This window comes from Littorina saxatilis, linkage group LG10, assembly GCF_037325665.1.
Source record: "Littorina saxatilis isolate snail1 linkage group LG10, US_GU_Lsax_2.0, whole genome shotgun sequence".
Classification (NCBI taxonomy): domain Eukaryota; kingdom Metazoa; phylum Mollusca; class Gastropoda; order Littorinimorpha; family Littorinidae; genus Littorina; species Littorina saxatilis.
Genome location: NC_090254.1, coordinates 11,011,158 through 11,266,157, shown reverse-complemented (window position 1 = coordinate 11,266,157; position 255,000 = coordinate 11,011,158). Strand labels below are relative to the sequence as shown.

The following is a 255,000-nucleotide window of genomic DNA, read 5'->3' as shown; positions in this document are numbered from 1 at the left end:
TTTATCAAGCTTTACAGCTAGCGGGTGGCGAACACCACTGCGTGCATCCATTTTGAAAGGAAGTAACACGAGTGACAACCCTTTACTCCTAACAGTACTTTGAGCTTACCTCCCTTCTGTCGTCTGCTGTTTGAGCGCAAACAGCTCTATTTTAGATGCGGGTTTTTTTGTGTTTTTTTTGGTGTGTTTTTTCAGACGATCCAAAAAAAAGATTAGGGTCGGGCCTAAAAACTAGGGTCAGTCGGGTTACCGTAAACAGACCTATTTTTTTTTTGGCCTAATGCATTTTCAAAAAGAACTTGAAGAGTGGCTTTCTAAAATCATTGTATCCCAGGTACACATATATAATATATCTGTACCAGCAATCATGGTCTTCAACAAACATGCACAAATAAGTTCACAGCTACATAGACAACTTTGGGGGGGGGGGGGGGGGGGACAGGAACATGCTTAATTCACAATGTTAGCTTTAGCCGCTAATTTAATTACGTTGATTGACATACCACATACAGTTTTTGATAAATTTGAGCAAATGACTGTAGTTTTTATTCTATTTTAATCCAAATTCTTGGATCTCTACAGTCTCTACAGAGAAGATGATGGTGAATCCTTGACACGATGGACTATAAAATCTGTGAAATAGAGAGACGCGCCAAGTATGAAGCTGCTTAGTTATCTATCATGTGTCGTCGCAAGTAACAAATGTGGGGTTCTTAAAGGCACAGTGCAGCTCGTTTTGCGTTTTTGTTGCAGCTGAGTGCATTTACAGTTCAAAAATCCTCCTATGGTAGTAAAACAAACCCAAAACTACCCAACGACGACATCTGTGAAGCTTGACAGTTTCTTGTTCACGCGAGTGCATAAATTAACCTAGTTATTACGTGGTGTTTGGTCGGAGTTCGATTCAACTGAGTGATTCCGGCCTCCATTTTGTTTTACACAAACTCATGATGACGTCTGACATAGTTTGCTAGTGACGTGTCTTTTTGTGCATGATGTGGTGATCTATCTGATCTAAATTTAGATCCGAAAATAGGCCAAGACCAGCCGGGTCCGAGTACGAAATTAATTCGTAAAAAAATCGCAGTTCTCGACTCTTTGGGTGCAAGTCAATGAAACTTGGTAGTTCTTCTAACGGATAGCTGCCTGAGGTATGACTAAAAGCCCCAGGGGCTCCGTGCACCTGGATTTGACAAGTTCAGTACCTTTAATGCAAAATTTCTGTCATCCTTTTTTTTCTCAACACCACTTCCTTTCATTCTTCTTCTTCGTTCATGGGCTTAGACTCCCACGTTCACTCATGTTTTTAGCACGAGTGGATTTTTACGTGTATGACCGTTTTTACCCCGCCATTCAGGCAGCCATACGCCGATTTCGGGGGAGGCATGCTGGGTATTTTTGTGTTTCTATAACCCACCGAACTCTGACATGGATTACAGGATCTTTTCCGTGCGCACTTGGTCTCGTGCTTGCGTGTACACACGAAGGGGGTTAAGTCACAAGCAGGTCTGCACATAAGTTGACCTGGGAGATCGGAAAAATCTCCACTCTTAACCCACCAGGCGGCAGCGACCGGGATTCGAACTCACGACCTCCCGATTAGGAGGCCGACGTCTTACCACCACGCCACTGCGCCCGTCTACTTCCTTTCATGATTATGTATGTTTAACAAATATTGCTGTTTGACTGACCTGAACATTTGACACTGCAATTGATACAAAAAATTATGTGAAAGAATGACTTGTGATGGACCAACACCGACTCTCTGTAGTTACTGCATGCATGGGTATTTTCGGTTTCTGGTCCGGCGTGTTTCATGTTTTTCTTCAAGAACAGCTCAGACTGTGTTGGCTTTATCATGTTCACTGCATGGAGGCTGGCTACATTAAAAAAACAAAAACTCTACAGCGAAATGGCTTTTGGGAGGAAAACCACTGGCCACCCTCAATGAGCGCTTCGGGGGTGATAACGCGAGACAACTCCTGTGATCTTGCTGAGAGGTGGCGCCAGTTACCAGCCGAAAGAAAGAAGGGGCATAACCTCACCAGAACCAACCATTGTCTGTTTACCGTATAAAATGCACGACTTACACACGAACTGTTATCAAACCGATATGCTATTTGGGACCAATGCAAGTTTTTTTTTTCCTTTCTCGTGTGATCTTGCCGCGAGGTGGCGCCAGTTACCAGCCGAAAGAAAGAGGGGGCATAACCTCATCAGTACCGCCCATTGCCATACACAAACATCTGCAAAAAGACCTAATTGATGCCAGGTCTTGAGAGAGCATCACAACTGATCGCTCGAGGTGAAGATGTACATGAAGAACCACCTCAAGACAGGGTAAGGGAAGGTGATGCACGCTGCAGCAGGCAAGCAAGCATGCAAAAATGAGCGCAACAAACTCCATCAGATTAGAGACTAAACACAGCTCTTTGCAACAGAGACTGAAACTCCCTCATTGGCCTCTTCAGCCGTAAGCGACGTTGCTCTAGCCGAGCAGACAACCAGGGCTGGGGTACACGAATCGTAACTGGGCGACACCCTAACGGGAGAGAACAAACCGCAGGGTCTGATTGGTTAAAAATCACCAAAAAATCTCAATTTCAACCAATCCAACACTGCGGGTGGCTCCCACCCGGTTGGTAACTTCCTCGTGCACCTGGGCCCTGGACAGCTGGGATGTACCAAACATGGTCAACTCTGACCGACTGAGGCCTAGTGCTAGTGTGTGCTAGTGTGTGCTTTCTTTCTTTATTTGGTGTTTAACGTCGTTTTCAACCACGAAGAGTTAGCTAGTGTGTGCTAGTATGTGCCAGTGTGTGCTAGTGTGTGCTAGGTGTGCTAGTGTGTGCCAGGTGTGCTAGTGTGTGCTAGTGTGTGCCAGGTGTGCTAGTGTGTGCCAGGTGTGCTAGTGTGTGCCAGGTGTGCTAGTGTGTGCCAGGTGCGCTAGTGTGTGCCAGGTGTGCTAGTGTGTGCCAGTTGCGCTAGTGTGTGCCAGGTGTGCTAGTTTGTGCCAGTTGCGCTAGTGTGTGCCAGGTGTGCTAGTGTGTGCTAGTGTGTGCCAGGTGTGCTAGTGTGTGCCAGGTGCGCTAGTGTGTGCCAGGTGTGCTAGTGTGTGCCAGTGTGTGCCAGGTGCGCTAGTGTGTGCCAGGTGTGCTAGTGTGTGCCTGGTGATCTAGTGTGTGCCTGGTGATCTAGTGTGTGCTAGTGTGTGCCAGGTGTGCTAGTGTGTGCCAGGTGTGCTAGTGTGTGCTAGTGTGTGCCAGGTGTGCTAGTGTGTGCCAGGTGTGCGCCAGGTGTGCTAGTGTGTGCTAGTGTGTGCCAGGTGTGCTAGTGTGTGCCAGGTGTGCTGGTGTGTGCCAGGTGTGCTAGTGTGTGCCAGGTGTGCTAGTGTGTGCCAGGTGTGCTAGTGTGTGCCAGGTGTGCTAGTGTGTGCCAGGTGTGCTAGTGTGTGCCAGGTGCGCTAGTGTGTGCCAGGTGTGCTAGGTTTGTGTTGCATGCCCTCATTGTCAGAACAACCTTTCGGCCACAAAGTCTGCTTTTTAACTTAAAATAAAAAAGAAAAGGTAAGCGTCATGTAAAATAAAAGAGGGAAATAGAAGAATATACATGCTAAACACAATCGTGGATACACTAAAGTAAGGCACCCAACTTGAAACACAACACTGTTTTGTCACAACACAATTTATTAATGTCCCAAAATTAAAACCCCTAGTACATAACTCTTCACAACCGCAAAGCAAATGGAGATTACACTCAGAAATAAATGTACGCTGACTTCAGCAAAAGAAGCCTCAATGATTCAACTGTTAATGTAAAAGCACCAAAAGGTAAAACCAAAAGTGAACAATTCTGTAACACATGAAAAAAGATGCACTCTTGGCTGGCCAGCTGTAAGAAGCAAGCGAGGTTTTGAATTACGTACAAATATCCCTGACAGACAAAGCAAATTACGGACCTGGGAACCCCTGTTTTCAACTTGGGAGTATTTTCTCAAACAAACTTAGTGTATTTTCAGAAATATGAGTGCACTCCACACAGCATTTGAACATCCATGTTTCAAACATGCTTTGCAGGCATTGTAAATAAGTTTACCAATACATGTACATGGGTGCAACCTGGAAAATTCCAAAAACCGGCAAAAGTTGGGGTCCAGCTTTTTTACTATTAAAAATGCCAAAAAAAACCTCTCCTGGAACAAAAACATCGGCAGCCGATGAAACCAAAAACCGGCTGCCGGCGTGTAGCCGGCAGAGTTGCACCCATGCATGTACATTTAAAACAAATGCTTCTTTCAATGTTTCGTGACAAAAACTGTAATCATTGATAAAAAATTATCAAGTTATCTTTGATCTTTAAAATAAAGTGTCCCAGTATATATTCAGGAATGACAATCCGGCCCTGACAATGTATGTGTGTTACTTTGGGTGTCCAAACAAAACTCTCATGTGTTGTGAAGAAAAGTAGTCCAGGATTTTTTTCATCGTATTTTTTCCCACCGACGGCACTGATCGTATTTTTTCCCACCGACGGCACTGATCGTACTTTAGACATTTAAGCGTACAAAATAGGGCGAAATCGTATGGGTTCCCAGGTCTGAAATTAACTAAGTCAGAAAAAGTAATAAGGATACATAAGAACATAAGGAAATTCACAATAAATAAAATTCACACATAAGCACAAGCACACACTACTCTGTGCACATGCCCTTTCTTTCTTTATTTGGTGTTTAACGTCGTTTTCAACCACGAAGGTTATATCGCGACGGGGAAAGGGGGGGAGATGGGATAGAGCCACTTGTTAATTGTTTCTTGTTCACAAAAGCACTAATCAAAAAATTGCTCCAGGGGCTTGCAACGTAGAACAATATATTACCTTACTGGGAGAATGCAAGTTTCCAGTACAAAGGACTTAACATTTCTTACATACTGCTTGACTAAAATCTTTACAAATATTGACTATATTCTATACAAGAAACACTTAACAAGGGTAAAAGGAGAAACAGAATCCGTTAGTCGCCTCTTATGACATGCTGGGGAGCATGGGTAAATTCTTCCCCCTAACCCGCGGGGGGGATGCACATGCCCTAACTGCAAAAACAGTTAAACCTGATCATCTGAGGAGCTCTGTAACTAACTGGCCAAACCATTCTGTAATAACTTTTGCAGAAACAAACACATGTTCACGATCGCCACAAAATATAAAACCCAAGCATTCATGAAGAGTAGAGATTTCACATTACATTTTCACAATCGTCACTAAATCTACAATCCATGTATTCATGAAGATGACCGAGTTCACAATCATTACAACTATCAAAGTTTACCGACTCCAATGCCCATCAACTTTCAAACTTTCCGTATTCTCAACGATTATGGATTCACACTACATATGCTGCGGATATCCATTTACAACAATTGATTAGTGCTCACTCATGTTGCAGGAGTACTGTATCATAGTGTATGGTCAAAATGGTGGTCTTGTAAAAACAATCCAAAAAAGACTTCAGAAAAAAAGGCTAGTATAATCCCATCCCCACCCCCATCAACACACCCAGACCTGTTTACCCCCAGCACTTGACAAGAGTAATGGTCAAGTCAAAAAATAGTAATCTGATGACCAAAATAGTAACCCAGTGGTTACAAACGCCAACATTAGCAACACAAACCTAATTTGAAGCACATTTGAAAATCATAGTCTGGACTCAAATGGAGTATTTTACCCCCCAAAAGCCTAAAATATAGTAATAAATTACTCCAAAATAGTATGGGTAAACAAGTCTGAAGACCCATGAAAGAAATAAAAAAAAATATTAAAAAAAAAATTGTGTGTGTCAGATGGTTAGAAGCACCCAAACGGGTGAGAGCAAACCGCGGGGCCCGATTCGTTGAAATCACAACAAATCTCAATTTCAACCAATCAAACACCGCGGCTGGCTCCCACCCGGTTGGTAACTCTCTCATGCACCACAGCCCAGATTCCTAATTCCAGGTGAGCTATAGAAACCACCTTACAAAAAGCCACCTTAGGAAGGGGGTTTGCTTCGGCAGCCAATCAACGACGACAAGTCCTTCAGAGGCAACAAGACAACAATGTCTGTGGGACATGAAGCTCTACTCATCATCGGGTTAGCTTCAAAGCGGGTTTGGCCTTTGTCAATGCATTATTGTGACAGGCTATGTACATGGATTTATCTTCTACTGGTTGTGGGAGACAGAGGCTAGGCCAATGTAACAGTTTGCATTGAGGTTGCCTTTGTTTTCTCAGCGGAAATTTTAGGAGCTACCCTGAGTTAGGAGATAGTTTCACCGGCCACAGGCGTTTGAACAGCTGCAGTCTAGGTGAGGAGTTTGGTCTCCAACATCAACAGGGTTGAGGTGAACGAAGCAAAACTGGGTGCCACCCAACTGGGTTGGAACAAGCCGCCGAGTCTGATTTGTTGAAATAACAGCAAATCTCCATTTCAACCAATCCAACCCCGCTTCTGCATACCATCTCCATTTGGGTGTCACCCAGTTTGGCTTTGTGCATCTCAGTCCTGATCTTCAAGTCTTGGCTTTTCTCAGCCGCTAAAGTTCTGTTGCTGTATTTTGTAGTCTCACACTTCTTTGCAAACAGCCCGCAGCATAGGGTTTTTTCTCTCTGAGATACTGCAGACAGAAACTCCAGAAGCGAATCTTCCATGATATTTGTATGTGTGAATGACTCATCTTCCACGCTACTTGTGTGTCAGGTGTGGATGACAAATCTTCCACGCTGGGTGTGTGTGTGTGTGTGTGAATGACTCATCTTCCACGCTACTTGTGTGTGTGAAAGGTGCGGAAGTTGTGGAAGAACCAGTCCACTTTGGTGGTCCACGAGTCACCGTATGCGTTGCGGAGCTGCTCCAAGAAATAGTCCAGGGCTTTCTCCTCCGTCTTCTCCACGGCCAGAGTCTTGCGGATGTAGCCAATGTCGTCCAGAGACTGCAGCTCGGAGATGCCACACTGCAGCATCATGGTGAAGAGGGTGATGATCAGGTGAGAGTGCTTGCGCAACACCAGGTAGGCCTGGCAACACAGCTCCTGAAACCTGCAACAGGTGAAAGGGTTTCTTCATAAGGAAAGGAAAGAGAGAATGCTTTATGTCCTACAGGCTAAATATTTCGCCTTTTAAGCCCTGTCCAGACTTGGCCGCCGTTTTACGCTCTATGCGCCGCAGGCCGTTTTGTGCGTCGCGCGGGATTTGCCGAGTGGCCACACATCGACGATTCTTTTCACAACGCGGTATCAGTCAAGCGGGTCACCTGACAAGAAGGTTCAGTTGCATTCGACTGCCGCGCCGCGAGCAGCTGACGTCATCGCTCTGGTTTGCTCTGATTGGTCAAATTTCCGTCGTTCTATGTCTGTGTCATAGAAATTAGAACACGCGCTATTCTTCTGCAAATAACGCTTCGCGATCATAGCACGACGCGGTGCGCCGTTTTGAGCATAAGTCAAATGTGGACAGGGTCGGCCGGGAGTGTCTGGACGGGCCTTAAAGGACAAGGTATGGGTTATATGATTCGAGTTGTTATGCCCTCACGGCTTTTGACGAGATACACAAGTGTATGCATGTTTAGGTGGTATCAGCCATCTGCACTTATGGCAGAATGTTCTTGATAAGACGACAGCCTCCAAACTTCCCTGTTACAGTGGAACCTCCCTTTTAAGACCTTACAAAATGTGAGAAATGTAGGTCTTAAAAAGGAGGGAATCTTAAAATGGGGGTACTTCTTCTTCTTCTTCTGCATTCGTGGGCTGAAACTCCCATGTACACTCGTGTTTTTGCACGAGTGGAATTTTATGTGTATGACCGTTTTTACCCCGCCATTTAGGCAGCCATACGCCGCTTTCGGAGGAAGCATGCTGGGTATTTTCGTGTTTCTATAACCCACCGAACTCTGACATGGATTACAGGATCTTTTCCGTGCGCACTTGGTCTTGTGCTTGCGTGTACACACGAAGGGGGATAAGCCACTAGCAGGCCTGCACATAAGTTGACCAGGGAGATCGGAAAAATCTCCACACTTAATCCACCAGGCGGCCGCAGCCGGGATTCGAACCCTCGACCTTCCGATTAAGAGGCCGACGTCTTACCACCCCGCCCGGGGGTACATTTACACAGGATATGAACAGAAAATGTGAGAAATGACCAACGTCGATGTGAAACACCTGCAAATGATCACACCCTTGTAGATTCAAACAGAAATGCCTAATCATATCCGACACAGACAGACTACTAACGTTCCAAATGGGGGAAGTCTTAATTTGGGGGGTATTTAACTCTTAACGTCCTGTAACGTTTTTTGCATGTCCCAGTGCAAATCCTATAAGGATTTGGGAAAAAGAGACAAAATTTGGGTGTGTTCAATAAAAAAATCATATTTTTATTGTTTATGGATGGATTTACTTGATATTTTTTTTGAAACTTCCGAAATTGATAGATCACTCTGTCCACTATCATCGTCACCACCATCGAAGTCATTCTCCACATTTCTTGCCTCAAACCCGTGAAAAGACGTGTCACTATCACTATCACTCGTCTCCATGTTGAATTTTGAAAGCTAACACAAAAAATCCGAACAAAATCCGTCCACAAAAATCGAAATCACATTCAAAAGTCCTGAGAAAAAACGACCGGCAGCCATGCCATGTGCATCGAAGGACTAAAGCTGTTTTCCAATGCAGGAGAGCATCGGAAGGCTGGTAACTCTTGTTTAATGACACTAGCAGAGAACGCGCGGTACCGCGCAGTTCAGGATTATTGACGTCAAGCGGAACCGCGCGGTACAGGACGTTAAGAGTTAAAAAGGGGGTTCCACTGTACCAGAAACTCAATCAGGAAAATCTCTCTCCCTCACTTTGCCCCTCACTCTCTCTTCCATTGTGATGTGGACTCCACATGAATTTTTTTGCACTTGAAATAATACAGTTGTGTAATTGGTGCCTATGTCTCAGATCCATAACAGCTGTACTTCAAACTGGATTACTTCATGAATGTGCTTGGGTCACGGACCAGGGGAGACAATCTGCACAGATGAGAATGGAATTGACCAAAATGGAGGAAAAGTGTATGTGTGTGTGTGTGTGTGTGTGTGTGTGTGTGTATGTGTGTGTGTGTGTGTGTGTGTGTGTGTGTGTGTGTGTGTGTGTGTGTGTGTGTGCGAGTGAAGTCGGTGTAGGTTGGAGGAGGGGGGAAGGGTGCCGGGGGATGGAAGAGGAGATAGTAAATGGGTCTGTCTGGCGACGGAAAGGATCATTGCTGCGGCGCATGGTTAGCTAGCAGTTGCTTGGCTTTACATAAGAAAAGTAAACATTTTAAACTGCTGTACCTTGTCCGTCTATCACACCCCCCCATAACAGCTATAATTCAACCTGGATTACTTCATGAACGTGCATGGTCACGGACCAGGGGAGGCAATCTGCACAGATGAGAATGGGATGAGTGATTCTGGGGTGATAACGTGAGACAACTCCTGTGATCTTGCCGCGAGGTGGTGCCAGTTACCAGCTGAAAGAAAGAAGGGGCATAACCTCATCAGAACCGACCACTGTCTGTTAACCGCATAAAATGCATGACTTACACACGAACTGTTACCAAACCGATATGCTATTTGGGACCAATGTAAGTTTTCTTTTCCTTTCTCGTGTGATCTTGCCGCGAGGTGGCGCCCGTTACCAGCCGAAAGAAAGAGGGGGCATAACCTCACCAGAACCGCCCATTGGCCAAAATAGAGGAAAAAAGGGTTTACAAAATACAAAAGAAAAATGTGAAGGTTTGCAAACATTTTTGAGTCCCTGGATGAAGAGAAGACATTCATTCCCACATGACCATGGCGCTGTTTACTGCTTCAGGAGGAATCAAACTGGTCCAACTGTTCATACCATTTTCAGTCCCTGGATGAAGAGAAGACATTCATTCCCACATGACCATGGCGCTGTTTACTGCTTCAGGAGGAATCGAACTGGTCCAACTGTTCATACCATTTTCAGTCCCTGGATGAAGAGAAGACATTCATTCCCACATGACCATGGCGCTGTTTACTGCTTCAGGAAGAATCAACTGGTCCAACTGTTCATACCATTTTCAGTCCCTGGATGAAGAGAAGACATTCATTCCCACATGACCATGGCGCTGTTTACTGCTTCAGGAGGAATCAAACTGGTCCAACTGTTCATACCATTTTCAGTCCCTGGATGAAGAGAAGACATTCATTCCCACATGACCATGGCGCTGTTTACTGCTTCAGGAGGAATCGAACTGGTCCAACTTTTCATACCATGTTCAGTCCCTGGATGAAGAGAAGACATTCATTCCCACATGACCATGGTGCTGTTTACTGCTTCAGGAGGAATCAAACTGGTCCAACTGTTCATACCATTTTCAGTCCCAGGATGAAGAGAAGACATTCATTCCCACATGACCATGGTGCTGTTTACTGTTTCAGGAGGAATCAAACTGGTCCAACTTTTCAGTCCAAATCAATGAGTCTTATATCGCGCATATTCCGTGGGTACAGTTCTAGGCGCTCTGCAGTGATGCCGTGTGAGATGAAATTTTATACGGCCAGTAGATTGCAGCCATTTCGGCGCATATTTACCTTTCACGGCCTATTATTCCAAGTCACACGGGTATAGGTAAACAATTATTAACTGTGCCTAAGCAATTTTGCCAGGAAAGACCCTTTTGTCAATCGTGGGATCTTTAACGTGCACACCCAATGTAGTGTACACGGGGGGAGGTTCGGACACCGAAGAGAGTCTGCACACAAAGTTGACTCTGTGAAATAAATTTCCGCCGAACCTGGGATCGAACTCACGCTGACAGCGGCCAACTGAATACAAATCCAGCGCGCTACCAACTGAGCTATATCCCCGCCCAGGACTGCCTCTCAAAAGAGAAAGAAACCTATCTCTAAATCTGACATAGCAACTGCAGAAAGAACAGATTCTTCATTTGAAGTTGTTTATTGTCTCTTCTCTTTTATTTACCAATGGGCGGTTCTGGTGAGGTTATGCCCCCTCTTTCTTTCGGATGTAACTGGCGCCACCTCGCGGCAAGATCACACGAGAAAGGAAAAAAAACTTACATTGGTCCCAAATAGCATGTCGGTTTGGTAACAGTTCTTGTGTAAGTCATGCATTTTATACGGTAAACAGACAATGGTCGGTTCTGGTGAGGTTATGCCCCTTCTTTCTTTCGGCTGGTAACTGGCGCCACCTCGCAGCAAGATCACAGGAGTTGTCTCGCGTTATCACCCCAGAAGCGCTCATTGGGATTTCACACAAAAATGATCGCCTCAATAAACTTGGAAGTAGGGGCAACTCAAAGAGATGGCTGCACGCTGCTTTCTTCATCAGATTAGATTGTTCATTTCAATGCTTGTTATTCTCTCAGGTGCCAGGAGATTGGTTCCGTATAACTCTCGCTTACTCCATAACACATGTCGTATGCAGTTGCAGTTTGGTTATTTGATTTCTAAATTGGGCTCTGCCTCATATGTTTAACACTTTCTACCCCACCTATGTTGGCCAAGGTTTTTTTCGCCGAGACCAGCTGTGCTGCAGCAGGTCACTTTGAATTGTAGTAACTGTGTAGTAACCGTGTATCAAAACGCTGGAATGCAGGTGTTAGATGGACGTGACAGGAAACGACTGAAGCTAACAGTCTCAGCGGATATATCCGTACCTGGTCAGATACAGCCATATAAGTGGGTACGGATATATCCGTACCTGGGAGACAATGAGTTCAGATTTTCATCAGATTAGGAATAAAAACCGGCCATAGTTCAGCAGCCCGAATGCTCACTGTTTGAATCCGGCTTGCTTGGCGGGCTGGTCTGATCCCTTGGCGATGACCCTCAAGAAGTCCTCTGTCAGAACGAAGGGCACTCGTTCCCTGTTGATGCCAAACTTCTTCTTCTTGTGATCCAGGAAATGACCAAAGTCGATGTGAAACACCTGCAAATGATCACACCCTTGTAATCCCCGTTTCAAACAGAAGTACCTTATCATGTCCAAAGCAGACACACTACTAACCTTCCAAAATCAAGAATAAACCAGTCGCGTAAGGCGAAATTACTACATTTAGTCAAGCTGTCGAACTCACGGGATGAAACTGAACGCACTGTAGTTTTTCACCAAGAAAGTACAGCTTCGTCTATCCCCGCGTGAAGGAAATCGCTCACCTCCCACGTGCAAAACGTAGTGATATTGACACGCCAGATTAGCGCGGTAGTGTATTGTGCTAAGCAGGAAAGCGCGCTTTTCTGTATTCTTGTTAACTTTCTGAGCTTGTTTTCAATACAACCTATCATATCTATATGTTTTTGGAATCAGGAAATGATAAAGAATAAGATGAAATCATTTTTGGATCGATTTCTTAAATTTTAATCGTAAGATTAATTAATCTATTTTCGTTAATTGTGATCACATTTTAAGAGTAAACATGACATATGTATATATTTTTAGATTCAGAATGTGATGAAGAATACGATGCAATCAATTTTAAATCTGTTTGCGAAAAATCGATTTTAATGACAACTTAAATGAGCAAACTCATTAATTAATTTTTAAGCCTCCAAGCTGAAATGCAATACCAAAGTCCGGGCTTCGTCGAAGATTACTTGACCAAAATGTCAACCAATTTGGTTGAAAAATGAGAGCGTGACAGTGCCGCCTCAACTTTCACGAAAAGCCGGATATGACGTCATCAAAGACATTTATCAATAAAAAGAAAAAAACGTCTGGAGATACTATACTCAGGATCTCTCATGTCACGTTTCATGAAGATCGGTCCAGTAGTTTTCTCTGAATCGCTCCACACACACACGCACACACACACACACACACACACACACACACACACAAACGCACACACACCACGACCCTCGTCTCGATTCACCCCTCTATGTTAAAACATTTAGTCAAAACTTGACTAAATGCAAAAAGGAACCAAAAAAAATGTGTGTGTGTGTCTGTAATGAAACCTGCCAATAAATCAAAAAACAAAGAGACTGCCAACGTTCCAAAATTCAGAATAAACAAGAAGAGCAAACGCTCGATCGAGTCACTTTCACAGTTCTGAATATTATATGAGGCATCAGATGGACAGGAAGAAATTGCTATTCACAACACAATGAGTCACGTTCACATAAAATGTGAGCCCGGTCACTTTTATAGTTTCCGAGAAAAGCCCAACGTTAAGTTGTGTGTTGCCGAACAGAAAAGGCTAGTTATCTCCCTTGTTTTTCTGATAACGTTCGTAAAAGGCTACAGATGTAAATACTTTGATGTAAAGAATAATCCTACAAAGTTTCAATCACATCCGATGAACTTTGTCAAAGATATAAAATGTCTAATTTTTCCTTTGACGCTGACCTGTGACCTTGAAAAAGGTCAAAGGTCAACGAAACCATCGTTAAAGTGTAGAGGTCATTGGAGGTCACGACTAAACAAAATATGAGCCCGATCGCTTTGATAGTTTCCGAGAAAAGTCCAACGTTAAGGTGGTGTCTACGGACGGCCGGACGGACGGCCGGCCGGCCGGACAGACTAACACTGACCGATTACATAGAGTCACTTTTTCTCAAGTGACTCAAAAACCAAGAAAGGTAAGTTGTTGGAACGTTAGTGATTGACAAAACAATACGTTACAGTCACAAATATAGAGAGAAATTCAAGTTTTACGCCCTTACGGCAAAGCCATTAGGGGCATGTTCCCGGGTTTTAACCCGACTTTAGATGAGATACACAAGTGTATGCGTGTTTAGGTGGTATCAGCCATCTGCACTTATGGCAGAATGACCGAGGTCTTTTACGTGCCACTGTGGTGACACGGGGGTGGGAGATGGATACCGTCTCTGGGTCTGCACATAAAGTTGACCTGTGTCCGTCCCGGCCCGGATTCGAACCAGCGACCTTTCGATCACAAGTCCAGTGCTCTACCACCTGAGCTACCCGGGCCCCCCGTCACAAATATATCCACCCAACTGTCTTTTAAGTGAACAGACAAACAATTAGTGAGAAAAACTTAGCTTGATGGCATTTTTGGCCTTCCAATACCGAACCTTTCCTATTTTTCTTAATTTTTCTTATATTATCGTTTGTCAACTAAATCCAATGAAGTCGCCTCATGCCGTCCAAATGTTGAACAAGTTACAACTGCAACAATCATGGACCCAGGAAGTAGTCACATTTACAGTCAACACCTGGAGACAAGATAACTGCTATGCACAAAAGTTTCTCTTTCACTTTCCTTGGAGAAAAAAAGTCAAGTATAAAATATTGTAATGTGAGTGTTGTGAACAAACCATACTTTCATACCTCTGAAACAACGCCTTTCTTCAAAATGAATGATTGGTTTCGTATGTGAGTGGTGTTTGAGATGTTTTCCTGTGTTCTTCCTTTAAAGCAACTGTCCACATACAGTAGAACACCCCCTCCCCCATACAAACACTGACATAACCCCCTCCCCCATACAAACACTGACCCAACCCCCTCCCCCATACAAACACTGACCCAACCCCCTCCCCCATACAAACACTGACCCAACCCCCTCCCCCATACAAACACTGACCCAACCCCCTCCCCCATACAAACACTGACCCAACCCCCTCCCCCATACAAACACTGACCCAACCCCCTCCCCCATACAAACACTGACCCAACCCCCTCCCCCATACAAACACCGACCCAACCCCCTCCCCCATACAAACACTGACACAGCCCCCTCCCCCATACAAACACTGACCCAACCCCCTCCCCCATACAAACACTGACCCAACCCCCTCTGTTGTAAGACCTCCACGTTTTTAAGACCCTAGTTTTGAGACGTTCTGTCAAATTCCCTTCATTCTAAGGCTACATCCCTTTCCAGACCTATTTCATGGGTGTTACTGGGAAAAATCAAAAAACCTGAAAGGCAGGGGTCCAAAATGCTCAAGTTTGAAAGAAAGTTTCTGGACACCGACGAAACCAAATCATAATAAGCAAGATGGCGGCAAATCCAAGGGAGCGAACTGAGAAAGCACGCGAACCGGTGTCAAAAGTCGGATCGGAACCGCTGCTCGTTATTTCAACTTAGCGAAACGAAGCTTTTTTTTCCGGAAAACCGGAATTTCCGACTTCAGATTTTTTCAAAAACCGGAAATCCGGCAAAAGCCGGAAGAGTAACACCCATGCTATTTTTCTTAGATTTGTTTTTAGATCTTAACAGTTTGGCTTCCAGTGCACAGCTTTCATGTAACACAACTGGGAGGGTGAATCTTTCATGTAACACAACTGGGAGGGTGAATCTTTCATGTAACACACCTGGGAGGGTGAATCTTTCATGTAACACAACTTGGAGGGTGAATCTTTCATGTAACACACCTGGGAGGGTGAATCTTTCATGTAACACAACTGGGAGGGTGAATCTTTCATGTAACACACCTGGGAGGGTGAATCTTTCATGTCACACAACTGGGAGGGTGAATCTTTCATGTAACACACCTGGGAGGGTGAATCTTTCATGTCACACAACTGGGAGGGTGAATCTTTCATGTAACACACCTGGGAGGGTGAATCTTTCATGTCACACAACTGGGAGGGTGAATCTTTCATGTCACACAACTGGGAGGGTGAATCTTTCATGTAACACAACTGGGAGGGTGAATCTTTCATGTCACACAACTGGGAGGGTGAATCTTTCATGTAACACAACTGGGAGGGTGAATCTTTCATGTAACACACCTGGGATGGTGAATCTTTCATGTCACACAACTGGGAGGGTGAATCTTTCATGTAACACACCTGCAGACCTGCCTACCCCTGAAATGTACCATGTGTAGTTTTGGGTGTGAAAATAAGGCAAATGTGTAGTTTGGCAGGTGAATGTGTAGTATTTCAATTCGATCAACCCAAACCGCAAAACAGAACAGTTACTTATACCGTACTAAAACAAACACTCAACACTCCAAACAAAACTATTACAATGTGAACAATACTCCTCATACAAATACAAACAAAGCCCCCACAAAAATACAAGCCAAGCATTAAGTTTATTTGTTAAGAAAAAAAATATTAACTAGTTTGGAACATTTGCATGGGTGAAACTGATCAGAATTAAAAATAAGGAAAATGAGGCCGGGGTCCAGGGGCCGCCCACGCCCTGGTGGGGTGCAGGGGCAACGCCCTCTTAGGGGGCCCAGCCGGAAGAAAACGAAAAATCAGGCTTTTTAAGGGTAAAAGTAGGCCTTTCCTGGTATCTCAAACACACAAATTTGCACAGTAAACAATGATAACAAATGCCAAGCTGTGGTCCGATAATTCGCGCGCTCAGGGAAACAAAGATTCAGCGATGTCCGGTCACTGTGTTAGAGAAAATACAGATCGGATCGCCGGCAAAAAAACAAAAAAACAAAAATTTTTTTTTTTTACAGATTTTCAAAATAAGAAATTCCTTATTTTGACCAATTTCATTTGGCGGATTTCCGCCTTTCACCCATGCATTTGTTAAAAAAAAAGCTATGTTGAGGGGTATGCAGTTCATATATACAGTGGGACCCCCTATTCAAGACCTGTGACAATCTGAGAACATCAAGTCACAAAAAGTAGGGACTGGGAGTATGTGTATCAACATGAAGGCAAATTTGCAGAACAGGTTTGCGTCGGCAATAATAATAATATGGCAGGTCATTGCCTCTGCTCTGGTTACCGATCTCTCAAAAGTCTTCTTTCCCTGGCACGGGTTTCTTCACAAAACAGTCCAATTTTTCCTCTGCTTCGGTCGGGATTTCTCGAATTCCTCATGAGAAGTGCTTTTCTTGTGGCGGTTACACGGTCGTAAAGCCCACTGTGCTTCTCTGAAAAAGCCGTGTTGCACACAGTGCAGTGGGCAAAATGCTTCCCTTTTCTCCACGAAACTAGGCATGGATGCTCCTCATAGTACTTTGGCAGAAAAGCCTTGCTGGGAGTTTGACCAAGCTTCTTTTTTTTGCTCCGTGGCGGTTGATCGCCAAAGTCTTCTGAATCCGTGTTCGTCGCTGTACATAGCCATTTTTTTCCCTCCAGAAAGAATGAGCTACGAAGTGACCGCGTTCAGAAAAGTATGTGCTGAAACGCCCGCGATAGTTGTAATAACAGCAGCAAGACCAACTGACTACGCTACTCTCGCGGGCGCCGGGCATGTTTTGCACGCAGTACACAACCGGTTAGTACAAATTATGGATCGGAACTCGCTCGCGTTTTTGCGTATTCAAAATGTGTAGTCGAAACGAAACGTTTGCGTAGTATAAGACAAGCATGCGTAGTTGCGTAGTTTGGGGACCAAAATCGTAGTTTACTACGCTCAATGTGTAGTGTAAACAGGTCTGCAACTGGGAGGGTGAATCTTTCATGTCACACAAATGGGAGGGTGAATCTTTCATGTCACACAACTGGGAGGGTGAATCTTTCATGTAACACAACTGGGAGGGTGAATCTTTCATGTAACACACCTGGGAGGGTGAATTTTTCATGTCACACAACTGGGAGGGTGAATCTTTCATGTCACACAACTGGGAGGGTGAATCTTTCATGTCACACAACTGGGAGGGTGAATCTTTCATGTCACACAACTGGGAGGGTGAATCTTTCATGTCACACAACTGGGAGGGTGAATCTTTCATGTCACACAACTGGGAGGGTGAATCTTTCATGTAACACACCTGGGAGGGTGAATCTTTCATGTCACACAACTGGGAGGGTGAATCTTTCATGTCACACAACTGGGAGGGTGAATCTTTCATGTCACACAACTGGGAGGGTGAATCTTTCATGTCACACAACTGGGAGGGTGAATCTTTCATGTAACACAACTGGGAGGGTGAATCTTTCATGTCACACAACTGGGAGGGTGAATCTTTCATGTCACACAACTGGGAGGGTGAATCTTTCATGTAACACAACTGGGAGGGTGAATCTTTCATGTAACACAACTGGGAGGGTGAATCTTTCATGTAACACAACTGGGAGGGTGAATCTTTCATGTAACACAACTGGGAGGGTGAATCTTTCATGTAACACAACTGGGAGGGTGAATAATCCTCTCACCTGCCCCCCCTCAGTGACCATGATGTTCTCTGGGTGCCTGTCACCGATACCCAACACAAAGGTCGCCACACAGTAACCAGCACACGACCGTGTGAATGCGTCGATGGCGTCTTCATATCTGCAACATCAGCAATGAGACAAATTCATGCATGAATACTTCCAACCCTCGGCCTCAGAAAAAAACTTTCAAAATTTATGAAAGTTTCACAAACCAATTTTTTTTCAGTAGGTACTAAAGCTCTTTTGACGTAAAACAAAACAGAAACCCATTCTCACCGGCATTTTCTACAGAATAATGGTGCTAATAAGATAGAGGACCATAACTCCGCGCGCAGCATTTCAAACAAGGGGACACAAGAAACAAACTGTAGCAAGCGATAGTTGTACATCTTTCAGCTTCAGCTCTGCAACCTTTTTTTGTGGATTTTATTGCAGAATGATCAATGCTTCAAAATGATTTTCTTTCAGATTTTCCACAGGATACAAAAGACAACATTTGTTTGTTTGTTCGTTCAGGGGCTGAAACTCTCACGGCTTTTACGTGTATGACCGTTTTTACCCCGCCATTTAGGAGGAAGCATGCTGGGTATTTTCGTGTTTCTATAACCCACCGAACTCTGACATGGATTACAGGATCTTTTTCGTGCGCACTGTCTTGGTCTTGTGCTTGCGTGTACACACGGGGGTGTTCGGACACCGAGGAGAGTCTGCACACAAAGTGGACTCTGAGAAATAAATCTCTCGCCGAACGTGGGGACGAACTCACGCTGACAGCGGCCAACTGGATACAAATCCAGCGCGCTACCGACTGAGCTACATCCTCCGCCCAAAGACAACACTCTTTCAAGAACCCTTCTCCTTTTTCCAAGACTTCAAACGTCCTTGAACAGTTTCTGTTTTTCTCAAACTTTCAAAGACCTTCAATGATTGTGAGAACCCTGTCTATCCAGTCAATTTTGTGTCCAACCTTTCAGATTTTCCACAGCCTACAAAAGACTACAATACTCTCTCAAGCACCCTACTCAGTTTTCCCAGATTTCCAATGAGTGTGCGAACCCTGTCTATCCAGTTTATTTTGCTGCCCACCTGTCTGGGTTCTTCTCCTTGATCCACTTGTGGAGTTGTGAGGAGTCGAGCTGAACTGCTGCCCGAGTTCCGCCCCGACTCTGGATGGCTGTGATGGTTTTGGCCTTTTTCACCAATTCTATCAGGCCCACATCCTTGCCGGTCGCCAAGCAGCCATAGGGAATCATCCTGCAGATACAGAGTCATGAATACAAACGTGTGTATTGTAAAAAAAAAATTGTTTAAATACTCCAACTACAAACTTGGAATAAACACAGGATTCAATACAGTTCTGGCAGTCATTCACACAAAGATACTTTTCCATAGCACAAAAAAAAAGGTAAAATAAAAAAAGCAACCCCCACTTTTAAGGTTGAAATGAGAAAAGTCCACACAATTGGCCGCAAATCAAAGGAAGTGTACAGAGTGAAAATACGTTTTCTTCACGATGTGCGATGAGATCAAAGAGTCTGCAATCTGAAAGCTGTTTGGCCTTGTGACCTCATGTCAATGACATTTCCAGCTGAGCCCAGCTGCCTGTGACCCCGGGGTCAATGACTGAGTTTTAACTATGAGACAGACGCCTTTGATGTCTGAGAGAAAACTGTGTCCAGATCATAGGAGCAGAAACATGCATATCACTAGAGAGGGAGTGTTCTGTTTCTTTGAATAGCGATGTATGAACATCTTTACTCTTCTTTAGCCATACACAACCCCCACACGGTCTACTCCTTGTCGTGGGGTGGGGGCTTGAGTATCTCGATAACCCGGAGAGCTATGCCAGCCGGAGCAAATGCTCCTGGTAGGGCCACCCATGCTGGACAGGTCAAAGGATAGAGGTCAGACTAAGCTAGACCAGTTCCCCCATGAGTCTAAAATGGTTTGCGTAGGGTCAACACCCCTGCCTAGAAAAAGACTACGTTACAGAAGCATCAACGACAAATATCAGGCAAGCCCTGAAGTGGAATCCACAAGGGAAAAGGAAGAGAGGCCGGCCGCGCAACAGCTGGAGACGAGACACTGAAGCAGAGATCAACAGGCAGGGGAAGACCTGGAGCCAGATCGAAAGGGCAGCCCAGGACCGTGTCGGATGGAGAATTGTCGTCGATGGCCTATGCTCCCCCGGGGGTTCATAATGGCCTAAGTAAGAAGTAAGTAAGTCACACACAAGGCGATACCGGTCAATAGGGGGCAGGGGTCAAAGTTGAGGACAAAAAGTTGCGCCTTATAGTCCCGAAAGTACGGTACTCAAAAGAAACAGTTAATTTGTTTTCCATCTTTTTTTTGTTTTTTGTTTTTTCGTTCATGGGCTGAAACTCCCACGGCTTTTACGTGTATGACCGTTTTTACCCCGCCATTTAGGCAGCCATACGCCGCTTTCGGAGGAAGCATGCTGGGTATTTTCGTGTTTCTATAACCCACCGAACTCTGACATGGATTACAGGATCTTTTTCGTGCGCACTTGGTCTTGTGCTTGCGTGTACACACGGGGGTGTTTGGACACTGAGGAGAGTCTGCACACAAAGTTGACTCTGAGAAATAAATCTCTCGCCGAACGTGGGGACGAACTCACGCTGACAGCGGCCAACTGGATACAAATCCAGCGCGCTACCGACTGAGCTACATCCCCACCCGGTTTTCCATCCAGGAACATAGTAATGTACGAAGTGAAGTATGGTTTCAGTCTACCAACTGCCCAAAACATGCAGACACTGATGAATAAGCTTATGTTTTCCACTTCGAAATACCAAGCACTTACATCATGTCCAATCCTTCATTTTTCCACAAAGAATCCATGAGACGTATTACTTGCAACGTTAGCATGTCCTGTCGTAAATCTGCAATGAAAACCGGAAAAAGAGCTTTACATACATCATAACACCTAACAAGCGAGACAGGGAAAAATAAAGCATTATGCTCCGGGGCTTCACAGGTTTTATCATTAACATCTAACAAGTGAGACAGGGGAAAAATAAAGCATTATGCTCCTGAGCTTTGCCGGTTTTATCATTAACATCTAACAAGTGAGACATGGGAAAAATAAAGCATTATGCTCCTGAGCTTCACTGGTTGTATCATTAACACCTAACAAGTGAGACAGGGGAAAAATAAAGCAATATCCTCCAAAGCTCTGCTGATTGTATCATTAACACCTGACAAGCGAGACAGGGAAAATATAAAGCATTCAGTAAGGTTGTCGAAAAACAAATTCCATAAAAAGTGTAGATGTTGTAATAACTTCTCACCGTCTCCATTCTTGAACATGATGAAGTACTGGCACTCCCCGATGTCGGCCATGATGTCTGGGTTGTCCCACACCAGCCACAGCGGCAGCTTCTTGGAAGTCATCACCCGACAGTCTGCTTGTCTGAAACAAGTGTATGTTCACAGTTGATAACAATAGACAATATACAATATGGTGGATTCCTATCAACGAAAAATCCAAAAAGTCTTCTATACTACTTGACATAAGAAAAACTTGGCAGACGCTTTCTGGAATAGATCTTTGTGATCGAGTTGTTGATTTTAAAACAAATTATATTGCCAGAAAGGCAATTGACCCCCCTATCGCATGCAACCAACAGCTTGCTTGTACATAAAGTAGTGTCTATACTGACATACTGAAAACTAAATTAAAACAAGAGGCGAAGCCTTCAAGGCTCCCGTAAGAAATCGACAAACAGTAACACAAACTCATTCACTCCGTCACACATACACACACACAGTAAGCATAGGTGACACGGTGCAAGAGTGCGAGACACTAGATCTAGATCTGTCTGTCTGTAGCCTACTTACAGGGACACGCCTGCCGAGATCGACACTGCGCTAGCGACTTTTGACAGCGCTTCCTCGTGCACACACTGGAAACACGCTGTGCAGATCAACCAGTAGGAAATCTCCTTTGGTATCTTTTTTACTTAAAAGGACTGGGTGGCCGAGTGGTAACGCACTTGCGCTCGGAAGCGAGAGGTTGCGATTTCGACCCTGGGTCAGGGCGTTAGCAATTTTCTCCGCCCTTTCCTAACCTAGGTGGTGGGTTCAAGTGCTAGTCTTTCGGATGAGACGAAAAACCGAGGTCCCTTCGTTGTACACTACATTGGGGTGTGCACGTTAAAGATCCCACGATTGACAAAAGGGTCTTTCCTGGCAAAATTGTATAGGCATAGATAAAAATGTCCACCAAAATACCCGTGTGACTTGGAATAATAGGCCGCGAAAAGTAGGATATGCGCCGAAATGGCTGCGATCTGCTGGCCGATGTGAATGCGTGATGTATTGTGTAAAACAAATTCCATCTCACACGGCATAAAATAAATCCCTGCGCCTTGAATATGTGCGCAATATAAATTGCATAAAATAAAATAATAAAAAAATCCCTGCGCTTAGAACTGTACCCACGGAATACGCGCGATATAAGCCTCATATTGATATATTAATATTATTTATTTTTCTGGAGCTACGAAACCGAACAATGAGAAATCGTCTTCCCCGAATCGGCGAACTGCAGCTCGGTGAGAACTGTATCTATACCACAATCCTTCACGCGATCTGACCTAACCTTGACCCCTGACCTGGTCTACATACCACACACGACACAAACCAGTCACCTGTTTTTACCCCCCCCCCCCCCCCCCCCCCCCCCCATAAAAGAAACCCCATTTTCTTTGGATACACACTTTAACTGCATACGTGCCGTCGAAATGTTGATCATTGCTTCAATACTTTAAAGCTGTTGCTTGGATAATAATCAGGTAAAATGAGTATTTCGGTGTTTAGTCAATTGTTAAAGTTTTTACCACAGACATACACACATGCGCACGCACAGACAGACAAAGTTACGATCGCATAGGCTACACTTACGTGAGCCAAAAACAACCAGTTGACCATTTCTTTTTCTGTTATTTTTGTTTAACCCAAAACCTGGTAAAATATTAAAAACTTTGGGATAACATTAACACTGATGCAGAGCGTAAAGCAAAGGAGCTGCCCAGAACCGGGTGCGTTGGCGAGGAGTTGTTGCGGCCCTATGCTCCACAGGGAGTCTACAGGAATAAGTCAAGTAAGTCAAGAGCGTAAAGCATACTAACATGATCTTGCCCAGATTCTGAGAAGGGTACAGTGGAGAAGTGAGATTGCACAAAGCCTCTTGGTAGTCTGGTTGTTGCAGCTGCTCTTGCAGAAACCTCATGTGGTCATCCTGTCACACACAAAGGTAAGGCAAGGTAAAGACATATAAAGCAAAAACTTGAATCATCACCAATAACTCACTGCAAGCAGAATTCTCCTCATAAAGCGTTACAGCAGGTTACTTACACTGCATTGCAGTGGGGTCGCTACGACCAGAATCGACTGTGTCAGTAGCATCACAGACAGGTCAAAAACTTGTCAGCTTGTTAAAGTTTGAGCGTACATGGGGGCTACTGCTACAAGTGAAATGCACTCTAGCTGTGTCAGTAGCATCATGGACGGGTCAAACGCTAGTGTAACTAAAAGTCAACGGGGGCTACTGCTACAAGTGAATTGCACTTTAACTGTGTCAGTAACATCCACGGACGGGTCAAACGCTAACGCAACCTTTAGTCAGCTTGTTAAAGTTCAAGCATACATGGGAGCTACTGCTACAGTGGAACCACCCTTTCAAGACTTTAACAAATCTGAGGACGGGCGCTGTGGCGGGGTGGTAAGACGTCGGCCTCTTAATCGGAAGGTCGAGGGTTCGAATCCTGGCCGCGGCCGCCTGGTGGGTTAAGTGTGGAGATTTTTCCGATCTCCCAGGTCAACTTATGTGCAGACCTGCTAGTGGCTTATCCCCCTTCGTGTGTACACGCAAGCACAAGACCAAGTGCGCACGGAAAAGATCCTGTAATCCATGTCAGAGTTCGGTGGGTTATAGAAACACGAAAATACCCAGCATGCTTCCTCCGAAAGCGGCGTATGGCTGCCTTAATGGCGGGGTAAAAACGGTCATACACGTAAAATTCCACTCGTGCAAAAAAACGAGTGTACGGGGGAGTTTCAGCCCACGAACGCAGAAGAAGAAGAAGAACAAATCTGAGAAAACAAGGTCTTAAACAGGAGAGGGTCTAAACTGGGGGTCAATTTACACAGCCAGAGGTTCTGAACAGAAAGTCTCAGAAAACAAGGTCTTAAATGGGAGTCACTCTTAAATTGGGGGGTCTTAAAAGGGGGTTCCACTGTACAAGTGAATGACACTTACACTGGTGACCTCGGCCTTGAGGGTGTCGGTCAGTTTGGTCAGCTTGTCCAGGGCTTCCACCTGCTGGGCCAGCGTCTTGAGGTAGTTGCCACAGCCGCGACAGAACGCTTCCAGGATCAGACCGAAGCGCAGGCGGATTGAGATCTGGTGCATCTCCGACCTGCACGTTATTTTATTGAATAATGAAAATGTGGCTCTGGACACTCTGAAAGTGCAGAATGAGGTGAACCAGGCATGGTGCTGAGGTGAAAGAGCTTTTCCCTGCAAATTTCTTTTTTTTTCCTTTTTTTTTTCTTCCTAAAGCAATTGTACAAAAGAAAAGCTGTAGGTGTTTTTCTTTTTTAAATGTAGCTGATTTTTGCAAAGTCATGGAGAAACATTCAATGCAGAAATTCTGTTTAAATGCTTGGAGCAGGTATTGCACTCAGGGCTCCCCACGGACACCTCTCCTAGTGCGTCCCGGGACCCCCACTTTCAATTTTTAGAGGGTCCATGGACCCCCACTGCAGAATTTTAGAGGGTCCTAAGGGTCCAAAAGCCAAAAGGTCCCTGTGTACTTATAAAACATTAATGGTATCTACGGTACGCACGATAAAGGAAATATAGTGCGTCCCAGGACCCACTCTTGTAAAGTCTAGTGTGTCCTTGGGACCCCCTCCATAGATTTCTAGTACGTGTTTTCGGCTTCTAGTGCGTATAGGACGCAGGGAAGAGCACTATGGGGAGCCTTGGCACTTTACTGTCTACACATACAGGCAAAAAGAATTCATTCACTCTTCTTGTCGAATTGTAAAATCAAGGCAACTAATTATACATGAGATAAGATTTTATATAGTCCTGTGAGGTTACCCTCATGGAAATTCAGGCTGCTTTCTTACTGGGGAAAGCGAGCTGCCATACATTACGGCGCTACCAGTTTTATTTCATTTATCCTGCGTGCGTGTATTCATGTTTCCAAGCCCTGAGAATTTCGCTATGAACTTGGAATCTTCATCATGCGCATGCGTGCACACGGGGGTGTTCGGACATGGAGGAGAGTCTGCACAAAGTTGACACAAAAAGGGGTCCTGGTTCTCACCAAAAGAGAGTCAATCTGGAGTCAAGACAACTGATTATAAATAAGGGGCATATGTCCTGGTTCTGACCAGAAAGTTAACCTCAAGTGGAACACATTATCTGAGATGCCAGAAGAAAGTTAACCTCAAGTGGAACACATTATTTGAGATGCCAGAAGAAAGTTAATCTAGAGTGGAACACATTACTTGAGATGCCAGAAGAAAGTTAATCTAGAGTGGAACACATTACTTGAGATGCCAGAAGAAAGTTAATCTAGAGTGGAACACATTACTTGAGTTGCCAGAAGAAAGTTAATCTAGAGTGGAACACATTACTTGAGATGCCAGAAGAAAGCATTGCCAATCCGCTGACTCAGCAAACTTCTTTTGAGCAGGAAGCGAGTAAGGGGATTGTCCAGGTATGGTTCATATTTCACAGCCTGAAAACAAAGAAAGTTGTCATCTAATGAACATGTAAAACTTGTTAGCAAAGCAGAGTATCCTGACACTGTCATCTCTCTTTCTAACCATACCTTAAAGAAAACATGTTGAGTATGGTCTATGAATAACCTACACCCAAACTGCAGCTGATTATCTACTGACTGCAGCAGTTTAATCTTGGGTGAGGAGTTTGGCATTGTTATAAAATAGCAATCAATCCTATGCAGAATTTGGGTACATCTGAAACACTCACTGATCATGTGAAATCTAACACTACAAACTTACAATTGTCTTTTATTTGAAAGTTGTCACGCCTGGATCAAGGCCTTCTTTAATATACGATGTTCGGAAATAACTCAGTCAGGTTTGTGTGGGTCAATACTCCTGCTTTTAGTGAGACAAATAATCCACACGTGCTCCTTTTCCACGTGTTTCAGACACACCCCTTAATAATGACTAGCCCATGGACTGTTAGTCTTAGTAAAAGCAAGGGCATTCACTCTTTCACAACCCATACAAACTCAACAGAGTTATTTCCGGAATTCATCTATTGAGCCCAAAGTTGGCTTCGCAAAGTCTTCTTACCAACATTTCTGCACCAAAGCTTTGTGCAGCTAGCTTTGTGAAGTCGACTTCACCAAATCAGTATTAGGCTTTACACAGAGCAGTGAGCTTTGTGAAAACGACTTCATGAAGTTGACTTTACCAAACTAGTATTAGGCTTTACACAGAGCACGGAGCTTTGTGAAGTTGACTTCGTGAAGTTGACTTTACCAAAGTAGTCTAAAGCTTTACACAGAGCACGGAGCTTTGTGAAGTTGACTTTACCAAAGTAGTCTAAAGCTTTACACAGAGCACGGAGCTTTTTGAAGTCGACTTTACCAAAGTAGTCTAAAGCTTTACACAGAGCAGCGAGCTTTGTGAAGTTGACTTTACTAAAGTAGTCTAAAGCTTTACACAGAGCAGCGAGCTTTGTGAAGTTGACTTTACCAAAGTAGTCTAAAGCTTTACACAGAGCAGCGAGCTTTGTGAAGTTGACTTTACTAAAGTAGTCTAAAGCTTTACACAGAGCAGCGAGCTTTGTGAAGTTGACTTTACTAAAGTAGTCTAAAGCTTTACACAGAGCAGCGAGCTTTGTGAAGTTGACTTTACCAAAGTAGTCTAAAGCTTTACACAGAGCAGCGAGCTTTGTGAAGTTGACTTTACCAAAGTAGTCTAAAGCTTTACACAGAGCAGCGAGCTTTGTGAAGTTGACTTTACTAAAGTAGTCTAAAGCTTTACACAGAGCACAGAGCTTTGTGAAGTCGACTTTACCAAAGTAGTCTAAAGCTTTACACAGAGCACGGAGCTTTGTGAAGTTGACTTTACCAAAGTAGTCTAAAGCTTTACACAGAGCAGCGAGCTTTGTGAAGTGACTTTGTGAAGTTGACTTTACCAAAGTAGTCTAAAGCTTTACACAGAGCACGGAGCTTTGTGAAGTTGACTTTACCAAAGTAGTCTAAAGCTTTACACAGAGCAGCGGGCTTTGTGAAGTTGACTTTACCAAAGTAGTTTTAAGCTTTACACAGAGCACGGAGCTTTGTGAAGTCGACTTTACCAAAGTAGTCTAAAGCTTTACACAGAGCACGGAGCTTTGTGAAGTCGACTTTACCAAAGTAGTCTAAAGCTTTACACAGAGCACGGAGCTTTGTGAAGTTGACTTTACCAAAGTAGTCTAAAGCTTTACACAGAGCACGGAGCTTTGTGAAGTTGACTTTGTGAAGTTGACTTTACCAAAGTAGTTTTAAGCTTTACACAGAGCAGCAGAAGTCATACCTGCACCAGTTGCAGCAAGTACTGCGACAGCTTCTCATCCTTCAAGCCCTGGTCCAGACAGCTGACAGCGTAGGCTCGAACCCGCAGGTCAGAGTATGAGCAGTCCAGCAGCTCCAGGGCAACTTCAGGGGCCACCACGGGCCACCGGCTCAGCAACTGGTACAACTGGAATGTTCAAACATTTACATCTGAGAAACAAAGGGGCGTAGGCACTCTAAATATAAACAGACCTGCCCACCTTTGTGAAACCTCAAGTGTAGCAATTTAGATTTTTTGGTTTTTTTCAGCGTAGCAAATAGTGTTTAAGTGTAGCATTTTCTCAAATTTATTCCGACAACCTCATTTATGCCATCTTGCACAAGAATAGACATTTAAAAAAAAGTCTGATGAGAATGCAGGAACATGAAGTGCCCAATTAGAGAGTATTTCTATAATAATAATAATAATAATGGACATTTATTAATCGCCCCTTCTCACAAGAGCTCACGGCGATTTACATATTAATTTCTGCCGTGTGAGATGGAATTTTTTACACAATACATCTAGTGTAGACGATGGTCTATGACACATTTTGTGACCGCTATCGGGAGTGGGAAGCAGAAAGGAGTACCAGGACTCGCAATAAAAAGAGGGAGAAAAGGCAAACTCTCAGTTAAACATTTGTAGAAAGCAGCTCCTGGACTTGTATCTGAACTATTAAATCCTTTCTTTCATGCGAAGTTTCAATGTTTGATTGTGATATTCAGTTCTTTATGTGTGGGAGGGTGGTAATTTATGCAGGAACATCTAACGATAGACCTTTACCCAAATTACCCAGTAATTTCATCACAAAGTCACAGCCAAAAGAACATATTGCAAGAGCACCAATGTATTCTATCCGAAACCGATAGTCAACGTGTTCAATTTTACCTGTGCGACATTTTCCCTGTCGCTCCACTTGATGGCTTGCAACAGTTTGGGCAGAGAAAGAGGCATCTTGAGACATTCTTCCCTGCAATGATCACACAATGATGTCAGACGCAGCCTAGGTCAGTGATCGAACTAGCGGGCGGGGATGTAGCTCAGTCGGTAGCGCGCTGGATTTGTATCCAGTTGGCCGCTGTCAGCGTGAGTTCGTCCCCACGTTCGGCGAGAGATTTATTTCTCAGAGTCAACTTTGTGTGCAGACTCTCCTCGGTGTCCGAACACCCTCGTGTGTACACGCAAGCACAAGATCAAGTGCGCACGAAAAAGATCCTGTAATCCACGTCAGAGTTCGGTGGGTTATAGAAACACGAAAATACCCAGCATGCTTCCTCCGAAAACGGCGTATGGCTGCCTGAATGGCAGGGTAAAAACGATCATACACGTAAAATTCCACTCGTGCAAAAAACACGAGTGTACATGGGAGTTTCAGCCCACGAACACAGACGAAGAAGAAGAAGATCGAACTACCCAGTTTCCAAACCAGTATTTCTTTCAAATCTTATTCAAATGAGGCAGAGCGCTATTTTAAGATCTGAGCAACAAAGCGAAGTAAGTAAACGCTCTAAATGCATTCGACATACGCAACAAGAGCAAGCGAGAGCTACGCAGAACCAATCTCCTGGCACCTGAGAGAATAAAAAAGATTGAAATGAACAAGCGATTTTCATCCTGTAAATGTTTCTGTAGTAATATGTATGAACGCTAGCTGTAACAGAAACTAGTATATTTTTTCTCCAGCAAACCAGTCCCATCAAGTCTAAAACAGCTGATTACTTTGCATTAGTTAGTTAGTTAGCTGTTGCTTTTCGGGTCCAGCAGACCATAATAGGCCAAATCAGGACCCCTTACTTTGCATTGATCACAAAGAAACCGACAAACAAAATATCAGCCAGGAATGGATGCAAGACCAGTTGCTGATTTCATTTTTGTCATTTTGAAAATTATAATAATAACAAGAAGAGCAAACGCTCGATCGAGTCACTTTCGCAGTTCTGAATATTATATGAGGCATCAGATGGACAGGAAGAAATTGCTATTCACAACACAATGAGTCACGTTCACATAAAATTTGAGCCCGGTCACTTTTATAGTTTCCGAGAAAAGCCCAACGTTAAGTTGTGTGTTGCCGAACAGAAAAGGCTAGTTATCTCCCTTGTTTTTCTGATAACGTTCGTAAAAGGCTACAGATGTAACTACTTTGATGTAAAGAATAATCCTACAAAGTTTCAATCACATCCGATGAACTTTGTCAAAGATATAAAATGTCTAATTTTTCCTTTGACGCTGACCTGTGACCTTGAAAAAGGTCAAAGGTCAACGAAACCATCGTTAAAGTGTAGAGGTCATTGGAGGTCACGACTAAACAAAATATGAGCCCGATCGCTTTGATAGTTTCCGAGAAAAGTAGTCAAAGATATAAAATGTCTAATTTTTCCTTTGACGCTGACCTGTGACCTTGAAAAAGGTCAAAGGTCAACGAAACCATCGTTAAAGTGTAGAGGTCATTGGAGGTCACGACTAAACAAAATATGAGCCCGATCGCTTTGATAGTTTCCGAGAAAAGTCCAACGTTAAGGTGGTGTCTACGGACGGCCGGCCGGACACTTTTTCTCAAGTGACTCAATAATACCAATGAACATGTATTAATCACCCCTTCTCACCAGAGCTCACGGTCATGTACAAAAGCAAGCTGCACACACATGTACGCACGCAAGCACGCACACACACACACACACACACACACGCACACACACGCACACACACGCATGCACGCCCACACACATACGCGAACACACACACACGCACGCATGCACGCATGCACGCACACACACACACACACACACACACACACACACACACACACACACACACACACACACACACACACACACGCACACACCAAAGCCAATTTAAGAGAGCAAAAGACACAGACCTCATTATCCACAGCAGCTCCTTTTCTTGTTCTGACATGTCGGACAGAGGATCTTTGGAGACGATCTCCTGCAGTGCCGCCAGGTCCTTCTTGTTGGCTTCTGTTGGCTAAAGACACAAGAAAGCTTGCTATGGAAACTATTGTCAACTGGGTGGCCGAGTGGTAACGCACTTGCGCTCGGAAGCGAGAGGTTGCGAGTTCGACCCTGGGTCAGGGCGTTAGCAATTTTCTCCCCCCTTTCCTAACCTAGGTGGTGGGTTCAAGTGCTAGTCTTTCGGATGAGACGAAAAACCGAGGTCTCTTCGTGTACACTACATTGGGGTGTGCACGTTAAAGATCCCACGATTGACAAAAGGGTCTTTCCTGGCAAAATTGTATAGGCATAGATAAAAATGTCCACCAAAATACCCGTGTGACTTGGAATAATAGGCCGTGAAAAGTAGGATATGCGCCGAAATGGCTGCGATCTGCTGGCCGATGTGAATGCGTGATGTATTGTGTAAAAAATTCCATCTCACACGGCATAAATAAATCCCTGCGCCTTGAATATGTGCGCCATATAAATTGCATAAAATAAAAATTTAAAAAAAAATAAAAACTCCCTGCGCTTAGAACTGTACCCACGGAATATGCGCGATATAAGCCTCATATTGATTGATTGATTGAAACATTGCACAACAAAGGACAAAAGTAAATGGAGTGCACATAAGAGTGATATTTTCTTTGAGGCAATGTCTTATTCTATGTAAGAGTATTGTATTAGTTGTATATTGTGCTTTGATTGAACTTGTAAATTGAACTTCGAGCTGTGGAGAAGCGCTATATTTGTTTTTTTGTTTTTTTGTTTGCTTAACGCCCAGCCGACCACGAAGGGCCATATCAGGGCGGTGCTGCTTTGACATATAACGTGCGCCACACACAAGACAGAAGTCGCAGCACAGGCTTCATGTCTCACCCAGTCACATTATTCTGACACCGGACCAACCAGTCCTAGCACTAACCCCATAATGCCAGACGCCAGGCGGAGCAGCCACTAGATTGCCAATTTTAAAGTCTTAGGTATGACCCGGCCGGGGTTCGAACCCACGACCTCCCGATCACGGGGCGGACGCCTTACCACTAGGCCAACCGTGCCGGTCAAGCGCTATATAAATGTCCATTATTATTTTATTATTAAGAGCCGGGGCGGATGTAAAATAATGAGCAGAATTTTTTTCCCACGGGAAGGACTGGGTGTGCCTTTCAACTCACGATTCTCAGGCCAAAAAAGCCAATACATCAGACCTGCCAACCCTTCAGAAATCTCAAGTGTAACAATTTACCTTTTTTTTTTTTAAATTTTCAGCGTAGCAAATGGTGTTAAAGTGTAGCATTGTCTAAAATTGATTCGCACATCCACATTTTGGCTTTTTTTGCACAAGAATACATGTTTATTTGCAAAAGTTTACTAAAAAAAAAACTAAAAAAAACGCCACAATAATGGCCAATAGAGAGAGTCTGCAGTGCCAATTTACAGTGAGGGCAATATTTTATGACACAAATTCTGACCGCTACACGGAGTGAGAATCAGAAGTGAGTACCAGGACACACAAGAAAGAGCAAATGTTACATGCTTGTGATTATTGGTTTGACCGTAGCAATTCTAAGCTTAGCGTAACAGCGTGGCAATTTCTCTTAAAATGTAGCATGCTATGCTGAAAGCATAAGGCCAAATAAAAAGATATGTTGGTTTAGGGTAACCCGAGCGACCCTATTTTTTCCCCCCGTTTCCCCCCGACCCTAGAATTTTTTTTTCATTTCTAAAAAAAACCCCAAAAAAATGTCGACACACTTTGCGAACCATACCGAGACAAAGGGAGGTAACCCCCTTTAAAATCGACTAAATAAAATTCAAATAAAAACTAAAAAAAGACGACCTACCGACCCTATCTTTTTTGGTCATGTTACCCTAAACCAACATATATTTTTATTTGGCCTAGCAGTTGGCAGCTCTGCTACATACACACTTCTCTACTGTCAACCATTTACCTGTATCGCGCCATTCTGATACTCCTTAAGAGACACCATGCGCGCCAGCTGCTCGAAGTGCGCCTCTGGTGGATACAGCACAGGGTGGGAGAAACGGTCAAACTCTATCTCCAGGCACGGACAGTCCTTATTGGGGTTGGATACTGTGATGAGAGATTGAACATGTTTGAAACGTACATTCTTGAAGCAGTCTGGAGTTCAGATACTGTGATGAGAGATTGAACATGTTTGAAATGAACATTCTTGCAGCACTCTTTGAGTTTTGTCGGAGACAGAAGAACAAAATAATTAGTCATTCTCAGCCATTCTCAGCAGCGTATTTTAAAGCAATCAGTTAGATGCAGTAAATGAACCAAATCAACCATTACACCTATTTTCTCCTTTGCAACACACAGACAATTACACCAAAACACAGGTTTTAACATCGTGGCGCTTATTTGGCACACCTTATCACTTAGAAGCAGATTTGTTCCAACAACAACAACAAAGGAGAGGTGACATTTATCTTCGCACCAAAATGTCATAAAAACTGCAGCAGTCAGGTGCAATATCTCTGCATACATAAACAAGTCGCGTAAGGCAAAAATACAACATTTAGTCAAGCTGTCGAACTCACAGAATGAAACTGAACGCAATGCAATTTTTCAGCAAGACCGAATACTCGTAGCATTGTCAATCCACCGCTCGTGGCAAAGGCAGTGAAATTGACAAGAAGAGCGGGGTAGTAGTTGCGCTGAGAGGGATAGCACGCTTTTCTGTACCTCTCTTCGTTTTAACTTTCTGAGCGTGTTTTTAATCCAAACATATCATATCTATATGTTTTTGGAATCGGGAACATACAAGGAATAAGATGAAAGTGTTTTTAAATTGATTTTGAAAATTTAATTTTGATCATAATTTTTATATTTTTAATTTTCAGAGCTTGTTTTTAATCCAAATATAACATATTTATATGTTTTTGGAATCAGAAAATGATGAAGAATAAGATGAACGTAAATTTGGATCGTTTTATACAATTTTTTTGTTTTGTTTTTACAATTTTCAGATTTTTAATGACCAAAGTCATTAATTAATTTTTAAGCGACCAAGCTGAAATGCAATACCGAAGTCCGGCCTTTGTCAAAGATTGCTTGGCCAAAATTTCAATCATATTGATTGAAAAATGAGGGTGTGACAGTGCCGCCTCAACTTTTACAAAAAGCCGGATATGACGTCATCAAAGGTATTTATCGAAAAAAAAGAAAAAAACATCCGGGGATATCATTCCCAGGATCTCTCATGTAAAATTTCATAAAGATCGGTGCAGTAGTTTGGTCTGAATCGCTCTACACACACACACGCACAGACACACACACACACACATACACCACGACCCTCGTCTCGATTCCCCCTCTATGTTAAAACATTTAGTCAAAACTTCTAAATGTAAAAACGAGAAGAGCAAACCACAGACCTGTTTACCCCCATATGTGTTTTGGAGTAATGCTCAGCCCCAAAAATAGTAATCCTGACACAAAAATAGTAATCATCCAGCATTCGTCGCCAATTACAACGCACATGACAACTGTGTCTGCGAAACGCAATCATGCACATATATCCATCATTCACAAACAAAGCACATCAGTCAGTTTTTGTATTCATCATAATTTCAAAGAAGATCACATCAAAAGCACATGCATCACTGATTCTTTTTCTTTTGCTCGTAGTAGGCCTTTTTCAGTGTGTCAAGCGCTTCTCTACAGTACTTGTGCTTGCCGAATGAGTGAGGGCGAGACTTCACCACTAGAAGGCTCTCCAGCGTCTCATCAGACAGACATGATCTCTGGTCAGTCCTGTGCTTTTTCACCCTATTTTGCCATTGAAAAAAACAATGCCAAACATGTGAATTAATAAAAATTAAAAAAATTATGAAAATCGTAGTCTTGACACGGATAGCGGAATGGCGTATTTTTTGCAGAAAATCGTAATAAATTACACCAAAATCGTAAGGGTAAACAGGTCTGAAACCAGTCCATTCCGCTTTGCAGTCAAAGGGTGTGACTTCACATAATAATAATACGAGAATTTATAACGCGCACATATCTCACCACAAGGCGACTCATACACAATCTTTCGCATTAACAACTCAAGCATACACATAAAAAGCACTTGTAAGGCATCGCTTTTGTCAGAGCAGTGACCTTGAAATAAAACTTTCTAAACAAGCGATGATCATGAGATAAACACTACTAATTCCCACAACTCACTGATAACTCCGGCGAGTCAAAAAGCAACGAGTTAACGGAAAAAAACGTACTGGGTAGACCGATAGGATTGAGCAAATCGTCCATTCCTTGCGGCATGGGCCAGAGGTAGAGCGACTGTTTGTCTGCCTGCAGACGGTCGTTGAAGTTGAACAGCTGCAAGTTGCCCCAGGCCAGTGCATATTGCACCTGCAATTCACAACCCAAACATTTTTACATGATTAGCTTCTAAGCTTCATAAAATTAGGAAAAACAAAAAAAGTTCACGCACGCATTGACATTTAGTTAATACAGTGGAACCCCCCTTTTAAGACCCCCCTCCTTTTTAAGACCTGATTGTGATCGGAAGGTCGCAGGTTCGAATTCGGGCCAGGACGGACACGGGTCAACTTTATGTGCTGACCCAGAGACGGAAGCCATGTCCCACCCCCGTGTCACCACAATGGCACGTAAAAGATGTTGGTCATTCTGCCGTTAGTGCAGATGACTGATGCCACCTAAACACGCATACACTTGTGTATATCATCAAAGGCTGTGACGGCGTAAAACTCGAATCATATAACCCATATAAGAGGCGAAATATTTAGCCTGTAGGACATAAAGCATTCTCTCTTTCCAACACCTGATTGTCTCTTCTCTTTTTTTTTTTTTTAGGTCTTAAAAGGGTTCCACTGTATCCAGAACAAACAAAAAATCAAGAGACGTGACCTTCAACATCTTGAGATCAAAGAAACCAACACCTAACTCAGCTAACTTCATATTTTGCAGCCGTTTTCTATAAGATCAAGGAGACATTTTAACACTTTCTACCCCACCTATGTTGACCATATTTTTTTAGCCGAGCTGCAGCAGGTAACTCAGAATTGTAGTAACTGAGTAGTAACTGTGTATCAACACGCTGAAATGCAGGCGATAGATCGACGTTACAAGAAGTGACTGAAGCTAACAGTCTAAGCGGATATATCCGTACCTGGTGAGATAGAGCCGTACCTGGGAGACAATGAGTTCGAATGATTTTAGTGAAGCTCACCTTTCTGTTACGACGCTTAGACTCAGAACAGATTGAGAGACAGAGGCGAGCGCTTCGAGGCATGTCGGGGATCAGCAGGAAGTCCAGCCACTCATCCCAGCGTGGATTGGTCGATTCCACCATCTTGCTGCTTCGCGGCTCACACAAGGCTTCCGTACCATGGTAAATGCACGCTCTGACGTAGATCTGAAGGAGAGGCACACAGGAGTCAGTGTTCATGTTAATGGGATATTTTTCAGTTGTTTACCGGTTGTTATTTTAAAATACAGTAGAACCCCCCTTTAGAGACCCTTCAGTTTAAGACTTTCGTCCTTTGAAGACTCTGTTTTCTCAGACTTTTTGTTCATAACCTCTAAATTTATACTCATTTTAAGACTCCCTCCGGGCGGGGATGTAGCTCAGTCGGTAGTGCGCTGGATTTGTATCCAGTTGGCCGCTGTCAGCGTGAGTTCGTCCCCACGTTCGGCGAGAGATTTATTTCTCAGAGTCAACTTTGTGTGCAGACTCTCCTCGGTGTCCGAACACCCCCGTGTGTACACGCAAGCACAAGACCAAGTGCGCACGAAAAAGATCCTGTAATCCATGTCAGAGTTCGGTGGGTTATAGAAACACGAAAATACCCAGCATGCTTCCTCCGAAAACGGCGTATGGCTGCCTAAATGGCGGGGTAAAAAACGGTCATACACGTAAAATTCCACTCGTGCAAAAAACACGAGTGTACGTGGGAGTTTCAGCCCACGAACACAGAAGAAGAAGAAGACTCCCTCCTTTTTAAGACCCGATTTTCTCTGATTTGTGGAGGTCTTAAAAGGGGAGTTCCACTGTACCAGAAAAGAATTTACTAATCAGACAGTCCTACTGGTTTTGAGTCCAGTTGACATATTTTTGTATCAAAACAAAGTTATTGCTCTGAAACACCGCAGTTTGCCTCTATGCTGTGATGCAGTATTGAAGTAGATCTGACAGAGAAAGACACAGGATTCAGTCTTCCGAGTTGAAATCACCAATCGATCACAGACCTACTGGTTTTGATTCTAGTTAAGTTTACCCAATCAAAATAAAGTTAACACCGGGTTTCTCTAACCAAACAACGGATTTGTTGTGAGAACTGGTTTTCATAGCTTTAAGCTAAGGCCAAAAAAAAAAAATAGGTCTGTTTACGGTAACATAGGCCCAAAAAATAGGGTCGGTAGGTCGGGATTGGTTTTTTTTCCCCCCCCCCCAAAAAAACCATATTTTTACGTTATTTTGCAAAAAAACCAAGATTTTTTTTTTTCCCCAAATGCCAAAAAAAAGTCTAGGGTCGCGCGAAAAAACTAGGGTCGGTCGGGTTACCGTAAACAGACCTTTTTTTTTTTTGGCCTAATACATACCAGTTTACACACACACGGAGACACAGACACAGTGCAATCACTTGGATACCTTTATGAGCTTTGTATTACATGTTCCATGTTTCACCGACATTCCAACACGTTATTTTCTGCTCTCTTATTTGCCCACCAAGTTTTCTTCTCATTCCAGAAAATACATCACATGCTTTTTAAAAAAAACACATTTATAGTGTTTTATCCAAAAAAACATGCAGCATATTCTTTAATTCCAAGTATGAAACAATGAAGAATTGTCCAAAAACAAAGGCTGCATCAGGTTTTTTGGTAGTGAAAGGTTGAATGAAGCTAAACTGCTTTTGTCACTCCTACCCAAAGATTTTAGCTGCAGTTAGATCCCTTGTTTAAGTTTTGGGTCACTGATCCCAAAACAGACAGACTGGTAACATTCCAAAATCCTGAATAAAAAAACCCCAAGAATTGTAGATTATTGGGACGTTTAATTAATTATAGACAAAAGTTTTGGTTAATGTAACATTTTCTTTTGTCAATAATTAAACGTTGCAATAACCTTCAATTCTGTTTAAAAAAATTATTTTGGGTCACTTACCTTCCCTAGTTCTTTGATGTTGACGTAGGTCGCACAGGATATCTTGATCCTGAGTGTGGTGTGTACATCCCACAGTGACACAGTCTGTTGCTCGTTAATCCTTGATAGAGCTTGAATCCCTGTACATCACACAAAACAATGTTAATGGGCGGCTCTGGTGAGGTTATGCCCCCTCTTTCTTTCAGCTGGTAACTGGCGCCACCTCGCGGCATGATCACACGAGAAAGGAAAACATGCATTGGTCCCAAATAGCATATCGGGTTGGTAACAGTTCGTGTGTAAGTCGTGCATTTTATATAGTAAACAGACAATGGTCGGTTCTTAAGGACATGCTTAACCTAAAGCAGGTGAAGCACTTACCCCGCTGCATGTAGGACGGCCAGATGAAGGGCGTTTCGGGGAGAGTGGAGTACACGCTCTCTTTGGTGTGCAGCATCAGCTGGGGGATGATGTTGCGTGCTATGCACTCACGAATATACTGCAACACAACACAAGAGTCCCTGTCAGATCTATGACACGCTATGCACTCATGAATATACTTCAACACAACACAAGAGTCCCTGTCAGATCTATGACATGCTATGCACTCATGAATATACTGCAACACAACACAAGAGTCCCTGTCAGATCTATGACATGCTATGCACTCATGAATATACTGCAACACAACACAAGAGTCCCTGTCAGATCTATGACATGCTATGCACTCATGAATATACTGCAACACAACACAAGAGTCCCTGTCAGATCTATGACATGCTATGTACTCATGAATATACTGCAACACAACACAAGAGTCCCTGTCAGATCTATGACATGCTATGCACTCATGAATATACTGCAACACAACACAAGAGTCCCTGTCAGATCTATGACATGCTATGCACTCATGAATATACTGCAACACAACACAAGAGTCCATGTCAGATCGATGAAATGCTATGCACTCATGAATATACTGCAACACAACACAACACAAGAGTCCCTGTCAGATCAGTACTTGTAACATGCATTCCCAATGAAATATGATACATGGTCCTCTTATACCAGGCATGAGATCATGAAATTGTAAAATACCCTGTAAGCATGCCCTTAGAAAATGGTGAAAAAGCTTCAAGCAAAATTGTGCACTCTGGGAATCTCATGAATGATTTCTGGCGATTTGAAAATGCCAGAAATCTGCCAATTGTTATAAAAATGGCATGCCTGTATACTGACTATGCCTACTGCACTATTCTATGTCTAATCTGAGTATGAAGGATGTCTCTGTTTATCATAGAGTATGCATGCTAGATCAGTCCAAGTCAAACTTGTTATTCTGTTGAATCTGTGAATTCAGGCTCATAACAACTCTCCAACCCCTTAATTCTAACAGATTTAAAACCATCGACTTCACTGTACCTTGTACTGGCTGATGTGCACTTCTGCCAGAAGAAACTCGTTACAGCCGCACACCTTCAGCACATACAGGTGCTTGTACTCCTCGATACAGCGCTCCGCATGCTCCCTCGTCATTCCCATTGTGCGGGAGCGCCGCCGAATGGTGTCGGAGATAATGTCTGAGGGTAAGGCATCGTGGGAAACTTTGGCAGAGTATTTGGCTCGGTCGTTGTTTTCCGATACTACCCAGACACATACTATAACACAGCCATCTGAAAATGACCAAACAGAAGCTCAGAATTTCTGTGTCCGTTGACTTCACTTTTTAAATAAATGCTATCAGATATATATACTACAACATTTCGTTTCCTCTACAAAGGAAGCAGAGAAAATTAACACAACAATTTATTTTTTACAAAGTAAAACTGCCCCTCAAAAATGCAGTCATTTACAGTAATTTTACTAACCAGCAAATAACAAGCTTGTACTCATTTTTCTAAAAAGACAGACTGGGCAAACGACTCCAGGGATGTTGCTGGGATATATTTTCTTCAACAAATTGGCCAAAATTGCCATAAAAGTTTTTGCAATTTTCAGAAATAAAAGGCAAAGTCACCTATTCCCTACTGTGAAAAAGTGTGAGAGCTCTGTAGCAATGATGGCAAACATTTGGGCAATTTGAAAGAAAGTTTTGGCACATTGACGACTGCCCATGTCAAACAACATCTCCTGGACTCAGTACGAGAGCCCAGTTGTACCAGGCATGTGAATTGACGGCAAGAAAAATCTCTGAAAAGTAGGGGGTTGTTTTGAAATCTAGATTAAAATCTGTGCAATCTGGCGCATTCTGGGAGTATGTTTCATGACTTTTACACAGCAAAAACATGTCATCACTACGATCGCCTGCTTTGCGTTCGCCACTGGTAAAGTTAAAGTTTTGTTCCTCGATTTTTTTCTCTCTCTGAAATGAGTAGCTTTTCTTAGAAATCCGAGGATAATTCCCATGCCCATGTACACAACCGAATCTGGCAACACAACTTTGTAAGCAACTGACCGTCTGTAAACTTCTTGAGGCTATCCATTAGATGTGTAGGGAGCTCTTTGGCGGCGTCGAGCTCGGGGGTGTAGGCGTACATGGCACGCATGTGATCACCTCCAGTATCGCGTAGGTCAACTGTGTCTTTGCAGGCCTTCAGGATGTTGCGGCGAAACGTGATCACCTCCAGATCTTTGTTCTCGTTGAACTCATTCACCGGCATACCTATTAGCATACCTGTGTAGAACAGTACAGAATTAAGGTTTAGTGTTATAAGTGTGATCGACAAGAAGAAGAAGAAGGTTTAGTGCTACCAGCATGTTGATACCCACATCACCAAAACAGCCACCCGGAGAGGACAAGAAACAGAATATATACCCGGGGTTGCTCTGACTTTAGTTTAAGTGATTTGATTTTTCACAGCAATATATATATATGGCTAAATCCCATAGCTATATATATGGAGAGAAACAAATCTGGTAATTTCCCTTCTACCCCATTCATTCAGATATGAACTAAAAACAGGCAATTCAATCAGGGAAGAGTGAGTTTCAACTTTCAAGGAATTAAATTTATAAATAACGCAGGGAGGTACAGGGGACATGTAGGTCCCCTGGAAGGATCCTGGGGCCTGGGCCAATGTGGGTGTCTAAGGGCAACGCCCCCAGAAGCTGAAACATTTTGGCCTTGTAAATATGAATTTGACCCCCTCTGGTTTAAAGATAAATTATGCATATATAAAGAAAAACACTATTTTGTTCCTCTTACCTGGATTAAACTATAAAACATGTTAGTTACAGGCACAAGTTCAGTTCACATTTTTTGTTTGTTTTTTGCTTTCACGGAAATCCGCAAAGATTTGGATTGCCCGTAAAAAGAATAGTTAAGAAACTAGCATTCCCCTGGACGAAGACCAGAAACAATACTCATGCTAATACAACATAGGAGAATAACGCAACATTATCCATCTCCTTTTCAGGGGAAGCATTAGCAGTTGGTTAGTTCAAAGGGGGGGGGGGGGGGGGGGGGGCTGTCCCTTTCTGACCCAAAATAGGCATCAGGGCTGGCCGGATGAGCACTAAATGACAAAGTTACAAGTATAGAAGACTATTCTTGTTGTTGTCTAATACAACCAATATATTTTGACTTACCAATTTCATAGTTCAACATTTTCTCTTCTCGATTGCCCAAAGGTTCCATAATCTTGAGAATGGGCTGGAAGAGGCGAAGGTCACACAAGCGTCGACTTTCATCATAAAACTCCTCACGCTCGGCATCTTGGGTTATGCCCACAAAGATGTAGGACCCTGCTTCACTGAGTTTCCAGTGCAGCGGGTACTTTTTGGCTTCTGTCCACAAGTCTGCCTTAATGGTTTCCAATGTCGCATCACGGTTGCATAGACATGGGACCAGAATTCCAGTGGGGAGCAGGCAATCCACCACAATTTGCGAGGGCATCAAATGATGCCCCCATAGTTCTCCTGAGCTTGGTGGCATTGTCAAACGGAACCCTCACAGTCACACTTGATCAGTTCAATCTCATGAAATGATGAATAAAGAATATTTACTAAAATGCATCCCATTCCTACTCATGACACACTGTTGTCATAAGTTCAAAGGACTCCTGTACCTGAAAGAAAGAAAAAAGAATAAAACAGTTATATTATCTTAAAAATAATGTGTTAAAAATACAAGTACAGAGAAACCACCCTGGATGAATAAGAAGGCATTTAGGTGAATAAAGAACAAATATAAATGTTACCAAAGATTTTTTTTAAATTAAAAAGAAATGTGAGCCTGCATGGGAAAACCAGGCTAAATGGGAAAATGTTGACTTTTTACTTCTAGAAATTATATGAAACTTCAGACTTTGACAAATATTTTACAAAACAACAGAATTGATCTAACTGTACTAGTTTTTTTTCACAGTGCTGTTTTGAAATACACAGGTGAAATCCTTTTGGGATGATGAAGGTGGATGATCAATAAAGCGATTTAGCAGTAAATCTGAAGATTGATCATTTTATCTCTTCTGACCGGGCGGGGATGTAGCTCAGTCGGTAGAGCGCTGGATTTGTATCCAGTTGGCCGCTGTCAGCGTGAGTTCGTCCCCACGTTCGGCGAGATATTTATTTCTCAGAGTCAACTTTGTGTGCAGACTCTCCTCGGTGTCCGAACACCCCCGTGTGTACACGCAAGCACAAGACCAAGTGCGCACGAAAAAGAGCCTGTAATCCATGTCAGAGTTCGGTGGGTTATAGAAACACAAAAATACCCAGCATGCTTCCTCCGAAAGCGGCGTATGGCTGCCTAAATGGCGGGGTAAAAACGGTCATACACATAAAAGCCGTGGGAGTTTCAGCCCATGAACGAACAAACAAACAAACCCTTCTGACCTATTTCCATTGTTGCCGAAAATAGCTCGCTGCATCTTTAGCCGAGTTTTTCCATGCAGGCTCACAAATGTTACCATAGATTTGTTTAAATCAAAAAGAGGATTTCTTTATCAGAAGTACATAGAAACGAGGAACAACTGTACCATGATTATAAAGAAAGCAAAACAGGAGTACGAAAAGAAACTTGCCAAAAATTGTCAGACAAATCCAAAACAATTTTGAAAATATGTGCAAAGTAAGACCAAACGGTATTAGCCCACTAATTATGACAAATGGACAAACAGCTCCAACAGACCAAGATAAGGCAAATACATTGAATGAGTTCTTCTTGGGATGGTGACAGTATTCACAAGGGAGGATGTAACCACACTCCCTGACAAAAGTCCTGCTTTCAAATCGGAAGGATTTTCTTTGGCAGATCTCCGGGCCCAGAGCAGTTGAACAGAAATTGGTCGCTTTAAATCCTAAGGCCTAAAAAAAAAATAGGTGTGGTTACGGTAACCCGACCTACCCTATTTTTAGGGGCTGGCCCTAAAACTTTTTTATTACATTTGTCCCCAAAAAACAAAAGAAAACGAGTGCAGAAAACGCAATGAAAGCGAAAGCGCTCAAGTCGCACACTTATTTCCCTGTCAAGTAAGTTTAATTTGTACATTAGACAAAAAAGTTTAAAAAAAAAGTGATTGCCTACCTTCCTACCCTGTTTTTTTTTTTGATATGTTACCTTAACCACGCCTTTTTTTTTTTTTTTGCCTAATAAGGCTCAGGGACCGGACAAGATACCATCAAGGAAGAAACTTAATCAGGAACTTGCGTTACCACTTTGTATATAATTTTATAAATTCCTAGAACAGTCATAAGTACCTAACAACTGGAAATCAGCAGATCTAACTGCTATTGTCAACAAGGGACAACATTCTGATCTGGGTAATTACAGGCCAGTCAGCCTCACATGAGTCATTTTTAAGGTCATAGAAGCCATAGTGAGAGACATTATTGTTGATCACATGACTGCTTACACTTGTATTCTCTTTCTCAGCACCATATAAAGAGGTCCTGTCTTACCCAGTTTATGGAAGTAATTGAAAAGTTGACAAAGATTTTAGAAGACAAAAATTGTATTGACATTGTTTATTTTGATTGTAAGAAAGCCTTTGATTCAGTCCCACATGAAAGGCTCTTGGTCAAGCTTGATGGAATAACTTGGAATATTTTGAGATAGATTAGAGATTTTTTAACCAACAGAAAACAGAGAGTCAGAGTGGGTAATGTGCATTTTGATAGTACAGAAGTTTTAAGTGGCATCCCACAGGGCAGTATTTTGGGGCCAGTCTTGGTTATAATCTTTATAAATGAAATACCGGATATAGGAGAAAAAGTACCTGTTAAGTATTTGCAGATAATACTAAATTGTATGATGCACCCCAGCATTACCAAACAACACAAAATGACTGACAATCTCCAGAAATGGTCAAATAAGTGGAATTTGTATTTTAACGTATCCAAATGGAAAGTCCTGGCTGTGGGCAAAAATAATCCTGGTCATGATTACTTAATGAAGGTGAATGATGAAATGAAGTGTGAGGAGGAGAAAGATTTGGGTGTAACATTTGACGAACACCTGAGTTTTGACAAACATATATTCAGGGCGGGGATGTAGCTCAGTTGGTAGCGCGCTGGATTTGTATCCAGTTGGCCGCTGTCAGCGTGAGTTCGTCCCCACATTCGGCGAGAGATTTATTTCTCAGAGTCAACTTTGTGTGCAGACTCTTCTCGGTGTCCGAACACCCCCGTGTGTACACGCAAGCACAAGACCAAGTGCGCACGAAAAAGATCCTGTAATCCATGTCAGAGTTCGGTGGGTTATAGAAACACGAAAATACCCAGCATGCTTCCTCCGAAAACGGCGTACGGCTGCCTAAATGGCGGGGTAAAAAACGGTCATACACGTAAAATTCCACTCGTGCAAAAAAACACGAGTGTACATGGGAGTTTCAGCCCACGAACGCAGAAGAAGAAAAAGAAGAAGACAAACATATATATTCAAAACAAATATAATAAAGGGGATAGGGTCAGATTCATTATCAACATCAGACAGTAAGGAAGTAACTTAAAACTTTATTTAAAGTTAACTGAGTCACGCAATTTCATTTCACTCCTCGGAACTTTTACCATGTAAGTTTCAAGCTAGCTGAGCACAACCAGAGATGAGATTCCCTAAAAGTGTTTTGGGAGGAAATTAATTGGCGGGGGTCTGGGGGCCGTCGAAGGCCCCAGTGGTGCACTAAAATGGTAATTAAATTGTATAAAACACTGGTTGGACCACATTTAGAATATATATATGCCAACGTCATCTGGCATCCAAAGGGTGCAAAGGAGAGCCACGAAACTGGTTAAAGCTTTGAAAAACATTACATATATATATGTCAACAGAATGCGTGCACTAAATCTCTGACTTTTAAATCGAGTAGGCTCAGACTGTGACACGATACAGACTTATAAAAAATGTCAGGGTATTGATAATGTCAAAGTTGAGTCATTCTTCAAAAAGTCTACCACTGATGCAACAAGGAATAATACTGACCATTTTTTAAAAATAAAATTGAATTTAGTAAAACTATAATCTCCAAAAACTTTCCTTTTCTAACAGAGTTGCACCATCATGGAACACATTGTCTGATGTTAAGTGTGCACAAAACACTCCTTCAAGAATCTGCTGGACAAAGAAAACCTTATTGAGTCACTTTATTTGTATGATTGATATTGAGCATGTTAAATATGATCGACCTACAACAAATTTGAAAATGAGATCGGATGCTTAAAAAGCCGCAAGGTTAAATATATCATGGAAACCACTTTCCAGTCCCTACTACTTACTATCTTGTCATCAACAATTTAGATAAAATTAAAGGTTTATGACTTGGAATATGAGTATCAAAATTTAAAGAGTCAATGACAGCTATAGTGCTCTTTAACAAAAAAACTTAGTTTAACAGTATAATGGATTAATTTTGACAGATGAAAAGCACAGCACACACTGGCCGCAGACCTGGGAACATCTGTTTTGTCTCAAACAAACTTGGAGTATTTTCAGAGAATGAGTGTACTCCTCACAACATTTAAACATCGATGATTCAAACATGCTTCACATGTTAATTAAGTTTACCAATACATTTATAAAAAATGAAAATAAATTTAAAAAACCAACCTACCGATCTTTTTTGGTCACATTACCCTAAACCAACTTTTTGTTTGTTTGTGCCTAATCATTGATCAAATGCCGAGTAATACAGTTATTTTTAATCATTAAAATAAACAGTGCCCCAGTAAATAGACAGGGATGCCCTTGTGAAGAAAATCAGTCTAGGAATATTTCTCCTCATATTTTTTTTCAACGGACCGTACTGATCGTATTAAAAATGCGTACAAAATACGGGCAAAATCGTATGGGTTCCCAGGTCTATCGCAGGCACAGATTATCTGACCACTTCACACAGGGCCTTTTCAAACCAGTGACGTATTTTGTTTACGCCAAGTAGTCTTGAAGTTGAATGGGAATGGAATTCTCCAGGGCCAGTGCTAGCCAATCCCACAACCAACAAAAGTGACAAAGAAACTAGTATACAAATGCAAGAACACTCCTGCGGTAATTTTTCAAAGAAATGTGTTTGAAACCTTGATCCTGGTAGTAGAAGTCAACGAGAAATTTGCCACGCTGACATTAGGTCTACTGCTGATACTGTACTTTCACAGTTCGTAGTGTTTAGCAGTCGACAAAATAATTCTGCTGTTATCAAAGCGAATTTGGATCAACCATACTTTAGCTCTTTTAACAGACACAAACAGCAAATCCGTATCTATGCTGCACAGAAGTAAAACACACGTAGGTTGTACAAAGACTAAAAACGATTACCTGCGAGGATTTTCAGCAGACATCACAATTTTGATGTGTTGTTGTCGAGCCCTTGCACTCTAGTGAAGTCTCTGTCCAGAGCTTCCGGTTTGTGTGGTGGTGGAGGTGGCGGAATCCTGTTAGTGTTAGATATCAACGGGCTTTTTGAATGTGACATATCATTATCAGAGAGGCGATTACATTCTTCAAAAGCTCATTTAATGTTCTCATTAGATCTACTATTCTCAATTATATCTATGCGCTATTGTGTTTATGCGCAGCATGAAAATAAGAGAACCTCATTTTCCCCCTTCCGCACGAAAGGGATTTGATTTTGTACGTGACGTCATGGATTTTTGTGTGGCAGTCCCACCTAACATGTGTGAATGATCTCCCTTCTTTGGCTTTTCCTTTTTACATTTAGTCAAGTTATGATCTTCAGTTGTACTTTTCTATCCTATAAGCGGATTATGACTTTATTCAGTTATTCTGCAGAAAAACAGAAATGCTGGAGAAAAAAAAATTCTGCAGCATTTCTGCATTATGTCATCATCCGCCGAAGCATCGTTTTTTTCTGCAGCATAGTGTTTACATGTTTTTCTGCAGCATTATATTGCGATTAACTTTTTCTTTAGAATAATCTGTGACAGTTTTTCTGGAGAAAAACCAACTGACGAACTTGTAAAGTAGCGTTTGTACCCGTCTCCCCCCGGGATATAATAGCTTGCTCCACAGTGGACCCATCCGGCAGAAGGCGTGTCGGCGGTCATTCACTGACTCCCATTCATTCATTCGGAATGTCTTCTGTGTGATGCTACCGGTGCAAATCATGTGACACAACACAAAGTGAAAGTTTCAATACAGACGGTTATTCTTCCTCTGACAGTACATCTATCTATATATGTGACGACTTGTGTCTGTCTGTCTGTCTGTCTGTCTGTCTGTCTGTGTGTGTGTGTGCGCCATGCACGGCCAAAGTTCTCGATGGATCTGCTTCAAATTTGGTGTTCATATTCAGATACACCCCGGATAAAATTGGGTCAGTCGATGAGATATTTCAATACGTGCTCTCAGCGCGCAGCGCAAACCGATTTTGGTTTTTTTTGGGGGATCAACTACGGCATAACTCTTCCTTATCTTCTCCATGTTTTCAGCGTTTACCTCCCTTCCTTCGTATGGTGCACTATAGTATGAGGGGGCATCTTCGGATATTCCCGGCGTTCTGTTACTATTTTTAGAAGGTCACCGCAGTGTCCAGAACGTAAATTGGACCCGTAAATTATCCTCACTGTAAAAGTGCAAAGGTCGAATCAATTTATAGCCACGCGAAAAATACACTGTCATCTATCTCTCTATATATACGGCTTCTCTGTGTTTGTGTGTGTGTGTGTGTGTGTGTGTGTGTGTGTGTGTGTGTGTGTGTGTGTGTGTGTGTGTGTGTGTGTGTCTCTATGTGCGCAACACCTGTGGATTGTTCAGTTCTGTTTGTGATGTGGTCTGGCGGCTTTTGTGTATATTTTAACAAATCATCCACAGAGCATTATCAACTCAACCCCACCCCCTGCCCTCCTCTCCTTATTTTTTGTTTCTTTCTTTCCTCTTTTTGAAAGCGGACAAACACTCAAGTCCTTAATGGCTCAAAACCGTAGGACTTTTAAGATTAATTAAAAAAAAATTAAAAAAAAAGTATATGTATGTACTGGCCTTCCTTTGAAAAGCCATAACAGTTCAAAAGGGCTTAGAGATAAGCTCTAAATTGCTTAATCCTGTTTGAGTGGAGTTCGCCTCCAAAGGTGATTAACACGGATGCATTCGTCGACAAGGACGGGACTCGATATGGTCAGGAATGGCATTATGGCCACTGAATCATTTTCGTGCTGTTCCCATTCCACGAATCTGGGAGGGACCTAAGCTTGGCGGGTCCATTGTTCGGACCCGGCGAAGCCGGCGTACGGCCCCAAGTACTTCTTCCCGGCGAAGCCGGCTACCCGGCGAAGCGGGTATTCATCTAGTGTCACAGTGTATTATGTGTGTGTGAGCATGCGTGTGTATGTGTGTGTGTTTCAATCATAAGTTGTATGTGTGTGTGTGTGTGTGTGTGTGTGTGTGTGTGTGTGTGTGTGTGTGTCAGAATATGTCACGGTGCGCGATGGTGTGTCATATGAGGGTGAAGTGTGGGGGATTATGGCTGACTTGTGTGTGTGTGTGTGGTGTGTGTGTGTGTGTGTGTGTGTTCACGGCCAAAATTCTCGATGGATCTGCTTCAAATTTGGTGGGCATATTCAGGTACACCCCGGACACAACCTGGTCGATGAGAATTTTCAACACGTGCTCTCAGCGCGCAGCGCTGAACCGATTTTGGTTTTTCTGTAGATCCACTACATCCATTCCCAGTAACTCTTCCTTATCTTCTCCTTATCTTGTGTTTTGCGCGTTTATCTCCCTTACTTCGTGTGGCGTCAATCCATATTCCCGTTACTATTTTTAGAAGGTCACTGTCCACAACGCTTTCCTCCCGGCGAAGCCGGATATTCCCGTTACTATTTTTAGAAGGTCACTGTCCACAACGCTTTCATCCCGGCAAAGCCGGGTATATATTCCTCTACTTCTTCCCGGCAAAGCCGGGTATTCGGCTCTACTTCTTCCCGGCAAAGCCGGGTATCATTCGGCTCTACTTCTTCCCGGCGAAGATATACTAGAATGAATACCCGCTTCGCCGGGTACCCGGCTTCGCCGGAAAGAAGTAGAGCCGAATGATACCCGGCTTTGCCGGGAAGAAGTAGAGCCGAATACCCGGCTTCGCCGGGAAGAAGTAGAGGAATACCCGGCTTCGCCGGGATGAAAGCGTTGTGGACAATGACCTTCTAAAAATAGTAACGGGAATATATGTATACAAATTGAGCGGACAAATACAACAATACTATACAACCAAAATAAATTGGCAATATACACTTCCATACATACAAACAAAAATAAAAGAAAAATAGGTTTAACAAAATCAGGTAAGAGATCAGACAGATAATATGTATACATTAAGCGGACAACGATAATATACAGCCGAAATAAATTGGCAATACATTTATGCCATGCATCTTTTGTAAAAACACAAAACAAAACAAAACAAAAGCATGTATTACATACAGATACATACCAATAAAGAAACTAGATGTAACGCTAACATACTAAAATCATTACGTGGGCTACAAATCTTGCTAGCTTCATTAGTTTTATCTTAGATTTACAATTCATTAACTGTTCATATTTTTAAACAATTTGGGTGAGATCGGTAATAAGGACTAATTAATTTTCTTCTTTCGGACACTATACTTTCGTCGGTACAAATGACCAAATAGTGAAACTCATCACCTAATTCATTTTTATCGCACATATCACACAATCTTTCATTTCTAGGAGCATTAAAAAATCTGTGCTGATGTATTGGCAACTTATGATTGCTTGTTCTAAATTTTGCTAATTTAACTTGGAATTTCCTAGGCAAACAAAGCAAATACCTTTCCAGACAAAAATCCTTTTTATACTATTCTGTAATTAAAACACAAGCTGTTGGCGTTCACGTCAGTGTTCCATTCCTGCAGGAATTGATCTCTTAGCCTTTGTTTTACAACGTTTTTAAAACCTGAGACGGCAAGACTCTGAGTTGTCCATAAAATGATAGACTTATTTAACATAGTATTGACACGCGACAACCAGGGCAATTTAACGTTTTGTACATGGTACAACTTCAAATGTAGTTTTAACATTAAACAGGACATCTTATTCGCACCATCGTTTATTTCTTTCATCAGTTTATACCAATAAACCAGTAACTGACATTGTACCTCAATTCTAATTGGATAACGACCAAGCTCTCCGTAAACCATACAGGTGGGTGTAGTTTTATATACATCAAGAAGCATTTTTAATAATCGCAATTGAAACCTTGATAATATGTCTAATGAATCATATCCCCACACCTCACAACCATACAGCAAAATTGGATGTACACACTTCTCAAAAAGATCCTTCTTCTTCTTCTTCGGCGTTCCAGTACTCAAAAAGATCCAATTGCACATCAATTGGTAAATTTAGTTTTCTACATTTTCGAATTAACGAGAACATTGCACGGTTACCAATCAAACATTGACGTTTCATGGCATTATGAAATTTGTTATTATAGTTAAATAGTACACCTAAGTACACATAGTCCCAAACTACTTGGACAGGTACTCCATTCAAGACAAAATTTGGGATATTCCGTATTTTCGCCCGCGAAAAAAACAACTATTTTTGTCTTTTCAATATTTATGCTTAGTCCCCAGTTTTTACAATAACGATCTAGTCCATCCAGGGCTTTTTGCATTTCGCCAGGCGTTTCGGCGAGTATAGCAGTATCATCAGCATATATATTAACAGGAACAAATACATATAGTCATTAATGCGTTCAAGATCTATTTCTTGGGCTCTTTTCAGGGGCAACTCTAGGCTGACATCATATTCAATCAAAAACTGCTTCAGGTCGTTTAAAAATAGTGAGAAAAGAATCGGTGATAAATTTTCGCCCTGGAGAAGCCCGATGTTTGAGGTGAACGCCTCGGAGAATACACTATTCACCTTCACGCACAATTTTGCCTTATCATACATGTCCTTAATTACATTCAATACCTTACCATTAATATTCCGTTGCATCAGCTTCTGCCACAGGAGACTGCGTTGCACGTCGGAATCAAAAGCCTTACGCAGATCAATGAAAGCACAATATAACTTTTTCTTTTGTTGTAAAAAATATATCAATAAGACAATGTAGTGCAAAAATGTGGTCTACAGTAGAGTGGCCTTTTCGGAATCCAGCTTGTTCCGACGTTGCCGATCACAGAATTGTCATCCAGAAATGCATGCAATCTTTTATTTATCACACTTGTAAAAAGTTTTCCAAAACAACTTAGTACACTGATTCCTCTATAATTATCAGGGTCGGCTGTTGAGCCTTTACCTTTAAAGATTGGGCTTATATACCCCACTGTCTAAGCTTTAGGCATTTTCCCAGTATGCAATATCAAGTTAAAGCCATATGTACTCGATGACTATACACGCTAATTGCTTTACCAACAGCAGGAGACATGCTAAATTAAGTTCCCTGCAAAATATTGTGGTCTAGGACCCCTTCAATGTTGAGATATGTTAATTTTCATTTTGATCTGGATCGTCCTATTTATAGATTTGGCAACACATGCGCTGTTGACGCAAGGGAGAGAACTCCGTGTCGTTGTTGACATCCTCACTTTTTCCGAGAGGCTAGAACAAGCTGAAATGCACGTATATGGTCCGCGCATGACGACATATCGTCATTATATGGTCTTATATGGTGCGTTTGACATCGATTGTGGGCAAACTATACTTTGTAAACACGGGAGTAAGTTAGTAAGCCTTTAAAGGCAGAGTAAGCCTCCCGTAAACCATCACAGATACGGTCAGGCTTTTACACACAGTACAAACACCCTTTCATTTAAACACTCACCAATTGAGAACATCCTAGGTGCCCTCCGTAAAGAGCGAACAATTTTCAAAGAATTTATTTTTGCGTGGTTTATCTTACCCCTGAGCCATCGTGAACCCGTGTGATCCAGTTTTCCCTTTTCACAATGCAGTCGTCATAGTTAGTCATTTGAATGCGACTCGACGTGAGCTTATCTACAATAGCACGTTTTTTTATGCACGAAACAACGGCTGTGGTTCACAAGAACTCTTGCGATGGCTTTTGACTGTTGAGAGGAACGGCGATTTGCACTGATAAACCGGCCGTCGTCTGCTACGACCCTTGCGTGACTCTGCTTCCGGGCTTTTCTTTTTTTAAACTTTCACAACTTCGAATTGTTCTGATCTTGTCTTGATGAAAAACGAATTATTTTATGATTAAAGAATGTTTGTGTAACAAGCTGTCAATTTATTATTTAGATTTTAAAAGTTAGGTCTAGCGCAAAAACGAGGCGCCGTTGTTGTTAACGGAACAAGTCTACGAAAATAAATTCTTGGAAAATGTCTCACGCTCGACAGAAAGCAGCCAGGATGTTCCCGTTCGGTGAGCGTTCAAATGGAAGTATTCTTGTACTGTATTTAGACGCTCGGGGAGCTCTGTGATGGTTTACGGGAGGCTTACTGTGCCTTTAAATAAACGTGTTACAAAATGCAGAGTCTATTATCTACAAATATCAACAATACACTCCCTTTCGATTAGGACTTGAAAGACGAAGCCAGTGTAGCCGTTTGAAAATTCATTGTAGTATTCCAGCGTAGTACTCATAGTAGGATATCCTTATTTGGAAAATGAGGCTAAGCGCAAAACTCCTCTCAAATCCCGTGCATTTCGTGCGTTTAAAAAAAAAGCGTGGACAGCGCTCCAGCCTGAGTGTCAAACTGTTGCTGCACTTAATTGTTTGGGCGTGGCTATAAGCATAGTGACATGAATTTGATTGGTCAGTATTTTTAGGCAAAGCACATGTTCTCAGCAAACAGAAAACAAAATATTGGAAGCGTGAGTCACGCTACCCAAAAATAAAATCTTTTTTTACATATTTTTTTTCTATAACTTTTTTCCCCATGGTTCATTCATTCTTTGACTCGCTGCCACTCCCAAGTTATCACTAAAAAGGTTTTCGCTTTTCGCATAATCTTCTAAACCACTCACTTCAGAATCTAAAATGGGTGCATAATCCTGCAAAACGGGTTCTAACAATGGACTATGAAGAGGAGTTCTACCAACTGTTTTGTAAAATGAAGTGAAGTTTCCATACAGTGAAAAACTAAAGCCGTCGTTGTTTGACTGTTCTTTGCAATTGCTTGCTGTCAACAGACACTTCTCACACAATGACAGGTTATCTGAACACTGAAAACAGTACCTTAAAACAGAGCTGAAAGATATTGATAGTTTTCCGGTTGTATCTGTGCACAATGAATTCTTTTTATTTTTGACGGTAGACCTTCAAATTATCCTTACGGCTGACACGATCACGGTAAGGTTCTTTCAATAACAGCGTTTCATGAAATTTATCAAATAAGAAATCCAGGTGTTCTCTGATACTACACACTCAAGATGACTCAGTGAAGGGACGCTTTGCAGTGAAGCCATCTGGACAAATCTCCGATGAATATAACTGAAAACAAAGATAAAGAGTCGTTAGGAAGCAACGGTTGTTCCTGTGGAGAGAAAAAAAAGTCTAATGAAACTAATGCCGTCTAATAACCAACATTTTATTTGCAAAGTCAGCATCTGTCCTCTACTGCGCTGTTAACCCGATTGAAAGTGCGCGTATGTGTTTTGCTATGTTGGGAGTCACCTTTCTGTTTTTAACGAAAGTCTGTCGTCAGTTGTTTACAATTAACATTGCATTCACTCTAACTTATATGTGTAATAGCACATAAAAACAAAGGATATCTTCAGTGTTGGTGAAAAATAAAACATATGGACTTACCGTCTTGATCCATGATGGTGATTGTGATTTTCACATCGCTGCAAAACTGTGTTCCCACGTGAAAAAAAGCGACGTTGCTTTCACGCTTTGGCAAAAATGTCTGGTTGCAGGTGAACCAAAGTCGACTGATCAGTACAAAAACAAATTAACACTTCACTTTGTCCGTATGTGTCGCTTTTTCTTTTCTTTTTAGGCGGTAGATGCGAGTCCTAAAAAGACAAGAATTAGCTGGAAGGAGGCCCTAGTCGTCCCTATATTTAAAAAAGGAGACAAACACCAACCCGCGAATTACCGTCCTGTATCACTCACATCAATCACATGCAAGATCCTCGAACATATAGTCCATTGCACCATAATGCAACATCTTCAAAAGAACAACATCCTTACTGACGTCCAGCACGGTTTTCGGAAGCAACGATCCTGTGAATCCCAGCTCATAGTGACAGTGCACGACATCGCACAAAACCTTGCCAAGAAAAATCAAGTGGACACTGTCCTACTGGATTTTTCGAAAGCTTTCGACAAGGTTCCTCACCAGCGCCTTCAGCACAAACTCCACTATTACGGAGTTCGGGGTTCCACTCTAAACTGGATTCAATCTTTCCTGTCCGACAGAACACAAAGGGTGGCAATCGAGGGCGTCCAATCAACACCAGCACCAGTAACATCAGGCGTGCCCCAAGGCACAGTGCTAGGACCCCTCCTATTCCTGCTATATATTAACGACATGCCAGACGTCGTCAAAAATTCCAAAGTAAAACTGTTTGCTGACGACAGCCTCCTGTTTAGAAACATCTCAAATCAACAAGACCAGATGCTGCTCCAACAAGACCTGGAAGCGCTAGAGAAATGGGAGCAAGAATGGCAAATGGAGTTCAACCCAAGCAAATGTGTGGTAATGAACATCATGCCAAACAAGAATAAGATACTTCTTCCATCCAACTACCACCTCCATGGACAGACTCTTGAAACAACGACAGAGAGTAAATATCTAGGTGTTACTATTACAAGTAACCTTTCTTGGGGCAGGCACGTAGAAACAGCTGCAGCGAAGGGAAACAGGACAGTCGGCTTCCTCCGAAGGAACTTCAAGGAGTGCACTCCAAAAGTGAAAGCGGCAACCTACATCACAATGGTCCGCCCCACCCTTGAGTATGCCTCGACTGTCTGGAATCCGCACGAACAACAGCACAACAACCTGCTCGAGTCAGTCCAAAAAAGAGCGGCCAGATATGTCCACAATAACTACAGGGAAAAAGAGCCTGGCACCGTCACCAACATGCTGACAAACTTAGGATGGAAGAGCCTCGAAGAACGAAGACATAACAGTCGGCTAGCGATGATGTTTAAAATTAAAAATGACATGGTCGGCATTGACAAGACCGCGTTTCTCAAACCATCAGACACGAGAACGAGAGGGAATAGGATCCATCAAGAACAGGACTACCACCCTTCACTGTCCCACTCCTTTTTTCCACGGACAACATCAGAGTGGAACAAGCTCCCGATCTCCACCACATCCGCCCCCTCCCTTGAGTCGTTCATGTCACGACTCGGTGGCAGCAGAGCCCTGCAGCCATCCACCTCCCTCCCATAGCCGTTGATGGATTGTACAAAGTTTTAATTACCCCAAAACCTAGCCAAGCTCCTCTCCACTGCCCTCCTCAGTGCACCCCCCATACCACCCCCCCCCCCCCCCCCCCAGCTTTGGCTTTTTAACTTCCTTACACGACTGGCACAGACCGCAATGGGGGCCAACCACAGAGATATATATATATCTCTGTGGGGCCAACAGTGTATGGACATCACCGCGGGACCTTCAACATCCAAGAAATTGGATCCGGTCCCCCACGGGAAGAAGAAGAAGAAGCTAACACAAACAGCTTAAAAAAACAACAACCCGACAATAACAGAGAATGCACACATTTTCTGACAAACCACGTGTATGTATGAACAAGTCAAGACTGAATGAGAATTCTGATTTTCTCGCTGTTTTGTGGTACGTTAAGGACCAGCGCAATAACCAGCTTGTAATGCTGAAAGGTTTATATTTTTGTGTCAGCGTGCTCACATTGAGGTAGTATCCTGACTCTTTGCATGGGGGTAGTGTGCACGAGTCAGTGAAAGGGGGAAGGGAACATCTTATCTTCATTGTTTACTGATAAGCGGTATGGTTTTACCCCAGCGCAGCGCCTTGGCAGACTACGTAAAAAAAAAACCCAGACCACCCCCAATTATGGTACCGTTAGGAGTCTCCCTTCGAACTGACTCAGGAAATGCCGTGAGACACTGCCTATACAGGCAATCTTCCCCTTCTTTCCAGTTTTCCTATGTAGGACTGATTCGAGCCGGGTGTACTAATTAATAAACTAGACTGTGACTATATATAGACTCAGACACAATCTCCGTGCCAGTGCGGTTCTGTTTTTAACTAACGGTTTGTGAAGTATTTTTAATAAACAGGTTTCATTCTGTTGTTAGTTAAGGGGTCACAGTTGTTGTTTGTTCGCTTACACGGTTGTTTTCAAGTTGTGGGTGTGTTCAATTTGCGTGATCCTCACGGCTAGTCACGTTTCAGCTGTTTCAGTTACCAGAGACATACATGTCTCTGCCGTTACTGAGTTGTTCGACCGGCGTTGACTGATTGAGTCACGTGTGTGTGTGTATGTGTGTGTGTGGGTGTGTGTGTGAGTGTATGTGTGTGTGTTTGCCCTGCTAAAATAAAAGATCAACCAGGAAATAAACAGTCGGCTCTTCACTCTTTGTGTAAGAATGACCGTGTGTCGTGACGTCAGTGCATGCATCACTGAGTCTTTGTCGAGGTCACCTGCCCCCAATCACCTATTCACGCGATCTGCGTTTGTGATCAAAGTCCGGTTATCATTTCATTCAATAATTCCCCGTCATCAGTATAACTCGATAACAGCGTAGCTGACCGACCACACACCTGACGAGAGTACTTTTGATGCCACGATGGCGGATTAAAAATGAACTTTCATGCAAATTATCGCGCGGTCAGTCGTAGAACCAATCAAAACCATTTCTCGTGACCTTTGGCGGGACGTAGCGTGAAAGTGTGAGAGCGAACGGCGAGGCCAATGTGGTTTTGTTTCGCGGTATTTTGTGGCAGATTTAAGTCGGCAAACTGCTTTATTTGACGCAAGTTAACCAAAACAATGCCACCAGCGAAGAAAAGAGCTTCTGATGTTGACGGGAAGGGCCCGACGAAACGTCGTAAGAAGCAGAAGGGAGACGAGTCAGATGGATCAGATATTGAAGGAGCCGCCGGTGCAGATTTTGACAATGAACCAGATGAAGCTACGACAGAAGACTCAGCATTCGTATGTTTTTATTTTCACACATTGATTTATTTCCCTTTTAAGTCGCTTTGTTTTTGGCACAACAGTTTTGTTTCCTGAAATCATCCCTTTTAGTGCGGTCTTAGTTTCGTTTAGTTTCTTTGTTCTCGGATTATGAAATCGTGATCCAAGTTCCAAGACGAACAAAAAGCTGACGGGCGATGCGTGTGCGCAGAGCGACTCGGCGAGCGGACAGCGAATCAATAATTTTCAACTTATTTTTTGCTCGTTTTGTGTATTAATGCTTTAAGCTTATCAGTTGTCATTTGCCCCGGAAAACACAGACAGTTGTATGCTGATGCAGATAGTTACTCCTCGATTATTCTGATCAGTCCTGAAGTTAACTAGTGTTACTGTTATTAGTGTTAATAAGAGACGATGCATCGATGTAAAAAAAATAGGACTGACTGTATCAGTGTATACCACTGTGGCTTTAGAAGTTCAGCACTTTGTCTTTTGTTCTCGTGTTCAGGAACGTAGCTTGTGACACCGTTTTCACAGTTGTGAAGGTTAAACCAGGTGCTTGAATATAAATAGTATGATTATAATGTTACTTATAGAACTTATAACTTATAAATGATACTCTTGATAGGACTTGAGAAATAAGACAGCTATTTAGTAATTTACTAATTTTTATTAGTTGTTGAAATTCATTTCATGCAAGAAAAATGTACAAACAGTACAAAGTGCTTTAAAAGTGAGCAAGTTTTAAAGTACTTGGCAAACTTTTGAAAGTGTTTTTTATACTTGACTGAATGTCAGAATGATTTTACAAGGGTGGAGGGCGATGTTTGTCCCCCTAGGTCAGTAGGTATGTCGGTCTGTGTGTGCAAAGCCGCTTTAAGCATATCTCAGCTTTATGATGACGTCATATTTGCCGGTTTGCAAAAGTTTAAGGCTGCATTGTCACGCCCCAATTTTGTCTGAATTTCATCAATTTAAAAAATATAAAAAATCACATAATATTTGATTTGGTCCGGATTATGGGATTGCATTTCAGCCCTGTGTCCGAAAATATAGTTTTGTTGTTTGATTGAAAAATGTGCTTAGTTAAAGAAAATGAAACTGTTAAATAGCGACTTTCTTTAAATGTTGAATTTAAATCAAATTTTGTCTATTGAGGTCTAACGAATGACGTATCACAATGTGTGCGGTCGTCCTTGGCGGTCAAGAAAGCCGCGGGCGCCGCCGCAATCATTGCGCAGACGACACTTCTAGACCGCCAATATTTTTTGTGCGCATCACGTGCTCGGCCGGAAACGAAGCAATTGGGAAACCTGGATTTCCAATTATTTTCTGACTCCCAAAATATCTTGTTTCTTTGTGTTTGACGTTGAATATATCCTCGAAATGAAGAAATTTGTTAAATAGAAATTATGCTTCCAACCTTCAAATTCAAGACTAGTCTGTTCAGTCGGCTTATTGAAAAGACATGTCAAGTCTGGATCACACAAATTACGACATATTGAAAGGCGAGAGATTAAGACTTCATCCTGCACATTTTTCCTTCCAAGCACTATAAAGATTTTGCCTCAGGTTTATTTTCTCTCTCTCTCTCTGTTTGGAAGGTGAAAAAGAACAGGACGTTTTTCAGTGCATTCAGTTGAGTTAATGTTTAATCACGCTTCAGCGTTCTTGTTCCTTTTTACATTTAGTCAAGTTTTGACAAATATTTTTGAGGTAGAATGGGAATCAAGACAAGGGTAGTCCTCCGAAAGCGGCGTATGGCTGCCTAAATGGCGGGGTAAAAAACGGTCATACACGTAAAATTCCATTCGTGCAAAAAACAGGAGTGTACGTGGGAGTTTCAGCCCACGAACGCAGAAGAAGAAGAAGACAAGGGTAGTGGTGTGAGTGTGTGAGTGTGTGTAGAGCGATTCCAAGAAAACTACAAGACAGATCTTCATGTCTTTGATGACGTCATATCTGGCTTTTAGTGAAAGTTGAGGCTGCACTTTGACAACCTCGTAATTCAATTCAATTGATTGACATTTTGGTCAATTAATTTTTGACTGTCCGCACTATGGGATTGCATTTCAGCTTTGAAAATAAGTTTGTTCATTAAGGTTGTCATAAAAGTCAAATTTACAGATTTAAAACAATTATTGCATTCCTTATCATTCCCTGAATCCAAAAATATACAGATATGTTATATTTACTGCGAAAATGTGCTTTCAGAATAAAAAATAAATTGGTGTATGCAAATTAGGTCTTACTCTTTTTGTTGGCATGCTTCATCAAGACCAGCTCGATTCGTGTGGGTTGACGAATTTAGGCTAGCTAAGTTTTTAGAAGTCTCCATCACATATTTTTAATTTTGCTCTGTTGATTTTAGGCCCACAGATTGTCTGAATGTTTTGATATCGCTTGACGGGACTTGTTTCTTTTGTTGCGATGACAGAGGCTGGAGAGTCCCATGCTCAGTGGTGAGGTATTGTTTTGTGGAGGGACAAACTGGGATCTCATTGGACGCAGAGTGCTCCCTAAAGGAGGTTGGTTCATGTGATTCTATCCAAAATCCCAGTCATGCACATTTTATAGCATTAATTAGGTGGGTTTGTTTGTGTTTTGTTGTTTGTGTTTTGTTGTTGTGAAAAGGAGACTTAAAGCTATAGTAGTTTTACATAGAAGCCTTCCGTTCGACGGGATAAAACAAAACAAATCTATACACACACACACACACACACACACACTTGAAAGTACAAACTGGCTGCAGGCTTATTATACTTAAGCTCTTCCACAAAACATAAAGCAAACGTTTCTGGCTTCTCTGCCTTTTTTTCAACCTTTAACCATGACATTTTGTTTTCTTGTTTTGGTCTTTGTAAAAAATAAAAAATAAATCCCCTGAAATTCTGAAAATGGCGGCCACCTTTCTGTAACGACCACTTTTGGTAGGTCGCTTTACTATTTAGTCAGGTCACCTTTCTGTAAGGACCACTTTTGGTAGGTCGCTTTACTATTTAGTCAGGTCACCTTTCTGTAAGGACCACTTTTGGTAGGTCGCTTTACTATTTAGTCAGGTCACCTTTCTGTAAGGACCACTTTTGGTAGGTCGCTTTACTATTTAGTCAGGTCACGTTTCTGTAAGGACCACTTTTGGTAGGTCGCTTTACTATTTAGTCAGGTCACCTTTCTGTAAGGACCACTTTTGGTAGGTCGCTTTACTATTTAGTCAGGTCACCTTTCTGTAAGGACCACTTTTGGTAGGTCGCTTTACTATTTAGTCAGGTCCGCTTTACTATTTAGTCAGGTTCGACTAGTTCCATGTTGATGATTTCCTTCACTTTCACAGGAACATCTGACGGGCGTGGTGGTAAGACGTCGGCTTCCTAATCGGGAGGTCGTGAGTTCGAATCCCGGTCGCTGCCACCTGGTGAGTTAAGTGTGGAGATTTTTCTGATCTCCCAGGTCAACTTATGTGCAGACCTGCTAGTGACTTAACCCCCTTCGTGTGTACACGCAAGCACAAGACCAAGTGCGCACGAAAAAGATCCTGTAATCCATGTCAGAGTTCGGTGGGTTATAGAAACACGAAAATACCCAGCATGCTTCCTCCGAAAGCGGCGTATGGCTGCCTAAATGGCGGGGTAAAAACGGTCATACACGTACAATTCCACTCGTGCAAAAACACGAGTGTACGTGGGAGTTTCAGCCCACGGACGCAGAAGAAGAACAGGAACATCTGCATCTATTGATCTAATCACAATACTATTACAGTGGAACCCCCTTTCAAGACTGCCACAAATCTGAGAAAATCAGGTCTGAAAGAGGAGGGATTCTTTATGTGCGTGAATTTAAGAGGTTAGGCCAACAAAAAAAAGTCTGTTTACGGTAACTCGACCGACCCTTTTTTGTTCGCGCGACCCTAGACTTTTTTTGGCATTTGGGGAAGAAAAAGAAAAAAAATCTTTTGGGTTTTTTTGCAAAATAACGTAAAAATATGGGTTTTTTGGGGGGGGGGGGGGGGAATCCCGACCTACCGACCCTATTTTTTTGGCCTATGTTACCGTAAACAGACCTTTTTTTTTTTTGGCCTTATGAAAAAGTCTGGGGGAAAAAACCAGGGCCATGAAAGGGAGGGGGTCTTAAAATTGGGCTTCCATTGTACTGACTTAATCTTTAAATAAAATGAAAACACACCAGTAACCAGGTTAGGTACGTTTATATCCATTATCAATATTTTAGCACGTTTCTTCGGGATGGTAAGGCCAACAAAAAAAAAGTCTGTTTACGGTAACATAGGCCAAACAAGAAGAGCAAACGCTCGATCGAGTCACTTTCGCAGTTCTGAATATTATATGAGGCATCAGATGGACAGGAAGAAATTGCTATTCACAACACAATGACAATGAGTCACGTTCACATAAAATTTGAGCCCGGTCACTTTTATAGTTTCCGAGAAAAGCCCAACGTTAAGTTGTGTGTTGCCGAACAGAAAAGGCTAGTTATCTCCCTTGTTTTTCTGATAACGTTCGTAAAAGGCTACAGATGTAAATACTTTGATGTAAAGAATAATCCTACAAAGTTTCAATCACATCCGATGAACTTTGTCAAAGATATAAAATGTCTAATTTTTCCTTTGACGCTGACCTGTGACCTTGTCAAAGGTCAACGAAACCATCGTTAAAGTGTAGAGGTCCTTGGAGGTCACGACTAAACAAAATATGAGCCCGATCGCTTTGATAGTTTCCGAGAAAAGTCCAACGTTAAGGTGGTGTCTACGGACGGCCGGACGGACGGCCGGCCGGCCGGCCGGCCGGACAGACTAACACTGACCGATTACATAGTCACTTTTTCTCAAGTGACTCAAAAAATAGGGTCGGTAGGTCGGGATTTTATTTTAATTTTAATATTTTTTTTTCCCAAAAAAGATATTTTTAAGTTATTTATTTTGCCAAAAAACAGACATTTTTTTATAATTAAAAAAAAAAAATCCCCCCAAATGCCAAAAAAAAAGTCTAGGGTCGCACGAAAAAATAGGATCGGTCGGGATACCGTAAACAGACTATTTTTTGAGTCACTTGAGAAAAAGTGACTCTATGTAATCGGTCAGTGTTAGTCTGTCCGGCCGGCCGTAGACACCACCTTAACGTTGGACTTTTCTCGGAAACTATCAAAGCGATCGGGCTCATATTTTGTTTAGTCGTGACCTCTACACTTTAACGATGGTTTCGTTGACCTTTGACCTTTTTCAAGGTCACAGGTCAGCGTCAAAGGAAAAATTAGACATTTTATATCTTTGACAAAGTTCATCGGATGTGATTGAAACTTTGTAGGATTATTCTTTACATCAAAGTATTTACATCTGTAGCCTTTTACGAACGTTATCAGAAAAACAAGGGAGATAACTAGCCTTTTCTGTTCGGCAACACACAACTTAACGTTGGGCTTTTCTCGGAAACTATAAAAGTGACCGGGCTCAAATTTTATGTGAACGTGACTCATTGTGTTGTGAATAGCAATTTCTTCCTGTCCATCTGATGCCTCATATAATATTCAGAACTGCGAAAGTGACTCGATCGAGCGTTTGCTCTTCTTGTTTGTGTGTGGCCTTAGCTTATCTTTTTAATTACACATTAACATGCTTCCATTTGAAACTTCGAGGTCTTCATCGGGGATTGACGCCCAACAAAAGCTAATTGAAGCCCGACGGAGCGAAGCGACGGAGGGCTTCAATTAGACTTTGGGAGGGCGTCAATCCACGATGAAGACCTCGAAGTTTCAAATGGAAGCATGTAAATGTTATTTTAATTCAATCTGACGACGATCTCTTTCCTGCTTTCATGCGGTTGTAAACAGACAGAATTGGTTCTGTTCTGTTCACACACTACTTTCGTCCACCTACCTGCAAGGGTCAAGTCCCAAGAAATATGTCTCTGTATTCCTATCGTATCACTCTGCTCCTGTTTTGTTTTCTTTCACACACATTTTCCCTTCTTTTTTGACGGGTTTCTGGACAGCAAACTCTAAAACAAATTCTTTTCATCACAAAAGCGATCTTTGGAATTGACTGACGTAGTCCGGATGAATTCATGCATCAACTTACGTCACGTATTCGACGTCATCACTTCGCATACCTTATGGTCTCGGTATTTCGTTGGCCTTCATATTTCCTACTTGTAAAATGACCCTCAAAGCTAACCGAAACTAGTTGAGGCTGTATCAATGCGCCTCGCCAGCAGGTTGTTAATGGATTTTTTAGCGAGTGGTTATCGACAATTAATGACCAGTTGGGGCATTCTGACCAATCACAGGATCTGTCATTAAAACGCAAACTTGATTGAATTACAATAATATTTATCTTGACTTAATCTTTGTCATTTTTGTCTTTCCTTGCAGTGAAGCCGTTAGGAGGTCCTAACCTATGGGGACCGCATCGCCTTGCTGCCTTGGAGGGTGTGAAGATTCGAACTGTGGCCTCTGGATGTAATGCCTGTCACAGTGTTGCCATCACAGATGAAGGAAAAGTGTACACATGGGGTAAGTTGTGTTTCAGGGGTTCTCTGTTTTTGAAGTGCCAATACACACTGATTGAGTAAACTTTTATTACTCAGGGGCTCACATCCATGAGAGGTGGCATAGGACAAATGTCCTGGACAATGCAAAAGTGATAGGACATTTGACTTGAACAAAAATAAATCATTTGGGCTTTTTTTTCTGCAGCAAAACATAAATTTTCGGTGGCATGTTGCTTTTTCGGGGGGGAAAAAACGCGAAGGGAGGCAACTGTCAATCCCGAAGGGAGGCAACTGTCAACCGGCTTGGAGCATTCAGAGTTGCGACCCTTGGAGGCTCTTCTCTATAAAAAGCACATAAAGTCTCCCCAAGTTTTGTCTGCTTGGAGAGACACATCGCTTCGCAAAACATCGATAAAATAGCAAATCAAACTACTGTAAATTGGAAAGTACTGACAATGTCTGGATCAAATGAAAGCATAATCGGACAATGACCACTTTGTGACAAAAACAATAGGACATATGTCATCTTGCATGAAAAATGTGTAGGACATTTGGAAAAAATGTCCGTGTATGTCCGATGTCCGACGTGGATGTGAGCCCCTGATTACTGTGACTTACTCTTCACACAGTCTCAGATCAATTTGTGTTCAGTTAAAGTTGTGCGTGTGAGGTAAAAGATTTTTATTTTCAGCATTTTTTGTCAGAAATTTGTTTGTGAAACCATTCTGTTGAATGCGTACATCAGGCATGGGAATGGTCCGCGGATCCGCTAATTTCAGCGGTTTTCGTGAGGAGTTTCAGCGGGGGGAGAAAAAAAATTCAGCGGGGGGAGGAAAAAATACCTCAAAAATCGTATATGAGGTTTTTATTCTCAAACGGTCGGGTGTCTTCAAATGGCACAAGCCACTATCCGGAACTGACAGTTGACTTCAGCTTTTGTAGTCTTGGCTGTCCCATGTTATATGAAACAGACGTTCGCGCAACATCCGCTGCATGTGGTTTACTTGTCTGAGACAAAGACGCGTCTCTTGTGTTCGATTTGAAAGAAAACTTCATGTCTTTGGTATCGAATATTGTTCGGCGCGGCCAGGATTATGACGAAAAAGGTGTGGTTAACCAGTAGAAATGTGATTGGGTTTCCAAAGAGGTTAAAGTTGGTGACAAGCAAGAGCGGATCGGTGAACACATACAAAAAGTCGACACGCCTGGTCAAGCAAGATACACCCTTTGTGACAGAGAAATTGTGTACAGCAATCGTGGTTTCATTGCCCTCGGCGAGCATCTACTAACGAAATTTTTTTTTTTTTTATCAATTTTTTATTCATTCCCTTTGATTCAATATCTGGAATAAGAGAAAGTTAAAGATGAGCTGGATCCTATCACATGTTTCCTCGTGGGTTTGACAAGTATGATTGAGAGTGAGAGCAGTCAATGAATGTTTGCAAGAAAGTGATAAAGTATGCACAATCCTTTGTTCAGAATTTTTAAAACTTAAAGTTGCAGCTAAAACACCTGCATATTTATGTGAAATTAAATGCGAAACTTTGTCCAAAATACCCCTCAGATTGCGTAGATTTTGATCTGTAAAAAAAAATTTTTCGGGGGAGGACCCCTCTGTTTTTGGGTCCCTCTCCTGTTTTCAGCTGACTTTTTATTCAGCCATTCCCATGCCTGGTACATACACACACGGCCATACGTTGTCTCCTAAATACATTGACGTCACAAAGAAAGTAATCTGAGAGTATTTCACCTTGACTGTATGTCGCTGAATTAAGTGAATAAGTCCCGCAGACTGATTTTTTGTGTGTGAGTACGTTCAATCTGATTGAATATTTATATATCACTGTACACTTACCTGGTGTTTTTTTAAAGTTTGTTAGTAAATATTTAATGTTCTGCGTTTTAGGACGCAATGAAAAAGGCCAGCTCGGATTGTCAGACATAATTCGTCGGGATATGCCTACCAAAGTGGAGCTTCTGGACAGTTTCAACATAGTTGCTGCCTCTTGTGGCAAAAACCACACTCTCTTCCTCACAGGTAAGGTTTTCTGGTGAGGTAGAGTTTGTAAGACATGACAGGTTTTGTAGTCATATGTCATAGATCAAAGTCTATTCAACTGTTTGGTTGTCTTGTTTTTCTTGTGTGTAATATTTGTCTAAATTTACAAATGTTTGTGTGAAATTAGGAATTGTTTTCCTTTTTGCAATATTATTGAATTTAAAGAACTTGGGTGAGAAAAGATCATTTGTTGGTCCATTTACTCTTCAATTGTGATTCTGAAATGTCATTCCTGTGTGGAGCGATCCTTGGTATGCATTATAATTGTTGTGGAATTGTAAATTGTGCATTGGAATTTACCTCTGTGTTGTGATTTTTCTTGTGTTTGTGCACACACAGATCGTGGCCAGGTATTAGCATGTGGAGACAACAAGATGGGACAACTTGGCATTGGCAATCAAACGCAGCATGTTCCATGCCCCATGAGAGTAAGTATTATGTCTGCTTTCTTTACTTAGTTTCATTTGTTAACGCTATGAGCCCTGACTGTAGTGCAGGCTCAGCAGCCTCTCCTGCCTGGAGGGTTTTGGCACTGTAGTGCAAATCTCATGGGTACTTCACTAAAACGTTTCTAACTCTGTAACTGAATCGAAGCCTGCTCTCGGGTCTTGTGCATTCGAATCACCACTTGTTTCACTCGATTGAGACGAAGAAACGTGGCATTCGGGATCAAAATCACTGTCGTCGTCGAGGAAAACTTGGTTAAGAACCTGCCTCAACGAGTACAAGCGTTGGTTGCTCATATTTCGCAAGAAAAATGCTCAAAAAACACTCAATCGGTCGATTTTACATTAAGACTTGATTTTCTGGGACTTTCTCGTCATTTTGTCAGTAAATTTACCTCCCTTGTAAGACTCCATCTTTTTTCAAACTTGTAATTATTAGATTTTGTGCTGTCTGACTGACCAAATTGATATTTTTATCCCCAGTTCTAGTGACTTTTTGGGACATAAAGTGTTAATACGCTAAGAAGTGCTGTTTTAAAATGGAGGTTATACTTAAATGTGCAACTCTGATAACAGGTGAAGTACAAGGGTCCGCCCATCAGACGCATAGCCTGCGGAGGCGAGTTCAGCATGATCTCGGACATCAACGGAAATCTCTACTCCTTTGGTTGTCCTGAATTTGGACAGCTAGGTGAGTGTTGTCTTCTTCTTCTTTGTTCATGGGCTTAGACTCCCACGTTCACTCATGTTTTTAGCACGAGTGGATTTGTACACACACACACACACACACCAGATTAATAATAGGATGTGTGAGTTCACACTATGAATAAATCCAGTCTTGAAGGGAAAGCATAGGCCATGTTTGATTTATTCCATTTCTGCCCTACAGGTCACAATACTGATGGGAAATATTTTGTCACGAGCAACAAGTTGGAGTACAAGTGTGAGATGACACCAAGGAAAGTGAACGTCTTCATTGAGAAAACACGAGATGGTCACGTCGTTCCAATGACTGATGTGGATGTCAGGGAGATCGCCTGTGGACTGAATCACGCTGTACGTCATTGTCATTATAAATAGTTTTTCTATAGTGCAAGGCCCACACATATACTATATAGCTCCAAGCGCTTTACAGCTTCAAAGTATGTAGAGTTTGTTATGGGAACCCAAATGAATGTACGTTTGCCGATGTACACTTGCACATTATAAGATATTTCAGGGCTTGTTGACAGACGTGCATTTTTGTGGGTCCAAAGGGATGTGTTAGGTGAATGTAACCCCGAGCTCAGCAGATGATGTGATTCATTGATGCTGCGGTGAGCAAGCCGCATGTTTTTAAGCTGAGCGTGCAGGTTTACCTTTGCAGCTAAAGAAAACCCTTGTTTGAGAATCAAACTAGGTGTTGTTATATATACATGCCTGGTTTTGACCTTAAGCAACATTTTTATAGATAAGATCATATGTATTTGCTTGCGTGTGCACCGCTTTCCACACTCACACACACACTCTTTTTCTCTCTCTCTCTCAGTCTCTCTCTCTCTCTCTCTCTCTCTCTCTCTCTCTCTCTCTCTCTCTCTCTCTCTCTTGCTGACTCACTCTTCAAGCAAAAACAGAAAGAAATCCAAGGTCCAGTGGTTTAGATTTATCAAATCAATGTATTCAGCTTGGAATTGAGACCTCAGGCGGTTGGTTGCATGAGTATGGATGATAATGTCTTGCTAACCAAAATAAATACTAACTTGGATGATCATTTTTTCCAGCTTGCTCTTGACTCCAAGAAGCGAATCTTCAGTTGGGGTTTTGGTGGCTACGGACGCCTTGGTCACTCTGAGCCTAAAGACGAACTTGTTCCACGGCTGTTGAAGTTCTTTGATGGCCCGAACCGCGGAGCCACACAGTTGCAATGCGGGTCAAGCTTCAGCTTGGCTGTGCATGAAGCTGGTAAGTTTCGAATTGTTACAACAAAAAATAGTACATAAGTTGTTAGCTAAGAGTAAGAGTTGGACAACATTACAGTTTCGTCTGTGAGCATGGAGGGTTGAGTGTCAGGCATGGGAATTGTCAGCGAAATCGCGGATTTCCGTGAAAAGGAAATTACGGTTCAGCGAAAATAAAAAATTGTCCACGGCAAAAAAAAGGTAAATTAAATTATATGTATACTATTGTCTCTCTATCCATTATTTGCTTACACGAGAACTATCAAAATATTAGTCTAAAATGCTAAAAATTTGTCCCCCCCAACCGCTGGGGCCTAGGCGGCCCCTGGACCTCTGCCTATTTTCAGAGGTTTTTCTATTTTGGATTTCCCATGCCTGGAGTGTGCTTAGCTGTTTGTGTTGTGCTTGTGATGGTTGCTTCTATTGAAATTTAAATGGAGTAATCTTTGGTCAAATTTGAGAAAATATGGAGGGAAAAATACAACGTGGGAGTAGACCAGGCATTGAATAATGTGTACCTTTGGGCTAGATCATTGCAATAAGCGCCCGAGATTTGCTTTTGTGGGTGTTTTTGTTGTGTGCATAATTTTATTCTTAACAAAAGCATTTTGTCTGGCAGTCACACTGATGGTTTCTTGCCGCAGGTGCTCTGTACTTCTGGGGCCAGTCCAAACCGACAGGGGAGGCCACCATGTACCCCAAGCTGGTGCAGGATTTAGCTGGCTGGAAGATACGCAGCGTTGGAGCATGGTGAGTGTTAACACTTTTTTCCCCAGCTATGTTGACCAAGGTTTTTTAAGCCAAGGCCAGGGTCACTCAGAATTGTAGTAACTGTGTAGAAACTGTATCAACACGCTGGAATGCAGGCGTTAAATCGACGTTACAGGAAGCGACTGAAGTGACTGTGTGTACGGATATATCCGTACTAAGTCAGATAGAGCCATATGAGTGGGTACGGATATATCCGTACCTGGGAGACAATGAGTTAAGACAGGTAAATAGCTCAGTTGGTAGCGGCGCTGGTTTGAAAAAAAAACAGTGTCGCTTAACGGCGTGGGTTTGATCCTCAAGTTCGGCTAGGGATTTATTTCCCAGAGTCTACTCAGTTTGTGCAGACTCTCCTTGGTGTCTGAACCCAAGTTCACTGCAAAAGTTTCATCCCCCGCGGGTTAGGGGGAGTCCCATATTGGTTGGGACGAGAAAGAATTTACCCGATGTTCCCCAGCATGTCGTAAGAGGCGACTAACGGATTCTGTTTCTCCTTATACCCTTGTTAAGTGTTTCTTGTATAGAATATAGTCAATGTTTGTAAAGATTTTAGTCAAGCAGTATGTAAGAAATGTTAAGTCCTTTGTACCGGAAACTTGCATTCTCCCAGTAAGGTAATACATTGTACTACATTGCAAGCCCCTGGAGCAAATTTTTCATTAGTGCTTTTGTGAACAAGAAACAATTGACAAGTGGCTCTATCCCATCTCCCCCCTTTCCTCGTCGCGATATAACTTTCGTGGTTGAAAACGACATTAAACACCAAATAAAGAAAGATCTTGTATACTACTGGAGCTTTGCTACAATGAGCATGCCGCATGTCCTCTGTATGGATGTGTAGGCTTACCTTTGTAGCTACACAAATACCTGGCTGATGAATCAAGCCAGCTGTGGGTTATATACACACCTGGTTCAATCTTTCAGCCACACTTTTTTCAGTCAGGAGAAAAAAATGTATCTAATAAGTGTTCCATCCATGAGTTGCCACTCGACGTTTAAATATATGCTATTTTATCGATGTATTGCGAAGCGATGTGTAGCAGACGAAATTAGACACTTTGTGCCTCTAGTACCAAAGAGTTTCCAAGGCTCGCAACTCGGAATGCTCAAAACCAGTTGAGAGTTGCCTCCCTTCGCGCTTTCGCCGAAAATAACAAACATGCCTAAACGAAAACTGATCCCAGAAAAGGGACAGAAGAAATTACACTTCAAGTCCCTTCCCTCATCATCTGTCAGTAGCACGGAAACTGAGCTTCCTCCAGCCCCAGAGCAGTTAGAGCCTGATCGCCCAGGTGAGAATGTCGATCGCGATAGTCAAACATCGGAGCCGAAGGAAGACACTACCCCCTCCCTCACCTCCACGCGTAACTTTGTCTCAAGCTGGGCGACATCATTCCCGTGGGTGTCGCATGACCCAGAGAGGAAACTTATGTTTTGCACCTCATGTCAGCACACAGGGAAGTCCAACACTTTTACCGTTGGCTGTTCGAACTTTCGCAAATCGATCATCAAGAAACCAAAGACCATGCGAGTGTGCAAGTGCCATCTCTCCAGAGAGACAAGGAGATAGTTGAAACCCGACAGCTGACAAAACAAGAAAAGGGGGCAGAAACACTGCACTGACTCGATGTAATTTATTTTATATTTTCTGTTACCTTTTTGCCAAGAAAAGTATTTTTGTTCTTTTACTAGTCAAGTTTAATTATATTTACGTTTTGTTACGGGAAAAAAAATGTCCTATTGATTTGTTTTTGTTCAGGACAAATGTCCTATCACTTTTACATTGGCCAGGACATTTGTCCTATGCTACCTCTCATGGATGTGAGGCCCTGGTTTCTTTTTTCTTCATGACCTGTTGATGCACTGCTGTCTAGCTAATCGTATCTAGGCATACTCCAGCATTTGTCAATGGAGTATGATGCAGATGTGGGAAGCAACGATATGGCTTTACAATTGGGTTTAGTGCACGGTCATGCTTAATAGTTGATGTTGCCTTGTGCTCGCCTTGTGCTCTTTTGAACTCCAAAATGACGACAGGCTGTAGCAAACACGGCAAACATTTGGTTTGCACATCTGTTAATCTAGTGTGTGACGACAGCTTTGCTACAGTGAGCATGCCGCATGTCCCCTGTGTGGATGTGTAGGCTTACCTTTGTAGCTACACAAATACCTGGCTGAAGAATCAAGCCAGTTGTGGTTTATATACAAACCTGGTTCAAACTTTCAGCCAAACTTTAATTTTTTTTAGCTGCCCGTTCTAATGTCGAAACTGTAATTATCATCATTGAAACCACCATTGAAAGAAGCACACAGTGTGTGTGACTGGAGCTTTGCTACAACGAGCATGCCCTCTGTCACTTTGTTTTCATGTCTTGTGACCATTTCTGTGTTTCAGTTATCGCAGCATAATGACTTGTGCGGATGAGAGTGTGGTCAGCTGGGGACCCAGTCCTACCTATGGAGAATTGGTAAGGACTCTCAATCAATCACTCTACCTGTATTTCTTGTACAGCCTTGTGTTTTTGAGTCACTTGAGAAAAAGTGACTCTATGTAATCGGTCAGTGTTAGTCTGTCCGGCCGGCCGGCCGGCCGTCCGTCCGGCCGGCCGGCCGTCCATAGACACCACCTTAACGTTGGACTTTTCTCGGAAACTATCAAAGCGATCGGGCTCATATTTTGTTTAGTCGTGACCTCCAATGACCTCTACACTTTAACGATGGTTTCGTTGACCTTTGACCTTTTTCAAGGTCACAGGTCAGCGTCAAAGGAAAAATTAGACATTTTATATCTTTGACAAAGTTCATCGGATGTGATTGAAACTTTGTAGGATTATTCTTTACATCAAAGTATTTACATCTGTAGCCTTTTACGAACGTTATCAGAAAAACAAGGAACTAGCCTTTTCTGTTCGGCAACACACAACTTAACGTTGGGCTTTTCTCGGAAACTATAAAAGTGACCGGGCTCAAATTTTATGTGAACGTGACTCATTGTGTTGTGAATAGCAATTTCTTCCTGTCCATCTGATGCCTCATATAATATTCAGAACTGCGAAAGTGACTCGATCGAGCGTTTGCTCTTCTTGTTTATCCAGATTTGTTGGCACTTTGACAAGTGTATGCAGTCTCGAGTCGAGCGTTTGATATCTGTCTGCCTTTGAGATGAGGACGACGGTTGGCCAAATGGCCAGAATAGCTCGCTGCATTTTCCTGTCGCCTCTGCCGAGACGGTGCCTGAGCTAAACATTGACGGGCACTGCTCACAGCCCGGCACACGGCACTGTAAACATTCCCCGTCCCTTCACCTCTCTCGCCACCATCCGCCCTACCCTTGGTCTCATGCCTGTATGATAAATCTTATGATAGTCACTGTGTGAAAGTTTGTAAATTTCAGTTCACATCAGATGAATCAAGTTTATTCTGAAACTGAAGTGCAGACAATGCATCAGTAACAGGAGCTAGGGCTAGTATACTGGCCAAAAAGAGAGAGAGAGAGAGAGTGTGAGCTAGGGCTAGTATACTGGCCAAAGAGAGAGAGAGAGAGAGATTGTGAGCTAGGGCTAGTATACTGGCCAAAGAGAGAGAGTGTGAGCTAGGGCTAGTATACTGGCCAAAGAGAGAGAGAGAGAGAGTGTGAGCTAGGGCTAGTATACTGGCCAAAAAGTGAGAGAGTGAGCTAGGGCTAGTATACTGGCCAAAGAGAGAGAGAGAGAGTGAGCTAGGGCTAGTATACTGGCCAAAGAGAGAGAGAGTGTGAGCTAGGGCTAGTATACTGGCCAAAAAGAGAGAGTGAGCTAGGGCTAGTATACTGGCCAAAAAGAGAGAGTGAGCTAGGGCTAGTATTCTGGCCAAAGAGAGAGAGTGTGAGCTAGGGCTAGTATACTGGCCAAAAAGAGCGAGAGAGAGAGAGTGTTTTACAGTGGAAACCCCTTCATAGACACCCTATATAGGGACCCCCCTTTTCTTTAGACCACTTTAGATCGCATGTTAATACATGTAACAATAACACCACTTTATTGTCCATTAAAATGAATACATTAAAATGGAAAATTTTATCTCCAGATATTAACATCTTTCTTTGTTTTGCTTGCTCTTGTTCAGGTCACTCCAGATATTAACTTTTTTCCTCAATGTTTTGCTTGCTCTTTTTCAGGTCACTCCAGATATTAACTTTTTTCCTGAATGTTCTGCTTGCTCTTTTTCAGGTCACTCCAGATATTAACGTTTTTCCTCAATGTTTTGCTTGCTCGTTTTCAGGGCTACGGGGAGAACAAGATGAAATCGTCTACAATTGCTCAGGAAGTGAAACCGCTGGAAGGTGTGCACGTACACAGCGTGGCGTGTGGTTACGGCCACAGCATGATGATAGCGCGCTGCGACACCGAGGAAGAGAAAAAGAGACTTGAGAAACTGCCAGTGTTCTCGCCTTAGCTTGCCTCCCTTGCAAGTTTTGCCTAGCAACCACTTGGTCGTCAAGGAACCACTCTGTTGCTTAGCAACTCGCTGACAGTAGTATAATTCCAGTTCTGTCAGTATGTTTTTCATTGCAACCGTTGCAGGGAACATTGGAGACAAAAGGGAAAAAAAGATTTCCAGTCTTTGACATTTGTTTTCTCTTTGAAACCACCTTGAAATTTGGAGTTGCCGGGCATGGGAATTGAAAAAAGTAAAAAAGGCTGAAAATGTGTAAGTAATAGCAATGTCGACGACGCGAAGCGCCTAGCCCAGCTAGGAGGGTTCGGGGGCATGCTCCCCCCTCCCCCCTGGAATTGTTTTTCTCCAAAGAACCCATATGGTGCAATTTGGTGTCATCTGAGCTCCAAGTTTGCCATTAAATTCAGTTTTTAGAATCATTTTTACCTCCCCCATTTATTTTTTCGGCGGACACTTTTGCTTTTTCGGCGGAACAAAACAAAGAAATCGGCGGAAATTTGCCTTTCGGCGGACAATTCCCATGCTTGAGTTGCGTTTTCTCCTGTAAAAGCATCATGACAGATTATATCCATGAAATGACCGTCACAAGATAACAAAGCCTTCCAATTGTAATCTCACCCCTGAATCAGTGAATGAAATTCGATTGGGTAGTTGATTTTCAGACTAGACTATGTTGATTTTATGTCGGTTAAAAAACAATCCATGAAATGGTTTTTGTTATTTTTCCCTAGTGATTTGGAATTATGTTCTTTTTAAATTTAATTCCTGCAAATCTGAAATCTTGCAAATTCCAAAATGGACAGATTTTTGCTCATCTCTCCTGTTCAAAATAATTCTGTAACTGCAAAACCATATTATATTTAACATTGAAACAGCACTATAGTTTGATGTTGAGTTCTTGTTTTGCTGAGGTTTTGGTTTGTAATAACCAGTAATTGTTTTCTATTGGAGTTATCGTGCTCAACATTTACAAGCAATGCAGGAGTTAACCATTGTTTCAACCACGAGTTAAAATGTTGTTAATGGTGGATTTTAAGCATTTTGGGATTATTATTATTATTATTACACCAAGTGAAACCTCCCTTTAACCATTTATTTCCGAGCACACAAGGTTGTTTTGCTTGTATGGTAACAAATCCTTAATTACACACCAAAAGCAACAATTTGTTTGCTACACAGAAATACGGGTGTTGTGCTTTTTCTTTGACTGACTTACTCTTTGTGACATTTTGTGAAAGTATTGTGTCTCTGTAGTGTACTGTTGAGTTTGATGTTATGCACGCTTAGGGGAGTGAAGTTGGAGAAAAAATGCAGAAACTCAACATGCTCATGGAAACATCAATTATCACACAACAGATCAGTGGTCTGCTTACCAATGAATAAAACTGAAGATGATTCTAAAGCATTTAAGTGCTTCGGACAATGCATTCTGATTTCTGCATTGGGATACATGTATTAGTTCATCATAACTAAAGAGGAATGAGAAGAAATGGGTTCCATAATGTTTGTTATTTGTTGTAATTTTAAAGTTGGAGGATGTAAGAGTCCTGGGAGTATGCAAGCAAACGGATAAAGCCTTCCTGTTGGCTTGATAGTGTGCCTTTGATGGGTTATAGTTCCCAGGAAATGATGGATAAAGACGGAAAGCTATAAAACTGGTGGTTTTAGCGGACAAAAGTAAAATCTGTTACAAAGAAGCGATGACATGCATTCAGGGAAATAAATGCTTGAACACTTTGTCTTGTTTATTTTTAGTCCTGTTCCAAAATGATTTGATGGAGAGTGTAAGTTTGTGGTGGGCTGAAGATGGTATGGTTTTTATCTAATCTCCAGTGGGCATTTTGTTTGGCAATGAAATCAATGTTAAAAAGATTTGAAATTAAACCATAACTTTACATGAGAATATGATTTTTATGTAAGCATCTGGTGGGCCAAGATGATATGGCTGATATTTTCATTGGGCATTTTGTTTGGAAATCAAATCAAATGGTTAAAAGGTACAAAATATGAAATAAAACGATACAAACTTGGATTAAGAATTATATATTTTGGTTAGCGTCTTAGTCCAGAAATGGGTCGATTCGTCAGTGTGGTTTTTTATTTCAGTGCTTAATACTCACTCCTCATAGCTTCGCGTCTGTTCTCTGTGTATAAAATAGCCATTCTGGTGGCCGACATGTGACAAGCTGTGCGTGTTGAAGGTGGCACAGATCTGTCCAGGCTCTCACATTGAATAAAGGCGCAGTGGTAAGACGTCGGCCTCCTAATTGGGAGGTCGTGAGTTCGAATCCCGGTTGCTGCCGCCTGGTGGGTTAAGAGTGGAGATTTTTCCGATCTCCCAGGTCAACTTATGTGCAGACCTGCTAGTGACTTATCCCCCTTCGTGTGTACACGCAAGCACAAGACCAAGTGCGCACGAAAAAGATCCTGTAATCCATGTCAGAGTTCGGTGGGTTATAGAAACATGAAAATACCCTGAAATCGGCGTATTCCCCCCGCAGGTTAGGGGGAAGAATTTACCCGATGCTCCCCAGCATGTCGTAAGAGGCGACTAACGGATTCTGTTTCTCCTTTTACCCTTGTTAAGTGTTTCTTGTATAGAATATAGTCAATGTTTGTAAAGATTTTAGTCAAGCAGTATGTAAGAAATGTTAAGTCCTTTGTACTGGAAACTTGCATTCTCCCAGTAAGGTAATATATTGTACTACGTTGCAAGCCCCTGGAGCAATTTTTTGATTAGTGCTTTTGTGAACAAGAAACAATTGACAAGTGGCTCTATCCCATCTCCCCCCTTTCCCCGTCGCGATATAACCTTCGTGGTTGAAAACGACGTTAAACACCAAATAAAGAAAGAAAGAAAGATCTGTGGGATTAAACATGACCGCTTAAACGAGAAGGAAAGGAATGTGTAAGCTTTACCTATGATCCACAGTCCATATACGAAAACAGAGTAACTTGGGTGCTGGACTTAGCTATTATTTGGTTTTTACTGATGGAAGCGTTTTGACCTGCAGCAGGACTTGATGAAAATTCTGTTGACAAGGAAGAATTGCAAGCATTTATCGACTGTGCTATAGGTTTCAAGTTCTGTTGCGCCTGTATTTGCCAGGCATTGGAATTCTCTGTAAAAATCTATGGCAGTAAAAACGCTTTTCTGTGAAAACGAGAAACTGTCTGGCCAAAAAATAGTTTGGGATATAAAAATAGAAAAGCACAGATGAAAATCTAAAGATGATCCCATGAGCATGCCTTTAAAGGTGGTCGTCTACATTTTTGCTTTTTTTTCAATAATCTTATAATTAGATTTCGCGAAAAAGTTATGTCAGATGATGAATAAACCATGGGGAAAAAAGTTATAGAAAAAAAATATATGTAAAAAAAGATTTTATTTTTGGGTGGCGTGACTCACGCTTCCAATATTTTGTTTTCTGTTTGCTGAGAACATGTGCTTTGCCTAAAAATACTGACCAATCAAATTCATGTCACTATGCTTATAGCCACGCCAAAACAAGTGCAGCAACAGTTTGACACTAGAGCGCTGTCCACGCTTTTTGAGTCACTTGAGAAAATGTGACTCTATGTAATCGGTCAGTGTTAGTCTGTCCGGCCGGCCGGCCGTCCGTAGACACCACCTTAACGTTGGACTTTTCTCGGAAACTATCAAAGCGATCGGGCTCATATTTTGTTTAGTCGTGACCTCCAATGACCTCTACACTTTAACGATGGTTTCGTTGACCTTTGACCTTTTTCAAGGTCACAGGTCAGCGTCAAAGGAAAAATTAGACATTTTATATCTTTGACAAAGTTCATCGGATGTGATTGAAACTTTGTAGGATTATTCTTTACATCAAAGTATTTACATCTGTAGCCTTTTACGAACGTTATCAGAAAAAGAAGGGAGATAACTAGCCTTTTCTGTTCGGCAACACACAACTTAACGTTGGGCTTTTCTCGGAAACTATAAAAGTGACCGGGCTCAAATTTTATGTGAACGTGACTCCCAGTGACCTCTACACTTTGACGTCTGCTTTGGTGACCTTTGACCTTTTTCAAGGTCACAGGTATGCTTCAGGTATGCATTGTGTTGTGAATAGCAATTTCTTCCTGTCCATCTGATGCCTCATATAATATTCAGAACTGCGAAAGTGACTCGATCGAGCGTTTGCTCTTCTTGTTTTCTTCTTCTTCTTCTTTCGTTGTTCGCTCAGACAGCAACTCCGGAGGCCCTGCTGAAGGCTGCTGTACACCGGAGGCTCTCCATGGGTCCATAGAGTTTGTCCCTCATCGGTGTGTCAGCAGGCCAGGTCTCTGCTCGCAAGTTTTGGTGTGTTGGACAGTCCTGCAGGAAGTGTTCCACTGTCATTGGAGATGTGCCAGAGGGGCACGATGCAGAATCACGCTTTTTTTTAAACCCTTGAAATGCACGGGATTTGAGAGGAGTTTTGCGCTTGGCATTTTCCAAATAAGGATGTCCTACTATGAATTTTCAAACAGCTACACTGGCTTCGTCTTTCCTGATCGAAAGGGGGTGTATTGGTAATATTTGTAGATAATAGACTCTGCATTTTAATGGTCAAATGGCGATTTCGGTATCAAAATGTAGACAAGGACCTTTAACACCAGGCATAGGAATCAGCCTTTCAAATCTATGGCAGTAAAATCGCTTTTCTGTGAAAACGAGAAACTGTCTTGCCAAAAAATAGTTTGGGATATAAAACTAGAAAGGCACAGACGAAAATCTTAAGATGATCCCATGAGCATGCCTTTAACACCAATCCCCAACCACCCCCCCAATTTTCAACGTTCTTGGTCTTGTCAATTCCTATGCCTGATGTACATGTAATAAAAAAAAAATGCTGCCTTTTCAAAAATTATTGTCCAGTTATTTGAATGTTGTTTGGAATTTAAAAGACAACGCTGCACTTTAGCTTATTCTCAAGGAAACTCATTACCAAGTTGGCACAGTGTACTGTATAGTTTGTGTATATATGTCAGTAATCTTGATGGGGAATCTTGATATAAATTGTACATGTAGATTTATAGCTCTTTTGAAACTCAGGGTCCATATGTTTCGTATTTGTCATTTTGTTTAAAATTTCAGTCTCATTTTGTTCTCCTTGTTGCAGGCAGAGTAAACTTTTGTCTTCTAACTTGATGCAAATATAATGATGAATTTTTACTTTGCATAATGTGCTCTTATTGTCTCTATCCAGTTTTTAAGACATTTGTGAAGTTTTGAATAGAAGTGCAATGCAGTAATTGGAAAACCAAGGGAAAGTCTATAACAGAAATTACATTATATACAATGAGTGTGTAATACCATTTTATTTTGAAATTGGTCCTTGTATATTTGCATTCATGTCCGTTTTTTTCTTATTCATTCGTTATATTTTCAACATTCATTAACCCCATCTCATTTGTTTTGTAGAATGATTTAGTTTTGTCACTGAATAATTAAATAAAACTGGTATGTGTACTCGAGTGAGATGTGTACTTATATAGTTGTGAACTTAAATCTATTCTCAGTCATGACACTCATTTCAGTTTCATGTGAACATGTCCATTCATACATACTCATAAATGGTATGCCCACAAAGTAGGTTATGTTCATTTAATTTGTCAGTCATTTCTGTGCATACAGGTAGAATTGTTCGTGTTACATAGACATCTCTTTTCAAATAACAGTTTTTCTATCGGCACTGAAAACGGGCATTGCGAAATTCAGTGTAAATAAAAGACAAGTACTTCCTACTGATTGAAACAAGTGTGCTTTTGTTTAAAGAAGCAATCAAAGTTGGGATCCAGGGAGCAAAACCTTCAGAAAAATTGAAGGATTGTTTGGGTTGTGATTTCTGACATAATTTGTGACCCATTCTCACAAACGGGGGCCTAAGTCGCAGCGAGCCGTTCCGAGCTATCGGCTGGGAAAGGCAGTGAGGGCCTACTTGGGTGATTTTCATTTTTTTTGCATTTCTGACCTCTTTATACCCTAATCTTTCATATTCCGAAATATTTTGTTGAGTTTTATTATTTAAATGTGTTAATTATGTCTTCACAAACACAAATTCGCTCACAACACACTTACTTAACTTCCGCAATTTTTTTCACACAAACTTCTTTTTGGTATCAAATTAAAGCTTATTAAATGCAGTTTCCAGTGATAGGCATAACTCCACATATCCAAATTCCGACTTAGGCCCCCTTTTGTGAGAACGGGTCACATTTGGTACCACATAAAACAAAATTCTAATGCACATCTTTTACAGATTCCACCTGAGTTTTCTTGTTGAAAAGCCCTAGTACTTGAGTACACACTTTCATCCAAGGTAAACTAGTCTGCTGCTGGTCAGAGGAATAGACCAACATTGTGTTATCAAGGTTACATTGAATTTTTCTGTTTAACTCGATTACCTGATGTAAGCAAAGGAAATGTGTGAAACATTCTACCAACATGCCGAACGCATACAAATCATGCTCACTCGCAACTTCTTTGATCATTCGTTCATTCATTCCATACATTTGCACACACGCACCATACAAAATTGAAGGGGAAACAAATTCACAACAGATCATAAGAATAGCATCTTCCAACAGGTGTTCCTCATTTCATAACGAATGTCTGTGCTTCATTGGACCAGAGACGCAGGTTACATCCGTACTTGGCTTACTCTCTGTAAAATGCTGGTGGCAGACTGCTTGTAAGGATGCGTAACAAAGGGTTCACTTCCACAGCTTGTTAGTAGAGCTTCCCCGCAACCTGTTCAATCAATAAAAAAAATCAGTTAAACATAAAATCAAGCCTGCACGTTGCAATTTATGTGACAAGTTAGCGACTATTAACCCCTTCACTGCCCTACATGGTCATTTTCGGTTTGTCCTACGCCCATAACCGTATCTCATACGTGGGATTTGTGTCAACAACATTTCAGACATTTCTGAAAACTAAATGGGAGGTAACCACTGTCCAAGGACTTGTAGGGGTTCTAAACACAGTTCTTTCCCATAGACCGTTCGGATAATGCTGTTATATTGTGGCAGTGAAGGGGTTAAATAAGCAGATAATTGATCAATTACATTGATCCAGTTAAACACCTGTTTCAAGACCTCCACAAATCGGAGAAACCCAACCTCGGGTATTTTACAAAAAACACACTTTCCATAGAAATAGTGTGGATTCCTAGCTTCTGTAGCAGACCCACAGTTAAAAAGAAATCTAGCAGCAGGCAGATCTGTCGCAGTCATCAAGTATAATTCCCATACAAAAAGCATGCATGCATACTACGCCCCAGACACGCACACAAACAAGGATCACAAGTCCAGTGCTCTGCCAACTGAGCTACAGGACCCATAACACTGACCACACAACGAGAAAAGACAGGAGACGGACCTGAACAACACCTACCCCTTGGTTTTGGACGTTTTCTTGGGTTTGTCGGAGGGCAGGTCCACTCTGCTGTCTGTCACCATTTGCTCCTCCCCTTCTTGGCTGTGTGTTGTCTTCAGTGTCTTCTTTATCGATGTCACCTGCAAGAGACAAATGACAAAGGTACCGTACTTTCAACTGACACAATCATGTTCACCGTGGACTGTCACTTGCACACATGCCGGTAATCAATAGAGTGGCTGAATTCTGTGCGCAGTAGGAATTTCTTGCTGAAGTAATTTAAGTCAATAATAAAACAAGAAATTCCTACGAGGTAGGAAAAACACCCCCGTCAAAGGGAAATAACCTTCTCAGTTGGTGGCAGTGACTGAGTGAGAATGGTTATTTCCCTTTGACCATTAAGATGTTCCTCTATAAGTCCTTGTATAATTTTAATCCACCAATAACTCCCTAACCGTGTGTTTGACTGGTCCCAATTTTTGTAAGGACCGTCTCAGGAATGTATAGAACCTGTTCACCAAGTTTGGTGACGATCGGTCCGTTCATTCTTGAGATCTATATGCGAACACAAACAAACAAACAAACACATCGAGCGAAACCTATACACACCCCTATACCGGGGGTGTAATTAAATGAACCAAACATTCCAACTCAGCACAGAAAGCATCCGGGTCGTAATATAATAATAAATTTATCTGTAAATTCAAAAGTTTTCGTCAACCTTAAAGACATAGTAGAAGGGTTTGGGTTTCTTGTTGGTCAAAATCAGCACCAAAATACATAGGTATAAACCACAGCTTTGCTTACTATTTGCAATTTCAGAGTCCGTTGTCCGATGAATAGGATAAGGGTAAAGCCCGTCCTTAATTGGACGAAGTCGACTACGCGTAGCTCATTTCGCGAAGCTACCGGAACTAGACTTCGTCGCAGTCCAAGGGAAGGCACTATGGCGGAAAAGAGTTATCTTTTCATGTCTTGGCGTCTCAAATCTTATTAGCCAGAAAGCGCAGGCGCGTAGTCTCGACCAGCGCGTGGTGTGCTTCTTTCTGAGTACTTTACGTCACAAATTGTACTTTACGTACTTGATGATGACGTAAGTTAATTGTATGTGTTCTATTTCGTTGACTGAGCACGGCCGGGACCAGTTGCCGTGAGCGCTGGGATTTCGGGTTTCATTCGACATGTCAATGCATCGCAGTATGAAATAATACAGGTAGGAGGTTAGTTCTTGTACTTTGGGTCAACCAAAGTCGATAAATGCATTCTTCACTATGGTATTGAGTCTGATTTCGGCGTCCATCTTGAATCGAAAAGCACTCTTCTTACAAAAAAAACAACTTCGTTGCGAGCTACGGCGAAGCTTCGCATGTGAAAACTTGAGAAGTGATGTTGGGGTCAAAGTACCACGCCGTAGCTGCGGGTTTTTGGTATAAAGACTTCGCGAAGCTTCGTGTAGTCGACTACGGGCTCAATTAAGGACGGGCTTAAGAATAAGATAAGGATACGATTTTATATACCGTACTTTCCGGGTCATAAGGCGCGACTTTTTTCCTCGAGTTCGACCCCTGCGTCTTGTATAACGAAGCGCCTAATCCGTGTATGAAATACGAAAAAAATCAAAGAGACCGCTTGAGTACCAGTCAAACAACTTGTGATAATGCATGTTTCAGCTACTAGGTACTGCCCTGCCTTTGATCTGGCCGCACACACAGATTTCCACTCTGTTAAACTCGGTCACTGACCGGTCACTGACCCCGATGCAGGAAGTGTTTCCTCTCTCAGATATGACAGGGGAACCACCTCTCATGGCAAAAACTGGGTCATTGACCCCTGGGAAGAAGGTCGTGTCTTTTAACAAGGCCACCCAGCTATCACAATGCCTTTGATCTGGCCGCACACACAGAGCACACATATTTTCACTCAGTTAAAGTCGGTCACTGACCGGTCACTGACCCCGATGCAGGAAGTGTTTCCTCTCTCAGATATGACAGGGGAACCACCTCTCATGGCAAAAACTGGGTCATTTTGGTGCGCCCTATCGGCCCCCTGCGTCCAATGGGTAACTGGATTACAATTTTTTTTTAAAAGAAGGGGGTGCGTCTTAGATAACGAAGCGCCTTGTCACCCGGAAAGTACGGTAGTCCTGTGAGGTTACCCTCATGGAAATTCGGGCTGCTTTCTTACTGGGGAAAGCAAGCTGCCATACAGTCCGGCGCTACCCATATATTATTTTTTCTTTTCTGCATGTGTGTATTGATGTTTCCAAGCCCTGAGACTTTCGCCGAGAACTTGGGTTCTTTATCATGCGCATGCGTGCACAAGGGGGTGTTCGGCTACCGAGGAGAGCCTGCACGATGTTGACTCTGGGAAATAAATCCCTCGCCGAACATGGGGATCAAACCCACGCCGATAGCGTCAACTGCAGGCATGGGAATTAAAAATTGTAAAAACGGCTGAAAATTAAGGAAAAAAGAGGAAATATTTTTTGATGACCGGGGGGGTTTGTCACTAAAAGTAAAACACTACATATTTCGCACTAAAATACGAAAAAAGAGGAATTTCTACTGCAAAAATTAAAAAAAAAAAAAAAAAAAAAAAATTTTTTTTTTGGCTGAGAAAAAAAAGCGGAAATGCGATTTTTTTCGGCGGAAAATTAAAAAAAAAAGCGCGGAAATCCGCCAAACGGCGGACAATTCCCATCCCTGAACTGGTTTTGAAGCCAGCGCCGCTACCAACTGAGCGATTTCCCCACAATAGAAGAGCAATGTGTAAATAAGAAGATGTGCACCGACCTCTTGTTCCATCTGGTTGGTTGTTCGGATCTGCTGTTCTCTGTTGTTGTTGGCCTTGGTGATCTGAGTCTCTATGCCCTGAAGCACTCCCTCACACCCAGTGCACCTGCAATCGCAAGAAACACCAGTGAAGAAAAATGGCGGCCTATGAGCATGTTTATTTGTTGCTTAACGTCCAGCCGACTACGCAGAGCCATATCAGGACGAGGAAGGGGGGGATGAAGGGGGCCACTTGTCAAGCGATTCCTGTTTACAAATGCACTAACCCATTACTTGTGTCCCAGCAGGCTTTAGTAAAACTAAATTAATACCTACTGGAAGATTACCAGTTTCCAGTATGTTAAAATAGGCTTAACCTATCTACTGCTGGACTTACATCAGAACACTAACAGATTAAACTATACATGAATCGCGAGACAAGCGGCAAGAGAAGAGATTTTTGGAAAAAATACAGGTGAATGAGCAAGAAGGCAGAAAAAAGAAAAGAATTCATGAAGAAAAAGAGAGCATGACAGGAAAGAGGAACCAAAAATCTACCTAACAGCAAACTAGAAAGCTCCTGCGGTTCCAAAAACAGGAGGGGCTTTTAATTTCATAACCGCAGTGCCCCACTGCGGGACTATGAGCATGTGGTCAGCTGAAAAGACTTGAATGGCACAGTCCTTACAGTCAAAACAGTTCGACTCACCATCCAAGATCTTTTACACTGGATAAGGCACACACACAAAAATAGTCTGTTTACGGTATCCCGACCGACCCTAGTTTTTCGCGCGACCATAGACTTGTTTTTGGCCTTTGGGGGAAAAAAAGGGCTTTGTTTTTTGGCAAAATAACTTAAAAATATAGTTTTTTTGAAGAAAAAAAAAAGGGGGAAAAAAAAAACCCGACCTACCGACCCTATTTTTTGGGCCTATGTTACCGTAAACAGACTTTTTTGTTGTTGTTGCCTAAGACCACTCATCTACTTGGACTTGATCTTGACACTTACACACACATCATACACTCCAGAAGTCTACTCCACGGAAAAGACATCTAGCTTTGCTGCTCTCACCAGAAGACAAAAAAAAATTAGCTTTACTACAGACAAAAAGCACCGTCTTGTTCTTGACACTAACCATTCCCGAAGGACAGAAATCATCTGTGTGATGGCAGTGGGGCGGATGTCTCGACCAATCACGTAGTCCACCTCCAGCTGCTGGTTCTTCTGGTCCAGTTTTCCGTGGATGATGTCGGCGTAGATTCCTTCGATGATCAAATCCTGCAATGACATCCAGCAGTTTCTAGGCATTAACAAAGTCAGTTAAGAGTTCCACATCTTCAGAGTAATTTTGGCTCACGTAAGTGTAGCCTATGCGATGCTAACTTTTGTCTGTCTGTGCGTGCGTATGTATGTATGTCTGTGGTAGAAACTTTAACATTTGACTGAACACCGAAATACTAATTTTTCCTGGTTATTATTCAAGCAACAGCTTCAAAGTATTGAAGCAATGATCAACATTTCGTCGGCACGTATGTAGTTAAAGTGTGTATCCAAAGAAAACGGGTGGTGGTTTTTTTTTGGGGGGGGGGGGGGGGGGGGGGGTAAAAACAGCTGACTGGTTTGTGTCGTGTGTGGTATGTAGACCAGGTCAGGGGTCAAGGTTAGGTCAGATCGCGTGAAGGATTGTGGTATAGATACAGTTATCACCGAGCTGCAGTTCGTCGATTCGAAAAAGACGACTCATGATTTCACATTGTTCAGTTTCGTAGCTCCAGAAAAATAGATACAGAAGATACCATAGGAGATTTCCTACAGGTTAATCTGCACAGCGTGTTTCCAGTGTCTGCGCGAGGAAGCGCTGTCGAAAACACAGTGTCGATCTGGCCATCTGGCAGTCGTGTCCCTGCAAGTAGGCTACAGACAGATCTAGATCTAGTGTCTCGCACTCTTGCACCGTGTCACCTATGCTTACTGTGTGTGACGGAGTGATTGAGTTTGTGTTACCGTTTGTCGATTTCTTACGTGAGCCTTGAAGGCTTCGCCTCTTGTTTACATATCATTTCTCAGGGGTTAAACTAAAACCATCATCAATATTCTTTTCACTCTGTTGGCAGAAAATCTCTTCAAACACACAAACTGACTGACCTCCAAGTTGCGCACATTCTGAATCTCAAGCTCCTCCAGTAGCACCGGGTATGGAATGCACTGCAAGAAACAAAACAAAAACACATTTAGTCTCAACAGCGGTATTCAAAACAGCATCTTCCTTGTGTCTGTCAGCCAGTGTCATTCCCAGATAAAGAGAATGGGCCAGTTCCACATGGACTGAAAAAATCTATAGGTGGAAGTGTTTTGGCAACAAAAAAACTGTTCTGTCAGAATACCTCCAACGGTTGACCGGCCAGGGGATCAGACAGCGAAAAAAATGAAACGCTCAAAACGCGTCCCACTTAGGAGCCTTGATCTCATGTCATATGAACATTACAGCACTTTTTGTAGACGATAGTAATTTTCTGTATGTGCGGCATTTACATGGCTTGGAACCTTGATAGTACAACAGAAAGTAGTTTCACATTTGACAAAAAATGTCTGTGGCCAGTCGGGCCAGCTGCCAGATGGTTTCTCCAAGCCAAACAATTTTTTTTGTACTTGCCTGGCAATCGTGTGGGTAATTTGGCCATCCATGAACATTTTATTTTTTCTTTGCTGTTATGCATGTGCTTTTGGCTTGTTTTACTTTTCCATGTTAATATTGAAGAAGAACAAGAACAAATACGTTATTGTCTTTAAAAATAGAAATTTGCCATTAGGCCTGTCTCACAATTACAAAACAGTATTGCACAAAGACGTTGTAAAATTAAACCATAGATTAAACATTGTGTACCATAGTTCAATCCAGTAAAGCCTTGTCGTTTCTGTCATGGTGAGTATAAATCTCTTTCAATAACATTGTGTGCCTCACGAGCAGTCAATTTATAGATAACATTCAAATTTAAGTAAGTCATAGGGTTACAGCTTTGTTTCAGGGAAAATAAACAGACAGAATTCTATACACACATATTTTCCTTTCCCTATACACACCTTGCTCTTTGTGGCCAGGCTGACCACTGTCAGATGACGAAGCTTCTTCAGTTGGACTGGAGACAACTCCGGTAGGTTTGCTTTCTCAACTGAAAGGGAAACAAACCAGAGAAATGAAGGACTTGTTAGAAAAGTTTGTCATGATGTGTAGCACAATGCAATACAGTTGAACACCTGTTCAAAACTGTGAAAAAAAAACCCAACAAAGGACGCAACCATATCATGACAACATCTGAAGCAAAAGCAAAAAGATCACCTGAAAACAGTATTAGAAATACGACATCTTAAAAAAAAGTAGGTATTTTCAGCATTTGTTTCTGTCATTTCATGTGTAATTGTTCTTTTCATTAGAAAATACAAATTGAAATGTGTATGATTCTGACGATTTTTGACTAATCCTTCATTTGGCTGATATGCAATTATCATAATTCTGCTTGATTTAAAACAAGACACTTCACCTTTAATAAAATGACGAAAAAAGAGACAAAACCAAAAGCAAAGAAAAACTGGTGGAATCAGCTTTTAATATCGATCTTGCCCTCTGCAAAGAAAAATGTATATATATTTTTATTCACAAGACTTTTAGGTCCGGGCGGTTATGGTCTGATCCGGCCTGGTTCATTTTGTCGCGTTATCAGGCTGGTGTTTAAAAAAAGTTAAGGTACACTCCTGTTAGGCCAAAAAAAAAAAATAGGTGTGGTTACGGTAACATAGCCCAAAAAAATAGGGTAGGTAGGTAGGCAATCACTTTTTTTTTTGGTAACTTTTTTTTCTAATGTGTACAAATTAAACCTACTTGACAGGGAAATAAGTGTGCGACTCGGGCGCTTTCGCTTTCATTGCGTTTTTTGCACTCGGTTTTTTTTGTTGTTGTTGTTGTTGACAAATGTAATAAAAAGTTATAGGATCGGCCCCTAAAATTAGGGTAGGTCGGGTTACCGTAACCACACCTATTTTTTTTTTAGGCCTTATGTACAGTAAAGTACAGTTAATCAAGAGAACAAGTAAACATGGGAACTATTTAAATCTGCACCTTTGGGATGAGCAAAAATTTTACCTTTGTATTCTCTGTAAGTTCCATACGCAAACACATTGAGGAGATTGAAGAAGGAAGCATGAGGTCCGTTTACCAGCTGCAATATAAGTTGATATTATATAGTATGAAACACAAACGCACTGATACACACATATACAGAGTACATTATAAATCAATTTGTTTTTAAATAGAACTATGTATACTCAGAGTGCCAAGTACAGACATGTCTTTTTTCAGTAAAGAGGAAACTCAGTTCAAATGCTTCAGAAAGGTGATCTGATGCACCACAACATCACCTCGGAACATGTATGAGAGAACACAGCACTGGCAAGATGGTTAGGTAAATATCTGTGGGGGTATTACAGCAGTATAATTATTCTAAGACTTACAAAGGAGCATTTATTTCTACAAAAAATAAATGTAGTATACACTGAATCAAAAAAACTAGAAAGGTAGGTTGTTGGAACCATTACACTGAAATTAAACATTTTTTTAAAATTTAAACGCAAAACAATAATGGTGTCTGTGATAAACGAACACTCTTGGGACCAGCTGACAGTGGTCAGCCTGGCCACAAAGAGCAAGGTGTCCTTTCATCACCAAGGCCTGAAATGGCAGGTACCACTGAGCAAGAAAACATTCTACACTAAACCAGCCCTACCTCCTGAACATTAAGCAAATCCAGTAGTTCGCCGAAGACGTAGACGTTTGGCGCCTCGAGAGCTTGCGTCAAAACGCTGACAGCGCCAGCCCCTTTGGCATTTTTCATCAGCAGGATGAACGGCTCTAATGGATTGCTACTGGTCGACACCGTCTTGTCCCCCGACATCTTGTGCTCGTCTGCTTGGCTTGGAGATATATGCTGAAACCAATAGCCACAAGAGATTCTATCATTTTGCAGCGTACCCCAGATCCCCCACACCCTCCGTGACCTTGATTTACAAACTTGCCCCCTTTTAAGATTCCGCTTTTTGAGTTGATCCATTCTCCGTTCATTCCGTCTTTAAATTTACCAGAAGAGGTTAACAGGGTTCCTGCAGGGCAGAGCTGATACAATTCAATGAGTTTTCAAGGACATTTCCAGGACCAAATAAATGCTTTTCAAGGACATGATTTTCCCCAAATTAATGCAAAGCACCAAGCCTACCTTCAGTTTTTCAAGTCTGCAAACTATTAGTCATTCCGTAGTTGTTTCCCTTGCCAACTTCCGGGAAGGGAAGCAACTACAGGTGACTAGTAATAGTTAGTTCGTCTGCTTTCGTTTTCACTCGATCTTTTATTCTCCCAAAATGTGTGTACTGTATTTGACGAAAAAAAAGGGAGTTGCATTTTTGTTTAAATAAGACAAGCTGCTGACAAAATGTATAGGCAACAATTTGGAAAAATCAAGTACTTTTCAATGACTATTTCACAAAACTCTATTTTCAAGCACTTTTCAAGGCCTGGAAAAGGTTTTCCAATTTTCAAGGAGTTTTCCAGGGTTCAAGGACTCTGTACGAACCCTGGGTTAAAGTCGACCAAAAGCGGATGCATTCCCAGTAGGCGCTTTTCATGAAGGCGTTTTTCCTGTATACAGGGAAAACAGATCCCACTCAGTCTCATGTCCTGTGCTGCCAAGACTGCCGAGGTCAGTTTCAGTGTCACTTTACTTGGCAACACAGCACAAGTTAGAACATAACGTGTTGAACGGCTGACAGCACAAGCAATACTGCGGCGTGCTGGTCAAGTCATCATATCATCGTGGCGTAACGCATTGTGCTATGTTGACGGTAAAACCTGCTATATCAGTGTCGTTATTAGGGTTCATTAGTAATGACGAAAGGGAACGTGCTATCTTTTTACATTTAGTCAAGTTTTGACTAAATGTTTTAACATAGAGGGGGGAATCGAGACGAGGGTCGTGGTGTATGTGTGTCTGTGAGTGTGTGTAGAGCGATTCAGACTAAACTACTGGACCGATCTTTATGAAATTTGACATGAGAGTTCCTGGGTATGAAATCCCCAGAGGTTTTTTTCATTTTTTCGATAAATGTCTTTTATGACGTCATATCCGGCTTTTCGTGAAAGTTGAGGCGGCACTGTCACGCTCTCATTTTTCAACCAAATTGGTTGAAATTTTGGTCAAGTAATCTTCGACGAAGCCCGGACTACTGTATTGCATTTCAGCTTGGTGGCTTAAAAATTAATTAATGACTTTGGTCATTAAAAATCTGAAAATTGTAAAAAAAATTTTTTTTTTATAAAACGATCCAAATTTACGTTCATCTTATTCCCCATCATTTTCTGATTCCAAAAACATATAAATATGTTATATTTGGATTAAAAACAAGCTCTGAAAATTAAAAATATAAAAATTATTATCAAAATTAAATTGTCCAAATCAATTTAAAAACACTTTCATCTTATTCCTTGTCGGTTCCTGATTCCAAAAACATATAGATATGATATGTTTGGATTAAAAACACGCTCAGAAAGTTAAAACGAAGAGTGGTACAGAAAAGCGTGCTATCCTTCTCAGCGCAACTACTACCCCGCTCTTCTTGTCAATTTCACTGCCTTTGCCGTGCGCGGTGGACTGACGATGCTACGAGTATACGGTCTTGCTGCGTTGCATTGCGTTCAGTTTCATTCTGTGAGTTCGACAGCTACTTGACTAAATGTTGTATTTTCGCCTTACGCGACTTGTTAGAGCTTTGGGCTGCATGTTTTTGGCGAAACGTTTCTAGATCAACAAACTTTGAAAACAAACGATATTTCTGAGGGTGTAGCACAGCATCACGTGACCTCCAACGAGACTCGAGAAAAACTACAGGAAATGCACCAGGGTACATTCTCTGTACACAGGAAAAACGCCTTCAGGATATGCATGTGTAATGTTGTTGGTGTTGAGTGCGAGAGAGTTTACACAGCAGCACAAGCACACGTGAACATGAGGCTGATCCAGTTCAACAGTGTAATATCAAAATAGAAAGGCACAGATTCGTGGTGTGAAGTCGTTGGACCTCGTGCAGACATCGCATGTAAAGTTCCCGGATGTACATCTAGATCCTGCGCAAAGATGCGCAAAAGCCTAGGACACTACATCCCTCCTCACCTCTGAATAAAAACACATTTGTAAAACTCCGTTGAAAGCAAAGCTGAAAAATAAAACAAGTAATACATCTCTGACCGACACTTAGGTGAGATAGGATGAAGTGAAATTAAAATAAAAGAAACGCATGCAAACTTTAAATTTTAAAACTAACAAATGAAGCAAAAGTTATTTCGCAAAATTGAATCCGCAAAGGTCATTCATAGTCTTGCAAGTACTGTGGCAGACGCCGCACCCTGGACGACCTTCTGGGTAAGTCAGGCGGTGGCTCAGGTGACTCAGGTGGGCAGGAATCAAACTGTGGCACAGTGGGTTCTACATCTTCCGGCTCTGCATCAGGACTGACTTCGGGCGGCTCTGCATGAGGAGGCATTTGCAACGGGACCTTCTTGAAGAACGAGGAGTTGCGTGTGACCTTGCGACCCCCTCCATCAGCAGTGACCATGGACCCTTTGCGTGAGGTCACTTTCATGGGGGTTGGAGAGTAGTGAGGGCAGAGTTTGTTTTCTGGGCGCTGTCGGACGAGAACTGGGTCACCGACTTGAATGTCAGGTTCTGTAGCTCTGCGCTTCACATCAGCATATTCCTTCATCTTCTTTTTCTTGACTTCATCCTGAAGTCGGATCTTCTTGTCAAGCTTTGTAGGGGACGTCTTCTTGCTGATTTCAGGCAGCTTGATTTTCATCTTCCTGTTGAAGAGCGCTTCAGCGGGGCTCACCCCAGTCGTGCTGTGGGGAGTTGCACGATAGTTACGCAGAAACCGATACAGTTCCTGCTTCCAGGCTTTCTTCTCCACTTGTGCTGCCTGGACGGTCTTCTTGATGGTGGACATGAAGCGTTCAACACCTCCGTTTGCTTGAGGCCACAGAGGTGTAACTTTGCGATGCTGAAATCCCAAGTAGTCTGCAAACTGTGCAAAGTCATGGCTGTTGAAAGGCGGACCATTGTCGGACTTGACAATGTCTGGGACGCCGTGGCGAGCAAATATTGCATCAAGTTTTGGGACTGTAGCCTTGGCGCTGGTCGAAGTGAGGATTTCAACCTCTGGAAACCTGGAATAAGCGTCAATAGCAACAAGGAGGTATTCTCCAGAGGGGAAAGGTCCACAAAAATCAATGCTGACTTCGGACCAGGGACGATCTGGAAGGGAGGTCATCTTGAGGGGTTCTGCGGGGTGATCTGGGGTTGTCGAGAGACAAGCAAGGCAGGACTGGACTTTCGTCTCGACAAGACGATCGATGTGAGGAAACCACACCTTTTCTCGTACGAGCTGCTTCGTTTTGACCATACCCTGATGGCCTTCGTGGGCAATATCGATTGCTCGTGACTGTAGGCTTCTAGGGATCACAATTCTACTCGAACGCAGGAGGACGTTGTGTTCGTCACTGAAGGAAAGTTCATCTCGGACAGTCTTGAAGATGTTGAACGAAGTGATGTCAATGTCAAAGTCATGCGGTGTGCACCACTGTCCGGACTTGAGAGCTCTAGTTACTGCTTTGAGCGTTGGGTCAGTTTTCGTTGCTTCAGTGATTTCTTGCAGAGTCATGGCCTTGGGGACAGTGTGACTCAACAGGAAGCTGATATATTCGTCTGCTACTTTAGACTCATGACGTGTAGTAGCGTTGGCGTTTTCAGTGGGATGACGACTGAGATAGTCAGCTGGGTTGTCACTCCCAGGTCGATACTTGAGAGTGAAGTCGTACGCTTGCAGTCGAAGATTCCATCGTTCGATGCGACTCGAGGTTCTTGATGTGGGCTTGTTGTAGATTCCCTCTAGTGGCTTGTGATCTGACAACACTGTGAAGTGATGACCGAAGAGGTAGAGATGATAGTGTTCGCACGCCCAGACGACTGCAAGGGCCTCTCGCTCCGTTTGAGAATATCTGGACTCCACGTCTGTCAGCGCACGGCTGGCGTAAGAGATGATGTGTGACATATGCTTGTCGCGTTGTGTAAGAACAGCTCCGATGCCGAAAGGACTGGCATCCACCAGGACCTCTGTTTCAAGGTTGGGGTTGAAGTAGGACATCGTTTTCACTCCTGTTAGTTCAGTCTTAAGGCGGTTGAAGGCGGCTTCTTGGTCTGGACCCCATGTCCATTCCACGTTGCTCTTGGTCAGATCTCTCAAAGGTTTTGTGATGTTGGCGTAGTCAGCGATGAAACGTGAGACGTAGTTGGTGAGACCGAGGAAGCTCCGGACTTCTTTGACGTTGGTTGGAGTCTTCATGTTTTGAATCGCTGTCACCTTCTTGGGGTCTGGGGAGACGCCCGTCTTGCCGAACATGAAGCCGTAGAACTCAATCTGATCCTTGTTGAATTCACACTTGCCTTTGTTCAAAGTGAGATTCTTCTCCAAGAGCCTGTCGAACACCCGTTTCAGCGCTTGATCATGTTCTTCTTGGCTCTTGCCGTAGATGAGGATGTCATCTGATGTGTTGAGAGAGCCAGAAATGTCTGTCAGCAGTTCAGCGATGTGATTTTGGAAAATCTCAGCTGCAGACGTGACACCAAAGTTCAGGCGTTTGTAGCGGCGAAGCCCTACATGTGTTGAGAACGTTGTTATGTTGCGCGATTCTTCATCCAACTCCAACTGATGATAGCCAGAGTTAAGGTCAAGCTTGGAGAAGACAGTGGCTTGGTTGAGCTTTGACAAGATGTCGTCAATCGTAGGCATGATGTGACGTGTTCTCTTGATGGCTTGATTCGGAAGGCGCATGTCGACGCAGATGCGAATCTCTTCTGGCTTCTTCGGCTTCGGTGCGACGACGATCGGAGACACCCAGGGCGTTGGGCCGTCTACCTTTTCAATGACATCAAGCTGCTCGAGTCGTTTGAGTTCAGCTTCAACTTTCTTCCTCAGGTGAAAAGGGATTCGACGATGAGGTTGCGCTGTGGGCTGAACTGACTCATCTACGTAGAATTTGACCTTGACATCTTTCAGCTTCCCCATCCCTTCAAAGAGTTGAGGAGTGTCTTCGACAAGATGATCAGCGACCGTTTGGGGTGGTGCTGATGTTGATGTGGCAAACGTGTAGTGTAGGAGTTCAAGTTCTTGTGCTGTCTTTGCGCTGAGAAGATTTCCACATCTGGCGTGTGGTGTTGACTGAACAACAAAGAAGGTCGTGGTGACCCTGGTCTTCTTGTACGACACTGTCGTCTCGAAGGTTCCTCTGACCTTGAGCGGCTGGCTGGAGCCGTAGGCAAAAATGTTGGTGGAGGTTGGCTTTATTTTCAGCGCTGGGGCATTGATTTTCCGGAACACGTCGTCATCGAGGATGTTCACTGATGCCCCCGTGTCGATGAAGAAGGGAACGGACTCCCCGTACATTTGAAGGTTGACTTTGGGCGTCTTGCTAGTGACAGATGAGACCCCATAGGCATACTCTGACTCTGAGCGTTCTGAGTCTGACGAATGTTGACTGGGTGAATCTGCCCGTGTGTTGATCATGCGAGCGTCGTGCGATGCGTTGGAACGACCTTGAGGTTTCGAGCGACAGACCTTGGCAAAATGTCCCATCTTCGAACAAGATCTGCATTGTTTGTCGCGAGCGGGGCAGCTCGTTCTTGAGCGACAATGACCTCCACACCAAGCGCAAGGACGAGAACTGGTTGTGCCTCCGTGTTGGTGTGACCATGATGTCTGACCACGGTTTTCTTGAAACGGCTGCTGCTGACTCTGAGTGTTGCTTCTTCGTCCGCCTTGCTGGGGGTGCTTGTTTCTGTAGACTGCATTCACAGCCTCGTCAGCTTCCATTTCTGTTGCTTGTACGTCAGAAATTTCAAGTGATCTTGCTGTCTTGAGAAGATTCTCTAACTCCATTTCATCTCGCAGACCTCGGCGGCGCAGGCGTGTTGAGGTGCAGCCTTGCAAGATTTGACTCTTGAGTTCACGATCTGTGTTGGTGAAGTCACAAGTTGCAGCAAGAAGTCTGAGTCTTGTGCAAAAGTTGTCAACAGTTTCACCAGGTTCTTGTTTCATCTGACGAAATTTGAAAACCTCAAACTCAACATTCTTCTTTGGTTCAAAGTAGGTTGATAGAGATGTCTTGACTTTGGCGTATGAATCATCAGCATTGCCCTCATCTTCTCCCTTCTGTGCAGCCGAAAATGATTCAAAAATGTCAAAGACTTCCTCCCCAGCATAGTGGAGCAGTAGAGCTTGCTTTCTGGCACCATCAGTAATGTTCATTGCTGTGAGCAACACTTCGAATCGTTTCAGCCATTTCTTCCATCTTTGGCCTACTGTGTGTTCAGTGGAGGATGAAAAGACAACAAACTTGTCGAAAGTTGGAAGAGCAGTAGCCATGTCGACAGGTGCAGCAATATTTAAGTCTAGATTTACTGCCGCTTCGTCGTTGTAACTGAATGTTCGGCGTACCACAATGACAGCGTGACGTCACTTACCTGTGTGTCGATCTATTTTCACTGTTTTTCTCGCCGGAATGACTCGTCGCCAGTGTAATGTTGTTGGTGTTGAGTGCGAGAGAGTTTACACAGCAGCACAAGCACACGTGAACATGAGGCTGATCCAGTTCAACAGTGTAATATCAAAATAGAAAGGCACAGATTCGTGGTGTGAAGTCGTTGGACCTCGTGCAGACATCGCATGTAAAGTTCCCGGATGTACATCTAGATCCTGCGCAAAGATGCGCAAAAGCCTAGGACACTACAGCATCTACACGGAATGCACCCACTTTTGGTCGACTATAACCGGCCTTCTGTGTAAATTTGCCTTCATTTTAAAACGTAATTTTATACAGTTTTTGCAGTATCAAAAAAAAGTGTGCGTGTATACGTGTCTACTTTGCACATACACACACACACACACACACACACACACGTTCTCTCCTGACCTGAGTATGACACAGAGCCCCTATCATACCAAACCCTCAGTCACACCAAAAAAAGGACTCAAATTTCTTGCTAGTCATTCTCTAATTTTCTCTCTTGTCGCTCAACCATGTAGCGTTTTCTCTGCTATTTGCACACTACATCATAAACATTAGACAACTGGTGCCACTTCAGCATTTAAAGATCAATCAGTGAAGCAATGTGTCATGCATTTAGTTCTATTGGTATTAACAAAATCTTACCGTCTTTTAGAGTTTGCTGACCACCTTGAACCGGAAATATCAGCAAGGTTTGGGAGTTATTTCCCCTCGCAGAAGAAAAGCAATGGAAAAGTGACTGCTGGTGACATTTAATCAATTACACATAGACCATAGGTTGAATCAGACACAAGAACTATGTTTTATGCCATAATGAACAGAAAACAATAACTGAAAAGAGATCTTAGTGTATGTAAATTGTCCCCACGAATAAGGAACTTGGACGGCCCTGAGTCTTTCGTCAAGTCCCCGTAGCGCAGTGGATAGCGCGCTGGACTTCTAATCCAGAGGTCGCGGGTTCGAATCCCGCCGGGGATGACTTGGTTTTTTATTTTTTGTTACTTGTTTTTATTATTTCTTTATTTATTATTATTATTTATTTTTTTAATACTTTTTTTTTATTATTTTTTTATTTTTGTTATTTGTTTTTATTTGTTTTTTTACTTTTTTTTATTGTTTAATACTTTTGTTACTTGGTTTTTCAATTACTACGAAAGAAACAACGATATATATTTTGTTTATGGCCGTTAAAGGCACAGTAAGCCTCCCATAAACCATCACAGATACTGTCAGGCTTTTACACACAGTACAAACACTCTTTAGTTTAAACACTCACCGCTTGAGAACATCCTAGGTGCCCTCCGTCAAGAACCAGCAATTTACAAAGAATTTATTTTTGCGTGGTTTATCTTACCCCTGAGCCATCGTGAACCCGTCTGATCCAGTTTCCTTTTTTTCACAATGTAGTCGTCAGTTTGTGACTTCAATGCGACTCGCTGAAAGCTTATCTGCAATAGCACGTTATTATGTACCTCTGAATCTAAACGCAACAAACGGCTGTGATTCACACGATCTCTAGCGATGGCTTTTGACTGTTCAGAGGAACTGGTGATAGGCATAACCGTCGTCTGCTACGAGAACCACGACCTTGCGTGACCCTGCTTCTGGGCTTTTCTTTTTTCAAACTTTTCAAACTTCGAATTGTACTGATCTTGTCTTGATGAAAAAAGAATTCTTTCATGATTTAAGAATGTTTGTGTAACAAGCTGTCCATTTATTATTTAGATTTTAAAAGTTAGGTATAGCGCCAAAACGCACCGTCCGATTGTCTGATCAGACAATCCGCAAAATTAATTCTTTGAAAATTGCTCGCTCTTTACGTAGGGCACCTAGGATGTTCTCAAGCGGCGAGTGTTTAAACGAAAGGGTGTTTGTACTGTGTGTAAAAGCCTGACAGTGTCTGTGATGGTTTACGGGAGGCTTACTGTGTCTTTAAAATTACGCATGACTAGGTATTTCTACTGTTTGCAGTCAATATTCTTGAACCGTAACTTGTAAACGCGTACCTTGACTTTTCATTGTTGTTGTTGACATTTTTGGTGCGTGCAGCCGGAGTAGAGCTAAAACTGACATCTGTCTTTCTTTCAAACTGACAGACTGACAGGAATGCCCAGAGGCGAAAATTCGTGACTGTCAACAAGAGAACCATACAGGCTGAATGAGAATATTACCATCAACTTTCAAGGCTATTTTTGTGTGAGAATCGAGAACGAGCGCACTAATACTGTCTTGGATAAAAAAATAAAAAAAATAAAACAAAAGCGCAATGCAATACTTACAAGTTTTAAAGGTACACTTAGACCGTCACTTAGATGAAAAAGGGTGGCATATAATACTAAAGATGAGCTCACATACATTATCACACACCGCTATCAGTCGCACTCACAAGCTTTTGGGAAGACACAAATCAAATCGAACAATTCACACGACATAAAAACTAAAGAACAGTAATCATATTTTACTATTAAAATTAACAAGTCAGAAAAATAATCAGTACAAATAAAGCTTCTAAAATCCTCTCGCCCTTCCGATAACAACAGGAGCACACTTACTGATTACGCAAAACTCGCAACCTCAGTAAGCTTAGCGGAAAGAAATACCCTTCACTCCTCCCGGCCCAGCACAAAAATATGTAAAAATTCTAAATTCTTCTGAGCAGACATGATTACAATCCCTCCCCCAAACAAATAAGCAAGGAGAAATACAGCCGCACAGACAGTCAAATGTGTAAATCAAAACAAGCATTGACCTTAACGGGCAAAGTAGCCGCCCGTGGTGACACGGGGGTAGGACATGGATACCGTCTCTGCACAAACAGTTGACCTGTGACCTAATCCGCAACCTTAAGTCAAACCATACTGAGAGAGAGCGAGAGAGAGAGAGAGAGAGAGAGAAAGGGAGGGGGGGGGGGGGGGGGGGGGAGAGAGACAGAATGACAGACAGACAGACAGACAGAGCTGTCGGCATCAAAGTAACAGATTAACAACAGTCGTCGCCAAGACCTTATTTTAGATAGTCTCGACTAACCACTGAGACGCCTGTACATACACAACACCGCTTATGGAAAGCAGTTTGGCTCATAACTATTACAGCTGTAATTTAAAATAAATACACCTGTATTTAATAATAAATACACCTGTATTTATTTCTTAGACGTATACAATAAGTATACATTATTAATTACAGGTGTATTTTTTTTATTAATTACAGGTGTATTTTTTTTTTAAATACAGGTGTATTTATTATAAATTACAGGTGTAATTTTTTTAATACAGGTGTATTTATTATTAAATACAGGTGTATTTATTTTTAAATACAGGTATATTTATTATAAAATACAGGTGTATTTATTTTTAAATACAGGTGTATTTATTATTAAATACAGGTGTATTTATTATAAAATACAGGTGTAATTAATAATAAATACACCTGTATTTAATAATAAATACATCCGCATTTAATAATAAATACACCTGTATTAATCAGTTATTAGTCACGTGGTTAAGCGACTTAAAAACTTGGACTGGGAATCCACATGAAAAACACTAAGCTTATAAGCGTCTTCATCGCCTCGCTTTGCCGCCTTTTGACAGAACAGCTTAACACTTTCGCGACGGGACACTGATAAATCAGTAACCGCGCTGACACGCCCATGGACGGGACGCGCATTTTTCAGTACCAGTCATACAAGGTACAAGACTCGTGATTGCTTCCCGGTTTTTGAAGACTGCAATAAATTGAGTTGTTTCCCTTGATACACGTGGTTTTCTCTTCCGGCTTGATCAAATTAGTGCAGATTTGCGTGGTGTTTTCGAACAAGAAAAATGAATCGAAGGCGAGCCTTGTCACGGGAGGAGATTCTCCGGATGTTGGATCTTGAGGATCCTGTAGATCATGATACATCGTGTCGTTTTAGCCTCAAGAAAGCGATAATAGCAGTGATATTGAGGAAGAAACAGTCCCGTTGTTGCTAGTACGAGTCGGCAAACTACACGTGGTAGGGGGTGATACTGCTAGACGAACATGTATCTTGGAATCGTGCAGGAGCTATGGGGGCGTGGCAGCACTGATAACAATGGATGGCTGGAGCCTTCAAATCCTTTTGGAATTGTTCATAGGTGTACAGTTGGTACTTTGTTGTGAAAATGTGACTTATATTCAATATGGATTACCTAGACATCATTTGGTGAGTGTTACAGTTTTGTTTCATTTGAGTCAGGATGCTGTGAGTGAATGCGTGATTTGCTTGTTTTTTTCTTTGTACTGTCTCCTTATTTCTGTGTACAATGTTAACAATATTTCAGCTAATTCATAGGTTTTACACCTTGTTTGGTTATAACATTATTTATAATACTTTCTGTTAAAAAATAACTTTTAAAAAAAGCAGTGGAAAATAAAACACACACAAAAAAACGTTAAAAAACACAAATTATCCCCCTTTCACCCCCCTTTGCTAAAACAAATCGCGTGACAAACTTATAAATAGCACGACTGAACTGGGCATCCATTTTTGAATTAGTACACAAAATTTGGTGGTGATTGGACTTAATTCAAGCTTGCTAGACAGATTTCTTTACAGTTACTGATTTTTGGGAAGTTTCTTGGTGGCAAGCTTGGGCAGGCAGGACGTTAATGCCGTGGCAGTGCTAGTCACAATAGTGTTAAGATGGCGGGGGCGGGGGCGGCAAATGTCCCTGATGTTTTGGAGGGTTTGCGAGTGCAGTTTAACCCCTTCACTGCCACAGTGGTAGTAACTTATCCGAACGGTCTATGGGAAAGAACTGTGTTTAGAACCCCTACAAGTACTTGGACAGTGGTTACCTCCCATTTAGTTTTCAGAAATGTCCTGAAATGTTGTTGACACAAACCCCACGTATGAGATACGGTTATGGGCGTACGATAAACAGAAAATGACCACGTATTACATACAGGGTGGGCAGTGAAGGGGTTAACGCTGTTGTCCAGGTTCGCACAGCACTGGGGGGGTAAGTTAATTGTTTTATCAGACGAATTCGGTTCTTGTGACGTATTCCCCACGATCTACACTGAGTCAGTGGGGCATCCACATCCAGATCTAATCAACTTGAATTTGAACTTGGAACGCCTGTGCGCGTTTTTGACCAAAGATGCAAAATGTTGGAATTCGGTGCGAGAATTAGCCGCTATATCGTGTTATTGGTAATCTTGAACTTTAGCGTGTTAAATTCATAGCTGGTAATCTTGAACTTTAGCGTGTTAAATTCATAGCTCATAATTCAGAGGCATTTAAGTCTCCAAATTTGTAGAACCTGTACCGTAAAATCCCTAGCAAACGCCCACACCCCCCCCTCCGCACAAATTTCGGGTAAAAGTAGGGGGTGGGCGTTTGCTAGGTATACACCCCTTTGCAAGATAAAGTGTCATCACATTTTCACCAGAGAAAAAAAAAAGATACAGCCATGTGATTTATGCAATTCTAATGAAAAATAAACACACCGCTTGTTTAAACAAATTAAGATCAACATTCTGTGATATAAAAAAATAAAATAAAAGAAGAACACACGTGACCTTGATTCTTCTCATTCTTAGAATAAGTTCAGCACAATTCAGTTTCTTCTCTTGTTTAGAAATCCTCTTCCAAGTATTTCATCACACCTTGGTCAACTTCTTGAGATCTAACTGGCGGTCCTTCAGACAACTTTCGTTTTTCCTTTTCTTTCCCGTATTGCCGTTTTGTTATGTCTCTGTGTTCCCTCCACTCTCTCATTCTTCTTTTGTCAACAGAAAACTCACGGGCACATACCGAAACATAGCCTGCAGATTCGTTTTCAAGATATCTCAGGGCTTTCAGTTTGTATGTTACTGTATAGGATGTGTGCTTCAGCATGGTTGAACGTTACATCGGTGTTCAAACCAAACCCCGTATTGTCATTTTTGTTGTTTTGAGAAAAACGAAAAGAACTGAATTAAAAAATCACAAAATCAAATTCCAATATTTTATGAATCTTTGTGATGCCAGAAGTGGGTTCCTGATAAGAAATTGAGAATTCGTGGTCAGATGAAGCCGTCACTCTTCAATGAATGTTGATACGAGCTTTTCTCACAAAACAGTGCCCAGAAAGTGTGGAGATGCGTGATTTTTAGGGTAACAGTTTGTGTAAGAATACATGTTTTCTTTGTTAATGAGACGTAAAATTGTTCACTTTTACACACACACACACACACACACTCACACACACACACACACACATACATGCACGCACGCACAAGTGACATATGTACGCACACAATCATTATGAATGTGCACATATCGTAGATAAAGGAGGCCGACCGTCTTAAAACTAATTTAAAACAAGTCGCGTAAGGCGAAAATACAATATTTAGTCAAGTAGCTGCCATTTTTCAGCAAGACCGAAAACTCGTAGCATCGTCAGTCCACCGCTCACGGCAAAGGCAGTGAAATTGACAAGAAGAGCGGGGTAGTAGTTGCGCTAAGAAGGATAGCACGCTTTTCTGTACCTCTCTTTGTTTTAACTTTCTGAGCGTGTTTTTAATCCAAACATATCATATCTATATGTTTTTGGAATCAGGAACCGACAAGGAATAAGATGAAAGTGTTTTTAAATTGATTTGGACAATTTAATTTTGATAATAATTTTTATATATTTAATTTTCAGAGTTTAATCCGAATATAACATATTTATATGTTTTTGGAATCAGCAAATGATGGAGAATAAGATAAACGTAAATTTGGATCGTTTTATAAATTTTTATTTTTGTTTACAATTTTCCGATTTTTAATGACCAAAGTCATTAATTAATTTTTAAGCCACCAAGCTGAAATGCAATACCGAACCCCGGGCTTCGTCGAAGATTACTTGACCAAAATTTCAACCAATTTGGTTGAAAAATGAGGGCGTGACAGTGCCGCCTCAACTTTCACGAAAAGCCGGATATGACGTCATCAAAGACATTTATCAAAAAAATGAAAAAAACGTTCGGGGATTTCATACCCAGGAACTCTCATGTCAAATTTCATAAAGATCGGTCTAGTAGTTTAGTCTGAATCGCTCTACACACACACACACACGCACGCACATACACCACGACCCTCGTTTCGATTCCCCCTCGATGTTAAAATATTTAGTCAAAACTTGACTAAATATAAAAACAACAACCGGGGTGGGCGTTTCCTAGGTAGTGACCCCTCTGCACAACTTTTGGCCAAAAGTGGGGGGTGGGTGTTTGCTAGATACTGGGCGTTTGCTAGGGATATTACGGTACTTGTAATCATAACAAGTCATTTTAGATCCCTTTGAAGTTACGGAATGAACTCCGATGAACTGTACGAATGTATTATCAAATACAGGTGTATTTATCATAAAATACAGGTGTACTTAAAATTAATTATGTGTCTAACTTTTGACACTGATAAAAAAATTAAAAGAATTAAAAAACATTTTTTAAAAAATAATTGAAAAAATTTTTTAATTACAAAAATTAAAATAAAATGAAAGAGAGAGCGAGAAAGGAGTGCAGAAGAAATATAGTTATTTTGTGGGCGGGGATGTAGCTCAGTCGGTAGCGCGCTGGATTTGTATCCAGTTGGCCGCTGTCAGCGTGAGTTCGTCCCCACGTTCGGCGAGAGATTTATTTCTCAGAGTCAACTTTGTGTGCAGACTCTCCTCGGTGTCCGAACACCCCCCGTGTGTACACGCAAGCACAAGACCAAGTGCGCACGATAAAGATCCTGTAATCCATGTCAGAGTTCGGTGGGTTATAGAAACACGAAAATACCCAGCATGCTTCCTCCGAAAACGGCGTATGGCTGCCTAAATGGCGGGGTAAAAAACCGGTCATACACGTAAATATCCACTCGTGCAAAAAACACGAGTGTACGTGGGAGTTTCAGCCCACGAACGCAGAAGCAGAAGAAGATATATTTATTTTTATTTTTATACATTAAAAAAAAAAATTTAAATTAAAAAAATAAATTAAAAAAATATTGAAATAAAAGAAAGAGAGAGCCAGAAATGAGTGCAGAAGAAAAAAGTGAAAGCTGCATGCTCGGATGAAAATAATAAACAAAAAAATATTCGGTCCATAAGGAGTGTCGAACCACGCACCTACGCCTTGCCACATAAACGCCCTAAACGATTGAGCTATTGTGCGCTCGTCAAAATCAAGCCTCTCTTAGAGTTGCTATTTCATATGTTACGTGGATTTCCATTGGTCAATTGGGCAAAACTGAGCTCAGTGCAAAAGTGATATCGACGACATTTCCGTCGATTTCAGTTTTGATATCGACGACCTCTTTATTGCTTCCCCACTTCAAAAACAAAAACACCTAAATTTAAAAACAAACAAATATATAATATATGAAAATGTAATGATCCCAGAATTTAGTTGAGCAAGTGACTAAAGACTTTTTGAAAGAAAAGACATTTGAAAATGCTGAAAAGTACAAGAAAAGAGTGAACAAAAAGAAATAATAATCAGAGGGAGGGATATTGAACAGCCAAAACTGAGACAAATACTTTTGTAATTTCTTTACAGTAAATACAACATGTCCAGAGAATTAGCAATATATCTAACATTGACTGACTGTGTGATGATATATCTTCTGCTATTGGTCTGTTTCGACAGTGATATCAAAATCTCGACCGACCTCCAGTCGCAATTTTGATATCACTGTCTCAACAGACCATAGCAGAAGATATCATCACAAGGGCGGATCAATTCACTTTGGAGGGGGGGGTTACAAAATGACTGCGAAGATACAAGTTGACGGCGCCAAAGGCGCCTAAGCCTCTAGGGGGGTCCGGGGGCATGCCCCCCCGAAATTTTTTTTTATCCAAAGAAGCAAAATAGAGCTATCTGGTGCATCCTGAGCCAATAAATTACCTCTTTTTTGGGGGGGTGGGGGGGGGGGGGGGTACGTAACCCGTGTAACCCCCCCCCCCCCAGATCCGCCCTTGCATCACACAGTCCGTCAATATTACCCAATATTGACGGACTGTGTGATGATATCTTCTGCTATGGTCTGTTGAGACAGTGATATCAAAATCGAGACCAGAGGTCGAGATTTTGATATCACTGTCGAAACAGACCAATAGCAGTGTACTTGTGTACTTGCAGACCTTGTGTACAGTGAACTTTTAAGACTCTTTTAGATGCGCATACCCAAAAAACGTCACGTTGATAGTCGTCGTCGGCTTCTGTGGCGCACCCGCCAACCACCAACCCAGGCGGGTTATCCAGATCCAGATCCAGATCATCACACAGTCAGTCAATGTTAGATATATATTGCTAATTCTCTGGACATTTTGTATGTATTACAGAACCATTGTTTTGCACTAAAGTATTCTCAAACAAACAATAATGGCACTTCATGCATACATATCAATTATCATATATATATTATATAACCCAAAACAAAGACCGAATTTTTTAACTGGTTAAAAAAAAAAGTTTAAAACCAGGGCTCAGTTCTCAGACAATATTTGAAGCAAAAATCTCAGCTGTTTTGAGGAACTCAGGAAGCATGACTGTTTCCAACCAGGCACAAGTGAACAGATGCTCACACACACACACAACTCGATGAACACTCATACATACATTACACAACTCTACAAACATCATAGTTACAGACTCCTCCGAAAACGGCGTATGGCTGCCTAAATGGCGGGGTAAAAAACGGTCATACACGTAAAATTCCACTCGTGCAAAAAACACGAGTGTACGTGGGAGTTTCAGCCCACGAACGCAGAAGAAGAAGAAGAATAGTTACAGACACAATTCTGCACTTTTTCCAGAACAAACATGCAGTCACATTTTCACTCCTATTCACCTGCAAACTTCTGACAATCAGTTACTCTTTTCTCCAGCGTTTTCTCACCATATTGCACAAAAGCTACATTCTATACTGCTGTTTAATTTCTGACACGCACAGTGCCTACAGGCTAGTGGTCAATGATATGCTTTATTTTTTCCACAAATTTCTGACAACCCGTCACTCGTTTTCTTCAGCATTTTCTCACAATATTGTGCAAGAGCTCTCCTCACTACTGCCCTTGAGAGAAGTCAGTTTCTGCAGCACAGGACCCACAGCCTCATGTTCTGCGATCTGCGGCAATTTCAGCAAGTCTATCAACACGGTCAACGCTTGCTGCATGTCTCTTCTCTTGGCGCGCATGCGACCCCGGCGCTTGAAGCTGTTGCGCAGGACCCAGGATTTCTGGATCAGATCCTGGGGGACCTCCATCATAGAGCAGTTCTCCAGGAAGCACAGAGCATAGCGGATGTCCTCGTGGAACTCATTAGACTTGTAGTAAAAGCGGTGAGCGCGAGGGATGAAGACTCGAGCAGCTTCGTACGGGTTGTCCGGCCAGTCCTGAGAGCGAAACCTTGACCAGACCACCCTGGATTTGTAGTGAGGCTCACACAGGGAGAGAATCTGTTGCTGCCAGGCCAGGCACGTTGGACACCAGAAGCTGACGTCTTGCTTCCTCTGACTGCAGTTCTGAGTGCAAGGGTCTGAGTGAGGGACGACGCGTTTGATTCGACGGTGCATGCGGCTGATCCACGTGTGCATGCTGGCCGCCAGAGCCTTGGTGGCATCGCGCAGCGCCAGGCTGACACACATCCAGTCCCGCGCTGCGGGGTTGGACAGCTCGTGGTTGATGAGTTCCTGTCTTGATGACAGCTGCCCCATCTTTGTGAAGCTCCTGCGACTCTGGAGGTAGGACAGCCTGTGACACACCATACAACTTGTCAACATTTAGCCTTTGATCATGGCTTGTGCCCATACATGTACATAAACAAATGCACTGTACATCTTTCATCAGAACATTACTCATAAAATGTAGTCATTATTACTATTACTGTATTAGTCACTCGATATCAAGGGCATGATGCCAAATTCATCTTGATTGCTCGTATCTCTGTTGTAGTCTGGTACTGGTAGTGTTCGCTCCTATTGCAGTATCCAATTCCATTTTTCTCTTCAATGACAATGTATATATGGAATGACGTCAAGAGCGAGAATGCATAGAAATTACGTCGCAGCGCTCTCATTATAAATTTCTATGTTACTATTACTCAAGGCTCTGTCGACCAAAGCAACTGATTGATCATTGAGCGTGCTTGGAAATGATAGGCCTGTTTTACTCGACGAGTAGTTTGACTTATAGTGTCCCTCTGCGTGTGTGACAAGAATAAAGGAACGGTCTTATTTTCACATTGTTGTGCAGTTCTTGCTGAAAAGATCGAAGAGTGAGAAATGAAAACAGAAAAGGAAAGGTGGAGTTTGTACACTTTACAGTAGCACTTTAAATCGGTTTTTATACAGATCTCTGTATCTGTATCTGTAGGTTACGTCGCTAGCATCCAGATTGCTGGCTTTGGCGCGACGGGTGGGTGTGCGCAGCGACGTCGCTTATCGGCGGCTGGTAGTCAGCGCCGCCTTGAATGCCTCAATAGAGGCTGAGTGGACAACTGTGTTGTCCAGGTGATTCCACTCTATTGTGGATCGTGGGAAGAACGACTGCTTGTATCGAGGCCGCATGCAGAATTTACGAGGCTTGCATGACATCCGCGTAGCTCTATCAGCCTTGTTGAACTGAGACTGCGTTTACATAGCAACTCAAGGGTTACAATGGAGTGTACTTACACCGAAAATTGGGCGGACTCGGAAATCAAGTCACAAGTTTCAACTTTTGATTTCACCGGAAGTTGAACCCTCGGACATGCGCACTCTTTGTTGACAGCGACGCCCCCCCCCCCCCCCCCCAACATAAACAAAATAGCATGGTAAGGACACATACAAAAAGAAGAAGAAAAAAAAAACAGAGAGAGAGAGAGAGAGAGAGAGAGAGAGAGAGAGAGAGAGAGAGAGAGAGAGAATTACAATGACAATGACAATGACAAATCTGTATTTTACGAGGGTGACAAGAATAAGCATAGCCTACATGTGCTTTTTTGCATCTGGCCCTCGCCAGAAAGAGAGAGACTGACTATTAGGGTTTAACGTCCTCTTAGACCAACTGGTCTATATTGGGACAGGTATTGGTAATACGCTGAAGATCATACGGTGTGATACTTTGATTCGAACAAGCCCGCTGTGGCTCACACCAGCATTGGGGGGTTTGTCTCGTCAAAGTATCGAAATACGATCATGATCATCAGAGACGAGAGACTGATGATGATGCATGCGTGTCTTCGTGTTTTCCAAGCCCTGAGACTTTCGCTGTGAACGTGGGATGTTTTTTTCGTGCGCATGTGTGCACACGGGGGTGTTCGGACACCGAAGAGAGTCTGCACAAAGTCACTGAGACTCCGATAAATAAATCTCTCGCCGAACGTGGGGATCGAATCCACGCTGATAGCGACCAACTGGCTACAAAGCCAGCGCGCTACCAACTGAGCTACGTCCCCGCCCCTAAAAGAGAGAGAGAGAGAGAGAGAGAGAGAGAGAGAGAGAGAGAGAGAGAGAGAGAGAGACTTAGACTTAGACTTAGACTTAGAACATTTTATTGACATATAGGGTAAACATTTTAAGCCAAGGGCCTAATCTTACAACGTGCCCTTTACATTCACACTAACACACCGCACGCATATAAACAACATAATATAATGAATTCATATAGGCATAACATGTAAATGTACAGTAAATAAGCATATATAAGCACCACGGCCACACGAAACACAAGTCTAATATACGAAGTAAAACAATATGAATACTATATGCTATGAATATGTAATATGACTGACGTGAATATAATTATATAGTAATATTAATATAGTATACATTAGACAGAACTGTAAGATTCACATGATTATGTCATCGTTAATCGAGTCTCTCTCAGAGAGAGAGAGAGAGAGAGAGAGAGAGAGAGAGAGAGAGAGAGAGAGAGAGAGAGGGTGGAGAGGGTGGAGGAGAGAGAGAGAGAGAGAGAGAGAGAGAGAGAGAGAGGGTGGAGAGAGAGAGAGAGTTTCAGATTCCTTGCATTTCAAGAAATGAAAATGATGTGTCAGTCAATCATTTGTACTCACCCGCCCCCCCCCCCCCCCCCAACAAAAAAAAACCCCCACAAAGTGAACATTCTTCTATCAAATTCACCCAGAAACCTGCTAATTCTTCATAAACAGAAAAAGTAACACCCTTCGCCAGGTTAAGTGTTTGTTGAACAAATTTGGTGTGTGTGTGTGCGCGTGTGTGTTTTTAATGTTGTTGTTTACTGGGAGCTTTATATAGTCCTAGTTTTGCCATAACTGTTTTTGACTGGGAGCTTTATAAACTAGTCCTAGTTTTGCCATAACTGTTGTTGACTGGGAGCTTTATATAATCCTATTTTTACCATAACTGTTGTTGACTGGAAGCTTTATATAATCCTAGTTTTGCCATAACTGTTGTTGACTGGGAGCTTTATATAATCCTAGTTTTGCCATAACTGTTGTTGACTGGGAGCTTTATATAATAGTCCTAGTTTTGCCATAACTGTTGTTGACTGGGAGCTTTATATAATCCTAGTTTTGCCATAACTGTTGTTGACTGGGAGCTTTATATAGTCCTAGTTTTGCCATAACTGTTGTTGACTGGGAGCTTTATATAGTCCTAGTTTTGCCATAACTGTTGTTGACTGGGAGCTTTATATAGTCCTAGTTTTGCCATAACTGTTGTTGACTGGGAGCTTTATATAGTCCTAGTTTTGCCATAACTGTTGTTGACTGGGAGCTTTATATAATCCTAGTTTTGCCATAACTGTTGTTGACTGGGAGCTTTATATAGTCCTAGTTTTGCCATAACTGTTGTTGACTGGGAGCTTTATATAGTCCTAGTTTTGCCATAACTGTTGTTGACGGGGAGCTTTATATAGTCCTAGTTTTGCTATAACTGTTGTTGACTGGGAGCTTTATATAGTCCTAGTTTTGCCATAACTGTTGTTGACTGGGAGCTTTATAAAGTCCTAGTTTTACCATAACTGTTGTTGACTGGGAGCTTTATATAGTCCTAGTTTTGCCATAACTGGGTAATCCACAAACAGGAAACAAGTCGCGTAAGGCGAAATTACAACATTTAGTCAAGCTGTCGAACTAACAGAATGAAACTGAACTCACTGCATTTCTACAGCAAGAGCGTATACTCGCAGCATCGTCAGTCCAGCGCTCGATGCACAGGCAGTGAAATTGACAAGAAGAGCGGGGTAGTAGTTGCGCTGAGAAGGATAGCACGCTTTTCTTTATCTCTACTCTTTTTAACTTTCTGAGCGTGTTTTTAATCCAAACATATCACATCTATATGTTTTTGGAATCAGGAACCCACAAGGAATAAGATGAAATTGTTTTTAAATCGATTTCGGACATTTTATTTTAATAATAATTTTTATATTTTTAATTTTCAGAGCTTGTTTTTAGTCCGAATATAACATATTTATATGTTTTTGGAATCAGAAAATGATGAAGAATAAGATAAACGTAAATTTGGATCGTTTTAAATTTTTTTTAGTTTTTTTACAATTTTCAGATTTTTAATGACCAAAGTCATTAATTAATTTTTAAGCCACCAAGCTGAAATGCAATACCGAAGTCCGGCCTTCGTCGAAGATTGCTGGGCCAAAATTTCAATCAATTTGATTGAAAAATGAGGGTGTGACAGTGCCGCCTCAACTTTTACAAAAAGCCGGATATGACATCAAAAAAAAGAAAAAAACGTCCGGGGATATCATACCCAGGAACTCTCATGTCAAATTTCATAAAGATCGGTCCAGTAGTTTGGTCTGAATCGCTCTACACACACACACACACACACACACACAGACAGACACACACACACACACACACACATACACCACAACCCTCGTCTTGATTCCCCCCTCTACGTTAAAACATTTACTGATTTAGTCAAAACTTGACTAAATGTAAAAAGAATACATGCACACACACACAGAAAACTTAATTAAAAAGTTAGAAGTCTGTGAAACACACACACACACACATGCACGCACACACACAACCTTCACCGACATAACACATACATACACAGGGAAAACCCAACTGCCTGTGAACTCCGAGTACTTTTTAAGTCATAATCAATGAACTTTTATTGACATGTAAAAAATGCAACAAACAAAATTGCGGTGCTTATCAAAATACTAATCTTTTTAAGTACATCAATAGTTATCACAGCTAATTTCTCCCAGTTTGTTCCAAATAGCATGTGCAAGTACTTTCTAATTCTATGTATACAAAAACACATTCGTAATATAACTTAAATTTGTGCATTGAGGAAAAATGCTGTCAAACCAAATTTGTGAGTGGAAAAAACCCAAAGAGCTTTCTTTCTTTCTTTCTTTCTTTATTTGGTGTTTAACGTCGTTTTCAACCGTTCAAGGTTATATCGCGACGGGGAAAGGGGGGGAAGATGGGATAGAGCCACTTGTTAATTGTTTCTTGTTCACAAAAGCACTAATCAAAAAATTGCTCCAGGGGCTTGCAACGTAGTACAATATATGACCTTACTGGGAGAATGCAAGTTTTCAGTACAAAGGACTCAACATTTCTTACATACTGCTTGACTAAAATCTTTACAAACATTGACTATATTCTATACAAGAAACACTTTACAAGGGTAAAAGGAGAAACAGAATCCGTTAGTCGCCTCTTACGACATGCTGGGGAGCATCGGGTAAATTCTTCCCCCTAACCCGCGGGGGGTACCCAAAGAGCTGGCATACTGAAACAGAACAAAACATGAGATATAACACCCCCCTCCCCCCCTTTTACTTTCTTTACTTTATTTGGTGTTAAACGTCGTTTTCAACCACGGAGGTTATATCGCAACGGGGGAAGGGGGGAAATGGGATAGAGCCACTTGTTAATTGTTTCTTGTTCACAAAAGCACTAATCAAAAATTTGCTCCAGGGGCTTGCAACGTAGTACAATGTATTACCTTACTGGGAGAATGCAAGTTTCCAGTACAAAGGACTTAACATTTCTTACATACTGCTTGACTAAAATCTTTACAAACATTGACTATATTCTATACATGTATACAAGAAACACTTAACAAGGGTAAAAGGAGAAACAGAATCCGTTAGTCGCCTCTTACAACATGCTGGGGAGCATCGGGTAAATTCTTCCCCCTAACCCGCGGGGGGTTCCCCTTTTACTGAAATAGCTCATTGACTAAGTGTGTCATTTATTGCCCAACCCAGAAACACACATGTCTGTCTGCCAAGCTTCTCAACTGGTACAAATGACTTTGTTTCTCCATAACGCTTTTTCTTTTCCTCTCTTCTTTCCTTCTTTTCCTTTATTCTTCTTTTTACTAAACACAAAAAACAGAGCTCTAGGCAGATCAATTGAGACGTGCTCACGCAAACATCACTCTGTATATGCTAGCTACACTGAACACATGAACGGTGTAAATGCCAATGAACACCAGCAAAGAAGAATGGAACGTACTGTCCTCCAAGGTGAAACTAGGAGCATATAATTATAGTCTGAGAATAATCTTATTATGCTTGCACCATACCAAATGCATCTTGTCAAGTTGCATGCTATTCACTCAGAAAAATTAAGTCAAACACACACATGCAAACTAAACACTGGATATTTTTAAGGATGGTATGGTAAACACACATAGATTTTCTTAAAATGACTTGACTCAGGAGTTGTTTTTAATCTGCATCTGAAGTCTGAAATATTTTCAGCCTTTTGTATTCAAACAAACAAGCAAGCAAGCAAGCAAAAAAACCCCCAAAAACCAAAAAAACCAAGATGGATGACAAAAAATGAGCTCATAAAAGTACAATTTCAACGGTTTGCTAGATAAATCAACATCAATATCAGATAGTAGGAAAAACATCCACACTATAAATTATATTCATAAGTACAAGCAAGCTTACTGCTACTGTAATAAACAGCTTTCAAGTACAAGAATTTAAACTGAATTTGAGTATTCATGCTTGTAGAGTCCTAACATGGCTTTTCTGAATACGTACAGGACATTCATCACAAACATTTGTAACCCAACATAAAACAATAAAATGTGTCTGCAGCCGAGTTGAAGATGCTATTAAAAGCCTCTGATGTAACATTGAAAAAAGTGTGCACAAATCTCAAGAAATTTTTTGAAGTGCCCTGTTTAAATATAGATGCTTGTAATGTAACAAAAATCAAATAGCAACAGTCATGATAACAGCTAAAAACAACAAATACTGCATAGGGTTCACAAAAACACTTCCTCAAACATACTTTATGCTGAAAGTACACTGAAAACAATATTCTGCACATTACATATGCATCATAACAGAAATTACAAAAAAAATAAGTTATCTGACCAAAGCACCAAACAAAATCTTGAGAACACATGCACTCGCATGTTTGTCAGTACAGTGGAGTCCAGGTATAACGAACCTGGTATAACGAAATCCCGCTTTTAACGAACTGCCATTGATTTCCCGGCAGACAGCCTTCTATTTCTTACTTGTTACTTTCCGGCCACAACGAACCTTTTGAACTCATTTGCATAACGAACCCCTCTTATAACAAACACGTTTTCATCGCCCCAGAGCCGTTTTGTCTCTAAAAGTCACAAAGCTACAGCGAACTGATGTCAATAACTGTCTCCAAAGACAACAAGAAGAGCAAACGCTCGATCGAGTCACTTTCGCAGTTCTGAATATTATATGAGGCATCAGATGGACAGGAAGAAATTGCTGTTCACAACACAATGAGTCACGTTCACATAAAATTTGAGCCCGGTCACTTTTATAGTTTCCGAGAAAAGCCCAACGTTAAGTTGTGTGTTGCCGAACAGAAAAGGCTAGTTATCTCCCTTGTTTTTCTGATAACGTTCGTAAAAGGCTACAGATGTAAATACTTTGATGTAAAGAATAATCCTACAAAGTTTCAATCACATCCGATGAACTTTGTCAAAGATATAAAATGTCTAATTTTTCCTTTGACGCTGACCTGTGACCTTGAAAAAGGTCAAAGGTCAACGAAACCATCGTTAAAGTGTAGAGGTCATTTACTTTGATGTAAAGAATAATCCTACAAAGTTTCAATCACATCCGATGAACTTTGTCAAAGATATAAAATGTCTAATTTTTCCTTTGACGCTGACCTGTGACCTTGAAAAAGGTCAAAGGTCAACGAAACCATCGTTAAAGTGTAGAGGTCATTGGAGGTCACGACTAAACAAAATATGAGCCCGATCGCTTTGATAGTTTCCGAGAAAAGTCCAACGTTAAGGTGGTGTCTACGGACGGCCGGCCCGACAGACTAACACTGACCGATTACATAGAGTCACTTTTTCTCAAGTGACTCAAAAATACACAAAAATACACAAACACAAGTGCACATCCCGTGATGAGCGAACTTTGAGCGAACTCTGAACAAACAGCGGGAGGTGCACGGAACAGCCACCGCCGCTGTGTTTTCACTATTCCAATCAGCTGCTAAGCTATGACTGTGCTCTAAAAAGTCACAAGGCTACAACGATCTGTGTGTGAGGCGAGATCAAAGGCAGGTCCATTGTGATAGCTGGGTGGCCTTGTTTATAGACACTGTGACCCAGTTTTAGCTATGAGAGGTGGTTCCCCTTTATGAGAGAGGAAACACTTCCTGCACCCGGGTCACTCCCGGGTCAGTGACCAAGTTTAACCTATGGGGAGTTTAACCTATGGGGCGGTCTCTTTGATGTCTTGAGAGGAAACTTGGCCAGGGTAGTACATGCACCAGAACTGGTGGACACCATGAAATCGGAGATTGATCAGAATGTACATATGTGCATGCTTTTACACGACGTTTTAAATTTTACTTCTAAAATTGTGACAGTAAAGTGAACATTTGAACTATGCCTCTATGGATTATATTATGAAGCTGTTGAAAACATGCAGAGATTGTCAGGGATCGCGTTTACCGGTAATTTCCGGTATTTTACCGGTTAAGATTCGCCAATACCGGAAAAAAAGTGGATGTCGGTCAGACGTACCGATTGTTATTTGGTTTGACCGGTAAAAAAAAAGTAGTAATTGACAAAAATCGTTTGTCAGTACGAGGGAGGGAGAGAGAGAGAGAAGAGAGAGAGAGAGACACAGAGAGAGAGAGAGAGAGAGAGAGAGAGAGAGAGAGAGAGAGAGAGAGAGAGAGAGAGAGAGAGAGAGAGAGAGAGAGATTTGGATGGCTTGTTGTGACAGCGCTACAATGTTGCGATTATGTCTCCATTGATGACACTTGATGTCAAGGTGTCAAACATGACGTCAAAAATAACAAGGAGGTGAGCTCCGAAATGTCTTTCAGTACGTTTGTGCCAGATCTAAAGTATTTGCTAGCAGATTATTTGAGCAATGTAGGTGGTCAGGGAGCGGAGAAATCTTTCTTGTCGCCGAGAAAAAGATCTACACACACAGACATCAGACATCATATTTTTCGCGCCATTTCTTTCGGTTCCCGGTCCATCGCAAGTCACTCAGGGATTTTGACATCGGCTCTGCGCGTGAAAACTTTTTGACAACAAAGAATAGGCGAAAGTGAAACTGTAACAGTAAGTAACTAGTGAGTAACTTAGTCTTCCAGTCGCGTGATTACTATTTGCTTTCCTATTTTATTTCGGAAGTCTCTCTCTCTCTCTCTCTCTCTCTCTCTCTCACAGCGGCTGCTGATGTGTCACTGTCAAGTTGTGCGACAGTTACTTTGAGGGGGGGGGGGGGGGGGGGGAGAGAAAAAACGTCCGCATATCACTGACATTGATAAACATTTATTTAATGTATTGTAAGTCATTGTTTGTCTTTTACTGGTTGCCTTGGCAAGCTTACCGATTTTCGTGAGAGCCTTGTAGCCAGCTCATGACGGTCATACCGGTTTGAAAAATACCTAGCGCGATCACTGGATTGTACTCTCCAAGGAAAGATCGATGACACGATCATTTGAAGGTGATTGGGAAAACTTGTCTTGAGGCCATTTAGGGTTGAAAACTCTACAGCGAATTACTGATATAACGAACTAAAATGTATCTCCCTTGAAATTCGTTGTACCCGGACTCCACTGTACATGTATGCACATGCACAAACATCGAAAACCATCTCAGCATGTACATCTCTTCCCATCATTCTACCTTCCCAACACACACACACACATACACAATCACATTCACATGAGATGAGTCTGCCAATATCTGACATGTACTGAGCGTCACGTCTTTCACCAATAAAAAATTTAAAAAAAAAATAAACATTGAATATTTCAAATGAGTAAATGTAATCAAGTACACATACAACGTACATTAAAAAGTATGTGCTGTAATGAAACAACAAGTACATTAATCAATTAGAAGCGCTGTAAAGTTAGAATGCCTCCTCTTTCTGCAAACACTTAATACAATAATTTTGAAATGATTGTCACCTTTGTGTAGGGTGCACAATTTAACAATTATGAAGCTTGACTTCCAGCTGAGAAGAAGAACTTCAAGATACTTTCATTCCCTTGTAAAGGATCCTGTAAACCACGACACATCTGTCCAGACGTTTACAGACAAAAGCGCAATCTATCCTCTTGGACACAAACCTAGGGCGGGGATGTAGCTCAGTCGGTAGCGCGCTGGATTTGTATCCAGTTGGCCGCTGTCAGCGTGAGTTCGTCCCCACGTTCGGCGAGAGATTTATTTCTCAGAGTCAACTTTGTGTGCAGACTCTCCTCGGTGTCCGAACACCCCCGTGTGTACACGCAAGCACAAGACCAAGTGCGCAACGAAAAAGATCCTGTAATCCATGTCAGAGTTCGGTGGGTTATAGAAACACGAAAATACCCAGCATGCTTCCTCCGAAAGCGGCGTATGGCTGCCTAAATGGCGGGGTAAAAACGGTCATACACGTAAAAGCCGTGGGAGTTTCAGCCCATGAACGAACAAACAAACAGCCCGCCTGCTGTCGTGCAGCATTCATTTCATGGATTGACCCAGGTGTCAGTTTAGAAATTTCTTTATTCTTTATTTGGTGTTTAACGTCGTTTTCAACCACGAAGGTTATATCGCGACGGGGAAAAGGGGGGGGGGGGGGGGGGGGGGGGGGGGGATGGGATAGAGCCACTTGTTAATTGTTTCTTGATCACAAAAGCACTAATAAAAAAATTGCTCCAGGGGCTTGCAACGCAGTACAAAGTTTAGAAATTAAATCAGCTAAAAATTCTCATTCTGCACAGCAAACAGCGAGTGTAAAGACGCTCTTGTAAAAGCCTGGGTGTGTTAATGATTTACAGGATGGTTTATGAAGGAAGGCATTTTTATGGTATAGAAATAATTATATACACACTAAGACAAATCTCAACATTTGTGTGTGTGTGTAAGGGTTGGGGGGTAGTGTAAAGGATTCAATAACAATGTTGGTGGATTTCCAATAGGTCAAATCTGATCCTTCCTTGTCCGTTTTCCTTGTGCAGTAACAACAATACATGTATGGCATCCAAAAGAAATGAAGAAAGAGAAAAAAGGTCCTCTTCATGATCAACAATTTGATTTAAAAAAAAAAAGCTACATCACGCTTTTCTGTTTATTTAAAAAGATGCAAAAAAAATTATAGAACATCTATACCCTGTACATAGTACAACACAAGAATGAAACATCAAAGGGCATTGACAGAAAAAAACAAAACTTGGTCATATTCATATGCAAAACACATTCTGGCATGAATATCATGCAACTATACACAACAGGCAACATGCACTTTGTCTTCAACTTTTGAGCAAGGTAATATCTACATGTCTGCATGTAAGCTTCAAACACACACACACACACACACGTGGATGTCCTTGCATGTGCAGTTATCAAAGTTTGAGTGCATGAGTGTGTTTGTATCAGAAGGCACAATGACAAATCCTGAATAGGAGTCTTTTAGGACTGGTGAGTCTGTCCATATTCTTCCTTTATTATGAATCAAAAACTGTTATACACGGTTGTACTTCAAAATGGTCATACATGACAGCAGAGGAAAAAACCCTGTATAAGTTGCACATCACATTTACAAAAGATAGAACAAACTGATGTTGCTTTTTTATGCAAGTTGTTCAGCATCTTTTGTTCTAAAATCTCATTTTGTCAAAATGCCAATATATCAGTTTTTCTTCTGCACTAGCTGTCACACATATTTCTCCTGAAATAATCCTAACACGTACATTCTGAAACAATGCACACTGTATCAGGGGCGGATTAGGGGGGTGGTTACAGGGGTTCCGGAACCCCCCCCTCCCCTCTCGGCTGTAAAAAACCCCACCAAAAAACAAACTTTTTGTTTGTGAATTATGTTGTTGTTTTTGTCTGTAAAGCCGGGGAAGAGTTAATTGTTTAATCAGTATCATTTTTGTACAGTTTTAACTGCCACTCCTATGCAACATGTCTTCCCTCTAACCATACTGTATGATGTATGATGTCGGGAGCAGATATCATGGAAAATAATTTGAAAATTTAACTTTCTCATGCTGCCACAGATGAACCATTGCCATCTTTCCGCACTTCTTTACTGTCATGCTACATATTGTTTACATATATTAGAGCTGTCACAGATCAATTCTCGTCCTTGCCACACACACACAGTGACACACACACATACACAAACACACTGTGACACACACACACACACACACACACACACACACACACACACACACACACACACACACTATGACACACATGCTGTGAAACACACACATATGCTGTCTCTTCCTTGTCACTGTAATCTTCAGTTGTTCTTCTTCCCCTTTTCTTCATTTGCCTGTTACTACACTTCAGCTGTTTTGCATTAATTGCTTAAATGAGGACGTGCATGTCTAATTGCATTCCACTTTCTACCACAGTTAACATGGGACATAATAGCTGATCAAATACAACGAGTGTGACCTACAAAGAAGAAAATCAGCTTGTGACAATGACAAGGTAAGAAGGACATAAAAAAAGTTGCCCACAGAAAATTAAAAACAAAATTGCTGTCCATTACGCTTCCAAAATGGCGCTTGTGAACCTTCCTTCATCTCTGATTATTGGATGCCACCTTTACCATCCTTAACCTGTTTCAGGTAGTCGTCCGTCACAGCCTTGCCTTTCCTCAGGATCTTCCGCGGTAGCAATGACATCAGGATGGTCACCTGAGACAGTTACAATAAAAGAAATAAGCCAACATTGCATGAATGCAATACTCTACAGTGGTTTGTGTTTGACTGGAAGTTCTTCCCTAGCTGCATGCTGCCAAACTTTGGGAATGCCAGTGATTTTGGGAAGGTAGGGTAATTGTGAAAACAAGGGAGATGGAGGGAGGATTTCTCAATCTGTCCATGTTGATTAATGTGTGAGGCCATCTAATCTGTGTATCACCACTTATACTGCAAGTATCAATGTTGGTATATTTGAGTACTAGATGAATACCCGCTTCGCCGGGTACGGCTGCGCAGGGAAGAAGTCGGGCCGAATACCCGGCTGTGCCGGGGACCCGGCATAGCCGGCGCACCGCACGGAGGAAGGGAGATAAACGCGGCTGAAAACACTGGAGAAGATACGGAAGAGTTACTGGGAATGGATCCAGAGAAAAACCAAAATCGGTTCAGCGCTGCGCGCTGAGAGAACGTGTTGAAATATCTCATCGATGAGGTTGTGTCCGGGGTGTAGCTGAATACGGTCTCCAAATTTGAAAAAGATCCACCGAGAACTTTGGCCGTGCATCGCGGACACACACAGACACACACACAGACAGACACAAGTCGTATATATATATAGATAGATTTGGAAGCATGTTTACTATTTCCTCCATCCCAGCGCTTCATATGATGAATAAAATCTTGAATCTCAGACATTCATGAAAATGAAAGCAAAGCTACAGCTAGCATCATGCACTTCAAAATTGCACCTTCCCATGGAACATACATGCAAATTATACACAAGAGCACAGTCACATGTGCACATAAATGAAAACCTAAATATACGGTAGTCATATCCACTCATACAAACACAAACAGACATACAGATAATCATGAAAGGAAAATACAGTGGTGCCTGCAAATCAGGCCCCTCTAATGAGAGGACACACGGATGGACACCTTCCATTGTCCCTTTGTCTTTATCTTGATCAAAAGTTACCCGTTTGGGGCTCCGCTCACATATGTAACTTCAGCAGGACCGACGGACACACTGCAGATTATCCCAGCCCACTACACGTTGCATGAAAGGAAAACAGGCCAAGTACTCGTCACAATCCCTATCGCAGCATAAATAATAGGCAGTGCGTCGTCTGTGCCGCTGAAACGGCACAGGTATAGTCTGCCCATTATGAAAGATCAACTGCAGTGTAGAGACACTTTGGGATAGCTAGTCCAAAAGGTGCCTTTTCATTGCGGATACCACTGTCCACGAGGACAGAAATTGAAAGAGAAACACAGACACAGACATACAGAGAATCATACAAGCAAAAACATCCACATTTATACAACACTGCATCCGCTTCGGCACAAACATTACCTGGTCCGGAGGCAAGAGGTTGTGAAAGCCCTCGGGCAACTGTTTGCGCTGCAGGTTTCCTACTTTGAGTATTTCCTCCAAGACATAGCGGTAGTTGTTACGGTTCATCATCTGACCGGACACGGCCAATGTCTCCTCTGCATTGTACGCCTAAGAGAAAAGTTGAGAGAAAAAGTTTTGGATGATCAATATCACGAAAGTATTTGGCGTACTCTATATATAGCCCAGTGGAAGTGACGTCACATATCGAAAGAAGAGTGAATCATTCAGTGTGATAAGAAACCTCAAACGAGACTAAATCTGGATTTTGTCAAACAGTTCTCTAAATTCTCTCAGACAGCTTCTTTTAAGTGGAATATATACATGTATGCAAACACAACATTGAAACCAAGCCACACACACATGAAGAACTGTAAAACCTATACGATACATTCACCTATAAGGACATACAAATGCATGCATTAACAACCATATTTCAAACTCTTCGTCACTCACAAAAACATTTCTCATGAAAACAATGTCATACACATAATTAAGTTATATTTTTGTGAAAACAAGAACACGGACACATTGGGACAATCAAACAGACAGAAAGGTAGGTAGAAATAGAGGGAGACAGTCAGTCATAATCTGAAGTCTACCTGATGGAACCAGCCTGTTGGAATGATGAGAATTTCCCCTGCTTTTTGTTCCACTTCAATCCAACGGGCTGACTGAAAGTTGGGGTATTTTTTGTGTGTTTCTGGCTTGGAGGCAAAGGAATCAATTGGGCTGGAAAGGCACACACAAAAAAAAGAAATGTTTAACGCACACAAGAAGCAAAGTAGCAACATACAAACACCACAACAATGGTACCTGCAATGGGGGGTACCTCCAATGTGAGGTCATCTCCCAAGAGAGGACACCTCCAGTTGTCCCTTTGTCTATTATTACACCCCCGGTATAGGGGTGTGTATAGGATTCGCTCCATGTGTTTGTTTGTTTGTGTTCGCATATAGATCTCAAGAATGAACAGACCGATCGTCACCAAACTTGGTGACCAGGTTCTATACATTCCTGAGACGGTCCTTACAAAAATTGGGACCAGTCAAACACACGGTTAGGGAGTTATTGGTGGATTAAAATTATACAAGGACTTATAGAGGGACATCTTAATGGTCAAAGGGAAATAACCATTCTCACTCAGTCACTGCCACCAACTGAGAAGGTTATTTCCCTTTGACGGGGGTGTTTTTCCTACCTCGGAGGAATTTCTTGTTTTGACCAAAATATGCTGTCATGTCAGGCCAGCTGCAATGCAGGGACGCTAAATTGGCTGATTCCATGGGTGTCTTTGCATCACAAGTACCACTACCACAATGCATCACAAGTACAACAACACAATGGTCATACACGTTAAAGCCGTGGGAGTTTCAGCCCATGAACGAAGAAGAAGAAGGAAGACTTTCAGCTTTTGAGACCTTGCATTTCCAGATTTGAAGACATGATGTTCTCAGATTTTTAAAAGGGAAATCCACTGTGAACTTGATTTTTGTTTGGAAGCTGCAGATGTTACTCTTCCATTGTGCCATCACTTATTGTGAATTAAAGTGACAGAATTCAACACCAACAGCCTTACATACAGAATATGTAGCAACATGCAATATAAGGACACCTTTTGGTCCAGCCATTCTACATTTTAAGTGATTTTGTCATGACATGCTTATTTTAGTAAAGATAATAGCCAAATAAAGGTGTCCTTTCATAGCAGTTGTTCTCTCTTCAAAGGGGCTAATCACATCACAGGTACCACTGTTGTAGAAAGTGAGAACAGAAAAATCCCTGCAAGACAAGAACTGGAAAGAGACCAACCTGTTATATTTGAAGCAGTCCAGTGGAAAGCCACATTTCTGATTCTGGAAAACGTACAGCAAATGATCCTGGCCGGGAGGAAAAAGCTGCAACATTCGCGTGAAAGTTAAAGCCTTGGCTGCAATATTTCCATGGAAGTACAAAGCTTGAGCAACGCACACTGTGGTAAATATGTAGTGTAGATCAGTTTTGGATGTTTGACAGATTACAAAGGTCACAGAATGTATAGCTTGCACCTTGAGGATAGCCGCTTTGGCATTTACAAAGAGTTACCAGTACCAGTAGTACTGGGATGAAAACAGGGAAAATCAGGCGCTGTTAGTGTCTCTGTTTTTCTTGTGGATTTGTCAATTAAACTGTTCACAAAGGTTTATGAATGTATGATGGTTCACAGACCTAAACCACAACAAACCAGACAGATTGACATCAAAACTTTATAGTTTTACAGTGGTTACATCTCAGACAGACGGCTATATAGCCAGCAGGAAAAGTATGGCAAAACATCACAATTTGTTCCACGATTCGCAACTTCCACTTCTTGCTACCATGTCAACCGATGAAAAGCTTGCCACCAAGCCAAACAGTAACGTAAAAAAACCATTGTAATTTGTATCATAACACATTGTGAGCACCTTCCACTTCTTGGTCCCCCAAAGGACTGCGTTAGTCCCTGTCCAGTTGTATGGGTCAATGTGCAGGGCGGAGCGGGAGTGGGCTGTGCCCCACAGCAGCATGCAATCCCAGGGTCGAATCTCCCGGGGGAACAGTTGGAAGAAGTCCTCCTCTGTGTAGATCTGCAACATGTTGGGGTCTTTTAAAGTGAAAACAAGTTTGCTACGGGTCATGCTCATTTTTGCAAAATTACGAAAGCGATATATGCACATAATCCGACATTAAAACTATGGCCATATTCCTTTAAAAGAACACACACACACTCATCCACACACACACACACACATGCATACACACACACATGCATACACACACATGTCTACCCAGCCACACACACTTTTTTTTACCAAGAGCACTACTTTACATACATTCTCAAACAGTTATAACGTGAGCAAGGGCAGTGAACTTTTCAAGAACGACAAAATCTCTCTAACTACACACACAACTCACAGAAGTCAGAACATCTTTTCGTAACTGCGGCCTGGTGGTGATGAAGAATTCATCAGTGAGGTATGTCCAGTAGTCTGGGCTGCTCTCAGAAGTATGCTCCACAAAGCCAAACATTGGCAACGACATTCCTTCTTTGTCCTCTAGTTTGCCCTGCACGGAGACAGTAACAAAGTTGCAATGTATATATATGTGCGATTCCCATCAAACAGTGAATCTTTTATCTTGTATTCCGTCGCTATCTTCTACTCCAACATAGCATAAGGAGTCTATTTTGACCCAATTAACCTGCGATTTCTTTTCCGCCAGGAAATATACTCGAAGCAATCGCTGTAGCCAGGGAAAAAACCCAACTTTGTGTCAAATTAAACCCTGTCCGCCTTACTTCAGTTTGTGCCTGTACTAATTCTGTGCTTCTGTGTCAATTGCTCAAAGTAAATGCTACCAGTAAGATAGGAGTCATATAACAATGTTTGTCTACACTGGTATTCCTTGGAAGCACTCTTACAACCTAGATGAGTAACAAAACCCTAAGAAACAAACAAATAAAAGAACAAAATCCATGGGGTTTTTTCCTTTAGAGAATATTCAGCGTTTGTATGCAATACCTTGGTTGCCACCATGACGACCCTTTCTTTGCCGTAGGTGCTGTTCAGGAATTCTCTGGTCCACTTTTCATATGCAGGCCATTTTGGAACAACATCCGTCACAATCACAGGCCTTTGGAAATAAAGAAGTATTTATTTTATACGTGTTCATAAGTATGATGTATCTTATGGTAGGTCATACCGGCAGCCAATTTTGTTCCGGTATTTTCTCGTTTCAACCGGTAAAATACCGGTAATTGTCGGTTAACGCCAATACTTACCAGTACAGTCAAACCTGCCCTGGCGACAACCATCCAAAAGAAAGTCTGACAAGGTTCTTCTAGTTCTATATAGATATTATTCACCTTTCAATATAACTAACACGTATCTATTACTGCAACCACCAAGCCCTAAACATCCCCCCTCCCCCACCCATCCTCCCACCCCATGTATGTTGTAATTGTTCAAGTGTTCTTCTGTTGTATGGTTTTGTCCCCTTGTTTAGGTGATGTCCTGTAATGTACAGTGTATAAATGTAGAAAAAAAAAACTTCACAAAAAGAGAATAAAAAAAAAAAATTACAAAAAAAAAAAAACACGTATCTATGTATGACTATGAGGATCACTTTTCGTTAGTCCCTTGGGTGGTCTCAACGGACAGGTTTGACTGAAGTGTAAATGCAGAATTTATTTGAAAAATTAATACATTGGTGGGAAAAATAGGCAGATCCAGTGAGAGAGAGAGAGGGGGTGGAGAGATAGAGAGCCAGAGAGTGAGAGACAGAGACTGAGAGAAAGACATGCAGAGAAAGAGAGAAGGAAGAGGGGGGGGGGGGGGGGTGAGAGAGAAAGAGAGAGGGAGATTGGGAAAGAAGGAAAGACAGAAAGAGAGAAATTATAAAGCACACACACATACCATTTTGCGTCGTACAAGTCCCAAAACTCCTCCAGGCTCAAGCCACTCCGACGCTCCACTCCGGGGTCTGCCTTGGCCCCGTAATACTCAGCCAGCCTCTCTCTTTCCTCCAATGCTTCATCAAAATCCAGCACAAAGGACGGGTACTTGTACGTCTCATTCTTCTGAACCTCGACCTTCGGAGGCTGATTGTACATTTCCCACATGATGGATATGAACACAGCAGAAAACATGGAAATCAGGGCCGCCCAGGAAACCATGGCAACAGAATTCGAGCCGCTTGCGCTCTTCCATGTTGATTTCGGTGCGCGTGGTCCGGTTTTCATGGTCTGTGGTTAGGTGTTCCACAACTCAAGCATCTGAAGTGGTGAATTTCAACATTCACCTGTATTTTTTTTAATCTGGAACACAGAATAAGTTTCACTTAAGTCACTTTTGGGGTAAAAACCAACTCCACCCTTTGAACATACAGTAAGTGAAAACATCAGTTTTCTACGCACTCAGAATCAAAATCCTCCCTTTAGTGTCAGAGGATAATACAGAGATTATCCAATGCAGCAATATTCTGTCATCAGTATGTGTGACATTCATTTAAACTGGGTCAGAAATCGCCTAAAGCAACTCAACCCATGTGTCACTGAATACATTATTATATACTGATAACAAGAGGCAAAGCCTTCAAGGCTCACGTAAGAAATCGACAAACAGTAACACAAACTCAATCACTCCGTCACACACACACACACACACACACACACACACACACACACACACACACACACACACACACACACACACACACACACACACAGAAAGAGCATAGGTGAAACTGTGCAAGAAAATGAGACACTAGATCTAGATCTGTCTGTCTGCATGTAGCCTACTTACAGGGACACGCTGCCAACTAGTCTGGGCCCGCTCAAAAAAACAATGACCGAGACTTTCAGTAATTCCTTCGCGTGACGTCAAACCCTCTTACGTCATAATGTGACGTCAATGTAATGTGACGTCTTCAAATGTTAGAGTTTCTACCACATACATACATACGCACGCACAGACAGACAAAAGTTAGCATCGCATAGGCTACACTTACGTGAGCCAAAAAAACAAGATAGAGTGGGCATAAACGCCAAGCGTGCAAAGAGCAAGGTGAAGAGGAGAGAGAGAGAGAGACAATGTCAATGACAATTCTTTATTTTTCGAGGGTGACAAGAATAAGCATAGATATGCTTTTTTGTATCTGGCCCTCGCCCTAAAGAGGGACTAAACTAGTTTACTACAACTATGACTAGGAAAAAAAAAAAAAAAAAGTTACATAAAAATATTATGAATGGTAGAACATATAAGATTATGTACATGCATGAGGCGCATTATATAGAAGCATAGTAGATCATAAGGTAGTGTTCAAAACTGGGTGTAAAGCAATAAAGAAAAACACAAAATAAGCATACTTTGCAACAATACATTAGCTCAGCAAAACAATGTATTACAGAGCCAAATCTTCGTGATTTTGAACAACTGTATTATGTGTATACAAAGAAAACACACCAATCAAGTTTATTTGTTCATAGAGTTCATTAAATGGAAAGAATATTTGGTTCTAAAAGAATCCATATTGGTGGATTGCCGCAGGGCGTCCGGAAGAGCGTTCCAGAGGCTGCTTCCTGAATAAACAAGACTTGATTTAAATAGGTCTATCCTAGGAAGAGGGGTGTTTAGTTTTATAAAGTGGTGCGAATTCTTCAAAGATAACTTTGAACAAATGGTTTCGGGTGCATTTTCTGTAATAATGTTAATTTATGCATCATTATTCCTTTGTTATAATTCATTCTTGACTTTAGAGGTAGGACCTCTATGTTGATGTAGTCCGAGTCAGTGAGAGTAGTCTGTTTGAGTAATACTACTTTTAGCGCTCTTTAGTGTAATCTGCTGAGTAGCTTTAGGGAATTATCAATTGCTGAGTCCCATAGAGTGGATGCGTAATCAATAAGAGACTGAATATGAGCAGTGAAAAATAACTTCCTGGCTTGACAATTAACCTCACCTTTCACGCCTGGTGGCGTGTAGGGCAGCGACAAAGGACCTCCTTTGTCGCTGTTTCTGTAACTCACTCGGTTTTACCAGTTAGAGTTGTTGGCCCTAAGCTGAACCCCCAACCTGGAGGACCAGGGTACACATTTTAGTCTGGCCTCTACCTCACGCGGATCTGTTCGGCATGGTTGGACCTACCAGGGACACGAGGTCCCCACCGACATAGCTCCGGAGGTTGTCAAGGCACACAAGCCCCCACACCACGATCAAGGTAAGTGCACCAGGTGGGGGTTGACAATTAAGGAAGTGTTTAATTCTAGATAAGAGGTACACTTTCTTTGACACTAATTTACTAAGTTGTTCAATGTGAGTTGACTAAGACAGGTTGTTATCGATGTGGACACCTAGAACTTTGTGATGGTCGACCTTTTCCACTATATTGCCGCCAATCATTAACCCTTACACTGGTGCAATTATGTAACACATGTTACATAGCCACTGGTGAATTAACAGAGAGAAAAATAAAGAAAAACGGTCATATAGGTTTTCGCATCCATGGGAGGTAATCGGAACCGACTGAGCCAGTAGCGCGACATATGTCGTGACAACCAGGTGACAGTATATGTAAAGTAGCGCAACATATGTCGCGACAACCAACCTAAGGGTTAAATCGGGACCAGTTGAGGTAAAATTCTGGCGTTTTTGTCTAGTTGTAATTATCATATAATTTTATTTGGTTTTCTTTGGGTTAAGAGACATGTGTGAGAGAGAGAGAGAGAGAGAGAGAGAGAGAGAGAGAGAGAGAGAGAGAGAGACAGAGACAGAGAGACAGAGACAGACAGAGACAGAGAGAGACAGAAAGTGGTTGTATTTGTGTGTGTGTGTGTGTGTGTGTGTGTGTGTAAGTGTGCAGACTTCTTATTTTGTAACAAAATGGATAGACTAATTGTGCAGTTAACCCTTAGGCTGGTTGTCGCGACATATGTCGCGCTACTTTACGTATACTGTCACCTGGTTGTCATGTCACTTGGTTGTCACAACATATGTCGCGCTACTGGCTCGGTCTGTTTGGTCGGTTCCGATTACCTCCCATGGCTGCGAAAACCTATATGACCGTTTTGTTATTTTTCTCTCTGTTATTGTTAATTCACCAGTGGCTATGTAACATGTGTTACAGAATTGCACCAGTGTAAGGGTTAAGAGGTCATAAAGTCTCGTGCAAGTATTATTGGCAAAACGAGGTCAAAAGTTCAATGATGTACCGTGCATAATAATTAATATATCTTTCTAGTGTGCACATTTTATACAAGAAATATTTGAAAAAACAACTATAAGTGTAAACCTGGTATAACACAGCAAGTCGGGCGGAGATGTAGCTCAGTCGGTAGCGCGAAGCAATTGGGAAACCTGGATACACTCGGAGTGCATACCCAAGTAACACGCATATTGAATTCCCACTGGGTTCCCAGTGGTGAATAAGTGGGAAGAGGATGGGAGAGTGGGCCCACTCCCATCCCACAGAACTCCCACAGTCAAAGAGCTATGGGAAGAAAGTGGTATAGACCTGGGCCGTCCCTTAGTCTCTGGGAAACAAGCTTGCACTTCGACAGAAATGGGATAAAAGTGGGAATTCCCTCTTCGTTCCCACACAGCGTGTGAGGAAAATGTTCCGACGCTGCGAGCGCGAGTCACTGCGCGAGTCTGCAAGTTGCTCCATCGAGATCGGTGACGTCCCAGCACACGCTGTTTACACCAGACTCGTTTGAATCGTAGCAAACGTTGAAGAATACTATCATTCAAAATACACCGAAGTATTTTATATGTGTGTAATTATTGCAGTTCTGTTAATAACAACTGTTGTCTCTAGAATGGTTTATTTACTCACGTGATGACTAAATATTTTCAAGGATTTTTGTTTTCACTGCGGGACTATTATTCTGCCCTGTTCAGTTCCGCGTTGGGCCTGCCGATTGAGAGTGTTTGAAATTTGCTACAATTGCCGGCGAATAGACTGTGAATACGTTCCGTGCACGCGAGTATTGCATGTGCATGGATCAAAGATTACATCTGAAGAACACCGAGTAATATAATGGCGGCTTCATATTCAACAAAGCGAAGACGATCAGTGGGATTACTGTCAAACTCGAAGGTTGATGAACGCATCAACACGGCCGGCTTTCCCACGTGGCTGCGCGCGCGCTCGTAATCCAGCGTCAAGTTGATTTGAGTGATTAAAAACTAGTGTGTGTGTGTGTGTGTGTGCTTGAATATGTATATGTGTGTATCAGTTGTTCTTGTTTTTTCTTTTCTTTATACATTGATGATTTTTAAATTCGCAGGACTCTTGAGACGTTCGCAAGAACCCAGTCCTCTACGGAAGTCAGAAGAAGAAGAATTAAGAAGAAGTCCCACACGTTTCCGATTTAAACCCCACTTGTTTCCCACCTGAATCCCACTTGCTTCCCACCTGAATCCCACTCGTTTTCCACCCGTGAATCCCACTCGTTTCCCACCCTCAGCCCACTCGTGCCCCACCCGTTTTCCAGTCGTGTCCCATTTACTTCCCACTGGGCTCCCACTGGAAGCTGTAATCAAATCCCACATGGCGCCCATGTGGGACTTCCCACAACGTCACCATGTGGGATCCCACTTGGGGCCCACATGGGATCCATGTGGGAAGGTTACTTTAATTGGGTATAGCTTTTGCCTAATTGCAATTGGTAAAAGTGATAAGCAGATATTAAACGCATACTGTAACCATGTATACAGCGGGGGGAATGTTAACTAAACGAAATCAGTAAACAGCAATCACATACAAAGTGTGAGAGATTTTTTGGCACAGTTAAAATGCATGCAGTGCATTTTCTCACAATTAAACAGCCTTCATAAGTATTAAGATACACCTTCATGGCATGCACTAAACAAGCTATACGTCACTTTGTCATGAAATTAATGAATGCTAATAAAAAGATATGAACATATAACACTAACAACTCCTTGGAATTAGATTTAGCATTGTCAAGTAGTCTATTCAACGGTTAACAAATGATGCTTTTATGGGTTCAGGGGCATGCATGTTGCATCATGATGTGATGATAAGATCCGAGTCTTACAATAATTTTCCTATATGGCATAACACAAACCAACCTGACAAAACAATTTAGTAGCAGTAGCAATTGTGGTTAAACGACACGTCATCTTTTGCATCTCACCAGAGCATGAAGCGATGTGTTCGTTGTCAACCAAACCAAAACCAACAGCAGCAACTTCCTGTTCCATATCCGGGGCTTCGACCGGTCACGTGACTTGTGTTGTACTACGGCCATCTTGGTGGAGTGCTGTCGTGAGCTAGCGAGATTTCAGTGTTGATCCACAACAGCGTCTGCTTCCAAAGCGTTGAATTTGAAAAGTACGAGCAGATATGTCACACTCACGGTATCTTATAGCATTCGTTGAGCTTTGTATGTCCCCCAAAAGTCAAATGAATCCCTTGACATCTGGTACAACTGGTTGAGTTTTCATTTGCATTCCTAAGAAGTCAACAGAACTCTCAAAGACGTGTGTGAAGAACGCGTGCATGCCTGTTTTTCATTTTCTCAGTGTATGTCTTTTAATCAGGAATGTGTGAAGTGATGCATTGAGATGTACATGCCGTTACCATTGGGTTGCAACTTTGATAATATGGCAACATTTCGGTGTCAAATTCAGTGTGATACTGATGGAGAATGCGAGAACAGAAGTCGAAGGGAGAGAAAACTGCTGAACAAGAAAACTCGGAACACATTTGATCAACGATAGCTTGATAACGCACGAATTTTGGGATAAAATGTTGATACACTGAGAACGCAGAATTCCGTTTGAAATTATTAAGTTCATAAGTGTTCCGATTTGTATTTGGCTGCCATAATGTGGAGTGACCGTGTGCATGCACTGGCACACAGGACCATGTGGCAAATCTACACATATGGCAGTTGCCAACATCAAATGCTGTGTATTTGGTGAATAATAATCAAAGTGCACAATAAGAACATTTCTGCCACATTAATTGAATGCAATTCTTTTGTAATTATATTTACCGAGCAACAAAAGAAACGCGAAAAAATTCTGCAATGTTTGATTGACAAAATCTTGGACAATTATAGAGTTAGAATTATCAAACCACAAAAGTTTGATGAAGGCATGTTTGACCTAACTGTTGTGATTATTTTGATGCTGCGACTGTTTCAACACACGGGACAAGCAGGTTTAACGTTAACAAAGTTTTGGAGGTCTCGCTCAGTCAGTCTTCATCGCGCTCTCTGGCCACTGATCGGACACTGGTGGCTTCCAATGATGTTCCTGGTAGTGTCAGTGTCTGTATTGAATCGATCTCGAAGATGTTGTGACAGGAAATTGCGATCTGTTCTTATTGAGGTAATGCGAATAATCCACCGCGTTGCATAACTGCAGTGCTTCTAATGTGAACAGAACATTGCTGAAGGTGATAGGCTGTTGACATGTGCACGTTTAAAGCACATGGCAGCGCTTCTGGGTCATCCCCAGCTTTAAATTGACCTGGCATTTTGGTGGTGTCAATCTTGGCATCCTGGCTGTTTCAAAAGTGAGACTGGCAGCAAGTGTGCCATGGTCTCTTTTGGTTGCTAATGCATTAGTGAACACATCTCACACGTCAGATTTCTCCTGCTCCACTTGCACGTGCTGTGAGCGCGCATTATGTGTTTAACATTAAACCTGCCTGTCCCGTGTGTTGAAACAGTCGCAGCATCAAAATAATCACACAAAAGCAAGGTCAAACATGCCTCCATCAAACTTTTGTGGTTTGATAATTCTAACTCTATAATTGTTGGAGATTTTGTCAATCAAACAATGACACTTGGGTTTCTTTTGTTGCTCGGTATATAAACAATATTCTCCTGTCACTGATACAATCACTGAAAAAAAGTTAATTAAATGATATGTATACTATTGTCTCTCTATCCATTATTTACTTTACACGAGAACTATCAAAATATTGATCTAAAATGCTTAAATTTGTTTTCCTTAAGGTCCCTGGTCCCCCCAACGGGGCTCTGCCCCAGGGGTCTAGGCGGCCCCTGGACCTCGGCCTGTTTTCAGAGTTTTTCTATTTTGGAATTCCCATGCCTGCATGACGGAAAGAGGATGAAGCTGCAGTGAATGGCCCTATCACTGCATTTATGAGGCATTTTCTTTGCTACAAACATCTATCTATATAGAACTGGATGGCAAATGATGCCTAAAACTTAGAGATGAATAATTGCTGTAGTTAGTCAGGAAGGTGTAGCCCTAGCTTTTTTACGATGTATGTGACACTGACAATGTTGTAATACTAATGTTTGATCTACATTTCCTTTTCCAGGGGGAATCTATCGGTCTTATCATACAGCATCAATGGCAGATACTATGAAGTTTGGTCCTGAGTGGTACGTTAATTTATGAATGCATTACAGCAGCACAGCGTGAGCGTTTTGTTATTATCATGGCTGTTATATATGTTGATCTACTATATATAGACATAGAACACTTTATTATCTCAACGAGGAGAAACTCAGGTGTGGTGTATACAGCATTACAATAAACAACATAAGAACATAAATAAAATATTGAGGCGCAAATAGTCCACTCATAATAGTCAAGATTAGGATGACAATATCAAAACAAATCTCTCCCTCACTCTCCCTCTCTCTCGCTCCATTCATATCACATTACGTCACATACGTATCTGTGTCATATCACATGAAGTACTTTCCATTCCAACATCAAAAATACTCAAAACTATGAACAACATCACAAATCTTATAATACTGACTTATAATAATAATAGCACACACACACACACACACACTCTCTCTCTCTCTCTCTCTCTCTCTCTCTCTCTCTCTCTCTCTCTCTCTCACACTCACTCTCTCTTCCTTTCTCTCCCTCTTCCACTCTAAATTACATTTCCTGAACAATATTTGACTGGACCACAAGACCTGAATAACTACTTATTGCAGAATTCGATTGACTTTGCAACAAAACTGTTTTTAGCTCTGAGAGTCCTGAACTTTGGTACCCGAAATTGTCGTCCCGAGGGCAAAAGCTCGTAGTGCTTGGCAATAACATGCGTGCAGTCATTTGCAATTTTTTTGCCTTTGCGAGCGGCACGATGTTGGTACAACGAACTCGGGCTTTGCTGTTTCTGACGCACTATCTTGCTGCAGACACTGACCCTTTTCTCTAACATATTCTTGTTTTTGACACTTGGGTTTCCAAACCGGCAGATAAACGAAAAAGTTAAATCGGATTCTATGAAACTGCGGTAAAAAGCCTAGAGGACATCAGGGTTCACGTCAAGGTTTCTCAGTTTTTGCAGATATACAACAGAATGTAAGTGTGTGTGTGTGTGTGTCCGTCTGTCTGTCTGTGATCGCCATACCTCAGAGATGGCAAAAGGCAAGGACGAAATATTTTGCATGCACACTGCCCTGGACCCACAGATGTGCACCTGGGTTTTAGTTTCTCGAAACATTGTTTCCTTCCTCGGATAATGACCCTCCCCGTTAATGAATACAGCCTAAATTAGTGCAAGGGAGGTAAGTCATGCTTCGTCACCCATAGAAGGGAGGCAACTCTTATCAAACCAGTATACCGTGTTATTCTCAAGGACTGCCCCCCCAACCGCTATCATCCCACTCCCCCCCCCCCCCCCCCCCCCGCCCCTTTTCCCAATCATCGCACATATTACACTCTGTCTCTCGAATTTTACAGACACTGTTTACGAAACGATCGCCTCAGTGAAAGATCACATGAATTTACAGACTTCTCTCCCCTGTTAAATAAAATATGACACGCGCGCTCACTCATGCCGCATGCGTGCTTTGATTAAACTGCAACTAAAATGGGTGTGAGGAGGGGTCCAAAAATCACGAAGAACACGTTGAACGAAATAGAAACTTGCCTTGCCTATAAATCCAAATGTATGAGCTCACACTTTCATTTTTGTTATCCACATTGGAATAAGATTCTAGAGGTTTCTGAGAGAGGGGAGATCAGAAACACATGTGCACCGGGGTTTTGGTTTCTTGATTCATTGTTTCCTTCCTCGGATAATGAACTCCCCCATCATTGAAAACGGCCTATATATTTCAAGGCCAGTGTAGCGCCTACTGTTTATCTGTGGCAAGCACATAATGCCGGTGTATTTAGAGACTCTCTATTGCTCTTATTAGGAGAACACATGAAGACATTGAAATCAATCAGGAAGGTTCTAGAATTAAAGGGAGGTAACTCTTGCTTTGGTATCCATTGAAGGGAGATAACTCTTGCCATGCAAGCATATACCTTATCATTCTCAAAGGGTGTAAATTAATAAAGTTTAACCTTTAGCTTAATCATTACCTCGAACTTTCTCAAAAAAGGGGGGTAACTCATAGCATAAAAGAAATGTTAGCAGGAATTGGATTTCTGGTGACACTCTTAATGTGTAGCACATGTGTTCAATTGCTCTTCAGGTCAAAAATATTTAAAATGTCCTAACGTTTTCAATTCACAAATTAGCAAGGGGGGTAACTCCTTTCTGCAAAATGTGTGATTTGAAGATTTTGTAACATATTTTCCTCTCTCTTGTGGTTCCCAGGTCAACTTATGTGCAGACCTGCTAGTGGCTTATCCCCCCGAATGCAGAAGAAGAAGAAGAAAATGGGGGGAAGTCTTAAATAGGGTGTTATAAAAGGGGGGGGGGGGGGGGGGGTCCTACTGTACTGTGCTACATGATATTTATAGGGACAGTCATTCAGATCTGTTGTACCACCACATGGCCCATTCCTTAACGTGGTGTGGTGGTTTGCATGTCTCGGTGACCCTAAGAGCTATGCCAGCGGGAGTGTAAACTCCTGGCAGGGCTTCCCAAGCTGGACAGGCCGAAGGGTAGAGGCCAGACTAATATGGACCAACCTTGTGCTCACAGGGCAGGTCCTTGGGCCATGAGCTAAGGGTGAGGTAACCCTGACAGAAACCTCGAGTGCTGAAGACGTATGTGTTGGGCCGCACGGCGCACTCCAACAAACCACAACACTACGCATCAACTGCCATTATGACACTTGGAAACAGATCTGTTGTAGACCTTTTAAGTTCTTCCTAACTTTAATCTCTCTTAGTTGATAAATAGTAAAGAATGCAGGAGTGGATGGCAGGATGTCAAGGAGATGTTCTGTTTCTTCATTGTGAGTTTGATCAGAGGGTTGCCGCTTGGCAGTAATACTGAAGCCCATGTGAATGCTTTAGTCTGGGTTTAGATTTATGATAGGGGTAATAAATGACAGCTTCTTTGTGGACGCTGGAATTATTCAAATTGATGTTAACACAGCCACACTTTCATGTCTTGAGTAACAGGATTTGCACAAACAAATGTATTTTTGAGTCACTTGAGAAAAAGTGACTATGTAATCGGTCAGTGTTAGTCTGTCCGGCCGGCCGTCCGGCCGTCCGGCCGGCCGGCCGGCCGTCCGTAGACACCACCTTAACGTTGGACTTTTCTCGGAAACTATCAAAGCGATCGGGCTCATATTTTGTTTAGTCGTGACCTCCAATGACCTCTACACTTTAACGATGGTTTCGTTGACCTTTGACCTTTTTCAAGGTCACAGGTCAGCGTCAAAGGAAAAATTAGACATTTTATATCTTTGACAAACTTTTCTCGGAAACTATCAAAGCGATCGGGCTCATATTTTGTTTAGTCGTGACCTCCAATGACCTCTACACTTTAACGATGGTTTCGTTGACCTTTGACCTTTTTCAAGGTCACAGGTCAGCGTCAAAGGAAAAATTAGACATTTTATATCTTTGACAAACTTTTCTCGGAAACTATCAAAGCGATCGGGCTCATATTTTGTTTAGTCGTGACCTCCAATGACCTCTACACTTTAACGATGGTTTCGTTGACCTTTGACCTTTTTCAAGGTCACAGGTCAGCGTCAAAGGAAAAATTAGACATTTTATATCTTTGACAAAGTTCATCGGATGTGATTGAAACTTTGTAGGATTATTCTTTACATCAAAGTATTTACATCTGTAGCCTTTTACGAACGTTATCAGAAAAACAAGGGAGATAACTAGCCTTTTCTGTTCGGCAACACACAACTTAACGTTGGGCTTTTCTCGGAAACTATAAAAGTGACCGGGCTCAAATTTTATGTGAACGTGACTCATTGTGTTGTGAATAGCAATTTCTTCCTGTCCATCTGATGCCTCATATAATATTCAGAACTGCGAAAGTGACTCGATCGAGCGTTTGCTCTTCTTGTTATTTTTCTCTTGATCTTTGCAGGCTCCGCGCCCTCTCTGATGGACCCAATTCCACAGCGCCTGTGCTAGCGCCCAGTAGCAAATTCAAAATGGCGGACTATCGCTACGGCCGGGAAGAAATGCTGGCACTCTTCCAGCCACCGTACAAAGCACCCGCATACATACAGCAGTTTTCTCAGATATACGTCGAAGATACACAGACCCCTATCTGCCTCCTGCCCCTGTCTGAAGATGAAGAGGTATTTTACTTAAGCAAAGGCTCAGTTGTAATGTGACGTGTCCGCCATACAATGATGCGTGTGAGTGTATCTGTTTAGGAATGTGATGATTGAGAATTTGGAAATTGAAATGGATTGACACATATTGACATTTGAAATGGAACAAGAAACTGAATGTGAGAAGAGCTGGAACAAGATAACAATGAAACTACTCATTACCAGAAACAAATCAGCAACAGGAACATTCATGGACATATTTTGATCAGTAAGGTTCTAAGAGGACATTGCTTTCTTGTAATTTCTAAGTAAGTGGAACAGTTTAACTTAAAAGTTTAGAATGTTATTTTCGTATAGCTGGTTTGCTTCAGTGGTTGGTGTGGATGAAAGTTTGTTCTGTGCTTGTTGTACAGTGGAACCCCCTTTTAAGACCTCCACAAATCTGAGAAAATCGGGTCTTAAAAAGGAGGAGTCTTAAAATGGGGGTACATTTACACAGGTTATGAACAGAAAATCTTAGAAAACAGGGTCTTAAAAGGGAGGGGGTCTTAAAAGGGGGGCTCCACTGTAGGGGCTTTGAATTTTTTTTTCAGACAGTCACGAGATGTTGCTGTGTGTTTGTGCACACTTGTCTATAAATTATGTTTGTTCAATGACAGTATTGTTTGTGAAAATGTTGACCATTTGCTTGGATGTTTGTGTGACAGAGGTTAATGGCACTTGGCGTGAACAGCATGCGGACAAGCAGGGGAGGGGGCGTGCCACTGAGAGGGGGCAGAGGTGGCGCTGTGGACAGAGGAAGAGGCAGAGGTGGGTCGTTTAGGTGCATTGCACAACAATTCATCTTTGCAGGGCTGAGAGTTTCCATCAGGAAATCCTGGTTTGAAGTACCAGTTTCTGACAGATTTCCGGAAAATCCCCAAATAAGCAAAAGGAAAAATGTGAGAAAAAAAAAAGTTGAGCACATGCGGGATCATCTGCATCCTAAGCCACTTCTTTCTGATTTGGAATACACCCCTTTCACCCCTGTCATTGTCAGTATCACTGAGGTAAGAGATATATATGTGTAGATTAGCTTGAATGACCTGTTAATATCAATCGCCTTGCATCACTACATTCTGCCTATGTAGTAATTCACACCCTCATGTACCTGCAAGGCCACGTATGCCAGCAAAAGAAGTGATTTAGGTGTTTCAGTTAATTTTGTTCACTTGAATTTGTTCACGGAGATTGTTCAACCTCAGCAGTTTCCTGTGTGGTGCTACTTACGTTTATTTTTTAGTCTCCTTGAAGCTTTCATGTTTTTACATTTAGTCAAGTTTTGACTAAATGTTTTAACATAGAGGGGGAATCGAGACGAGGGTCGTGGTGTATGTCTGTGTGTGTGTGTGTGTGTGTAGAGCAATTGAGAGTAAACTACTGGACCGATCTTTATGAAATTTTACATGAGAGTTTCTGGGTATGATAGCCCCGGACATTTTTTTTCATTTTTTCGATAAATGTCTTTGATGACGTCATATCCGGCTTTTTGTAAAAGTTGAGGCGGCACTGTCACACCCTCATTTTTCAATAAAATTGATTGAAATTTTGGCCAAGCAATCTTCGACGAAGGCCGGACTTCGGTATTGCATTTCAGCTTGGTGGTTTAAAAATTAATTAATGACTTTGGTCATTAAAAATCTGAAAATTGTAAAAAAAACCAAAAAAACATTGTATAAAACGATCCAAATTTACGTTCATCTTATTCTTCATCATTTTCTGATTCCAAAAACATATAAATATGTTATATTTGGATTAAAAAACAAGCTCTGAAAATTAAAAAAAAATTAAAATTATGATCAAAATTAAATTTTTGAAATCAATTTAAAAACACTTTCATCTTATTCCTTGTCGGTTCCTGATTCCAAAAACATATAGATATGATATGTTTGGATTAAAAACACGCTCAGAAAGTTAACGAAGAGAGGTACAGTAAAGCGTGCTATGAAGCACAGCGCGACCGCTACCGCACCAAACAGGCTCGTCACTTTCACTGCCTTTTGCACTAGTGGCGGACTACGTTCAATTTCATTCTGTGAGTTCCACAGCTTGACTAAATGTAGTAATTTTGCCTTACGCGACTTGTTTTTATTTCTTAGCCTCCAAGGAGTAAGTGTCTTTGCAGAGACTTGTGTGATAACATGGCTGTAGTGTAATCATGTGTCTGCAGGCCGGGGCCGAGGAGAGCTCTACAGCATAAGAGGGCCCATGGAAAACGGAGACATAGGCGGCGGGTTTGGTAGACCGCGGGGACCCAACAAAGATGGCTGGGAAGAAGTGTGAGTAGGAAAGGACGTAAACGAGAGACTGAGACGAGGGCAGAGAATTAGAAAGAAATAGAGAGTGTGATGAAAATACTTCCAGATTCTTGTTCTGAGAGGTGTGTGATATGAATTATGGAAACATTCTTGTTTGGTTACAAGGTGAGGAATTTATAAGGTTTGAATCTTAATTTATGACTGAGGATGTTAGGAACATTAAAATAAAATATTCTTTGATCAAGTTCTGTGTGCACCAGATCTGGTTTGGGCCAGAACTTAGTTTGCATAAAAAATACACTTTTTTAAATATATTTTTGTATAACTTATAATACAAATAGTGACTCCATGACTGTTCATGGTCTTGTAATTACGTAATTTATGTATGTAGGTATGTATGTGTTGGTGTGTTGGTGTGTCATGTGTGCAAGAAAAAAGGGTATGGTAGTTGTACATATATTACTTTAGATATTTTTATCATGGGTTTTATGAATTTTCTTCTCTTATTCTTTTATAATTATTAATTAATGACCTATTTGTGCTGATGACCAATTTAATTTCCTTTGTTGGATCAATAAAATGTTATGAGTTATGAGTTACACACCAGCATGCTCTGTTTTTAATTTGGAGTCCTGTTTATGACAGTGGGAACAGAAAACTAGATCGTGGCTACTCGCGACCTTTTGAGGAGGTGGAAAGAGAAGGTCACCCCCGCTACAGTCGCTCGATGAGCAGTGAGAACTGGCGTGACAAAGGCCCAGTGGGACCAGCTGGGCCAGCGGAAGAAGAAGATGATGGTGACTGGAGAAAGACGGGGAGCAGGGATCGTTGGGGTGAGTTATGATACTGCAGAGGGTAACATCAGCCTCTTGCAGAAGGTCACATTTGTAGTTGGAGCTGACTGAGGCAGATCTTTGTGAGGTATAGCGTCTCGGAGTTTAATTTAAACCCCCCGCGGGTTTGGGGGAAGAATTTACCCGATGCTCCCCAGCATGTCGTAAGAGGCGACTAACGGATTCTGTTTCTCCTTTTACCCTTGTTAAGTGTTTCTTGTATAGAATATAGTCAATGTTTGTAAAGATTTTAGTCAAGCAGTATGTAAGAAAGGTTAAGTCCTTTGTACTGGAAACTTGCATTCTCCCAGTAAGGTAATATATTGTACTACGTTGCAAGCCCCTGGAGCAATTTTTTGATTGGTGCTTTTGTGAACAAGAAACAATTGACAAGTGGCTCTATCCCATCTCCCCCCCCTTTCCCCGTCGCGATATAACCTTCGCGGTTGAAAACAACGTTAAACACCAAATAAAGAAAGAAAGTTTAATTTAAGCTCATGGCTTGGTAGAAAGTTTGTGGCAATAACCCAATCTACGTCTTTGTGAGGTTTACAGTCCCACTGAGTGTATCTCAAAGGGTCACTCTTCTTTCAGTATGTGACATCAGGTTAATTCAGGACTATGCCATGCTTTTTTTCGAGTTTCTAAACAACGTTGTTTTTTTCTGTCACTAAGATCAATGAATTTTGTGTGCACAGCTACAAGAACCAGCTGGAGGGAACCAGGAAGGGGTGGGGTGGAGATCGACCGTCACAATGGGGCCTTCTCCCGGGGGAGAGGGTTCAAAACTGATGATCGGGGTCGGCGTTTGGGACATGATGGTAAGGGGTCTTTCACTTTAAAGACTGTTCTGACTTCTTGCCTTGAATAGTTTGTGTTTGAGAAAGAGAGAGAGGATGTGTGCATGTTGATGTGTATTTTGGCTGAGGTGTGTGTGAGCGGAAAGGGGTGGAATGGGAGGACTTTGTGATAGTTTTATGCAGGAAGAGAGGGTGTCATGCAGGACGGTATAGTTTGTGCGCACAAGTGACTTTTTTTGTAACTACATAGATGAAACTTCTGTGTGCCTTTTGACAAACACGCACCATAGTTATAATATTTGTGCAACTTGTTCAAGGTGTTCTGTATTTGTCCTCTAAGCTTCTTGGGGGCTTACGAGAAACGGAAATTGTTTGCTCTGTGATATTTTGTTGTCAGTCAGACTGGAAATTACTGAAGTGCTAGGTTTTGAGGCATTTTGTAGCAATGAATGTAAATTGGCAAGTACTGTAGATATAAAGTGACTTACCTATGGGGCGGGGATGTAGCTCAGTCAGTAGCGCGCTGGATTTGTATCCAGTTGGCCGCTGTCAGCGTGAGTTCGTTCCCACGTTCGGCGAGAGATTTATTTCTCAGAGTCAACTTTGTGTGCAGACTCTCCTAGGTGTCCGAACACCCCCGTGTGTACACGCAAGCACAAGACCAAGTGCGCACGAAAAAGATCCTGTAATCCATGTCAGAGTTTGGTGGGTTATAGAAACACAAAAATACCCTGCATGCTTCCTCCGAAAACGGCGTATGGCTGCCTAAATGGCGGGGTAAAAAACGGTCATACACGTAAAATTCCACTCGTGCAAAAAACACGAGTGTACGTGGGAGTTTCAGCCCACGAACGCAGAAGAAGAAGAAGTGACTTACCTTGTAACACTGTGATGAATTTGCAGATGTGCCAGAGTGGGCTGACGACGGTGCTGATGAAATGGGGACCTTTGACTCGAGCGGAGCTTTTGTGTCCAATAAAGTGAGCGCAGTGCTTTTCTCTCAGATTACCTTTACAGTCCAACCTGTCGATCACGGCCACCCAAGGGGCCAACCAAAAGTGGAAAAATGAACTGTATAGAAGAAAACCTTGTTTGGGATCCTTCAGAGTGGTCGTTGCGGACAGGTGGTCGCTTATGAGAGGTTGCTGCAAGGGGAGGTTCCACTGTAGTTGTAAGAAGTGGAGTAGTCTTCTTCTTCTTCTTGTTGCCGCTACACGTGGAGACCAGTCCAATTGAGAGAGTGGAGTAGTAATGTGAGGGACAGGCCCAGGCTTTGCATCTTTCAAATCATGCTCTCATCTCAATTGTTAAATTTAGGTCTGTTTTGCAAGCTAAATTTACATTTTTATTGACATCTTTAAAGTTCTTTTGCATTGGACACTGTTGGGAAATTAACTCTGTCGGGGTCTGTGTAGATTAGAAGGGTTGTGGCTATTAAAAACAATAAGGCAATCGTTGCCACCGATTGGTTGAGGCAGGCGATCAGGAGAAACGGACATCAGTGCTCATTTTCCACTGTTGTGACCATAATCACATGCTGACACTGACCACTGTTATGACCATCATCACTTGCTGACACTGACAACTGTTATGACCATAATCACTTGCTGACACTGACCACTGTTATGACCATAATCACTTGCTGACACTGACCACTGTTATGACCATAATCGCTTGCTGACACTGACCTCTGTTATGACCATAATGACTTGCTGACACTGACCACTGTTATGACCATCATCACTTGCTGACACTGACCACTGTTATGACCATAATCACATGCTGACACTGACCACTGTTATGACCATAATCACTTGCTGACACTGACCACTGTTATGACCATCATCAATTGCTGACACTGACCACTGTTATGACCATCAATTGCTGACACTGACCACTGTTGTGACCATAATCACTTGCTGACACTGACCACTGTTATGACCATAATCACTTGCTGACACTGACCACTGTTATGACCATAATCACTTGCTGACACTGACCACTGTTATGACCATAATCACTTGCTGACACTGACCACTGTTATGACCATCATCACTTGCTGACACTGACCACTGTTATGACCATAATCACTTGCTGACACTGACCACTGTTATGACCATCATCACTTGCTGACACGGATCAGTGATAATGATTACCTCACTGTTGTTAAAGAGGTGCAACTCCTCTGTAGCCCATGAAGAAAATCCGAACATTTTTTGTTGTTTTTTAATGTCTTGGCAATGTTGGTATCTTTCCAGGAGCGGCCCCATTTTTATCACGATCACAGAGCAGAGCGTGATCCATCACGTGAGCTGGCTGATCCGCCTCAGGTATGGAGTCTTATGCGTTTTGATCATTTTCAGTGTTATAGGTTTTTCAAGGGTGTTCTGAGTAATGGTCTTTCCAGGTAAAAATGAAAGAAATTAATTATGCAGAGAAGATGAAAGAAAATAATATACAGAGGACCTCAGAAACTAACACAAAGTACAGTTGCAAAACAATCTATTATAATGAAAACTTGGTAATCACCCCTTCTCATATGAGGTCTTTGGGATGTACAAGTACAGTATAACAAAACTTTTGATATCTCTACAGCACTAAAAAAAAAAAATGTACAGTAGTCTACTTTGCAGAGCTAGCTGCACGAAGCTCTAGCGCTGGATTTTTGTGTAAAAAGACTTGACGCAGTCAACTTCGGACTCAATTAATGACAGCCGTAAGGATTGCGTCTCGGTATTGTCTTGGAGAAAGCAGAGGCCTATCCTCACACAACTCTTTGGAATATTGTGCAGGATAAAGAAGCAGCCCGTCCTGAAAGGAGGGAGCCCCCACCCCAAGCCCAAGCTGAGCCCCGTCAGCAACAAGAAGAATCTCCCCCGCGTCGTAACGACAGCTCCTCGCGACTGTCAACCTCCTCCCAGCTGTCCAACGGAACGGTTCCATCTCCTCGGCAGGGCAGCGGGGGGCCAAGCTCCCCCGCCCCCCCTCAACAGGAAAATGGTGTTTCCGCTCAGGTGGCTTCCCTCGTAGCTGCCGCTGTGTCAGCCGCCCCCATGCTTCCCAGCATGCCTCAGGGCGTGACACTGGCCAACATCATTATGGATGAGGTATGGTTGTGCTTGAGTTGTTTAATTCCATTTCTTACTTTATACCTTGCTTGGTGTTTGAACAATTTGCCGAGGGAAGTGGGCAGCGCTTATTCCCTTGGTTATTTTGCTGGTGAAATAAGAAAATCATTGGTTGTTTTACAAAACGTACAAAAACCTGTTTATTGAAACTTCAGCATTTAATTTTAAACCAATTTTGAATGTGCTGGTGAAATGAAAGTGTCACGGGCATTTTGTGTTCATAAAACAGACAAACCAAATAAATTGTGTGTTTTTAAGTTCTTCGTTGTACGAGCCTCAATGCTCTGGACATGATTTTGACTGTAAAGTTTATATGTTTATTGCAATTATAAACCAACATACCTGCATGATTGTAATGTATACATGTTTTGATAAGTTTTTCCTGCTGAGAAAAACAGAAAACTGAGGTGCATCTGCATCCCTTTGCCTCCTCTCCCCAGCATATGTATAACAAAGATTAGTATGCCTCAGAAAGTGTAATGTACTTTATACAATCTGCTGCAGAAAACTGAACCCAAAAATGCTGCTGCTACTTCCTTGACAGATGAAAATGCACTGAAATGGCTCTACACTGACCCACAAGGAGCAGTTCAAGGTACGTTAATAACGCAGGCATGGAAAATCTGCGAAATCGCGGATTTTCGCGAAAAGGAAATTACGTTTCAGCGAAAATAAAAAAATTGTCCGCGGCAAAAAAAGGTAAATTAAATTATATGTATACTATTGTCTCTCTATCCATTATTTGCTTACACGAGAACTATCAAAATATAGGGTCGGTAGGTCGGTATTTTTTTTTAAATTTTTTTTTCTTCCCAAAAACCATATTTTTACGTTATTATTTTTTTTCCCCCCAAATGCCAAAAAAAAGTCCAGGGTCGCGCGAAAAAAATAGGGTCGGTCGGGTTACCGTAAACAGACTATTTTTTGGGGGGGGCCTAATGGTTGACGCTCCTGTTAAAAAAGAGTCGTATCTCTGTCTTTGCTGTCCATGGATCTTAGTTGTCTTTGGAGTGGTTTGCTCACTTGGAATGAATTAACGCAGGTGTCTTTCCACTGTCATTAAATCTTTATTCAAGCAGATTGGACTGATTTTTGTATCACCTCTTTTAAGTGCACTGCTGTACCGCTGCTTGTGTAAGCTACTGTAATTCCTGGTCCGATTGTGCTGACTGTTATGAGCAAAACACAATGTTACACCTGTACATAATTCTTTCCTTTGGAAGAGTTGGTTATTAGAGTTGCAGCCCTGAAAGTCCAACAAATGGTGTACTCTCCTTTGGCTAGTGATTCTGAAAATGTACCAGCCAGAGAGCAAACTTTACTACTTATACTAGCCAAACCAACAATTCGTTTCAGCAACTTGATTCGCATTTGGCGAGTAGATGAATACTTGTACTTGCCAATTACTCGCCACTTTCAAGCCTGAGTTGTATTCTTTTCTCATCATTTTTTCTCAGTGTACTTTTGTAGTAGACACATGGTGCTTATAACCCCTTGTGCAGCCAATTGAGAATTGTCGTGTAATCACTGGAAATATTGACACATGTAATGATTTGTTTTATTTTTCTGTCAGGTCCCTTTCTGGCAGAAGAGATGGCTCAGTGGTTCAGTGCAGGCTACTTTACCATGAACCTCCTCGTCAAACGCGGCTGTGATGAGCAGTTTCAGCCTCTGGGTAAGCAACTTAGCGTGTTACATTCACTTCGTGTTGTTCTTTTTTCCCCCATATACTTCTCCAGTCATGGTTCAAAGCTGTGATCATTGTATTCAGATCTGCATCTCATAGCTGTGATCATTGTATTCAGATCTGCATCTCATAGCTGTGATCATTGTATTCAGATCTGCATCTCATAGCTGTGATCATTGTATTCATATCTCCATCTCATAGCTGTGATCATTGTATTCAGATCTCCATCTCATAGCTGTGATCATTGTATTCAGATCTCCATCTCATAGCTGTGATCATTGTTTTCAGATCTCCATCTCATAGCTGTGATCATTGTATTCAGATCTCCATCTCATAGCTGTGATCATTGTATTCGTGTGAGTTTAGATAGAGCGGACAGCGTCAGATAAACTCTATTTAAACGAGACAGATTAGCCGCGGGTGGAGGAGGAGGATGTTAGACACTTGAGGTAGGCCTTAAGGGATCAGTGTTGGCAGGTAGGGAAGAGAGGGTAGTAAAGCAGGATATCAACACTTAGGCCCGTAATTAGAAAGAGAGGGGAGAGGAGGACTTGTGAATGTCAAGGAGAAGAGCCCAGCCGCAATGTCCATGTTGCCGGGGGGCTTGCAGGTGTGATGCATCAGCGGGGGTCTATAAGAACGGGAGAGCAACACATTGTGGTCAGTCCTTACCAGCGCGGCGCAGCGGGCATATGCCAACTATTTCTTACTGCAATATGGACTTCGAATTTGGAGCGTGGGCGACAGATCTGCCTTTAACGGTGGTTAAAGTTCTCCAGGATGAGGAATTGAACACCCTCAATGTGCTGAGTAATGTGACTGCCCAGGATTTGGAGGGCCTGGGTCTTAAGCGTGGCCACTACGTAGCGCTGAGAGTAGCAGTGGCGGCCCTGCAAAAGCGAAGCGGAGGAGGGCCACTATCTCAGCGGGTGACTGAGGAAAAAAGCGTGGAACCACTCCAGGGACTGTTAGGCGGCTTGTCACTGCAGCCAACAGGTGAGACCTCCTATCTTTCCATTCTGGATTTTGTGCCGGGGTCGATGGCGGCCGAGGAAGAGGTGACACTCGGGGGAGGTGTCATCCTAAAACTCAACCAGAGACCAAAACTTGACAAAGTCTCCCCCTGCCACTGGATTGTGGCAAACGCACGCATCATGGCGAGGTTGATTGCTGAGAAGCCCGGGTTTGACTCGACCGCCTACCTCCGGTACACAGAGATGATAGGCGAGCTGGGGGCCAGATACTTGTGGCAGTCGGTGCTTCTGTACGACGACGAGTACAGAAGGCGCCAGTCGTCCAGCGGATTCAAGTGGGAAACCCCCAACCCCCACCTGTCCACGGTGATCCTGCGGGACCGGCTCCAGCATGGCGTCCAAGACAACAAGGGCGGCAAGGCTACGACGGCCAGCGGCGGTTCCCGGCGACCAGCGGGACCCAACGGGAAGGAAGTGTGCTTATTGTATACCAACAAAGGCGACTGTCCCTATGGGTCCCGCTGCAGATTCCTCCACGTCTGCGACACCTGCGGCATGGGCCACCCCGGCAAGGACCACAAAGTGACAGCTACCACCTCCCCAGCCTAGGACACAGCGCAGCGAATTGCAGACAAAACGGTAGGCCCCACCTTCAACAGCCCGTTCCCTCAGCTAGATTCCAATAAGTGCGAATTTCTCGGAAATAGTGATTCCATTAATGCTAAATCTCAAATGTGGCACAAGGTGCTAGAAGGCGATCACGACAAAACCTTTTTATTAGATGGCATAAAAAACGGTTTCCGTGTAACAGAAGAGAGTAGGGCAGGCGTACTAGACGTAGAGCAAACAAACCATAGGTCATCGAACGAACACCATAAAGCTGTGGAAAAAGAGCTATTAGATCAGATAGAAAAAGGTTATTACATTGTAGCTAGTAGAAAACCAACTGTGGTAAGCGCTATCGCTGCGATTCCCAAGGATGATGGCAGCATCAGGTTGATCCATGACGCTAGCAAACCCACAGGTAGGGCAATGAACGACTATTCTATACCTGAGTCAGCTAAATTTCAAACCGTATCTGACGCGTGCGCCCTAGCGAAGACAGGGTATTGGTGTGCAAAAGTAGACTTGCAGTCCGCCTATCGGTCAGTATGCATCAGTCCGGACGATTATTGTATGACTGGGCTGAAATGGCATTTCACAGGTGAAAAGAAACCTACTTATCTCTTTGACAGTCGGCTGCCTTTTGGCAGCAATGTAGGGCCGTCACACTTCCATCGCCTGTCGCAAGCTATTCGCAGATGCATGGCACGGAAAGGCATGCCAGGTGTGTTAGCGTATATTGATGATTTTCTTCTGGTAGCAGCTACCAGACAAGAGTGCAATGACATGTTACTGTCTTTAATTAGATTATTGAGGGAACTGGGTTTCAACATTAGCTGGAAGAAGGTGGTGGGGCCTACTCAACGTATCACGTTTCTCGGTGTCGACATCGACACGCGAAACAACACCCTGTCACTTGGAAGTGACAAGTTGCAGCAACTGCGGCAGCGACTCCTCCAGATCCGAGGAAAGAAGCGCGCGACAAAAACTCAGCTACAAAGCATAGCGGGGTCCCTTAATTGGGCCTGTCAGGCTGTCAGAGGAGGAAAATTCTTTCTGCGGCGGATACTGGACACGATTAAACCCCTTCAGCAGCAGCGACACAAAGCGAAACTATCTGGCGAATTTCATAAGGATGTACAATGGTGGCTTTCTTTTATGCATGTATTTAACGGCACAGTATATTATTTTCACAATGCAAAACAGCATGTTCATGTAGATGCATGTAATATTGCAGCGGGTGCCTTTTGGCAAGGTGACTGGCAGTACACCATCTTTGAAAAAGACATGCAGGCAGCAAAGGAGCTACATATTAACTATAAAGAAGTGTGCGCTGTGGTGCAAGCAGTGACACGATGGGCTCCGATGTGGTGCGGACAAGAAGTGATTATTCATACCGATAGTACTGTCGCAAAAGCTATCATTAATAAGGGCAGATCGACTAATAAGTATGTGAACAGTCTGCTCCGTAAAATGGCGTGGGAATGTGCAAAGGTGAACTGCAAAATCGCGGCGATACATGTGGCTGGTAGTGTAAACATCATGGCTGACACAATTTCCCGCCTCCATGAGCCCAGACGGCGCGAAGACTTAGTGCGTCTGTTGACATTCTGGCACCGGGGGAGACCCCCCGACATCAACCTGTGTGACCATATGTCTGACCAAGCCCTGTTGTTCCTTGTTTTTCAGACCAGCAGCCCCCATTAGGGGCGCAACTGACGGCAGAAGTGTTGGATTACAGAGCAAGTGCCTTTTTCTGATAACACTAGGAAGACTTACCGCACCCACCTTACCTCGTATTTACGTTTCTGTGGGGAGATGGACATAATGCCAGTGCCTGTGAACGAGCAGACTGTTGCGCAATACGCAGCGTACCTAGCCCGACGTTTGAAACCGTCCTCCATCAAGCAATACATCAACATTATTCGCATTCTTCATCTTGAAAGCGGCTTGCCGCACCCATTCAGGGACTCGTGGTACGTCCAGACAACACTTAAGGGCATCAAAAAATGCAAGGGGTGTGCCACTGATAAGAAAACCCCAATCACCCCTGAATTACTACACATAATAAAAAGCCAGCTGGACCTTGAGTGTAGGCAAGATATTGTGTTCTGGGCTGCGTGTTTGGTGCTTTTTTTTCGGAGTTCTCCGGAGATCGAACTTGTTTCAGGACAACGGGAACTTCGATCCTAGTAAGCAGCTCACAAGAGACCAGGTGGTTATTCTGGGTACGGGCATGTCAATAACGCTCCAATGGAGCAAAACGATTCAGCGTAAAGAGCGCTCTGTTGAAATTAAGCTCCCGGCAATGTCACTCCATCCCTTGTGTCCAGTGTCTGCCGTGACCGCTGTGTTATCTTTGTTGGGGCCGATGGACCCCAAGGCGCAGGTCTTCCCGATGAAAGGATCAGACTTTAATAAGAAACTGCGCTTGACTACCGCTGTTGCTGGGGGAAACTTCTCCAGCCACAGCTTTCGGCGGGGTGGTGCCGCGTGGGCGTTGAGTTGTGGTGTGCCGGGGGAAATTGTCAAGGTGATGGGGGATTGGAAAAGCAACGCGTACTTAGGCTACTTAGACCAGCTGCCACAAAAGATCATCTTACAGATCACATGTAGCCCAGGCAACTCCTTCATGTATAACATCACAACAATCCTAAACCTCCCACCTCTAACCTAGTATACTGTCTTTAGTTGGGCTGAATAACGAGTAGTACCTCTAATTTGGGACTTATCACTGCACAATGATATCTCTCATTGTCAGATGGTATTCTCTTGAATAAACTGCCCTCGTTATTTGCCCAAATCAATACATGACTTGGCTATGTGTGATGTATGAGCGCACGAGAGTGATTGCGTGTGTGTCAGGTGTATGTGAGTGTGTGCGCGCGCAGGTGTGTGAGTATAACTGTAAGTAATAAGAGGAAGAGAAAGAGTAGTGTCATTTCTTTGGGATTATCGTGTGCTCTTGATTTGCGCCGGGGGGGGGGGGGGGGGGGGGGGGGCGATAAGTGAGTAGTTTAAGTGTGAGTTTAGATAGAGCGGACAGCGACAGATAAACTCTATTTAAACGAGACAGATTAGCCGCGGGTGGAGGAGGAGGATGTTAGACACTTGAGGTAGGCCTTAAGGGATCAGTGTTGGCAGGTAGGGAAGAGAGGGTAGTAAAGCAGGATATCAACACTTAGGCCCGTAATTAGAAAGAGAGGGGAGAGGAGGACTTGTGAATGTCAAGGAGAAGAGCCCAGCCGCAATGTCCATGTTGCCGGGGGGCTTGCAGGTGTGATGCATCAGCGGGGGTCTATAAGAACGGGAGAGCAACACATTGTGGTCAGTCCTTACCAGCGCGGCGCAGCGGGCATATGCCAACTAGAGCGGACAGCGGGGGGGGGGGGGGGGCGATAAGTGAGTAGTTTAAAGATCTTCATCGCATGCAAACAGTCTTTAAAGAATCTGTGTTGTTCATTTCAGGTGAGCTGATGAAACGATGGGGTCACGTTCCATTCCTGCCCGGCACTCCTCCTCCTCCACTTCTGGTAAGAGAGATGATAAGCTCTAGGAAACAAAGGGAAGTGGGCACTCAAAATTAAAACAGCAACAGCAAATGACTTATGTCGGACCCATGTTCTGTCATCTGAGAGAACAAGAAGCATTCAGAGGAACAAACGACTTTCTTGAAAGAGAAATGATACATTTTAATAACGACTTTCTTGAAAGAGAAATGATACATTAAATTACATATTCCTACTCCGAATCACATGTAGCATTGACACAATCGGAGATGCTAGGTTCTGTACAGGCTAACCGTCTAAGGGAAGCAACCCCAACCACAAAAGTGTAAACGTAGCCATGGTAATGCCCATACACCCGGGGAGTTACCTCCCCTCGTGCATGCCATGTCACTACTGCTACTGAACACGTGGTTCCTATCATTCGACCTTACAGCTTTCGAGGGAGCAGGTTGTTGTATTTTTGGGCTCCCCTGTGGCTGCGCTGTTGGTGTTGTTTTGACACCCACCGGCCACGTTACCGTCTATCTTGCCTCCTGCTTCGTAGTTGGTGAGCTCTTTCCATTTTGGTCATTATTTTGACAGGAAATTTGTTGTAGTTGCTGATTTTCGTCCGTGTTTGGACCTGTGATATTTCAGTGACTACTGTTGGCCGCCATTTTTGTTGTCAGCATGAGTTGACAGTTTTTGTGGCTAGGCCGATGTATTTTGGAGGTAAACGTATTTTTACCTTCTTACTTGCTTGCTGCTTTGTTTAGTTGGTAAGCTTGTTCCTTCTTGTCTTTAGTTTGACAGGAATTTATCTATAGTTGCTGAATTTTTTGTCCGTTTGGACTCCTAATTGCGTTTCAGTAACTTATCTTGTGGCCGCCACTTTCGGTTGCTCAGCTTTCCTGACAGCTTATTTCGGTGGCTAGGCCTATGTTATGGTGAGGTTCTCCTTACTTTACCTGCGTTTTTGCCTTCTGCTTTGTTAGTTGGTAAGCCATTTCATATTTCGTCATTACTTTGACAGGAATTTTTGTTATTGCTTAATTTTCGTCCGTTTTGGACTTCTAAATTTTGTCCAGTAACTTATCGCTTGGCCGCCATTTTGTGTATCAGCGTCGCTGACAGTTTCTTGGCTAGGCTTTAGCAGGTATCTACCAGTCCGTAGGACTTGTCGTGGTTTCGAATTTAACATGTTTGTTATGTTTTGTTCGTTACTCTTTCTGCCTCGAACAAACACTTTGTGGGGCAGTCATATACTGTTGTACGTCCTGTTTCTTCTCCTCGCCTTCTCTGCCGTTAGCAGATCAGGTGTTTGAGTTATCTTTGTGAAGAAATGTTCGCGTTCCAAGCCTGCGTCTTCCGTTGGTCCCGCTGTCTGTGGGCGACGTCACCTTGTTGGCTTCTTTGACGCTTCCGGCCGAGACGTTGTCTAGGGCGGATGTTTTGCTTCTTCGTCTTCTACCGCTGTGGTTGGCGATTCAAGTAAGTCGAGCTGGTCCACAGGCCCTCGTGAGGCCGTCGGACAGTCCCTGCTGGGACACAGCTCTTTTCGGCGGGTTCACGACCCGCAAACCCCTGTTCAGTCGCACCCTGGCTTCACTGAAGACCATTGTGTGGCTGAGCAATGGCGGCAGTTGGTTCCGGCTACTTCTCCGACGTACGCACCCGCTGGGGTCGTTTCCGGATTTGTCTAGCCGTTTCCGACTGCTGCGCTTCCGGCACTCGCCGGAAGCATAGGTCCCCCGATGTACGCACCCGCTGTGGTCGTTTCCGGGGTTGACCAGGTCCCCCGATGTGCGCACCCGCTGTGGTCGTTTCCGGGGTTGACCGGACGTTGCCCCCCGGGCATTCGTCCTCTGTTCAGTCGCACCCTGGCTTCACTGAAGACCATTGTGTGGCTGAGCAATGGCGGCAGTTGGTTCCGGCTACTTCTCCGACGTACGCACCCGCTGGGGTCGTTTCCGGAGTTGTCTAGCCGTTTCCGACTGCTGCGCTTCCGGCACTCGCCGGAAGCATAGGTCCCCCGATGTACGCACCCGCTGTGGTCGTTTCCGGGGTTGACCAGGTCCCCCGATGTGCGCACCCGCTGTGGTCGTTTCCGGGGTTGACCGGACGTTGCCCCCCGGGCATTCGTCCTCTGTTCAGTCGCACCCTGGTTTCCTTGAGGACCATTGTGTGGCGGAGCAGTGGCGGTAGCCGTTTCCGGCGCTGCGCTTCCGGCACTCGCTGGAAGCATAGGTCCTCTGACGTACGCACCCGCTGTGGTCGTTTCCGGAGTTGACCGGACGTTGCCCCCCGGGCATTCGTCCTCTGTTCAGTCACACCCTGGCTTCCTTGAAGACCATTGTGTGGCGGAGCAATGGCGGTAGCCGTTTATGGCGCTGCGCTTCCGGCACTCGCTGGAAGCATAGGTCCTCTGACGTACGCACCCGCTGTGGTCGTTTCCGGGGTTGACCGGACGTTGCCTTTAGGGCATTCGGGCTTCTGGCCTCCGTCCTCGCATTCGGCGCTTCCGCTTTTCGCGGTCTCGTCTTGTGCTTTCCGGCTCCGCCCGGATTTACTGCTCCTTTCGCTTCCACTTCCTCCCGGATGTAGGTAGCTGAGGAGCAACGCCAGCCCTTCGGGCAGGTGTTGTCTCAGCCCTGGCCGATGTAGTCAGCGTTTCAACCTTCGGTTGTCGCGTCGACTGCCGTTCCGGTTCCTGCGGCTGCAGACTTGCCGTCTTCTCTCTCTTAGCCTGTTCGAGGCATGAGTTAGGACGACGTCGGGGGGGACGGATTTCCGGTTTTCCGGTTATGCCGTTTCACCGGCCTTCCACCAGTACGTGGACTTCGGTTTTTTCGCCGGTTGTGTCGGACATTCAGTCTGTCGTCAGCGATTCCACATGTGCTGGTTATTGGGAAAAAGGCTTAACGCTGTCCTCTAAGCTGCGGCAGAGGTCACGTCGAAGGTTTTCCCGGACGGGGTTTCGGCCTCCTACACTTCCTGTCTGGAAGCATAGGTCCTCCATCACAAGCGCACGTAGTGGCTTGTCTGGGGTTGATCGAGGACTGGCCTACGGGCGTTCGGGTTCCGGCCCCAGTCCTCTTCTGTCCTGTCTCACTCTTGTTCCGTCGTGGGCATTTGTGTTTCACAAGTGCAGAAGCCGTTGTCGGCGTGGTGTTTCCGGTTTTACTGGAAGCATAAGTCCTCCATTTCAAGTACACGTTGCTGTTTTGACTGGAGTTGACAGAGGACTGGCCTACGGGCGCTTGGGCTTCCGGCCTCAGTCTACTCTATGCAACTTTCGCTTCCGTTTTTTTGCGGTTTTGTCTGCTGCATTTCCGGCTCTGTTCGGATACACTTCTCCTCTTCCTGACACTCCTCCGGAGGTCGGTGGGTGAGGAACAGCGGCTGGCCTACGGGCATTTAGGCTTTCAGCCTCAGCCGGGGCAGTCTTCACTTTACCTGTTGGGTGTTGCGTTTACTGCCTATTCAGTTCAGGTGGCCCTGGACGTTTCCCCTATTCTCGACCGTCAGTAGGGGGATGAGTCAGGTCTTTTTCCGGTTGGATGGTTTTCCGGTTTCCGGTCTTCTCATTCATCAGTTTACCACCAGCAGCTGTGACTTCGGTTTGCGTTCGTAGCTGAGCTATTCTGGTTCTCAGTCTTTAGTCAGCAATCGAACACGTTCTGGATTTCCGTCGAAGCTCAAGCTTCGGCTCAGGATTTCCCTTGGGTGCATCGACATTGGTGGCTTCCTTGTTGGTTGACTTTGTTGTCGATGTCGGACTTCCGTTCCGGGAAGATAGGATGTTTTCCTACTTCCGGTTCCTTAGTCACCTTTTGTAGGTACCACGGTTTGAGGTTTTGGCTAGGCCATCTCCTCCCGAAGGTGGTATCTCTACTGTTTTGGTTCTGCCGCTGTTTCTACTATGGTTCAGTTCCGGAACATGCTCAGCCTTGGCTGGCTTCGGCTACACGGGCTTCACCTTTTGTTCCTTCTTGCTTATTCAGCCTTTGGAACTTGCCTCCTTTCTCTACTCTGTTGGCCAGCCCTTGCTAGGGTGAGCATGGAGCAGATGAGGCTGCCCTTCCTTCACTACGCTCGTACGGCGGGTGTCGGCGGGACTCGTTTCTTTCGCTTTCTCAGTTCCCTGAACAGTCAAAGAGAGTCGCTTAAACTTTGCCTGCAGTAGAGATTCAGTCGAATAGAGATCACCAGGTCTCTGACTGCTTTACAAGGGTTGAAGGAAGGTAAGGCTAGCATACTCAGAAACATGCTTAGCAAAAGCATGCTCATTCCTCTGGTTAAGCTAAGCTGGCAGCCAATAGGCAGCCTTGGCCGGGCAACAGCCATTCCACGTTGCGGCGATGGTGGTTGTTGCCTTCCCGTTTCTTGTGGCTTGTGGGGTTCTCTGGCTTCAGGTTACCCCTGTTTGGCCACAAACGTTTGGACTTTGGTCCTTGTTGTCTTTCATCGAGTCGGACTCTGTCTTTCTCTAGTGATCAGACGCGTTCTGGTGTTTCGTCCGAACTTAAGGTACGCTTGAGTTGGCCTCGGAAGTAACATTCAGGTTTTCCTGAGGGGGTATTGTCTTGGACAATGGATGTTGAGGAGTAGTTCTTTGTGGCTTTCCTCCTCTCTCTCAGGTTTTGGCTACTCTTCTCCTTCGGGCAGAGGTTTAGCTAAGGTTCGGTTCCTGTGACTTCAGTCTTGGGCCTTTCCTCTCTTCTTCCTCATCTTAGTATGAGGCGAGTCAGGATGACGTCTGTTGGGTCGGGTTTCCTTACAGTCACCCGGCTACAAAAAGGCAACTTTGTCTAGGGCGGTTGTCCGTTTTTCTCCGCGTTGGACTCTGTCTTCAGACAGGGACAGACGCGCTCTGGGTTTTCTGGCCAAACTCAGGTAGGCTCTTGATTTGGCTAGGAAGTTAACTGCCTGTTTTTTCCCTGAGAACTCTGGTTTCGGGAGTCTTATGGCTGGCTGGCTTCACGGTTACGTTTACCAGTCTTGGTTTTCTGCTTTCGGTTTTTGATTCACTCTCGATTACCTTCAAGCAGACTGTTTTGGGAACATTCTGGCTTTTAGCCATTTTGTTTATGGTTGCCAGTCACATCGGTTTTTGACCACCGTGGGTCCTCACTTCCGGTAGCTTACGCACAGTCGTAAGTGGCTGCTGTCGGGTGCTACCTCTCTCCCTGCGTTCGCAGGGACTGGTAGGGGATAACTGGCGACCTTCTATTTGTGATTGGTCACTCTTATTTTGAGCTGACTTCTTTCTCACAAGCCTTTTGGGCTTTACTACATCCCAAGGTTTGCAGACTTTGGCATGGTTGTCTTAAGGTCACCGCGGGGGTTCGTCCTTCTCAGTTGAGGGGACAACCTTACGCACGGATCTTCTCAGGACATTAGCATTTCCTTCCAATAAAAGGGGGGGGGGAAGCTTGTCTTTCCCTTGGCTCGCCAGGGTTATTATCCAAGGCTTGGGTCTATTCCTGTGCTGTTTTTTACGGCTAGGAGATTGGAAGAAGTGCTGAGCACAGCTTTCTGGATCTCTGAGGTTGTCTCTTTCGCTTTTCGCCTGAGATACTTCTCGGCTGTCAATCAGGACTTTCCTTGGTTCCCTCACTGCCTGTTGGCAGTGGGCCAGCCCTGGCAAGGGCTTTTGAGTGGGTTAGTTTTTCTTTCCCACTGGGACCGCCCTGATTCTTTGGCAGCGGTCCAGGTTTTTGGCAAGGTTTTTTGAGTGAGTTAGATTTTTCTTTCCCACCGCCTTGTTGTTGTAATCTGCTACATGTGATTCGGAGTAGGAATATGTAATTTAATCGAAAATTTTATTGTAAATTTTCATTTAATAAATATACCTACCCGAATCACATAGTATATTCCCTCCCGCCAACCCCGCTTTTGATTTGGAGAATTTATTCTTTAGGTCGAATGATAGGAACCACGTGTTCAGTAGCAGTAGTGACATGGCATGCACGAGGGGAGGTAACTCCCCGGGTGTATGGGCATTACCATGGCTACGTTTACACTTTTGTGGTTGGGGTTGCTTCCCTTAGACGGTTAGCCTGTACAGAACCTAGCATCTCCGATTGTGTCAATGCTACATGTGATTCGGGTAGGTATATTTATTAAATGAAAATTTACAATAAAATTTTCGATTTTAATAATGTTCTTCTGAAGTAATAGTTTACAGGATTATTCAGTCCTGTGTTTTGGCTTTTTCTCTCCAAAACATGTAATAGTTTACAGGAGTATTCAGTCCTGTGTCTTGGCTTTTTCTCTACAAAACATGTAATAGTTTACAGGAGTATTCAGTCCTGTGTCTTGGCTTTTTCTCTCCAAAACATGTAATAGTTTACAGGAGTATTCAGTCCTGTGTCTTCGCTTTTTCTCTCCAAAAGATCCAGTAGTCTCCAGAAGCTTTCATAATCATATTTATGCGTTATTGTCTTCTCAGCCAATATTTTTCAATGAGTGTTCATTCCTTTGCCTCCCCCCCGCGGGTTAGGGGGAAGAATTTACCCAATGCTCCCCAGCATGTCGTAAGAGGCGACTAACGGATTCTGTTTCTCCTTTTACCCTTGTTAAGTTTTTCTTGTATAGAATATAGTCAATTTTTGTAAAGATTTTAGTCAAGCAGTATGTAAGAAATGTTTAGTCCTTTGTACTGGAAACTTGCATTCTCCGAGTAAGGTCATATATTGTACTAGGTTGCAAGCCCCTGGAGCAAATTTTTGATTAGTGCTTTTGTGAACAAGAAACAATTGACAAGTGGCTCTATCCCATCTCCCCCCTTTCCCCGTCGCGATATAACCTTCGTGGTTGAAAACGACGTTAAACACCAAATAAAGTAAAGTAAATTCCTTTGCCTTAACATTGTATTGCATTCGACAGCATGAAATGAACAGCAATTTATGGATAAGCAGGATGTTCCTTTGAGGGAGTGGAGATGGATTTTGGATCGTTACATCTGTTTGATCTGTTTGTACAATGATCCATTTTAAGACTCCCTCCACACGCCCTCCACTTTTAAGATAGCATGTTCCCAAGCATTCTCTTCATAATATCAGTAAATTGACTTCGATTTTAAACCTAGATTGTTGAGCCATTTTTGACTCACATGCGAAGCAAAAGTGAGTCTATGTACTCACCCGAGTCGTCCGTCCGTCTGTCCGTCCCGGCGTCCGTCCGTCCGTCCGTCCGGAAAACTTTAACGTTGGATATTTCTTGGACACTATTCTGTCTATCAGTACCAAATTTGGCCTGATGGTGTATGGTTACAAGATCTCAAAAAACATGTGCGGCAACTTGACCTCACTTCAAGTTCAAGGTCACAGGGGCCGTAATTGTCTTAAAAACGACCATTTTTCACATTTTCGCATTTTCTCTGAAGTTTTTGAGATTTAATACCTCACCTATATATGATATATAGGGCAAAGTAAGCCCCATCTTTTGATACCAGTTTGGTTTACCTTGCTTCAAGGTCAAGGTCACAGGAGCTCTTCAAAGTTGGATTGTATACATATTTTGAAGTGACCTTGACCCTGAACTATGGAAGATAACTGTTTCAAACTTAAAAATTATGTGGGGCACATGTTATGCTTTCATCATGAGACACATTTGGTCACATATGATCAAGGTCAAGGTCACTTTGACCTTATGAAATGTGACCAAAATAAGGTAGTGAACCCCTAAAAATAACCATATCTCATGGTAGAAAGAGCCAATAAGCACCATTGTACTTCCTATATCTTGAATTAACAGCTTTGTGTTGCATGACCTTCAAGGTCACATGTATTTTGGTAGGAAAAATGTGTAAAGCAGTTCTTAGTGTATGATGTCATTGCTAGGTTTAGCTGAAGGTCAAGGTCATGTAAAGGTCAAGGTCAAGCATGTGAGTCGTATTGGCTTTGCCCTTTTTGTTTAGGGTTGTGCTGTGTTTGTGTTGTGTTCTCATGTGATCAATGGTAGACCTTATTTTGAGTTACTGACTTTTCATCAGAAAACAGCACCGGCAGCAGAACCAGTGCCGGTGTCAACACCGCCAGTGGTAACGTTACAAGCGCCAGCCCCCACCCCCACCCCCTCCTTCACCCTGGCCCAGGGGGGTGGAAGCACAGAAACACTCCTGGCACAGCAACAGTTGTTGCTTCAGCATCAGATCCTACAAGTACAGATGAGCATGAGGTACGTGTGGGCGTTGCAAGATTGGAAGCCAGCTGTGAAGTCTTGGATGTAGCGTCGCTTGTTCAATTTCAAAAGATAGCGAGAGTGAATCTTTTGAGATTGAACAAGCAACGGCTAAGCTTCGTCTTCATTTTCTCATTCTAAGTTTTGTTTGTGTGTTCTTTTTCTTTGAAGAGAATTCGGTTAAAGTTTCGTGAATGCTTAGTATTGTCGTTTGACTCGTTCATTAAAAGTTCCATATATCAACCCCTCTTGTTGGCTCACGAAGTGTAGCCTATGCGATCGTAACTTTGTCTGTCTGTGCGTTTGTGCGTGTGTGTGTGCGTGTGTGTGTGCGTGTGTGTGTGTGTGTGTATGTCTGTGGTAGAAACTTTAACATTTCCGAGTCTATGTGTGAGTGGTTATCCAAGACTATGGATAAAGCTCGCATAAGATTACGTCACGGTCAAAAGTGTTTGACGTCAATTAATGCATCATGACGGCATGCCTCCCTGTAGTCTTTCTCTCTCGCGTGGTGTGTGTGGTCTCGGTCATTGTTATTTTGAGCGGGCCGAGACTATTTGGCAGTCGTGTCCCTGTAAGTAGGCTACATGCAGACAGACAGATCTAGATCTAGTGTCTCTCTTTCTTGCACAGTGTCACCTAAGCTTACTGTGTGTGTGGGTGTGTATGTGTGACGGAGTGATTGAGTTTGTGTTACTGTTTCTTCTTCTTCTTCTTTCTTGATGTGGACTGGGTTCATCCGAACGTCTGTAGTCCATTTAAAAATAGTTCAAACGTCTGTTTGTCTATTTCTTACGTGAGCCTTGAAGGCTTCGCCTCTTGTTTTTACATTCTTCTTGTAAGTAAGAAAAGACCAATGCATGCCATTTTTGCTTGCCTGTCAACCACTACGTTGAATGTTTCAGGCAACTACAGATGCAAACACTAGCCGGGCTACAGGAGCAAGAAACATTCAAAGCACTGGACCCCCCCCAACAGCAGCAACTCAGCCTGCAAATGATGCAGTCCAACCCCCTTGTGCTGCAGCACATGCAGCAGCTGCAGCAGTTACAGGCCCTGCAGCAACACTCCCAGCAGCAGCAAACATCTCAGGGACAGAGTCAGCCAACGTCTGCTGCTGCTGCTGCAACCCTTCAGCAACAGACACAACCACCACAGTATGTCTTGGATATTAGGGAGATTTAAAGGACAGCACGTTTCGTTTTGCAGCTCGTTTCGTTTGGTGAATGAGTCACCCCGCGAAACGGAACGTGAAACGAGACGGCATAGGCCGCAGACAAGATTTAGATGTATTCACGTTTCGTTTCGGAATGAAGGAAGGGCGATAAATCTTCAAGTGAAATTATCACGTCTGTCCTCGATCAGAATGGAAAAAAAAACCCTAGGAGGTGGTCCAGAATCGGGCATACTTTGATTATTTTCAGTCCAAATAAATCACACAGACTTTGTTTATGAGTTGTTCTTCAGTACTGGTGACAGAAAGGGGGAAAAGTGGTCAAAATTCAAATCTCTAGTTTTGTTTTTGAAATATTGCTTTTCATAAAGCAGAAATACTGTAGTATCTGTTGTACATAAGAAAAAATCACTGGTTCACATGGTTCCTACATAATCTAACTTTTAAAGCTGGTTCTTGTGTGTCTGTGTGTATGTTTGTATGATGACGATAGGACCCGAAACGGCTGCACGGACTGAGACAGGAATTTCAGAGAATGTTCTTTGCCACTCGAGTCGTGTCATAAGGTACTTTTGGAATAGCAAATTTGAAAGGATTCTTCAAAAAACGGCGGAAAACATTATATACCCTGTAAGCTATCGAGGATCCTCCCCGTCTGGGCTGTCAAAACATGGTCTTGTTAAAAGACGTTTTCAAATGCGGTTAACGGGGAGATACACTCGAAGCACATTTAGCGAAGTTATGTTGCCAAATCATCAAAGATCAACATTTCACTACACGGATCGATGCACACAGTCGAAATAGATGTGACTTTCACACGACCGAAGACTAGCAGACGACAAGATCTAAATATTTAGATCAGTGTAAGAGCAATCCGTTGAAGAACAGTTACTCCGCTTATTCGTCTTCAGTTAAGCTTATTTCCCCTGCCATAAGTTTCCTTGCAGATCTGCAGTCGCGTAGTGAAATGAACTAGTGTCATCGGAAGATTCTTCTCAGTCAATGATCAAAGCACAGTAAGTTCTATGCTGACAAAAGTCACTTTCGGACAACACGACGATTGACTTAATTTATGAGCCCAAAGGTAACAATATCGACAAGAATGTACGCATTTGACATTAAATGAAACATTCATAGACAGTTTCCAACTCACCAGATCTGCCAAAGAGCCGTCATTCGTGAAAAAACGATGATTTTAATCAGACAGGTATCGGAAACAAGCCTTGGTCACCTGCGTTATTCCTTCCAAGGCGACATGACGGCGCCACATTTGTTTGTTTATGGCTGTTTATCGCGAAACAACACAGTTGAAATTTGTGTGTAAAATACCACAAATTTGTGGTGAATCAGTTCGTCATCTGCGTTTCGATTGTAATTAAGTCAGATTGGAGTTACTTTGAATCGAAGGCGAGGGTAACCTGCGTTATTTGTGGGACATCGTGAACAAATTTGATTGCAATATTTTATACAGAAAGTAAATTTCAATGATTCTGGCTCAGACTTGTAGATCTGTTATGCAGTGTGTTGGTAGTGTATCTGCTTTTCTGCTATGAAGCTCATTTGGAGTGATACGCTGATCGAAGTGGGGTACCCTATGTGGGACATCAGCCGTATGCAGATTACGCCTCAGAACACTCTCGCATTTCACAAAGACAACAATAATTTGCAACATTTCAAGAACTGCATCAGTTTTATTAGATACTATTTCAACAACAACAGCCCAAACACGACTATTATCAACAACACAGAACGGGAGGTAAGTCTTCAAAGACGCACCAAGTGTGCCATCCCGTTTTTGGACGCCATTTTTGCTGGCATTTTCACAGTAAATCTTAATATTTCCATATCTATTGAATGATTTTGGTATTTTCTTTGATTGTGCCGATTCTCCTATCTCTCTGGCATGTACTGGGTGCTTTGTGACCAGTTTCTCCCCTAGACTGTATTGAAAAATGTGTCCGTGTGAGCTGACCCCCACTTGTGACCAGTAGCAAAGAACAACTCTTATACAAAATCACATACGAAGCCAGAATAAAAATTCGATGCGATGACCTACTTCTGCTTCGCCATTTGCTTTCTCACCATGAAGTTGGATAAATGTACCAGGATCAGCACCCTTCAAAATATTTCAGTTCACAACAGTTGTCTACCTCCAATGAACACATTCTCAGCGCTGAAAGACTGTGAAAGGGTTGATGAATCTAGCAATGCATAAAATGGCCAACAAATAAAACTGTTAGTGTGCAAAAATACTCACAAAAGTTGACGAAATATTGTTCGTTTTTTGGGGGTGGAAAACGTGACTGCGTTTTGACGTTCCACGTTCCGTTTCAGTTGACCTTCACCTTTCCAGCGAGAGACCCCCGAAATGATGACGTTTACCACAACTTCAAAACGAAACGTCCCGACGTTTCGTTTATTAAATCTCCCTATTGTTGGAAGTGTTTCGTTTAATGGTGTCCCGGGGAAGAAAGTTAGTTTTATGGTATTTTGGGATGAAAGTTACTACTGGGAATCAGGAATTTCTGTATTATACGACTCCCTGATTTCCTAAGAATCCCGAATGGAAAGTTGTGTACAAAAACTTTAAAAAGCTGAGCTTCATTTGACAATCCTGGAACATTTTCCAGATTTTAAGTTTCATACCTGTCTTTTCCCCCGAAAGCAGCGTATGGCTGCCTGAATGGCGGGGGAAAAACGGTCATACACGTAAAATCCCACTCGTGCAAAAACATGAGTGAACGTGGGAGTTTCAGCTCATGAACGAAGAAGAAGAAGAAGATAACTGTCATTTGTATTTCTTTGAGATGACAAAAAGCTCCTTGCCAAGGGCTGTGGTTCTACTGGCATATGGGTGCGTCTCAGAATCTCGTCCTCTGTTTGTGACATTATCACCAAAAGTAAAATCTTCCCAGAAAACGTTGATAATACTATTTACACACTTCTCAGGGTGTACCTTTTCAGTTTAAACAAGAAAAAATATAACATTGCCTTTAGTTTGCCATATATTGAGCATTATTTGGACCATGTGTGCAAAATCACCCGTGTAACATGGAAACAATAAAAGACAAAAAAACTGCATTTATAAGGCTGAAAACGACTTTTATTCAGTTATTATTGTTGAATCACAAGCCATTATAGAGTTCAATATGAAATGACTACATGCAAACAACAAAATAATGTTTTTTTCAAAGTTCCATGCATTCGTCAAAATTTCAATACAAAAATGAAAATTAATTAATGATATCCTGATCAGAACATGTTGATACATGGCATTCATTCAGTCTTATTGACACTTAACCTTCACAATAGCATATATACAAAGATTTGTTGCTCTAAGACAAAATGTTAGAAAGTTATCCCAAAAGAATGCAAAATGGTCACCGATGTAACATGGAAACATCACTTTTGTAACAAAGAAACGGTTATGCTTTTTCCCACAAACTTTACTAAATGAAGCTGATTTTGCAACCAGATTCTTGTTAGGTAAAATGCCAAACACTAAAACAGGAACAGAAAGAAAAAAAGCTGGACAAAATCAAGCAAACTTTGCCCCAAAAAAGAGAAACATTAATGAAAAGTTCATCACCGACGTAACTCGGAAACGAACAACCAGACATGTATTATAAGGTTTGACATGAAGAATGCAAATGTTCAAAAGTGGTTCATTCAATTGTTAAGACAATAAACCAAAGGCATTGGTTACATATAGAACAGTTGCCACTTGCAGTTAATTAATATATTTTAAAAGAAATAATGCCCCCTGGCATTGAAGGTGAGGTCACGAATCATGGTTGCATCAGATGTAGGGACTAAGGAAATATCATCGATCCCTGGAAAGCAATAGTAGTTCCCCTCCGGTTTCCTTCGAAGGAACGTTACCACCAGTTCATCAGGTCGAATCTCTTGCACCTGAAACATGCAAGTACCTGCGATTTCAACTAAAGATTGATGCAATATGTGTACTAGTTTCACTAACATGAATTTGTTTAATGTCTATCAAGATTTTGATGCATCCACATTCACTGGCTAAAAACAAAATAAAGTAATTATTTTGTTCAGACTTACCATTCCATTGAACATACAACTTTTACAATTAAAGAAAACATTGACACTTACCGTTCCTTTAAATGGATTTCGGAAATTTAATTTTGATCATAATTTTTTATATTTTTAATTTTCAGAGCTTGTTTTTAATCCAAATATAACATATTTATATGTTTTTGGAATCAGGAAATGATGTAAAATAAGATGAACGTAAATGTGGATCGTTTTATATAAAAAAAAAAATTATCAAAAATTTTCAGATTTTTAATGGCCAAAGTCATTAATTAATTTTTAAGCCACCAAGCTGAAATGCAATACCGAAGTCCGGCCTTCGTCGAAGATTGCTTTACACAAATTTCAATCAATTTAATTGAAAAATGAGGGTGTGACAGTGCCGCCTCAACTTTTACAAAAAGCCGGATATGACGTCATCAAAAGTATTTGTCGAAAAAAAGAAAAAAACGTCCGGGGATATCATACCCAGGAACTCTCATGTCAAATTTCATAAAGATCGGTCCAGTAGTTTAGTCTGAATCGCTCTACACACACACACGCACAGACAAACAGACACACACACACACATACACCACGACCCTCATTTCGATTCCCCCTCTATGTTAAAACATTTAGTCAAGTTTTGACTACGTGAAATCGAAAGAAAAACTATTATTAACAAATGTTTAGCCTAATTTTTCACTTCATAGAATATCATAGCAGCAAAAACTCACCTTTTCTTAAGAACCTTGGGTGTTGATCACTGTCGTAACAAAATCACAGACTTCGGAAACATTCTCGAAATCTTTCTTCGCTGCTGGAAGCTGAACTATTTCTCTCTGTAACTGCGCATGCGTAGTCACCCGCACCTCTAAGTCACTACGCGCAAAATAGTTCTAATCTTTCTTCAAAACTCTGAACATTATTTGCAAAACCGTTCACCATCGTAACGGAATTTTGAAGAAGCATGTCATATTACGCAACTTTCAACTTAGTTTGCAGATGCAATTTTGAGACAATAATACTTAAATAACATTTAACTTAGCGAGTTTCTATGCCCTTTCATGTCAAGATCGTGTTGAAGATGAATATGCAAATTCTAAAGTTCAAATTTAGGACTTGTTGCTGTTGCACGCGTGTGGAAACCTATGTTACGACAGTGATGACAAACTTTCAAGCGATTAATTTCGTTTAAAAAAACAATTCTGTGGACAAAATAACATTTCAACTGTCAAGTACACTTAAACCAAACACACATAACAAAAATAGCAGTCCTTGGACATTCTAAACGATTCTTGTAGTGAGGTACAAAACTAGTTGATGGTTCATGTCACAGATCAGACCTCCATTTTTCACGCATTTAATCATTTCTTTCGCAAAACAACCTTCATAATAATCATGCAAAATACTCAGTTTTGTTTGTACTATTTCTTTATTCATTTTACTTCTCAAAAATACCAATATCATGATTTAAAATTCAGTATGTTTCAATTGTGGGCTAATTTGATTATGGCACACACAAAAGGATCAGTTTCTGAGACGCACCCATATACACTGTACCTGATCATCTTTAAAAAAAACCACCTGAAAGTTTGACCTAAGATGACTGCTGAGGTGTAACCAACGTTTCTTTGACGAAATGCCAGTTTTCAGAGATGTAGGAACAGTCCCTTGCATAGTTATCAAGGAAATCACACATTGAGACAACATGCTTCTGAAGATGAACATAGTTGTCTGAAGATGTTTCAGAAGAGACCCCCCGCGGGTTAGGGGGAGTCCCATATTGGTTGGGACGAGAAAGAATTTACCTGATGCTACCCAGCATGTCGTAAGAGGCGACTAACGGTTCTGTTTCTCCTTTTACCCTTGTTAAATGTTTCTTGTATAGAATATAGTCAATGTTTGTAAAGATTTTAGTCAAGCAGTTTGTAAGAAATGTTAAGTCCTTTGTACTGGAAACTTGCATTCTCCCAGTAAGGTCATATATTGTACTACGTTGCAAGCCCCTGGAGCAATTTTTTGATAAGTGCTTTTGTGAACAAGAAACAATTAACAAGTGGCTCTATCCCATCTCCCCCCTTTCCCCGTCGCGATATAACCTTGAATGGTTGAAAACGACGTTAAACACCAAATAAAGAAAGAAAGTTTCAGAAGAGTTGAAATACTGAGGGCATTATCACTGTTAAGAACTATGGGGTTAGGAAAGAAAAAAAGGAAAGATGTCATGTGAAACCACATGGCTGAATCAGAACACCAGATATGGAATGAGAGACTGTGGGTGAGCAGGACTGGAACAAGATATACAAATGTTCCAACCAGACACGTAAACAAAATCAGAGAGAAATGAAAACAGACCGGTTTCAACATGTTTTTCTCACAACCACCTTCTTCTTCTTCCTGGGCTAGAGTTCCCAGGGTCATCCCTTTTCGGGGATGAGAATTTTGCATGTATGGCCGTTTGTTATACCCTGCCACATGGGCAGCCAAACTCTGACTTCGAGTGATTAAGAGAATATTTATGAATACAGATAGATTACAGGGCTTGAAGGCAGAAAACAGTGCAGATAAAAAGCAAGACAAGAGACAGAAGATGAGAAACAAGGAGAAAGGATAGACAGTGGGAACATTGTTGCCCTGTGTTGCCAGCCAGGGGGTAGCCTATTTCAATCCGCGGGCTACCCTCGCGGTACTCGCAACCATCATTTTAACAACGCCATTGTTTTGTGTGGTTACAGGTCTGGAGTGGACGTTTCACTGTCGGCATCCTCTCCCATCTTCAATCGTTCCGTCTCACAGCCACCCCCTACCAATGAAGGTCAAGGTGACATTCCATCCATCTGGGGCACAGCGCCTCCTGCAGGTTATTCCTTGCTCCCTTATTGTCCCCACGGCAGACAATCTAAATTGCACAATTTAAATTCGGTTGTTAGCATGAATCTGAAACAGATATATATTGCTGTCTTTCCAAAATCAAGAAAAAAAAGGTAAGCTTACGGAATGATTAATTATCAATAAAACATGATTAGAATTAATATTTTCTTCTGTCTATGATTAAACATTCCATAAACTTACCTTTCTTGCATTTTAATTTAACCCCTTCACTGCCCACCCCGTATGTAATACGTGGTCATTTTTGGTTTGTCGTACGCCCATTACCGTATCTCATACGTGGGATTTGTGTCACCAACATTTCAGGACATTTCTGAAAACTAAATGGGAGGTAACCACTGTCCAAGTACTTGTAGGGGTTCTAAACACAGTTCTTTCCCATAGACCGTTCGGATAAGTTACTAAAGTTGCTACCACGTTCTACCACGTGTTGAAAACTGTGTTAGCATTCTCGCCATTCACAAAGGCGGCTGAAAGTCGGACCTCAACTCGTAGACCTGTTTTCAAGCGATACAGTGTTCTGGAAGCTCTACAAGAAGTGATTTATGGATTACCACACAGAAGAATACTTTTATGGGCTGTAATGCGAGTACCTGATGTTTGACACCAGTTTTAGCAGTGTTTTGTGTGGTTTTACCGTTACGTGCTGCAATGTGTGTCACTGTGTGTGTGTAAGTCCGGAAACTGTAATTTTTGATGAAAATGGTCATTATATCAATTTTTACTATAACAATCACAAAGTCCAATGATCATGTCATCCTATAATAGCCAAGGGTATAAGCAAAACACATGCCAAAGATCTAAGAGATATCTCAATAAATGATCGAGCAGTGAACAGATTAGTGAACCTACCGAAGAAAGCAAAATTTTGCCCTGGCACACAGCAATACCAAAATGCTGTTATACTGTGGCAGTGAAGAGGTTAATTTTGTTTACTTATTGTCCTTTGGGATATGCTGGGCGCAAAACCTGGGGATTGCATGAAGCGATACCGTACTAACCTGTCTGTAGCCAGTTTCAGTATTGCATGGGTGTTACTCTTCTGGCTTTTGCTGGATTTCCGGTTTTTGAAAAAATCTGAAGCCGGAAATTCCGGTTTTCCGGGTTTTCAAAACAAAAAACAAAAAAAAGCTTCGTTTCGCTAAGTTGAAATAACGAGCAGCGGTTCCGATCCGACTTTTGACACCGGTTCGCGTGCTTTCTCGGTTCGCTCCCTTGGATTTGCCGCCATCTTGCTTATTATGATTTGGTTTCGTCGGTGTCCAGAAACTTTCTTTCAAACTTGAGCATTTTGGACCCCTGCCTTTCAGGTTTTTTGATTTTTCCCAGTAACACCCATGTTGCAGAGAAATTAAAGCATAGGAATGTAAATGAGTTGCTAACATGATCCATGGCCATATACAGCATGGGTTGTTGGACATTTCTGAACAGAAAATACCAGTCTTTTTCTGTCCTTAAAAAAACCCAAAGAAAGCTCCAGAAGGGCTCAAAATCCTTTTTGAAATGTCCTCTTGAGCCTGGTATGAAATAATTGTGAAGTGCAGGGTGGGTTATGAGCCTCTTGTATTTAGATCTATTTTTGGACAGGTCTGCTTTGGGGACACAAGTGTAAGGATACAAGTGGGAGTGGAAGAAACTATTGCTCAATGCCTGTGGGGTCACAGTTTTCCTGCATGCGTGTGTATGTGCATGCGTGCGTGTGGGTAGAATGAACAAGTTTACCTCTCATTTTCAGGGAGTGGGAAGGATAAGAGTTTAGAAAAATTTGACAAAACAAAGGGAGTTGAGGGTGTTGCATGTGGTTGGAGCTGGCTTGACGGGCGCTGTGGCGGGGTGGTAAGACGTCGGCCTCTTAATCGGAAGGTTGAGGGTTCGAATCCTGGCCGCGGCCGCCTGGTGGGTTAACTGTGGAGATTTTTCCGATCTCCCAGGTCAACTTATGTGCAGACCTGCTAGTGGCTTATCCCCCTTCGTGGGTACACGCAAGCACAAGACCAAGTGCGCACGGAAAAGATCCTGTAATCCATGTCAGAGTTCGGTGGGTTATAGAAACACGAAAATACCCAGCATGCTTCCTCCGAAAGCGGCGTATGGCTGCCTAAATGGTAATACACGTAACATTCCACTCGTGCAAAAACAGGAGTGTACGTGGGAGTTTCAGCCCACGAACGCAGAAGAAGTTGGAGCTGGCAGCATAGAATTTGGTGTGATGAAATGTTGAATGCAATGTGTTGATGCTGGTCTTGTTGCAGGGAATTGGTCAAACTGACAGCCGGGCAGTGTGTGTGATGAAATGTTGAATGCAATGTGTTGATGTTGGTCTGGTTGCAGGGAATTGGTCAAACTGACAGCCGGGCAGTGTGTGTGATGAAATGTTGAATGCAATGTGTTGATGTTGGTCTTGTTGCAGGGAATTGGTCAAACTGACAGCCGGGCAGTGTGTGTGATGAAATGTTGAATGCAATGTGTTGATGTTGGTCTGGTTGCAGGGAATTGGTCAAACTGACAGCCGGGCAGTGTGTGATGAAATGTTGAATGCAATGTGTTGGTCTGGTTGCAGGGAATTGGTCAAACTCACAGCCGGGCAGTGTGTGGGAGCTGGAAAACACACAGGTGCCTCAGACCGTCAAATCAGATATGGAGAAACTCAGACAGGTCAGTGTTAGTTTTAAGGATGCGATTTGTATGATGATCTGCGCTACATAAGCTTTATTTCTATGAATCAGAACCCATTTTGATGTATAAATTACAGACATTTTTTAGCGTCGGGGCAAACTCTCCCCCAAGTAAGCGTTTTCATTTCTACCCCGGTCTCATCCCTGTAGTTTGCGTTGTCCCTGAATAATAAAATTTACAGCAGTTGGTGTCCTGGGTATGCAGCTTTGTCTGTGCTATTGTGTGCGTAATTGTGTTTGAAAAGGTAAGGGAAAGTAAATGATGTTTTCAAGGGACACATCTGCTAAACTTGATATCCAGAAATCTGAACAATTTAGGTCTTGAAGAAGAAGGTGTCTTAAAAAGGAGATACATTTTACTGACATGATGAGAAAGTCTGAGAAAAGGTTGACGAGAGTCTTAAATTGGAGGAGAGTCTTGACTGTATTAACACCGCCATTATCTTCCCTTTCCAGGAAAAAGAAGCAGAATTTGCTAGAATGCTGGAAGCAGAGAGAAAGCGGCAGGAAGAGATCCAGAAACAGCAAGATGAGTTACGACGACAAACAGAGGCCCTGCAGAGGGAGAGGGAACGCATGGAGAAAGAGAAAGACGAACTGGAAAGACAGAGGCAGCTCGATTTACAGGTAAGGGGAAAGAGAAAGAGAGGAGAGAGAGTGAGAAAGAGATAGTGGGTGAGTGAGTGCTAACAAATGCGTGAATGAGTGTTAAAAATGTGTGTGCAAGATGTCGGCAAGAATGCTTTAATTATGCAAGGAACGGTAGTAAGCCTGATTTCAAGATTATATTGCTGTTACTCAGAAGCAGTACTGAACTCTGTAGAAGGAGGGGGGGGCGGCGGTTAATAAAGCACTCACGTAGAGTGACTTTGCACATAAATTGTTTACAGAGAGTGGAAGAAACTCGAAGACTCGAAGGGGAGGAGCAGAAGAGAAGACAAATGCAAGAAGCAGAGGAGGAAAGATTGCGACACCAAAAAGTCGCCAGGCAAAGGCAAGCGGAGGAACAGCGAAGGAAGGAAGAGGAACAGAGAATGAGAGACGAAGACCAGAGAAGGGAGGAAGAACTACAAAAGAGGCAGGAAGAGGAAGAAAGAAAGACAGAAGAGATGAGGTATGCGGGTTCAATTGAAACAAGTTTTGGTGTATTTACACCCCCGGTATAGGGGTGTGTATAGGTTTCACTCGATGTGTTTGTGTGTTTGTGGCGGTATTTGTGTGTTTGTGTTCGCAAGTAGATCTCAAGAATGAACGGACCGATCGTCACCAAACTTGGTGAACAGGTTCTATACATTCCTGAGACGGTCCTTACAAAAATTGGGACCAGTCAAACACACGGTTAGGGAGTTATTGGTGGATTAAAATTATACAACGACTTATAGACGGACACCCCCGTTGGTCAAAGGGAAATAACCTTCTCAGTTGGTGGCAGTGAGAATGGTTATTTCCCTTTGACCAACGGGGGTGTTTTTCCTATCAGAGGAATTTCTTGTTTATTCTGCTTTTGTGAATTGAGGAGTTTCTGGAGGACAAATTACTTTTTCATTTGATTTGATGTCTGTATGGGCACCTTTAGGGGGATTCATTGAAAAGCAGAGAAGAGCAATTCTGATATATTGAAAATGCAAATTTCAAGAATGACCTTTTACTTTCTGATGCCTATCTGTCTTACTGTATTTCTTTCCGTATTGCATTGTTTGTTTTGTATCGTTTGGGTTTTATTTTAATGAAATAAGATCAAGCCCAAAAATGCACTTCATAATATTTTTTCATGTAGCACAATAACTGCGAAGACTTCATTTAAACAATATTTCAGCGTTCTCCTTTCATTCATTTCAGGCGGAAGAGAGATGCAGAAGAGAAGGCACTAGAGGAACTGAAACGCATGGAAGAGACACGACGACAACAGGAAGGAGAGAAACAGAGACTGAGAGACGCCGAGAAGCAACAACAGGAAGCAGAGGCTCAAAGAAAACAGGTGAATAGATTAGTACCAGATGACTGATCACACTGGCTATTTGTTAAGTATTGTTACCAACCCACCCCCCACTCTCCCACTCCCACACCCTGTTAAAGGCACACATTTGAGGACTGAGTGGCCGAGTGGTAACGCACTTGCGCTCGGAAGCGAGAGGTTGCAAGTTCGACCCTGGGTCAGGGCGTTAGCAGTTTTCTCCCCCCTTTCCTAACCTAGGTGGTGGGTTCAAGTGCTAGTCTTTCGGATGAGACGAAAAACCGAGGTCCCTTCGTGTACACTACATTGGGGTGTGCACGTTAAAGATCCCATGATTGACAAAAGGGTCTTTCCTGGCAAAATTGTATAGGCATAGATAAAAAATGTCCACCAAAATACCCGTGTGACTTGGAATAATAGGCCGTGAAAAGTAGGATATGCGCCGAAATGGCTGCGATCTGCTGGCCGATGTGAATGCGTGATGTATTGTGTAAAAAATTCCATCTCACACGGCATAAATAGATCCCTGCGCCTTGAGTCCGAGTCTGGAGATACGCGCGCGATATAAGACTTCATATAACAATACAGTTGCGCTCACTCTCTTCCCACACTTTCACATGATGAGACCATCCCTCCGCATGCTCACATACCAAAAACTGTAGCTAATCACCTTGCCACACAAACTAGTCAAAGGAAGTCCTGGTGATTTCGTTTTGTGTTTTTTTGTTTGAAAAAACAACAAAAACTCTCAAACAAAATATCAACTTGTATGTGTGACCAGTTTTCGATTATGTCTCTGGAATTTTGAGATTATGCTGGACATTTTTGGTGAACATGATCCCTTCTAGATGTTCTAATTGCCAGGAAAATGTGATTTTTGACTCACATGCGAAGCAAAAGTGAGTCTATGTACTCACCCGAGTCGTCCGTCCGTCCGTCCGGACGTCCGTCCGGAAAACTTTAACGTTGGATATTTCTTGGACACTATTCAGTCTATCAGTACCAAATTTTGCAAGATGGTGTATGATGACAAGGCCCCAAAAAACATACATAGCATCTTGACCTTGCTTCAAGGTCAAGGTCGCAGGGGCCATAAATGTTGCCTAAAAAACAGCTATTTTTCACATTTTCCCCATTTTCTCTGAAGTTTTTGAGATTCAATACCTCACCTATATATGATACTAGAGGAATACCCGGCTTCGCCGGGGTGAATCGCGAGACAGAGACAGACAGCGTGGCGGTTCATCACAATCACCTCTGCAAGCGAAGTCCTGTCACACGGGATTGAGAATTTTAGAGCTTATTTCTTAGCCCTATATTTTCTGTTGTGGCTTCTCAAATGCCAGAACATACAGACAGACAAAAGCCGCTAGACCCCATCACAAACAGAACTCTACAATCAACAGGTTTTTTCCCACACACACACACAAACACACACACAGAGAAGCCGTATATATATAATATGTATATCTATATCTATAAATATATAGAGATAGGTGAGTGTATTTTTTGCGTGGCTATAAATTGATTCGACCTTTTCACTTTGACAGTACGAACAACTTACGGGTGCAAGGGAAGCGTTCTGGACAGCGCAGTGACATTCTAAAAATAGTACCTCAGAAACGGGAATTTGGGGTGAACGGTGCGACAGAGACAGACAGCGTGGCGGTTCACCACAATCACCTTTGAAAGGCGAAGTCCTGTCAAACGGGATTGAGAATTTTAGAGCTTATTTCTTAGCCCTATATTATCTGCTGTGGCTTCTCACATGCCAGAACATACAGACAGACAAAAGCCGCTAGACCCCATCACAAACAGAACTCTATAATACATAGGTTTTTGCCTACACACACACACAAACACACACACACACAGAGAAGCCGTATATATATACATATCTGTATCTATAAATATATAGAGATAGGTGAGAGTGTATTTTTCGCGTGGCTATAAATTGATTCGACCTTTTCACTTTGACAGTAAGAACAACTTACGGGTGCAAGGGAAGCGTTGTGGACAGCGCAGTGGACAGCGCAGTGACATTCTAAAAATAGTAATAGTAACTTAGAACTGAACGGGAAAGCCACACGAAGGAAGGGAGATAAACGCCAAACACTGGAGAAGATAAGGAAGAGTTACTTATAATGGTGAAATGAACGCAAAAACGAAAATGAGTTCAGCGCTGCGCGCTGAGAGCCCGTGTTGAAATATCTCATCGATGATATTGTGTCCGGGGTGTAGCTGAATACGGTGTCCAAATTTGAAAAAGATCCACCGAGAACTTTGGCGTTGTGATGTGGTGTAGCGGCTATGGTGTGTCGGTATGGGGGCCCGGGTAAGCTGAGGTGGAACCAAAATAGCTGAGGTGGAACCAAAATCGGTTCCGCGCTGCGCGCTGAGAGCACTTGTTGAAATATCTCATCGATGAGGTTGTGTCCGGGGTCTCTCTGAATAAGCCCACCAAATTTGAAGCAGATCCATCGAGAACCTTGGCCGCGCATCGCGCACAGACACACAGACAGACAGACAGACAGACAGACAGACAGACAGACACTAGTCGTATATATATATAGATATAGGGCAAAGTAAGCCCCATCTTTTGATACCAGTTTGGTTTACCTTCCTTCAAGGTCAAGGTCACAGGAGCTCTTCAAAGTTGGATTGTATACATATTTTGAAGTGACCTTGACCCTGAACTATGGAAGATAACTGTTTCAAACTTAAAAATTATGTGGGGCACATGTTATGCTTTCATCATGAGACACATTTGGTCACATATGATTAAGGTCAAGGTCACTTTGACCCTTATGAAATGTGACCAAAATAAGGTAGTGAACCACTAAAAGTGACCATATCTCATGGTAGAAAGAGCCAATAAGCACCATTGTACTTCTAGGTTTAGTTATTTGACCTTGACCCTGAAGGTCAAGGTCATGTAAAGGTCAAGGTCAAGCATGTGAGTCGTATGGGCTTTGCCCTTCCTGTTTTGTCTTTATCCTGACCACATTGCTTCTGACATTCTTTTGGGCAGTACAGCTTAGTCAGATGGACTCGGTGATGTTGTAAAAGAATCCTTAGTATGTATAGGTTACAACACGAGTGGTTTTTTATATGGCTTGTATTTCAGTCAAGACCCAGCGGATGAATATCATCGGGAGACACGAGCCTCCACGAGTGTTGTAATCTGTATATCCCATTCTACCATCAAACACAAAGTGTAGACTACTAGCGGCACTGTTGCGATCTGTGCAGGGTAAAACTGTTGCCAGCGAGACTTAGCCCTTTTGCAACCTTAACTCTTTCAACACGTCCACCCTATGACATGACTATACACTCAGAACGCATGCGCCAAAGCATATAAATAGCCTGCTGACAACCAAAATTGGGACATTTTGAAAAAAATATTGTATTTTGAAAAAAATATTGTAAAAAAACTAGTACATGTGGAGATTTACTTTTTGCACACAATTAAAGAAAGATTTTTCATTGTTTCAGAAATGTACTTTGTATTTGTCAAAAGGCTTGTTGTGTTTGTGTGGTATGCTATTGAAAATGTCAATAAATAGCCTGCTGACAACCAAAATTGGAAAATTTTGAAAAAAATATTGTATTTTGAAAAAAATATTGTAAAAAAACTAGTACATGTGGAGACTTACTTTTTGCACACAATTAAAGAAAGATCTTTCATTGTTTCAGAAATGTACTTTGTATTTGTCAAAAGGCTTGTTGTGTTTGTGTGGTATGCTATTGAAAATGTCAACAATTTAAATAAAAAAAAGTCCAGAGGCACCACATAAATACTACAGACATGTTTGAAAATATGCACAAAATGTTGTTAGTGAATACTCAAAAAAGAATTTACTAACCTGAATGATACAATGAGATGACTGGGTGATGACTATGATGAATATATCCATGTAGAAGAAAAGAAACACTTGCTGTCACAGTATTTACAGTGCCACAGAGCACAGCTCAACGCAAAACGCCACACCACATTCCAGGCACCAGAATCGAGTCCCATTGCGTTGGGTTTTATCCATAGAAGAAAAGAAACACTTGCTGTCACAGTATTTACAGTTTTTGTATAAATGACTTGTTTAGAACTCGGTTTATGCACGGAGAACATCCTTCTTTGTGTGCCACACTTCGAAGCACGGCTCAACACAAAGCGCCACAGCCATGTGGCCACCACCCACCAGAATCGCGTCCGTCCGCTTGCATTGGGTTTTGGCCAAAGTAGCATTGACACCTCGAGCTCTTGATTTGGCTAACTCATTCACCCTCATCACTCACTTATCCATCTATCACAACAACACTGTTTGATGCACACACAGTCACTGCTTTCCTTCTGCACGCCGCTTCGCTTCGCAACAACAACACTGACAACTCGCGACATTTTGGAACGGCCTAAATATGAAACTAAGGCATGGGTTGGTCCCGTCAATGACCTGTAGTATCCAAACTAACCAATGAAATCAACTGTTCTGGGAGTTATTTGTCGCGTATGATAATGCAGCCGACCTCTCAACCTATCACGTGGGTTTTCGTATGGAAAATCCCCAGCGTGGTATTTTCCACTTCCAACGCTACTATTATGGCGATGTGTGGCGAAGTGACTCATGCACCGTACGCACGGATTCTGGCGCCGTGCTGACAACGGCATGATCAGTCAACGCTTGTATTCGGGCGGCGCGTCGCGAAAAAGTTAAACTAAGTGACCGTCGCTGAAAAAATAAAACGAATGAGTGCATCGATAAGTACGCGGTAACACTACTTTCAGACCATTTAAAAGCTTTAAGTAAAGGTTCATAAGTTGCAAGAAAGTAATGAAGTCGAATAGAAATTAATTTAGTTGAAGCGCACAATTCTTTTGTTTTGCGTTTCAGGTCGGCAGAACGGGCGAAACGGGTTTGGGACCCATTTGGCTTACTCGATTCAGAATTGATTCCACGTTGTTTTTCTCGAACGTGTGTAATTAGGCTTATTGACAGAGAAGCAAATCTTAGGGAACAAATATGTAGGTTTAGATTTAACCATTTGCTCCCTATTTGAAATGTATCTACGTGATAAACTGTTTTGCGAGTGTGTTTGCATGGATGAACTTAAACTGGTATGGGTGAGAGGAAAACGCGACCGACACGTCTGTCACCGCCGATTGATTGCATTTTGAAGGAATATGACTGGATTACGGAAAAATATGTGGACTTACTGCAGAGCCAGGCAAAAGAGTAGACTTGCTCGCAAAACACGTGAAACAGGCGATGTTTGATAGCTGAAGGCGCACACCAAAACACACTGCCGACAGATTCTCAAAAGTCGTCTGCTAACGATGCAAGGGGAGGGTACTCGTGTTTTTGTTTTGGTTCGCTAGCATCTGGTTATCTTGTAAGTTGAATGTTCGTTTTTTTCGACCTGCATTGCTTTCATAATGAAAGAAACTTTTGCTTATTGCATCTCATACATCAGATCAGTTCTGAGATTCATTTTTGCGTGCAACTGATATGGTTTTCTGAGCCGTGCAATACGATTTTAGAACTTCATACAAATGTGTCACATTGTTCGGCGCGAGGTCAAAGGTCGGGAGGAAAGTAGTCCTTTGCCCAAATCGGAATCTGCACTATCATATATTTTTTGGAGTCCATGATGTATTTATTGAGCTATAAAAATACAACATATATACCCATACTGAAGTAACAGAGACAAAGAAGGGAGGTCATGGGATATATATATATACACTCTGTTTTGTTAACAGCAACAAGAGTTCCAGAGGCAGCAGCAGGAAGCCTTGAAGAGACTTCAACAACAGCAAGCTATGCAAAACATACAGGTAAGACCAAAACAAAACAAAAGTCTGTTTACGGTATCCCGACCAACCCTTTTTTTTCGCGCGACCCTGGACTTTTTTTTTTGGCATTTGGGGGAGAAAATAAAATCTTTGTTTTTGGGCAAAATAACTTAAAAATATGGGTTTTTTTGAGAGAAAAAAAGAGAAAAAAATCCCGACCTACTGACCCTATTTTTTTTGCCTATGTTACCGTAAACAGACTATTTTTTGTGCGTGGCCTAAACAAGCTTTATGTGCTGTTCTTTCACTTCTTTTTTTTCAATGAAAATAAGTTTGTGTTTCGTCAGTGTCTTTGTGTAGAAGGAGGAAAATGTACAGTCATAGCAACCATTATGTGCTGTTCTTTCACTTCTTTTTTTTCAATGAAAAGAAGTTTGTGTTCCGTCAGTGTCTTTGTGTAGAAGGAGGAAAATGTACAGTCATAGCAACCAAGTTTTTCTTGAAAGTAATGTTGGGTGGAAAAAGTTCGACACATTTCATTCATGGTAAAGTGGTACACAGCACTTTTTATCATACATGCATCATTACCTGGGTTCTATTCAGCAAGGGATGAAAAAAATGCATGAAAGTCTTCACATGTTGTTTCATTTTTGAAACTTGAAAACTTTCCTTTTTTATATTTATTTTAACATCGAGGGGGAATCGAAACGAGGGTCGTGGTGTATGTGCGTGTGTGCGTGTGTGTGTGTGTGTGTGTGTGTAGAGCGATTCAGACTAAACTACTGGACCGATCTTTATGAAATTTGACATGAGAGTTCCTGGGTATGAAATCCCCATACGTTTTTTTCATTTTTTTGATAAATGTCTTTGATGACGTCATATCCGGCTTTTCGTGAAAGTTGAGGCGGCACTGTCACGCCCTCATTTTTCAACCAAATTGGTTGAAATTTTAGTCAAGTAATCTTTGACGAAGCCCGGACTTCGGTATTGCATTTCAGCTTGGTGGCTTAAAAATTAATTAATGACTTTGGTCATTAAAAATCTGAAAATTGTAAAAAAAAATAAAAATTTATAAAACGATCCAAATTTACGTTTATCTTATTCTCCATCATTTGCTGATTCCAAAAACATATACATATGTTATATTCGGATTAAAAACAAGCTCTGAAAATTAAATATATAAAAATTATTATCAAAATTTTTTTTCGAAATCAATTTAAAAACACTTTCATCTTATTCCTTGTCGGTTCCTGATTCCAAAAATATATAGATATGATATGTTTGGATTAAAAACACGCTCAGAAAGTTAAAACAAAGAGAGGTACAGAAAAGCGTGCTATCCTTCTCAGCGCAACGAATACCCCGCTCTTCTTGTCAATTCCACGGGCACTGCCTTTGCCACGGGCGGTGGAGTGACGATGCTACGAGTATACGGTCTTGCTGCGTTGCGTTGCGTTCAGTTTCATTCTGTGAGTTCGACAGCTACTTGACTAAATATTGTATTTTCGCCTTACGCGACTTGTTTTAAACTTTTTTCAAACTCTTTTTCCTTTTTGACCATTTTTCAAACTTTAAAGCTCTTGTTCCTTCTTTATAACCGTTTTTCATTGTGAACTGTGTTGTGCGCAGCTCCCCTCGTCGGCCAACTGGGCAAGACAGCGAGAGACGGGTGGGTCTGGACAGTCCCGACCACTGGCCGAGATCCAACAGGAGGAGGAGATCAAGCAACTCCAACAACAGAAAGAGGTGAGCGCCTCCTGACTGACTGGTGTTTGTCTCGGCTGGATTCTTTTTCCTTCCTTTTGTGTTAACTGTCTGATGTCAACATGATATTCCCCCGAAAGCGGCGTATGGCTGCCTAAATGGCGGGGTAAAACCGGTCATAAACGTAAAAACCCACTCGTGCAATAACACGAGTGTACATGGGAGTTTCTGCTGCCCTGCATGCCAACTGGCAAAATGGGCAGTAAGTAAATAAGTACGTGGGAGTTTCAGCCCATGAACGAAGAAGAAGAAGAAGATGATATGACTGGTTGTATACGTGCTAAATGCTGTTTGGGATGGTGATCTCGGAAGAAGCATTTGTGAATTAAAGTGGAATGCTCCTGCTGAAAAATAGTATGTGTTCGGGTAAAATTGAACAGATTTGCAAACTTCGTGAAAACCTCTGTTGAAAACAAGCTAGCCTAAGTGTAGTACTGAAGTAGAAATCCAGTGGTTCTTGATTGCACAGAACTGTGTGTTTTGCAGACTTTGTCAAAACCGAAAAGTCCAAAATGTTAGCACTGGGGTGAGTCGCTGAAAGCAAGAATTGATTAAATATGTGCACAGCACTATGATGCAGTGCGCTCAGCCAGAAACAGTTCAACCAGCGTTCTTTGTAGACTAGAAATGAGTGTGAAATTACCCAGCCACGTGTGTAGTTTGTTTGGTTACAGAGACAGGAGCTCATGAGGATTCAGCAGGAACATCTGTCACACCAGCAGCAACTACAGCAACAGCAACAGAAATCCTGGGCCAGCAACCTGTACGTGTTTCTTTTTATCCAGCACTGTGTTTTTGTGTGTTTTTTTGGTGTTTTTTTTCAACCTTTAAACATTTTATTCAAAATTCTTCGCATGAAACAATTCAAAACATACAACTTACAAACAACCAAACAAGCACTGTGTGTTGCTACTCTGATTGATGTGTGGGGAAATGGACGATTTTTGGAAATAACTTGGTCGGGTTTGTATGGGCTGTGGAAGAGTTATCTTTTCTTGCAAAACGGCAGACAAACAATGGAGGGGCCAGTCACTAGCGAGGGGTGTGTCGGAAACACGTTTAGACAGATCTTTGACATTTTCAGGGGGGGGGGAGGGTGTGTGTGTGGTTGGGTTGGGATGTGAATGGATAGACTTTAGTTGGCGTGGGTGCGACTGATGGTTCGACGGGGGATTCATTTTACGGAGTCAACTTTGTGCAGACTTTCTTGGTGCACACATAATTTTCAGGCATGGGAATTGTCCGACGAAATTTAGGCAAATTTCCGCCGAAATATTTTTTTGTTCCGCCAAAAAGGCAAAAGTGTCCGCCGAAAAAATAAATGGGAGAGGCAAAATGGTTCTGAAAACTGAATTTAATGGCAAATTTGGAGCTCAGATGACCCCTAATTGCACAATTTGGGTTCTTTAGAGAAAAAAATGTCCGGGGGGGCATGCCCCCGGACCCCCCTAGTAAGGCTAAGCGCTTCGCGCCGTCGACTTTGATATTACTTACAAATTTTCAGCCGTTTTTACTTTTTTCAATTCCCATGCCTGAAAGATATCAAGTTCACAGCAAAGAGTCTCAGGGCTGGGAAAACATGAACGCATGCATGCAGGGAAAAAAGACAAAAACACAGGTAGCACAGTACAGTAAAACCTGAGTCTAGCGGACCCTTGTTGTAACGGCCACCTGCTACATACGGACAGTTTATCATGGAACGAACACGATTTCAACAATAACTAACCTTTAACGGACGGACACCTGCCACTTACGGACGCGGACACGATTTTTCGGACGGTAGGAAGTGTAAACACTGCCACAAACGGACACTACGTACATGAAAACGCAACTTCGAAAACTTGACTGGTATTCAGGTCAGTGCTCGGCAGTCTCTATTTTCAGTGCTCTTTGTAAAATATTGCCCCGGCCCCTCCACCTGTGAAGAAAGGACACCTGTCTAATAGGGACACCATTACCATACCCCAAGGGTGTCCTTTAGAGACAGGTTTTACTGTACTGTAAGGCAGCTAGTTTTCCCCATTGAGAAAGCGATAGGAATTTTCATGAGGTAAACCTCACAGGACTATATGAAATCGGCTTACCTGACCAAAAGGAATGTTGAATGTTGTGTTTCATGAGGTAAACCTTACAGGACTATATGAAATCAGCTAACATTACCAAACGGAATACCGGCACGGTTGGCCTAGTGGTAAGGCGTCCGCCCCGTGATCGGGAGGTCGTGGGTTCGAACCCCGGCCGGGTCATACCTAAGACTTTAAAATTGGCAATCTAGTGGCTGCTCCGCCTGGCGTCTGGCATTATGGGGTTAGTGCTAGGACTGGTTGGTCCGGTGTCAGAATAATGTGACTGGGTGAGACATGAAGCCTGTGCTGCGACTTCTGTCTTGTGTGTGGCACACGTTATATGTCAAAGCAGCACCGCCCTGATATGGCCCTTCGTGGTCGGCTGGGCGTTAAGCAAACAAACAAAACAAAAAACCAAACGGAATGTTAAATGTTGTGTTTCAGAGCTGCACAGCAGTCATCTCGCGGAAAGTCACTGGCAGAAATTCAGGAAGAGCAAGAAAGACAATTGCAACAAGAAAGAAAAAAGCAACAACAGCAGAACCAACAACAGGCAAAGGTTTGCATTGTTCTTTGTGCTACTAATTTATACAAGTCATGGTAGAATTTTGAGTCTATGTGCAGATAACGCTTTGCATTGATGTGGCTACTGCGGTGGTACCATCAATGAGATGGAAAGATGTACAATTTGTTGAAGATGATAGTGATAGAACTTGCACTCTTACAGACTTCCTTCTGAGATGATTAACAATATGATATATACACATACCTCCTTATTTCACTTATCAGAATCTCTTCTTAGTTTTGTGAGCATTTTTGACTCACATGCGAAGCAAAAGTGAGTATGTACTCACCCGAGTCGTCCGTCCGTCCGTCCGGAAAACTTTAACGTTGAATATTTCTTGGACACTATTCAGTCTATCAGTACCAAATTTGGCAAGATGGTGTATGATGACAAGGCCCCAAAAAACATACATAGCATCTTCACCTTGCTTCAAGGTCAAGGTCGCAGGGGCCATAAATGTTGTCTAAAAAACAGCTATTTTTCACATTTTTCACATTTTCTCTGAAGTTTTTGAGATTGAATACCTCACCTATATATGATATATAGGGCAAAGTAAGCCCCATCTTTTGATACCAGTTTGGTTTACCTTGCTTCAAGGTCAAGGTCACAGGAGCTCTTCAAAGTTGGATTGTATACATATTTTGAAGTGACCTTGACCCTGAACTATGGAAGATAACTGTTTCAAACTTAAAAATTATGTGGGGCACATGTTATGCTTTCATCATGAGACACATTTGGTCACATATGATCAAGGTCAAGGTCACTTTGACCCTTATGAAATGTGACCAAAATAAGGTAGTGAACCACTAAAAGTGACCATATCTCATGGTAGAAAGAGCCAATAAGCACCATTGTACTTCCTATGTCTTGAATTAACAGCTTTGTGTTGCATGACCTTGGATGACCTTGACCTTGGGTCAAGGTCACATGTATTTTGGTAGGAAAAATGTGTAAAGCAGAAGGTCAAGCATGTGAGTCGTATGGGCTTTGCCCTTCTTGTTCTCTCTTCACCTGAATGTTTATCTTTCCTTAGCAGTTGTAACATGTACATGTGAGTGTGGGAGGGGAAATAGCTGAGTCTGTAGTGTCGCTGGCTTGAAACCCAGTTGTCGCTTTCGGCGTCGGTTCGATACCCCATGTTCGGCGAGGGGTTTATTTCCCAGAGTCAACTTTGTGCAGACTCTCCTCGGTGTCCGAATACTCCGGTGTGTGCATGATAAAGAACCCAAGCTCACAGCAAAAGTCTCAGGGCTTGGAAACATGAAAATACACATGCCAGAAAAAGAAAAGAAAAGGGTAGCGCGGTACTGCATGGCAGCTCGCTTTCTCCAGAGAGAAAGCAGCCCGAATTTCCACGAGGGCAACCTCATAGAACTATATTAAATCTTACCCTTATCTTTATCCTTATCCTTGTCCTTGTGCATTGCAGGTGATGAGCCTGTCCCAAGCAGCAGTGTGGGGTGCGGGTCCTCCGTCTATTGCCCCCTCTGCCCCCTCCACACCCTGGTCCGCGGGCATCTGGGGTGGTGATGCACCCACGTGGGGCAGTGCTCCTGTGGCCCAGTCGGCTCCCGCCCCCAGTGCTAAGCGATCAGGCAAAGACAAGTAAGTAGAGAGAGGGAGAGAGAGAGAGAGAGAGAGATAGATTTGTTTCATATAGATTTGTTTCATATAGATTTGTTTCATATAGATAGGTAAAGCAGTATAAGCCCAGGCATGGGACTTCCGATGATAGGTGACTTTTTGACTCACATGCGAAGCAAAAGTGAGTCTATGTACTCACCCGAGTCGTCCGTCCGGACGTCCGGACGTCCGTCCGTCCGTCCGTCCGTCCGTCCGGAAAACTTTAACGTTGGATATTTCTTGGACACTATTCAGTCTATCAGTACCAAATTTGGCAAGATGGTGTATGATGACAAGGGCCCAAAAAACATACATAGCATCTTGACCTTGCTTCAAGGTCAAGGTCGCAGGGGCCATAAATGTTGCCTAAAAAACAGCTATTTTTCACATTTTTCCCATTTTCTCTGAAGTTTTTGAGATTCAATACCTCACCTATATATGATATATAGGGCAAAGTAAGCCCCATCTTTTGATACCAGTTTGGTTTACCTTGCTTCAAGGTCAAGGTCACAGGAGCTCTTCAAAGTTGGATTGTATACATATTTTGAAGTGACCTTGACCCTGAACTATGGAAGATAACTGTTTCAAACTTAAAAATTATGTGGGGCACATGTTATGCTTTCATCATGAGACACATTTGGTCACATATGATCAAGGTCAAGGTCACTTTGACCCTTATGAAAAGTGACCAAAATAAGGTAGTGAACCACTAAAAGTGACCATATCTCATGGTAGAAAGAGCCAATAAGCACCATTGTACTTCCTATGTCTTGAATTAACAGCTTTGTGTTGCATGACCTTGGATGACCTTGACCTTGGGTCAAGGTCACATGTATTTTGGTAGGAAAAATGTGTAAAGCATGTGAGTCGTATGGGCTTTGCCCTTCTTGTTTCTGAAGATGGAATACAGCTACCTATATGGTGAGTTGGTGACTTTTCTATGAAGATTTAGTGAAGCTACCTATAAGGTGAGGTGATGACTTTTCTATGAAGATGTAGTAAACTACCTATATGGTGACTTCATTGAAAAAATGTCCACAAAATCAGCCCATTAGAATGACAATCACCTTCTCTTGGTCAAGAGAACAGGACATTCTACCCAAAATACTCATTCAGATTTGTGACTGCAGAGCAAGTACACTGAGTGAGATTGTAAACTTTACAAGCATAGATATATCATGGACAGGGGTTGCACTCGTTGGTAAATTTTGCTTAAATAGTTCCCACACCTAAAATCGTGGTGTGTGTGTATCACGTTATGCATAGACTGTGAGTGTCATGTGAAACTCAAAGCTTTGATTTAGTTCGTTCTATCGTAGCACCATCGGGGCTGAGTTTCCAGCCCTGCGCACCCCGAAAGCCAGCAAAGCCAAACAGCCTGCTGCCAAGTCAGCCCCAGCCCAACCCAAGCCCAAGAAGGAAGAGGTCAGTGTTACAGTGGAACCCCCCTTTTAAGACCCCCCAATTTAAGACTTCCTCCCTTTTAAGACCCTGTTTTCTAAGAAGACCTGTTCATATCCTCTGTAAAATTACCCCCATTTTAAGACTCCCTCCTTTTTAAGACCTGATTTTCTCAGTTTTTGACTCACATGCGAAGCAAAAGTGAGTCTATGTACTCACCCGAGTCGTCCGTCCGTCCGTCCGTCCGGACGTCCGTCCGTCCGGAAAACTTAACGTTGGATATTTCTTGGACACTATTCAGTCTATCAGTACCAAATTTGGCAAGATGGTGTATGATGACAAGGCCCCAAAAAACATACATAGCATATTGACCTTGCTTCAAGGTCAAGGTCGCAGGGGCCATAAATGTTGCCTAAAAAACAGCTATTTTTCACATTTTCCCCATTTTCTCTGAAGTTTTTGAGATTCAATACCTCACCTATATATGATATATAGGGCAAAGTAAGCCCCATCTTTTGATACCAGTTTGGTTTACCTTGCTTCAAGGTCAAGGTCACAGGAGCTCTTCAAAGTTGGATTGTATACATATTTTGAAGTGACCTTGACCCTGAACTATGGAAGATAACTGTTTCAAACTTAAAAATTATGTGGGGCACATGTTATGCTTTCATCATGAGACACATTTGGTCACATATGATCAAGGTCAAGGTCACTTTGACCCTTATGAAATGTGACCAAAATAAGGTAGTGAACCACTAAAAGTGACCATATCTCATGGTAGAAAGAGCCAATAAGCACCATTGTACTTCCTATGTCTTGAATTAACAGCTTTGTGTTGCATGACCTTGGATGACCTTGACCTTGGGTCAAGGTCACATGTATTTTGGTAGGAAAAATGTGTAAAGCATGTGAGTCGTATGGGCTTTGCCCTTCTTGTTTTGAGGTCTTAAAAGGGGGGTTCCAATGTAGTATACTTGGTGGCTTCTTTTGGACATACAGTGGAACCTGCAATGTATGGCCAGTCCCAGTAGAGGACAGCTGTCAGTAAAAGGACACCTGTTGTCCTTTTGTCTATTATCTTCACCAAATATACCTGTCATGACAGGCCACCTGCAATGTCAGGACATGAGTATGACCTTGCATCAGGGTACTTTTGTAGGTGATTAGTAGGATTGGGGGTGCTGGAGAGTGGGTGATACCAGTGGTCAGGCTTCATTGAACATTTGTGTTGGTCAAGAAGCTGAACACAGGTGACTTGACTTTAGACTTGCAGGTTGAATTAGTGTTAGACTTGCCGGTTGAATTAGTGTTAGACTTGCAGGTTGAATTAGTGTTAGACTTGTAGGTTGAATTAGTGTTAACTTGTAGGTTGAATTACAGGGCCTCACATCCATGAGAGGTAGCATAGGACACATGTCCTGGCCAATGTAAAAGTGATAGGACATTTGTCCTGAACAAAAACAAATCAATAGGACATTTTTTTCCCGTAACAAAACGTAAATATAATTAAACTTGACTAGTTTCTTGGCACGAGGGTAAAAGAACAAAAATACTTTTTTGGGCAAAAAGTGAGCAGCTTTGACTGCCACAGCTGCCCCCTTTTCTTGTTTTGTCAGCTGTCGGGTTTCAACTATCTCCTTGTCTCTCTGGAGAGATGGCACTTGCACACTAACAGCATGGTCTTTGGTTTCTTGATGATCGGTAAGGGCCGATTTGCAAAAGTTCGAACAGCTAACAGTAAAAGTGTTGGACTTCCCTGTGTGCTGACATGAGGTGCAAAACATAAGTTCCTCTCTTGGTCATGCGACACACACGGGAATGATGTCGCCCAGCTTGAGACGAAGTTACGCGTGGGGGTGAGGGAGGGCGTAGTGTTTTTCTTCGGCTCCAATGTTTGACTATCGCGATCGACATTCTCACCTGGGCGATCGGGCTCTAACTGCTCTGGGGCTGGAGGAAGCTCAGTTTCCGTGCTACTGACAGATGATGAGGGAAGGGACTTGAAGTGTAGTTTCTTCTGTCCCTTTTCTGGGATCAGATTTCGTTTTGGCGGCATGTTTGTTATTTTCGGGGAAAGCGCGAAGGGAGGCAACTCTCAACTGGCTTCGAGCATTCCGAGTTGCGAGCCTTGGAAACTCTTTGGTACTAGAGGCACAAAGTGTCTAATTTCTACTGTAAATTGAGAAGTACTGACGATGTCCGGATCAAATTATATAATAATCGGACATTGACCACTTTGTGACAAAAACAATAGGACATTTGTCCTCCTGCATGAAAAATGTATAGGACATTTAAAAAAAATATCCTCATATGTCCGATGTCCGACGTGGATGTGAGGCCCTGGAATTAGTGTTAGACTTGTAGGTTGAATTAGTGTTAGACTTGCCGGTTTAATTAGTGTTAGACTTGCTGGTTGAATTAGTGTTAGACTTGCCAGTTGAATTAGTGTTAGACTTGCCGGTTGAATTAGTGTTAGACTTGCAGGTTGAAATAGTGTTAGACTTGTAGGTTGAATTAGTGTTAGACTTGTAGGTTGAATTAGTGTTAGACGTTCCGGTTGAATTAGTATTAGACTTGCCGGTTGAATTAGTGTTAGACGTGCAGGTTGAATTAGTGTTAGACTTGCTGGTTGAATTAGTGTTAGACTTGCTGGTTGAATTAGTGTTAGACTTGCCGGTTGAATTAGTGTTAGACGTTCCGGTTGAATTAGTGTTAGACTTGCCGGTTGAATGAGTGAAGTACAGATCAAAACAGAATTTGCACGGATGCTGCAATCGTGAATGGTGAGGTTAGTGTTGACTGTTGTCGTTGTTGTTCAGGAGGCAGTGCAGAGATTGTTCAAGGGCCAGGTGCAGAGTAAAGATGAGTTCACCTTGTGGTGTGAAACGTTTCTCTCAACCATGGAAACTCAGATTGATGGTGAGTTTTCACTGTGTGTGTGTACGCGTGGATGCGTGCAGGAGGGTGTGTGCGTGTGTCGCCTATGTGTTGATCACATACAGATGTCTTTCCAGCGGTGTATCTCTCTGACTGCTGTAGTTTTCCTTGTTATTAGCTAGCAAATCTTTATTTTCACATTCTCAGTGGATAAGTAAACCAAGAAGTATTATTTACTTTCTTACAAAAAAAGAAGCTAATTGGACATAAAAGCATTTTGTGTATCGGTGCTCTCCTGAGATTGTGAATGTTTTGTGTGTATCAATTGAGACATTTGTACATGCGTACATGTATGCGTACCGGCACGGTGGCCTAGTGGTAAGGCATCCGCCCCGTGATCGGGAGGTCGTGGGTTCGAATCCCGGACGGGTCATACCTAAGACTTTAAAATTGGCAATCTAGTGGCTGCTCTGCCTGGCGTCTGGCATTATGGGGTTAGTGCTAGGACTGGTTGGTCCGGTGTCAGAATAATGTGACTGGGTGAGACATGAAGCCTGTGCTGCGACTTCTGTCTTGTGTGTGGCGCACGTTATATGTCAAAGCAGCACCGCCCTGATATGGCCCTTCGTGGTCGGCTGGGGGTTAAGCAAACAAACATGCATGCGTGCGTTCGAGCGTGCTGAATTTTTACCCCCAAAATGAAGCTTATTGGGTGGGCGTAAAAGCATTTTGTGTATTATTGCGCTCCTGAGATTGTGAATGTTTTGTGTGTTTCAGTTGAGACATTTGTTTCATTCTTGCAAGCAGTGGAATCACCCTATGAGGTAAGCGGTAAACATAACAAACTAAAAAAGCCTACATTTTTCACTATTAATATTCCCTACACTTTAACAGATATTTTGTTTTTTTGTATCTTGAGTGCTAGTCAGTGTCAAGGACTACATATCAAGGCAAGCATTTCATTTCTGGTATTTAGTGGGATAGTGTTAATGGTGGATAAACAGTTTGAATAGTCGGCTAAAGGCAGAGACGTATTACTCAGCAGATGTGGCAGAGTGGCAGAACTTTTTTCATGATGGGGGGAAAGGTGGCACCAAGGACTGTTGTAACCTTCAGAAAATTGCAGAAACTTTCATGACCATTTCAGCTGGTTTGCGGACGGAAAAAATCATGTTAATGGTCGCAACTTTGTATGGATCTATCAGAGAGAGTTAGTGTATTTGCAGGTGTTTGTGTGTGTGTGTGTGTGTGTGTGTGAGAGATATAGTTTTATATTCAAAGGATCAACAGAGACACATCAGGTGCAGTGGGTTTTTTTTCTTCAGAATTGATACTCAGATACTTTGCAGTTTTATAAAGAGGATGTTTTTTTGTTTTTTTTCCTTGCAGGTCCATGACTATGTGAAGAACTATCTCGGGGAAGGGAAAAATGCTCGGGAATTCGGCAAACAATTCCTGGAGAAACGCAGCCACTACAAGAACAAGGCTCGAAATGAAAAGCGACAAGAAGAGGTGAGAATCTTGTGTAATCTTTGTTAGTCAGCTCCAGTGTCAGCTCCCTTCTGTCGGACACGATTTTTGGACAGAAGAAAAATATGTGTACAGTTTAAAAGAACCCCACAACATTTTGGCGAGATTATTCAACAGTGCCCGACCACGTCGACAGACCTCTTTTCTTTGCAAAGTAGAACATTCAACTTGAGAAATGGAACAAGGGACTGCAGGTGAGAGGACCAAGAACAAGATAAAAACAAAAGGCGAAGCCTTCAAGGCTCACGTGAGAAATCGACAAACAGTAACACAAACTCAATCACTCCGTCACACATACACACACACAGTAAGCATAGGTGACACGGTGCAAGAGTGCGAGACACTAGATCTAGATCTGTCTGTCTGAAGCCTACTTACGGGGACACGACTGCCAGATGGCCAGATCGACACTGCGCTTTCGACAGCGCTTCCTCGCGCAGACACTGGAAACACGCTGTGCAGATTAACCTGTAGGAAATCTCCTTTGGTATCTTCTTTATCTATTTTTCTGGAGCTACGAAAACCGAACAATGTGAAATCGTCTTCTCCGAATCGGCGAACTGCAGCTCGGTGATAACTGTATCTATACCACAATCCTTCACACGATCTGACCTGAACCTTGACCCCTGACCTGGTCTACAAACCACACACGACACAAACCAGTCAGCTGTTTTTACCCCCTCCAAACCCCCCACCACCCGTTTTCTTTGGATACACACTTTAACTACATACGTGCCGACGAAATGTTGATCATTGCTTCAATACTTTGAAGCTGTTGCTTGAATAATAACTAGGTAAAATTAGTAATTCGGTGTTCACTCAAATGTTAAAGTTTCTACCACAGACATACATACATACGCACGCACGCACAGACAGACAAAAGTTAGCATCGCATAAGCTACACTTACGTGAGCCAAAAATGTACAAACGAGAAAACAGCAACATGGACAAATAAACACATGTTCACTTGTTCATGTTACTGTTTTCTCGTGAGTACATTTTTGAGTCACTTGAGAAAAAGTGACTCTATGTAATCGGTCAGTGTTAGTCTGTCCGGCCGGCCATCCGGCCGGACGGCCGGCCGTCCGTAGACACCACCTTAACGTTGGACTTTTCTCGGAAACTATCAAAGCGATCGGGCTCATATTTTGTTTAGTTGTGACCTCCAATGACCTCTACACTTTAACGATGGTTTCGTTGACCTTTGACCTTTTTCAAGGTCACAGGTCAGCGTCAAAGGAAAAATTAGACATTTTATATCTTTGACAAAGTATCTCGGAAACTATCAAAGCGATCGGGCTCATATTTTGTTTAGTCGTGACCTCCAATGACCTCTACACTTTAACGATGGTTTCGTTGACCTTTGACCTTTTTCAAGGTCACAGGTCAGCGTCAAAGGAAAAATTAGACATTTTATATCTTTGACAAAGTTCATCGGATGTGATTGAAACTTTGTAGGATTATTCTTTACATCAAAGTATTTACATCTGTAGCCTTTTACGAACGTTATCAGAAAAACAAGGGAGATAACTAGCCTTTTCTGTTCGGCAACACACAACTTAACGTTGGGCTTTTCTCGGAAACTATAAAAGTGACCGGGCTCAAATTTTATGTGAACGTGACTCGTTGTGTTGTGAATAGCAATTTCTTCCTGTCCATCTGATGCCTCATATAATATTCAGAACTGCGAAAGTGACTCGATCGAGCGTTTGCTCTTCTTGTTATTGTTGCAGTGGAACCCCCTTTAAAGACATCCAAAAATCTGAGAAAATCAGGTCTTAAGAAGGAGGGAGTCTTAAAAGGGGGGTTCCACTGTATCTACAACACTATTATATGACCCTATACCATCCTTAAGAGGCTAAAAATGTATGCCTGTAGAACATTAATATCCCTTGTCTTGGTCATCAACTTCAACTTAATTTTTCCACTTTGACAGGAGAGCATCTGGGGCCCTGCTCCAGCCCTGAATCCCCGCGAAGGCCGTGGGGCCGTGCAGCCCAGCGCTTCCGATGGCTTCACTGAAGTGGGGAGCAAGGCCAAGGGAGGCAAGAAGAAGAAGAAGATGCAGAAACTGGACTGCAGCACCATGCTGGGCTTTACCGTGGAGAAAGACCCCAACCGCAAGAATGCTGGTGAAATTGAGGGCCTGGAGTGAATCGGGGCTGTGTGTGACTGTAGGTGTGTTGCTGCTGAGGTGTGTCAATGAAAGTGTCAATGTCTGGATACAAGTGTGTGTGTGTGTATGTGTGTGTGTGTGAGAGAAAAAGTGAGTGAGAGAGAAAGAGAACATTTGATTGATGCCTGAAGCATTTCGTGTAAAAGGACACCTTGGTTAAGCATATCGAAAATGGACATGTGAGAGAAAGTCAGAAACTTTGAAAGGAAGTCTGAAGTATGGAACGAGTATCCAAGAAAAGTTTGTGCAAATGTCCGAGAAGAGAATTTGGTGTGAAAAATGTGGATGTCGCTAAAAGAAATATGCATGTTGGAAATGTGACATTGTTGCCAAGATATCTTTGATAACATGACAGAAATGTAAAAGGGAACTCTGAAATGAGGAAATGGTGTCAGAAGAATGTGATTGAACTTGGACGAGTCGACTGGATGTCAGAAACAAAGAATGTGTGGCCAGAGACTTTTAATGTTGGTCAGAAGATGCAGAGTATTACCATATAGGTGTGGCAGCCAGACTCAATTGTGACTTGTGTGATCGTGGTTGTGAGACGAGATTAGACGATGTTTGGAGATCACTGTCAGGGCTTTTATTGGCTGTGAAAGAGTTGCGCCCCTTATTAACAGCGGGGCAAACTTACGCTTCTTATCAGTGTAAGCAAGGCATCATGGCGTGGGCGTAAATACTGAGCTCCACTGCGCAAGTTATGCAGTGTAGACTAATTCTTTCTTTCACAAATTAATATGCTCATTGGAGCTGACTTTTCATTGCCACCATAACCGCGTTCTGCCATTGATCAGAAGCTGCACGTACAGTGGAACCCCCTTTTAAGACCTCCACAAATCCGAGAAAGTCAGGTCTTAAAAAGGAGGGAGTCTGAAAATGGGGGTAAAGTTACAGAGGTTATGAACAGAAAGTCTGAGAAAACAGGGTCTTAAAAAGGAGGGAGTCTTAAATTGGGGGTATATTTACTGAGGTTGTGAACAGAAAGTCTGAGAAAACAGGGTCTTAAAAAGGAGGGAGTCTTAAAATGGGGGTAAAATTACAGAGGTTATGAACAGAAAGTCTGAGAAAACAGGGTCTTAAAAAGGAGGGAGTCTTAAAATGGGGCTAAAATTACAGAGGTTATGAACAGAAAGTCTGAGAAAACAGGGTCCTAAAAAGGAGAGTCTTGAATGGGGGTAAAATTACAGAGGTTATGAACAGAAAGTCTGAGAAAACAGGGTCTTAAAAAGGAGGGAGTCTGAAAATGGGGGTAAAATTACAGAGGTTATGAACAGAAAGTCTGAGAAAACAGGGTCTTAAAAAGGAGGGAGTCTGAAAATGGGGGTAAAATTACAGAGGTTATGAACAGAAAGTCTGAGAAAACAGGGTCTTAAAAAGGAGGGAGTCTTAAAATGGGGGTAAAATTACAGAGGTTATGAACAGAAAGTCTGAGAAAACAGGGTCTTAAAAAGGTGGGAGTCTTAAAATGGGGGTAAAATTACAGAGGTTATGAACAGAAAGTCTGAGAAAACAGGGTCTTATAAAGGAGGGAGTCTGAAAATGGGGGTAAAATGACAGAGGTTATGAACAGAAAGTCTGAGAAAACAGGGTCTTAAAAAGGTGGGAGTCTTAAAATGGGGGTTAAATTACAGAGGTTATGAACAGAAAGTCTGAGAAAACAGGGTCTTATAAAGGAGGGAGTCTGAAAATGGGGGTAAAATGACAGAGGTTATGAACAGAAAGTCTGAGAAAACAGGGTCTTAAAAAGGAGGGAGTCTGAAAATGGGGGTAAAATTACAGAGGTTATGAACAGAAAGTCGAGAAAACAGGGTCTTAAAAAGGAGGGAGTCTGAAAATGGGGGTAAAATTACAGAGGTTATGAACAGAAAGTCTGAGAAAACAGGGTCTTAAAAAGGTGGGAGTCTTAAAATGGGGGTAAAATTACAGAGGTTATGAACAGAAAGTCTGAGAAAACAGGGCCTTAAAAAGGTGGGAGTCTTAAAATGGGGGTAAAATTACAGAGGTACTGAACAGATAGTCTTAGAAAACAAGGTCTTAAAAAGGAGGGAGTATTAAAATAGGGGTAAAATTACAGAGGTTATGAACAGAAAGTCTGAGAAAACAGGGTCTTAAAAAGGTGGGAGTCTTAAAATGGGGGTAAAATTACAGAGGTAATGAACAGAAAGTCTGACAAAACAGGGTCTTAAAAAGGTGGGAGTCTTAAAATGGGGGTAAAATTACAGAGGTTATGAACAGAAAGTCTGAGAAAACAGGGTCTTAAAAAGGTGGGAGTCCTAAAATGGGGGTAAAATTACAGAGGTTATGAACAGAAAGTCTGAGAAAACAGGGTCTTAAAAAGGAGGGAGTCTGAAAATGTGGGGTCCTTGAAAGGTGGGTTCCACTGTATTTACCTCCCTGTTTCAAAGGGATGCAACTCTTCAACACAATCAAAACCCTGGCAGACTTATTTGCCAACATGGTCTAGTGTCTCTGCCAATGTAAGAAACTGTGTGGAGTTGTTAAATGGGCATTAAGATAAAAGCTGGATGTTATTTGTGTGTGAGCGTGTGCATGTGTGTGCGTGCAAATGTGCGCAGCTGCTTCACAGAAAGGGGGAGGAAATGACTGTAATGTCGTGAATGCAAGTGTGCACGTGTTGGTAATATTTATATATATATGTGAAATAGTTGTAGAAAGATATGTGCAGATGAATATTCAGTGTAAGAATATTAGGTTGAAGAGCACGAGTAGTGATTGACACAGCGCGGAGCGTTTTGAAAGTTACATATGATCATGAACTGCTTCTGTAGGAAATGCTGTATGGGAGTGCAACTGCGACACACAGTAAAAGTAGGAAAAGAAACAGTAACAGACGATGTGGGATAAGATAACATACTGACAGACAGAAGAAGTACAGTCAAAGAATAAGAATAAGAATACTTTATTATCTCATAGAGAAATTCAAACCTGCCCTGGCGACCACCTCTTGGTCATAACCACCTGCCGTTTAGGACCACCCCACAGCATCCCAGACAAGGATTTTTTGTCTGCATAATTCACCTTTTTTTTAAGTGACCACCATTAATTAACCCCTTCACTGCCCACCCCGTATGTAATACGTGGTCATTTTCGGTTTGTCCTACGCCCATAACCGTATCTCATACGTGGGATTTGTGTCAACAACATTTCAGGACATTTCTGAAAACTAAATGGGAGGTAACCACTGTCCAAGTACTTGTAGGGGTTCTAAACACATTTCTTTCCCATAGACCGTTCGGATAATGCTGTTATGCTGTGGCAGTGAAGGGGTTAATGACCACTCCTTGTTGGTCCATGGGGTGATAGTTTAAGACAGGTTCGACTGTATGAGAAATATTCAGAAAATGAGGACTTATTTGTAGCAAACCTTTATTAGAGCAATTGTGTCAGTGCTTTGACACAAAAGAAAAAGACCAAATTAAAAAAATGAAAGTCACAAAAATTGTGTGATAACATTTTTCTTTACAAAAGTAGAAGTATATAAATAAAAAAAATCCGAAAATGATTTATTTGTACTAACTCTTTGTAACATCCATGTATCAATTGCTAAGAAAAGCATTTTCAGACAAGCTGCTTGAAATGAGAAAACAAAAGGCTATGGATTTGTGTGTGGTTCAAAAATTGATTTCTTATCTGTAAAGTTACCATCTAGGACTTGCTATGTCAAGTAAGTACAATGTATTACATGTATGAAGTAATTGCAGTAAATGGACAGTGATGGCTGCGTCGTGTGATACCTAGTCATTGAAGTGAAAGTGAATAAATGTTATTTGTTTTGCTTTAAAGGCTGCTGTGTTTGGAAGAAACTTTTCTCATACTCATTTATCCAAAAGAAAAGAATTCATATTCGGAATCATCTTCTTGAATAGAAAGTAGAGGCATTCTTGGAATAAATGAATACATTTTGTAGCCATGTGGACAGTTTCGAATGTCGCAAGTTTTCTCACGGAAAGAACTGCGTCATTGCTTTTTTTTTCCTTTAGGCCATTATGAACCCCCGGGGGAGCATAGGCCATCGACGACAATTCTCCATCCGACACGGTCCTGGGCTGCCCTTTCGATCTGGCTCCAGGTCTTCCCCTGCCTGTTGATCTCTGCTTCAGTGTCTCGTCTCCAGCTGTTGCGCGGCCGGCCTCTCTTCCTTTTCCCTTGTGGATTCCACTTCAGGGCTTGCCTCGTGATACTGGATGCTGGCTTTCTCAGGGTGTGCCCTATCCAGCCCCATTTCCTCCGGAGAATTTGCTGCGCCGCTGGTTTCTGGTCAGCTCTCTGCCAAAGGTCTTCATTTCGGATTCTGTCCGTCCATCTGATGTTTAGGATGCGCCTCAAGCAGGTGTTGACAAAGATTTGGATCTTTCCCAGCATGGTCTCTGTTGTCCTCCATGTCTCACACCCATAGAGAAGAACAGACTTGACATTTGAATTGAAGATCCGAAGCTTCGTCCTTTGGCTAATCTCCTTGGAACTCCAGATCTTCTTTAGCATGACAAAGGCTCCCCGTGCTTTCCCAATCCTTGCTTTGACGTCCCTGTCCGAGCCTCCTTGTCCGTCAATGATGCTCCCCAGGTAAACAAAGGACTCCACTTCCTTGATGGGCTCCCCATTGATCATCACCGGATTGTCGGCTGTGGTGTTGGTCTTAATCAATTCGGTTTTCCTCTTGTTGATCTTGAGTCCTACACCGGCTGATATTGTCTCCAGGTGAGTAGTCTTGTCTTGCATTTGGGCATGGTTGTGGGAAAGGAGGGCAAGATCATCCGCAAAGTCGAGGTCTTCCAGTTGATCGAAGAGTGTCCATTGTATCCCATTTCTCCTGCCTGCTGTTGTGGTCTTCATGATCCAGTCGATAGCCAGAAGAAATAGGAATGGTGACAGTATACATCCTTGTCGTACCCCCGTTTTCACCTCAAAACTGTCGGATAGCTGGCCAGCATGTGCGACTCTACACTTCTCTGTGTACAAGAGTTGAAATTCATTTTGAAGTCTGAGAGAATCTCAAGGTGGCTGTTTTCAGTATCAACAGTTATTGAGAGAGATGAAATAATTCAAAAATGAGCGATAGTGATTCTTGTAAATTTTATTTAAGAATGGCAGCTTCTTGATTTCCGATTTCAACGTGCCATTTGATCACATAAAATAAATCTTATTTTCATTGTTGGAAATTTGGCAAGCTTCTTTGCTCTCCTCAAAATGATTACCTCATTTGTGTTTAAGCATAACTATTGGACAACAAATCACTGAATTTCATAATAGAGTAGCATTTGGATTGGTTGGAGTGAAAGCTGTTTTTGCTGCTGCCAATATTGCTAAAAACTTGCTGATTCTTCCTGTGTTCTCTAACATTTAATTAATTTAATTTGAATTAATTAATTCTAACGTAATTAATGTTGCGAGGAACATGTCAATGTTTGCCACATGTGTGGGTTTTAAAAGTGTTCATCTAGGTTAAGAATGATGATGTGTTTACCCCCCGCGGGTTAGGGGGAAGAATTTACCCGATGCTCCCCAGTAAGAGGCGACTAACGGATTCTGTTTCTCCTTTTACCCTTGTTAAGTGTTTCTTGTATAGAATATAGTCAATGTTTGTAAAGATTTTAGTCAAGCAGTATGTAAGAAATGTTAAGTCCTTTGTACTGGAAACTTGCATTCTCCCAGTAAGGTAATTCATTGTACTACGTTGCAAGCCCCTGGAGCAATTTTTTGATATGTGCTTTTGTGAACAAGAAACAATTAACAAGTGGCTCTATCCCATCTCCTCCCCTTTCCCCGTCGCGATATAACCTTCGTGGTTGAAAACGACGTTAAACACCAAATAAAGAAAGAAATAATGTGTTTCCTTTTTAGACCTACAAAATCTGAGAAAATCAGTTCTTAAGAAGGAAGTCATAAAATGGGGGTAAAGTACAGAGCTTTATGAACAGAAAATCTTAAAAACAGGGTCTTAAAAGGAAGAGAGTCTTAAATTGGTGGGTCTTAAAAAAAAAGGGGGAGGGGGGGGGGGGGGGGTGATGTGGGTTTGTCTGTCTTCCTCTGAAAGTGATTCTAAACTCTACGCGCATTGTTGTAGTTAGCCTCTTTCTCTTTTATTACTTTTTTTAATTGTTTTTAATTGTTTTTATTGTTTTTGTTTTTTGACAGATTTCTCGTAGATAACTATTTTTTATCTGGTATGCGGTTATTTATGTCTGATTGTTCATTGATGCAGGTGTGTTGTATAAAGCAACTTGACAATGTGTGCAGAACATTACATGCCTCTTTTTAGTCAAGCAGTATGTAAGAAATGTTAAGTCCTTTGTGCTGGAAACTTGCATTCTCCCAGTAAGGTCATATATTGTACTACGTTGCAAGCCCCTGGAGCAATTTTTTGATTAGTGCTTTTGTGAACAAGAAACACTTAACAAGTGGCTCTATCCCATCTCCCCCCTTTCTCCTATCCCATCTCCCCCCTTTCCCTCGTCGCGATATAACCTCCGTGGTTGAAAACGACGTTAAACACCAAATAAAGAAAAGAAAAGAAAGAACATGCCTCTTTCACTTCTGTTTACTCACATTTCGCGTTTTTTCAGACGAACAAACCACAAAGAAGTTCAGGGGATGTTTATGTTTGAACTGAATCATGATTCAACTTATTTCCTTTTGTTGTAGCGGTTTTCTCACCACACCGTCAATAGTGACACAAGTTTTCATGAAATGTAGGAAAAAGATTTGTTAGGATTCAGCTTGTTTTTTGTTTTTTGTTTTGTTTTTTTGAGTGATGCATTGTGAAAGGTTTGTGGATTGGGAAAGTTGAAGAACAGACGTATAGACAAGAGTTTGTACTTCGGTCATTTGAACAGGGTACAGGGTTTGGCATTTTGAGCTCTAGTCAATAAAATAGCAGCTCTGTGAAATGCCTTGCATGTGTGTAGCTTTAGTCTTAAGTATTTTTGAGTCACTTGAGAAAAAGTGACTCTATGTAATCGGTCAGTGTTAGTCTGTCCTGCCGGCTGTCCGGCCGGCCGTCCGTAGACACCACCTTAACGTTGGACTTTTCTCGGAAACTATCAAAGCGATCCGGCTCATATTTTGTTTAGTCGTGACCTCCAATGACCTCTACACTTTAACGATGGTTTCGTTGACCTTTGACCTTTTTCAAGGTCACAGGTCAGCGTCAAAGGAAAAATTAGACATTTTATATCTTTGACAAAGTTCATCGGATGTGATTGAAACTTTGTAGGATTATTCTTTACATCAAAGTATTTACATCTGTAGCCTTTTACGAACGTTATCAGAAAAACAAGGGAGATAACTAGCCTTTTCTGTTCGGCAACACACAACTTAACGTTGGGCTTTTCTCGGAAACTATAAAAGTGACCGGGCTCAAATTTTATGTGAACGTGACTCCCAGTGACCTCTACACTTTGACGTCTGCTTTGGTGACCTTTGACCTTTTTCAAGGTCACAGGTATGTCTTGAAGGAAAAAAATTGAAATATCATATCTCTGAAACTATTCATCGGATTTGATTCAAACTTTATAGGATTATTCTTTACATCAAATTATTTACATCTGTATTGTGTTGTGAATAGCAATTTCTTCCTGTCCATCTGATGCCTCATATAATATTCAGAACTGCGAAAGTGACTCGATCGAGCGTTTGCTCTTCTTGTTTGATTAGTGCTTTTGTGAACAAGAAACAATTAACAAGTGGCTCTATCCCATCTCCCCCCCTTTCCCCGTCGCGATATAACCTTCGTGGTTGAAAACGACGTTAAACACCAAATAAAGAAATTAATGATGGAGTACCTTTTTGGGATGGATGGTGGGTGGATACATATTTACCAGAAAAAAATTATGGAAGATGTGAAGAAGTTTGTCAGAAATCTGTTCTTGGAAATTGAATATTGTTTTATTGTAGATCTAGAAATGTTCTTGTGTTTGAAGCTGGGATAGTGGAGAGGGATGCAACTTCAAAAAGCAGAATGTGTGTGAGCCTGCATGGGAAAACCCGGCTAAAGATGCAGCGAGCTATTTTTGGCTACAATGGAAATAAGTCGGAAGGGATAACATTATCAATCTTCAGATTTACTGCTAAATCGCTTTATTGATCATCCACCTTCATCATCCCGTATTTCAAAACAGCGCTGTAAAAAAACCTATTACAGTTAGATCAATTCTGTTTTTTGTACAATATTTGTCAAAGTCTGAAGGTTCATATCGTTTCAAAAAGTCAAAAGTCAAAATTTTAGCCTGGTTTTCCCATGTAGGCTCACATATTTAAAAAAAAACCCAATCGATAGTCAATTCACTTGTCCTTCTCAGGAATTGTTTTGTTTGAAAAGGTATCTGAAGTTAATATTGGTACAATTCTATAACTGCAGATACCTTATCATGCTTCATGTGTGTATCCTGGACAGTTTGAGAACTGATTTTTGTATAACCTTTTTCTCTCTCCTGATTTGTTGTGTGCCCCCCATTGTAATGTACAACTTCAGCTCCCTTGGTAACTATCTCAATAACTGATCAACTGTGTGAGTACGTTTGGTGAAATTTATTTGTGTCTCGGCACATCTTTAAAACTCAACATTCAGACACTAAATGGCAAGCTAATATAGCTGATTTTATTGAATGAGTACGTGTATGTAAGGGAGTCTGAAAAGTTTAAAAGATTCATTACTTCTTGTGAAAGGAATTATGTACATCATATCGTATCTGTTCAGGATTTTGCATGGTATAAGATAATCCTTCCTTTTGGATGTATACCAAACAAGAGGCGAAGCCTTCAAGGCTCCCGTAAGAAATCGACAAACAGTAACACAAACTCATTCACTCCGTCACACATATACACACAGAGTAAGCATAGGTGACACGGTGCAAGAGTGGGAGACACTAGATCTAGATCTGTCCGTCTGTAGCCTACTTACGGGACACGACTGCCAGATCGACACTGCGCTTTCGACAGCGCTTCCTCGCGCACACACTGGAAACACGCTGTGCAGATCAAGTTGTAGGAAATCTCCTTTGGTATCTTCTTTATCTATTTTTCTGGGGCTACGAAACCGAACAATGTGAAATCGTCTTCCCCAAATCGGCGAACTGCAGCTGGGTGAGAACTGTATCTATACCACAATCCTTCACGCAATCTGACTTAACCTTGACCCCCTGACCTGGTCTACATACCACACACGACACAAACCAGTCACCTGTTTTTACCCCCCCAAAACCCCCCGCCACCCGTTTTCTTTGGATACACACTTTAACTACATACGTGCCGACGAAATGTTGATCATTGCTTCAATACTTTGAAGCTGTTGCTTGGATAATAACCAGGTAAAATGAGTATTTCGGTGTTCAGTCAAATGTTAAAGTTTCTATCACACACATACACACGCACAGACAGACAAAAGTTACGATCGCATAGGCTACACTTACGTGAGCCAATCAACGCTTTGACTGCTTCATGTACAGAGCTTGAGTTTTTCTGTTGAATTAATTCCCAAACTTGTCATTTTGCAAAATTAATTCAGCAATGAATTCCAACTGTGCATTTGAAATACCCCGACTGTTTGGCATGTTACCGATTGGAAGGATGTTTTTATCCCATACAATGCCCTCTACAAATCTGTGGTACATTGTAACATACACAATTATTTACACCGGAAGGGAGGCATCTTTTAACTGAGAAAATAGGAGTGCTTTTGTGAACAAGAAATAATTGACAAGTGGCTCTATCCCCTCTCCCCCCTTTCCCCGTCGCGATATAACCTTCGTGGTTGAAAACGACGTTAAACACCAAAGAAAGAAAGAAAGAAAGAAAATAGGACAAAATGCTTTTGTCTCACTGACATGGTAGGATTTAATACCACATGGTTGCTTAGTCCGAGTTACTGCCTCTTTGCGTGAAAGTGTGTTGCATTGAATAGTTTTGACTTGAGTGAATTATGATGAAAAGTTTATTTCTCTCCGCACAATTTCCGACTTTCCGACTCGACATGGTAGAGCTGATTTGTTACTTCGTGCCTCGTAACTTGCCTGCTGCGTGTCGGAAAGTAGGCCGGTGTTCTGTGATAATCTGTATATAAAGAAATAACAAGGGTTCTATGCTGTTAAAAAAAATGTCTCACTCATTCTCCCTGCTCTTTTTTTCATCTCCACTTCCTGTTACGAGCTTTCGGTGTTGGCATGGTGGTGTGACAATACGGATGATGATTGTATCATAAAAGGTTCATATGTACACAAAGTATTTTCCCCTGTTCGTTTTATCTTTTTATTTTAATTTTAGATTTAGATATGTATAAAAACCCGTCTTCCCCCTGTTTGTTTTATCATTTGGTTTGTTTAGATTTCGATTTGGTGGTGATAACAGCATTGCATTTGACATTTTTTGTTTCCTCCTTCTTGTTCATAATTCCTGAAAAAATGCTGAGGTACCATCATTTCATTCGATTTTCATTTAGTTTTACTAAAGCCTGCTGGGACACAAGTAATGGGTTAGTGCATTTGTAAACAGGAATCGCTTGACAAGTGGCCCCCTTCATCCCCCCCTTCCTCGTCCTGATATGGCTCTGCGTAGTCGGCTGGACGTTAAGCAACAAATAAACAAACAAACAAACAAACAAATTCGATTTTCATTGTCTGGTTTTACTTTTAGGTAAGCAAAACTACTTTGTAATCTCTGATCACTCCCACCTGCATTTTAAAATGGAATGCATGTATTTCCTTTCTTTTATTATCTGGTTGTGGCTGTGTGTGTGTGTGTGTGTGTGTGTGTGTGTGTGTGTGTGTGTGTGTGTGTGTGTGTGTGTGTGTGTCTGTGTGTGTTGTGCGTAAACACTAGGAATTTATCATGTATCTTCCGATTGTACAAGTAGGATAAGACCTATCACATGAAATTCTTTCTCTCTGCATTCTTGAACGTTTGAAGTGATTGTGATGAAGAGAGTTTAACACACATCAAATATATCCTGAGGTTTCTTTTTATGTTCTCCCGTGACATTTCGCTCATGTTATTCTCTTGTGCTCGTGTTTTCATGATCTGTTGCATTCATGTATTTCCTCTCCTAGTGTTGTTTTGTCTGTGTTCCTTTTCCCGGTAGTCTAGGATGTTCTTTTTCTGTCTTTCTTTTCTTTTTTTTTATGTTGAACATCCTTTGTTCTAATACACATTGTTAAACTCATTTTGTCAAAAAATGCCAACATTATTAGGTTTTCTTGTACTCTGTCACAGATGAAAATCAGCAAGATAGGACTGAAGACATAAGCTTTTTTGTGTGTAAATTTGCAAAATGTCAAAGCTCCAGTTGAATGAATTTTGTTGTTGCCAGTTAGCACGCACACCCCTTCCCGTGAAAACAATTTAATTCATCATCTCAGATCTGCCATCTGGTCATGGAATTAGACCATCCCCCCACTTGGTCACATACTAAAATTGAACAGCATGGGGGCTTTCTATGCTGCGTGGGAATTTTTTGATGAATTAATTTTGCACACGCAACCGGTGGCTTTGTAGGCAACTAATTCATCAAAACGTTCCACTGTCCACAGAGAGCACCCAGGATGGGGTTTTTTTGGCATGTGACCAAGTTGAGGGATGGGCTTATTCCATGTGACCAAGTGGAGGGATGGGCTTATTCCATGTGACCAAGTGGAGGGATGGGCTTATTCCATGTAAAACAAAAACATGGCCAGATCTGACATAATGAGTTTTCATGTGATGGAGTGTGCCTTTAAAATTAGGTGTAACAACACCGCTTTGCCCTATCTTAGTCAATTCAGTAATGGCGGAGATATGAGAATCCTATGCTTGGTAGGTGATTCCCCCTCCCCCCCCCCCCCCCACCCTTTCATGTGTCAGTCTTGTGTTCCTGGGATACATTTATGCTGAGCTTTCGTTCAGTGAAGTTCAGATATTTTTTGTTGTATACATGATGATCTTCATGTCCTCTGCTGAATTACATTTTTTCTTATCACCAAGCTTTAACTTCTGCGTGGATTAAACCTACCATCAGGGAAATTGCTGATATCAGGGGCGGGGATATAGCTCAGTTGGTAGCGCGCTGGATTTGTATTCAGTTGGCTGCTGTCAGCGTGAGTTCGATCCCAGGTTCGGCGGAAATTTATTTCACAGAGTCAACTTTGTGTGCAGACTCTCTTCGGTGTCCGAACCTCCCCCCGTGTACACTACATTGGGTGTGCACGTTAAAGATCCCACGATTGACAAAATCCTGGCAAAATTGCTTAGGCACAGTTAATAATTGTCTACCTATACCCGTGTGACTTGGAATAATAGGCCGTGAAAGGTAAATGTGCGCCGAAATGGCTGCAATCTACTGGCCGTATAAAATTTTATCTCACACGGCATCACTGCAGAGCGCCTAGAACTGTACCCACGGAATATGCGCGATATAAGACTCATTGATTGATATCAGCACTGAAATCCTGACAGATTTCCTGACTTTTTAGAACCTTGAAGAATGGAAAACAGTAAGATGAAGCTGACAACTTAGATTAACAATGAATGAATAAGGATACTTTTATATGGCGCAGATCCTAAGATAGTTCTCAGCGCCCCATTATTTAGGACATTCGAATCCCAAGGTGATTTATTCCCGATTTGTAAGATTCTCAGGATTCATCCTTGCTTCTGTGTGTATGCATCCATTCTGCAGAGTGTTCTGATGATGGGGAAAGAGGTGTTAATCATTTTGAACTCAAAATGTTTTCATTAAAAACTGCCGAAAGTGTTTTCTGCTTTGTATGGATTAAGCTGTGTTTCCATATAGCGACGCGACGACGGCACGATAGTTGCCACGAGGTGGCGGCAGCGTCAAAACCGATCGCAACAGTAGTAACAAAGAACGTGTGTTTCCATATGTGCAACGACCCCCCGCGGGTTAGGGGGACCCCCCGCGGGTTAGGGGGAAGAATTTACCCGATGCTCTCCAGCATGTCGTAAGAGGCGACTAACGGATTCTGTTTCTCCTTTTACCCTTGTTAAGTGTTTCTTGTATAGAATATAGTCAATGTTTGTAAAGGTTTTAGTCAAGCAGTATGTAAGAAATGTTAAGTCCTTTGTACTGGAAACTTGCATTTCTCCCAGTAAGGTAATATATTGTACTACGTTGCAAGCCCCTGGAGCAATTTTTTGATTAGTGCTTTAGTGAACAAGAAACAATTGACAAGTGGCTCTATCCCATCTCCCCCCTTTCCCCGTCGCGATATAACCTTCGTGGTTGAAAACGACGTTAAACACCAAATAAATAAATAAAGATTAGTGCTTTTGTGAACAAGAAACAATTAACAAGTGGCTCTCTTGAACGGTTGAAAACGACGTTAAACACCAAATAAAGAAAGAACAAGTGGCAATCTCCCCCCCCTTTCCTCGTCGCGATATAACCTTCGTGGTTGAAAACGACGTTAAACACCAAATAAAGAAAGAAAGATGTACCGCGCGACGGTTTGGCCTCAAGATTTTGTTCGCTCCAGGGAGCGAAAAAATTGCTGCGTCCAAAGAGGGCGTGGTCTAAGTCTTTACAAACATTCGAGGACCCCCCACAAACAGGTTTATAGTCTATTTTGACTGGTTTTTCGTCAGATACATGTATTCCCTGAGCTGCGCATTGTCCAGCAAGAATTTTTTCAAAGGTTGTCAAAGGCACCGTATTCGTTTTGCTTTTTGGGCATTTTGTTGAAACAAAAGAGGGGTTTTCTTACATTTCTCGTCTTTTCAATTTTCTAACCAACATAAGTAGCTTTAAATAAAGTTTCTCTTAATTACGGTATGGTAGTGTATGTTTTTGACTGATTTATAAGAAGAAGTCGAGCCAGAAAGAACAAAAATTCGCCTGCCACGGCGCTTTTAATGGAAATACTCACAGCGAAATTCATCGCCATCTTGCCACCGCCGCGTCGCTAAATGGAAACATAGCTTAATGATGACAGAATATGGCACACCTGTGGGAACTTTCTGGATATTCTATGGTTTGCTCTTTGTTGCATGTATGCATGGAAACTTCAGCCATACTTACGTGTGGGGGAGTGGAGAGAGAGAGTGTGTGTGTGTGTGTGTGTGTGTGTGTGTGTGTGTGTGTGGGTGTGAATATTGACAGTGTGTTTTAGTGTAAGGTGCAGGCATGTCTTGAAATAAAGTATGCCAGTGTTTTTGGTTGAACCGAGCAATAAAGTGCCAAGTTATTTTTGAATAACAAATTTTATTGTGAGTGCTTGCAACAAGCGGTTTTGAACAGGTGTGAGGTAGATGAAGACAGTGTGTGTGTGTGTGTGCGCACACAAGCGAGTTTTATCTGTGTGTGTGTGTGTGTGTGCTTGTGTCTTTGCGCATCGATGCTGGACAGAATGCCTGCATATATCCCCAGTCTCTGAATTACTTCTCACAACGACTAAGTCTTCCAAAGAAACAGCTTTATTCATTTCAAAACACACATACCCATGCATCAAAATCAGTAGAACTCACCAGAAAGAAATGATCATCAAATTATTCCAGTGGATATTGTTGAAATACTCAATTATGCCTGTTTACAACAACGTTCACAACAGTTTGTAAACATACATGTGTACAAATATGTTCACGTAAATCCTTCAATACAAGTATTCAGGTTGACCAGAAAGAAACAGGCTGGGGGAAAATTGCCCCCCCCCCCCCCAAAAAAAAAAAAAGAAAGAAAGAAGAGAAAAACAAGTAAAAGAAGAGAGGGCAGCGTAACTTTCAAGCGAAGGAGAAATTCTCACAAGCTACTCCTAGTATTTTGCAAACGATCAAATCACGCAAAATCTCCCAATAATTATACAGGAAAATATCCGGAATACAGGCAAACGAGATATGACGTATGCAGCTCAGATTACGCACATCTAATGGGCAGAATATACCTGCGCAGTTTCAGCGGCACAGACGACGCACGGCCTATTATTTATGCCGCGATAGGGATTATGACGAGTACTTGGCCTGTTTTCCTTTCATGCAACGTGTAGCGGGCTGGGATAAGCTGCAATGCGTCGTCGGTCCTGCTGAAGTTACATAGGTGAGCGGAGCCCCTAAGATTTCTGTTTACTTGTGGATGGAAATCTAAAAAAGGCAGTTTTCTCCCTTGAACCAGAAATTCACTAGTTTCATGTACATCGCAGAACAGTCAAATGGTCACATGACAACGACAACGATGGGGAAGACGACAAACACAACAACAACAACAATAACGACTCGAGAGAGAGAGAGAGAACTCAGAACTCAGAAAGTTTAATCGCTAAAACCTCAGGCTGATAGGGAAAGGGCTCCTAATATGGACCGGCTCCTATTATGGACCACATCCTGTTTTGACCAACTAACGGCGCTAGAGCGCTCAAAAAAGTTTTAGTCAATTGCGATGGGGAGGGTTGGGGCGAGGGAAACGATTTCGAATTCAATAGACGTTTTACAATTTACATGTACAGATCACAGGGGTGGTACACGCGGTTTCCATTCCTTTACCCGAGAGAGACAGAGACAGAGAGACAGAGATCACTTGCCGTAATCCCATCTGAGATTGGAACGGAAGATCAGTTTGCACGTAAAGCTAGGAGCGGGCGGAGGGTCAGTTACGGTACAGGTGCGGAGGAGGGGGGGGGGGGGGGGGTGACGACACGCATTGACCACCCCCCTTCACTGTATTTCATAAATAGCCTCCTATGAGAAAAGTCGTCATACAGCAACACACGACTATTGTATAAACACAATGGAACACCATTTACAGAATCGGAATGCCATACAATAATAACACCATTCATGTGACTAGAATCGCGACCCGCCCTCCCCCCAGCAAATAAAAGACAAACAAACACGAAAAAAAGAAACACTGACCCTGATCGGTCAGCAGGATCATTCATTATGCAACTGTATATACACCTACACACACACACGCACACACACACATACACACACATACACGCACAGACACACACACACACACACACACACACGCACACACAAACATGCACATATAGTCAATCGCGACTGTGCATCAAAACAATTATTGTCATTACCGTCGCACACACACACACACACACACACACACACACACACACACACACACACACACACACACACACATAGAATAAATACCTCCCGCGGCATGCTTTCACATGGTTCAAACTTTTGATCTTGTGCAGAGGGTTGGGCCCTTTCGAAATCAACTGACAGCAGCACAATAGCAAAGCTAATACGTACACGTTGGCACACACACAAAACACATCACTCAACAAAACACACAGATGAACAAACACATGAAACGAAAACACAAACAAACAAACTCACAAACAAACAGATACACATCAGATCGTGAAACAATACGCAGCGGTATTTACATGCAGAATCGTAAAAAATTACTGGCGAACATCTCTCGACCACGACCACCTGCTTATGAAGACCACACAAAGGATTCCCGCTGAGGCGTTTTCCCCTATATAATTCCCCTGTCCATAGCAACCACCTGTCTGTAACGAGCACGTCTGCTCGGCCCCTTGGGTGGAAGTTGTACATAGCTTTGACTGTGGCTACATACCCAGTTTATGATTCTTTTTGGCTCACGAAGTGTAGCCTATGCGATCGTAACTTTGTCTGTCTGTGCGTTTGTGCGTGCGTGTGTGCGTGTGTGCGTGTGTGTGTGTGTATGTCTGTGGTAGAAACTTTAACATTTCCGAGTCTATGTGTGAGTGGTTATCCAAGACTATGGATAAAGCTCGCATAAGATTACGTCACGGTCAAAAGTGTTTGACGTCAATTAATGCATCATGACGGCATGCCTCCCTGTAGTCTTTCTCTCTCGCGTGGTGTGTGTGGTCTCGGTCATTGTTATTTTGAGCGTGCCGAGACTATTTGGCAGTCGTGTCCCTGTACAGTAGGCTACATTCAGACACAGACAGATCTAGATCTAGTGTCTCTCTTTCTTGCACAGTGTCACCTAAGCTTACTGTGTGTGTGGGTGTGTATGTGTGACGGAATGATTGAGTTTGTGTAACTGTTTGTCTATTTCTTACGTGAGCCTTGAAGGCTTCGCCTCTTGTTCTTTTTGTTTTTAATATAAATTATCGTACGTTATTCTGCCGAAACGACATTTATAAGCAGATGTACCGATTAGTGTACACTCACGGACACCATGTCCGTTAATTAAATCGAAAAACAAATCAGTGGAAATCTCTGACATCTCAGCTCAGGGATTTAACGAAAAAAGCAAGGGCTTCTGGCAGCCCAATGTGCATGTCAACGACCACGCAAGAAAAAGAGAACAGAAAAAAGCACACACACACACACACACGCACACGCACACAGAGACTTTGTCTCTCTTTCACACACACATACAAAGTTTGTCTCTCTCTTTCACACACACACACACACACACACACACACACACACACACACACACACACACACACACACACACACACACACACACACTTTGTAATCACGCAAGGGAGACAGAAGAAAGAGAAAACTGAGAAGTAAATCCGAAGAGAAGACTAAAGTCACTGAGATCAAAGTTCATGTGTGTGTGACAGCCAACGATGATAAAATTGTCTGTAGGCGTCAACATCAGCAATCGATTAACCGTAGAGCAGGGACCTATATTTAGTGTAATATAGGTCTATGCGTAGAGACACAACAGCGACTACAGCATGCGAAGACAACAAGATTTAACTTTGAAACAAGCTACGGTAAACGGGAGAACAAGCATTAAAACTGGAGAAATGACGTTATAAAATATACAATCTCAACTAAAATTCCCCTCAGCTATAGGTAACAAACACACAAGCAAACAGACGGACACAATTCCCCTTGGATATAACAAAAACAAGAAATTCCTCCGAGGTAGGAAAAACACCCCCGTCCTTACCATTCTCACTGCCACCAACTGAGAAGGTTATTTCCCTTTGACCATTAATATGTCCCTCTATAAGTCCTTGTAGAATCTTAATCCACCAATAACTCCCTAACCGTGCGTTTGACTGGTCCCAATTTTTGTAAGGACCGTCTCAGGAATGTACAGAACCTGTTCACCAAGTTTGGTGACGATCGGTCCGTTCATTCTTGAGATCTATATGCGAACACAAACACACACACAAACAAACACATCGACCGAATCCTATACACACCCCTATACTGGGGGGTGTAACAACAAGAAATAAAACAACTGCTCAGAAGCTTTCCAAACAAGTACACAAACTATCCTGATGCGATATATAACATTAGCACAAATATCCTCAGCTTTAGATAACAAACAAAGAAACAAATAAACACACAAAGCAAAAACAATAACAATAATAATAATTATAATAAAAATAACAATAACAACACTTGTTGTTCCATCAAAATGTTACACTAAAACGAAACAAAAATACCCGAAGTTATTTAAAAACACAAACAGCCAACAAACACACACAAGGGAGAGCACCATTGTGAATCAGATGCAGCGAGGTCAGTATTTTGACCTTGACAAATGCTCCACTCTTCCTCAATCAGCACATCACACCAGAGATACATGAACTAAGAATACATCTCAGCCCATGCTCACTTTCTAAACCCTATTTGTATCATACAGGGAAGAAGATGTACACAAACCATGCAAACCCCTTTTGTCATAGGCCTATTGCAGACCACAGATACCAAGGGAAGTGTACTTTTCTCATCGTAAAAGTCATACAGTTCCAGAAAACAAAAACACATCGTGACAAACGTTCATAGGTTATAGAATATGATGATGATAATGTTTTTAACGCCCTTACGATTAAACCATTAGGGACATGTAGCCAATCTGTGAAACAGTTCTAGTGTTACTTTAAATAAACTTTTTTCAAAACATTATTGTATTTGCTTTTGATGAATAAAAAAAAAAAATAATAAAAAAAAGAATATAACAATCAAAAAACAACCAACACCTGAAACTAAACTTAGTTATGTTCCAAACGGCAAACGGCCAAACTTCATGTATACAACAGGTTGCAGCTTAACGAAATCAAGTTAATTTTTTATCATGAACATTTTTAATTGTGATGCGTTTTGAAATACGTCAGCACATTCACAACAGGCTCATGAGCAATGCTTGCAGACTTTTTTGTTCAGAAATAAATTAACAACTTATCAATAATGATCTACGTGTTTTCTTGTCCAGAGTAAACATCACAGTTTATGCATTCGTCAACAAACTCATTCTGAAAAATAAATCAGGAATCAAAAACATTGCTACAGAAATTCCAGAAGGAAATCTCAAGCAACAATTATACGTTATTTGTATTTTTGACCAAAATACGAAATTTAAAACAACTCGAGACAGTGATTGTACTGTGAGACCGCGCTGTCACGTTTTGTTGTTGCAGTTCTGTTACTTTGCTATGGTACTCAGGACAGCAGAAACATGTTAAAAGTCCCGAATCAACCCGCGAAGACTTTTGGGCTTGTATCCGTCTTCTGTCAATGCGTTCGGTCCATTACTTTCTAATACGAATTCCATACATGCTGTATCGGAGATTGTGTGAGCAAAGTAGGCACACTGATGCACCCCCAAAAAGAAACAAGTCGCGTAAGGCGAAAATACAACATTTAGTCAAGTAGGTGTCGAACTCACAGAATGAAACTGAACGCAATGCCATTTTTCAGCAAGACCGTATACTCGTAGCATCGTCAGTCCACCGCTCATGGCAAAGGCAGTGAAATTGACAATTGTTTTAACTTTCTGAGCGTGTTTTTAATCCAAACATATCATATCTATATGTTTTTGGAATCAGGAACCGACAAGGAATAAGATGAAAGTGTTTTTAAATTGATTTCGATAATTTAATTTTGATAATAATTTTTATATATTTAATTTTCAGAGCTTGTTTTTAATCCAAATATAACATATTTATATGTTTTTGGAATCAGAAAATGATGGAGAATAAGATGAACGTAAATTTGGATCGTTTTATAAATTTTTATTTTTTTTTTTACAATTTTCCGATTTTTAATGACCAAAGTCATTAATTAATTTTTAAGCCACCACGCTGAAATGCAATACCGAAGTCCGGGCTTTGTCGAAGATTACTTGACCAAAATTTCAACCAATTTGGTTGAAAAATGAGGGCGTGACAGTGCCGCCTCAACTTTCACGAAAAGCCGGATATGACGTCATCAAAGACATTTATCAAAAAAGTGAAAAAAACGTTCGGGGATTTCATACCCAGGAACTCTCATGTCAAATGTCATAAAGATCGGTCCAGTAGTTTAGTCTGAATCGCTCTACACACACACACAGACAGACAGACACACACACACACGCACATACACCACGACCCTCGTCTCGATTCCCCCCTCTACGTTAAAACATTTAGTCAAAACTTGACTAAATGTAAAAAGAACAACAAGAAGAAGACTAAGAAGAAAACAACCGACAACTCTCAAGTTCAAGTTTCTGTGTCCATGCTCAAGGTCAAACCGACCCTTTAACGTTTCCTTTGGTGTATCTTGCACTTCCCGGACTGTGATAGCTTAGCAGAGGTGCCAACCCCAAACTGTGTGTATTATTAGACAAATCCGTCACTATTTTTGGTCAACTCTAAGTATTTTTTGGTCGTCTTTCAGTTTTTTTTAATTTTTACAAACTCACAGTATTTTTGGTCAACACTTTGCCTTTTTGGTCAACTCCCCCAATATTTTGGGTCAACTCTCAGTATTTTTGGTCAACACTTTGCATTTTGGTCAACTCACAATAGTTTAGGTCAACTCACAGTATTTTTGATCAACTCTCAATATTTTGGTTCAACTCTCAGTGTTTTTGTTCAATTCTTATGTTTTTAGGTCAACATTCACGGGAACGATCGCAGAAAAGAGGCTCATTCATTTCGTTCCTTACTTGATATGCTGCTTTTCATTTCATCCAGTCCGTCGCGATATAACCTTCGTGGTTGAAAAGGACGTTAAACACCAAATAAAGAAAGAAATATTTCATCCAGTGTTGCGGACTGAGTTGGTCCGGTGTCAGAATAATGTGACTGGGTGAGACATCAAGCCTCTGCTGCGACTTCTGTCTTGTGTGTGGCGCACGTTATATATGTCAAAGCAACACCGCCCTGATATGGCCCTTCGTGGTCGGCTGGGCGTTAAGCAAACAAACAAAATCCAGTGTTGCACTCCTGCTTTTATGTAATCATGGTCCATAATGCTTTTCTGACTCCTCGTCCAGAAGAACAGAAGTATGCTCATTATGCTAGCTATTTGATAGATTCACATGAAGCTTTCTTAACCCAGCAACAGCTCACGCGCTTTCGTTAACGGGGGCTGTAATTGTGGAAATGTTGATAAGCGCAGTTTTGTTTGGTTATAGGAATTCCGAGTCATTTTTTTTCAATTATAAAGTAATAATGCCAAAATTCGGACGGTTGGCACCCCTCGCTTTGCAATCAACTTAAGGAAGACACAGCACTGAACTTTCGTTTCATTGTTTCGTTCGCCAAAGTCTGCTCTCTGAAATGAAAGCGACAGCATTTTCAATGCCAGGATCTTGTGCTGGAGATGATTATCTTAAAAAACACGGTAGACGACTCACTTTAAGAAAACACACAGGAACAAGATAGGGGTTCACCACAATAAGACAAATTGATAAGTCCTTCATTTCTACCAAACGTGTTCTAATGCACATAATGACGGGGACAAGAACCTCACATCAACAACCGGTGATAATTCATACACATGAATTTAGGCACAAAAAAAATATAGGTGTGGTTACGGTAACATAGCCAAAAAAAATAGGGTAGGAAGGTAGGCAATCACTTTTTTTTTATTTGTTACTTTTTTTTCTAATGTGTACAAATTAAACCTACTTGACAGGGAAATAAGTGTGCGACTCGGGCGATTTCGCTTTCATTGCGTTTTCTGCACTCGTTTTCTTTTTTTTTTCTTTTCTTTTTTGACAAATGTAATAAAAAAGTTATAGGGTCGGCCCCTAAAAATAGGGTAGGTCGGGTTACCGTAACCACACCTATTTTTTTTTTAGGCCTTATACGGTCATTTTTCTGAAACATAATCAAGCACACAAACTTTCATTTCTTATTAATTCAAACGCCAACATAAAACGTGACGCAATAAATAAGAAATGTCATATAATGAACTCCTACATGGAAAATGACGCAATACAGCAAGGATGTCATAAGCTTAATCATTCTTCCAACACACAAAAATGCAACAAAAACTTCATATTTCTTCACAATTCGAACTCCAGAACGGAAAGTGACGCAATATAGCAAAGACGTCATAACTCCACGTCATCATCGTCAAAGTCACGCTCCATACTGTCAAGCGTCTGCGTGCTGATGCTGTTACCGTTGCTGCAGTAGGTCTGCGTGGCGCTCGTGCTGAACGCGCTGCTGAAAGACCCGGATGCCCGCAAGCGTTGCGTCATTTCCATATCTGCAAACAAGAGGGTGATATTGAATGTTTATCACACATTTTCTGAAAAATATCGTCCGAATAATACACATAACTACACAATGGTTTAGCTCTTCAGGGCGCATGCTCACAAAGGTACAGCATGGTTTTCCCGCTTTTTCTAAAGCTGTACAGTACACCACCTTTTTACCTTATATGGAAATTATAAGAAACATAAATTTTAGTCAAAGAGTGGACTATAGTGTGATAGCAAAGTATATTTTTAACATGCTGACTGTTTGCAAATGACATGTCGATAAAAAGGGTACCAACATGAGCCGGTGTCACGAACTGAAAACTCTGCTGAACAATCCCTCTCAATGCAGCTTATGCTGTCATTGCGCATGCACCAATCTTGGACTTAAAAAAAATGCGACCCTTAGACAGAACGAACCATGGGTTAGGGTTATGATTAGGGTTAGGGTAAGGTTAGGTTGTTCATGACCTGATTAATCTCCCCATGTTAGCGCATGCGCATTGACCGCATTGAGAGTGATTGTTCAGGCAGAGTTTTCAGTTCGTGACACCGGCATGTACGCTAACATTTCCATCAACAAGAGGACAACGCGGACGACTACCCCATGCTAATGATATCAGTGAATTGTGAATTGTATACAACAGGAGAGCATTCATAAGAAGCTGTGTACAAGCCCATGATAGTACACACAAGGTCAACAACTCAAGGAACATTTTTTTCTCAGTAAAATAAACCAACCATTCGGTCATAGAATAGCCACACGGCCATTAATGTTGTCCTTTTATGACACTACTAGCAGCATATTTCGTGTTGTTGAACTTAACATGTGAGGTAAAGTAGCATGAACCAAGGATATTTTATTTTAATTATTTATTTTTTATTTTTTATTTGATAATAATATTCAATGCTTTAGAATATCATTTCCAAAAGCAGAATTAAAAAATATGGAACGGTGAATTTACTATGAATTTTTAAAGTGACAGACTATCAGTACCCCATTTTGACGTTTATGCAAAACGCGTCCCCGTCCCAATACAGACAAGATTTGATCACAATGCAGTTGAAAATTACACAACAATATTGGGTTACATATACTTCTTAAAAAAAAACCCACCCTGAACAAAGATTGTTGTAAGGAGTAAAAAAAAAAAGATGTTTCTTTGTATGCGTTTCACAATTTTGCTGCGTTTTTCCCTTGAAATGATGACAGACTCCTTTTACAACACTAATTTTATGTTTGAAAAGCTAGATTATGATTTGTAATAATAATGAATGATTGCATTAAGCATAATCAGCTTACTGAAGCATTAGAAATGTATTAGTTAGTTAGTTAATTGGTGTTTAACGTCGTTGTACCAGACACTTTCTGCTTCCATTTCTTATTTCCAGGTTTTTTCAACATATCTAATTAGTAATTTACATGCAGCATCCAACATCAGATTACATAAATTTTTTGTCAAGTCATCAACATCAGTTTGCAAAACACAATTCATATTTGTTGCCAATTCATTCAAGCGCCTATCAACTGCCATAATTTGTTCATCATCAATACATTGCACAAAATTCTGTTCTTCGCCAACTTTCCATCTTGATTTTACAACATCAGCAGAAAAACAATCATCCTTAACTTTACTTTTGTATCTTCAGCAACAAGGCCTACAGAAAGACTAAAGTGCACAGGGCAATGTACATCAGACATACATTCATCAAAATCACCAACGCTAAAAAACAATCATCCTTAACTTTACTTTTTTATCTTCAGCATTTAGACCATCAACAAGGCCTACACAAAGACTAAAGTGCACAGGGCAATGTACATCAGACATACATTCATCAAAATCACCAATGCTAAAAAACAATCATCCTTAACTTTACTTTTTTTATCTTCAGCATTTAGACCATCAACACGGCCTACAGAAAGACTAAAGTGCACAGGGCAATGTACATCAGACATACATTCATCAAAATCACCAACGCTAAAAAACAATCATCCTTAACTTTACTTTTTTTATCTTCAGCATTTAGACCATCAACAAGGCCTACAGAAAGACTAAAGTGCACAGGGCAATGTACATCAGACATACATTCATCAAAATCACCAACGCTAAAAAACAATCATCCTTAACTTTACTTTTTTTATCTTCAGCATTTAGACCATCAACACGGCCTACAGAAAGACTAAAGTGCACAGGGCAATGTACATCAGACATACATTCATCAAAATCACCAACGCTAAAAAACAATCATCCTTAACTTTACTTTTTTTATCTTCAGCATTTAGACCGTCAACAAGGCCTACAGAAAGACTAAAGTGCACAGGGCAATGTACATCAGACATACATTCATCAAAATCACCAACGCTAAAAAACAATCATCCTTAACTTTACTTTTTTTATCTTCAGCATTTAGACCATCAACACGGCCTACAGAAAGACTAAAGTGCACAGGGCAATGTACATCAGACATACATTCATCAAAATCACCAACGCTAAAAAACAATCATCCTTAACTTTACTTTTTTTATCTTCAGCATTTAGACCATCAACACGGCCTACAGAAAGACTAAAGTGCACAGGGCAATGTACATCAGACATACATTCATCAAAATCACCAACGCTAAAAAACAATCATCCTTAACTTTACTTTTTTATCTTCAGCATATAGACCATCAACAAGGCCTACAGAAAGACTAAAGTGCACAGGGCAATGTACATCAGACATACATTCATCAAAATCACCAAAGCTAAAAAACAATCATCCTTAACTTTACTTTTTTTATCTTCAGCATTTAGACCATCAACAAGGCCTACAGAAAGACTAAAGTGCACAGGGCAATGTACATCAGACATACATTCATCAAAATCACCAACGCTAAAAAACAATCATCCTTAACTTTACTTTTTTTATCTTCAGCATTTAGACCATCAACAAGGCCTACAGAAAGACTAAAGTGCACAGGGCAATGTACATCAGACATACATTCATCAAAATCACCAACGCTAAAAAACAATCATCCTTAACTTTACTTTTTTTATCTTCAGCATTTAGACCATCAACAAGGCCTACAGAAAGACTAAAGTGCACAGGGCAATGTACATCAGACATACATTCATCAAAATCACCAACGCTAAAAAACAATCATCCTTAACTTTACTTTTTTTATCTTCAGCATTTAGACCATCAACACGGCCTACAGAAAGACTAAAGTGCACAGGGCAATGTACATCAGACATACATTCATCAAAATCACCAAAGCTAAAAAACAATCATCCTTAACTTTACTTTTTTTATCTTCAGCATTTAGACCATCAACAAGGCCTACAGAAAGACTAAAGTGCACAGGGCAATGTACATCAGACATACATTCATCAAAATCACCAACGCTAAAAAACAATATACGTTATTTGCGTGTTTGACCAAAATATGACATTTTACACAGATCGAGACAGTCATTGTTCTCCGAGACCGCGCTAGCGGTCGAGGTGAACAATGACTGTCGAGATCTGTGTAAAATGTCATATTTTGGTCAAACACGCAAATAACATTTATGTATCGATCGAATTCCTTTCAGGTACTATGACTTTGTTGTTGTTTTGACGATTGAACGAGCACACAAACACATGCATGCAATCCACATGCAATCAAACACATAAGCTTCATATTTGGGCGTTTCAGGTTGACCGAAACTTCAAAGGAACTACAAAACACACGTCATGTACTCACTTTGTTGTTGTTTTGACATTGAACAGCACACACACATGCAATCAAACACATGACGTTTTTTGTTTTTTAGTTCCTTTGAAGTTTCGGTCAACCTGAAAAGCCAAATTATAAAGTTTTGTCGGCCTCTGACGTCACATGACTCAAAGAAGGGAAATCCAATCTCCAATCGATACATTCATCCTTAACTTTACTTTTTTTTTTATCTTCAGCATTTATACCATCAACAAGGCCTACAGAAAGACTAAAGTGCACAGGGCAAAGTACATTTCAGACATACATTCATCAAAATCACCAACGCTAAAAAACAATCATCCTTAACTTTACTTTTTTTATCTTCAGCATTTAGACCATCAACAAGGCCTACAGAAAGACTAAAGTGCACAGGGCAATGTACATCAGACATACATTCATCAAAATCACCAACGCTAAAAAACAATCATCCTTAACTTTACTTTTTTTATCTTCAGCATTTAGACCATCAACACGGCCTACAGAAAGACTAAAGTGCACAGGGCAATGTACATCAGACATACATTCATCAAAATCACCAATGCTAAAACTAAACTATCAATAAGTGAAAATACACTTGGGGAGGCAATTACATAGTCAACTAGGCTAGCATTCTTACATGTTAACTTGCCTACTCCTTCATCAGCACCCATCCTACTATTCACAATCAACAGACCTTGGCTTTTACAAAAATCAATCACGGAATGACCAAGGTTATTTATTACTTTATCCATTGAACTTCTAATTTGTCTTATTCCATACATTCTAATGATATCCATAGACCAAACAATATCAATCATTTCGTCCATCTCCTGGCAATCCTCCACAAAATCTTTTACTTCCCCGGTCCTGGCATTCAAATCCCCAACAATTAATATGTTATATTAATATATGCCCAAAAACAAAATAGTTTCCTCTATTTCCTGAAAGGCGTTTAGTCTAGCATATGGCGAGCCTTCCAGTGTAATTTTTCATCAATCCTCTTTCTAAATGAAATGTGCTCAACAATCTGAATGCCATATTTTCTCACATAGACTGCGACTCCGCCTGATTTACGCTTACATTCATTTCTGCTTTTTCTAAAACAGACAAAACCGTCAACCTCACACTAATCGACATCATCCAGTTTGGTTTCAGTTAAACAAATAACATCATTGCAAGAAAATACATCCTCAAAGTCAAGGTATCTCATTTTGGATAATAAACCACAGAAATTTTAAGAAATAACTATAAGGCCTGTAAACTTTCCGGGGTCGTATACTGTCACCTGGTTGTCACGACATATGTCGCGCTACTGGCTCAGTCTGTTTGGTCGGTTCCGATTACCTCTAATGGATGCGAAAACCTATATGACTGTTTTTTGTTATTTTTCTCTCTGTTAACCCTTAGGCTGGTTGTCGCGACATATGGCGCGCTACTTTACGTATACTGTCACCTGGTTGTCACGACATATGTCGCGCTACTGGCTCAGTCTGTTTGGTCGGTTCCGATTACCTCCCATGGATGCGAAAACCTATATGACTGTTTTTTGTTATTTTTCTTTGCTGGACGGAATTCCGCTTGTTAGCCAGTTGGGTTGATGAACAAAGAAGTTCTCAGTTTTCGCTTCGCTGAGGATCATTCTTTGTTTCCAGCACTGTAACCGTAACTGTGTATAGGTGAAGTGTACGGCAACATGACATGCTTTATGAAGTTTTGTGATGTGTTATGTTTCATGTGTTTTATCATGTTTTTGCATTTCAAGCCATATGTCGTTGACGGTTAATTGGCTGATGTAAGATTGTAGTGCCCGCCATTTTGATCGGCGTCCCCCGTGAAATGACAGAGCGGCCCCCTTCACTATTTTCCCTCTGTTCGGTTTGTCCCTTTTTCCCGCCATTTCAGTTTGGGGAAAAGACCTGCGCCGACCAGATTTCACCTGCTCTCTGTGCTATCTTCCAGAGATCCCTGGATAGTGGTTCTCTCCCTTCCGACTGGCTCCAGGCCAACATCTGTTTATTCAAAAAGGGTGATCGCCACCTCCCCGCGAACTATCGTCCCATCTCCCTCACTTCCATCCCTTGCAAAATTTTAGAACATATTATATACCGCCACATCTTCACACATCTCGACTCGCATAACATCCTCACGTATCTAAACCATGGTTTCCGTTCCGGATTCTCATGTGAAACCCAACTTCTCACCACAACCCACGACCTCTTGACCACCTTCGACCAAAGAAAACAAGTAGATGTCGCTGTGCTTGATTTTTCTAAAGCGTTCGACACTGTTCCCCACCCCCACCTTCTCCACAAACTCTTCTGTTATGGCATAAACGGCCCCCTACTCAACTGGCTCACGTCCTTCCTCACTAAGCGCTCCATGAAAGTTGTACTCGAGAGTACTTCATCCGAATCAACTACATTAGACTCTGGCGTCCCGCAGGGGACGGTGCTCGGCCCACTACTCTTCCTTGTCCATTATTAACGACCTGCCAGCCTCCGTATCGTCCCACGTCCGCTTGTTCGCCGATGACTGCCTGCTCTATAGGGAAATAAACTCCTTCACGGATCACCAATCCCTGCAACAAGACCTCAGAGTGACTCAGACACCTCGAAGAGTGGGCGGTTACCTGGGGCATGCGCCACAACGCCTCTAAATGCTATATCCTCAGTATAAACAAATCCTTTGACTTCTATTACCAACTGGACAACAGCATCCTCCAAAACGTTAGATCCACACCCTACCTTGGCATTCTCCTCTCAGACGACATGAAATGGAGCCCCCACATTTCTTCTATCACTAAAAAAGCTAACTGCACCCTCGGCTTTCTCCGCCGCAACCTCCAACGCTGCCCGCCTCGTTGCTGTCAGCAGGCCTACCTCTCCCTTGTGCGTCCCTTCCTGGAGTATGGGGCGGTTGTCTGGGACCCCTACCTGAAGAAAGACATCGACTGCATCGAACGCGTACAACGCAAAGCTTCGAGGTTTATCACAGGCGACTTCAGGTCGTCGACCCCCGGCAGCGTCACCAGACTCCTAGAGAAAACTGGACTCCAACCTCTGCAACAGCGATGTCAACAACTCCGTCTGACGTTCTTCTATAGGGTGGTTGAGGGGCTGGTACCGGCACTACCATCACACCAGTTCTTAACTGAGCAGAAGCAAGGCCGTAAAATCAGGCCAGTGAGACACTCTGACCATCACACATCCAACATCGTCTCACAGTATTCAAGAAACAACTCTAGACCCTATTCAGTGCCCCAAGGCCGCACTGATCAGTTTAGGAACTCCTTTTTTTGTGAAGACGGCACAAGACTGAAATTTACTTGAGGACAATATTGTGACCTCCAAAAGCATTGGCATCTTTAAAGCCAAGCTAGCAGCCGACCACCATTAGGCTGCCGCACTCTCCCCCGCTGCATTTATGCCAGTCTTCTGGCACCCAGCAGCGGAACCATCAAGATCAAGATCAAGACACCTAAGCATAACTTGTACACATGCACATGGCTTACCTTCCCTGCTCATTTTCCCAGTTAAGAATGTATTCAATCAACAGCCATTGCCGGATAACATCTGAAGCTATATAGTTAACTACTTGTTCATACCTAAAGCAACCTGGGTGTTGGTTGTTATTCAGACTAAATGTGTTAGCCTGATCCTCTCTCTCCCTGTCTTTTGTCTGGCTTTGTGTGAGCCAGTCATGTTATGTATTATTTCCTGTGTCACTCTACTGGTTCTACTCTGTTTGCCACATGCATTTTCATACATTGATATTTTGATATTCTTCATTTGTATTACCCCTTTACCTGTACATAGTCTTGTCAATTTTGATTATCATTCCTTTGATGAATTCAGGCATGAGAATGATAGAGATCTTCTGAGTTAAGATCTCAGACAATAGGAAGATATTGTCTACAGGCTGCACATTTTTAACTATTAATTCCCATGTTGCACTTTAAAGGCGTTTGCCTACAGAAGAGCTTTGCGACTGATAAAAACCTAACATTTTGTGCAGTCGCATAGATGCAAAACAGACTTTTAATCTAAAGCGATATGATTTGGTCGCGCTTCCCTGTAAAGTAATAGACTGTTGTCTAACGCTTCATTTTGAAGCATGGGAGCCTGCGCCTACCCCATGCCCGAGTTATCTTTCTTATTCTTGCCGTTATTATTCAACTCAATGAAGATGTGTCTTCATGGCGATGAACATGCCTAATAATAACAATTATTGTGCAGTTGCGGTTCATGCAGTTGGTTAATTTATGCAAAGCATTTTCCTATGCAAGGCTTAGGCCTAAGGGAAGATGTTGGTTACTTCCCTTGACATTAGCTGTTGTGGAGTTGTTTAACTCACTGTGGATTCTCTTTCAGAGAATGCTGTGTCTGCAGGATTTTGGCTGTATTGTTACTTGTCCATAATTGTCATGATTATTTTGACAAAGGTTACATTCATTGGTTTGTGCTTTGTATTATGTCATGTGTGACTTAGAAGGCATGTTGTTTATAATTGTATTTTCTTTTCTTTTAGTGCCTTCTTCTTTACACTGCTTTCTGGCTACTAGAATAATTACCTTATTACACTATTTCTGGTTTGCACCAGACAATTCTAGGCTTGCATTCATAGTTTCTATTTCTGGTTTACACCAGAAATTCTTGTCTTACCTACATATATTGTTTCTGGTTTAATTGCTACCAGAATTCATAGTTTCTATTTCTGGTTGCTACTAGAATAATTACCTTATAACACTGTTTCTAGCTGATTCTGGTACCGGTAAATACCAGGATTAATAATTTCTAGTTCTGGTCTATATCAGATTTCTGTTCATTGTTTCTAATTTATAACTTCTAGCATTGGTTCTGGTTGCTACCAGATTTATCTAAACTGTTGGAATATTTCTGATTTAGATAAGCTACTTGAGTGGTTATTTTTAGTTACATTTCCTTCAATAAAAGATAAGTTAAAGCAACCTCTGTCTTTGGTGTCTTAATTGTATGCTCCTCTGCCTGTGCTATATATCCTTGTCCTTCCACCCAACATTCCCACATATTTGTAGAACTTCTCACACGCCCAAACGCTCGCCAAGCATTCCTTCTCAATTTGACTGTAGCGCTGTTCTGCTGGGGTCATTGTTCTGGACGCAAATGTAATTTGTTCAAGGTCACCGCTGTCATTGTGCTGTAAGAGCACAGCACCGAGGCCAAAACTGCTTGCGTCAGCACATACTACAGTCTGTCGATCCACACTGTAGAACAGGAGCGAGGGTAGATTAACGATGATCAGCTTCACCTTCTCGAAGGCTTCGCTCTGTGCGCTGTCCCATCTCCACTGAACGTCCTTCCGAAGTAGGTCTGTCATCGGCTTCATTGTCATCGACAGGTCTTTGGTGAATCGGCCAAGGTAGTTGATCATGCCGATTACGCGTTTCAGTTCAGTCACGTTCTTTGGTGGCTCTAACTTTGTTATAGCGTCCACTTTTCCTGGGTCGGGTCATATGCCATCACTGCTGATTCTGTGTCCAAATAACGCTACCTCTGACTTACTGAAGTGACACTTGTCATGATTCAGCTTCAAGCCTGACGCCTCGATTCGCTTCAGCGCCTGCGACAGTCTCTCGTCGTGCTCTTTCTGTGTTTCCCCGTGAATGAGAATGTCGTCCATGATGACCTCACACCCTCTGAGTCCATTCATCGTCTCCGACATCTTGCGCTGGAACTCCTCTGGTCCCACGTTGATGCCCATAGGTAACCGGAGAAAACAGTACTGACCGAAGCTGGTGATGAATGTCGTGAGGTGAGCACTGTCTTTGTCAAGCGGCACCTGCCAGAATCCACTTGAAACATCAAAAGTGGTGAACACTTTGGAGTTCTTCAGTTGTGGCGCAATATCCTCCAGATTTGGCAGCATAAGATGTGGCCGCTTGATGTTTTTGTTTAGTTTCTTGTAGTCCACACATATTCTTATTTTGCCTCCTTACTTCCGGACTGGGACGATCGGCGCACAGTAGTCGGTCGCTTCTGTCACCTTCTTGATGACCGCATCCCTCTCCATCTTGTCAAGCTGCTCCTTGACTTGTTTCTGGATAGGGAAAGGTACTCGACGCGCTGTTGACACACTGTATGGCTTTGAACCCTCCTTCAAAATCAGCTTTACCGGCTGAGTCTTCAAAAGTCCTGTGGATCCGAAGACCCTCGAGTTGTAGTTCAAGCCGTGGCGTTCGATGACCAGGGAGAGGGGTTGGGTGTACAGGGTGAAAAGGACAGGGCCGAGGACAGACCCTTGTGGGACGCCGAAGCGAACAGGGACAGGCTGAGAAGAGAACGAATCAGTGGTGACAGTCTGAGAGCGGTGGTAGTTCCGGAACCAAGAGAGGGCGGTGTCGTGAATGCCGAACGTGGAACTGACGAGTAGCTGGTGGTCGATCGTGTCGAAGGCTGCGGAAAGGTCCAGCAGCACAAGGGCAGAGACGAGACCGCTATCTGTTGCGTTCAGGAGGTCCGTGGTGATTCGCAGGAGCGCCGTCTCGGTGCTGTGGTGAGGGCGGTACGCTGACTGGTACACAGGCATCAGCGAGTTCCGAGACAGGTGGGCGCTCAACTGCTCCAGGATGATACGCTCCAAAAGCTTGGAGAGGAAGGGCAGGTTGGACACAGGACGGTAGTTCTTAAACTCGTTGACGTCAAGGCCGGGCTTCTTGATGAGTGGGCGGACAACGGCAGACTTGAAGCAGTCGGGAACGACGCCTGTGGCCAGGGAGATGTTGATGATATCTGTGATAGACGGCAGGAGCTTGTTCATGCAGACACTTGGTGAAGAGGAAGCCTGGCAGGGGGTCTAGCTCGCAGGTCTTGATGGCCGTCTTGGTGATGAGTCGCTTGACGTGGTTTTGAGTGACAGGCTGAAAGCACGTGAGGGGGAGCCGGAGAAGGAGGGGGAGGGGGAGGGTGGGGACGGGACGAAGGGCTGCTGATCGAGTGTTCTCCGAAGCTTGTCAATCTTGTCCTTGAAGAACTCCGAGAATAACTCCGGGATATCTTGTGGTGGGTGAGCAGTGGGTAAGGGGGCAGCGGTGGAGGAGCCCAGGTGAGAGGACATGATGGAGAACAGCTCCCTGGATGAAGAGGCGTTGGCGATGCGGTCGTGGAAGTGCTCGACCTTGGCAGCAGTGATGGCTTGCGTGACTCGAAGCAGCGCATCCCTGAGAATCTGCCGGTGAACCTCCAGGCCAGAGCTGCAATCTTAAAAATCCAGTCGAGGCTTCTTCCATGGTGGCAAAGGAAAATCTGGTGGAGGGTCTTTGACAGCAGATGGTGGAGAGTCAACAGCATCTGAACAGAGAAAACACAACGGTATTATTTTACAGCAAATTAGTAACTAGATGCAGCCAAACAGAGGGAGGTTGGGTGGGGGAGAAGGGGGGGTGGGGGGCATTGGTATACTATAGGAAGAGGTGGCTGTTATTGCAATAGTTTATGCTGTATGCATTATGTCATGACGTGTCATTTTTTGGCTGAGAAAAGAAAAAAATACTATTCCACAAACATTTTGGAAAAAGACCAAATATTATTAAATTCCCGATCCTCTTTCAGGGTCTTCAACAGGCAATAATAATAATAATAAAGGGCATTTATAGAGCGCCTTATTAGAAGTTCAAAGCGCGTATGCCGTGTGAGATAGAATTTTTTACACAATATATCACGCATTAACATTGGCCAGTAAATCTGAAGCCATTACGGCGAGTATTTACTTTTCATGGCCCATTATTCCAAGTCACATTTTGGTGGACATTTTTATCTATGTCTATACATTTTTCCAAGGAAAGACCCTTTTGTCAATCGTGGGATCTTTAACGTGCACAACCAAATGTAGTGTACTGTAATACACAATATAATACAACTTTCTTTTCTTTCTTTATTTATTTGGTGTTTAACGTTGTTTTCAACCATTCAAGGTTGATGGGATAGGGGAAAGGGGGGAGATGGGATAGAGCCACTTGTTAATTGTTTCTTGTTCACAAAAGCACTAATCAAAAAATTGCTCCAGGGGCTTGCAACGTAGTACAATATATGACCTTACTGGGAGAATGCAAGTTTCCAGTACAAAGGACTTAACATTTCTTACATACTGCTTGACTAAAATCTTTACAAACATTGACTATATTCTATACAAGAAACACTTAACAAGGGTAAAAGGAGAAACAGAATCCGTTAGTTGCCTCTTACGACATGCTGGGTAGCATCGGGTAAATTCTTTCTCGTCCCAACCAATATGGGACTCCCGCGGGGGGTATATAATACAAATAACCAGAAGAAAATAGCAAAATAAAGATGCAAAATCACTGCTTGATTTTGGCATGCTCTTTTAAAGTGCATGGGAATTGTGGAATATAAAAAATTCCAATTTTTTTTTCTTAGGATTGTTTTCCGCTAAACATTTAAGTTTCTTAGGATAATTGTTTTTCACTAAATATGTTACTTTTCATTCATGAACGTCATTGACCAAATCCTTTTTGCTAAAGGATAAAAGAAAAACAAACTTTGAAATCAGCGAATCCGCTGACCATTCCCATGCAAGACAAATTTTATTCTGAGTTTCATTGCTAATGCAGATCAAAGACAGTTGCACCGCTAGATAATGCCAAACTTCTTGGACCAGCCACATTTTGACTATACATGCATATAAAGTCATGTAGTATATGTAGCATAACAAGACCACATTTTCTATGTCTTGAAATGACATTATTCAGCGGTGACCACTGTAGAAATAACTGAAGATGCATTTTAAAGCATAAAGCATGCAATAAAGCATGCAATTATGTTTCAAAATATCAACTCTTGATAGCAGGAATTAATTCAATCATTTTGAGAATCAATTCAATGATACCTTCCAATACATGCAGATCACCAGCCTCAAAGTCCTCTTGTAGTTTATACGCATAAACAGCAGGATCATGCTGATACACAACATTGTGCCACTTGGGATATCCTGGGACGGAGGAAATAACCCTGCCACGAAAGGGTGTTCGCTTTCCATCTTTGATTTGGAAATGGCGGACCCACTTTCCTACAAACGGCGAGACAGATGGCTGCGCGTCTTGCAAGCACTGGCAGATCAAAGTTTTCACATTGGCTGAAAGGTCCTTCACGTTTAGCTGCTTGCCTTGGACACTGAACGCGAACAAGTGTTTATCTGCCTGCTGTTGCAATATTGTTTTGCGAAATGTCACCTGTGTTTTTAGAGCTTTGATCTTTTCCTTCTTGGTGGAAATGGAGGAAAGCATTGTGTCTACTTGTTGAGGGTGTTGACACAGCCCGTAGAACAACATGTTGTCCACAATTGTCAGTCTTTCTGCAGTTCGATTCTGCTCTTTTTTTTCTTTTGCAAGTACTTTTTGGTGTAGAGACTGCTTTCTTTTTTCTTCAATCTCCTTCAGGCGCTGTTGGTATTTTTCTCTGATTGATCTACCTTCTGGTCTGGATATATCCATGTATGCGTTCAGCTTTTCAGGGGGCAACGAGTCCAACCACTCCCTGGTTTTGTTGAGAGCGAACATCACGAAGGTTTCATTACAGAGTGTAGATGCCACAGGCCGGAACTTAATGAGCGCATCTAGCATCCCAAATACGCGTTCGGGAGTCTTGTTGTGTCGAGGTACTGATGCCGTTTCTGAAGCCAAACGTTCATCCACAACTGAGTGGCGTCCCCCAGGTAAGTGGTCCCCTGCAGCCTTGATGAGGAGGTCCAGCCAAGCTCGGAAGATCACTTGGAGCACCGTACAAACAATGTTGTCAAAGGGATCCTCTGACATATGACGCTTGTGAACGGCATCTCTGTTGACTAACAAGGGGAATGGTGCAAGTTCACCCCGCGTCACATCAGTGGCATCATCCCGGGCTTCGCGAAGAAAATCATGGAGTTGAGCATAAACAACATTTGCCTCTTGAAGCGTTGTTCCCTTTTCTTCCAGAGCTCTCCAAAAAGGACCTGTAACCACCTTGGAGCAGATGCCAAGTGCTTTGATGATGGCCAGGTTCAGTTCAATTTGAAGATCTTCAAAAACTGCTCGCTGGAGGTTGTTTGATGGCGAGTGTGCACTGCTGAAAAATTCCTTGATTTCTTCATGAAGGTAGAAAACAACTTCTGCGTTAAAAAACACAATATTAAATCTGTTTCCTCGAAATGGAACAAGCAGGGTTGTCAGTTTCTTTCTGTTCATGCTCTCCTCTCCATCCTTGTCCTCTCTCATCAGCAAAAAAGTTTTAAACTGAGAAAAACAACCGCTTTTTTCATCTGCTCCTCTGGCCAAGCATTTCGAAGTCTGACGCACAACACGCACACCACCACTTTCATCTCTCTTTGAACTGTCACCATCAGCTGGATCAGCAGCTTTCCTTGATGCCTCAAAGGTTTTGATGACTTTGTTGCTGATTTCTGCAAAGTTGACAAGCAGGTGTAGGCCACAATAGAAGTTGTTCATTTGCGCCAGATTTTCTTTCTCTTTGTCTGAAAGCTGTTCCCAGTTGTCACGCATTTCCGGTAGAACCTCCTCCCTGTAATCGTGCAACAGCCGGTGGAACTTTTTTTCAGAAGCCGCTCTGTCAGACATTGTATTTTTCAGGTTTGTCAGTATTGTGTGACCTGCATTTGTAGACGTTGATTCTTCTATGTCATCTAATATGTTTCTAAATGTACTCAAGCAGCTGTCCGCGCTCTTGTCAATCATGTCTCTTAAACCAACAACAATCTCCTTTTCGCCGCCTCTGACAACAAAGACTTCAAATGTGTCCCCTCTCTTTCTTGTTTCATCAGACAAAAGTGTTGTGTCAGACTCCTCTGTCAGCACATCAGCAATCTGCTGCCTGGTCAGACTCCCGCGGCGATCTGCCATCCGATTGATAGAGGTAACGGAGGGTAGCTTTGACAGAGTCTTTCCACACAGCTGAGAAACAGTAGACATGACGTCAGAAACGTTGTGGACTCCCACACCTTTTTCCAGTAGCTCCATCACACACAACACTGTATCAGTGTTATATGTGTATCCATCTTCTTTTGTTGTCTCAATAACAGTGTTGGCTTCATCTTGAAGCAAGCTTTGTAAGTAGACTATACTTTCTTTCAGGTTATTTATTGTATCTTCCTTTTTCTTTTCTTCCTCACAAACATCAGGTATTTTCTCACTTTTTAACACCATCTTTTCACAAACCTTCAAAAGGTTTTCATGTTTTGACTTGAAAGCAACTTCCTTCTCTTCCAATGCATTATTTTTCTTCTTGAGTTCTTTGACTTTTTTCAACAAGCTTTGCTTTTCTTTTGATTCTTTTGACAACAGGTCATTGATTTGTTGAATTGTTTGTGACGTATTTTCCTTATACTTTTGCATCCTAGTTAGGAGCCGACAGTGTTTTCGTTTCAACAATTTCTTTTCTTGCTTCTTATTTTTGATAGTTTCTTTTAGAGCCGTGTTTTGGGAAATTAAACTACAGTTTGTGTCCCGTTCTTCTTCAAGACTACTGTTCAAAACCGATTCTTTGGTTTGTTCTACAGTTTGCCAAAAAGTAGTTGAAACTGTTGTTGAACTAATTCCTGCTGTTGATGATGGCTCCAGGACATTAAATAAGGCCCGAAGTGTAACTTTTCTTGCTTCCCCCATTAAAGGTCTCACTTTTCTTTGTAGAGAACTAACACGCATAGACAGCACATTTCTGTTCAGTCCAAGAGCAGTTGCAAAATCAGTTATAGAAGCTATGGATTTATCTGAAATTTTTGATAATTTTCCACAAATGTCCAACACCTCAGCATTGCTAAACGGTGATGAGAAACCTATGTTTAATGATGTTGACAGCCTGTGTTTTGCGGCATCCATTTTGATGATTATGAAGAAAAATTTACACAGTGTCTCTCAGGCGAAAAAATAAGTGTAATTTGTACATTTCACTTGGATGATTGTTCACAAAATATCTTCAAAATTAAGGCGGTCCGAAAATTGAAGAAGAAGAAGACAAGGATATGCTGGGAGATACATTACTGGTTCATCATTTGAGTCCCAACATGTTTCACAGTGTTAACAGTTTGAGTACTTACCTCCCAGCTCACGAGGATTCTGTACAATGATTTATTGGAAACAAATATTAAAACACTATTTGTATACATGGAATGAAATGGTGATTACAATCAAAAAGTAATTATGAACTTCTATTTATATTTTTGAGGTCTTTTGATGGGCACTTAGTTTTTTTTTATCTATTTTTGTTATTATTATTACTATTCAATGTCAACCGCTTAATTAAGTTGAGTACATACCGTGCTGGAGGAAGCAAGATGATCACTTTGAGTTTGAGTCAATGTACCGGTGCTAGCCTGAAAGCAGAAGATCACAAGCATAAACATAAAGCGATAAGCGATGACATTTAATAGAGGCATTAACACTGCAAGCCAAACAAAAGTTACTAATGAAAAATAACTATGCTTGCTCTTTCAATCAAAATTATAACGTCAAAAGTAATAACAACAACAACAAAAACATATATCTTGATGATGTACATGTTGTATTCCAGTTTTCACTGTCTATGTAGGTTATATACCGTTGACATCGATTTGTACATATATCAATGACTTGGAGTTGGTGAGGAAGCAGTGACATTCAGAATGCCTTTATTAGTCTATATACAAATTGTTTAAGTATATATAAGAATGTTAGTTGTAACCTACATCATGTCTCAAAAACTCTGGGGTCTGCAGTGACTCGCTCCAGACTCGCTCGGAATCAACATCAAGGTTCTGAAAAAAAATTGTAATAATTATACACAATTTCCTTTCCTATTCCTACACTTACACAGTTACATCAATAACAATACATATATGAAGCCAACGCAGGAAGCCAAGGCAGGCGGGTTAGGGGGAGTCCCATATTGGTTGGGACGAGAAAGAATTTACCCGATGCTCCCCAGCATGTCGTAAGAGGCGACTAACAGATTCTGTTTCTCCTTTTACCCTTGTTAAGTGTTTCTTGTATATAATATAGTCAATGTTTGTAAAGATTTTAGTCCAGCAGTAGGTAAGAAATGTTAAGTCCTTTGTACTGGAAACTTGCTTTATCCCAGTAAGGTCATATATTTTACTACGTCGCAAGCCCCTGGAGCAATTGTTTGATTAGTGCTTTTGTGAACAAGAAACAATTGACAAGTGGCTCTATCCCATATCCCCCCTTTCCCCTATCCCATCTCCCCCCTTTCCCCGTCGCGATATAACCTTGAATGGTTGAAAACGACGTTAAACACCAAATAAAGAAAGAAAGTCAGGAATAATTACGTTGAACAACTAAACCATGTCATATGAAGAAAGAATAAAAGAAGATAATTACAATTTACATGAAGCATGAAAATAAAAATTAAAATGGTTGGAAAACCATTAAATAATTTGTTACCGAAACCATCAACATTTTGTAACACAGGATTTTCAAGAAAAAACACTCAAACAAAAATACTGTGCCACACCCAGCCCGATAAAATTGAAAACATGTAGAAAAGAAAACAAACAAATGGATCATCTTACAACTACAGGAGTGATTGATGTGTCACTGTCACAGTCACAAGCATCAGTTGGGGCCCACTGATGATTAAATGGTTCACCACAGCGGCACAGTAACTCTCTGAAAAGATTGAATATATATATATGTCTTGTTGAAAGTTGTTTATGATTGGAAACAAGAGGTGCAACTGATAAAAAAAAAATCACCACCTGTGGAAATTCAAAAATTATACTGCCACAATTGCTTGTGACGGCCAATTAAATTGTTTATTACTGTCATTGTAACCTTGCACTTTATGAAGTATATTGTGCTTAGAACTAGTTTATTTGTTATTTGTAAACTGTGACAGAAATCTACATTCACGTAGTGTGGCATGTGCTTCAACCTGCAAACTCCGTGAAAAATAAATAAAACATTAAAATCATAATCTAAGTTAAAAGGTTACATGTATATTATATACTCACTCATAATTTATAACTGATTCTGCTTCACTTTCAGGCTCCTCGTCAGTACTGGAAAACAGGCTCTGAACATAATTATAACCACATGATTTAGACTGTTTGCCCTGAAATGAAGCTGTGTCATTGCTATGCATGATCATTAGTTTTACAACCTGTTGGAATCAGCTAGAATTCCCTGGGTAACTAAATTAAAATAAAGTAGCTTGAAATGTTATCTTGACTTGGGATTACACTCAGCCATCTTCTTCTTTCATCATAGCTGTCCTCCTTCATCAAGTTAAAGATTCTGACATAAATAAAAGTTCACCATTATGGCCCTGTTTAACAACTTGAACTTAAATTCACTCGTATTTCATACGTAGCTTTTAAATGTTCATTATAACTTAGTTTGTGGCGGGGATGTAGCTCAGTCGGTAGCGCGCTGGATTTGTATCCAGTTGGCCGCTGTCAGCGTGAGTTCGTCCCCACGTTCAGCGAGAGATTTATTTCTCAGAGTCAACTTTGTGTGCAGACTTTCCTCGGTTTCCGAACACCCCCGTGTGTACACGCAAGCACAAGATCCTGTAATCCATGTCAGAGTTCGGTGGGTTATAGAAACACGAAAATACCCAGCATGCTTCCTCCGAAAGCGGCGTATGGCTGCCTAAATAGTAAATGGCAGGGTAAAAACGGTCATACACATAAAAGCGTGGGAGTTTCAGCCCATGAACGAACAAACAAACTTAGTTTTAAAGAAACAATGTCATACTTCAGCAAGTGAATCCACAAGCGAGGGTGGAATTCTGTCCGACCAGGAGGACTGGGAGGAGTCAGTATCGGACATGTCAAACACCTTAACGGAACACGGACAGAATATGATCTGCAATATTAACAAAAATACATGTGACTGCAATGTACCTCAGTTATTGAAGTGTTTTCAAACAATCTAACCATCCGACATTCGAGTGATTTCATTGTGATGGTTGAAATTATAAATCAGAACTGGGGTCGAGGGACAAGTGTCGAAGTGAAGTCACGACACTCGACAGTCAACACAAGTTTCGGTTTGTTTCAATTTTGCGGATGAATCCTTCAACTTCAAGGCTTCATAAATGCTTGCAAACATTCCCTTAAAACATTCAGTTTTTTTAAATTCATTGACTTCAAATGTATATATCATATATAGGCAAAGACATTACTTACTTGTTGAGAAGACGAAAAGTAAAACTGCTTCGTTGCCAACAACGCCGTGAACTGACGTCAGAAATCAAAATGGCGGTAAACACCGGCAGAGTTGCCCGCCCTTGGATCGCAAATTTCGATAGGGGGAAGTCTTTCCCAGCTGTTTTTCAATATGTTCTGCTAAATGTTATGGCTGGATTTATATCTTATCTTAGAGAAAATATGTCGAAGTATTTAAAAAAAACAGTCATTAAGGGCTGCGCGCTCTGTAAATAGCCTTAAAACTATTATTCACTTTGTATTTACGTTTTTCACCATCAAATTACTTTCGTTTTGGCTCGGAAATATGGTGCTACCCCGGCGGAAACTCTTAACTATACATAATCATGTTCCTACATCACATCCGAGCCATCAGAAAAGAGAAAATCCAGCCGGAACGACGGTACTCAAAGCAGGCAATTTGAGTACAACATGGGAGATAATATGGAACTATTCAGGAAAAGAGAACTCGTGAGGTTGGTTCACGCTAGGTAAAGACGCTCATGTAAAACTAAAAACAAGAGGCGAAGCCTTCAAGGCTCACGTAAGAAATAGACAAACAGTAACACAAACTCAATCACTCCGTCACACATACACACCCACACATACAGTAAGCTTAGGTGACACTGTGCAAGAAAGAGAGACACTAGATCTAGATCTGTCTGTCTGCATGTAGACTACTTACAGGGACACGACTGCCAAATAGTCTCGGCCCGCTCAAAATAACAATGACCGAGACCACACACACCACGCGAGAGAGAAAGACTACAGGGAGGCATGCCGTCATGATGCATTAATTGACGTCAAACACTTTTGACCGTGACGTAATCTTATGCGAGCTTTATCCATAGTCTTGGATAACCACTCACACATAGACTCGGAAATGTTAAAGTTTCTACCACAGACATACACACACACACGCACACACACGCACAAACGCACAGACAGACAAAGTTACGATCGCATAGGCTACACTTCGTGAGCCAACAACAACATGGTGTTCTGTGAGGCAGGTCTGTTTTTGCGCTTGTGTGTGTGTGTGTGTGTGTGTGTGTGTGTGTGTGTGTGTGTGTGCCGGTGTGTGTGTGAGTGTGAGTGTATGGGGGTATGTGTGTGAGTGCGTATGTGTCCGTGTGTTTGAGTATGCGTGCGCGCATGCGTATGCGCACGAACCTGCGTATGCGCGTTTTTGTTAATGAAGAGATATGCTGGCAAAAGAAAGAACGTCAGAAGGACGTGTTTATGTGTGTGTGAGTGGGGGGCGGGTTGGTTTAGAGGAGGATCGCAAAAACAGCAGGGTGACCATTTTTTCGATGGGAGGGGGATTGGGCAGGCCAATGAAGGAAGAGACCAGGAGGTCTAATACGCCGTAATCGGCCCGCGTTTAGAATTGGGAGGGGAAGGCCAATTTCACGGTCGGCTGGACAAAATGGCATCCTGGGAGAGATGCCCTTTTCAAACCCTGGGCAGGGGGGGGGGAGTAACCTCCGTCAACTCCCCAATCACCCCCCCCCCCTGCCCCGTCTCCCCTTCTCTCCACCATCCCCATCCACCCACTCCCCTCAAGTCCTCTGCCCTGTCTCTCGTTGCCATCAAGGCAAGGCAAGGCAAAGGATTTATTCAAGAAACCCCATGGGGGTACATGAAAAAACACAACAAAAATACAAGAAAAAGAAAGCACTGCACACTTGCACATGTACAAAAGCTCACTACGATGAAAACAAAAAGAAAAAGGATTTCACAACGAGTCGAAAATAGAAATCCACGGACCATGACTATACGCGGGTGTACATAACATTGCGGAAACAAAACAACAATTTACTGAATATATCACAGGGGGTCGACATTGTATCGCTTTACGCCAGTGTGCTAGTGTGGTCCTCTTCTTGTGTCTGATTTTTGATTCCAGACTAAGTCCCTAACCCTTCTCCTCTTATGTTTGAATAATTATGTGTGAGAGGTCACACTTTGTAGTGTGTGTGTGTGTGTGTGTGTGTATGTGTGTGTGTGTGTGTGTGTGTGTGTGTGCGTGTGTGTGTATGTGTGTGTGGTATATGTGTGTGTGTGGTATGAAGTAATTTAGTGAGTACACACACACACACACACAATCACACATACATACACGCACACACCACACACACGCACACACCACACACACACGCACACACACATACACACACGCACTCACACACACACTGGCACACACACACAGACACACACACACACACACACACTGGCACACACACACAGACACACACACACACACACACACTGGCACACACACACAGACACACACACACACTGGCACACACACACACACACACACAAACAAACACACATGAACCGGCGCTTGCGAATTCAATTGTAGAATGACAGTACTTAGCTCTTGATACTAGTGAAGTTTCTGAACCAGGCTGTTCCTTTGTCTATATCCCTCTCGTGTCCTCTTTCTATTTTCCTATTATCCCTTCACGCCCCCATCGACTTTTTTACTCGCCCTTCATCCCCCTCCGCTACCCACTGTCTTCAACCTTTTCTCTTGACCCGACTTGTCTCCCTCTCGTCCTAAAAGTAAAAGCCTCATCTTGGTACCAGAACGTGAATCTCGCCCAAAGTGTGATTAAACGGGACTGCTGGCCAGTTGTCGCCCATAGCGGCCATCTGCGGGCGCTGGCAATTACCTCCCCTCCACCGTCATGCCCATATTTGGCAGTCAAGCGGAAGTTACGCACGCACTGCATCTCGGGTATCGATCAAAACGAGTCTGCCGTCGGTCCGGAGGAAACAAGATAAGACGCTGGATTGCCTGTTTCGTAATTTGAATGTATTTGCCTTTTTAGACCGCTAGAAACGTTTTTGCGGTTACCCTGTCAGTTTTGCCGAGGAGTTGCACAGATCAGATTGGAGAGTTCCGAGGTGTACTAGCTTAGCTTATCACACGGAATTGGAGAAGGCGTTGGAAGCGTCTGCTGACAGAGGCCTCATTGAATGGGATTTTCTTGTATCAGTCTCAGACGCGGAGTTATATATATATCTGTCCCAATGGTGTCCGGACGTATTAATTACTATAACCGGCCGGGATGGTAGACCACTAAAGCCATTTTTGGAGAAACTTCCGTTTATGGGGTCTGCCTCTGTCTTGTGGTAGCAGACGCCATTCCGGAAGCAAGCGTAGCGGGTAATATTCTATCAAAGTTCATCAAAACTTGCGAAGAGAGATTGGTACCGAGGTATTAGTGCGGTCTAGCTGCTGGTCGTAAACAGTACTTGTTATATCTCCAGACAAAACAGCACATCTGTGGCCGGGGGCCGAGAGGGGAGGAGGGGGTACGTCAATTCAACCGAATTTCATTATTTTTCCGAGGGAAGGATATGCGAGACGGAGAATAGACAGAGATTTTTTTAAATCTTTTCCACTTGGATTTTAAAACGAAAGAAGAAAAGAAACGAGGGGGGGGGGGGGGTGGGGTGGGGTGGGGGGGATTGGAGAAATCATTGAGGGATGGGACACGGATGTAAGGTGGAGAGAGATCTTTGATTTTCTCGAACCTAAGACGAGTTGTATTTTCTATTAGGCTGTAGAAGGTGAGGATGGCGAGAGTGAGAGAGACAATGTGTGTGTGTGTGTGTGTGTGTGTGTGTGTGTGTGTGTGTGTGTGTGTGTGTGTGTATGTGCTCTTTTGAGAGAGAGAGGTGGAGAGATAGACAGACAGACAGATTGAGATAAGCAGAAAGAACACCGGCGTAAAACATGACAAACGACCAAAGCCACTATGAAGTCCGCTCATCCATTCCCACGGATGGTCTCCATCGTCTTTTACAACAGTTTTATCATCCTCCCGATGCTTTCTCCCTTGTATATAGTCGCGAAGACGACGCCAGGACCGGACAGCACACAATATCCTGGGATCCCACAGTCCACGGCGTTCAAGTGTGGGACATAAAAAGTCACAATGGTGGACCGACCTGTCTTATAGGAGACTGGACTGGTTTACTGCTTCTTGGGTTACTGCCCTCTACTTCGCCCCCCCCCCCCCCCCCCCCCCCGTTCCCAAGTATCTTACATCCCAACCTCCTTTCTCTAGTCATCCCCTTGCGACTAGTCTCTCTCGCCCTCTCTCTCTATCTCTGTAGATGTATTTGTATAAAGCATACAAGCTAAGAGTAAATGTCGTAAATGGATATTATTGTTCGCTTATTGTTTTTCCTGTTGCACAATGTTGAGTGCAATAATATTTTATGCAACTCTTTTCTTCACACCCGTTCATAAGGGGTAATGGCCTACTAGTGAAATAAACAATTTGCGTCTATGCCTCTTCCATTTGCGTTTCTCTCTCTCTCTGTCTCTCTCTCTCTCTGTCTCTCTTACGCTGTATGTGTCTCTGCTTGTGTGTCTCTGTCTCTCAATCTGTCTCTCTGTTCCTGTGTCTCTGCCTGTCTGCCCCCATCTCCCCTTCTAATTGCTCTTAATCCTCACCCCCTTAGCCCCACACCCCCCTTTCCCACCCTCTCCGGACTGTTCCTTCTCTTTTAGTTCAATCTTCCTATAAACTGGTCCAAACGCACGTCCGTCCAAATGTAGAACCAACCGCAAAAGATCGATTCCTGAATAAGCGGTTTAAAGTGTACATGAAATAAACGCTCGCGAATGTAGGACAATTCAATGTGCAGTTTTTCCTGGCACGTACCCTCTCTTTTCCTTTCCACTCAACACCTGCCAGTGTCTCTTTGCCACCCCCCGCGGGTTAGGGGGAAGAATTTACCCGATGCTCCCCAGCATGTCGTAAGAGGCGACTAACGGATTCTGTTTCTCCTTTTACCCTTGTTAAGTGTTTCTTGTATAGAATATAGTCAATTTTTTGTAAAGATTTTAGTCAAGCAGTATGTAAGAAATGTTAAGTCCTTTGTACTGGAAACTTGCATTCTCCCAGTAAGGTCATATATTGTACTGTATACGTTGCAAGCCCCTGGAGCAAATTTTTGATCAGTGCTTTTGTAAACAAGAAACAATTGACAAATGGCTCTATCCCATCTCCGCCCTTTCCCCGTCGCGATATAACCTTCGTGGTTGAAAACGACGTTAAACACCAAATAAAGAAAAGTCTCTTTGCCGCTGAAAACGACAGGCCTTGTCGTACTATTAGAACTACACTATTACAGGACTTTGCAGCTTAAAAGTAAATACCCTTATTAGTTTTCTGCCTCCATCACTGCTGGAGACACTTGCCTGTGCAAAGTAGCATCCATACCTCATAATTAAGTTCTACCTCCAGGTGATTAGAGTCTCAAATGGATGGAATACTTGCAAATACTATACACATATATTCTGAGTAAGCAAGGCAACAGAAAAGTAAACAGTTAACAGAAAATAAAGATTTACTTTATCAGATGTTAACTGCAACAGAAAAAAACCTTCTTGCTTCTTCCCCCTTTCCCAAGCGAGCCCCCCCCTCCCCCCCCCCCCCCCCGAACCTGCCATGCACTCACGTCCCGAAAACAACAACAATTAAAGGCAACCCAGGGAGATCGCTTAGTGTCGGCAGTCGACAAAATGCCCACATTCACTTCAAATTGCCGAAAACGTTGTGTCATTTCGGCAGAATTACCGAACACTTTCAGTGATGTGTAAAAGGTGACACCGAGGACTGCCGAACACTTCCGAAAACTGCCGAGTCCAGCCACTGTCACTAGTGAAGTTCGATTACGTGTACTGCATTGGAAAATATTGCAAAACATTTATCCAACTAATATTTTATTGTGTAAAATGAAAGTGAAGGCTGATAAAAACTGTACATATTGTGAGGATGAACTTGATGTATTGGAGCATTTTTTCTTTGAATGCCCAACCGTGCTCAGGTTTTGGAAATATATTGAAATGTACATATTAGTAAACATTGGCGAAATAATTAGGTTGAATGTTACAGATGTGCTTTTTGGTATTAAAAGTAACAGCAAAAATATGAAGAAGATTAATCATATTATTTTAATCGCAAAGATGTGCGTAAGCATTTAAAAAAAAACGATTCACGATTAACACTGGAAATTATTTTTGGAAATCATGTTGTTTTGAGATTTCGTTAGTCTAACGTTTTATTAATTAGAAACAAGTTGTTTATTGTCTCTGATTTAAGGTAAAGCATGTAAATGAGAAATTATGTGTACAAACAGAAAACACACAGTTACCATGTTTGTTATCACGTGTTTATTGATTGATTAAAATTTTGGAGAAAATAAAAACAAAAAAACAAAACACTGCCGAGTCTGTTATGGCTATTTCGGCAAATTGACATAACAAAATAATTCCCACCACCATCCCTGCAACCGCATCGGAGAGCCACTTACTGATCAAACAACTCAAAACACACCGTGAAAAAAACACATACCATGAACTCAAACACACCATGAACTCAAAAACATACCATGAACTCAAACATACCATGAACCAAAAAACCCATACCATGAACTCAAAAACATACCATGAACTCAAACATACCATGAACCAAAAAACCCATACCATGAACCAAAAAACCCATACCATGAACTCAAAAACATACCATGAACTCAAAAACATACCATGAACCAAAAAAACCATACCATGAACTCAAAAACATACTATGAACTCAAACATACCATGAACCAAAAAACCCATACCATGAACTCAAAAACATACCATGAACTCAAACATACCATGAACCAAAAAACCCATACCATGAACTCAAAAACATACCATGAACTCAAAAACATACCATGAACTCAAAAACATACCATGAACCAAAAAACCCATACTATGAACTCAAACATACCATGAACCAAAAAACCCATACCATGAACTCAAAAACATACCATGAACTCAAAAACATACCATGAACTCAAAAACATACCATCCGAAATCGTACCCGAGTCTATCCTGGCGCAGGAAGAGTTGTTGGACTTGGAGAGGTAGGTGGTGCCAGTGGTGCTGTAGTTGCTGCCCCCTCCTCCTCCTCCTCCCGGGCTGGTCCCCCCTCCCCCGCTGGTCGTCTTGAGCATGGACTGCCGGACGTTGCGCTCCGGCCGGAAGAGGATGAGGTGAGTCTTGGGCAGGAACATGCAGATCAGGGCTACAGTAGCGGACAGCGAGATGGAGAAACACATGGTGGCGATCCGTATCTGGATACTGTAGACACATTGCAAACAAGAGGGTTATACACTATGAAGAGAACGGAGAGAAAGAGAGAGAGAGAGGAGGGGGGGGATTCATACGGTGGCATACTGAGGACACATAGCAAACAAAAAGGTTTTACACTATGGAGAGGGAAGAAAGAAAGAAAGGAGGGGGGGGGGGGGGTATTCACATGGTGGCAATTCGTATCTGGATACTGTAGACACATAGCAAAGGAGAGGGGTTTACACTACGAAGAGGGAAGAGAAAAATAGCAGGGGGAAAAACACGAAACACGAACGGAGTGTCCGAGCAGAAATACGCAGAGCAATGCTGCAATTGATGGAGGCAGATTCACATGGTGGCGATCCGTATCTGAATACTGTAGACACATAGCAAAGGAGAGGGGTTTACACTACGAAGAGGGAAGAGAAAAATAGCAGGGGGAAAAACACGAAACACGAACGGAGTGTCCGAGCAGAAATACGCAGAGCAATGCTGCAATTGATGGAGGCAGATTCACATGGTGGCGATCCGTATCTGAATACTGTAGACACATAGCAAAGGAGAGGGGTTTACACTACGAAGAGGGAAGAGAAAAATAGCAGGGGGAAAAACACGAAACACGAACGGAGTGTCCGAGCAGAAATACGCAGAGCAATGCTGCAATTGATGGAGGCAGATTCACATGGTGGCGATCCGTATCTGAATACTGTGGACAGATAGCAAACAAGAGGGTTTTACACTACGAAGATAGGAGCGAGAAAGATCTTGGGAAAAGCACACTAAAGTTGTGGATACTGTTGAGTAGTAATCAAAAGAGAGATTTTAATTCTGTGAGCATTGAAAAGGGCATCCCGGTCGTGTCATTGGAGAGGAGACATGTGTAAGATCGATGATAGTTTGATGTTCTGCATGATGAAGTTTGATTCTAGAGGACGGAGATGTGTTTCAAGCAGAAAGACACGGTCTGAGTTACAATTGATTGAAACACGCATGATGGCGATCTGTATCTGGACACTGTGGACCTACCACAAAGGAGACTTTATCATTGTGAACAGCGAATAGAGACAGAAAGAGAGAGGAGGGAAAATGAAATACACAAAGCAGAGATGTGTCTCAGGCAAAAAATGTCTGCAATGGATGGTGAAATACGTGGTGGCGGTTCTGTTGGTGACCTTTCTGGGGAAGGTGCACACAGCTAGCCTTTCTGACCGCACTTGTTTGAGAGGTTTTTTCTTTATTAGGACCAAGGTGCACGAGAAAGTTACCAACCGGGTGGGAGCCAGCCGAGGTTTTGAATTAGTTTAAAATTGAGATTTGTTGCGATTTCAACGAATCAGACCCCGCGGTTTGCTCTCTCCCGCTTGGGTGGCACCCACTTTTGGTTCATGCCCCTCAGCCGTGGAAACTCATGGGGAAGAGACAAGAACAATATCTGACCTGTGCGCGGTGCTGAGATAGATGACGACGAAGGCCGCCCAGATGATGCAGGTGGTGTACATGGTGAAGCCGATGTGCTTGCTCTCGTTAAACGCCTCGGGGATCTTCCGCGTCAGGATGGCGTACACCGTACACACGATCACCAGCAGAATGGGGTACGCCAGTCCGATCATGTAGGAGAACCCCACCGCCTCGTGACACACGAGCTGATGGTCCGCACGGTTCGAGTAGAAGGGAACCGCGTTGGGGGGCGAGATGAGGAGCCAGACCAGGCTGACGATCACCTCGCCGCCCACGATGGACCCACAGATGATGAGCTGGGATTCCGGACTGATGAACTTGGGTCGCTTGGCGGTCCGCTTGCCTGCCCTGAAGATCCGGGCGATGCGGTTGGTCTTGGTGAGGATGGCAGAGTAGCAGATGGAGAAGCAGAGCCCCAGACCCACTTTCTGAACCCCGCACGTGACCACCGTAGGCTTGGAGACGAGGAGGAAGGTCATGGTGTAGCACAGCAGGATCCCGAACAGCAGCACGAAGCAGAGCTCCAGACCCGAGGCCTTGACCACCGGCGTGTCCTTGTAGCGCAGGAAGAGGACGACGACGAAGCTGGTTGCTAGGATACCGAGAGAGGCCAAGGTCATGGCCGCCAGAGCGATGGCGTCGGTGTAGTGCAGGTAGACCTGGGGGATGGCGATACAGGTGGACATATTGTAGCTGGGCACCGTGCCGTACGGGCACTCTTCACACCTGTGCATGAAAAAACACGGCGGGTTATAATCTGTAAAATGGTTTCTATAGTAACAGTACTGTACCTGAAAGAATGACCAGATTTAGAAGCGCTAATTCCCCCGAAAGCGGCGTATGGCTGCCTATATGGCGGGTTAAAACGTTCATACACGTAAAAACCCACTCGTGCATAAAACTCGAGTGTACGTGGGAGTTACAGCCCATGAACGCAGAAGAAAGAAGAAGAAGAAGAAGAAGAAGAAGAAGAAGAAGAAGAAGAAGAAGAAGAAGAAGAAGAAGAAGAAGCGCCAATGTACAATATTAACACTTCAATCATTTTCCACCCAATATACCCAACGCGTCTGCAAGGTCTTCTTATTCATTTCCACGCGACGGGAAACGTGGAACTTATTCCCAGACCCAGAGGTCTGGGTTATGCGGAGGCATTTGCCTGTGTGAACGGTGACATTCCGGAACTAATTTTCGGCAAACTTAGTTGTTTGCAGCAATGTATTTCAATTTGTTTTTCATTATTTCTTGAAACTGTTAGTGCATGATGCAAAATTACACTATAATAGGTTATATAATACCAAAAAAAACTATCTCAGATCTCACACGCTAAAAATATGACAAAAAACACGGTAGAGCGACATCCGCAAACCATCTAGCTTCCGGTGTTGTTAGGCCGCTACGGTAAGCGCTTAGTGTGCAGACTGGAGCAGACGATACAACAAACACAGAGTAAAGCAGACGACACAGTGTTACAGCATGATCAAGGCAGCTACGATTGTATTCCCATACCACTCAGTGATCGCCCACTGAATGACACATGTATTTACTTTTGCTAGAATAGTAATTTCGTAAATCATTCGTTTATGTTATTAGCAACAATCAGTATTTACATTTATTGCAATAATAATTAGCCAGGGGCTACACACGTCTGAAGTCAAAAATCGTGTTGTGTGTTCAATTGGTCAGTTTTGAGATTTTGACATATTTATACCAAATAATCCTTTCTCATTCAGGTTCAACCGATGTTTTTCACATAAAACACTTATTTTATGCAAAATAAAGGTGTTTCAAAACCAACTGTGTCAAGAATTTATTTTCATTGTGCGTTGAAATGCCAAAAATGCATTTGTTTGACTGTTAGTTACGCCAAATTCTCCCAACCCCGTTCCGACATGACACATACCGTTGGATTCAGCATTCTCTCCCCTTTCCCGCTGTCATTATGGGGGCGAGGACGCCCCCATTCTATACGGATAGTTTCGAGGTTGACCATGGGCAGCGCCATTTTGTTGTGAAATACGTCATCAGTTTGTGTACACAGGAAGTTGTGACATCCGTCACCCTATGGGAGGGGTGACGTCAAAATTGTTCATCTGTAGAAAGTTGTGAAATCCGTCACCCTATGGGAGGGGTGACGTCAAAATTGGTCATCACAGAGTTTGTGTAACACAGGAAGTTGTGAAATACGTCACCCTATGGGAGGGGTGACGTCAAAATTGTTCAACAAAAACATGATATGTCGCATTGTGCAGGGTCAACTGCAACAAACTCAAACCGAGCCATTCATACCTAACTGTATTTGAGTGACTTATATACCCGACATTTTTATTTCTTATTTTTAGCACAGGTGTAGGAAAAATCATGAACCAAAATGTTATTTATTTTCTAATTTAACATTTTTTTTACAAATATGACCATGGTCTTTTAAACATACAGTGACATTAAACATTGTTATGTTAAAAAAAAGAAAAAAGAAAAAAAGCTTTTGTGCACAAATCAGAAAATACATTGTACATTTTACCTACAGGCCAAACCGTGAGTGTCTGTGGCAAAGCCCGACCCAGGAAATTGCACTGATTTTATATTTAGATCAGAGAGAAATTGTCAAGAACAGACGCTTGCATTTGGATGTGTCCAATGATAGTAGGTTTGGTTGTGATCAATCAGAATAATGTAGGAATAAAAATGTATGACAGTTTAGTATGATGACATGTAATTCACATATGCTGAAATATGATATTATACATCATGTAATATTATTATGGCTGTTGCCATGACCATGAAACCCAACAAAGGTTTAATGTAATGTAATTCAAAATACCAAAACCGAGCACCTATTAATCTCGTCTTTGCGCGTGAAGATTGAGGCCGTCTGCCAGTAGCGGTTAGGTCATACAGTGGAACCCCTCTCTAGCGACCTTTAAAATGTTGACAAAAATCGGTCCTTGTGGAGGAGGGTCCTTACAGAGGGAGGGGGCGGAGTCAGGGGGCCACAAAGAAAGTCAGATTTAAAAAAAAAAAGAAAACAGAGAAGTTTGAGTTGCTGACGACCGTTCTCTCTGAAAGCAAACTGCTTCGATTTCATGTTTGTCCTTGGTGTCCACCAGTTCTGGTGCATGTACTACCCTGGCCAAGTTTCCTCTCAAGACATCAAAGAGACCGCCCCAGTATACTCTACAGCCTCTGGGCGAACCACCTCTCATAGCTAAAACTGGGTCAATGACCCCTGGGAAGAAGGTCAGTGTCTATAAAAATTTTACTCCTAGGCCTGCGGCCAGGGGGGGGGGGGGGGAGTATACCGGTACCATTTGAGAATCAGACCAAATGAGAATTGAACCATTTGAGAACATCCTTTTTTTTCAATCACTACATCGAAGGCCTGCGGCCCGGGGTTCACATGGGTTGGTTTGTTTGTTTGTTTCAAACCCACACCCATATACACACATTTCCCATTTAAACCATTTGTCGGCCCCCTGTCGATATTTATCGACTAAGTTCCTTGTTCTCTCTGTGAATGAGCTGGCCAGTTTTGATTCGGAACCTGGCACTGACAAGCGAGGTTTTACCTCAAACTATGGGGTTGGCATCGTCATTGATGTGGGGACTGGAGTGGAGAGAGCTGAATGGAGGAGAGACCACAAGCCTAGTTGTGAAACCAACTATGAAGGCTCTTCGAAAGGAATGGAGAAGGAAGCCGCCCTTCGTTTGTGGGGAAGGTCAGTGCGCAGAAACAACATGCGTTATACCAGAATGCTTTCAGATGGTGACTCTGTGGCCTTCAAGGCAGTGGTTGATGCCAACCTCTATCCGGTTGAAAAGCTGGAGTGTGTCAACCACTGCGACAAAAGAATGGGGACGGCGCTGAGAAAGAAGGCAAAGGAGGAGAAGCTTGGTGGACGTCATCGTGGCGCCCTGACTGCAAACGCTTGCACCATTCTGCAGTCCTACTACAGGAATACCATCATGAAGAACTTGGGCAAACCTGACAAGATGAAGGAGGCCATCTGGGCATCTTTTTTGCACTGCTCATCCACAGACGACAACCCTCAGCACCAGCAATGTCCAGTAGGCGCCGACTCCTCGTGCTTCTTTCAGAAGGCCGTGGCAACTGGACAGGAGCCGCCACCACACAAGGACAATGTGGGGACTCCACTGTCAGCTGATGTGGCCAGAGCAGTCAAACCCATCTATGACAGGATGTCAGACGTTGGTCTCATGGCCAGAATCAAGCATGGCAGAACGCAGAATGCCAACGAATGCGTCAACGGACAGATCTGGGCGCGCTGCCCCAAAACTGTGCATGTGGGCGCCAGTCGGGTGAATGCAGCTGTTGCCTCAGCTGTGTCCCATTTCAATCAGGGATGTTCCCACCTCTCCCATGTGATGAAGCAGTTGGGTGTTCCACCAGCTGAGGGCCTGAAGGACTACCAGGTGAGGCAGGACCGAAGGCGGTGTGACCAAGCTGAACTGGCGGCCCAGCCGGAGAGGAAGCGGTCCCGAAAAGACAAGAAGAGGGCCAGCAAATCCAGGACAGTGCAACAGGAGAGAGAAGGACAGACCTATGGCCCTGGGATGAACTGAGCAGCTCATAGTATTGTAAAGTGTGCACATTTTGGCCATAAAGGAAGGTACTGTGAAGCTTGAATTATTTTTCGTGTTTGTCTTGGTTTTTCTCGAAAGTAAAAATTCCGCTAGAATGGTACTCTTTGAAGGCAAATATTTCAGGAATGGTGCATAGTACAGTGCTGAAATTTGGCACACACTTGCAGGAGATCATGTTGATAATGATGACGCATTGGCTTTAGGTTACCTTTATTCATATTTTTATTTTGGGATTTTTCGTTTGGTATTTTTGAGTTTTCGTTCATAACGTATTTTGTCATGTATATAAATTATGTGATGCGGGAAAAAAAATTCTACAGGAAATTCACAATGACAATGCGTCATCATATTCACCAAGCATTCTAGAAAGCAGGAAAACAAACAGAAATAGTTGAAAGAGTCTGGTATGGCTTGGATTTATTTTTAAAATTTGTGTACGTTTTTGTCAAAATATGGCCGTGAAAGTCAACACATGCAAAACACTTTTTTTCTGTTTGTCTGTTATTTTGAACCCCTTTTTATACTGTTGTGCTATTTGTAACATTATATACCCCCTAAACAATTTTCCACTATTGTGTGTAGCCTTGTCACCATGTACTTTCTTTCACATTTTGTAGTTTTCTATCCCATGATTCGTTGTTGACAAATACATGTCATTCCATTAATCCTATCCATGTGTTGCATTGTTGTGTAAGATGACTGAGTGTGTGCAAGAAACCACTTTGACCATTCACCTAAAAATTACATGAAGGAACGTCTGGGAACCTGCTGATTTGAATCAGCAAATTTTCTTGTGTTATGATGTGGTACCGTCCACGCCGAGTTCTCGGTTCTTTTAAGCCCCAACAACTTCTTAGAATTAGCATAGGTCTGCCGCTGGATACTGCACTCGTCCACATGTATGGCGATACTTGAAACTGGATTAACTCATGTTAAGATGGAGGAGCACGATTCACTCAAAATTAAAGTAAAATTAATGGTATTTAAAATAGGCAGGGTAAAAAGCAATTCGTATAAATCTGACTACGAATATCAAGAATATGATAACAAGTTACAGTCCTTTCTTTTCTTTTCTTTTTTCTTCCTTCCTTCCTTTCTCCCCTTTCTTTGCGGGGCGGGGACGTAGCTCAGTTGGTAGCGCGCTGGCTTTGTAGCCAGTTGGTCGCTATCAGCGTGGGTTCGATCCCCACGTTCGGCGAGAGATTTATTTCTCGGAGTCAACTTTGTGCAGGCTCTCTTCGGTGTCCGAACACCCCCGTGTGCACACATGCGCACGAAAAAGATCCCACGTTCACAGCGAAAGTCTCAGGGCTTGGAAAACACGAAGACACGCATGCATCATCTCTCGTCTCCGATTATCATGATCGTATTTCGATACTTTGACGAGACAAACCCAATGCTGGTGTGTCGAAGAAGACAGCCACAGCGGGCTTGTTCGAATCAAAGTATCACACCATATCTTCAACGTATTACCAATACCTGTCCCAATATAGAACAGTTGGTCTAAGAGGAGGTTAAACCCTAATAGTCAGCCAGTCAGTCTTTCTTTGCCCGAATGAAAAGTCAACCCTATACCGCGGAATCCAAGGTCCTCATAAAATAGGTCAATGATGTAAATCATGCCGGACGTTGGCCGCCCACAGAGCACTAAAAAGCTGTTAACGACAACCAACAACGTCGAGCAGGACCAATAGGCACACTCTCCCTTGGTCTTCTTCAGTTGACAAGCAGGAGGAGGACTTTGCACCATGTACATGACATGTACCACGAAGAAAAAAGGTGGTGAAAGGGGAAGAAGGAAACCAAGTATTCTCACTGTAGGCTTCCTTTACGGACAGAGATTGGGTGTGTGTATGTGTGTGTGGGAGATGTATGTGTGTGTGGGGGATGTATGTGTGTGTGGGATGTATGTGTGTGTGGGGGATGTATGTTTGTGTGGGGGATGTATGTGTGTGGGGGATGTATGTTTGTGTGGGGGATGTATGTGTGTGTGTGGGATGTATGTGTGTGTGGGGGATGTATGTTTGTGTGGGGGATGTATGTTTGTGTGTGGGATGTATGTGTGTGTGGGATGTATGTGTGTGTGGGATGTATGTGTGTGGGGGGATGTGTGTGTGGGGGATGTATGTGTGTGTGGGATGTTGTTTGTGTGGGGGATGTATGTTTGTGTGGTGGATGTATGTTTGTGTGGGGGATGTATGTGTGTGTGGGGGATGTATGTGTGTGAGGGATGTATGTGTGTGGGATGTATGTGTGGGGGATGTATGTGTGTGAGGGATGTATGTGTGGGGATGTATGTTTGTGTGGGGATGTATGTTTGTGTGGGGGATGTATGTGTGTGTGGGATGTATGTGTGTGTGGGATGTATGTTTGTGTGGGGGATGTATGTGTGTGGGGGATGTATGTGTGTGTGTGGGATGTATGTGTGTGTGTGATGTATGTGTGTGTGGGATGTGTGTGGGATGTATGTGTGTGTGGGATGTATGTTTGTGTGGGATGTATGTTTGTGTGGGGATGTATGTGTGTGTGGCATGTAGGTGTGTGGGGGATGTATGTGTGTGGGGGGATGTATGTGTTAGGGGGATGTATGTGTGTGTAAGGGATGTATGTGTGTGTGGGATGTATGTGGGGGATGTATGTGTGTGGGGATGTATGTGTGTGGGGATGTATGTGTGTGTGGGATGTATGTGTGTGTGGGGATGTGTGTGGGGATGTATGTGTGTGGGGGATGTATGTGTGAGTGGGGATGTATGTGTGTGGGATGTATGTGTGTGGGGATGTATGTGTGTGTGTGGGGATGTATGTGTGTGGGATATATATGTGTGGGGGATGTATGTTTGTGTGTGGGGTGTGTGTGGGGGATGTATGTGTGTGTGGGGAATGTATGTGTGTTTGGGGATTATGTGTGTGTGTGGGGATGTATGTGTGTGTGGGGGGATGTATGTGTGTGTGGGGGATGTATGTGTGTGTGGGATGTATGTTTGTGTGGGGGATGTATGTTTGTGTGGGGGATGTATGTTTGTGTGGGAGATGTATGTGTGTGGGGGATGTATGTGTGTGGGGATGTATGTGTGTGGGGATGTATGTGTGTGTGGGATATATATGTGTGTGGGGGATGTATGTGTGTGTGTGGGATGTATGTGTGTGTGGATGTATGTGTGTGGGTGATGTATGTTTGTGTGGGGGATGTATGTTTGTGTGGGGGATGTATGTGTGTGTGTGGGATGTATGTGTGTGTGTGGGATGTATGTGTGTGTGGGATGTATGTGTGTGTGGGATGTATGTGTGTGTGGGGGATGTATGTGTGTGTGGGAAATGTATGTGTGTGTGGGGGATGTATGTTTGTGTGGGGGATGTATGTGTGTGTGGGATGTATGTTTGTGTGGGGGATGTATGTGTGTGTGTGGGATGTATGTGTGTGGGGGATGTATGTTTGTGAAATGAAGAAAAGCTGGAGGTTTGGGGACAATTAAAAGAAGAGCGTACACTACTTTTTTCCCTTTTTTTTAAATATTTTTTTTTTAAAGAAGATGAATGATTCGTACAATAAGGAGATCATTTTGGATAGGGGGGAGGAAGGGGGTGGGGCGAGGGGGGACGATTAGAAGGTGGCGGGGGCGTTCGGGCGTAAACTTATTTTGGTATTTTGGTGCAGCCAGCAGTCTTCCACGCTCCATTCAAGTGTCGTTAAGCAGTACCGCGAGGACACTCGATTCCTTCGCTACTTGTTTGAGATTCGGTAAGTAGACAGGCAGGGGCGACAAGTGCTCACTCCATCCTGTCAGGATTTCCATGTACTTCCAAGAGTCCTCGCGTGTCCCCAAACAAGTTAAAAAAACCAGGAACTGGAAAAAACACAGCACAACGGGCACGTTTCAAGACAAAAGGGAAGTATGGTTGGGGCGGGCAGGGTGTTGAGATAGATAGAGAGAGATCGATCGATCGATCGATAGATAGATAGATAGATAGATAGATAGATAGAGAGCGAGAGAGAGCGAGAGAGAGCGAGAGAGAGAGAGAGAGAGAGACAGACAGAGAGACAGAGACAGGGCGAGAGAAAGAGGGAGATAGAAGGAGAGAGGGGGAAGAGAGAGGGGGGGACAGAGAAAGAGATAGAGAAAGAGAGAGGGGGGAGGGGAGAGAGAGAGAGAGTGAGAGAGAGGGGGAGGGAGGGAGAGAGATAGGAGGGAGGGGAGAGAGAGGAGAGAGAGAGAGAGTTTGCATTTTGAGTGCAGGAGCGTAGGAAACGGAGGGGGGGAGGGGGTTACTGACGGCTATAGCCTGGCGATACTTTCCTTTTTCTAAAAGAAAATATCATCATAAGCAAGCAAGCAAGAAAGAAAGAAAGAGAAACAAGTCGCGTAAGGCGAAAATACAATATTTAGTCAAGTAGCTGTCGAACTCACAGAATGAAACTGAACGCAATGCCATTTTTCAGCAAGACCGTATACTCGTAGCATCGTCAGTCCACCGCTCATGGCAAAGGCAGTGAAATTGACAAGAAGAGCGGGGTAGTAGTTGCTCTAAGAAGGATAGCACGCTTTTCTGTACCTCTCTTTGTTTTAAATTTCTGAGCGTGTTTTTAATCCAAACATATCATATCTATATGTTTTTGGAATCAGGAACCGACAAGGAATAAGATGAAAGTGTTTTTAAATTGATTTGGACAATTTAATTTTGATAATAATTTTTATATATTTAATTTTCAGAGCTTGTTTTTAATCCGAATATAACATATTTATATGTTTTTGGAATCAGCAAATGATGGAGAATAAGATGAACGTAAATTTGGATCGTTTTATAAATTTTTATTTTTTTTTACAATTTTCAGATTTTTAATGACCAAAGTCATTAATTAATTTTTAAGCCACCAAGCTGAAATGCAATACCGAAGTCCGGGCTTCGTCGAAGATTGCTTGACCAAAATTTCAATCAATTTGGTTGAAAAATGAGGGCGTGACAGTGCCGCCTCAACTTTCACGAAAAGCCGGATATGACGTCATCAAAGACATTTATCAAAAAAATGAAAAAAACGTTCGGGGATTTCATACCCAGGAACTCTCATGTCAAATTTCATAAAGATCGGTCCAGTAGTTTAGTCTGAATCGCTCTACACACACACACACACACACACACACACACACACACACACGCACAGACACACATACACCACGACCCTCGTTTCGATTCCCCCTCGATGTTAAAATATTTAGTCAAAACTTGACTAAATATAAACAAGTCGCGTAAGGCGAAAATACAATATTTAGTCAAGTAGCTGTCGAACTCACAGAATGAAACTGAACGCAACGCAACGCAGCAAGACCGTATACTCGTAGCATCGTCACTCCACCGCCCGTGGTAAAGGCAGTGCACGTGGAATTGACAAGAAGAGCGGGGTATTCGTTGCGCTGAAAAGGATAGCACGCTTTTCTGTACCTCTCTTCGTTTTAACTTTCTGAGCGTGTTTTTAATCCAAACATATCATATCTATATATTTTTGGAATCAGGAACCGACAAGGAATAAGATGAAAGTGTTTTTAAATTGATTTCGAAAAAAAAATTTTGATCATAATTTTTATATATTTAATTTTCAGAGCTTGTTTTTAATCCGAATATAACATATTTATATGTTTTTGGAATCAGCAAATAATGGAGAATAAGATAAACGTAAATTTGGATCGTTTTATACATTTTTATTTTTTTTTACAATTTTCAGATTTTTAATGACCAAAGTCATTAATTAATTTTTAAGCCACCAAGCTGAAATGCAATACCGAACCCCGGGCTTCGTCGAAGAGTACTTGACCAAAATTTCAACCAATTTCACACACACACACACACGCACAGACAGACAGACACACATACACCACGACCCTCGTCTCGATTCCCCCTCGATGTTAAAATATTTAGTCAAAACTTGACTAAATATAAAAAGAAAGAGTACAAGAAAGAGAGAACGACTGAAAAAAAGAACGACTGAAAACAAAGAAAAGGAGGAAAAGCACCTAAACAGACTGACTTGATTTTGCTGGGCAGGTACTGATACATGAGACAGTCTTTGCAGGTCCAGCAGCACGGGTCGCCAGGGAAGGGCTGCACATACTGTCGTCTGCCACACGGCTTGCTGCACACTGATTCCGGGTGCATCGTCTCGTTCACTTTGAACTGTGGGGTCGAATTCTGCAACAAATAATGTTTATTGTATAAAAGGTAGACAAAATTGCTGATGTTTATTCATGTATATGTCGTACCGAATTCACGGAATTGCCGAATTCGCGGAATCGGCAACATGTTTTCCCATTTCGCGTAATTGGCAAAACGCTGCCCATTACGTGAAAACGGCAGCGTTTTGCTGAAATAACGTAAAGGCTTAAAATGTGGGGTTTATTTCTACAACAAAATAAATGGCAGTACATAAGGAGTGTATAACAAGGTAAAGGTTAAGGTATTCCCACAACCAAGTTTGATCGTTGGGGAACGAGATGTTAGAGATCTCAACTTTTCTAGGGTCAGCTTTATGAAGGCAGTCCCCATCTCCTCTCCCTCGCTGCCTTGGCCTTCCCCGGCCCTGAATAAGGCCAGGTACCCATTTCCAGCTGGGTGGACTGGAGAACGCTCGGAGAAATTGGATATTTGTATAGCGTAAAGCCTGTCTTACACTGTGCCGAATATCCTTGCGAATATGAACATGTTGTATTCGGCAAAAAAAGAGACGAATGGACAGGAAAGAATATTGAAAATTCGAAGCCTTACCGATCATTGCGAATGCATACAAATTCATATACGAATGTCTTGCGGATGTATTACGCACGTTGCGAGTGGCCTTGCGAGTGTTGCGAGTGCTTGCAAACATTTTACCAATAAAGCGATTATGCAATTCGCATTGTTCGTAATACTGCTCTTACACTGTGCCGAATTTCCCTTGCGAATAGAATTCACCAATAATTCATAATGATCGGGACATGGTCGCAAGACATTCGTAAATGTTCTTAACCATTCGCCACCATTCGTCTCTTGTTGCGAATATTAGCAACATGCTCCTAATATTCGCAAGGCATGCATATTCTTCAGTATTCGCAAGCCATTCGTAATCATCGTAAAGGTATTCGTAGCGCTCGCAGGGCATTCGCAATGATCGGTACACATTCGCAAGCACTCGCAACTATTCGTAAGACATTCGCAAGAAATGTGTATACGAACATGTTGTATTTTGCCCCAAAAAGAGACTAATGGACAGGAAAAATATTGACCATTCGGAGCCTTACGAATCCTTGCGAATGTCTTACGAATGGTTGCGAGTGCTTGCGAATGTCTACTGATAATTGCGAATGCATACGAATCTATATTCGCAAGGATATTCGGCACAGTGTAAGACAGGCATAACGAATGGTTGCGAATGCCTTGCGTGCGTTACGAATACATTGCGATGATTACGAATGTCTTGCGAAATCTTACAAGTACGTTGCAAAGACGTTAAGAATATGACTTCTTTGCGAATATTAGGAACATGTTGCTATGTTCAAAACAAGAGACGAATGGTGGCGAATGGTTAAGAACATTTACGAATGTCTTGCGACCATGTCCCGATCATTGTGAATTATTGGAAAATTCTATTCGCAAGGCCAATTCGGCACAGTGTAAGAGTAGTATTACTGATATATCAAGCGTTGCTGACTATGAATGTAGATGTAAATGCTTGTATAACTGTGTTTGAATTTTAAATGTGTCAAGCGCAAAGAGCATAATTGTAAAGTTATGATGTTGCGCTATATAAATGCTCATTTATTATTATTATTATTATTAATAATGTGTACTTGTACAAGGATCTTCAGTCGTCCTTGACTTGTGTATAATCATCGTACAGTGTTTTATTTATTAGCTGCACACTAATTCCGGGGTGGACTGCTTTGCTAATATTAGAACTGTGGGGTCGAGTTCTGCAACAAATAGTGTGTACTTATATAGAAACTGGTAGCGGTCTAGTAGCTAAGGTGGTGAGCACATGTGAAGTTCGGGTCACGCGTTCCAATCCAGGCTGACCCAACTTTATGAGATGTCGCAGAGACGGTATCCATGCCCCACCCCCTTGTCGCCTTATAAAAGACCATGTGTTTTCAGCCAGAAGTGCCGATGGCTGATTACATCTTAACACGCACACACTTAGGCAGAGCGACTTTTGTTGTTGTTTTTTTAATTTTTAAAAATTTTTTTTTTAACTTCAGTTGTATGCAGGTTTGCTACAACAATTATTTTTTGCCTTATATTAATTTTGTGTGTGTGTGGCTTGGAGCAAACCTTCTTCATAGGTCTTTTCTTTTCTCAGTCAAATGTGTACATTTTTAAATCAACAAACTTTATCAGTAAACTAATATGTTTAAATAAATAAATAAATAAAAATAATCATAACATAAATTTACTCCCAATGTTCAGCTCAGTTTCCAATAATGCACCCAAATCTAACTTTGGGTGTATTTTTGTTGCTGTTAGCTTTTCTCTTGGAGCTAGTAGCAACCCAGCAATAAGATAATAATGTTTGAGATGACATCAAAGTTATGGGCGGACTTGTGCAACACATATATTATACGGGGTCACGTAGGCATTCATTTGAATAGATCCGTACCACCAGGACTGGGTGGCCGAGTCGGAATCGAGAGGTTGCGTGTTCGACCCTGGGTCAGGCCGCTATTTTCTCCCCCCTTTCCTAACCTAGGTGGTGGGTTCAAGTGCTAGTCTTTCGGATGAGACGAAAAACCGAGGTCCCTTCGTGTACACTACATTGGGGTGTGCACGTTAAAGATCCCACGATTGACAAAAGGGTCTTTCCTGGCAAAATTGTATAGGCATAGATAAAAATTGTCCACCAAATACCCGTGTGACTTGGAATAACAGGCCGTAAAAAGTGAATATTCGCCGTAATGGCTTGAGATTTACTGGCAGATGTGAATGCGTGATGTATTGTGTAAAAAATTCCATCTCACACGGCAGAAATTAATATGTAAATCGCCGTGAGCTCTTGTGAGAAGGGGCGATTAATAAATGTCCATTATTATTTTTATTATTATTATTATGTCCACCACGACCACCATGACCACCGCCGCTACCATGACAACTCCCTGATGGTAGGACACCGAATCAACGATTGGACACATACAAGGCAAATACTTTCCCTTGTTCAAACATTGTTAACAATCAAATAAGGAAAACAAATCCGATCTGACAGACGGACGGACTGACGGACGAAAAATAGAACGAATATAGTTATTTTTATTTAAACAGCTGAACAGATTTTAATGTGACAAAGGGGAAGGCCGGAGCTTGGTAGAGTTGGAAGCGTAAGGCCTAAAAAAAAAAAAATAGGTGTGGTTACGGTAACCCGACCTACCCTATTTTTAGGGGCCAACCCTATAACTTTTTATTACATTTGTCAACAAAAAAACAAAAAACAAAAAACAAAAAAGTGCAGAAAACGCAATGGAAGCGAAAGCGCTCGAGTCGCACACTTATTTTTCTGTCAAGTAGGTTTAATTTGTACACATTAGAAAAAAAAAGTTAAAAAAAAAGTGATTGCCTACCTTCCTACCCTATTTTGGGGGGCTATGTTACCGTAACCACACCTATTATTTTTTTTTGCTTAATGGTTGGGCAGGTTTAAAAAGTCACAGACAGAAAACGGGAGATATGGGGGTAGGGGGTTATAGCAGAAAAATGGAAGGGAGATGGGGTTGGGGATGGAGGGGGAAGGGGGGGGGGGGGTAAGACCTGGGTCAAACGGAAGGACGAGGGGGTGAATCGAGGGGTGGAGGTGGGGATGGAGCAACTAAACAAAATGTACTAGGAGTACTCCCCCTTGGGAAAACCTGTCCAATTTTTGGGCAGCCATTTTGTGTCAGCGTGTTGGTATAAAGCGATAGGTCCATTAACTTGTCTCAAACATATGACAGAAAAGAAAGTCACTTCTGACAGATTATTTAATAAAGCCGCCGACGTACTTTTGTTTCATTCACTTCCCTCCCTGACGTCAGCGTGCGGAGTATCTGGGAAAGAGATACTGTCTGTTGGCCCAAAATGACAGCTTGTTTAGCTTGAACAATGTCAGCTTATTCAGAGCATTTTCTTTCCTGCGTAAATATGTGTCTGTTGGACTGTCATGGTAATTCGTCTGCTCAGAGGGAGCCAGAAATAAGGATGTA

General features: G+C 42.3%; 7 protein-coding genes, 1 long non-coding RNA gene and 1 other non-coding gene across 12 annotated transcripts in view; 3 read left to right on the top strand and 6 right to left on the bottom strand.

Annotated features, from left to right (window-relative positions):
• Nucleotides 1–4,508: 4,508 nt before the first annotated feature.
• On the bottom strand, nt 4,509–46,844 carry LOC138978145 (phosphatidylinositol 4,5-bisphosphate 3-kinase catalytic subunit alpha isoform-like). The gene is made up of 21 exons (XM_070350792.1): nt 46,550–46,844; nt 41,392–41,870; nt 40,259–40,477; nt 39,226–39,476; nt 38,185–38,302; nt 37,825–37,943; nt 35,887–36,072; nt 34,910–35,045; nt 32,614–32,756; nt 30,586–30,692; nt 28,596–28,677; nt 27,687–27,851; nt 25,767–25,870; nt 24,376–24,535; nt 23,246–23,355; nt 21,404–21,525; nt 20,917–20,995; nt 19,179–19,346; nt 18,093–18,210; nt 11,830–11,981; nt 4,509–7,071 (listed from the first exon to the last, which is right to left on the bottom strand). Exons 2-21 carry the CDS (start codon nt 41,735–41,737, stop codon nt 6,798–6,800), a joined length of 3,159 nt encoding a protein of 1,052 aa, XP_070206893.1. The 5' UTR covers nt 41,738–41,870; nt 46,550–46,844; the 3' UTR covers nt 4,509–6,797.
• Nucleotides 46,845–57,068: 10,224 nt separating this feature from the next.
• Nucleotides 57,069–156,458, top strand: LOC138978156 (protein RCC2-like). Of its 2 annotated transcripts, XR_011459592.1 has the most exons (12): nt 57,069–57,335; nt 59,755–59,845; nt 63,696–63,836; nt 65,721–65,852; nt 66,213–66,301; nt 66,896–67,010; nt 67,209–67,375; nt 68,080–68,260; nt 68,901–69,006; nt 71,420–71,492; nt 73,282–76,149; nt 156,290–156,458. XR_011459592.1 is itself a non-coding variant. In XM_070350815.1 (11 exons), the coding sequence occupies exons 1-11, from the start codon at nt 57,171–57,173 to the stop codon at nt 73,453–73,455; spliced, it is 1,434 nt and encodes a 477-aa protein (XP_070206916.1). In that variant the 5' UTR covers nt 57,069–57,170; the 3' UTR covers nt 73,456–78,934. The 2 variants fall into 2 exon arrangements, 1 of the variants encoding a protein (XP_070206916.1); XM_070350815.1 differs by lacking the exon at nt 156,290–156,458 and having other exon boundaries at nt 73,282–78,934.
• Nucleotides 79,056–96,011, bottom strand: LOC138978162 (COP9 signalosome complex subunit 7b-like). The gene is made up of 9 exons (XM_070350823.1): nt 95,916–96,011; nt 88,393–88,593; nt 87,753–87,828; nt 86,696–86,784; nt 85,760–85,819; nt 84,750–84,892; nt 83,635–83,740; nt 80,861–80,982; nt 79,056–80,215 (listed from the first exon to the last, which is right to left on the bottom strand). The coding sequence occupies exons 2-9, from the start codon at nt 88,558–88,560 to the stop codon at nt 80,179–80,181; spliced, it is 801 nt and encodes a 266-aa protein (XP_070206924.1). The 5' UTR covers nt 88,561–88,593; nt 95,916–96,011; the 3' UTR covers nt 79,056–80,178.
• On the top strand, nt 96,176–96,248 carry Trnar-ucu (transfer RNA arginine (anticodon UCU)). Its single transcript has one exon. It is a non-coding gene; the product is annotated as a tRNA-Arg (tRNA).
• On the bottom strand, nt 104,251–106,982 carry LOC138979190 (uncharacterized). Its single transcript, XM_070351983.1, has 3 exons — nt 106,921–106,982; nt 105,046–106,000; nt 104,251–104,903 (listed from the first exon to the last, which is right to left on the bottom strand). Exon 2 carries the CDS (start codon nt 105,961–105,963, stop codon nt 105,286–105,288), a length of 678 nt encoding a protein of 225 aa, XP_070208084.1. The 5' UTR covers nt 105,964–106,000; nt 106,921–106,982; the 3' UTR covers nt 104,251–104,903; nt 105,046–105,285.
• Nucleotides 115,482–129,541, bottom strand: LOC138978157 (uncharacterized). Of its 2 annotated transcripts, none has more exons than XM_070350816.1 (9): nt 129,467–129,541; nt 124,224–124,624; nt 123,330–123,441; nt 122,725–122,874; nt 122,235–122,396; nt 121,603–121,688; nt 120,393–120,522; nt 119,752–119,901; nt 115,482–118,388 (listed from the first exon to the last, which is right to left on the bottom strand). In XM_070350816.1, exons 2-9 carry the CDS (start codon nt 124,547–124,549, stop codon nt 118,281–118,283), a joined length of 1,224 nt encoding a protein of 407 aa, XP_070206917.1. In that variant the 5' UTR covers nt 124,550–124,624; nt 129,467–129,541; the 3' UTR covers nt 115,482–118,280. The 2 variants fall into 2 exon arrangements, with proteins under 2 accessions (XP_070206917.1, XP_070206918.1); XM_070350817.1 differs by having other exon boundaries at nt 129,402–129,531.
• On the top strand, nt 129,565–190,659 carry LOC138978153 (GRB10-interacting GYF protein 2-like). 2 transcript variants are annotated; one of them, XM_070350811.1, is made up of 30 exons: nt 129,565–129,663; nt 131,632–131,695; nt 135,580–135,796; nt 136,480–136,582; nt 137,982–138,090; nt 138,715–138,902; nt 139,601–139,723; nt 140,606–140,682; nt 141,961–142,032; nt 142,495–142,809; nt 143,335–143,425; nt 144,404–144,505; nt 149,563–149,627; nt 157,582–157,766; nt 158,675–158,926; nt 165,720–165,799; nt 168,434–168,528; nt 169,005–169,175; nt 169,439–169,662; nt 170,388–170,526; nt 176,255–176,329; nt 177,917–178,033; nt 178,726–178,814; nt 180,562–180,676; nt 182,112–182,287; nt 183,625–183,730; nt 186,526–186,625; nt 187,361–187,407; nt 187,973–188,095; nt 190,050–190,659. In XM_070350811.1, the coding sequence occupies exons 2-30, from the start codon at nt 131,664–131,666 to the stop codon at nt 190,266–190,268; spliced, it is 3,807 nt and encodes a 1,268-aa protein (XP_070206912.1). In that variant the 5' UTR covers nt 129,565–129,663; nt 131,632–131,663; the 3' UTR covers nt 190,269–190,659. The 2 variants fall into 2 exon arrangements, with proteins under 2 accessions (XP_070206912.1, XP_070206910.1); XM_070350809.1 differs by having other exon boundaries at nt 165,720–165,844.
• Nucleotides 190,660–212,501: 21,842 nt separating this feature from the next.
• Nucleotides 212,502–255,000, bottom strand: part of LOC138979156 (metabotropic glutamate receptor 3-like) — a 374,871-nt gene continuing 332,372 nt past the window's right edge. The window contains exons 9-12 of the mRNA XM_070351965.1: nt 250,830–250,990; nt 240,191–240,937; nt 238,488–238,762; nt 212,502–212,711 (exon numbers count right to left, since the gene is read on the bottom strand). Coding sequence (XP_070208066.1) covers nt 212,554–212,711; nt 238,488–238,762; nt 240,191–240,937; nt 250,830–250,990 — 1,341 coding nt within the window. The 3' untranslated portion in view covers nt 212,502–212,553. The remainder of the gene's footprint in view (nt 212,712–238,487; nt 238,763–240,190; nt 240,938–250,829; nt 250,991–255,000) is intronic.
• On the bottom strand, nt 223,390–231,072 carry LOC138978166 (uncharacterized). The gene is made up of 5 exons (XR_011459595.1): nt 230,410–231,072; nt 229,969–230,065; nt 229,126–229,194; nt 228,718–228,774; nt 223,390–223,745 (listed from the first exon to the last, which is right to left on the bottom strand). It is a non-coding gene; the product is annotated as an uncharacterized lncRNA (long non-coding RNA).

What these genes read in the sequence shown, in the direction of transcription:
- LOC138978145 (XM_070350792.1), bottom strand. Translation starts at nt 41,737, where the DNA reads ATGCCACCAAGCTCAGGAGAACTATGGGGGCATCATTTGATGCCCTCG. An exon ending in CAGAATCTGGGCAAGATCAT is followed by an intron (nt 21,526 to 23,245) that starts GTTAGTATGCTT and finishes CACTTGTTTCAG; the next exon opens with ACAAGCAGACTGTCGGGTGA. An exon ending in AAGCAAGCCGGATTCAAACA is followed by an intron (nt 7,072 to 11,829) that starts GTGAGCATTCGG and finishes CACCTGTTGCAG; the next exon opens with GTTTCAGGAGCTGTGTTGCC.
- LOC138978156 (XM_070350815.1), top strand. Translation starts at nt 57,171, where the DNA reads ATGCCACCAGCGAAGAAAAGAGCTTCTGATGTTGACGGGAAGGGCCCG. An exon ending in CCACACTCTCTTCCTCACAG is followed by an intron (nt 65,853 to 66,212) that starts GTAAGGTTTTCT and finishes GTGCACACACAG; the next exon opens with ATCGTGGCCAGGTATTAGCA. An exon ending in CTTGGCTGTGCATGAAGCTG is followed by an intron (nt 68,261 to 68,900) that starts GTAAGTTTCGAA and finishes TTCTTGCCGCAG; the next exon opens with GTGCTCTGTACTTCTGGGGC.
- LOC138978162 (XM_070350823.1), bottom strand. Translation starts at nt 88,560, where the DNA reads ATGTCGGGGGACAAGACGGTGTCGACCAGTAGCAATCCATTAGAGCCG. An exon ending in ATTTGCTTAATGTTCAGGAG is followed by an intron (nt 87,829 to 88,392) that starts GTAGGGCTGGTT and finishes CTTATATTGCAG; the next exon opens with CTGGTAAACGGACCTCATGC. An exon ending in GCCTGGCCACAAAGAGCAAG is followed by an intron (nt 85,820 to 86,695) that starts GTGTGTATAGGG and finishes TGTTTCTTGCAG; the next exon opens with TGCATTCCATACCCGGTGCT.
- LOC138979190 (XM_070351983.1), bottom strand. Translation starts at nt 105,963, where the DNA reads ATGGGGCAGCTGTCATCAAGACAGGAACTCATCAACCACGAGCTGTCC.
- LOC138978157 (XM_070350816.1), bottom strand. Translation starts at nt 124,549, where the DNA reads ATGAAAACCGGACCACGCGCACCGAAATCAACATGGAAGAGCGCAAGC. An exon ending in TCGTCATGGTGGCAACCAAG is followed by an intron (nt 122,875 to 123,329) that starts GTATTGCATACA and finishes GTCTCCGTGCAG; the next exon opens with GGCAAACTAGAGGACAAAGA. An exon ending in GAAAAGATGTTCTGACTTCT is followed by an intron (nt 122,397 to 122,724) that starts GTGAGTTGTGTG and finishes AACATGTTGCAG; the next exon opens with ATCTACACAGAGGAGGACTT.
- LOC138978153 (XM_070350809.1), top strand. Translation starts at nt 131,664, where the DNA reads ATGGCAGATACTATGAAGTTTGGTCCTGAGTG. An exon ending in GGGCACAGCGCCTCCTGCAG is followed by an intron (nt 165,845 to 168,433) that starts GTTATTCCTTGC and finishes GTCTGGTTGCAG; the next exon opens with GGAATTGGTCAAACTCACAG. An exon ending in AGAACCAACAACAGGCAAAG is followed by an intron (nt 180,677 to 182,111) that starts GTTTGCATTGTT and finishes TGTGCATTGCAG; the next exon opens with GTGATGAGCCTGTCCCAAGC.